The sequence below is a fragment of the Phoxinus phoxinus genome (assembly GCF_949152265.1).
Source record: "Phoxinus phoxinus genome assembly, chromosome: 19".
NCBI classification, from domain to species: Eukaryota; Metazoa; Chordata; class Actinopteri; order Cypriniformes; family Leuciscidae; genus Phoxinus; species Phoxinus phoxinus.
The window spans coordinates 28454090-28718785 of NC_136894.1; the positions used below are offsets into that span (position 1 = coordinate 28454090).

General features: G+C 39.7%; 9 protein-coding genes across 12 annotated transcripts; 8 read left to right on the forward strand and 1 right to left on the reverse strand.

Annotated features, from left to right (window-relative positions):
• Window positions 1–31477: 31477 nt before the first annotated feature.
• Window positions 31478–33912, reverse strand: LOC306987394 (endonuclease domain-containing 1 protein-like). Its single transcript, XM_079591598.1, has 2 exons — window positions 33493–33912; window positions 31478–32263 (listed from the first exon to the last, which is right to left on the reverse strand). The coding sequence occupies exons 1-2, from the start codon at window positions 33802–33804 to the stop codon at window positions 31604–31606; spliced, it is 972 nt and encodes a 323-aa protein (XP_079447724.1). The 5' UTR covers window positions 33805–33912; the 3' UTR covers window positions 31478–31603.
• Window positions 33913–54100: 20188 nt separating this feature from the next.
• Window positions 54101–61575, forward strand: LOC306986961 (CD209 antigen-like protein C). 2 transcript variants are annotated; one of them, XM_079590796.1, is made up of 7 exons: window positions 54104–54217; window positions 56405–56500; window positions 57850–57951; window positions 58149–58226; window positions 58651–58811; window positions 58902–59008; window positions 59552–61575. In XM_079590796.1, the coding sequence occupies exons 1-7, from the start codon at window positions 54160–54162 to the stop codon at window positions 59742–59744; spliced, it is 795 nt and encodes a 264-aa protein (XP_079446922.1). In that variant the 5' UTR covers window positions 54104–54159; the 3' UTR covers window positions 59745–61575. The 2 variants fall into 2 exon arrangements, with proteins under 2 accessions (XP_079446923.1, XP_079446922.1); XM_079590797.1 differs by lacking the exon at window positions 56405–56500 and having other exon boundaries at window positions 54101–54217.
• A 4160-nt stretch (window positions 61576–65735) lies between these two features.
• On the forward strand, window positions 65736–97632 carry LOC306986529 (uncharacterized protein). The gene is made up of 15 exons (XM_079589840.1): window positions 65736–65863; window positions 75377–75466; window positions 77058–77186; window positions 77947–78036; window positions 78211–78282; window positions 78395–78448; window positions 88092–88132; window positions 90248–90410; window positions 91030–91149; window positions 94397–94444; window positions 94573–94614; window positions 96242–96313; window positions 96439–96593; window positions 97028–97137; window positions 97248–97632. Exons 2-15 carry the CDS (start codon window positions 75421–75423, stop codon window positions 97420–97422), a joined length of 1317 nt encoding a protein of 438 aa, XP_079445966.1. The 5' UTR covers window positions 65736–65863; window positions 75377–75420; the 3' UTR covers window positions 97423–97632.
• LOC306986799 (C-type lectin domain family 4 member F-like) lies at window positions 78372–87318 on the forward strand. The gene is made up of 3 exons (XM_079590442.1): window positions 78372–78508; window positions 86729–86841; window positions 87023–87318. The coding sequence occupies exons 1-3, from the start codon at window positions 78455–78457 to the stop codon at window positions 87183–87185; spliced, it is 330 nt and encodes a 109-aa protein (XP_079446568.1). The 5' UTR covers window positions 78372–78454; the 3' UTR covers window positions 87186–87318.
• Window positions 97633–102529: 4897 nt separating the features above from the next.
• On the forward strand, window positions 102530–110457 carry LOC306986530 (lectin BRA-3-like; the record flags this gene model as incomplete). The annotated part of the gene is made up of 5 exons (XM_079589841.1): window positions 102530–102590; window positions 102704–102775; window positions 103235–103392; window positions 103620–103732; window positions 109617–110457. The coding sequence occupies 5 exons, from the start codon at window positions 102530–102532 to the stop codon at window positions 109804–109806; spliced, it is 594 nt and encodes a 197-aa protein (XP_079445967.1). The 3' UTR covers window positions 109807–110457.
• Window positions 110458–112976: 2519 nt separating this feature from the next.
• LOC306986795 (CD209 antigen-like protein D) lies at window positions 112977–117603 on the forward strand. 2 transcript variants are annotated; one of them, XM_079590436.1, is made up of 8 exons: window positions 112977–113099; window positions 113362–113476; window positions 114034–114162; window positions 114797–114847; window positions 114962–115030; window positions 115288–115439; window positions 116694–116806; window positions 117001–117603. In XM_079590436.1, exons 1-8 carry the CDS (start codon window positions 113028–113030, stop codon window positions 117161–117163), a joined length of 864 nt encoding a protein of 287 aa, XP_079446562.1. In that variant the 5' UTR covers window positions 112977–113027; the 3' UTR covers window positions 117164–117603. The 2 variants fall into 2 exon arrangements, with proteins under 2 accessions (XP_079446562.1, XP_079446563.1); XM_079590437.1 differs by having other exon boundaries at window positions 113392–113476; window positions 117001–117278.
• Window positions 117604–126176: 8573 nt separating this feature from the next.
• LOC306986797 (C-type lectin domain family 4 member F-like) lies at window positions 126177–170381 on the forward strand. Of its 2 annotated transcripts, XM_079590439.1 has the most exons (7): window positions 126177–126306; window positions 136147–136269; window positions 136569–136658; window positions 136776–136847; window positions 140855–141006; window positions 141185–141297; window positions 141494–142300. In XM_079590439.1, the coding sequence occupies exons 1-7, from the start codon at window positions 126231–126233 to the stop codon at window positions 141654–141656; spliced, it is 789 nt and encodes a 262-aa protein (XP_079446565.1). In that variant the 5' UTR covers window positions 126177–126230; the 3' UTR covers window positions 141657–142300. The 2 variants fall into 2 exon arrangements, with proteins under 2 accessions (XP_079446565.1, XP_079446566.1); XM_079590440.1 differs by lacking the exons at window positions 126177–126306; window positions 136147–136269; window positions 136569–136658; ... (2 more) ...; window positions 141185–141297; window positions 141494–142300 and adding exons at window positions 146810–146931; window positions 165046–165111; window positions 165236–165298; ... (1 more) ...; window positions 165730–165842; window positions 169317–170381.
• Window positions 170382–179479: 9098 nt separating this feature from the next.
• Window positions 179480–218922, forward strand: LOC306986796 (C-type lectin domain family 4 member C-like). Its single transcript, XM_079590438.1, has 7 exons — window positions 179480–179594; window positions 216330–216458; window positions 216795–216884; window positions 217019–217090; window positions 217203–217354; window positions 217556–217668; window positions 217877–218922. The coding sequence occupies exons 1-7, from the start codon at window positions 179519–179521 to the stop codon at window positions 218037–218039; spliced, it is 795 nt and encodes a 264-aa protein (XP_079446564.1). The 5' UTR covers window positions 179480–179518; the 3' UTR covers window positions 218040–218922.
• An 8047-nt stretch (window positions 218923–226969) lies between these two features.
• LOC306986800 (C-type lectin domain family 4 member F-like) lies at window positions 226970–241868 on the forward strand. The gene is made up of 6 exons (XM_079590443.1): window positions 226970–227068; window positions 236259–236306; window positions 236431–236493; window positions 236625–236782; window positions 236925–237037; window positions 240794–241868. The coding sequence occupies exons 1-6, from the start codon at window positions 227065–227067 to the stop codon at window positions 240960–240962; spliced, it is 555 nt and encodes a 184-aa protein (XP_079446569.1). The 5' UTR covers window positions 226970–227064; the 3' UTR covers window positions 240963–241868.
• Window positions 241869–264696: the final 22828 nt, after the last annotated feature.

Genomic DNA, 264696 nt, shown 5'->3' on the forward strand with positions numbered 1-264696 from the left:
CCCGACCCAGTAATGTGGGTGACATTAGCAAAGGCTGCAGGCTCCACCGAGGGACCCTTATTTAGTCTGTTCAGCCCTGTGACAGGAACAACACCACTGGGATAGTGTTCATCATGTCTCGACCGATGAAGGAATGCCAATACTGTGCTCTGTGAGCGCAGCCTGACCTGAGCGTAGTCACACCATAACACGGATTCACAGAAGAAAAATACTGAACACTTGTGACCCCTTAACTAAAACAAGGGGGCAACTTCCTGTTTTCTCCTCTGCCATCTTACCATTAACCCTTGCTTTGATCCACTGAATCATACAAAGGTCTTTAAAACAATGTAAATTATGTTTTAACTTCCTTTCATCCAGTATTTGGTCGTTTTTCCTTGTTAAGTCATTCACTATAGCACTAATGTAATTGATTTCACAAGGCTTAGTTACAAGATGCAGAACGAATAAATATTATCTGGAGAAAATGTAATTATAAATGGATGGATCACACCAAAATATCCCCAGGTCACGCACCAAAAAAAAAAAAAAAAAACATTTCAATCATGACAACTCTCGGAATAGTTTCAGCATGTTATTGAATATGACAATGTTAATTTATGCACTATTTTCTTTATACATTGATTATTTTATAGTAGTACCTCTCATGTCTAGTGCTTGAAGTTTTTCAGGTAGGTCTATGTATTTTTTTGTGTCTTTGCTCTATTGTAGTTTGCTTTCTTCCCTCTTTCTTTAACACTGTTTACATGTCTTCAGTAAGCTTGAGAGTTTTATATGCTATAGTATTATTATTATTTTTAATTCAATTGAAAATGGTGATAACAATGATGAAATTTGAATGATATCAAAAAAAGTTATCATGAAATAAAATGACTCATATCGTGACATAAGATTTTGGTCACTTCACCCCTACTGTAGCTGTGAGTAAGATAAGCTGCTGATGCATAAATAGACAGATAAATCCCTGTAGCAGATCTAGGCAGGTGGAGCTGGGGGAGGTGGAGGGATTCAGAGGAACTATGATAGCGTTCTGCATGACTAGATTACAGCAAACAATGAACCAGACTACTTTAATGTTGAGCAAGCAACATCATTGGTCATTGGATCAGCAGAGGCCAATCAGCTTGTGCCATGTGGTAATGATGCGATAGCTTGCAGATTGCATGTAAAGGACCTATCAACCCTGCGCTCTCTAGTTTCATGACTAAACTAGATATGTTTGCAAAATGAAAAAAACAGCCTAACTTTTTTTGCATTGTGAAATTGCAATTTTCATGACAATTAAGTACATTTTCCCTCCACATTCTCATTACCATAAATCTCATTGCTTCTTGGGATTGTAGTTCTTTCCCTCACCAAAGCCGTTAGGTACACAGTCTATATCTTTGCCTTTTTGTCCGATTTTCAAAAAAATTTTTAGCTTCAAATCAAAGGTTGTAATATTGTGATTCACATCGCTGGTTGGCTTGGTTCGTGGCTTATAACACTTTAACAAAGGCTTTGTTAAAATCCCTATGGGAAAAATGAAGAAAAAAACACACGACTGGAACTGCATAACTGTCATCTTAATGGTTCCAAATTGTATAACTTTTTCATAACAAAATTTAAATTATATTTCTTTTGTGATAAAATATAACAGGGACATGTTTCGGTAAATTCACTCAATTCTTTCCACAACATGTCATGTGCTTTGAAATTTTGATGATAAAAACAAAATCCCTCGAACACAACGGGCATGGCATCAGAAACAACCCATTTAAAAACAATTAACATGCTTTGTCCCATATTCTTCTAAAACATACAGATTAGTTTCTAATTGAACCCTCAACTATTAATATGAACAGCATATGGGCCTGCCTCTCTCAACACAATATGAACTCTCCAGCAACAGGAAAAACACACTGGACCCTGTTCAAGTTTTCCAGCAATCCGGGAAGACCAGCGCAGTGCGCGGAGAGGACAGGGTCTCCTTTTATTGCAAATGTGATTGTTCTTGGAAGTCAAAACAACGCGCGCTGGGCCTACCATGGGCTGGCATTGTAATAACAAACAATCTAAATTCTTCACCGCGGCACTTTGTACACAATCTGAATTGTTCGACGTTGAAAAAGCTGGTGGTGTCCAGATATAATAGCAGCAGATAACAAATACCTGTTGGGCGTACTTTTGGCAGCCAGTAAGAAGGCAATTACACGCAAATGGTTAAAACAAGAGAGACCAACATTAGATGACTGGATAGATGTGACCATAGAGATTTATATGATGGAAAAGATAACTTTTTTTGTTAATTTAAAGAAAGATGTTTTCCTTGAAAAATGGAAGAAATGGGTTGAATATGTATCAGAAAGAAGATCAGATTTTGCTGCTATACTTAAATAGTTGAAGATGAATATATAATGTATATGTTAATAATATATCTATGTTTGCAGGTGTATGTAATAATAATACTCTTAAGTCATTTGAGATTATAATAAGTTGTCATTTGAGGTTGTTGAGGATGGAATCTAACTAGGACACGTTTCTCTCCCTGGATGTATATAGTTACCCCTTCTTTTTTTTTCTTTTTTTTTTGTGTGTGCCCTTATTCATTTTGTTTTATTTTTCTATTTTATTTAATTTTTAAAAAAAAAATTTGTTTGTGAAAGGGGAAAAAAAAAAGTATACTTTGAAACAGTTGAACATATCTAGAGTACAATTTACATTTAAAACACATTAGGTAATTGTACATATATATATTTGTAAAGACACTTTGTGATTGCATTGAGCAATGTATGTAAACTGAAATATACTGTATGATTGTACTCAACTGAATGGTCAAAATAAACATAAAATAACAAAAAAAAGAAAAAGCTGGTGGATCGTTGCACAGCCGGGCTGGGTGCACGGATCGGCCTCTGTGACATGAAACCGCAATAACAGGAACCACTAACCGGCCTCTGCAGCGGTGCAGATAAGAGCCGCGCTGAATGAAGCCCAGAACACACCGTTACTGTAATAATAACAACAGAATGGTGACTGGAATGCCAAAGATGCAGGTAATAAAACAAACACGGTCCGACTTCAAATAAAAGGTGGAGAACCGATGGAAAAGTGATACAAACAAGCCGATAACAGCCCTCAGGCATCCCAGCACACGTTAAACTGACACTGGAATGCCATTAACCATAAGGATGTGTCACACGAAATGTGTTTCTTTTGACAAGCTGAGCAACCGCACAAAAGCCTGGGCGAGTGCTGGTAGTTTCCAGTGTAATGGAAAACTCATTTGAGAAACACTCCGTAGTTTACTCAGACTGTTATGTCTGTTCAACCATGTGAGAACTCATAATTCCTATAAAAACAACTCGAGATGTATCAGATAGCATGAACATTGTCAATACAGCCTGGAATGCTGATTTATAGTCCGGCTCGTTACACTAATTGTGTGATGGAATTTAAGTGGTTTGTAAAACAGTGTGAAGTCGCTACTTGATTGTTATCGTGCAACACAAACCACGTCAGTTATATAGAGTGCAAAAACAGTCATGTTCCGGAAGTAAACACTCATTCATTTTCTCCATAGGGAAATTGGTTTTTAACAATAATTTATAAATCAAAACATATACTTTTGTTGAAGCCACCTGCTTGCATTAATTCAACTTATTTTTTAAAATAATTGATTAACAGAATTTGTGCCCAAAAAACTACATTACCCATGAGTCATGACGCTGTAAATTCCACCAATCAGAGCGCCACAAATGACTCAATCAAGTGGATTTCCCTATGCTCTCAACATGCTTAAATATTTGTGTGTGTGTGTGTATATATATATATATATATATATATATATATATATATATATATATATATATATATATGCATATTTTGATTCACTGTATTTCTTCCTCGTTTTTAATTCGACTATGCTGCTCTCAATGCTTCATGGGATTGTAGTTCTTTCCCACACTAAAGCCGTTAAGTAGACAGTCTCGTACCTTTGCCTTCCTGTCTGATTTTCTAATAATTTTTAGCTTCAAATCAAAGTTTGTAATGTTGTGATTCACCTCGTGACTGGTTGGCTTGGTTCATGGTTTATAACACTTAACGAAGACTTTGTTAAAGGGGTGGTAAAGTATGATTTCACTTGTCTAACTTTAGTTAGTGTGTTATGTTGCTGTTTGATCATAAACAACATCTGCAAAGTTACAACGCTCAAAGTTCAAAGCAAAGGAAGATATTTGCTTTTAAAGAAAAGGACTACAACAAACGGCTGGTAGGGACTACACGACATTCCTCCTTAGTGACATCAGCAACCCTAAAATGTACATAAGCCACCGCCCCCGGGAACACACAGTCCATGTTGAGAAGAGGAAAAGTTGTTGTATAAGAGTATTTGTGAGTCAGCTCATAAGTCCTGTTGCTTCTACATGTTGTCACTTCTTTTTGAGTCTCTCCATCTTTGTCTGACTCCGTTTTAACATTAAAGGCAGAACAGTTTCTGTCATTTTAGTGGGTCTGCGTGAGGTAATCGCAGCTGCTAACACACACGAGCTCTTGAAACCCCGCCCTCTGCAGCAGCTCATTTGCATTTAAAGGGCCAGACACAAAACGGTGCGTTTTTACAAACACTTTGACAACTTTAACATGCTATATAAAAATATCTGTGGGGTATTTTGTGCTAAAACTTACACACATTCTGGGGACATCAGAGATTTATTTTACATCTTGTGAAAAGGGCATTTTATCACCCCTTTAAAACCCCTATGAGAAAAATGAATGGAAAACATACAACTGGAACCAATGCCATTGAAAAAGTGGATGGGCAATAATGCACTCTTTTACAACCCTAAGAAACAGAGAGAACCATTAAAAGGTAGTGTACACCCAAAAATGCATTGATTTGATATGCTAGTTGGTCGAAAAGTTATGGAAATTATAGCAAATATTTGGAAAGCCAAAATTGCAGTTATGATGATCTGAATGGGAAAATAGAGAAAAGGGTCATTCCTTACATAATCCTCTCATCGTGACTAGGCTAAACTATGGCCACACTCGGTCTCATAAAAATGTTGAGAGTGAAAACTGACTTCAGCAAAGCTAATGGAGCATCTGTAATGCGCCTGGCATAAACAAAACAGAAATATCGCCCAGACCTGCCTTTCAGAGTGCACGGCCTTGCCTTAGTCACAAATATAGATTAATCATTACAAATACAGACACACAAGAAATCATCCTGTCTTTAGGCGTTGGACGCGTGCCAGTAGAGAAGCCAGGTATTAAGGTCAATGCCTGTATAGGGGCGTGGTGGGGCTTGTTTGTGTGAGTTTGGACAGTTCTGGTCCACCTCTTTATCTGCCTTCCCAGTCCGCCCTCCTTTTTCACACGGTATGTTAGCAAACACATGCTAAAAAGAACAACATTAAGGAGTGGTTAAAATGACAGTTGTTCTGGAACAGGATTTTAGACAGGGTGGACCGCTCAATAAAATGCACAAAACCACTATTAATGATGATTGATCTAATTTATCTATCATATATTATAAACTATACATTTTTTACAATATGATATCTGTCTGTCTGTCTATCAATCATTCATATAAACTATTACATTTTTACAATATGTCTGTCCAAAAAATAGAAAAAACTATAAATGATCTATCTATCTATCTATCTATCTATCTATCTATCTATCTATCTATCTATCTATCTATCTATCTATCTATCTATCTATCTATCTATCTATCTATGGTTGCAGCAGAGATGAAGCAGGATCTACTGTAAGTGCAGCTCTCTTTACTTTAATTATAAGAACAAACTCAAATTTTTACAAAACAGAATCTCAGGAACAAGGATGTGATGCGATCTCAGCAAAAAACTATCAAAGCACAATAAATACAACATAACATCACAAACAAATATCACAATATATTAAACATTTCTTTCATATTATTACAAACGTTGTTTTCATATAAGTTTATATCTTTTTTATTTGACTGTGTGCATTTATGAGTAGCCTGATTTGTCAATGTCAAGATTATTTTTGAATATGCCAATAAAAATACTGAAAAAAAGGTCTTTTCACTTTATTAAAATTAGGCTAAGCAAAAGAGGCAGACAAATGTTTACTTTCACGAACGGTCACGTATTTTGAGCTTGTAGCGGGAATCTTTTAAGTGAGAACGAGATGTTTAAAGCATACAGCCTGAAGCGTCTTCTGGGATTTGTAACGGTTCGATTCTCTCAAGTCTGCTTTCGATGCATCCTCGATATCAGGAACACATCCATGCACTTTCATGCGTCCTCTACTTGAGTACTGTCATTGAACTTAGACGGTTGATGATGACGTAGTGCAAGATCATTGAAGAACAGTGAGAAACAGCCAAGGTTTAAATACGCAAACAGAGGAACTAATGAGACTAATAACTAGACACACCTGACCTCAAACTTTAATCAATATGTAACTATGGTGACAAACAGGCAGGGGAATTTGACACACTGACAGCAAGACACAAGATTAGACATACAGACGTGAATCAAAACACGTGACATCTATCATATAAACTATAAAAATGTTAAACATATATTTATTTAACTAATTTCCCATCTATCTATAAACAAATCTGTGTCAACACAATAAATCTCTGCTACCTTTCACGTAAGTGTCACAGGCATGAAGCCGCTTCCAAAACTGCTGGAGCACAGCATGAGAAATAACAGGAAATCTCCCTTCAAATCAGCGGCCTTTCAGAATTTATGCCTACTGTAAATGCGGGAAAACCAAAGGGTCTGACCAGACTGTGTTCTCCTCTGACAGACTAACAATACCCCTGCCTGACGCCCATGTTTGCCTTTCTGTTCTTAGCTGTTTGTGTGATCCATATTTGCCCAGGAAAGCAACTCACTCCATCTTTGATACCTGACAGCTCTGCCGGCTTCATCTGGTGTGTATTTTTGGGATGTTATGTTGTTGAAAAAAAATTTTCCGTGAAATAAGAGAAAGAACAGACTGTGATTGGGATGTCCTATAAATGTTAAGTATATTTCCAAACAAGCTGATACAAGTTTAAAAGGATTAGTTGTCTACTCGACTGATCCCAGACAAACCACAGCTCATTTATGACAGCTAGAGCTTGATCCGTGTCTAACATCTGCATATATATTGCGACCTAATGTACATTCTTGAGATTTTTATCATTTTTGTTTGAATTGTTTAAAAATATTGAGGACATCATTTGGCACATCATCATTATAGATATTTGGCCAATTAAAACAAGCATTTCAATACTTGAAATAAAATAAAATGACAAGTCTTCAAGATCTTCAAGAATGCCAAATTAAAGAAATGTATTTTGTTGTGAGCATGTTGTGCGTTAGTGTGCTATTGTTGCCAGATTGTTAAAGAAGTTGTACATCTTTTCACCACGTGCTACAGCGATCAAAACACCGCCTTAAATTAAAGTATTTATTAAGATGCCATGTCCAGTTCAACTTTAATAAACCTCATAGTCTGTATGTGATGCACATGCCCCTAAATGTGTCTATTTATAAAGAGCTTTAAGATGGACCATTAGTTTTTAGCAACTAGTAAATTATTAAAATGTGTAAATATTCAAGTATGTCAGAGAGACCTTGCATAATGTTTCTCCGAGACTGATTCTGTTGAGGGCATGTAGAGGCAATGGTGTCTATAAAAACAAGCCCGGTATGCTGAACACGTGCCAGTCAGAAGATCGACAGGTAGACAGAACAGAGCTAAAAACTCATCATGTAAATCTGAATTATCTAGAACAGCACATCCATGTGAATAACGTGCCCTCCGTTTTCATGTCACAGTGACGCAGACGGCTTTGACTGGAAGTGGCTGGCGATGTGGTTTTGAAAGCGAGCCCAGATTCCTAGAAACATCTTCAGACCTTACACCCTCCTGTGACACCGTAGACGAACACGTCACTTTGCGTTTTTGGCAGAAACTGAGGCAAAGGTTACATTTTGCATCTCAGACCCCAGGGTGTGTAAATATTTGCTGAGCCCATGTCTGGTTGCATAGGGGATTAGGGAAGCCAATCTCTTTGCACGCTTCGTTCCTGGACTCACGCCATTAAGATGGGATGGTGAGCAGTTCACAGTTATTGAACAGAGCACTGTCTGTATGCGGGACGACTCTTACAAAGTGTGAAGTCACGAACACCCACATGGGATTACCGTACGAGAGCTGCCAATCAATTCACACCGGACTGGGCAAATGGGTCAATCAGGGTGTGCATGTGCTCATCCAAAATACCAGCATGCAATGCAGCTCATATTCACTAATCTGCTTACAGGGTTCCCACAGGATGGAGAAAAGAAATGCAAAAGTGCAAAAGAAAGAAAGAAGTTTGAATGTTGTTATTTGGACAATTTAAACAAATGTAATATTGGTGAACATGATTTCACCGAGTAGAACATGTTCCTGGATCAACATCATTGTTGTTCCTGGAACAACATTCCAATCAACCAATCAGATTTGAGGGACAAGTTTACAGTGTATGTCAAGTTAATGCCTGCCATACAGACGGTTGCAATCCCACAAGATCATTACAGATCCCACTGTACGACATTGGGTACGGCATGTACAGTATGTAGACTGTACGATGATGGCACCCATTGAATCATAGGATACGGCACAAGTTAGTATAGAAGAATAAAATGTCATCAGCATGCGCTAGTGTTAAACAAATTCAGCAAGATTATTCGCACTTTGGCAATTGTGGTTTTTATGTGCGCTGAAAAAAAGAGGAAGCGAATTAGGAGAATATGGATGCAGTCATAGCTAGGGAAAAGAAGCCAACTCGTCTTGGGAGCTTAAGGGAAATACGCGTTGATCAATACGCCATTTCATGTTGCATTTTTATTGGCTATAGAATAGAATAGAATGAGGCATTTATATAGCGCTTTCATATGTACTACTGTGCACCCAAAGCGCTTTACAATCATATCAGGGGATCTCTCCTCAACCACCACCAGTGTGAGCATCCACTTGGATGATGCGACGGCAGCCACAGGGAGGACCACAGAGGGTGAGGACCTTGGTTTTACGTCTCATCCGAAGGACGGTGCTCTTTGACAGTTTAGTGTCCCCGTCACCTTACTGGGGTGTTAGGACCCACACAGACCACAGAGTGAGCGCCCCCTGCTGGCCTCACTAACACCTCTTCCAGCAGCAACCTGGTTTTCCCAGGAGGTCTCCCATCCAGGTACTAACCAGGCTCAGCCCCGCTTAGCTTCAGTGGGCAACCAGTCTTGGGATACAGGGTGATAGGGCTAGTCAGTAGCAACACACTGTGAGATGATCATGCTAAACTTCTACAGCCCAAAATCGTACAATGTCTACCGGGCATTAGGCTTACAACCAGCATTAGGTGCTTCTACATCGGTGTTATTCACCTATCATTTCCCTCTGGTTTTAGGGATAAGTTAGGTTTAGATGTAGGCTTAGGACTAAATTTTGTTCCAGGATCAACAAAATATGTTGACCGAACATGTCTTAATAATTATAAATATATTATAAATGGTTATTAATCTTATTATTACACTCTAAAAAAAAGTGGTTCTTCAGCGGTTCTTTGCAGTACTTATGGTGCTATATAGCACCACTGCCATTTTAAGAACCTGTTAAGCCCAGTTTGGTTCTTCAGCAGTTCTTCAGCGGTTCTTCAGCGGTTCTTCAGCAGTTCTTCAGCAGTTCTTCAGCGGTTCTTCAGCAGTTCTTCAGCGGTTCTTCAGCAGTTCTTCAGCAGTTCTTCAGCGGTTCTTCAGCAGTTCTTCAGCAGTTCTTCAGCAGTTCTTCAGCAGTTCTTCAGCAGTTCTTCAGCAGTTCTTCAGCGGTTCTTCAGCAGTTCTTCGGCGGTTCTTCAGCAGTTCTTCAGCGGTTCTTCAGCAGTTCTTCAGCGGTTCTTCAGCAGTTCTTCAGCAGTTCTTCAGCAGTTCTTCAGCGGTTCTTCAGCAGTTCTTCGGCGGTTCTTCAGCAGTTCTTCAGCGGTTCTTCAGCAGTTCTTTGGCGGTTCTTCAGCAGTTCTTCAGCCGTTCTTCAGCAGTTCTTCGGCAGTTATTCGGCAGTTCTTCAGCGGTTCTTCAGCGGTTCTTTGGGGTGGTTAATGTGCTCTTATGGTTCTACATAGCACCATTTGACAAAGGTGAGGTGCTATATGGCACTTAAAGGGGTTCCCCTATGATTACAAGCCAATGAACCACTTTTAGTGCTATTTAGCACCATTTGTTTTTAGAGTGTATAATAGCACGAAGAAACTTTAACATCCACGGAACCTTTATATTTCACAAAATTCTTTAGAATTTTAAACTCTAAGGTTTAAGTTCACAATAAATAAAAAGGTTTAACCCTAACCCTAACCCTAACTGAAAGAAAGAAAGAAAGAAAGAAAGAAAGAAAGAAAGAAAGAAAGAAAGAAAGAAAGAACGAACGAAAGAATGTACAAAAGAACGTACAAAAGAAAGAAAGAAAGAAAGAAAGAAAGAAAGAAAGAAAGAAAGAGAGAAAGAAAGAAAGAAAGATGATTTGATTGTGCAAAACAGAAGTTCTTGAGATGTCAAGGCATAAACCGTGAATAGATAAACAGGTGTAATCTTTATATGGCAGGTCAGATTTCTACCAGCTTGTTTATCTAACTGCATGGCTGTAGAAACATGTCCCTCATGGCTCACCATACACTGTGTTAGCTAATACAAGGAGAGGATGTTTTCCAATCCATTATCATCTGCTGAAACCGAGCTCCACCGCGGCTGTCAGGGGACTTTTTCATCTCTCATTTTCATGAGGGCTCGAAACATTTCACCTCTGCTGACTAAACTTCAGCGCAGCTCTCAGAACTTGCTGTACTGCATCCACATTGGCATCAGTTTACAGATGTATCACATACCATCACTGGTAATATGTTCGTCAGATCAGCTAAGACCAATAAATAATCTCAGGATGGTCTGTCTGTCTGTCTGTCTATCTATCTATCTATCTGAGAAATATTAAAATAAACATTTTCTAACTGTTTTCTATGTTCGTATATTATAAAATGTGCTTTATTCCTGTGATCAAAACTGAAATTTCATCATTACACCAGTCTTCTGTGTCACGTGATCGTTCAGAAATCATTCTAATATGATGATTTGCTCAGGTAAAATTTCGTATTATTATCAATATTGAAAACAGTTCTGTCATGACAAGTCGCGGAGTGTTTGGCATGGTAATGGTTATTACAATGTTAATGATATGTTTGGTTTTGGTGGAATAGATCTGCTATGGTGCTGCTTTTATTGTTGTTGCTGCTGCTGGTGTTATTACTGATGTTGCTGTGAATCAAGTACGAGACTTTCAAGGGCCAATACACACACGACACGCTGCTGTGAGCAAGTAGGACATGCTGCTGCTGTACAATATAGTTATTACCCGTAGCAGATCTAGACATGTGGAGCTGGGGAAGTATTTGAAGGTTGAGCTGCAAGCTTATTGGCTACTGATGCAGCAGCAACCAATCAGCTGTGCTCTATAGAGAATGCTAGAGTTTCATGACAGAACTTTGTATTTGTGCTGCTTAAGGTTTTTGTCTGATTCAAATGTGTTTTCAGGACATTGATGATTGTCTTTAATTGTATACTTTGCTTTCCCAGAAAAAAATAAATGATATGATACAGAAAGCACCTCAAATGAGAACCGGCAAGTGTTATCTTCTGGGCCATCAGCATGGTTTGGAGGGATGGCTTTAGTCCAGCGGAAGGAGGGTCTCCAAAATCCTGGCGCGAGTTCAGCTCCAACATTGCATAATATCTGCAGGAATGTGCAAGAAGATAAGCAGGATCTGTAGAAACAATTCATAGTTACATGAAATATTATCTTGTGTTTTGAGGCTTGAATGGATTCTATACTCTAATGCAGTATCGTGTTGAGGAACCAGAGAGATGAGCAGTTACAAAATGCAAATCACTGAACATGTTTTAGCACAGTTTGACGTTTGCTGTAAGAACTTTGGCACGCAAAATCAGCTAGTGTGCATGTTCATACTGTGTGCAATCCACACACACACACACACACACACACACGCACGCACACACGCACACACACACACACACACACACACACACACACACACATGCATTAAAGAAACCACACACGTATACAAAATGCATATACAGTACGTGTGGCTTTTGCAAGCTCTAGCAAACCACATATAAATGCACATCAAACGAACACATTTACATAATCATTCCTGTGAGTTTCTCTGGCGTACAGGATCTACAGAGAATGAAGCCCAAGGCAAACTTCACAGTGATTTGTCAACAGTCTGATGTGCTATCAATCACTGTGTGTGTGTGTGTGTGTGTGTGTGTGTGTGTGTGTGTGTGTGTGTGTGTGTGTGTGTGTGTGTGTGTGTGTGTGTGTGTGTGTGTGTGTGTGTGTGTGTGTGTGTGTGTGTGTGTGTGTGTGTGTGTGTGTGTGTGTGTTTCAACCTTAGCCTGCAGGGAGGTTTTAAAATGATCCTGAATCTTGAACTTTCTTTTTATCAAATAATCATGAAAACATGTATCACAGTTTCCACATATGAAGCAGCACAACACATTTCAACATTGATACTAATCAGAAATGTTTCTTGAGCAACAAATCATCATATCAGAATGATTTCTGAAGGATCATGTGACACTGCAGACTGGAGTAATGATGCTGGAAATTCAGTTTTGATTACAAGAATTTTAAAATATCTTTAAAATAGAAATTGTAATAATATTTCATTGTTTTACTGTATTTTTAATCTAATAAATGCAGCCTTTGTGAGCAGAACATTTTCCTGACCACAAACTTCTGAACAGTAGTGTAAATCTGGAGTATGTCACCCTTACTGAAATCAAAATACAATGTAAAAATGAGTTAGTATTATAGAAGATGACGTCTTAATTCTCTTTATTCTGGAATGTCCTCTTCTAGAAAACATCCACTGACCGTGGCATCCTGATATATCATCCTGTTTAATGTTATCTGGGGCAACATGTCAAGCACTGGATGTTTGCTTCAAGCCCCGAACCCTGAAGCCACTGGAGGTGTTTGCTCTTTACCATAGCAACAGAACCCGATCGAGCAGGAAGTGCTTCAGCAGGACAACAGGAAGTGCCCTGGCTCCGTCGGCCAGGCTTCGAAGAATTCCAGGAAGTTATTGTACTCTGTGGAATGAGCAGTGGAATGCAGCATGTCTGCGGAGCTGCGAAGTCCCCGGCCGTGTTGCGAGTCACCAGGCGACGGCTTTTGAAGATAACGGCTCTTTTTTCATGCATATGTGGCATAACGCTGGCAGAGACCCGGGCCTGTCTGGGTCCTCGCTCGCCCGACTGCATTTCTCCTTCACACAACACAGGACAGGCTGAGACAGGGTCATTAGCATTGACTAAAACTACTAGAACATATTTGTTTTAATATGTTTTGTGTGTGTGTCCTGGTAAACTCTACATTATGTGGACAAAATATCCCCACAAAGATGGTAATAGCAGTCATTTTTGGCCTTGTGAAGAATTTTTTTGGAAAACAGCTTATAAATCATCCTAAGGCCTTGTGTCCACCAAAGCGCCAGCGCTCTTCTGAAAACGCTTTGAGAGAGCTTCGGCAGCGCAGGGTCATTTTTTATTTATTTGCTGATACGGAAAATTCATGGAACTGTCACTAGTTTCTGATAACACAAATGAATATAAAAATGTCGACACAATGCACATACATTGTTTTGGATGAAGAGATGTGCTTGTTGTCTGAAATTGCTTGGCTTTATTCTAGAGGAATCATACGTTTCTTAGGAAACTCAAATTCTTCTTACTTTTTATATAAAAAAAGAAGTGAGAGTATAAATGCATCATCATATCCTGTATGTTGCATGGGTGTAAAGAAACACAGAATGGACTTGAATATATCTGCAATTTTTCCTCTAACATCAGCATTAAGAGGAACGGAAGGCATTGCAGTGTCTTTCCACTGATCCACTTATTTACTATATGCACACTTAGGCTATTTGATGAATAAAATCCTTTAAAAGTAATACGTTGAATTCACTTTAGAAATGGCATGGCAATCAGTTTCCACAGGTTTTCTAAGCAAATTAGCTCATCATTTTTGAGTTGATAAAACTTACTGCAACTTTGTAACTTGTGTATTTGTAAAGGTTAAAAACTTGAGTGTTGGTAACTCAGTTTGAAATGTTCATCTAACTTAAGAGATTTAAGTTTAGTTTAGTGCACAGAACTCAAACAAAACAGTTATCTTAACAAGTCTGCTTGTTCACATTAAAAATGTGTGGAAACAGATTGCATTAAATTTCTCAAGAAAGTTGTACTCAAAACTCGGATTGTTGGCACAACAATAAGACGTTTATTTGTTACATAAAACAATGTTCAAGTCATTACTTTTAAGACATGTTATCAAATCAACAATTTACAGTTTTTTACAATCGCTATGACAGTTTTTTCAATACATTTAACAAGTTTCCTAAACTCTTAACACAGTTAGCACAACATCCGTCTTTGTAGGCTACAATTAACACATTTCTTTTTGCTTTGACACAAAATGCATACAGTTAACACAAATTAAAAATGCTTGAACTTATTTTACACACAAGCTCAACCAATACCAAAACAATGTAATTTCACTGCCAAATTTACAAATGCTTTCACACTGTATGTCAGAACAGATAACATCATTGTCTAAACATAACTTATATAGGCTAAAATCAAAGTGAACAGCTGTTCATATTGTGAATTGAAACACAAATATTCCCTGTATTTTATTCCATTGCTACTGAGAAACAGCTTATTGAAGTTATGATTCCCATCTAGGAAGCACTCTCAGGTGTTGAGTTTCTTTCAATCGCATGATCATATGTTATAAAAGAGGACTCTTTGGGCTGATCTTGTGTGGAAAAGGAACAATATAGAGCAACACAAAGAGAGAAAGAGAGAAAGAGAGAAAGAAAGAAAGAGAGAAAGAAAGAAAGAAAGAAAGAAAGAAAGAAAGAAAGAAAGAAAGAAAGAAAGAAAGAAAGAAAGAAAGAAAGAGAGAAAGAAAGAAAGAAAGAAAGAAAGAAAGAAAGAAAGAAAGAGAGAAAGAAAGAAAGAAAGAAAGAAAGAGAGAAAGAAAGAAAGAAAGAAAGAAAGAAAGAAAGAAAGAAAGAAAGAAAGAAAGAAAGAACAATGGAGAGGTATATCTTGCAGTAATGTCCGTTTGCAAATAAAGGTTTTACTGCAGGAATTGTCTCTGTCTTTTTTTTTTCATAAACTGTACATAAAGCTACTCTGAGATGGTCATTAGTTTTTTGAAACAAAATGCATCCATTTACTGAACCCAACAAAACAAAAATGTAGAGAGGCTTCAAAAGAAACTACAGTGCAAAACACAATCTATGATCAATACAATATACTGTCTATTGTATAAGGGCAGACGTGACACATAAACTAATGCAGTTTCTGTAATTTCAGCTGATGTTAGTGTTTTTTTTGTCATTGTGTTATGATTGATTAAATGTTCTTGTTGGAAGAGAACATGTGTTAGTGTTTTGAATAATTATTTGATTTTGAAACATGTTTGCAGTGTTTTGTTAGACATAGTGTATTGTGTAAGTGTATTATTGTATTTTGAAAATTAGTTTTGGAGTTTAGTTTACAATGTGTGATTTTGGGCATGAAATTAACCGTTTTGCCAATTGTGTGTTTTAGGTGTTGGTGTGTTAAGAGTTTAGGAAAATTGTTAAATGTATTGAAAAAACTGTCATAGCGTTCGTAAAAAACTGTAACAGTAAGACAAATTGCACATGCACCGAATTGCAATTTTCAGTGTTGAAATACAGAAACCGAGAACGCACAAAACTCTATAAACAAGTTTCTTGGTAGAGAACAGGATTCCTAGTTCTCTTAAAAATGACAGTTCTCTTATAAAAAAAACTTGTCTTTGAGTCTAAACCACTTAAAGGGAAAGTTCACCCAAAAATATCAAATCTGTCATCATTTACTCCCTCACGTTGTTCCAAACACAGACTTTTTCTAGGAACACAAATGTAGATATTTTGAATCAAACGTGAGAGATCGGCTGTACCGTCCACTAACACGACTCGAAGCGTCCTTCAAATGCTACGGTGCTATTGACTTCGGCGCGATGGAACCGGACATGCTAAAATGCTAACTCGCTTCCGCATTTTGGCTTACAAAGTGATGTCATACCCGCACCACTGTAGTCAAGTCACCTTTATTTATGTAGCGCTTTTTACAACACAGATAGTTTCAAAAGCAGCTTTACAGTGATAACAGGAAAATAATGCAAGTGAGCATGTGAGCAGGTTTAGTCCAACACACTAGATGCTCTTACTAAAGTTGCTGTTCCTAAAGTTATTTAGATGAACTATTACTGTACATCCACCTGAAAGTTCATAAAACAGTCTAATTAAGTAAAATCAACACATTTGTCATAATCAGTTAATTTGACATGCTTTTCTTAAGTAGATTCAGTGAATCTTTTTTTACAGTGAACCTTTGATGTGCAACTCAACCTGAGTCATAGAGACTAGAATACCATACAGACTGCATAGCAATGTAATAAACCCTCAGAACACTTTAGCAACCACCCTCCACACCTTAACCTGCTGGTGAGTCCTGTTTGTGCTTCACTATAAATCTAGTTAGGGTCTTCTCTTTTCCTCCAATCTAATCCGATTTTCTTTCCATCCCTCAGTTTTCCCTTCATTTGATCCTCTTCTAGTCACCGGCTCAACTGGCAACACTTCTAGCCAATCCGAGAGAGGATCCGGAGTGTTCCGGAAGGTTCCGCCTGACAGTCGATCTTCCTAACGCGTGGACGGAGGTGCGCAGGCTGGAGGGCAGGGGTGAAAGGTCAAAGGTCAGCCCTGGTGGCTAAGCTTTAGCAAAAAACACGGCTTTGACAGTCTGAGCGACACACTTTCTTCTCGCTGACATGGAAAGCCTCAAAGCTCATCAAAACAAACCGTTCCTCTGCTGGCTTTTACTGGATTAAAATAAGAGTTCTGGAAGAGCATACATGAATTAAACACATCCTTTCCAGATAACTTTCTAAATTATATTGTCTTCTATACAAAATAAATGTTATTATGAAATGACTTAAATTTTTAACTAAAGCACCTCAACAGAAGACAATAGTGTCATTATTCTGTTCAATTCAGTTCAATTTTGATTCAATTCAGTGTCAATTTTGCATAGTTCATCAATTAAGACGCCAAGGAGAAACATCTAGATTACGTAAAGAGATGTTATCATTATTTCTTGTTTTGTTTTTTGTCGCTCGAGAAAAAAGCAAATGACGAGAAATCCAAATGTAAACTGTAAGGTTGGAAATAATTCAAGATTATTTGAAGGGAACAAAGACATTTTGCTTTTCACTCAGACATTTTCAGCACACCCGCGCTGATAGTGATTTAGGCCTGCAGGCCAGAGGTTTGGGACAATAGGGAAGTTGTGATTGTCTGATTGGTCAGTTTCGAATATCTCACACCTGGGTTTTAGTCACATGGTCGGGGAAAATTACAAAAGAGGGTTGTAATGGGGGTTCTGTCTTTTTCTTTGGGATGCGCTGGTGGTGCTGGGTCCCTTCTTAGGGATACACTCTGCCTTTAAGCTCTCTTTCTCTCTCTCTCTCTCTCTCTCTCTCTCTCTCTCTCTCTCTCTCTCTCTCTTTCTTTCTGTCTCTCTCTTTCTCTCTCTCAGGTAACATTTTACATTTATGCTGGGTACAAATGGTTTAAATTATCATTACATTACATCCATGTTGTAACTATTTTAAGTGTAAACATAACCTTATTGCACATTGAACCTTTTTTATTCATGGAGTCAGATTAAAACGAGATAATTGCATATGAGAACATGTGTCTTATTTACTGTAACCAAATTACTTTGAGATGCTGGAAAGACGGAACGTGCAAGAAACCTTCCCCGTGTTATTGGAAACCCTCATTGGACCATAGTGCGGCTTACAAAACCAACAGCACATCATATTTCACACCATTTTCTGACAAAATAGACAGAAGTGAAACACTTCATTGGGCAAAATCAGACTCAAACTATGAATGTGAATGTAATGCTGTGATGTAACCTTTTTAGTACACGACAAATGGTTTCAGAAGCAGAATGAAAGCAGATGAAATAAACAAGTATGTTTGTCTAAATAAATGTTACAGAGAAAACTTCTGAAAGATGATTAAATTCAGACTAACAAACAGTCCAGATATAGAGAATGAAGCAGCAGGTGTGTGTGTGTGCGTGTGTGTGCGTGCGTGTGTGTGTGTGTGTGTGTGTGTGTGTGTGTGTGTGTGTGTGTGTGTGTGTGTGCGTGTGTGCGTGTGTGTGTGTGTGTGTGCGTGCGTGCGTGCGTGTGTGTGTGTGTGTGTGTGTGTGTGTGTTGACAGAGTGTTTTGGTATGTGATCCTCTGGTGTCTTTGGTGTAGAGAATGCCGTGTTGGCTCACACTCCTGGTGTGTGTTTCAGCAGTCAGGTTAATGACTTTGACCTCTGTGATGAATCCCTCCTGTTTAGTGAAACTCAGGAGATAAAGATCAGGATCTGTGTGTACCTGTGTCCAAAATGACACACACTTTGATGCCAAACCTGAGGACAGCAAAAACAAGTGACAAATTGTGTTGAACATGGAGAAAGTGCATGTAATCTCACCGACAGTCAATGCCACCTTTATAGACTATTACAAAATTTGTAGAAAGACTTTACAATAAAGACATCATTTGTTAACATAAGCTAATGCTATAGCCATGTTTTATTGCTTTTATTATTCATTGTTGGTGAGTTAATAAAATGCAATTGTTCGTTGTTTGTTATGTTGGTTCACAGTGCATTTTATAATGTTAAAGTCACCATGAAACCAATATCGACAATTGTTGTTTTTCATGGAATATTGCAGTATTTATTATGATTTATCTGTGCACATCATAATTTTTTTTTAGTTCATGTACCCTCTTAATCTTTAATCAGAATCACTTCCCCTCCCTCTTGCAGTGACTCTTCTCTGATGACGGGGCGGGGCAACCTGTCACTCACATGAGATCCACCAATACAAACCACAACATCCAATCAATTCCCCACAAACAAAATCAAGCCCCGCCCCTACATTTGTTCTTGTCCGAGAAGCCGTTTCACTCAGATATACGTCACAATAGGGAAGAAAAGTCTATCACAACCTCCGTTTCATGCCGACATTTGATTTTTTAAATGTATTGGAAAATGTTAAAATTGACATTACCAATAAATGAGAGAAGTACTGTTCATTTTAAATTCACATTATTTAACAAATGTTAACAATTGAAACATTTTTTGTAACTGCTACCCAAAAACATTACAGTGGCATATGAAAAGAAAAAAAAACCTTTCTTAATATCTTAATATTTACGATGTTGAAAACACACTAAATCCTAATAAATCAAATCATCTCAAATAAATCAATAACAGTCTGAACAAAAATAAACAAATATTATTTTTATACGTACAGCTAAAAATGTATCTTTGCCTATTTATATTTATTCACTCATCAGGATGCTTTTATTCAGATTGTTTTACAAGTATGAACCATTTATTCTACTTTATTTTTAGCTCACCCTTTCAAAATGAGCACAATACACTATCTATTGTCTTTCGAAGTTTATTTATTACCTTGGCATGTGGACGTATTTCTCTGGGTTTACACACTCATCTTTTGCAAGTGTTTGGCGCCCTCGAGTGTTTATTCGTGGAATGACATTACCAGGTTAAGGTGTTTGCAGTGTAGCCTGCTTTTGAAAGGATGTCAATGAAGAAAGATGCATTTAACCTTTTACTAGCAGAAGCTAACTGACCACATGCTAACCGAACACTGTTGATGTTTTATTATATTATTCCTGTGATCAAAACTGAATTTTCAGCATCATTACTCCAGTCTTCAGTGTCACATGATCCTTCAGAAATCAGTATAATATGCTATTTAATAGTACTATTAATATTACTATTCTAATATTACCCTCTTTACTGCTTAATTATGATCAATTATTGGTGCTCAGTTATTTATAATGATTCTTATTATTGTCAATTGATTCTTTGACAAACAAAGTTTAATAAACAACAGTTAGTTGGAAATAGTTTGTAACATTATAAATGTCTTTACTGTTTTGATCAATTTAATACTTGCTGGATAAGATTACTCCTTTTTTATGCTTTTGAATAGTGTTTTTCACCAATAAAAAACAACACTGATAATAATCAGAAATGTTTCTCGAAAATGTTGACTGGTAGTGTATGTATTTTATAAGTTGTAGATAAATGAAATATTTATTAAAATTGCTAAATCTATTATTATATTTATTAATAATATATTTGTGGACATTAGACTATTTTAACCTGTTTTGAGTGACTGTAATATCTCGAGCAGCACCACGGACAGCTCCACACACACACACACACACACACACACACACACACACACACACACACACACACACACACACACACAGAGACTGTCCAAACTGACCCAGAGGAAACCAGGCAGAACTCAACTGGACTGAAATATTTCTGCAATATTTAAATGCATATACAGGGAATTTAAGTCCATATAGGCTTGGTCCAGACTCTAGACTAGTGTGTGGACTGTGTATTTAAAAAATTTTTTTTTCTAAATCTCGATGTGTGCATGGAAAATGGTGTAGTGCCAATTTTGCCCATTACGTCAGGCCCCAGGTCATAAGACGTGGAAACTCCCATTTTCTGACTTCAAAAGCAGTAAATATATATATATATATGATGCAGGGGTTTTTTTTAATGTAAGAGTAGATCATGTGAAAAAAGAAAACTCACACTTCAGCTCTATTTTTAAAGTCCGTGGATTCACAGGTTTAGATGTGTGAACATGAGTGTGAAAGATCATCATCTTTGCTGCTAAACTATTTAAGTGTGCACGAACAGAGGCTGTTTGACTTGCTGTGGAACTAAAGTCTATCCTTAATCAGTTCGCCTTTAATTTCGTGTTTGTGATTGTTCTGCATGAATATGCGTCTGTTTATCGTGAGCGTCCTCGCGGTGCTGCTGGCGTTGAGCATTACATTCGCCATTTCTGAAGTTTTAGAAACTTTTACTAAATGTAAAGAGTTGTTCTATAAAGGACAGCCTCCGGTGATTTCTGGCATCCTGGATTCACGCGCTGCAAATAATCATTACAAAATCATCTGTCAAAAATATCGTGATATCTACACATTTGCAACATTCTACAACGCAACAAATAGGATTCCTGTTTTCTCCGCTTACAAATACACTGGGAGAGGACATTTCAGCAGACCGAGGACTTCATGGATGGTCGAGCCTCAGGTGAGGAGTTCATAGCAGTTTGTTATGTGATTCAGAGAACATTATTATGTTTCAAATGTTTCCATAGATTTATATTATATATTTAATTTATAAATTATATATGTATAACATGCTGATACAAAAAGTAATTTATTGTTGACTTCGTGTACAACGTATTTTGACTATCCTGTACCTGCTTCCGTTTAATCGTTTGTTTCAACAAAGTAGATGTATTTAGTTTCATATCAGAATTTTATGAATCTGCTCTTCAGCACTGATTTCTATTGATTTAATGTCTTAAATGAACAGTTCACCAAATTCTTTTTGAATTCTGTCATTATTTACTCACACTTATGTTGTTTCAAACCTGCAATAAAAAAGAATTGTAGAAATTTCAGCTAATTCAATTTTAACTGTATCTTGTTTCTCTTTCTTTTAAACATGTGTTCTGCAGCTTGATCCTGCTGTTGATGACATGACTGTGCCATATGCAAATCAGGCTATCAGTGAAGACTACATGAATAACTCATATAAAATGAGTCGTGGTCACTTGTTTCCCAGCGGTCATGCCGCTGATAATGTCACTGCTGAATTTACATTCACACTGACCAACGTAGTGCCACAGAAGTTCACCTTTAATAGCGGCAGTTGGAATTGCATGGAAAAAGAAATTTCAGACATCATGAATAAACATTGCTATGACAATAATAATGTTTTAGCCCATGTGCTGACCGGAGCAATACCTGGCAACAATAAACTGAATGGGAAAGTGAACATTCCCTCTTACATGTGGATGGCATTCTGCTGTTACAACAGTACAGGACATTCATATGTCTCCCAAGCTTACTGGGCCCCGAATGTAGATGAAGACATCAAGAAAGGAAAAACTATCATTACAAAGAGCCTGCAGGAATTACAGGAATTTCTGAGTCAACAACTGGGGAAAAAAGTACAGCTGTTTAATAACAACTGTACAAAAAAAGCATAAAGCCAACTAGCAGAAGGATGCAGAATCACTGAACGATCATTAGTTTGAGAAGTGTCAAAATGCTTTTATTTACATGTAGCTCTTCCAAAGTCCTAATTTAGCATCCTATAATCCTTCTTTTAACTCTTTATCATGTCAGTTTTAGTATCTACATTTTTACAAAATACAATGCTTTGAAAAATATGTCTGTGTAAATTGTTCTAAAGCTTGTGCAAATGTTGGCATTTCAGAGTCATTTCACTGTCTAAAGGGAAGTGAGAAGTAGTGGGGTGAATTAAAAGTCCTTTAGGGTTAGTTCACCAAAAATTCACCAAAAAAGGGGGGGTGGGGGGGGACTAACCATAACGGACTTTTAATTCAAAACTTTGGTTTTCAATTACTAATGAACAGATTTTACCCAGGCTTTTATTCACATATAAACATTGATCAGCGAACAATGTGTACTGCACTCAAATATGGTAACAGAAGCTCAACCAACAAGGTTTATTCACACGTGTCAGTCTGCTCATCATATAAAGTGATCATGTCTCTTCATCATCTTGGATTAAACTGCTCCATTCAAATTGCTTTCATTTTCGATCTCTTTATGGACATTTTAATTGAAGATGCATGCAATGGAAGGACATAAATCAGATTTTATTAAAAACACCTTTATTTGTGTTCTGAAGATAAAGATAAATCTTATGGTTTGTCTAACATTTGCTCTCATTCCTCATAAACCGTACGATGATGTGTCACTTAAAACAAATGTGTTTCCAATGAATTAATCGCTTGTTGCTCTAATCCAACCTCAGTCTCATTACTATCTTGATCTGTGATGTCAAAGCCAGTAGGCTATGCAATGAAAAATATATAAGTACATATCATATCATGCTTTTTACAGTAAGACTTGATTTTGTCCGTGGGGGATTTATTGGATGCATGGTTGGGGTTTGTGAGTGACAGGTTACGTCATCGGAGATGTTGCAGCAAGGGGTGTGAAAGAAAACTTAACACTCAAAATTATGCGTGAGACTTACTTTCTTACTTCTTCAAAGTATGCGCTACTTCAGTTCACATAATTACATGTGAAGTGTTCTAGCAAATTAAGCGAAACTTGCAGTTGTAAATGTTGGAGTATCAGAAATATCGCATCGAATCGCAGGTAATGCTACTTATAGCGGTTTGTTTTCATGTGTTTTTATAGCTACAAAATAAGTTTTACTTTTTTGTTATTTTAGTTCTTGTTTATTGACCAATTCTTTAAAAAAATTATATTTCATTTATTTATATTCTATAGCTTGAACCTCCAAGTTATGAAACCAATGTGCCATTCGTCAAGCAGGCTTGCAATGGAGACTATTACAATGCAACCCAGTCTCACGGCCAGTGTTGGGGAAATGCATTACAAGTAACTTGAGTTACGTAATCAGATTACTTTTTCAAGTAACTAGTAAAGTATCGCATTACTTTTAAAATTTACAACAAAATATCTGAGTTACTTTTTCAAACAAGTAACGCAAGTTACTTTGTTTTCCCATTTATTGACTGACAGCTCTCCTGACCTCATGTTGAGACAAATTAAAGTGATGTGTGTGTGTGTGTGTGTGTGAACATGATGTTTATTGTAGTTCTAGACTAAATGTGAGCATTGACTCATCTCACTTGCACAAAAAAATATTCAATATTCCTCAAAATGAATAAAATCAGTGAAATGCAGAATCAGAATACTATGCAAACCTCCAATAACTAAATATGTTAAATAAAACATAAACGTTTAAGCATTTGATCTCACTTTATTGACCAATGTACTTGCTTCTGACCTTCGATGATTCAGTTAAATAAGCAAAAATGACTATAGATAGATATAAAGGTTTGCTTTCCTCTACTATACACATCTCCTTCAGCCTGAGGATTATTATTTCACTTTTGGTGTGAAAGGGTCTTTACATTTGCCCAAAAATATAACTTTTGTATTATAAAAAAACAAGCCCAGCCCAGGTGGGAAAAAAAGTAACGCAAAAGTAACGTAACGCATTACTTTTCTAAAAAAGTAACTAAGTAAAGCAAATAGTTACTTTTTAAGGGAGTAACGCAATATTGTAATGCATTACTTTTAAAAGACTGCTCACGGCAGATCGTGATGTGGTCACGTAATTTAATCTACTCATTCGTGACACGGGCACGTTTATTTCGTTATTTTCGTGATATCAGCACGTTTTTTAAACTAATGTATTTCAATGGGAAGCATCTTTCGTGATCACAGCACGATTCTATCTGCCTATCAGGCTGCAGCAGAGAAGCTGTTTAATCAACATTTATTCACGAGATCTTATCATGGTTTATGTATTTATTTTAATTATATTATTTCGGTCTTATTGCCAGGGAAGCTGGATTGCTTTGCTGTTTATTGATATTTAAAAAAATAATATTTTATCAGTAGGAAATCGCGAAGTCTCATTCCGAACACATCGCGATATTTGGCATCAGTTCACGTGTGCATCTGGTAAGTAGTCGTAAATACGCTGTCCTAATAATGTTTGATATAATGTATTTTCTGTGTGTCGATATTAATCAGATTAGCTCAAGTTCAGTCACTGCATTATATCTGTCGTCTCCACCAGTGGCGGACTGGGACAATAATTCAGGCCGGGAATTTGACTCCACTGCCAGGCCACCTCTGCTGCTGCAGTCACCACCACCCTATTCATGTAATCTACTGGACTGATAAACTTGTAGGCTAACCCTATTAATGTAACAGGTAGACTACCAGATGCAATAATATATATAAAAAATAACCCTTACAATCTCACTAGGAATACACCATTTATACTACCAAACCAATGACAAATAGAAAATTGCCTTAAATTGGCAAAATAAATAAATAAACAAACAAACATTGTAGGCTACATATTGTAGACTAGAAATGAAAAATCTAAATAACTAACACTGTATTCTTTTCCGTACCATCTACTTGATTTATTTATTATTTAAACAATTTGACCCACTAACACTATTCTGTCTACTTTTTATACATTTTTATTTATTATATAAAAAATATGCTACATGTCGACGAAACGAGACTTGACACAGCACCACTTACATTGTTGCTCGTTTGTTGGTTTAATTTTATCTATTGTGATTATCTAAGTGATTTGTATGTAGTGTTAATTTTGTCACCTATTTTTAATTTAGTCTTAGTCTTGTGCCAAATGTCTTAGTTAGTCTTAGTTTTAGTCAACTAAAAGTCTCGTAATTTTAGTCTAGTTTTAGTCAAAAGAAACTCAAGGTATCTTAGTCAAGTTTTAGTCGACTAAAAGTCTAGTTATTTTAGTCAAATTTTAATTAGTCGTCTAATTTTAGTCAAAAGAAACTCAATATTTCTAAGTTTTAGTTAAAACATTTTAGTCTTTTTTTAAAATAACAAATTATTTCTGAGATTATTTCTGATAACCATTTCAGTCAAATAGTGTTTCACACATCTCAAATATTGGTTAAATGTCATAATTACCTGAAAAAAATTTAATAGATTTTTTTAATGCAACTAGTTTTTAACATTAATCTGTTCATAACAGATGAATATTCTATCTCCTGATGATGGCAAGTAGAGACGTTTCGAGACGAAAATGAAGAGAGATTTTATCTTAGTTTTTATTTTATGCAAAACATTCTCGTCTTTTTTCGTCAACAATAATGCATGTTAATTTAGTCTTAGTCAGCGTTTTTGGACATTGGTGCAGTCTCGTCATCGTCTCGTCTTAGTCATGGAAAAAAGGTCGTTGACGAACATTTTTAGTCTTGTCTCGTCTGACGAAATTAACACTATTTGGATGAAAGCGTTTATCTGCCAAATTATTACAAATATAATGTAAATGTAATCTTGACCGACCTGTTCCCTTACTGGCGAACATGGCTGAGATTTTGCAGCCGTTTGCTGCGTCTGTGGCCAGGGCTTTTTTCCTTTTTAAACGCTCCCTCTGCTCCTCCTTTGCGTTTACGCTCCATTTTTTAGTCAGATATTAGGCAGTGCTTCGTGACGTTGGGTGGGATTGTCATTTTCACTCCGCCATTATGATTCGTCGATTGAGAGATCCGTCAATTAATTCGTAGTTGCACACCAGCCTATCCAACGCATTCTCATCCTAGGGCGTCATATACTGAAACGTTTGACAAATATCTGCGTCTCATATTGACGCTAAAGGGTGCCATGTGCGTTGGATGTAAACGATTTGTCAAAGCGTCAGTATATGACGCCTTGGGATGAGATCGGGCTGATCGTCTGCACAGCGGCAGCCGGCAGGCCTTTTTTTTTTTTTTTTGGCAGCCGGCAGGCCAGAACGACCGTCAGGCCACCGGAAAATGCCAGTCCGCCCCTGGTCTCCACGGAGGCTTTGCGTTTCATTGCTTTCTATGAAAATGGTTTCTATGGTGATTAAACAATATCTGTCACGTGATGTGCTAGGCCTAGAGTAGACCTTCAATCAGTTAATCATATTCATATCAGGTTTTTAAGTAGTACAATTAGTTCCAATTAGTAGTAGAAGCACAGTTAAAACAACACCATGCTTTTACCACAGTAACATTAGTTTTACTGTGATAAGTGTAGTAAAAAGACAGTAATCACACAACTTACCATGCTTTTACCACATGGCGTGTCGATGAGATACAGGTAAGTTAGATGTCGCCGAATGTCAAATCTGGCCATATGTCCCGGCTTTTGATCCAATTCTCACTCAGGTGATATTGATCAGGCAGAACACATGAACCCTGGTTATATAAAAGCTTAACCTTATATCTCCTTTTTGGTTCTTCGGACAAATAATTAGCATATGCTGACAAAACACAGGTAGACTGCTGCGAGTCTGCGACATGTTTTGGTTCTTTCTGCCAACCAGTTCGCGACCACGCCCATATCGTTAGGGTTAGGGTTAGGGTTTGAGGGTAGCATAATGAGGGTCCCTACCTTCAAACCGAAGCATTGAGAACTTTGACAGTGTCCAGACAGTTTAATTTAATTTGAAAAACAGTCTCTATCAGTCGATCTATGAACGCCGATCCAAGGGCGCTGAACTGTGTAGAATCTCATGGTCCAGCGCACTAGGATCGGCGTTCGTAGATCGGCTGATAGAGACTGTTTTTCAAAGATGGCTTCTGCCTGTATACGCAAAGAGTATAGAAGAACAAGAGGCGAAACTCTGATGCTTTCTGGGTAACAGCCACTAGGTGGCGCGGCCGCCATTTTGGGGTGAAGATTCCAACTGGAGTTACTGGACAACAGCACAGATAACAGTTACCGTAACAGTTACACATAAACAAACAGAATGACAACGAAGTCCAAGTGGAATAAAAGAAAGCAGTGCTCGGCAATAAACTGCAAAAACTATCAGTGCAGTACAAATCTTGCCTTTCATCGGTTTCCCAAAGACCCTGACAGGTAAATTTGGCCTTTATGGCATGCAACTTATATATTGGTATTAATTCAATGTTTGAAATGCTAATACTTGAACTTCAAAGAATGTCAAACCAAACTGAAGGTTTTGTGGGGAAAAGAAGACTTGTCTAAGTCTGTGAAATAAACTGTTAAACGGGATTTGATGATCACTAGTCTAGTGATTGTACGTTATTATATGTTGTCATCATTCAGTTAGGATTTGATCTTTAATGTACTTTTTATATATATAAAGCAGCTGATATTGCCATAGCGACAGCAAGAAGCTAGTGGATAGTGATGGGAAGTCCGGCTCTTTTCAAAGAATCGGCTCTTAGAGCCGGCTCCTTCGTGAACGACACATCACTAGTAGTGGACTGCCGAGTCGCTTTCACCCCAAAATGGCGGAAACGTAGGGCTGCTGCTGGGCGCTGGTGTTGCAATGGAACGTTCTATTGGCTTTCACTTCTTGTCAATATACGTTCTTTGGTATACGCGAAGTTGACTGTATGTATAAAATATCTTCTTATTAAACTGTCTGGACACTTACACAGTTCTCAATGCTTCGGTTTGAAGGTAGGGACCCTCATTACGCTGCCGTGTTAGTGTGGGGCTATTTTGAGCCTTGTTAGTGGTATTAAAGGGGTGGTTCAGGATTTTGGACATCGGACCTCATTTTCAAGTTAGCCTGGTTGTTATTCATCAGTGGAGACAGTTTTCAAAAAATTTCATCCAGTCCTTCCAGTTGCATAGTTCGCCGATGCTAGGCTAGCGCGAGTCAACGGTATAAGCTAGCCTGCCATTAAAAACAGTTTTACCCACTCCAAAGTACACCAAAAGCAAATAAATTATAACGGCAGACTGTCGATGTAAATGTCTGTTGAGAGAATAATGTTAGAAATCAAACTACCCTTTCATTGCATTGCAATAGTTACACTTTGTTCCCTGTATTTATTAGCACAGTCTACAGCAGCGGCGGAGTGATATTAAGTTACCTAGGCAACCGAGAGAGTCTCCACATGACGCAAGTGTATTTACCTGCCGCTGACACTCATCACTACAGAAGCAGAGTATATTTCACTAAGAAATCAACATAGGACTATGGCCACGTTTGAAAGCCATGCCAATGTTTCAGACTTTGGAGACGAGGAATGTGTTTTATTCAACGAACCGTACATGTATGAGCCGGAATACACAGACGAAGAACTAATCGAGATAGATACTAAAAGGGCAGAAATTGAACTGTAACGTTATCTCCACTAACGCTGTCATTGTCATTCTATAAGTTATGAGAAGGGACTAGCTTAATAGATAGCTATAGTAGCCTAACAAAAGTTATTACCTGTTCATCTGCTGTTGGTGCATATGGAAAGACGGCTGGAACTGCACTCCTTGTCAGTGACTTATGGACGTTTCGATTATGGGGTTTTTCAAAGTCGTCTGGTCTAAAATAATCACTACAAATTCGCAACTTTAATAGTCTCTGCCGGTGTCTCGTTGTCCAAGCCAGCAGAAAGAAGCCACAGTTGGTTCCTTTCTGGATCTCTCAATGGAAATTTGTGGAAACTTTTTGCATGACCATCTATTTGGTTTATTTTTACAATTTCGAAATGCACAACGAATCACCATGTTGCCAATTCCTTAGTTTATAATCGAATGTTTTTCAATATCGTTGTTCAAGGCTACTAACGTTACTAGCTAGCTAGACGTCCCGTCTGTAGTGCGCGCGCTTCTGTTCTGTGTTTACTTTTCGGCGCAGTACTACTAACCGGAGCAAAGTAAAATTCCGCCGCTGCTGAGAAACTAGTTCCTGTAAATGTAATGCGATCATTGAGATGTAAGAGTACCGGACCGGTACTTTGATTTCTAACATTATTCTCTCAATAGACATTTACATCGACAGTCTGGCGTTATAATTTATTTGCTTTTGGTGTACTTTGGAGTGGGTAAAACTGCCTTTAATGGCAAGCTAGCACAGATACCGTTGACTCGCGCTAGCCTAGCATCGGCAAACTATGCAACTGGAAGGACTGGATGATTTTTTTTTAAAACTGTCTCCACTGATGAATAACAACCAGGCTAACTTGAAAATGAGGTCCGATGTCCAAAATCCTGAACCACCCCTTTAACAAGCGATTTTTATTTGTCATTACTCTATGCCCAATATACTAGCGTTATACTAGCGTTATAGGCTAAACTGTTTTTAGAGATAAAACTATTTACATTCGATAATCATGAAAACAAATCTCAGATAACGGTTGACTAGGTAACAATGTGTAATTAGACCAAAGGTTCATTTTGCGCCGGAGTTCTCCTTTAACATCCTTGATGGGTCATTACAAGTGCCCAGCCATGTTGAGTGATTCCTTCAGAGTGAACACGGTGAATCTGACTGCATTAGATGTGAAAGATATTAATAAAAATTATGTTAATTCAACAAGCGCACATACCCGTATTTACTTCCTGTTTTCTGTCGAAGTCCAAAGTAGTCGATTGTCGAGTTCACGCGCGTGATCATAGGTAAGATGATTTTTTTTTACAAATATCCATCAGAGCTGATATTCTCAAAACACCACACAGCACCGTCTTCGGCTGACAGCTGACAGTCTGAGTCTCCACTGTTGCTTAGTTACCTATGATCATGCGCGTGAACTCGACAATCGAATACTGTGGACTTCGACCGAAAACAGGAAGTAAATACAGGTATGTGCGCTTGTTGAATTAACATCATTTTTATTAATATCTTTCACATCTAATGCAGTCAGATTCACCGTGTGACACAGAAGGAATCACTCAACATGGCTGTTCACTTGTAATGACACATCAAGGATGTTAAGAGAATAAAAGCAGGTTTAAAACCTGCCCCATTCAAGTCAATAGTGTGCAAATTTTAAAAAGAGGATAACACGGTGTAGGCAACACCGATTTTTGTCATTGTTTTCTGTATTGACAGCACTCCAAATTTACTAAAAATTTAGCTCAATGTTAAAATTGACCGGAGTTCTCCTTTAATGAAAACCCGCTGGGACTCATCGCTTCACCACACCAGACTCCATTCATACTACCCGTAATCATATAGACCTTATGCGGCAGAGAAACAAGGGCGCTGCCATCTTTAGAATATTGTCTTTGAACTTCCGTTTTGCGGTCACTCTGTATATTTCTATGGCATTGCTGTCCATGAGTAACTAGCTTTTGAAGTGGATTTACTTAATGTAAAGTTGACGAAAGTTATGATAAGAATTGTAATGTTTAAAGCAGATGTCTTAACAAATGTCAGTAGACCGGGAAGATTTTAAAACGAGCAGTTCATTCATAGATACGCAAGATCGCTGTGAAAATACAGACCGGAAGACAAAAGACAATGAGTGCAGCGCTGAAAAGGGGCGGGGCTACATAAGGTCTATAGAACGTACTTTTTTAACAGTCGCGAAGTACGTTCCAATTTAAATGTAGAACCTACTTACATAGTATGTGATTTCAGACGCAGCCCAGGTTAGCCGTGGAGTGTAAGTTACTATGGCGATGAACACTGCTAAAAACCAAACAACTTGGTCCACACCATGCCTTTGTTTTATGTTTGATCTTGTTTTGGTTATTTAATAAACTGCACTTGGGTTCTTCAACTTGTCACCAATGGACTTCTGTTACAGAGTGATAGTGTTCAGATGTTAATCCAAAATCAATGATCTAAACATGTTTAATATGTCATGTTCAGCATATAAATAACTCTACTGAGGCTGGTATCATTTTGCATGATAGAAAACATTTTATGTTACATGTTAATCAAATAAACAAGGTCAGCGTTAATAACATAAATCTGTTTCTGTTATTATTTCATGCTATCTTCACATTAACACAAGCTTAACAGTGCATGACTTAATTGCCGCATAACCGGTTCCACATTTTTCTTGGTATTTGGAGAATGTAGGATGACCAGGTTTCTAGCTCATGGTTTTGCCCATCACAACCTGCTCCTGGAGTTTGACTTACAGCCACACTTAAAAGATCCGAACACTCATCTTTAAACAGTGTGATTTCTTTATTGTACTGTTTCTTCAGAAACTCCTGCAACTTCTCTAGATTCTGTACACTGATGGTCTTCGTTTTATCGTTGCTCTCATCTATGTTTTCAGCCCAGTGAGCTTGGGACATCCATTTGTTGTTCTTACTGTTATAGCAGCAGAACGCTGTCCACATGTGTGAGGGAATGTTAACTTTTTCATTCAGCAGTTTTTGGCCAGGCACAGCTCCTGTCAACACATAGGCCAAGATATTCTTAGAGGTTTTTTCATCACGGCAGTGAGAATCCATGATATTTTTAACATTTGTCTCCATGCGACACCAGCTTCCTCCGTTAAAGCTGATCTTTTGCGGCACAATATTGGTCAGTGTGAATGTAGCTTTTGCAGTGATTTCATCAGCTGCATGGAGGTTGGGAAATAAGTGACCGCGATTCAGAAATTCTTTGTTCATGTAGTCTTCTGTATGAGCCTGATTGACACATGGTGCACGCATTTCAGCTGTTGCAGTTTCAAACTATAAAATATGAAACAGATAATTGAAAAAGAGGAAGAGATTGTCAGTGAAATGCTCGAAGAACTTGAGAACATAAAACCAGATAAATAAAGCCCATTTTGAGACATAAAGGCCCACTGAAGTGCCTTAAAATGTGCAGCGTTATTCAACAATAATAACTGGAACAGGATGTGAGTGCGGGACATATCAAACGTCTTATAGCAGCCATATCTTCTCTTTAGTGCTGTTTAAAATGTTGAGACCACATTTGTGATGTGTCATCTACTCCTAAAATGTGGCAAATATGTTTTAATGTGTCGGATATGTTTTATTACTGACCCACGCATATGATCCACTCTGTACTGTTTCTCTGGACTGGAGCACACTGTGCAAACTGCGGCAGTTTAGTTAAACTGATGCGAAAGCAAACTTTATTCTTCCGAATGAAAAGTAGCCTATTTACACTGTGTGAATAGTTCACTATCGTTTATATTGTTTATATAGTCCATTCAACACATAAAACATATAGTGAATGAGTGTCTGAACAAGATTCAGCGTCTTTTATAATTCAGGACTCTAGAGTGTGTTCTAGAGATTCCAGAGAGCATTTGGTTGAACAGAAAATCTGAAGAGAAGTTGACGTGCTTCTAATTGCTTTTAAATCGTTTATCAGTATTGGTGGAAGTGAGAGACTAAGTTTTAAATAAATCTTCTAAATGCAAATGTTGTAATTGTTTTGAAGCACATTGGCATATATAATATTAACATAACTAAGTAAAGAGAACAAAGTAACAATAACATTCATAATAAAATTAATTTTGGTTTCATGATTCATCTAACAAGGTTTATCTTGTAACACTGTAAAACAACAATGGGTAACACTTTATTTCGATAGTCCACTTTAGACATTCTACTAAGTAGCTTTGCATGCAATCACGTGTCAACTAACTCTCATTAAAGTATAAGTTGACTGTATGCTTAATATCGGCTAACACTTTATTGTGATGGTCCCCCGACAGATATTCTACTGACTATAAATAACTTGGCAACTACAAGTCAACTAATTCAACTTACCCGAACCCTCACACCTAACCGTAACCTACAGTCTACTGGTAGTCTACTACGCTCTACTAATACTCTAATAACTGTTAGTTGACATGTAGTTGCAAAGTTACTTATAGTTAGTAGAATGTCTAAAGTGGATTATCGATATAAAGTGTTACCGAACAAGGTACTGTAAGAAACATCACCTCTGGCTCGATCATCCATGGAATTGTTGGTCTGTCGAATTTTCCTCTCCCAGTGTATTTGTAAGCTGAAAAAACAGGAATCTTATTTCTTTTGTCATAGAGAGTTGCAAATCTGTAAACGTTCTCATATTTCTGACAGATTAGTTTGTAGTTGTTATTATCCTTTGAGACTGAATTCTCCAGAATGCTCTTAATCATTGGAGGCTCTCCTTTAACAAAAAACTCATTGCATTGTTTGAATGAATCTACAACTTTAGTCTTGATGAAGGGAAAGCCAAACACCAGGAGCACAGAAAAGAAAATAAGATGCATCTTCAACTGAACTGAACTCAATCACAAGCCAAAAATAAAGCTGACGTGGTTGTAGAAAGAAACCCTCTGTTTTTATAGACCGGTTATCTATCCTCTTTTTACTATCTGGGATCCTAGACGTCAATGTAAATTGATACACTTGCATTTAACATTCATTCATTTAAATTCAGTCACTGTTTGCACATGACAAGGCCAAAAAAAATTCACTCCCTCATTTTTTGTCATGCAAGGTGGTATCAAAGCTCATAGACGATGAATGCACAGAATAATATTTATTAAGAACAAGGAGATACTCAGGAGAAACAGCATTGACATTAACACATACATTGACGAGAACGGACAGAGAACGAGGGAGAATATAGGGTTTAAATAATCAGAAGAACTAACAAGATGATTGACAGAATACTGTAGGTGAACATAATGACTAATAAGACACCGTAGGAAAACTAGGTAACAGAGGAGAACCAAAAACAAAACAAAAACGCAGCATACATGTTACAATATTAGCTTATGGAATTATAACTTATATGACTTCAGTTATATTCTGTTAGCTAAATGGAAATGAAAAAGAGTTCGTTTTTAGTTGTATTGGTGTTGTAATAGAGATCAGAAGGAATAACAATAATGTGACAGTAAGCAGAAACAAAATATAATTCCGATTAGCTAGTTAATTATAGACAGTTTTATAGACAGGTTATCTGTCCTCTTATTTTTTATCTGTGGCCTCCCTAAGTTAGCAATTTCCATATTATACTGTATATTTATCGTATCTGCCATTATTCGTTTTGTGTAATTCTTTTTTTTATGTAAACATAGTCATGGCAATTAAGTACAAAATTGAAACTCAATAAATAACAGATAACAGGAAAGAGAGCACAATTGAAATTATTTCAATTAAAATTGCTACATCTGCTTATTTTTCTACTCTTAGAAGAAAACAAACACAAACTATTTATTTGTATTTATTTGATACAGTGGCTAAATTAACAAGAAATAGAGCTTCAACTTCTGACGTTTCAAAACAGCACAGCAGTAATGACTTTATGAACTTCTCTACTTACTTGCAAGATTGAATATATAACTATGCAACTGTCTACTGCAGTATTGCATCAGACAGTGCATTGTAGTCTCCCTGAGGGAAAATCCCATTCATTTGTTGCAATAGGAGAGGAATAATTGTCTAAACTCTTTAAATCATCTAAATCAACAACATATGTTAGACCCTATACCGACAAACCTACTGAAAGAAATGCTTCCAGAGGTCATAGATCCTCTTCTTAATATCATTAATTCATATTTGTCATTAGGATATGTACCGAAAACCTTTAAGCTGGCTATTATTAAACGTTGGGTTGGGCGATCAAAATTTATATCACAATATATTTCTTAGTTTCGGTCGATACAATACAATTCTGATATCGATTACAAAATATAATAGAATAACTGCCAAGAACGCCCATAACGGCTGTCTGTACCTAAACTTCTGAAAAATAGGATAAAAAATATGATAAGTGCTCAGAGTTGTTGCAGAAAACAGAAAAAAAGTGTTGATGGCACCCTAAAATTAATTTCGATTGATGAATCTGTATGTAGTGTTTACATGAACGCTAAATAAGTGGTAAATAAGTACCCATTTCTGGTCATAATTTGGGGACAATAAACATAAACGGTTGTGCGTTCTGCTTATATAATCCGAAAGGACCAGGACTGGTGGGACTTTGTCCTGCTCCACTTCACCGAATTTTAGAATGATGGGACACTCATTTACATGACACTTTATTCAACAGGAAGAACACCTCGTTCTGCGCGCCATATGTCATTACGCTATTTCAACGTCATTATGCCATTTCAGCGTCACTGCACATGCGCAGTCCTTTCAGTTTCGGTATTCAATCCGATCAAGTGTTTACATGTTCTCTCGATCGGATTAGAAAAGGAGCAAACCACCCCTTTCAATCTGATTGAAATTTCATTTAATTCTCAATCGGATTTATTTTAGGTTGTGGCGAAGAGGACGAGGTCGAGATACAAGAGCGCCGCTCTCTCACGTCCCTCGACCTCGTCCTGCTCGCCACATAGGTGTTTACTTGAATGCTTTTCAGTCCGATTGAGCCGTCAATCCGATTACTAATGGATTATTTATTCAGTTGCATATTTAGCGATTCTACTTAATTCCAGCTCAAAGATATTAGAACCTCTGAAATTCAAGACCTAGGCTCTAGGAGGCAGTATTTGTGAGTCACAACAGCAACACATAAATCAAATTTAATTTGTGGCGACGAAAACCACAGGGAACGGGAAAGAAAAAAACAATCTGCACTTATACTGTATATTGTAATCAGTTTCAAGCAATGAACTCTTACAACATTATGAGACTTCTTTTAACAGATTTGAATCTATTTAACTAAGTTGCACTCTGTTATACCATGAATAATGTTCATAGGAAATAATTTTCTCCCAGTATTAACATAATACAGGTCGGTGTCACGTACTGTAAAACTTGAGTTTTACATACACAATGTCTCATGAATTCAGTTTCTTGCAGAAATATTAATGAATAAAGCAGTTTAAACATGAATTTGCATTGGATATTTTGTTCGTTTGACTAAGCAGAAAGCACTTAAAGTAATTGAATGACGCAATTCCACATCACACATATATATATAGGCTACACAGTATATATCGGCATTTACAACACACATTAAATAAAATAACACATCACAACATCATTGAAAATCACTGATTGGTTTTAAGAGTAAATCTACTAATGATGATCACAACAAATAGAAATGTCTTCAACTGTAATTCCCCAGAGTTCGTGACTAGGAAGGAAAAAATTAAGAACATATCATGCATCTCGTTTTTTTAAGTTTTTAACTTAAATTAGATGAATTCAACAGAAAAACACAATATTTTGTGAAATACTCAACAGAAATAACCTTTTCCACAGGAGAAAAATTTACCAATTCACAAAATTAGCAGAATGTTTAGCTGATATAAAACATTAGATGACTATTCATTTCCTACTACTTCATTCGGAAAAAACAAGAGTTAATAATTACTGGACAGAAAAAACTCTGCAAGTAGTAACCCAGAATACTGTCTGTTTGCTTGTCTTTCACTTTGCAGTTAAGATAACTTATGTAAATATGTAAATGATAAAGCTAACAAAGCATAACTGAACTGCAGTTACATATAGTACGAAGATATATTTCCATAAGCTAATATGAGTATGTACATTTTCATTGGCCTGGCCTGACCTAAACTGATATCAGTGACTGAATTCAAATTAAGGATTGTTACCGTTTTTCTTACAATCGCTAGGACACATTTCTTAATAGCCAACTTAGGTCACACAATTTCATTACCATCCAAAATGGGAAACTTAGGTATAATTGTGTACTGTTATGTACATGGGCTCATAAACTGCAGTGAATTATAAGCAGTAGAGAGTGTCATTCTTGTTTTGTAAAGAAAACATGGCAACACTTTATAATAACTGCATGCTATGAATCATTAGTTAGACATTAGTACATAATTAATTCATAATTTATTAAGCATTGTCCCTACATTAATAGACGTAATAATACATTAGTAAATGTAGCGGGTGACATAAATTATATGATTCAAAATTAAGTGTCTGTATCAGTTCGCAGACTCTACTAACAAAACAGCATTTAAATTATTTACACTTTGGGCTAAATATATATAAACGGATCAATTGTGCAACAGAAAATTAGTGGATATTCACTGAAGAACACAGGAGCCAATGATACGGCAAGTACTTTACTTTTTATAATTTACCCAAATAAAAAGTAGGTCTTTTAAAAGAAAAACAATTAAATCACATTTTTCCAATGTAAAATAAAATTAAAAACCTCTTCAAATATGCTATCAACTGCAGCAGCCTACCACTGAGCCTGGCGTGACGTCACGCCCAATGAGGGCGCTTTGTGTATAAAAGCGTATAAAAGGAAGGGCTCAGGCTGCATAAAACTTGGTTTTCATCGCTCTTCTAGAGAGAACCGAGGTTACGTTAGGTAACCGAGTACGTTCTCTTACGAGAGGTTCTCTCGTACTGCGTAATGTAAAATTATGCACCGGGAACCCCTTGTCAACGCCGTGTGCGCTAAGCAGTCACTACATGAATCCCAGGGGGGACGCCCCGGGGGACACAGATAAGTGAGAAACAGGCGGCCAACGGAGTGGGCTCGCACATGTACATAAAGCACTTTATAAGGGGATACACATACAGAGTGGCACCGCCGGTCTTATACTGAACTCATCTACCCTTGTAGCGCAGTTCACCAAGTCAGTCGTTAGGGACTTTTAGACTGAAAAAAGTCTAGCCTGCAGGGCGGGAACTTCTAGGTTGTAAAACCTAACAAATGTAGAGGGGGAGGCCCAGCCTGCCGCCGTACAAATGTCATGAATAGAAATCCCGCTGGACCAAGCCCACAAAGAGGCCATGCCTCTGGTGGAGTGAGCCCTAACGCCCAAAGGGCATTGCAGGTCTTTTGACGCGTAAGCCGCAGCAATAGCGTCCACTATCCATCTGGATAGGCTGTGTTTTGAGGCGGCGAGACCCTTGGTGCGCCCACCAAAAGAAACAAAAAGCTGCTCCGAGCGCCTGAAGGCGGCGGAGCGCGTGACGTAAATTCTCAGCGCTCTGACAGGGCAAAGGAGTTTCGCGTCGACCTCGCTGCCCGATGGCGGCAAAGCTGTGAGTCAAATGATCTGCACTCTGAACGGGGTGCCAATCGCTTTGGGGACATAGCCATGTCTCGGTTTAAGGACGACTTTAGAGTCATTAGGTCTGGACTCGAGGCACGCAGCGCTAAAAGAGAGCGCGTGTAAGTCACCCACACGTTTAACTGATACCAGAGCGATCATAAACGCGGTTTTGAACGCGAGGTACTTCAGATCCACAGAGTGTAACGGTTCAAAGGGATGTGCTTTCAGGGCCTCTAAGACCAAGGAAAGATCCCAGATAGGAACCGAAGAGGGCCGTGGGGGATTCATCCTCCTGGCTCCTCTAAGGAAGCGGATGATGAGCTCATTCCTTCTTATCGCCTGGCCGAGCGTCGACTCGGCGAACGCTGCGATGGCCGCGACATACAGTATACTTTGAGCGTGGAGGGGGACCTGCCCATGTCCAACAGCTCTTGAAGGAAGCAAAGCACCCACGAAACTCTGCACATTTGTGGTTCTAGGTATTTGCCCGTGCACCATTTAGTAAACACAGACCATTTAGACGCATAAAGCCGCCTGGTAGAGGGGGCTCTAGACTGTGCGATCGTGTTCACGACCCCTTCTGGCAAAGCAACGGGTACCCGTTGATTATCCATGCATGCAGAGACCATCGCTCTGGATGAGGATGCCAAATCGACCCGCCGGCTTGGGAAAGGAGGTCTTTCCTCACTGGGATCGGCCATGGGGCTGAGTCTGACAGCCCCACCAACTCCGAGAACGTCGAGATAACTTTTTGGTACGAGACAGTTCCCATTGTCACTCCCCGCTGATACCAGTCGGTCACTAACCGGTCACTGAAACACAGCTCTGAGTCACTCTGATTCTCGAACCGCCGGAAGCCCAGGCTCGGTGATGTACGCGAGCGTTGAGCCAGCGTTGCAGAGGGCGCATACGCAATAGACCTAGCCGGAGCACTGCTGCGGCTGAAGCCATAAAGCCCAGCATTCTCTGAAACGTTTTTAGGGGAAACACACTGTCTTTCTGGAAAGACGCGGCCAGACGCTGAACACGGCGCGCGCGCTGTGTTGACAAGCGAGCCGTCATTGCCACTGAGTCGAGCTCTATTCCCAGAAAATAAGCTGACTGACGGGGCAGCAGTGAGCTCTTGGTCCAGTTGACCGTGAGACCCAAGCTTTCCAGATGACTGAGTAGCACAGTTCTGTGAGACATGAGTTCCGCCTCTTGATTGTGCTAAAATCAGCCAGTCGTCCAGATAGTTCAGTATCCGCATCCCCTGACGCCTCAGGGGAGCGAGAGCCGCGTCCATGCACTTCGTAAATGTACGGGGTGCTAAAGACAGGCCGAACGGCAGGACGGTGTACTGATATACCTGACCGTCGAAGGCGAATCTCAAGAATGGCCTGTGACGGGGTATGATCTGAATCTGAAAGTACGCGTCTTTCAGATCGAGAGAAATAAACCAGTCCCTCGGGCGAATCTGCGCAAGGATTTATCTGGTCGTGATACTTTTGAACGGTCTTTTCATGAGAGCTTTGTTCAAATGTCTCAGACCTAATATAGGTCTGAGCGCTCCGTCCTTCTTGGGCACGAGAAAATAACGGCTGTAAAAGTCTGACTCGCTCATAGAAGGATGTATCGGCTCTATCGCCCCTTTGCACAACAGTTTGCTATTTCTGCGCGAAGTAGGTGTGCTACTTCTGGGTTCACGCTCGTCACTGTACGGGCTCGGAAGCGCGGGGGACGGCGAGCGAACTGCATCGCATAGCCCTGGTTTACAACGTTCAGCACCCATTCTGACACGCCCGGGATCGCTTCCCATGCTTTCGCACGCATAGCTAGGGGCAGAATGGTCTCCGTGTTCTGAGCGCCGCACTGCACGGGTTCGAGAAACTGAAACGGAGGTATCAGCGCAGCGCGCACGCCCTCGTTGACTGAATAATGCTGCTCACTGACGACAGCAGCCGGCTGTTTCACATTCAATGACTCGGTCGCTAGGGACGGAGAATAATTTGTGGCGCGAACAGCGGTGCTTGTGAGCGATATAGGGGAAACAGTGTTTATCAGTAAGCGTGAGCGCTCGCGAGCACTTACAGCGTTTACGTCTAAAACACGGCCGGTGAGCCTTAATGGTTTCGCCCTCTGGGATAACTGTATAGCAGAGCGGGCAGTTTGTAGGTTTGGGCACTGGGACATGGGCACAATTCCTACATTTATCACTCGAGCGGTACGTGCCCGCTTTATGTGAGTGGGCTCTGTGACAGATATGGATACCGGGTGGGACGTGCTTGTGTGTAGTGGTGAACACATTGGAGTGGGCACATTTTCTACACTTATAACACAATCGGCGTGAGCCGCATGAACAGACATGGGGAATGCGAAGCTCGACGGGAAGGTTCCGGCGAGCGTTCGCGAGCGACGAGCTCCGGGAGTCTCTGGGCACGGCGCTTCTTCTTCCGCGTCCCACTGGAGAGAGGCGGAGCGACAGCTTCGGCGTCGAATAAGGCAAGTCGAGCCCGCAGGGTTGACATTGCCATTTCTTCGCAGGGAACGCAGCCACCCGTAGAAAGAGTGATGGCTGCGTGTTCACGGCCCAGGCAGAGAGCGCAGATCACGTGGCGGTCTCCGTCGCTGAGCGCGGCTCGGCATGAACCGCAGGAAAACCGCTTTTTTAAACAAATGCCTCGCTCTTTTAGGACGTGAGTCGTGGCGGCGAGCTCACGGAGAGTTTGCTTTAAAAGGATACTTTGTCGCCGGATAGCGTAGCTGGCACGGACGGCTGAAGGTGGCGAAGACGGACGGCTGAAGGTGGCGAAGACGGCCGGCTTCTTCAGGCGCTGTCCTAAGCTGGCTGGTCGCTGGATTCGACGCCGGCGGCTTCTCTCAGAGATCAGCGTTATGTAGAGCTTCGCTGAAGAGATGAAAAATCAAGTTTTATGCAGCCTGAGCCCTTCCTTTTATACACTAAGCCACTCCCATTTTGGCGGGCTTTGGCGCTTGAGGGCGCGAAGTCACGCCAGGCTCAGTGGTAGGCTGCTGCAGTTGCGGGGGGGGGCAGCCCGCTCTAGGTCTGCCTGCTGCTGCACTGCGTTGACAATGTATACAAATTTAAGGATAAATTTTGGCTTCAGTATCTCGAGCAAAGAGACTTTACCAGGTGCGTAATTTTACATTACTCAGTACGAGAGAACCTCTCGTAAGAGAACCCTCGTTCCCTGAAGGAGGAAACGGAGACATTACGTCAGTAAATGACGAAATGGGGGTTTCGCAAGAGAGCCCAAATCACCTTCGAATTATTAGAAAACGAGGCAATGGTATGAAAATACCATGGGTCTGCGGAATTTGCCAAAGTTTAGGTGCTAAATAGGTGAAGGATCTACCGCCTGCAGTTGATTTAGATATTCGAAATCAACTGTGTTTGTTACGAGTGTTTGTTAGCAAGTCTGCTAACAGCTCTGTTAATCAATAGCTCGCTAGACATATGTGAAAATTAGAGGACTGCTCTTATTATCAACAATGGATGAATGAACAACTTCATAAAAAATAACATACAACAAGCTAGCGCAACAACATACAACATAGTGCGCAAGCAAGTTTACAAATAAGAGATTTATTTACTAGTCCATCAACAAGAACGCCAGGTCAGCATCGCTGTCTCATCCTTTGCTGCTTTTTATCTCTCGCCAACGAGTGAAAACCTGGCCGAGTGACTATTGTCTTGTTCCTCACGTGGTCAGTTTCTCGTTTTCTTTTCCTTGACTCATCTGACCACGTTTTCTTTGTTTTCTTCGTCGACTCTGCCATGATTCACGTCTGAAATGTGTGCTAGTGTCTTCCATAGAGACTTCTTCATATGTTGTTGATGTATATGTGACGTCGTGACGTAAAGCAAATCGTGATTTGTTTAACTTTTGTTTTTGTTTGTTGAAACCTTTTCACAATATTCTAATTTTGAATTTGGGGATGAATTTTGAAGCTGTAAGCCATAAAAATTATAACAAATAAAAGCTTGAAGTATCTCACTTTTCATGTAATCAGTCTATATAATATATTAGTTTCACCTTTTAAGTTGAATTACTGAAAAAAATGAACTTTGGCACGATATTCTATTTTTTCGAGTTTCACCTGTATATCAATATATTAGGTCGCTGCTGTAACATTAACGGTATATTACAATTACAACATCGCTCAACACACAAAAACGATTAATGTTAGGAAGGTTAAGGTAAGTAACATTATAAAGTAAACAAATAAACGTTACTACGTTACTAAATTTGATGGGTAATGGTGTTTAACAACAAACAACTCCCATAAACCCACGACCCACACAACTTTACGACGCCATCAAAAGCCTGTGTTTACTTCCATTGTTGTGAGTGAGAGACCCCTAGCGTAGAAAAATTACAAATTGCATGTTTAATCATGCTGCATTTTCATGTTGCATTTTAAAAGCATCAGATTTAAAAGCATGATACTGCTCAACCTTGCACCGTGAGGCCTCATCAAAATAACTCTATGGCTAAATACCCTTTCAATGGGTGCACTGGTGGCAGGAATACAGAATACCTGTGTGGCAAGCTGATAGAGTGCAGGGAACTTGGCTTTGTGTTGCTGTCAAAACCCAAAGCATGGGACTGAGTCATGCTCGGCGATCAAGTCAAGATATGCAGTCAACTGAGCATGGACAGATGGCTTGTTGTTAGTGGAGGAGGGAGTCTTCCGATAGTGGGAGAACATTTTCAGCTTCTTCTGAGGGGCCTCGGGAGGAGATATTACGGTAACACTTTACAATAAGGGTGCACTAATAAGCAGAGGTGGAAAGTCCAGGTTCAGAAAGTAAAAGTCCTCCTCAGTATTTTGTTCCAATCACCTGGATTTGCTAATTAGCACAGTTTTTCAGCCAGGAGAGAGAACTAATTAGTGAAATCAGCTGACTGAGTTCATGGGTGGAATAAACATATGGCAGGACTTTTACTTTCTGACCCCTGGACTTTCCACCTCTGCTAATAAGCATTAATTCATGCTTAACTAATGCACAGATAATACTGAATTACTGTATTACTAATGATTATCTAAGCTATTCATTAATGATTGCCTCATTAGCAACTAATGAAGAGTCTGTCTGGTTAATATATTAGTTCATATATGAATTGTTATTAATTAGATATGTAATTGTGTATTAATTCCATAATCACTTATTTTATTAACTAATAGTGTTCATTAATTTGTTAATTACCACAATGAGCCTAATATGCATTAATACATTATTAATTACAGCATTAGTAGTGTGTCAATTACTACAATTACTAGATGATGAGTTAATAATGATGTGCCTCAACAAGTAAAGTCACAACATAATGATTGTTAGCTAATGATTAATTAATTATTAATGACCATCACTAGAGTTTATAAAAGCTGTGTATTAAACACTGGTTTCCAAAAACATTGTAGTAATTGACACACTACTAATGCTGTAATTAATAATGTATTAATGCATATTAGTTTACCTGTATTATCTGGAAGTTGAAATATAAGGCTTTGGCTCATTGTGGTAATTAACAAATTAATTAACACTATTAGTTAATAAAATAAGGTATTATGGAATTAATACACACTTACACATTTAATTAATAACAATTCATATATGAACTAATATATTAACCAGACAGACTCTTCATTAGTTGCTAATGAGGCAATCATTAATGAATAGCTTAGATAATCATTAGTAATACATTAATTCAGTATTATCTGTGCATTAGTTAAGCTTATTAGTGCACCCTTATTGTAAAGTGTTACCGATATTACTTTAAAGTACAATAACATAGTTGCAATATTGTGCTGTCCATATGTGACATATGATGCTTTTTGTTTATTTTTTAAGGTGGCAAATCTACTACAGCAAAATCTAAATGCCAACAATATGAGATGCTTAATGTTGTGGATATACTTGCAAAGCAATAGTAGACAGCCTCATTATTCTCTCTTGGAGACTACAAACATATAATTTTACATATTTTACATGTTTTTATTGAACTTTTCTTATAAACAGAGCACTGTTACCTAACATTTATATAGATTATTAATCATGTAAAGTAAATAAATGAGTATTTAAAAATAATAAAAAAATAAAGTTAAGATAAATACACAAATCCTTGACAGCACTTCAGAGAATACACCACATGCCAGTACATAATCTGCATTGTTCAAACATGAACATATTATATTAAATCTATTTATTTCAAGCTAATTTTCAATTTGTGCCCACTTCTGTCGAAAAATGTCAGATTTTAATTGCAAGTCTGCAGTCATCCTCTCAAATATGTATATATTTTTCAGTCTATGTGTCCATTCCGTCACAGTGGGTTCGTGCACCTTCATCCAGTTCACAGTGAGTATCTTCCTAGCTGCCTTTAACAATATATGCAGTACAAATAAGTGGGATTTACTGAACATATCTGAGTGGAAACCATCAAGCAGAAAAAATTCTGGGTGCATTGGAATATCTCTTTCTAAAACTTTATTAATTTCCCTTTTAACCCACTGCCAATACACTTGTATTTTGGGACATTCCCAGAATATATGCACATAGTCCCCCACCATCCCACAATCTCTCCAGCATTGTGATAGTGGCGAAGTACTGTCAAATTTGGCAACCACCAGTGGACGGATTTCTTTTTTGCATATGTTTGGCGCCCTCGAGTGTTAATTTATGGAACGACATTACCAGGTTAAGGTGTTTGCTCAGTGTAGCCTGCTTTTGAAAGGATGTCAATGAAGAAAGATACATTTAGCCTTTTACTAGCAGAAGCTAACTGACCACATGCTAACCAAACACTTTTGATTTTGTGTTCATTTATTCCTGAATTTTCAGCATCATTACTCCAGTCTTCAGTGTCCTTCAGAAATCATTCTAATATGATATCTAGAATAGAATTATATTATATTCATTATATGATATCTAATATTACCATTAAATTAATAATAATAATAATTCATCACATTTATATAGCGCTTTTCTCTGCACTCAAAGCGCTTTACAGAAGGGGGGAAATCTCCTCAACCACCACCAATGTGCAGCATCACCTGGATGATGCGACGGCAGCCATATTGCGCCAGAACGCCCACCACACACCAGCTTATGGGTAGAGAGGAGACAGTGATGAAGCCAATTAGTGTGTATATATATACAGAGATGATTAGGAGGCCATAATGGACAGTGGCCACTGGGCAAATTTGGCCAGGATGCCGGGGTTATACCCTTACTCTTTCGAAAGACATCCTGGGATTTTTAATGACCACAGAGAGTCAGGACCTCGGTTTAACGTCTCATCCGAAGGCCGGTGCTCTTTGACAGTATAGTGTCCCCGTCACTACACTGGGGCGTTAGGACCCGCACAGACCACAGGGTGAGCGCCCCCTGCTGGCCTCACTAACACCTCTTCCAGCAGCAACCTGGTTTTCTCAGGAGTCTCCCATCCAGGTACTAACCAGGGCTGCGTTTCCCAAAAGCATCGTAAGCCTAAGTTGATCGTAAAAACGATCGTACGACTGATCTTAATATTATGGACTGTTTCCCAAAAGCATCGTAGCTTAAGTAGCACTTGAAAATCTTCGTAGAACTACGAGTGCTCTGGAGTAATCGTACATCCCCAAGTGCATCGTAAGAAGACAGATTTCTGAGGTCACCTGCAGGACAACCGGCAGATTACACTTTTATCTAAATTTAACACATTGCTACGTAAGTAATATAATGTTTTGATTGTACTTTATTGTACACTTTATTTTACTCGTTTTTTGTTTACATTAATTTATAAATGAAATAATTAAAAAGGGAAGAAAAAGATAGAAATACACACCTAAATTAAATGAATTAACAAAAAAAAATATATAAGAAGTAATGTGGAAAATATGCTTCAAGGGCAATATAGGGATGAATTTAAAAAAAATCTCTCAATAACGTGCACGAAAACCAGCCATGTATTGGTGATTTCTTGGTTGGCCATCATGTGGTCCCATGCCATCTTAGTCGTCGTCCTCCTCTTCCACCTCTTCATCTTCCTCCCTGTTAAGTAAGGGCACTCTTTAATGTAATCTTTTTGAAAGGTATCTTTTTTTTCAGCCATTTTGTCAGTGCCTCCGCCTGTAGGTGCTTTATATAGACTTGTCTTGATTGCTAATCCACAACAGATGACGATTATTAGGTTAAACGTTCAGAATAGGAATCCATATAAGGTAATATTTCAGCACTTCGCAAATGGACCGCGACTCTTAAGTAGCACGTAGAACGCGTTCTCGCGCGTTCATGTTAAGTGCATTTTTGGGAAACGCGCGTGGAATTGCCGCGAGCGTTCGTAACCTTGCACGTAGAGAGCGCTCTTAAGAGCTAAAATACATCGTTATCGGGAAACCCGGCCCAGACTCAGCCCCGCTTAGCTTCAGTGGGCAACCAGTCTTGGGCTACAGGGTGATAGGGCTGCTGCTTAATATTACTATTCTAATAATACTATATTTGCTGATTAATTATTATCAATTATTGGTGCTCCGTTATTAATAATGATTCTTATTATTATCAATGTTGAAAACCATTTTTGTGGCTTAATATTTATGTGGAAACCGTGATACGTTTTTTTTTCAGGATTCTTTGACAAACAGAGTTTAATAAACCATATTTATTTGGAATATAAATATTTTGTAATATTATAAATGTCTGTCACGTATGATCAATTTAATACATTCTTGCAGAATAAGATTTTTTTTTTTTTTTAAATCCTTTTGAATGGTTGTGTTTCTACAAAAATAAAAATAAACAACACTGGTAATAATAAGAAATGTTTCTTGAGCAGCAAATCTTCATATCAGAATGATTTCTGGAGGATCATGTGACTGAAGACTGGAGTAATGATGCTAAAAATTCAGCTTTTATCACAAGAATAGATTACATTTTTAAATATGAATATATAAAACTAATTTTAAACTGTACTATTTCACAACATTACTGTTTATAATGAATGTTTGATCAAATAAATGGGTTTCACTTTATTTGGATGGTCCCTTTAACACATTTTGTTGTCTATATTGCCCCTTCATGTCTACTAACTATCATTAGAGTGTTAGTAGAGCATTAGTAGACTGGTAGGGTTAGGGTTAGAATAAGTTGGCATGTAGTTGCAAAGTTGCCTATAGTCAGTAGAGTGTCTGTTGGAGGAGCATCACAATAAAGAGTTTGCAGATATTAAGCAGACAGTTTACTAATACTCTGATGACAGTTAGTTGATATGTAGTTGCACAGTTACTTATAGTTAACAGAATGTTCAAAAGGGACCATTAAAATAAAGGGTTACCAATAAATGCAGCCTTGCTGAGCAGAAGAGACTTCTTTCAAAAACATAAAAAAAACATTATTATTTCAAACTTTTGACTGGTTGTGTATGTATTGTATAAGTTGTATAGGGTTAATAAAATATTTATAAAAATTATCAAATCTATTATATTTATTAATAATATATTTGTGGACATTACACTATTTTAACCTCTTTTCTGTGGCTTTAAGATGTCGAGCAGCACCACAAACAGCTCCACACACCGCAGGCGGTCCAAAAAGACCCGAAGGAAACCAGCCAGAACTCTGTGCACCATACAGGAGATCACATATAAGTAAACTACTTACATCAGCAACAAGTCTTTTGAGAACTAAACCTCAGACTTTTTATAATCTGATGAAACATTTTCTGAGTGATATTATCTTGTTAAAAATCTGACAAGGAAGTTATGTTATTTTTGCTCTATATTTGGAAGTTGCAATCGTGGTTATCTAGTTTGAGTGGAAATCCCATGACAGATGCATGTGTTTATCTGATACTAATAACAGAGGTTAGCAGTGCTTCTTTCTTTAGATTTCTACATGGTTAGTAAAAAGACATAGATTTCATCCCTTCTTCAAACGACAAATGCTGTCATTGCAAAGGTAAGAATGGATGTGGGATTTCTGCTTCTCTATTAATTCCAAAATATTTTATTTCAACGGTTTATAGGTTGATGCTGTATATCAGAAGGAATCTACCAATACAAAGTAACATTTTGGGAAGCATTTTAAGAAAAATTATGTAAATAAAACACATTTAAAATGTGCTGTGGCAAAAATTCATCAAACAAACATCACTGCGTAAGAGACATTCAGAGTCAAATTATAAAAAGAGTTGTATTTATTCTTGCAAGAATAGGAGCAGTCTAATACACAGTTGTTACCCTGTGCAGAAGAGTGACACCCCCTTGTGACAGGTCCTTGTTCGTCTGTTTTCTGGAGTGTCTCCCCCTTCTGCCTCCCCAGGTACATAAACATAAACCTGAGAGCAGTTCCCTGTTCTCACACCGTACTGCAAATGGCAAAAACACATGACATGTCTTTGCAATATACTGAAAGTCAATGAAAAATAAAACAAGTCAATGAAACATAAAATCCTGCCATAACAAATGCTTTATCAGTTAGGTTTCTACTTCTCCCTTAATTAAATGTGATATATTAATGTGTATATATATATATATATATATATATATATATATATATATATATATATGTGTGTGTGTGTGTGTGTGTGTGTGTGTGTGTGTGTGTGTGTGTGTGTGTGTGTGTGTGTGTGTGTGTGTGTGTGTGTGTGTGTGTGTGTGTGTGTGTGTGTGTGTGTGTGTGTGTGTGTGTATAGTACTGTGCAAAAGTTTTAGGCATATTAGTATTTTCACCCCTGAAAAAAAATGTTTTTATTAAAACCATTATATTTCATATAGCCTATATACCATTTGAGTATTTGTTACAAATTTAAATATCCATGATCCACTTTAGACATTCTACTGACTATAAGTAATTTGAAACATTTCAACTTATTATCCTAACCTTAACCTAACAGTCTACTAGACTTAGTTGACATGCAGTTGCAAAGTTAATTAACTTACTTATAGTCACTAAAGAGGACATTCGAAATAGTGCAATCAAAAATACGGGTTATCAATTAGAACACACATGTAAATAAATATTAATTTAAACAATCTTAAAGATGCAAGACTTTTTAGTAAAAAAAAAAGAAGAAAAGCAACCAGTAACTATAATTTTCAACCACGAATGCATTTTTTCAATTTAATTTTTAACCTGTCCTTTAAGACATTTGTTTTACAACTTATGACAGTATATGAAATGTTTTTAATAGGATTTTCTGATCTCTAAAATGTATGTCACACTGGATTGGTCTCAATGATCTGGACACTGAAGGACACTGGGTTTGGGTGAATAACCGAACTCTCACTGACACTGGAGTACAGTACAGTACTCTGCATGTGTGATCATGTCTAGTAATGTTAATCAATGTACAAATATAGTACAAAAAAAGCTGTTTTCTAAAAATATTATTGCAAGTGCATTATTGCTTGTTTGTCTCTTAAAGGTTCTGGGCGTCGAAACAACCTAATAACCAGATAGATGATCCGTCTGGAGAGAATTGCGCTGCTCTGGTAAAAGTGAAAGGCAACTTTGCTATTGGTATGATGCTTCTTGTAAAAGACAGAAAAAATGATATGTGAAAAGGAATATTAATTTACCTCCATCAGTGCTACTGGATGTTATTAAAAAGGTATATAATTTATATTCACAGAAAAAAATATTGTCAGCAAATTTCAGACATTTCAGTGATTCTGCAAGATTTCTGTCCAAAAATATTGTTCATGAAACTGCTGCGGTCGGCTGGTGGAAGCCTTGCATTTCTGAAAAGTTTTTCTTGGAATAACCAAGTGCTATCTGTAAATAGCTTACAAATAAGAGTGTATATGGAAAAAAATCTCTTTTGTGTATGTATCTAAAATAAAATAAAAAAAGAACAAAAACATTTGGTGAAGTTTAAAGGGTTAGTTCATGTGCAGCACGTTTGAGCTTCAGCAAGAACCAATGAGGTTAATTCTGTGTTAACCCAGGGAACAAGACTAAATACCTTATGTAATTTTTCTTATGTAGATGAGTAAATGCATCTTGATTTAAGAATATATTTAAGATAGGCTATTTTGACTGGAAACAACAAGACAAAAATGCTAAGTAAGCAAAGCATTTTTTTTTTTGCAGTGCAGGTTCATTCATTCATTGTGCATGGTCTATTTTCATCATGCAGACACAGTTAAAGTGACAAAATGGCATGCCCTTTTATACAGTAGGATACTGTAGATGAGGAAGCTGCATTCATTCGCCTCGCTCTCTCGCTCTTTCTGAGAAGTTTTGTGTTGTTTCCTGGGCCCAAACCTGTGAGCCATCAAAGCGGAGTTTCACACGATTGCAGTGGTTAGGAATGAAGCTAATCTGGTAAGGTTAATAACATCTTGCTGTGATCTCTGAAAGTAGGCTAATATTTACAATTTCCTTTAGAATTTCCAATTTGGTTGGATGCATTGATGACGTGCACATTCCCATCATCACGATTAACTGCCGAAAATTAAACAGATTATTGTAAGGATGCCAGATGGGTAGAGATATAGCCTATGCCGTAACCACCACCACGGCTGTCAAATAAACACAACTTATTCACAATTTATTTGGTCATCTTTATTTCCTACAGATACAAAACCAACAGTTCATCTTTTTCCTTCACACCACCAGCGACACGCAGCGTCAAAGCGACACGATCCCATTCATTTCAATGTAGCGCTGGCGACTTCCGGCGACACGAGCGACAGTGACCGTTGGCGACAGAATGTGGGCGTGTCAAGCGACGGGAGATACGCGACAAAAGTTCAGAAATGTCAACTTTTGCAAATGAGAAGCGATTTTCGCGAGCGACAACCTATAGGAAAGACTTTCAGTGGAGCTCATGTCACCGTCTCGAGTGCAGGCAAGACAGAAGAGTTTGAGGGGCGATTTCACTGTTTTATATTATTCGACTGTAGACCTAACCACATACATGGATATAATAAAATGATGCATGGAAAAGAAACTGTCGACAGTCTCAGTGAGTTTAATTCAAACATTCATATATTTATATGATGCAAGTTTAGCACTGCTGCAGGTCATTTTACAGTTTCCCCTGCATTATGTTGACTATTAGAGACAAGAAAATTGATTATTTGTCAAATTCGAATGACGTTTTAGTAATTTATGACAGTAGGCTATGAGTGAGTTTAATTTGTTGATTGGTCGATCGTTAATCTAGTCAATGATTTAATCCACTGAACACTGATGTGGTAATATAAAAAATACGTTCCCAACAAGCATACTGTTTCTTTTGAGCCACATTTTTTGTCGAATTAAAAGGATATAGTTGTGTATATGACTTGTGATGGTATTTTGTATAGATATGGCCAGACGTGCAGTCTACCAATAACATCAGAGCGACAGCACTACGAACGTCCACAAGCGACTTCACAGAGACTAGCGACATACAACGACAAAGTCGCTTGCTGTGTGAACGGGGCTTTAGATTTCAATATTCTTCCAATACTATTGTGGCGATCTCCTCTCCATCCCCCCATTTTGCGAGCCTCTGCCTTCTTGCTGTTGGCTGAGAAGTCGTCAAATGTTATTTGCATTACCCTAATTAAGAAATGTAACAGGTTACATTAGAGAACATTTAATTGTGTGATCACATTGAAATAGACGCTGAATGATATTTATTTAATATCTCAAATGTTTGTAAAGTCGTGTAGCTTACAGCCATGGACATTATGGGCCATATAACACACCCGGTGCAATGCAGCGCCAGGCACAACGCAAGTGTTTTTTGCTAGTTTCAGCCTGACGCAGTTATCATTTTCATGTCCTGAATGCATTTACGCCCATGTGTGCCCATGGGCTGCTGGTCTGAGAACGAGGTGTTCAGGGCCTCCTCCCCCTCTTCAAATAGCCATTAGCGTTTAGTTTACCTCACACACTGCAACAGCACCATGGAAGCGAATCCGAGCGCTGATGATATGTTAGATTCAATCGTAGATGTGTATATGAATTCTAGCCATTTCATTCTTAACCAACGTACAGTTGGAAAACGGAATAAAACTTGAGCGTTTGAGCAAGCGCACTCGCATGTCTAACCCATATTGCTGTGGATCACTCCAAAGATCTCAGAACATGGTGGTTTGAGTATGGTTTGCTTTCAGCTAACTTACCGGTGTTTTTTACAAACATGTTCATCGTGATCTCAAATCACTCTCTTGAATTTTTTTTTTCCATTTGTGATTCCCAGTTGGTTTAGTCATCAGATGCTTCTGTACAAATCTGTTAATTGTTATGACTGCCTTTCGACGGATCTCTACAAATTTTTGTTTACGACATACACTCGCCTATTTCCATTCCATTCAATTTTTTTATTTTTTATAAATTTGCAAAGATTTCAAACAAACCTCTTTCACGTTGTCATTATGGGATATTGTTTGTAGATTTTTGAGGAAAATAATTAATTTTATCCATTTTGGAATAAGGCTGTAACATAAAACGTGGTAAAAGTGAAGCGCTGTGAATATTTGCCGGATGCACTGTTAATTTACTCGTTTTTAAACTATTTTATTATATTATTATAAATACATGTCGGTAGGTTCTGTAGTGGCGATTTTATGATATTCATTGATCTTTAGTAAAATATAGATGATTCAAAGAATGTCACATGTGTGTCTCACTTGTAGTGAGAGAAGATTCTGTTTACCTGTGGAGGCAGAAGGGAGAGACACTCCAGAGAACAGACGAGCAAGGACCTCTGACCTAGAATGTCAGAAGGTCATTTGGTGCAGGGGGGCTTAGTGGGCAACTAGTGACGATTCTAAACTAGTGTTATGGCTTCCTTGTCTATGGAAAACCACTGGATGGAAAACTACTGTGGGAGGAGGGCTCTGAAGAAGAAGGCCTTGAATCTTAGATAAAAGCTTGTTGAGTCTGTCCGAGGGTGTGTCACTCTTCTGCACAGGGTAACAACTGTGTATTAGACTGCTCCTTCTTGCAAGAATAACTACTTCTATTTTATAATTTGACTCTGAGTCTCCCTTACGCAGTGATGTTTGTTTGATTAATTTTTGTCACAACAGTTCACTGTGTCCAATTCTTGTTGTTCTCGCTGTTCTAAATAAGAAGACACTAATCCTGCAAATCCATTATATTAAGCAACATCGGAAACACCATGTATTTGCATGATTCATGTCAAAGTAATTAATATCAAACAACACAATTACATTTACATTTAGTCATTTAGCAGACGCTTTTATCCAAAGCGACTTACAACTGAGGACTAAAGCAAGCGATTCATCGTGAAGAGGCAAAAACAACACAAGAAGTACTCAAAATACAAAGTTCAGGCATTGCTCAGAGTAGCATAAGCCAGACAAGGGAGGATTAAAGGAAAAGGAAATAATATTTTATATATATATATATATATTTTTTAATATATATATTAATTGCTCACGGAAGAGATGAGTTTTCAGTTGTCTTTTGAATGTTGTCAGGTATTCTGCATTCCGGATGAGGGCCTTTTGCAAATATGCCATATTTAGATTAAAAGCTTTTCACAGCACAGTCATTACGTCTTCCTGTACATTATGCAGTTTAGCATCTTAAGTTGATGCCTAGGCTACTTTCTGCTTCCTTCCTGAAAATAACACGCAGGGCTCAGAGTTTGCTTATCGTGTCGGGTTAGTAAAATGGAAGCGATTTATAATAATGTAGGTTCTGCAAACAACAAAGGTTCTCGTTACATGGGTAAGAATGCATTTATGATTTTTCTGAGTATCAGCTATTGTTTTAATTCTGTTCGTACCTAACTGGTAAATAATTTGAATAATACGATTCCTTCAGGCCTGTTAAATCGATGCGACAAATATTGTAAATGATGTTAACAAATAATATTTGAAATATATATATATATATATATATATATATAATTTATAAAATATATTTATATATAAACATTTGCTGACGTGTATCAATTTTAAAGTTCTGTGTTCTGTCTCCACTATAATATACCAAAAACGAGAACCATGTAATGCTGAGAACACATTAAAAGAGACATCAGACGGGTGTCTTTTTCTAAATGTTTGCATGTAGGGGGAGACCGGGGACAGTTGCAACACTTTTTGCATTTGGCTCTGTTACTCGGAGACGGTTTGGATTAGACAAACCAATTTTTTATACAATTAACTTACATCTGTCTGTTAATAGTCTAAACCATTTAAAGATTGTTCCAGAATCTACATTTTTCACAATTTGCATTTGAATGTAAGGAGTCAGATGTTGCAACTGACCCCGTGCCCGGGGACAATTGCAACACTGTTTGGGGATGGTTGCAACATGTTACAAATAGGAATATATGTCAGTTTTAGCTAAATGATTATTATCAAATATTTATTCATCAGCTTTGATTAATGACAATTATAGATTTTTCTAGATAAATAGGCCTTATGTGCAGATGTAAAATATTCAAATTGATATCAAATACAGTAGGCTTTTAGTAAAATAAGAAGAATGGAACATGAGGCATTCATGTTTTATTTTTAAATAAAAAGCCTATTGTCATGTAAAACATTTTCTTTAAACTATATTTTTTATTATCATTTTTCATTTTAGCAAAGCAAAGGTTAACAATGTAATGTCAACAATATAACTACATCTTGCATCTACTTTAACGATAACTTTACAGCAATAACTCTCATTTTAACAACTGTCAAAACTTGATGAACTATATTATATTTAAGTTAAAACTTGTGTGCAGATGAATGAAAAATTATGAAAGAACTTTTTTGATGTTAAAAATACTGCTATGTGGTCTGTTTTTATATTTATGCATTGTACGGGTGTTGCAACTGTCCCCTTACCTGTCAGCCATGATAAAACCTCATGTGCTAGCTAAACAAGGTGGCATTGAAACATGTTAACCATATTAGCTTAAAGTTAACATATCACTCATTTAAACCATATAAGTTTGAACTGAATCACAAAACACAATCACCTCATTTTAACAAAAACAAAGCTCAAGAAAATAAATACTTTCATACCTCAAAAACAGTTTTTTTTTAATAAATCCTGGAGCAGCTCAGGAATCTCCTTGATTTTTCTCTGCAAGAGAGGGGAATCCAACTGAGCATGTGCAGTGTGAGTGTCATCACTCTAGCTTCTTTCTGATTGGAGAAAAAATTACATGTTGCAACCATCCCTTGTTGCAACTGTCCCCGGTCTCCCCTACAATTTTGTATAATCAACAGCTATTGTTTTCATTCAGTTCACTTCTAAATAATTTAGAATTAGAATGATATAGTAAAATAATGTATTTTGATTTAATGTATCTAAATATAGATGTTAAGATGTGTCCCCAGCTAGTTGAACATTCAAACGGCATTACAGTTTTTTTTTTTTTTAATTGCTTACACACAATTTCGGAAACTATGGCTCCATTTCTTGAAACTCATACACACAAAACACACACACAACATACAAAACATCAGACATCTCTTGCAAAAGCAAACCCATAATTAAAAACACAGGAGTTCGTCACACGTACATGTATGTGCACAAATACACTGTACTAATTTTACGAAACTGAACTGAATCAATACTGAGCTGAATAATGAGACTTTTGGCTTGTGAGAACTGCTTTACAGCAGAATTTGTTTTGAATTTGTTTCTATTTTGAAGCTGCTGTGAAACAATCTTTCTTTCTTTCTCAAAACACTAAGTTTCTAAGTGATCAATTTATGTAAGTGTTTTCACACATGGTCATCGGGTGTAGGTCATTAGCAAATGAGTGTGGCATGTAGAGAAATGAAAGCTTTAGCATAAGTTCTGCCAGGAGGACTTAATTTTCTACGTCACTTATTACCTTCACATCTATCCAATCATGTCCTTATACTCGCTGTATAAAAGATCGGTACTTACACGTGTCTGAGTTTGCAGATGCTGATGCAACAATTAACTCCATCCTCCCCACCACCACCAGGATGGTCCTGTCCATACCTCCCAGGTCGGCTGCGCCCCTGCCTTCGTCTTCAGGCAAGAAATGCATATCCGCTACCCTCGGATTATGCACTACGGACTGTGAAATAATCAGAGGCGGACAGAGTACACAGCTTCATTACTCGAGTAAACGTACAGAGACCCCTAGCTAAATTTTACTGTACAAGTAAAAGTACTACAGTCAGATGTCTACTGAAGTAAAAGTACTGAAGTACTTGTTTAAGTACTTGAGTATCAAGAGTACAAGAGTACATTTTCTAAATATTGCATTACTACTGCCACAGTGCTTACATTTATGTACAGAAACGTCCTACATGGAGTTATGAAAAAGGATAATGTTAATATACCTTGGAGAATTTAAAAGGAATCGAAAGTAAAATCAAGTCATTTTCATCTTTTTACCATGTTGCTTTATTTAACATTAAATAAAGGCAATACAAGGCAATAGCACAATGGCAACGCTCTGACAAACCTCTGCTAGAGTTTTAATGGATTTTTTGCATCCGTATTTGAACCTGACTGTGTTAAACACACCGCATACTCAAGAAAATCAAAGCAAATGCTCAGCTTACATTAATGTGTAATATCAGACAAGAAAATTCAGCTAACAATTGTGTGTACATGTGAGTTTCTCTGTTTTTTCATCAATCAAATCAATAAACCTAAACCAGCAAAGAAGGCAATATAGCAATGTTCTGACACACCTCTGAACCTGAAAGCTGATTGCTGATAGGCTGTCCCAATCAGTGCCGCCTGAACAATCCAGTCACGTTTGAGAGGGAAACAACAAATTGAGGGTTTCCAAGATTTTTTTTTTTTTAGAAGAAGAAGAGGTAACGGGTACTCAGTACTCACGGTTATGGATAGAAATGTAGTGGAGTAAAGAGTACAATATTTGCCTCTCAAATGTACTTGAGTAAAGTCATGACTCATGAGTACTCCCCAAAAATTATACTCGAGTAAAGTACAGATCCCTCAAAATTGTACTTACTGTACTCAAGTAAATGTACTCCGTTACTGTCCGGCTCTGGAAATAATCCGGACTACGCCAAATAACTTTATAAATAATTGCTTGCTGGGCTTTCAATAAATTAATGCTTGTTACATCATTCTATCTCCCGAGTCTTTCTGGTAGAACTGTGCTTTACAATTGCAAACTGAGCTTAAAGCGTATAATGTGCTTGTAGTTTTGCAGACTTGGACTGAAGATTTTTTTTCAAGCTCCACATTTAGTGTGTAAGCAATTTGAACTGTAAATGTTATAAAGAATCTGTGAATGTTTTCAAGCCAAACTATTCTGCCAATTAAATATTTAATAAAAGAATCAACGTTGTACAATTGGATCATGCTGGATTTCAGTCATCACATTTGATTTCTAATCACAGGGAATAAAGTTACTTCCTCAAAGCGGACTAAAGTTATTCTGATCGTCCTCGGTGTCTCTCTTGCTTTGGCTCTTGGAGGATTGTGTGTTCTGGGGATCATGTGTGAGTATAAATCTTGCTCCACTTGAGCTTTGCTCTGATGATAACAGCCACATTTAAGGCAGTTTTACACGTATAAAAGAGTTATGGTACAGCTTACTGACTGGTTTCCCGTGGGTTGCAATTGTTAACAGATATAAAGCTGCTAAAAAAAACAGCAGGCTTTTATTACAATAAACAATCTCTCATTTGTTTATTAGTGTCTTCTGCTTCAGACTCTAAGAGAGAGCTCTTAGACAAGTACCAGAGAGTTAAAAACTGTTTCTCTTCTTGCACGGGTGAGTGGGTTAACCTACTTTCAAGCGGACGGTTTCTTTAAACTATATTTTTTATTATCATTTTTCATTTTAGCAAAGCAAAGGTTAACAATGTAATGTCAACAATATAACTACATCTTGCATCTACTTTAACGATAACTTTACAGCAATAACTCTCATTTTAACAACTGTCAAAACTTGATGAACTATATTATATTTAAGTAAAAACTTGTGTGCAGATGAATGAAAAATTATGAAAGAACTTTTTTGATGTTAAAAATACTGCTATGTGGTCTGTTTTTATATTTATGCATTGTACGGGGACAGTTAACCTCTTTCTTGCTGCTTTCTTTAGTCAGTGGTCTGTGTTCTGTATTAATTTCCTGTACTTCTAAAGGCAGAGATTGCTTCGTTTAAACATGATTTTCATAATTCACTGCTTCAGAATTCCTATCTCCATCTTGTAAGCCCTGCGAGGAGGGTTGGACACCACTTCATGGAAAGTGTTATTTCTTCTCCTCGGTAAAGCAGACGTGGTTTGAGAGTCGTGATTCTTGTGTAGCATCCGAAGCTCATCTGGTCACCATAAACAACACAGAAGTACAGGTGAGTTAGAAATAATACATATAAGATTAAACAACCTTGACAAAAGTAAATGTTCTAAGATGTCCTAAGAAAAAAATAAATGTTCTCTAGGATGTTCTGGCCTCTAAAATTAACGAGACGCACTGGATTGGTCTTAATGATCTGGAGAGTGAGGGACACTGGGTTTGGATGGACAAACAAACGCTCAGGGAAACACAGTAAGTACTTCTTTGTCTTCAATCGACTGGTCAGTGATGTACAGTGAGATCCAGAAGTCTAAGATCACACTGCAATTTTAGTTTTCATTTTCCAATTAAACCACAAAATAAAAAATAAAAATGGTTTCAGATTTCTAGTTCACTATTCAACTTCTTTGTTCAGAGTTCAGACAGTCAGATGAAGTTCGTTGGAACATCTGAAATCCTGCTAGAGAACTTGATCGTCTGGTTTAGATCATGTACAGTAGCTCCAGTTCTGCTGTCATTAAAGCAAAAGAGACACAAACCAAAAGACTTCAATTAAACTTTTCGCTCAAATTGCTAAGCTGATAATATCATTTGTAATTAATTTTGTATCAAATTAGAACAATAACAGCATTTTCACTGGTGTCAGAATTTTGGACCCCACTTCATGTTGCATTAGCTTGTGTTTCATTGTGATTCGTTTAACTTATACTTAATGTCTTTGAAAAAATAACTTTTAGAACTGAGAAAATCTGTTCATCTGATTGAATATACTACTGCTGTTTCCTGCTTCTGAAGGTTCTGGTTCAAAAAGGCATCTGGGGAAGCTGAACCTGATAACTGGAGTGGAGATGATGCTTCTGGAGAAGACTGTGCTTGTCTGGGATATAAGAATGAGCTTTTAAACTACTGGTTTGATGCTTCTTGTGAATACAAGAAAAAGTACATCTGTGAGAAGACATTTTCATCCAACTTCACTGAAAACAACTGAAAGAGGCCTATCATTACAGCTTTTCTCAATAGCTCAGACACATTTCCTGAAACTAACACATTTCTCAAAACTACTGACACAACCTCAGTGGTTTAAGCCACAAACTCTTATGACAAAGTCAAGCTCTCTAGTCAAAATTATTAAATCCTCAAAGCCACAAAGAACACAGATGTGCTGAAAACGGACCATTTTCATTGCCTTTCTCTCTCGCCTCCACCTTTTTGTACTTCTTCTCTTCCTCTAATTTGAGCACTTTCCGTTTGGATCCAAATCCAAAAAACTCATCTGTGTTTTTAATTTTTTTAAATGTCTGGGCTCGGGTTTTGTAGTGGTTTGCAGGAATAGTGTTTATAGTTTTGTGAAACTTTTTTTTTTGAAACATTTTATTATGTTTTTTTTAATTGCTAAAACACAATTTCTGAAACCTTGCTCCATTTTCTGAAACCATTAAACACAAAACCTCATCTTCAAGCACTATTTACAAAACCTCTGTCTCCTCACGCAAAATGAAACTTTCGCCTTAAAACAGTTTTACCTGTGTTCAAAATCAAACACTGCTCTCAAATCATAAACAAAGTGATCAAAATGATATACACTAGTTTGGAGGAGGAGGACAAGGGCAGGGGCAAGACGACAAGCAGTCTCGGGTGAAATTCAAGCCACTTTAGTTGACCATGTCCTTGTCCATGGTATGACTATGAGGGAGACTGGGCTGCGAGTACAGACGCATTTGAGTCGCTTCACCGTCGCCTCCATCATCAGAAGCTTCAGGGAGGTGTGGTGGCAAACATAATTATATCATTGAATAAGAGACAAACATTTCCAATTGTCTTTGATGAGTTTTTTTTTTTTACTTTTTACTTTTTAAAATCAGAATCCTGAAAAATGATCAAAGGTTATAAGTATTTTAAAATAGAAAATCATTATTTTAAATTGTAGTAATATTTCACAATATCACTGTTTTTTTCTATATTTTTTATCAAATAAATGCAACCTTGATAAGCATAATAAACCCCAAGCTCATATATATATATGCCCCTTTTTTGCATTTGAGCCCCAATGCTAAAAACTACATGAGCTTGGGGTTTGAGGAGTGATGGGGGTATTTAAAAAAATCAGTAAATTTGAAACAAAAGAAATGCATGAACAAAATTGAAACTACTGTCCATGTTTTTGCTGTAGTGTTCCAACCCATCCCACCTCAGGCATTTTGTACACTTAATGATAATAAATAGATTTCAATACAATTTTCATTTGTAGCGGTTAAATGTGGGGAAATTGCATACAAATTTTATACATACATACAATACCCCACCACCAGACTTGATATATAGAGTCTCTTAAATTTGACGCATGTGTTCAGTGTTTGATTCAATTAAATAGCTAATTAATTAATTAGGATAATTAAGCTTATATGCTTTAGATGCTGGATTAACTTTGCATTTAGTCTTACAGAACACCCCAAGAGTTGTAGGTATATTTAAGTGATATATTCAATACATAGTTCATTTTACAATAAGATATCATATACAGTACAGTCAATCCATCACATGAACAGTTAATGGCTCCACTAGGCAATGAACGTGCAATAAACAACAATTTATACATTTATTTAACACACTTCTTACATTTCCTTGCATTTGTACATACCTGTAGATAACGTCTATTGTCTATTTTTGTATATTGAGTTTTTTTTTTTTTTTATATTGTTATTTCCTATTTACTTATTTTTTTTGTTCTTGTATTATCTGTCTTGTCACTGTCTTTCTGTTTGTGCTGTAGAAGCTTCTGTCACCAAAACAAATTCCTCGTAATAAAGCTCTTTCTGATGAAGTATTATTTCCATAAAGCTTACAGAACACAAGTTTAAGATTAGTTTATGTATATAGCCCAATTAAAACATCAACAGCTGACAAGTGTGCTTTACAACATTAGAATAAAATATCAGAAAGGCAAAATAAGTAGAAAAAAAAAATTCACAAGTGAAAACAAAGACAATTATATCTAAGATAAAACATAAGAAAAGGCAAAGGGAAAAATAATAACTCCCACAAAAAGGGACAATGTATATTTACTGGTTTTATATATATATATATATATATATATATATATATATATATATATATATATATATATATATATATATATATATATATATATATAACCAATGAAAGCAAATACAATTTAATAATCAAGGGACATTAAAAGCAAGTGAGTTGTATGTACATTTTTTAAAATTTGTAATGTAGATGCAGTGACCTGCCTAATGTGAACTAGTAAACTGTTCCAGTTTTACCATCAACAGCAAGCACATCCTGAATTACCTTTGTGTTCTTCACATCCTGAATCCCTTCACAGCTGAAGATGCGTCTGTTTGTCGTCTCGATGCTGCTGGTGTTTGGCTTTCCGTTCATCATGACTGATGTTGTTACAGCCCTTGGCTCCTTAATAATGGAGTCTCTAACGGGTGCAAACTTTTTATTCTTCTAGATTCAGCATTAGCACCGTGAAAACTAGAAGTAAACACACAAATAACTGGTTAATGAACCTTTGGCATGACACAAATTTACACATAAATCCTCACCTCCTTTACAGTGCATGATCATGCTTTTGTGTATATGTGCAATGCACATTAAAATAACACATAAAACAATAATTTGCTCACTTAACACATGCAGCTTTCCTGGTACAAGATACACAACAAAACAATTTTCAGTAGCAGTCAATATAGACATTTTACATCTAAATCATTATGGAGCTAAATAATAGCCTACACACCTCTCTCTGCTCGCCAAGGGTGCAAACTTTAGATTTGCTGCTTTCATGAATTAGCCTCTAGCTTGAAGGTCTCTGAACTAAACAGCACACGAATGTGTAACATAAGACAAAGCAACTTTACAAAAACATGAAAACGGAATTACATTTAATTAATATTGCAGAGTGAACAGCACCAGGATTCCACAATCCCACAACCATATGTTCCTGAGTTTCTGAGATGACAGAACTCAGGAGAGAGAAACATGTCGATCAGCTATACAGGTTTCTGGGCACACAGCGTCAAACCCAGTCACATGAATGACCTGACTGTGAATGCATTACCTCTAGCGACCTCCAGTGGCCACTTACAGATGTTGTAGATTCAGTCAAAGCATACAGTCAGTTTTTTTTTTTTTAAAGAACAGTCTCCAATGATTTCTGGCATTCTGAAGGATTCAGTCTCAGAGAATCAGAATCAGTACAGAATAATCTGTCAAAAATATAAGAACATTTACAGATATGCAACTCTCTACGACCTAACAAATAAGATCCCGATATTCTCAGCTTGCAAATATACTGGGCATTAGAAAGGGAAATGTGTTCCATGGATGATCGAGCTATAGGTGAGGTTGCAATTTCCATTTTTTTTCTTCCAGTTATGTTTTAGAAAAACTCATTATTGTCTCTTTTTTTCTTTGTCAGTTATCAGTTCTGTAGCTTGAAGATTTAAATGCTGGAATGAAGCATGTTCCAATCAGGCTTGCAACAGAGACTATGTGAACAACGAAAGGAATGTGAATCGTGGACACTTATTCCCATGCAGCCATGCAGCTGATGAAGACACTGTTGCATCTACACGCACACTGACCAATGTTGTGCCGCAGAACATAAACTTTAACAGTGGCCGCTGGAATCGGATGGAGCAAACAGTTGGAGAGATCATGAATTCTCACTGCCGTGATGAAAAAAAAACCTGGGAATGTCTTGACCCGTGTGTTGCAGGAGCTGTGCCGAACACTGAAACAACAGCACATTGAAAAACACATTAAGTAAACATTCCCTCACACATGTGGACAGTGTTTGCTGCTATAACAATAAGAACAAAGAATGGTTGCCTGAAGCTCACTGGGCTGAAAACATGAGGACCCAAAGGAAGGCAAAAAGATCAGTGGAAAGACCCTGAAGGAATTGCAGGACTTTCTGAAGAGCAAATATAATAAAGAAAGCTCACTGTTTAACGGCGACTGTTTGAAATCTTTAGAAGCAGATGCAAGTCCAAACATTTAGTGATGCACAAGAAGGAAGCATCCGTTAAGAGTCAAGAGGTGTAAACTTTTGAACTGGATCATTGGTGTAAATTGGTCTTATTTGTTTAAAAATGCATTCATTAATTTAGTCCAACCCTTCAGAGGCTAAATAAGATATTAGCATGTACAACACAATAAGAAAAATTTAAACATCATCATCTTGCTCAAAAGTTTACCCCTGGCTCTTAATGCATCGTGTTGCATTAAGCATTACCTTGCAGATTCTAAAAGATGTACAATAGGTAAACGTATGACTGTAACTATACATTGCAATCATTTTGTAAGGTTTAAAATATTAATTTAAGAGCTCAGTGTTGAGACCTTTCGCCGGGATTTGATTGACAGGTGATCTGACCAATTATAATGCAGATACACGCCATTTTTGTTCGACACACAAACCAAATCAGTTAGTAGATTAAAGGCAGTGGACTTGAACTTGAAAAATAGTGTGTATTGATTTCTTTTTTAGAAATTTGTGCTATAACTAGAAGAGATTATCAGTTCACGTGCTGCTTGAACTGAGGCCTACACATTGAAGCACCACAAAACAGTATTTATCGTTTGAATTTCATAAAAATTAAAAAAATTGAAAGCTGAGACTTTATTTCAAACCAAAAGTACCCTGCTCTGTCTTGTCTGTTGGCACATTGTTAGTGTCCTCTTTGCTCCGACCGAGAACATGTGGAGTGAGAGAGGAATGGCTTGTCGGACGTAGCAACAGTAACCAAGAGGGGCGGGTCTTTGTGAAAGGTGAATTTCAAATCATTTAAATCTTTGTGGACTCGGCCGGACTCGACTCGGACTCGGATGTTAAGGACTAGGACTCAAGTCCGACTCGACCCTCTTTGGACTCGGACTTGGACTTGTACTCGGTTGTTAAGGACTTGGACTCGACTCGGACTCGACAAAGGTGGACTCGGACCCAACACTACAATTTAGGAAAAGTAAACATTATTTTCATTATACAGCTAAATTTAATTTTTCAGTTAAGATGTTCTAAGCATAAAATGCTAAAAAAAAAAAAAAAAAAAACAGCATACTGTTATTCAATAATAATCCAATTTTGTCAAAACAAAACTGTTTTTAAAAAAAATGGTTAAAAAAAAACATTTTTATAGATTGTTCATATTATTATTATTTTTTTTAATGTTTGACAAATGTTGATATTAAAAGTTTACAACCCACTCCATAAAGGCTGTACACAGAAATCAAACGTGGGTTAGAAAAATGTCACTTGGGAAAAAACTCCTGCTACCCTGATTTGCATTTGTATAGCTCACATTTACATGTTAAAGCCTACCCTAGAATTAGGGGAAGGGGGGTCATGGGGGGACAACTGCCAAGCAAGGCCCACGTCAATTTCTGACAATTCACGGCAGTTTTCGGTGTTGCCTGCAAATTGCCGTGTGCGGTCGTAAACCTGAACTTGCACGACAATCTACAGTGCCGCTTACTGACGAAAATCCTGCTTTTCATGCAGTGAATGTCTTCGTTCATAGTCTGACATAGAAGCTGTGTGTGTGTCCGTCACGGATTTACACTGAATTGATTCTCAAAAATACGGAACAAAGTGCGTTCCGTATCGGTTCAATACGGAACAAGACTTTTATGTGTCAAATACGGGACGATTCCGTATTATACGGAACGGTTGGCAACCCTCTTTCCACCTCTGATCACATCTACGTTGGTAGTCTGATAAACGTTTGCTCTGCACTGTGTACAGCCTCGCTGATTTGTATGCAAAGCAACATGCTGTAAGACAAAGAGAGTGAACTTTCTCTCTCCAAACTTCTCATTGGCTGGCTCACATCCTGAAGGAGTGGCATCCTCACGCTTTAAAAGATTCCTGCTTAAAATAGGGAGGAGAGTTTGGGAGGGTTAGATGACATGAATATGATGATCCTCAACTAGAAGAAGTCTTTGACAAATCCATTTTCTTTTATCAAAGACCCTCTGCATCAAACCTGTTCTCGTTCATCAATACAACTTCAGCAAAGATCCACTGCAGCCTCAACAAATTGCATCAGGACACTCTTTTTCAAACAGGCAGGACATGCAAGTATCAAGCTTAATCTTTCTTAATCGATGCACTAGTATCATTAGCCCTTGTCACTGAGGTGCATTAACCAAGATATTGATTGTTCTGTCAAGCTGTTGATCTGCTGGATTTCAAATCTACCATCATTTCAAGTCTAAGCTAAACTGTGTGCATGTATGACTATTTTAAGCTTTTAGTCTAATCCTTAATCATGCAGATTGTTGCTACATTAAACAGTTTTGGGTAACACTTTAGAAATCTTTATTAACACTTAAGTCACTACTGTTAACTACTAAGGAAGATGTGTTAACTAATCAGTAAGTATAATTTTATGATTGTGTTAAGTACAGTTAGTTAAAGGTGCTCTAAGTGATGTTGGGTGACGTCACTTCTTGTTGACGTTCGAAGTATTGTCAAACAAAACGGAGGCTGGCTAGACCCTCCCTCCTCCTCATCCATCCCCCAAACCCCAGCCCCAATAATAATCTAATAATTATTTATTAATTACTAATAAGTTCCCTATATTTTCACTTTAGAATACTGTTTCAGGTTATAAATGAATCCTGAAGAATTATCTAATAATTCTTTATTTATTACTAATAAGTTCCCTATATTTCCAGTTTCCCTCAGTCGTTGCCTCAAATACATGAATTTACTCAATGGCATTCTATGCTGAGGAAAACAGACACACACAGTACTGTATATACAATATCAAATCTAATCTGAGGTTAGTTATGGCGAGGCACTTGAGTGGGGTTCCTTTCTGAAGTTGATTTCTTATAGAACACACTCACAAAACCACACAGGCAAAAACCAATTTAACATTTAAATGTATCTGTTAATATTGTATTTTCATAATACTACTTCTATTAATAACATTAGTAAATAAAGAAGGTCACAACTCAATGTAGTTTTGTATGACTGTTCATTAGTTACTTCTTAGTTATTTTTCTTGAACCTTAATTAGTAGATAATTAATGGTAGTTCTTCAGGAGGTGAGACAGAATTCATGAGTTATTGATTAACTAACTGTTACTTAACACAATCATAAAATTATATAAAAAAAACTGATTAGTTAACGCATCTTCCTTCGTAGTTAACAGTAGTGAAGAAGTAGTTAATGAAGAATTACCTATTAGTTCAAAAATTCCTTGTTAGTTATGCAGTAAGTAAGATACAGTATTCTAAAGTGTTACCCAGTTTTGGATCAATATTTAGATATTGTTGTCAATGGGCAAGAGAGTAACATCCTGTGAGAATTGCTGGACGAGTGTTGGCCAGATGTCGGAGACTGATTCTGTTAGAAATTTTATACAGCTGTTACTCCACCCTCAAAAGAAATGTTTAGATTCCCAGAACAACTTCTCTGCTCTCTGTTAAAAAAAAACTAAACGCAGAATAAAATCTCTGTACAGTTTGAATGTAAAGAAGCATAAGGAAACGCAAGAAGTAGAGAAGGTTGGAGGTAGAAAAAAATAAAATGGGCACTTTTTATTGTTTTATTAACTATATTAACAACCTTTTGGTGTGTATGAATATTGATAGCAATCGTGTCCTTTCAGTGTGATTTTTGCCAGATAAAAAAAAGGTTTTGGAGACGCTCTGAAGGGAGGCTGGGATCGCTCTCAAAGCTAGCTTCCTATTAGTTGTGCAGGGATGATGCATATTTGTAGCCCAAAACCCAGAAACGAGTTTGCATTTTAGCACTTCCGGTTCCATATCGAAGTCAATGGCTGCGTCCAAAATCGCATACTCTCCTGAATCTCCAAGTAATTACTTCACGGCCACTAAAAAAGTATGTGTATGAGAGTTTGTTGTATGAATGTAATCCGGACGTAGGCCTACTTCATTCGCCATGTTGTCATTATCATGTGACCTATACCGTTGTCATTATCATGTGACCTATACCGTTGTCATTATCATGTGATATACCAGAGTCAGATGCGTCGCTTCACTGCCATTCCTCTCCGGGAACCTCATGGGATAGTAAAGTGTTCATCATATGCAGAATATTGTCAGAAGTAGTAAGTCATCCAGGTACTTTTTGCCTGTTCTTTTGTGAGTACTGTGAATTCGGACATACATCCCTGCACCACTCTATTGCAAACCTCAACAAAACTGCACACACCACAACTTTAAAAGCATGGGCGTCATGCAACTATTAGTGACAGTCATTGTTTATTTGGTGATTGCATAATTTAGTGGTACAGTTTTTATTTAGAGAGAAAGGGGACCCTGGTTTGTTTAAAAAACTAAGCATAATTGCAAATGAACTTGACAGCCAAGGGTCCCAATGCATTTCTTCAATATGGAAAATCAATGTCACACTGCGGGAAGATTTCAAATTAGTGAAGGCAAAAAAAATTGTTTTTATTAAATATGGCAGTAAAACTAACAAACAATTACAAAACCTAATATAGCATATATTCACTTTTCTAAGAAGATGTTTAAACTAAAGCTGTCACGGTGTGGGTTTTGTGTCTTGTTCTTGTCTGTTATGTGATTCACTGTTTGCCATGTGTCTTGTTATGTGTCTGATCAATGTTCACAGGTGTTTCTGATAACCACGCCCCCTTGTTATCTTGTCTAGCTCGTTTATCCCTTGTATTTAAGCCTTGTGTTTCAGCCCTGTCTTTGTGAGTTCTTGTTTGATTTTGATTTCGATGTTGTATGTTGGTTGTTCTGTTCTCCAGTCCTAGTCTGTCCTAGTTTTGAGTTTATTTAATAAAGTGTGCTGCGTATGGATCCTGCTTCATCCGTTGATTCAACCCTGCATCGTAACAGAAGAACTCACCGTACCTAGATACAGCAGCCATGCCTACCTGGAGTCCTGATGTCCAGATCATCCGCCTTCGCCAAGAGAATCGTGCCATCGAGGACTGTCACAGAATTCCTCGAGCTGGCACATCTTGCGCAAATGAGCACCGAGTGCTTGATAATCTTCTTCCGTGGGGGATTGTCAGAGCCTCTCCGGTCATTGTTGCCCGACGGTGAGCCACACGGGTCATTAGAAAGGTACATTGACCTGGCCCTGCTGTGGAGCGGTTCCCAGTTTACTGTGGGCGAGGAGGAGAAGCTCCCTGAACCTGCAGTGTCCCCTCAGACCGCGCTCCACGTCTTGCCAGCAATCAAGCCAGCTACCAGATCGGTCTATGGCCGTACAGGACCGATCTCCAGCGTGACCGATCCTCCATTAATGTCTGCGCGTGCTGCCAGGGAGAGTGGGAGGGAGAGCCTTGATGTTGAATTAAAATAGTTCCGCCATTTTAAATACGTTGCTCTGACACAAAGCTTGAATGGTGATAATTCCTCAGGGAGGGATTTTATTATTAAGTAAAAAAAGAAATATAAACTTTAAAGCATAATAAAATGTCTATAGTGATGGACTTTTACTCTTCAACAGACAGTGAATAGCAAAACTGTGACGTTATGCACAAGGTAGAGATCTCCTACATGAGAAGATGAATGACTAAATATTTAAAATGTGTTCTGTTATATGGCAAAGGTCATAAACAAAGGCAGTTTCATTTCCTACAATTCTTCTGAATGTTATGTTAGATTTTCTATCTTTACCCGTGTGGTCCATTCCTGCCTGTTCCTCTTTCACGGTTTAATAAAACCACATGAAAACAAGCATGGCCTGTGCTCTGCGTCCAGTCCACATAATGACACCATCAGGAAGGAAATAATAAGACAGTGTCATATAAATTTTAAACTGTATATTAAACTAACCATGTTTCTAACATCTAACCTTATTTAACCTCTAACATTTGAACAGGACGTACAAAACCAATGGAAAACTTGTGACTTTGTGTGTGTGCTGTGATCAAGATGGCGCCGTTGTGTGTGGCTTGCCGTCTGTCACTGTCATTACTGTGTGCGTTTATGCTGTTTGTTCTGATTTTTGCTCGGAATGTCGACTCTCTACTGGTGTATGATCGCCAAACACTACTGGATCTGCAATTCTCCGCCAAACATATAGTAGAATGGGATGATGGTGGACGTGAAACTTTGCCCCCGCTCCTGGCGAGGCTTCCGGCTCACCTTTGGCGTGCCCTGGCGCCTCGGCGTGAGCGCCGACGAAAGCGCTCCCGGGGAAAACGCAGCGGCCGGCTGGTGAGGATGAAGGCCCGTCTTGCTTGTTGTTCCACGCCTGTTTGGACTGAGCTTGGAGCCGGGCCAAGCCTCGTTATTCCTCGACGCTCGCTGGACCCTGTCAATGCCTGGCTGATACCTGTCGTCGGCCCGGAAGAGGTGTTCCAGCCCCGTGCCCCCTGCTCTCCTCGTCCCCGCTGGCGCGGAGTGAATCACAGCAACTTGCGGTCTCTGTGTCGGGTTTCACGGACATCCAATGCCGCTGACCCGCCGGTTCCTGCCAGGTTTGGCCTGGTAAATGCTAGATCTCTAGCAAAAAAGACTTTTGTCTTAAAGGATTTGTTCACGTCCCAAGGATTGGATTTCCTCTGCGTAACTGAGACATGGCTGACTGATGGTGAGTCCAGCGCTTTCACTGAATTGCTACACCGTGATTGTTGCTACTTTAACTCCCCGCGAAAATCTGGCAGAGGAGGAGGAATAGCGACTGTCTATAAGAATCATTATAAATGTAAGCAGATATTGTTGTCATCCTCATTTAGCAGCTTTGAGCTGAGTTTATTTGAGATCGGACACTCTCACATAGTGTTGTGTGCTGTGGTCTATCGGCCCCCTAAGTACAATAAGGATTTTTTAACTGATTTTTCTGATTTTCTGGTTGAAATCATGCCTAAATATGATCGCGTTCTTATTGTTGGGGATTTTAATGTTCATGTGTGTTGTCCTGATAAGCCAATGGCAAAGGGTTTTTTAAGCCTCATTGATTCTTTTAACCTTGTGCAATCTGTGTCTGGACCCACACAAGAGCATGGACACACACTTGACCTTGTTTTATCATACGGCTTGCCTGTTTTTAATTTAGAGATATGTGACGCAGTGTTTTCTGACCATATGCCTGTATTATTTGAGACTGCTCTTGCCTGTCGTACAGTTAAACCTCGCGCTGCTGCACGGCGCTGTCGCATGATTAACCCTTCCACTGCTGTTCAGTTCTCGGCTGCTTTCATTCTGAACTCCATTCCTGAGTCTGTATTGCATACAGAAGAGCTTAGCTCATGGTTTCACTCCACCTGCCGAACTGTTTTAGACACTGTGGCCCCATTAAAATCTATGCAGCCTAAAATTAAATCTGAGCCCTGGCTAAATGACATGACTCATACTGCCAGACGTGAGTGCCGTAGAGCTGAGCGTAAGTGGAAGAAGGACAAACTGCAGGTGTCTCTCCAAATGTTAAGGGATTGCTGGCGTCACTACCAGAAAACTGTAAAAGAGGCTAAAAGAAAACATTTCTCAGATATTATTCTGTCAAATTGTCACAAGCCTCGTGTTTTGTTTAACACCATTGACTCGCTTTTAAATGCCCCGCAGACTGCTTGCGTAGAGGCATCCCCTGCTATGTGTGAAAATTTCCTTTGCTTTTTTATTGATAAGGTCACTTCTATTAGGTCTCAAATTTCATCTTCAGCTTCTGACCCTTCTATCTCTGTCCCCTGCTCGGCTGTCTTTGATCACTTTGAGCCGGTGACTTTTTCCTTTTTAGAGGAGGTTGTTGGTCATTTGAAGCCTTCTGGTTCTCCAGATGATGCTGTTCCCCCTCGACTTTTTAAGGAGGTTTTTCCCACTGTAGGGCCATCTGTTGTTGCAGTCATAAATAGTAGTCTGACCTCGGGTGTGGTTCCTGAAATTTTAAAACATGCGGTAGTTCAACCCCTGATTAAAAAACCTGCTCTCGATCCGGCAGTTCTAGCTAATTTCAGGCCTATTTCCAAATTACCTTTTCTTTCAAAAATTTTGGAGAAGATTGTGCACAGTCAATTGTTGTCCTTTTTGGAAGAACATAATATATTAGAGGTTTTCCAGTCCGGTTTTAAATCCTTGCACAGCACCGAAACCGCACTTTTAAGAGTTTTTAATGATGTCTTTTTAGCTACTGACTCTGGCGACTGTGTTATCCTTGTGCTTTTAGATCTAACTGCGGCATTTGACACGGTGGATCATGAAATATTGATTTCACGTTTAAGGCAGTGGGTGGGCATCAGGGGCATAGCACTGGAGTGGTTTAGGTCGTACTTAGCAAATCGGACTTTCTGTGTTAGCCTAGGTGACTCTGTATCCTCCTCTGCTCCTCTATTGTGTGGGGTTCCGCAGGGTTCAGTCCTCGGCCCTCTACTTTTCTCTCTCTATCTGCTTCCACTTGGTTCCATACTTAGAAAGTACGGCATTTCATTCCACTGTTATGCAGATGACAGTCAGATTTATGTACCTCTTAAAAAGAAAAATGATAACTCTTTTCGAATACTTCTCAATTGTCTTGATGACATAAAGGCCTGGATGGCTCTGAACTTTTTAAATTTTAATGAAAAAAAAACTGAAGTGATGGTTTTTGGAGCCACCGCTGGGAAAGCGCCACTAGATCTGGGCTCCTTGGCACCCTATATTAAACCTAGCATCACAAACCTAGGGGTAAGAGTGGACCCTGAGCTAAAATTTGACAGTCAGATCAAGGCTGTTGTCAAATCAAGCTTTTTTCATTTGAGGCAGCTGGCCAAAATAAAGCCAATTCTGTCAAGACAGCTTTTTGAAACTGTAATCCACGCCTTTGTCACTACTCGGCTGGACTACTGTAATTCACTGTATGTGGGGATTAGTGGGTCCTCCATAACCCGTCTTCAGATGGTACAAAATGCAGCAGCACGTCTTTTATCGGGCACACGTAAACATGAGCACATTTCCCCTATTTTAGCATCGCTGCACTGGTTGCCTATTCAATTCAGGATCCGTTTTAAAATTCTGTTATTTGTTTTTAAATCACTAAATGGTCTTGCCCCACCATACCTCTCTGAGCTTTTACACTATTATAAACCCGTCCGCTCTCTCAGGTCAGATGACCAGCTGCTACTGAGTGTGCCTACAACTAAGCGTAAGCTCAGAGGGGATCGTGCATTTGCTGTGTCTGGCCCAAAACATTGGAATGATCTGCCTCTGCACGTTAAACAGTCCGCTTCTTTGTCTGTTTTTAAAACCCGTCTTAAAACACATCTTTTCTCTTTGGCTTTCAATACCTAGTAAGATGTCGATTTTAATTACTTGTTTTAATTTTTTTAAAATTTTATTGTTATTGTAATTGTCATTGTACAGCACTTTGGTCAACTTTGGTTGTTTTAAAGTGCTTAACAAATAAAGTTGGTATGGTATGGTATGGTGTGCGTGTGTGAGTATAAATAACGACTATGGGAAATGAAACTAGACAGATGTCTAAACTCGAAACCAAAAAGGTTACCTGGTAACAAGAGGGCTCGTCTATGAAGAACCAATCAATGTAAGAAAAGTAATGTTTCATGTCATTTTGCCATACCTCCTTATTCTATAAAACTGTTGTATTTGTGTTTTACTGGTGGGATTCTCAATGGAATTTGTCTGAGATCCTCCGGCCTTGATTCTTCTTGGGAGAGTTTCTCTGAGAACTGCTCGAAGACTCTCCCGGCCGTTAATAAAGGCATTTGAAGGGACATTTGCTGAAAGTCTGTCTAATATTTCTGCTGCGCAGCAGGTCAGTTTAGGGAAGCAAGTAAGTTAGAGTAAGAGACTCGGCCAGTTGTCGACGGGAGACGCGAAGAGCTAGAGTATAAAGGTTATTAAGTTTGGAAGACGCTATGAGTGTCGATTTGTAGACGCTAGATATTTATTAAGTGTCGATTTGTAGACGCTAGAATGTTAGGTTTAGGGAAAAAATCCTTTACAGTTTGGGAAAAAATCCTTCACAACAGTGACAATATTTATTCTCATAAATATGCAGTTAAATGTCTCAGTTTCCATATGACAAATTCTGAAAATTTTGAACCAACACTGTAAAAAAAAAAAGTGTCCTAAGTTGTAAATAAAAGCAAATAGCTGGAACAATCCATATATAACTGCGCATACAAAATGTCACTCATATTTCATCATGCTCTCATTATTCATGCTCTAATGAAGTGCTTTAGTTATCATGTGAAACTGCTATGGCAGCCGAACAGTTTTGAACATTTATGTGCAGAATAAGTATTAGCTTGAAGTAAAACATAAGATTTTGTGTACAGTGTATATGCCATGAAACGGCATCAATTACTATTTTCTGCAATAATATTTAGACTGCAGTGCTTGAACTATTTTTGTGCCTGTTCTCTGTCTATGTTTTTTCTTCTATTCTCCACTAGCCTAAATGTCACTATTGCAACAAACAGCATTTACCATCCACTGGCATCCAGCAGTAGTTTAATACTGTAAGTCAGTGAACGGTTAACCTTGTAAGGTTGGAAATAATCCAAGATTATTTCAATACAACAAAGACACTTTCTTTTCATTAAGACATTTCCAGCATAGCAGTGATTGGGACAATGGAGGAAATTGTGATGGTCTGATTGGTCAGTTTGAATGTCTCACACCTGGGTGCTGGGGACACGGTGGGGGGAGAAATGACAAAACTGGAGGGCAAAGGTTCTTCACGCTCTTGTCTTTGGATGCCAAGCTGGGGAGAGGGCTCTCTCCCTCTCCCTCTCACTCTCTCTCTTTCTCTCTCTCTCTCTCTCTCTTTCTCTCTCTCAGGTAACATTTATGCTGGGTACAAATGTTTTAAATTCTCATTACATCATGTTGTAACTACTTAAGTGTAAACATAACCTTATTGCACATTGAAGTTTTATTTAATTCATGGAGTCAGATTAAAACGAGATAATTGCATATGAGAACCTGTGTCTTATTTAACCAAAATTCCTTTAAAACGCTGGAGAGACTTGAACACGCGCTTCCTTACCGGCTATTTGGAAACCGGAAGTTGGGCCGAATAGCCGGCTTTTACAACCTCGTTGATTATTAATCAAACATATGTACAAAAGAGACAGTTCTCAGTTTGATGATCTGGACGGTTTCAATAACCGATTAGAGCGATACAGATTCATTAAAAAGAACTGATTCAAAACAATGGTTTGTTCATTACATGGGCCGATTACGGAGTGACTGCTTCCCCTCTAACCCGCATGGGAAAAATAGTCGATGTAAGACGAGACAATTAGAAACTTATTTTGTTATACTTATATTATTCCCAGGAGATGAATTTCTGTAGATATTTTGAATAAACAAACCATTTTTTTAACTCCCAGCATGTCTCTGCAGTATGTGACTTTATACAAGCACAGATGCAGTATCTTTAAATATTGACACAGTCTCAATATCGGTATGTACTGCATATTACACCGTGTGTAGTTAATGCTACATAGCCAATTTTACATTGAGAAAATATATTGTCTGTTTAAATGTAAAATTACATGATGTGGGTGTTTTTAAGCTGAATGTCATTATACGGTCAGTTAAATGTTTATTAAAACATTGACTTTGTTATTTTCTTTCTGTACAAATCACTCTTATTACTGTACTTATATATGTGGCTTTCTTGTTTATAGAAAACGTTCAACCAGAAGCACACGCCTTCGATTGGATTCATGAAATGGATTACACGCCAGCATCAGGTGCCAAATGCTCTCTGTACAAAGGTAAGATTTTATTTGCACGTTTTAGAACTTATATTCTGCTCATTTCTGTTAAGAGTTTCAGAGATGTAAAGTATTGAACAATTATCAAGATCATATTAGCAAGATTATCACAGCAAAGAAAGACCTTTGTGTTAAATGTTTCATTCATTCATCCAATAAAAGGGGTCACGACATGATTATTATTATTATAATACAGCTCTGAAAAAAAATTAAGAGACCACTGCAAAATTATCAGTTTCTCTGGTTTTACTATTTATAGATATGTGTTTGGGTAAAATTAACCTTTTTGTTTTATTCTATAAACTGCTGACAACATTTCTCCCGAATTCCAAATAAAAATATTGTAATTTAGAGCATTTGTTTGCAGAAAACGACATTGTCAGACCTCGAATAATGGAAAGAAAATGAGTTCATATTCATTTTTAAACAACACAATACTAATGTTTTAACTAATGATTTAACTTATCAATATTTGGTGGAATAAGCGTCTCGTGATGCTGCGTTAAACTGATAGACTGTAAACAAATATGGACGTAGTGTCCGTGACGTCACCCGTAGGTTTCTGAAGAGCATTTTTGAAGCCTAAAGTGGGCGGAGCCGGCCGTCGCCATCTTGGCCTCGCGTCACCGCTCGTCACTCCCGGATTACAGAATATGGGCACAGAGGCGGAGCTGAGGAGCCTGGCTATCTGAAACCACGCCCACCTAGCGCGACGTTATGGAGTTAGCTCAGGCTTGGGAGCTAATGCTATATGCTACTCACAGTACCAGGTGATTCTGTACAGTTATTTCATCTGACGGTACATAAGCATGTAATAATCTGTTCCAGAGCAACGGTACCGCAGAACGAGTGTAGTCTTTATATCTATAGACGATTTTAAATCTGAAAACTCCAAAAAGCAACGAAATTGTCACTCAAGTGGCCACGCCCTTAATTATGCAGAACTTCAAGGCTTAATATAATTTAAACGGATGAGTTATAAAAAAATTCACCCCCCTCACAGTTGTCATGAAGGGCGAAATTAGCTATATAGACCAAAACCACTTCGAGTACCTGGCTGTAAGCATGTTTTTTTCTGCTGTAAAGTTGGGCATTTCAACATGGGGGAGATACAGATTTGACTCACTTCTGCAGCCAGCCTCAAGTGGCCAGTCGATGAATTGCCGTTTATTTCACTTCCGTGTTGGTTTCAAGAGAGAGACAGGGAGGTTGCCGCTTGGATAAACTACCTCATGTCTCAAAGCACATTACATTACAATAATAATGAACAAAAACAGATTCATTTCGGCGTTGATACCGTTGACATTGAAACGCATAAATTCGTGGATAATGTTTCCATCTCTTCCAAATGACAGTAGTGGTTGTGTGAACAGCATACACTCGTTGTTTTGGTTCAGGAGGAACTGTAAAAGCTGCTGTTTCGGTTGCGGTGCTCGGCGACTGACGTCTGTCTAACTCTGCATAGCATGAAACACGCTGATGAACATTTAACTTAGTGATTGTTATCAGGATGTGAAGAGACTTTCAACCAGCATAACAGAACATGTTTCTGGAACGAATCACATACCCTGCCTTTAATTTCTGACCCCAGTCAACTCCATCCAAATGCAAGAACAAGAGACAGAAGTCATTTCGTCTAAGTGGACTAAAGTTCCTCTGATTGTTCTGGGTTTCTCTCTTGTTTTTGCTCTCGGAGGTCTCTGCGCTCTCTGGACACTTTGTGAGTATAACTTATCCTTTATTAAATGTTTTCATTACTTAAATATAATGAATTGTACTAAATTGCATATTGAATTGTGATTGGTCTGTTTGTAGATCTATTTGCATACTGAATTGCAACTGTTCTTGTCGGTCTCATTTTATCTTATCACTTTTTTTATTTTTTTATTTTTATTTATTTATTTATTTATTTCCCACAATTTCACACATTGCATATATTGCTACATGTTGGGGGTACCATATAACAAGGGTGACAAGTTACAAAAATAGATTACTTTTTCAGCAGCCAAGGACTACTACTATAGTATACACCATGGTTCATGTAACCTAACCAACAACTGATCAAGAAGAAACAAAAACAATAGTGTTCTATTGTGAAAAAAAAATAAAATAATTTATTCATATATAATTGTTGATTCATATGTAGACCCAACAAAATATACTTTAAGACTCTGGTGCAGCATTTCATTTACAGAACCAAAGGTTAAAATATAAGCTTATACGTATCGCTTGCTGCCTTTTGACCTCTGGTATTTTTTAAACTTAGGTTATCAATGAAACATTTACATTTGTAGCATCATTTATATTGAGATGAAATTTTCTCTAATATTATTTTAAATCCAGTTCCAGAAACTGCTCTGAATGATAGCTTTCAAATGGTTATTTTTTCTGTAGAGTAGTTTTAGCGTGGCACACTTCCTGACTTGTGTACTAACTGTTGGACTCGCTGCTGCTGCTGCTATTGTTTTGTCTTTAATCAGATAATCATAAGTTTGCCGATTTTGAATCACTGAATGAACAGCACATCACGGTTTCAAAGACACTGGCGGCTCAAGAGATCAACAGCACAGGTGAGAAAACTATATCATAAATGGGAAAGGATGTTTCTAACGTTTCACTAACAGAAGCGAACTTAAAATCGTTTGATATTTATAATTTGTCATTTAAAATGCCTCAGTCTTTTGAGTTCATATTTCTAAATGGCTTCTTGTTTCGCCTTTACTATTTAATTGTCTTTTCACCAGCCATGAAGAAAGAGTTTGATGATCTTACAGCCAGATACAACACACTTAGAGATTGGCTGTCCTTTTATGATGGTGAGTGTCAGTTTACAAGCTTAGTGTGACACAAAGTGTGAATATTTCTGCACATGGAACCAGTTTGATACTTTATGTACTTTTTGTAATCTCTCTGCGAATGGCTGGATAGCTTGTCGTGGAAGGCTGTATTTATTCAGCTCTGATAAACTGAACTGGACAAGCAGTCGAGATGTCTGTTTCTAAAGGAGCCGATCTGGTGACCATAACCAGCCAATCAGAACAGGCAAGTCAGATCAATTATTAAATAATTGACGGTAGATGTAGTAGCATAATGAAAAAGTTTGGCGGTTTTAATATTTGTTTTAGTTCTCAAGGTACACCAAATCATTTGTTTTTCTCAGTGAAATGTTTTACTAAATAATAGAATAGCATAATTGATAAATACATGTAAAAGTATGTACTCTTGAGTGAGATGAAAAATTCAGCCGTATCAGTGAGGTTCTGCTCACCTCATGGTGCCTTGTTAATAATGATATGTTTGGGATGATGTACATCCAGCCGGTTGTTATCATAAAACAAACAGGATGATGAAAAATTAGGGAGTTTATTTTGCGATAACAACTGGCTCAATGTATATTGTTCCTAGACAGCTATGTGAGAGTCGAGACTAAGAGAGCGGTCTGTAATACATTGTTGCAGTGATTATCACGAAATTTCAGACTGAGGAATATTTGCGAATGACCAATCAGAATAAAGTATTTTAGAGAGCCGTGCAGAGATTAGGTCATTGTAAAATAAACCCTGTCAGGGTGATCAGTCTTGTATTGTCCTAAAAGGGGCAATACAAAAACAATTTTTTTATAGCTCAACTGTAAAGTTTGCACAAAGAAAAACAGCATCTTTAAGCCATGACACACATTTCAAGTTCAAAGAACATTAACATGTATGGGATAATGTGCAGTCATAGCACTTATTACACGGCTTTTCGCTATAAATATATTACATGGACATGAAATACTGATTTGAGTTGTAACTGTAAATCTTACCTGTTTGTTATCTTATAAATCATCACAGTGAAACAATTGTTCTGAAAACAAGATGAACAATATAACAATATTGTAATATTAACACTGGTCAAAGTCCTCTGATTTCATTTTCAACGAGTTGTTGGTTATTGTAGATTTGAAAATCATGGTGAGGTGGTCTTCATTCCAGATTTCTCTATTCTCATCATGCCAGCTGTCAATGGTTTCTTGGTGTTTCTCTTCCCTCAACCCCTCATGTCTTTATGTTTCTCTGAGTCAGCACAGTAAGGATTGAGCTTACACACAACACTGAGCGACTTTCAACTTCCTTGTAAGGTAGAAAAACATGTTGCTTATGTTTAAAAATGGAACGCATACCTCATGCTTACGCATGGTACAATCCACTATCCCTCTGTGTGTACACATTATAAGTATCATCAGTTGAGTGTTGCATTGCACACATACTTGTATGCAAAATATATAAATCCCATATCTCTCATCAGCACACATATACAACATACTCTGACTTCACAAAATACATTATGAAATTATTATGCAGATGAATAAAGAAAATAACATTAAACAGTACATTTTTAGTCTTCAGTTATACAGCGCGTTATTTATCATATAGTTGCATTCATATTTTGAATTCGTTTTTATTTTAATATTAGTTAAAGTTGTAGTGATTTTGTTGTGTGTTTGTCCATTTTTTTTATCAACTTAAGTTAAATGAAAATGAGAAATGTTGCTTTGGCAACTATAGCTGAAACATAATATTTTATTGTATTTTAGTTCACATTTTTAAATTAAAGCAATAAAAAATTGTTTACTAAAATAACCCTGTAGGAAACTCAGAAGCGAAGACTAGGGTCCTCGTTTATAAAACTGGGCGTAGGATCCTTACTAAAAAGTGTACGTGCGCCCGAAAGCCAAAAATGGCATGCGCAAAAAAATATTCAGACTTATAAAGGCAGAACCTGCGCAGAATTCACTTAATAAATCCCAGTCAGCGGAAGATTGTGCCACATGCGTCTCCTCCCCGAAATAACCATGGAGCTTACAACGCCTAGTTTTACTATGCCCTCATCTGCATATCATTTGCATATGATTATTCATCCACGTGATAACATGTTTAACGGTACAAGACATTAGTGAAATATGAAATACGGATGTGCCGTCACATTACATTAATAAAAAGCATTTAGTAGCCTGTCCTTGCCTTGTTTTTGAATAAACAAAACAAATAGTGTAAAATACATTTCAGAGAAAGTTTTTCTCAATCTTTTCCGCTGACCAAATAGTTTATTTTTTTTATTGTATTTTTATTGAAACAGCTAGACCTTGTTGTGCATTCTTTGCACGAAAATATTTTCTCAGACAATCTGCTATTATGATAAGCAATTATCTCTAGTTAAAAAAAAATTAAAACACAGCACGGTTATAACTGAGGCCCCAGGAGACTTTGTTGTATCTTCAGCAGGATTCTTTATTGAGAACACGAGCTGTCGTTAGCTAGTCATCAAAGGCAGTGTACATTGTAGTTTATATAGATTTTAGTGGGCAGTGATATGGAGACAACGCATCTGGGTGACGACCAACAAAGCATCCAAATTAAGTATCCATGTTTAGGAACCCTCCATAGACTCTAGTCTAGAGTGTTACCAATCCTAATCCAATCAGCACACCTGTTCAAAGACTGGGACAGGGGCTCCAAGAGCCATTAAAGACAAAGGAGAGAGTCTCAGTAATCTGAGTCATTTAACTTACAATAGAGAGAACAGGACTGGCATGAATCTTTTTCTGGAAACATTGCTTAACAGCTGATATCGTCATCATAGCCTTAAATCGTCTCAGGTTACAACTGTAACCTATGTTCCCTGAGAACAGGGAACGAGACAATACGTCATCGACGCTATGGGGAACGCCTCAGGCGTGACAGGTGTCTGAAATCACAATCAAATCACGGCAATCACATTGACCGGCGACAGCCCGTGAATCATTACGTGAATGATTAACGTGCGACCTGGAAGTATATAAGGGCGCCTTGCAAACATGACAAATCATCCTTCGTCTGAAGGGACTGTTTGGTAGGCAGGCCCCGAGGCATGGCAGGGAGACGTATTGTCTCGTTCCCTGTTCTCAGGGAACATAGGTTACAGTTGTAACCTGAGACGTTCCCTTTCGAAGGGAACTCAACAATACGTCATCGACGCTATGGGGAACGATATACCCACTCCGCCATGCTGAGGGGAGTGCATGCCAGGAGGCAGTGACAACTGTCAGAACCAGCAAATTCAAAATGAAATGCAAGAACCACTCACCCTCAGGTCACACTGGGCTGTCAGTGACAGCATTCCCTACGGTCATAGCCCAAGCTATAAGCCTAGCAGGAGGAACTCCAAATATGTAATCCGAAGGCCTACCTGGGCCTGCTCAAAGGCCTAGGACCACAACTTCAATTTAGAAGGGGTCCCTTCTAGGGAATGTGGCTAGGGAACCCGAGGGAACCCCAGCCAGTCACTATACGGGGGAATATACCACCCGAAATGCCACCAGGACGGCCTGACCTGGTGTCACTACGTCGGACACTTCAGTCTGGCCAAATTCCTGTCTGTCTGGAGACAGAGCCTCTGGACATTTGCCTTAGGTAAGGCATCCAACCCGAGGGACTGCGAAGCTGGCAGTGAAACCTCAGCCCGGATCTCAGAGACGGGATATCCCGGAGAGTATGACTCAGCATAGTGCTTTAAACCCTTGCTAGAGAGGGGAGTTTCTCTACTCGATCCACGGATCTACCCAGTGTTTGTGTTTGAAACACTGAGGAGGCCTGTGAAGGCCTAGGGGCTGATCTAACTGGGAGGCCTCACGAGAGGCCTACGACCGTCTGACCAGACTCAGGAGTCCAAACACTCATAGAGACCCTCAGTGAGGGGAGCAATGGACTGACTGGTAGGAAACCAGGCTGTAGGCAGAGAAGTTCCGGGAGGGAACCAGTAGCAGAGGACGAACACTTTAGTTGAGCCAGGGCGCGAGCTCGCTTTTAGCAGCGGCCAAATGAGGCCAGCTGAACTGATAGCAGGCGGCCACTAGCTTCCAGAACCCAGCATCGTTGGGGAACCACTCACAGGGAGGCCTGGCAAAGCCTACTACCTGATAACCACAGTAAGTGGGAGCTCATATTCAGGAAGGCCTGGTGAGGCCTGCAACCTGATAACCACAGTATGTGGGAGCTCATAACCAGGAAGGCCTGGTGAGGCCTGTAACCTGATAACCACAGTATGTGGGAGCTCATAACCAGGAAGGCCTGGTGAGGCCTGTAACCTGATAACCCCAGCATGTGGGAGCTCATGACCAGGAAGGCCTGGAGAGGCCTGTAACCTGATAACCACAGTATGTGGGAGCTCATAACCAGGAAGGCCTGGTGAGGCCTGTAACCTAGCGACCACAGTGTGTGGGAGCTCAAAACCAGGAAGGCCGGATGAGGCCTGTAACCTGATAACCACAATATGTGGGAGCCCACATTCAGGAAGGCTGGGTGAGGCCTGTAACCTGACATGTGGAGACTCATAACCAGGAAGGCCTGGTGAGGCCTGTAACCTGATAACCACAGTATGTGGGAACTCACCTTCAGGGAGGCCTGGTGAGGCCTATTACCTGATAACCCCAGCATGTGGGAGCTCATGACCAGGAAGGCCTGGTGAGGCCTGTAACCTGATAACCACAGTATGTGGGAACTACCTTCAGGGAGGCCTGGTGAGGCCTACTACATGGCAGCCACGATACTTGGGAGCTCACATTTAGGGAGGCCCGGAGCGGCCTACCACCTGATAATCACATTATGTGAGAACATGCCTTCAGGGAGGCCCGGTGAGGCCTACTACCTGATAGTAGGTCAGGCTAGCTGTCCAGTTGCCTGTCCTTTGGGCTTGCCTACAGGGAGGCCTGGTAAGGCCTACTACCTGATAGCCACCGTAAGTTTGAAATCACCTTCAGGGAGGCCTCAACTGGTAGCTATGAGCCCTGAATCTGGGTGACGGTTCGAAGGTGGCCTGCTAAGGCCAGCCCACTGGGGACTCGCCTATCAGGGAGGCCTGGTTGGGCCTACTAGCTGACAGCAAGTCAATCTGCTCCAAAGGTACACTGTTGGGAATCATACCACACCAACAAGTATGTCCCACAATGTTGGGACTCACTTCCGAGGAGGCCTGTTTAGGGCCTACTACCCATCAGTGAGTCAACTGCCCGAACCACCAAGGCCAGCCACATGAGGTGAGCTGGCCTACAGCGCCCTCATGGGAGCTGCCCATTCAGGAGGCCTGCTGAGGCCTACTACCTAATGGCGCAGCCTTCGTTGGCAGATAAGCTGTTTAGACAGCGCCTACAGCATTCTGGTACCTAATCACATTGCCCATGGCAGTGTACTCAGCGAGAGCGCTAGCACCCTTTGAGCAAGGGGAGTACAACATACGCCACTCTGCCTCAATGGAGGCCCCAAAGTCAGGGGCCTACCAACTGTAAGCATGGGCGTCAGCTCATGGCACTGCTCTGGCTTCAGGGGAGCGTACTTCGACCAAAAAAGAAGTGAAGGCTAGAACTTTCCGCTCAACCCGAGCCACAGTGTGCGAGGTAGGATAATACAGAACTGAAAGTGAAGGACTCAGAACTGCCCTGTATCACAGGGGAGTACTCCGTATGCTAGTTCTGCACGGCAGGGTCGGGCAAACAGACCCAGCCTCCTCGTGAGGCGAAAGGCGGCCTCACCCTGCTCAATAAAGACACATTGTACCGGGGAGGCCTATTAGAGGCCTAACCCAGGATCTTTATAAACCATACCTCTGCACCACGCTGCATTACTCTTGTCGCCCCAGAATGCAGAGAAGGGGGCGGGCCTTGGCCTAACGACTCCATTGGAGGAGGCTGTCATACAGGGATGCTAGGAACCTAAATTCACACAGTGAAGGTTCAGAGGCAGAAATGCTAAAGCAGAGCGCCTCTACTATCCCTGGCACAGCCTAGGCCAGCTAAAGAGGCGGCCCTGGTGAGGGCCAACCTGCAAGCATAGATCTACCTGAGGGCTCGGAGGAGCCACAGCCTAACAGAAAAATAGTTATTATTATTTCATACAAATGGCTGCAGAATCGCTCAGCCCAATGAAAAAAAAATTTTCAGACAGAGCTCAAAGGGGGCGATGTACTCAGGAAGGAAGTCAAACGGTCCCGTGGGCCGGACATATAGATCTATCTGAAGCTCAAGCATCAGTCAAACTCAGAACAAAAAACTGTTCCTAATTGAGAGAGACCAACTACTCTACCCTGAGGTGGCTAAGAGCCAGCCACCTAAAGGGGAACTTCAGGGCCCCAATAATCCAGATTTTTCCTCCTTACCTTATTCTTTCTGCATTGACATGCCCATAACTCTATACAGGGAACGAGGTCTGTAGAGAGATACATATTAGTATACATTCTTCAGAAATTACTCTTAAGAAGACCAGACAGCTCACCTGCGGCGTGCGGAGTGAAGACTCGCCAGGTAGTTTCTTAGGAACCTGGGGTCCATCACTTTACATGCCTGAAAGAGGCGCTCTCCCAGGCCAAGCCTAGGCGGGCCATCAGAACATCGTTCTCATCATAGGCCCCGCCCCAGGCCTGATGTGATGAACGCCTGGGGAGTCGGAAGCAGGAGAGGGCAGATTTGATGACCCTCGGAAGGAGTTATCCTTCAGCGGCGCTGACGCTTCTGCTGGATAACATCCCTCAAATCTCTCCTGTTGCGGGAGTCACGCCTTTTCTGCGCCCTGCTCCTACCTGGAGGGGGCGCACGAGAGGTGACACTGGCTCGCTGGCCCCGCCTCTGGTCCTCAGACCGGGATGGGCCAGGTCCTCCCGCCTGCCTCGAGCGGTTTCTCCTCTAGCGCGCTGCCATGGCAGCTGCAGCTTGCCGGCGGCGCGCTCCATCACATCCACCAGCTCTGCATACACGGGGCAGGATGGCTGAGGGGGTTCAGAATCCACCTGACTCTCAACCTCCTCAGCCATCTCCTGCGCGTCCTGAAGAGCACTAGCTGCAGGAATAGTCGGTGAAAGGCTATCATCATCCACCTGCAGCTCACCCTCGTCAGTTGTCGAGTCATCTGAGAGGTTTACAGCCCTCTCAAGGTGATCGACAAGCTCCATCTGGGAGCCCCATGACGCAAGTCGCCGCTCTGCCTCGGCACGAGCGGGACCTGAACCACGGGGCTTCCCAGATGCTGACCCCCCTTCACTCGAGAAGAGGGACAGACGAGAGCGGAGCGTTTTCAAGGAAAAACGCTCACAGTTTGCACAGGAAGCTCCCTCGAGAACCTCCCGTGCGTGCTCTTCACCCAGGCAAAAAACGCACAGCTGGTGTGTGTCCTCCGGCGTCAGATATCGAGGACACGGGTCGGCACACTTCTGAAAGCAACTGGCTTTTGCTGCACGCTTCATTTCTCCGTTCGTGAATTTGCGTTCAAACATACAGTCCCTGAAGACGAAAAGGATGATTTGTCATGTTTGCAAGGCGCCCTTATATACTTCCAGGTCGCACGTTAATCATTCACGTAATGATTCACGGGCTGTCGCCGGTCAATGTGATTGCCGTGATTTGATTGTGATTTCAGACACCTGTCACGCCTGAGGCGTTCCCCATAGCGTCGATGACGTATTGTTGAGTTCCCTTCGAAAGGGAAGCTAAATTCAATGTACTCTACCTTAGTTTTTCATGTAATGTTATGTAAGGACTGGACATAAGATCAGCAAATCTTAAACAGATTCTTAAATTTGTAATCCCAAACCTGATACAGCAATGATATCGATAATGGTTATATCAGGAAACATCAGACCTCGGATTGACCAATCAGAATCAAGAGCCGCTTTTCCTCTGTTGGGCCAAATGTGTTATGAACGGTTCCAGTTATATTGGCACGGAATGGAATGGTTAAGCAATGAGAACGGTTTGGTCTTACGGTGGAAAAGTGGCTAAGGTATTCCAAGAGAACCGTGTGTTATTAATATTAGGCTATTAGTAGCAGCAGATAGTAAACCCTTTCAAAGTACACCTCTACATACCTAGCACAAATAAGGCTATTCACACCCAGGACAATAAATATAATGACATTATCATTATAAAAATCGTTCTATGTAAAATAATAAAAGAGTCCATATTGCAAATATAACGATAACATCACAGAGGAATGACATTTCAAATCACTTTCACAACCATTTTTATCCAGCTGATTAATGATAAAAACATTGACATGACAGCTCAATCAGAATCCATATTGCTTTAATGAGCTCGAGCATTTAAAGAGGCAGACGACAAACTTGCAGCGTGAGCTTATAATAAACAGAACGTTATCATGCATTGGTGTGGACGCTAATATTATTATCGTTTTGGTTATAATTCTTGGTGTGAATGGGTCTTAATTTTTATTTGTGTGATGCTGTCATTTTTTCCTGTAGGATTATCTGGTGTCTAAAATTAAAGAGACGCACTGGATTGGTCTCAATGATCTGGACACTGAAGGACACTGGGTTTGGCTGAACAACCAAACTCTCACTGACACTGGAGTACAGTAAGAAATCATGTGTGATCTCCGTTTTATCATAACATAAATCAGTGAAGTTTTAATGACAAATTACATAATTGTGAACTTATGGCAAGCTGAACCAAAAAAAAATCACAAACTACAGCTAAAATTATTGCAAGGAAAAAAGTGTGTTCTTTACCTGTATTTGCTTGTTTGTGTGTTAAAGGTTCTGGTTCACTTGGAGGCCGAGACAACCTGATAACTGGAGAGCAAATGATCCGTCTGGAGAGAACTGTGCTGGTCTGGGAGATGAGAGTGGCAATTTTCATTCTTGGTTTGATGCTTCTTGTGGAACAGAGAAAAGCTTTATCTGTGAAAAGAAATATTAATATACCTCCATCAGTGGAACTATATTAATGAACTATATATTAATGAGGTCTATTTGGATTTTGCATATGCACATAAAACTAGAGGGAATTTGCTTACATATGTCAAGTTAAAAATGCAATATCTTTCCTCCAGTTAATTGAATTGAAAGCTCCATTATGTATCTTGTATAATTATAATGTATACTCTCCGTAAATTTTAATCTACAGTATATTAAAAGCTTCCCAGAACAGACTTTCCGTAATACTAACAGAAATGAAAGACTTTGCCTTTAGATTAACTTCATATTTTCTTATGGATGATACTTCTAGCTCTGATACCATGAGCCTTGCCACCTTCTTCGCACGCCGTCTTCATCCAATATGTTGGAAATCGTCACATCCTTTTTTTTTTTTATCGCAAAACTAAACCCTTTACTTTAGTTTAACGATTGATAATTAAGTATAGTCGAAGAGTATGCAGGTTAAGATAATTAAACGCAATACAATAGTGTTTTGGTGGTAAAATAAATATCTGTGTGTTACTTTAACAAAAAATATTGGGGTAAAAAGAACAGTGCCACAAAACCATTTTTTGAGTGTATAAGATCTAAAGCAGGATATTCCTGTTACAAAAGCTTTTTGTTTTGATTCCTCACACATCACTCATCTTGCAGTCAGTTTGATGCTAGTATCATGAAGCTGTGTTGAGCGGCCTTGTGGTTGGACGAGATCTGTTTTGTGTCTAAAATAACAGCAACGAGTAACTTCAATATTTATAAGACCCGTGTGCTATTGCTAAATGAATACTGTAATGTGCGCTAGAGCTATTTTAAGAAGCCATGGTAAAGGGTTTGTGTAAAAAAACACAACAGAAATGTATCAGAAGTGTTCTGTCACTTTGTATTTCTCTGTTCTTCTCTCCACAAGAGGTCAGTAGCAGCATCTCTACTGCTTTATTGAAGGCTCTTGTATGATAAATTGCTTGTGAAGTTCATTATTTGTAAGTTTCTTTAATGATTAAAGAGCGTAATAAATCACTACATGTAATTTAGCAATGTTGTTTTATTACTGCATCTAGTCTGATATTGGTTTGATTGTGTAAGACATCTGAAGGGATGAAAACAGGGAAAAGTTTTGTAGAGAACAACGCAGCAGGAATATATCTGTCATAGTCTTTATATACCATTATGTTACAGATAACTACTTGTTTTCTCCAGAGCTGCTGTTTAGATAAATTAACTAAATTAATGACTTTTTTTACAACAGAAATGAACCATTACTGAACTTACTTAAGCTGGACCATGACACACATATTGCAGAAATGTTGTAAATGTAAATTCAGGAATAGTTACTGGAGGAAATTCTCTGTTGATTCAAGGGTTCAGATTTCAGAAATAAGATCTCATCAAACTTCTGACCGCAGGAAACTCCCCTGAAGAGCAAGAAAATGTAGGATTACATTACAACGAATACTGCTCTGTTGCCGTTGTTCTCTTTAGTTTTCCCTACACTACAGCAACGCACAAGCGAAGTCCTCAATAACTTCTGCTTGAAAGATATCCCAATGCCTCCTGGTCTCTGCTTTGACAAAGGAAAAAGTTTCCTACAAAAGAGAGAGGGAAGTTCATCCTCCTAAGTGGACTAAAGTTCTTAGTGGATATATAGTGGAATGAAAAACGTGCAGGGTATTGAGACGCTTATAAAAGTTGAACTTTTTTGATATGCCAAAAAAATTCGTCTGAAAAACATGGTGTAATGGTCAAAGACAAGAGTGATAATAATATTTTGTTAAATTTATATCACGCTTTTCTGGGTATACTCAAGCGCTTTACATATGGAAAGGGGAATCTCCTCAAATTGTATGTGCAAAAACCACAGATGGGTCAAGTTTGCCACTGGCCATGATTCTAACCTTTAAAAAAAATGCTGGTAGGGAACAAGTTGGTATAATAGTAAATGTTCTGTTAACTCAAGGTCAGAATACTATTTCACACTTTTAAAAGCCTCCAAAACAAATTGGCATTGGTTATTTACACATGGCCATTTGTCCTCTTAGCAGCAGGAAAAAACAATATGTATATTTTTTTAAATTGTGAATAGATTATACTGTATACAGTGAGCGAGCAATGAGCGCTCCCTTTATAATGACTGAAACTGTCAATCATAGGCTAAAATGCTCAACGCTGCAAATTGTGTTGTAAATAGAAACTGTTGCTGGTCTTCAGACTAAAGAAGATGAACACAAATAAACACAGGACTGTTCAAAAGCAGCTGCATATCAGTGTGTACCGAACTGAGTATAAATAGTCTTGGCTATTGGACCCGCAGTCCGCCTGTGCCTCTCGATTAGCCTATTAGCAGCCATTACATCAAATATTAGCTGTTCACCCGTCCACATGCAGGGTTCTGGGTCAAACATATTCTAACATGACATATTTTTGCTATTAATATGACATTTGCAAAATAAAATAAAAAGTCAGAATGCACAACTATAAATGCTGTCAAATTGGAATTTTGTTTCTGATAATAGTGCAGTTCCAGCATCTACCAGTAGGGGATCACTGGACATAAACCCTATACAGTTCTTGTTCATATAAATGCAGTATTGTCCTGTCTATATGTGACATATGGTGATTATTATTTTATTTTTTAAGGTGGCACATCTACTGCAGCAAAATCTAAATGCCAACAATATGAGATGTTATGTTTAATGCTGTGGATGTACTTGTAAAGCAATAGTAGACAGCGTCATTCTTCTCTCTTGGAGACTACAAGCATTTATTTTTACATATTTGTATAGAGGCTATGACATATTTAAACATTCAAACATGGGACAGTCGTGGGCTAATGGTTACAGTGTCAGACTGGTAACCTGAAGGTTGAGAGAAACGTTGAAGGTCGGCAAGAAACACCCAATTGCTCCCTGAGCGCCAAAGCAAAGTGTGTACTACTCACCTCTCCTAATGTGTGTGCACTATCAATGGTGTTAAATGCAGAGGACAATTCCTGAGTATGGGTTGGCCTTTAGGTGTCACTTTTTTGTTTTGTTTTTATAAATTCATTATTTCCTGTCTGTCTGTAAGAGTGACATTTTATGTGACGCCCTTATTCTCAACAAACTCAAGCAAGACAGAAGACACAGTGGACACGTCTTCTGTCAGGCTCATGAAATGGATTCAATCTATGGAAATTCTAGTTTCATAGTTTCAACAGTTGCTTCAGATGAAACCTGCTCTCAACACAAAGGTAAGGCAGAGGATGTGTTATCAGTATGTATTACATTTTATATTTCTACTACCAATGCAGTAACATGTTTTTCTTATGTATTCTTACTTTTTTGTATGTTCTTTCAACAATTGCACAGCCATTTGACAGCCGCTTTTGTCCAATATGACATAAGCTACATTGGATTCCGACACGTCATGCCCGTTGTCTGTTAGTTATCTTGGTTAAGGTTTAAATCAAATATCCAGTTGCTCTTGTTTTCTCTAGCAGTGGTTTTGTATGTTTTATTTTAAACATCCAGTTTGAAACTCTTAAGATGTGAATTCTATTCTTCAAGCTAAACTTTCAGTACATATATTTTATATATTTTGAGTAAAAATGATCACAGTTAAAATACACTGGCAAACATTCAGACAAGAGCCAACTGCAACTTTACAACCGAGTTCTCAGGGCAACAGGACAGAATTCATCAAATGTCTGGTTGGGGCAACTTGTCACACATGTTGAAAATGCATTTTGTATAATATATAGTGCAGAAATGTTGTAAATGTAAATTCAGGAATAGTTACTGGAGGAAATTCTCTGCTGATTCAAGGGTTCAGATTTCAGAAATAACATCTCATCAAACTTCTGCCCGCAGGAAACTCCCCTGAAGAGCCAGAAAGAGAGAGGGAAGTTCATCCTCCGAAGTGGACTAAAGTTCTTCTGATAGTCTTTAATGTTTTTGCTCTCGGAAGTCTCTGTATTCGAGGGATACTGTGTGAGTAGTGTTGTTTAATTAATAACACATTTTCCTGTACAACATTAACGTTTTTAATATATTTATATATTTATAGTTTAATATTTTGACATTGAATTTCCAAAATAATGTATAAAAAACAGAAACATTTTATATTTTATATAACATCACACCATTTATTTCCATCAAGAAATTCATGTGTGAAAATGATTCTTCATGCTCCTCAAAACTGTTCTTTCACAACTTGAGGCTGATGAATCTTGACAATTGTCATGCTGGGAAATGGCCATGATGTGTCTTCCTACATGGTTGTTTAAGAAATGAAAAGCTACACACACCATCAATTAGGGTTAGAAGAAGTATTGCCAAACATATAACATGCTAGAAACATTCCCGTATTGTTCCGAATATAATTTTTCTTTCTTTCTTGGAAATAGGCTACATCTGAAAAACATGGGGTCTTATATTCAGGGTCTAGATTTTTACATCAATAATACACCCTCAACAATAAGGAGCCCCAAAAACGTGTAAAACGAGTGTTGCCCTCAGCACTGAAGGGACCCGCCCTGGACTGCATGTTAAAATTCAGGAATAGTTACTGAGAAATTCTCTGCTGATTCAACGGTTCAGATTTCAGAAATAATGTCTCATCAAATTTCTGACCCCAGGAAACTCCACTGAAGAGCAAAAAAGAGAGAGGGAAGTTTACAGCGCCATGTGACCTCATGATGGCGAATGACCGTCCAGAACAGAGAGGTTAAAAGTCAGGCAAGTGAACTAGCAACTGAGGAGAGGTTATGATACAAACATTAAGCTCATGGTGATAAATGCAGCGGAGTCATCAAACAACTCTCATTAAACAGCCCAAAAATATGGTGTGTCAGAGTATAAGATTAGAAAATGGCGAGCCCAAAAAATGCCAACGGTCAAAGAAAAGCTTACCGCGGTCCTAAAAGCGGCCGCTTTGAAGAAATTGACAGGCAAGTGTGTCAGTACGTAGCCAGAGCAGTCATCCAGCTAAAGGCACTGGATATCGCCAAATAGCTGAACATACCAGCAGCGAGGCCAATCATTTCTTATTTCGGCTAGGTACTGACAAACTTGCCTGTCAATATCCATGCTTAAGTGTGATGCGGCATAATGGATTAGCATTATGCCGCAGAAAAGTCTTGCCCAGAACTTGCCCTCCGACTTCGGGGAGAAACTGCAGTTTTTTTAGGGGAAAAAAATAATTCCCCCTGGATTCGAGGTAATGCGGATCACCAATTGTTTCGTCATGCCAACATCTGTCACTGTACACACACACAAAAAAGGTGAGGAATCAGTCATTGTAAAATCTACTGGAAATGAGAACTACAGGTTATTTTTATGGTATGCCATAAATACCATCATCTTATATTTTGGAACAATAGGGTAATACAGTAATCACAGCAATAATGATCCAATCATAGACTTAAAGGTGGGGTATGTGATTTGCAAAACGGCTGGCAGATTTTGAAAATGCACAACTCAAATGGTCCTACCTTCTTTCCTTTGACTCCACCCATTCAAAGAACATGGACATGGATGGGGGGAGGGGGGATGGTACGACCGTTTGATTGACGCACTTACTGTCCAATGATTCTAGGTGGTCTTGGAAATGATTGGCTGGAGTTTTTCGAGTCCTGCCCGTTCCACAGATGATTAAAGGGCACCTATTATGGAATTTTGAAATTTACCTTTCATGTAGTGTGTAACATAGATCTAAGTGAACAAAAACATCCTGCAAAGTTTGAAATATGAAAGTGCACCGTATATAAAGTTATTGTCTTTCAAAAGTAAGAGTCGACTCTGAGTCATTTTTATGAATCGTTAGAAGACCGAAGCTTTTTCTCTGACTAGATGACGTCAACTTGTCAAGTTATTTGAATACGATACGCCCACTTATTGCGCTCCAAGGCCAGCAGGGAAACATCATGGCGACGAGACGCTGTGTTCTGAAGTGCAACTCAAAAGCCAACTTTTTTCATCTGCCCAAGGAGGAGCATTTGAAGACTAAGTGGCTACAATTCATATATACAACTATACCACAGAAGTATAGTCCGAGCCTTGTGCTTTGTTCGCGCCATTTTGAAGACGATTGCTTTACCAACTTAAATGCAATCAAACTTGGATTCGCGAGCCGGCTGATATTGAAGGAAGGTTCAGTTCCAAGTGTATTTGCATCAGCTTCCTCCTCCGTATCACAACCTGTAAGTGTTATTAATAATTGTTGCTTTTATGTTTTATGTAGCATGCTTAATAATTATTTTGTTTGTTGTGTAAGCACCGTTTAGCTTCTAGGTCTTCAATGGCAATTGTATTGAGATGTGAAGTGTTTGTCGTTGTTTTCGGAGTTGAGAATAGAGTAATACCTCGTAGTAACGTAACTGCATTTTTTTTTTTTTTGTAAAAACGTTGTTTATGCATCGGGCTAATGCAAACAAAGATTGATTGTGTTTTTACAATATGAACTCTGGGCTATAGTATGCTCGCTAACATAACATTAAATTCTTTATCTTATTTTTAGTTTTTTTACTAAACTACAAAGCAGTGGACTATAATCATTATTTTAACACGATTTAATTGATAAAAGCATCATTGTACTCCGTGTTAAACAATAAGTATTATCTCTGTAAACACTGCTGGGTCATCTGACCAATCAACGCAGATTAGTGTCGCGCAAAGGAGGGGTTTGGAAAAAAGAGTCGTTGAACGAATCATTTGGGAGTCGGTGAGCAAATCAGGTAAAAATAAATGCATATTATACGACAACAAAAGTGTTTTTTGTCATTGCATGCACGTAAAACTGTTGTTGGGGACTCCCTAAACAACATTAGGAACATTTTAAATGTCATAATAGGTGCCCTTTAAATTGCTTAATTTTTATTTCAGTGCTTCTAACTCAGTGGCTGTAAGTGGGTTAGGAATAGGATTTTAAGTGATTTTGAAAAAATGGCCAAAAAAGAGAATTACATACCCCACCTTTAAGCATTTGCCTGTTTAAATTCAAACTCTGTGTGTGTGTGTGTGTGTGTGTGTGTGTGTGTGTGTGTGTGTGTGTGTGTGTGTGTGTGTGTGTGTGTGTGTGTGTGTGTGTGTGTGTGTGTGTGTGTGTGTGTGTGTGTGTGTGTGTGTGTGTGTGTGTGTGTGTGTGTGTGTGTGTGTGTGTGTGTGTGTGTGGTACCACTGCTACTGCTTTTAATCTTCAAGTCAAGTCAAGTGTATTTTTGTGCATGTCTTTAATCAGATATCAGTGTTTCAGTGAAACTGTCTGCCCAGCAAAGTAGTGACACAGGTGAGTAAAATATTTGTAATGCACCAGTACAGCAACATTAACTGTGCACAAAGATACATGAATATATGTGAGTGGCTTTGTCTGTTATCTTATCTCCACCATTCTCTTCATAACTGTGTCTGTACCAGCCATGGCAAGAGAGCTTGAGGAACTTACAGCCAACTACACCAGTAAGTAAAGTTACGTTCAGATTCATACATATCAAAATGTATCACAGTTCTTTTTTTTCAGTGAATATAAGTCAGTCATTTGAACACATTTCTCCAACCATTTGTTTTCTTCCTGTTTCACAACTGTTTCTGTACCAGTCATGGCTCACGATTTGATTTCGGCCTTCAACTCAGGCTGGAAACCTGTACATTTATCAATCCTGCTTCCTTTACAAATTTGCAGGAACCAATTACAAACTGGCTTCCACCTGGCGCGCTATTGGCGGGTTTAATCCAAACCAATTCCAGAGCCGTTACGGCTCTGTCCAATTCCTTTAACCTCTGGAGTCTCGATGATGCTCAATGGCTTCTTTTTAGCAAACAAATCGCTCGATGGTGTAAATGCCTAGCCTGACGTCGTCATACTCAGATTCTAGTCAGAATGTGAGTCTGAAACTGCTCCATTGGGCTGTGATTATGGGGCGTTTCAACCGAAACAGGAAATAAAAGGCCTCTGCACTCAATTGGATAGACCTACAACCAATCAGAGAAACGGAGTAAGTGACGTATGTTGAGCGACTCATAGTTGTCAACAGAACTCAACTGTCTCCTCTGGTGTTTGTTACAGGTCTTGTATTACATGTTGATAATAAATAAATAAAAATGCATAACAAAAATAACAGAACTCAACTGCACGCACGCTGGAAGAAGTAGAAGAAGATGAGTGTAAATTATCTTTGCCGGCGTTGTAAAAATAATTTAAGGATACACGGAGGGTTTTCATTGCGCCCCATCTTCTTAGCGACCATCGGGGCCAGCTGATAGATTCAACTTTTGCCGAATCCCGTAGGAAGGACGGCAAAAAACATCTTTCCCATCGACAAATACCTTGATCGCGGTTCTCTGTTCCTCTTTTAAAATGAATGCGCTGTCGATATCTTCTATAACAGATGCGATAGCGGAATCTACACAACTCAATTCTCCAGCGGCAGCCATGAACTCAACCCATTTGATGACATGGATGATTACGTTACCGTTGCTCATCTGTCCATCATCGTATAAAGCCCGCCCTGACAATTTGATTGGTCCGAACAATTTATTATTCGGGCATAATAGCTCCTCAACGGATCGAGTCCAGACCGAACTTCCCGACCGAAACATTTTGTGGCTAGTAAATACCACTAACTTTCATGTTTTTTAGCAACCTGCAAAAATCTCTCAATTCCATTGCTGCTTCTGCAAACCGCTGATCAACACGTTTGGTTACACATTTCCTGCCTGGAGTTTTCGTATCACAAAGTACGTCACCCGGATCGTTGGTCTGTTTGGTTGAAGGACTATAAAATTGCGTACAGTCATTTAAACTATGCCCGTTGATCACACCTCTTGTGCAGTAGAATACAGAGCATACTCCCCAGACCAATGTTCAATCTTAAAAGATTGAGCTTGGTCTGGTGATAGTCAGATTAGGCTCACAGACAACTACACAAGACTGCATTTCTCTTACACACTCATGACACAGGCTCAAACAAAGTGTTTGACAACATTTCTGCACATTGAACCAAACTTTGATTAATTCAAAAGTATCGTGTTCTGAACAATGGATCATTTTCATCCTGTTGTGTTTGTCTTTGGCCTTGTCATGCAGATTACAGAGAACAGTTTGATGCGCTCCACAACCAGCATGAAGAGACACTTAGAAAGCTGAACAGATTAAATCGTACGTCTTCAGATTTGAGCCTTGTGCAAAGTTAAAAGACACTCACACACTTACTGTAAATAATCTCAATTATGAAAAATAAGTCTGAAATACTGAATAACTGAATTATCTCTCTTTCTCATAAGCCAGCACAGGTTGTGCACTTTGTGCCGTAAACTGGATTCATTCTGGCGGAAAGTGCTACTACTTCTCTACGGTCAAGATGAACTGGACACAGAGTCGAGATCAATGTGTGAGTCGAGGAGGACATCTAGTGATCATAAACAGCCAAGCAGAGCAGGTGTGTTCTGCACTTCAACACTTCATACACAGGATATTAATACCTTTTACTTCTGGAACATGATGTTTCTGAGTTAAACAAAAAATGTAGGCTTTGGTGATCATGGTTTAATGAAGTCTCTGATGGTCTCAGAAGATTGGGTGAAAGTGAGCATCTTGTTCAAAAACTGGTGAAGAAACATCCAGCCACGGCTTGTTCACTGACCAAACATGTCAAAAGTCTTACATTTGATGCATGATATCTAAAAATAAAGGTAGCTTATACATATATATTAATTTAGAATAACATGCCCCGATTAATCATTCTCAATAAATCCAATGAATAGTTAATTTTGATTTCCCACTGAAATTAAATATTAGGCTACACATTTCTCTGCTCCAAACCTTATGTGCATTATAATATAAAAATATAAAAACCATGTTTTTCTCCATCAGGATTTTCTCACCTCTAAAGTTAAAGTGACGCACTGGATTGGTCTTAATGATTTGGACACTGAGGGACACTGGGTTTGGGTGAACAACCAGCCACTAAATGATTTAGTAGAGTAAGACTTCTTTAATCGTGAATATACAACCTCTGCATTAAAACTAACAATACATCAATAATTATCAGGTTGCTGCCAAACAGAAGCAATGTGTTTTCTTCGTCCTGCAGATTCTGGATAAAGCGAGAGAATGGAGTCCGAGAGCCTGATAACTGGACTGAAGGCCATCCTGCCGGTGAAGACTGCGCTAGTCTGGGACATCCAGGGGGAGAGACGGATTTCTGGACGGACGCTTTCTGTTTCCAAGAGAAAAGATTTGTGTGTGAAGCTGCTGCAGCGGTTTAATTCATCCCTCCTGAATAGTTCACCCAAAAGTTATCATTCTATCATTTACTTAAACCAACTGTTGTTAAGAATAGACATGAATGTAATGGCAACCTTGCCTGGATGCAAAGTACACACACTGCGTACCCTGACATCACCAGCCTTTCATTATGTGTTCTGTTACATCATTTCTAAATCATGTATGCCAATTAAAAACAGGGGCTGACTTTTCCTTTGCCTGATGTTTCCTGCGATTCAATGACAATATAGTTTTGTGACAGTATGTCATTTACAGTAGTCATTTGATAGCAGTGCGCTGGAAGAGGTCGATTTAGCGTTTATAGGTCAGCCGTTCAAATAGAATTAAAACTGAATGAACACAGTTCACACGTCGCTTTTTTTCTTTGAAAAACTCTTGGTGTAACGGTCAAAGACAAGAGTCAAGCTCAGTTTAGTTTCAACACTTCTCCAAAACACATACCTGTAGTTTTCAAATAAGCCTGAAGGACTTGACTAATATAATAATAATAATAATTTGTTATATTTATATAGTGCTTTTCTGGGTACTGAAGTGCTTTACATATGGAAAGGGGAATCTCCTCAAATTTGATGTCCAGAATCCTCATTCTTCAATTTAAATATCACTGACATTTAAGTAAATTATTTTATTTTACCTCACAGTTTGGAAAACCACAGATGTAGCATGAAACATCTGGGTCAAGTTTGCCACTGGCCATAAATAATTCTAACCTTAAAGGGGTGGTAATGTATGATTTCACTTTTCGAACTTTAGTTAGTGTGTAATGTTGCTGTTTGATCATAAACAACATCTGCAAAGTTACAACGCTCAAAGTTCAAAGCAAGCAAAGGAAGATATTTGCTTTTAAAGAAAAGGACTACAACAAACGGCTGGTAGGGACTACACGACATTCCTCCCGGGTTAGTGACATCAGCAACCCTAAAACGTACATAAGCCCCGCCCCCTGAACACAGTCCATGTTGAGAAGAGGAAGAGTTGTTGTAGTCGAGCACATTTGTGAGTCAGCTCAAACTTTAGCATCCGTCTTTTCACATGCAATAGAAAGTCACTCTGTGTGCATCTCACAACAGTTCCTATACGAGCGATTTATAGATTATCATGACAGAATATGCTAATTGAAGATAGTTAACTCCACATCAGCAACATAAATTCATCAACTAACCATTCAGAGACGTCCTGTTGCTTCTACATGTTGTCTCTTCTTCTTGAGTCTCTCCATCTTTGTCTGACTCCGTTTTAACTTTAAAGGCAGAACAGTTTCTGTCATATTAGTGTGTGTGTGCAGCTGCTAACACACATGAGCTCTTGAAACCCCACCCTCTGCAGCAGCTCATTTGCATTTAAAGGGCCAGGCACAAAACGGTGCGTTTTTGCAAATCCACAAAAAGTGACAACTTTAACATGCTATATAAAAATATCTGTGGGGTATTTTGTGCTAAAACTTCACACACACACTCTGGGGACATCAGAGATTTATTTTACATCTTGTGAAAAGGGCATTTTACCACCCCTTTAAAAAAAATATCCTGGTTGGGAACAAGTTGGTATAATATATATAGAGTAAATGTTAGTTCACAAAACTGGCTGATGGCACTGCAAGAACACAGACCGTGTCAAACCCTTCAGTCATTATTCTGAGCTGTGACTCAAGGTCAGAATACTATTTCACACTTTTAAGAGCCTCCTAAACAAATTGGTATTAGTTTACACATGGCCATTCATCCTCTTAGCAGCAGAAAAATCTATATATTTTTTTATTTAAATTGTGAAGAGATTATACTGTACAGTGAGCGAGCAATGAGCGATTCCTTTATAATGACTGAAACTGTCAAACATGATTGGCTAAAATGCTCAACGATGCAAATTGTGTTGTAAATAGAAACCTTTGCTGGTCTTCAGACCCACACTGCAAATGACACATTTACTCCACCCGTTACATCAAATATTAGCAGTTCACCCGTCCACATGCAGGGTTCTGGGTCAAACATATACTATAATGATACATTTTTGCTATTATTATAACATTTGCAAAATAAAAAAGTCAGAATGCACAACTATAAATGCTGTCAAATGGGAATTTTGTTCTGATAATTGTTTAACACTTTGCAGTTCCAGCATCTACCAGTAGGGGATCACTGGACATATAAACCCTATACACTTCCTGTTCAAATAAGTGCAATATTGTCCTGTCTATATGTGACATAGTGTGTGTTTTTTTTTTTTTTTTTTTTTTTTTTTTAAAGCAATACCAAAGCACTATTTCTCATCGGTCCTCCTACAGGTGGGAAGCGGAATTGTCCATTACCGCTGTCGTTAATAATTTATCCTACCGCAGCCGAACGCACGTTTGTAGACTCTGTGGAGAATACAAACAGTAACCCTAAGGTTGCAGGGTTGAGTCTCAATACCAGCAGGAAATTACCTTGAACTGCCACTGGTGTGTGTGTGTGTGTGTGTGTGTGTGTGTGTGTGTGTGTGTGTGTGTGTGTGTGTGTGTGTGTGTGTGTGTGTGTGTGTGTGTGTGTGTGTGTGTGTGTGTGTGTGTGTGTGTGTGTGTGTGTGTGTGTGTGTGTGTGTGTGAACTACTCAGTTCTCCTTAAATGGTGTTAAATGTAGAGGACAATTTCTGAGTATTGCCATGCTTGGCCTTTAGGTGTCACTTTCATTTTTTTTTTTTTTTTTTTATTCAAACCTATACATTCATTATTTCCTGTCTGTCTGTCTGTATAAGATTGACATTTTATGTGACTTCCTTATTCTCAACCAACTCAAGCAGGACAAAAGACACAGTGGACACGTCTTCTGTCAGGCTCATGAAATGGATTCAATCTATGAAAATAGTTTCATACTTTCACCAGTTGCTGCAGATGAAACCTGCTCTCGATACAAAGGTAAGGCAGAGGATGTGTTATCAGTCCGTATTAAAATTAATATTTCTACCACTCTAGTAACTTTTTTTTTTTTTATGTTTTCTTACTTTTTTGTGTGTTCTTTCAACAATTACGACAGCCGCTTTTGTCCAATGCCCGTTCGAAGGGGGCACGTGCGCCCTCAGATTTTTGAGCCACATGCAGCTTCATAAAAGACAAAAGATTGTATATTTTACATTTGATAATTAAAGCGTACAATCACACAGGTGTGAATATAACTCTCAGTGCGTCACGTTATCAACTGCTAAATTCAAATCTACGTTGGCGCTTTGGCTGACGCTGAGCCACAGTATTCAACTGTTCAGTGCTTTCAACTGTAAATGTTTATTTTTTGTTTCGGACATTGAAATACTGATAAGAACTAGCAAAAAAAAAAAAAAATTGTTAAATATACAGTCCTACACTGATGTCCATGAAAGCGGCAATAATCAATTCAAATATATGACGACGACGTGTTTTATTGATATCCGATAGTCTAAATATTGTGTAACTCTAAAGTTTACTCTAATCTTAGAATATTAGGTAGCCTATAAATTAATAGTGCACCAAAGTTGTCGTCTTTTGGTGAATTTAGGAGTTTTAATGCTAAAATGTCACACATCTGTCTAGGCGGCTCGAGCAGAGCCATAGACTTTTATTGTGTGGACTGCGGGTGGTTGGGGAATCCAGTCACATTTAGTTATGAATTACATGAATCAAACGTATGATAGCATATTTTAAATTCAAAACGGTGAAATATCCTAAGTTGAGTAGCTTGCATCTCTGGATATTACTGTTGGTCGACAACATTCCTCTCATAAAACAGTAGTCAAATATTAAATGTTTAGCTACTTTTTTATTATTATTATTAGACAAGTCAACCTCCTGGTAGTGGGTTTATTAAAAACGATGAATATCCATTTTGTTTAGTTAGCCCAAAAGCGTAAACTAAAGCGGAAAGAAGAAGAGAGTCCACTCACGTATACATGATTGTCTTCTGTCGAGATTAGCTAGGCTATATAAAAATAATTTAGCCTTAACTTACTCACTAAAAATAGTATAAGACAAATAAAATGAGAAAATATGAATTCTGTTTTTGGTTTAGCAATAATTTCCTTTATCTCATCAAATTTCCAATCACAGGTAACTCCACTGAAGAGCAAGACAGTGAGAGGAAAGTTTGTCCTCCTAAGAAGACTAAAATTCTTCTGCTTGTTTTTGCTGTTTCTCTGGTTTTTGCCCTTGGAGGTCTTTGCATTCTGGGTATACTGTGTGAGTATAACTATATGATTTTGATTACTAATATGATTCTATGCATTGATTTAAAATGTGAAATTTTGAAGTAAAGACTGAAATAATATTTTCTTTTAAAATGTACTCCAATAATCTTTGCTTTATATACAACTTTGAACAATACTTTTTACAGTTTAGATACAGTACACAGATACAAATATATTGTCCAGTGAACTCAAAAGTAACAAGTTGATTAAAAAAATAATGTTTTGATGAACAAACTTATTAACTTAACTGAATAAATTTAAAGTTTCAGACCCCCCCCCCCCCCCCCGTTTATCACAAAAATATTTATGTTACAGTTATGTTTGCAGCTGACCTTATTCCATATATATTTGTAACAACTGAAACATCTTTTCTGAAAAACTCTTAATATAACACTAATTGTTACATTTACTCTCCTGATGTAGTTCCAATTATTCATGCCCTAAACAAATTATGTTAACTTAGCTATATTTTGCATATTTGCACATAATTGTGACAAAAAAAATATATATATATATTTTGTATTGAAATATATCACTGCTACTGCTTATGTTTTGTCTTTATTCAGATTTCCGTCTGTCAGTGAAACTCTCTTCCCAGGAGACCAAGAGCAGATGTGAGTGAAATGTGTTTGATTCTTCAATGACTAGTGATTTGTCAGCTTTTTTTTCTCTCTCTCTCTCTGTTTGTTTTTTTCATTTACTTAATTTATTAACTGTTTCTGCACCAGTCATGGCAAAATAATTTCAGGAACTTACAGTTACCTACACCAGAGTTAGAGAAGATCTCCGCAATAAAGATATAAGTTACATTTACCTTGAACCAGTTTAGATTAAACCCCTCAACTCATTTCAACACACTTTGAACTTATTTCTCCTTCATAACCATCTTTGTACCAGACATGATGAGAGAGCGCACAGACTGCTACACCAGAGTTAGAGAAGATCTCCGCACTAAAGACAGTAAGTTGTGTTAGTTTCAGTTCCATACCGTGCATCGACCAAGAGGTGTTATTTCTAATTCTGAACCCGTTTTAATTTAACTTGTTAAACCAATTGTTCTGTTTCCATGCCAGCCCTGGAAAGAGAGCTTGAGAAACTTAAGGCTAACTACACCAGAGTTAGAGAACAACTGTCCTTATACGAAGGTGAACGGATTCTCTTTTAGAAGGCTGAGGTGTTTTATCAACTTCTGCACAATGAACCAATAATTATCTTCAAAGAGTGTTAAAGGGATAGTTCACTTTAAAATAAAAATTCTGCCATCATATACTCACCCTCAAGTTGTTTCAAACCTGTGTTAATTTATTTCTTCTGCTGAACACAAAGAAAGATATTTTGAAGAATGTCAGTAACCAAACAGTAGTCTGTACCCATTGACTTCCATAGTAGGAAAAAAAAATACTATGGAAGTCAATGGGTACAGACTACTGTTTGGTTACTGACATTCTTCAAAATATCTTTCTTTGTGTTCAGCAGAAGAAATAAATTAACACAGGTTTGAAACAACTTGAGGGTGAGTATATGATGGCAGAATTTTTATTTTAAAGTGAACTATCCCTTTAAGATCTGAAGTATGGATCATTTCTACATGCTTTTTATTTCAGCATTCGCAGCTCAGTCCTTGAACTGTAATATGAGCTTGACAGCTTGGGGTGGAAAGTTGTACTTCTTCAGCTCTTATAAACTGAACTGGTCGAGCAGTCGAGATGTCTGCGTTTCAAACGGAGCCGACCTGGTGACCATAACCAGCCAATCAGAACAGGTGAGACTGAGAAATCTTGAACGAACTGATGTTGGATGCGAGTCAAAGAACTTTATGATGTTAAATAATATTATTGCAATTTTTAAAGAAGATTTGATTTTGAGATGTGATTTTGGCCAGAATAAAAATGTGTAATAGTAAATGCTTTAATACAAAAGCATATCTCTCTGCTGAATTTTAAGCAATATATTTTGCATTTTGTGTTTGCATAATATTTTCTCCATTAGGAATTTCTGGTCTCTAATGTTAAAGAGATGTACTGGATTGGTCTCAATGATCTGGACACTGAAGGACACTGGGTTTGGGTGAACAACCAAACTCTCAATGACACTGGAGTACAGTAAGATCTCTGATTCTCTCTCTCTCTCTCTCTCTCTCTCTCTCACTTCCGGTGTGATTGTTGGGGGTGAGCGTGTGGATTGCGTGAGTGCGGCTGGATTCTGTGAGTGGATCTTTTCTTTCTTTCTTTCTGGCTTTTTTCTTTGTTCGTTGTTTTTGTGTGTTTTTGGTTTATATTGTAGTTGTTTTGGGCCGCGTGCCACCTGTTTCACCGGGAGCATGACGGCCCCACGCTCACGATGTTTGGGTTTATTGACTCGGCGTCATGGGGTGAAAGTTGCGGCCGCATTTAGTGTGGAAAAATGTTGCCTGGCAATAGGAGAGGTGGTTGGGCATGACAGCATATTGTCTGCCTCACGGATGAATAATGCCACTGTTGTATTTCTCAGTACTATTGAGAAGGCTAATGAACTAGTTGAGAAAGGGATAGTTGTTGATGATGTGTTTAACCCTGTACTTCCGCTTTCTACCCCATCAAAGAAAGTCACGCTATCCAATGTACCACCGTTTCTCAGTGATGAGATTTTAGCTAAAGCTTTGTCTCGTTATGGCAAACTGGTCTCGCCCATTAAAAAGATCCCCATTGGTAGTGAATCGCCTTTACTAAAACACGTTGTTTCGTTTCGGCGTTTCGTCTATATGATTATGAATGACGATGCTGATTTGGATGTGTCTTTGCACTTTCGGGCTGATGAGTACGATTATATTATTTACGTGACAACTGACAAGATGAAGTGTTTTAGTTGTGGGCAATCTGGTCATTTAATCCGTGCTTGTCCCGCAAAAAATTTGAACAACCGTGACGTAGCTGCTGTCGTCAGAAATGATGTAGTCAATAACGTTGAAGCTGAAGCGGGGCCGTCCGGTGAGACTCCGGGTGTGTCAGGTGTACGAGCCTCAGAGGACAAAAATGATGGGGATTTACCTGTGATCGCGGCAACTGAAGCCGCAGAATTAGCGCTTGAAAACACAGTTTCTGGTGTGGAAGTGCTAAACGTTCAGGCGGGGCTTATTGAGACGGAAAGGCTTTTAAATGATTCTCTCAATGAAAATCTGCAATCTACTGTGTCTGTGGGGAATATAGGTGATGACAGTCCAATGGAAACAGGGCAGGTAGACTTTAAAGTCCCGTTAAAGAGGAAGAAGGCTGGTAAAACTCGGATTGATAGGCACGCAAAGAAATCAGAGATGACTGACGCAAGTGACAGCGAATCTTCTGATTCAAGTGTTTGTCTTTCTCAGTGTGATTTTTCTAGATGTCAGTACGAAGTGGATGATATTAAACTGTTCCTTAGAGCTACTAAAAATAAGAGGGGTGTGCGCGTTAATGAATATTTTCCTGACTTAAAACAGTTTATAGAGAATTCTAAGGGTTTTATGATGGAGGGCTCCTTTACAAATAAAGAGGTCTATAGGCTAAAAAAAATAGTGAGGAAACTCAACTCTGAGCTTAATAATGATGACAGTGAGAAAGCCTAATTCCATGACCTTTGGTAGTTTTTTTTTGTGGACAGTTTTGTTTTTCTTTTTTTTCTTTTCCTCAAGTATGTGTCACGCTAATGTTGCTACTCTGAATCTGAATGGTGCTAGAGATATGCACAAAAGAGCTGCATTATTTGAAGTAATTAATCAGAAAAAAATTGATATCATGTTTTTACAAGAGACACATACTGATGCTAATAATGCTGCAGACTGGGCAGTAGAATGGAATGGGATTGCTGTTTTAAGTCATAATACCTCAATTAGTGGCGGAGTTGCTGTTCTCTTTACTAAGAGTTTCAGCCCACACTCTTATCAGGTTGAAGAGGTTATCAAAGGTAGACTTTTGAAAGTAAGAGCCTCTTTTGAAAATGTTGTTTTTGTTTTTATTTGTGTGTATATACCAACTTCAGCTGTTGAAAGAATGCTGTTTTTAAATACTTTATCCTCTGTCTTACAAGATGTTGCTGATGATGAGTATTTAATTTTGGGTGGTGATTTTAATTGCACAGAGTCCAACTTAGATAGAAATCACATGGAGCCTCATTTACCTTCACGTCAACGTCTTGTGCAGCTAAAAAAAACACATGAATTAATTGATATTTGGAGGCAGCTTAATGGAGAACAAAAACAATACACTTGGTCTCATGTCCGTGATAACATGATTTCATTGGCAAGGCTGGATAAGTTTTATGTTTTCAAACATCATGGTAGTATTGTTGAGAAGTGTTCTATTACTCCATCATGTCTTTCAGATCATAGTATGGTGCAGTGCTGTATCTTTTTAAATTCTATCAAGCCAAAGAGTGCTTATTGGCATTTAAATACCACTCTATTGGATGATAAGTCTTTTAAAGAAAGTTTTAAATATTTTTGGGATATTTTTAAAACAACAAAGACTTCCTTTAGAACACTGCAGCAATGGTGGGATTTTGGGAAAGTTCAGATAAAACAGCTATGCCAACAACACTCTCAGAATGTCACTAGAGAAGTAACCCTGAGATTGAACACCTTAGAGACTGAGATTCTGAAACTGCAAGATTTGGCTAACTTGCCTGGGAATCAAAGTGATGTGGAGTCTCTCATAAAAAATAAGAAGACTCAGTTATCTGACCTTTTAGGGGTTAAAACGCAGGGTGCGCTGGTCAGGTCACGTTTTCTAAGTATAAATGAGATGGATGCACCGTCAAGGTATTTTTTTAGTTTAGAAAGGAAAAATGGACAGAACAGAGTCATTCATGCTTTACGTTCTGAATCTGGATCCGTATTGACTGACCCCAAAGACATTCGTAAGAGAGCAGCCACTTTTTATGAGTCTCTATATAAGAATGAACTTGGTCCAGATTATAGGGATGACAGTGCTTTTTTTGATAATCTTCCTCAAGTGGCAGAGGAAGTCAACGTAAAGATTTCAGGTGCCGTGACCATGGGGGAACTGTTTAAAGCCGTCCAAGGCATGGCGCTTGGAAAAGCACCAGGGATTGATGGTCTGCCTGTTGACTTTTATAAGTCGTTTTGGTCAGAGATTGGAGAGGATTTGCTAGAGGTACTGAATGACAGTTTAGCCGGAGGGCTACTGCCGTTGAGTTGCCGTAGAGCAGTCCTGACTCTCCTACCCAAGAAGGGTGATCTGACGGACATCAAGTGCTGGCGGCCGGTCTCCCTCCTGTGTAGTGACTACAAGTTGCTCTCTAAGGTTTTAGCTAATCGATTGGCAGAGGTTATGGACCAGGTAGTTCATCCTGACCAGACATACTGTGTCCCCGGGAGGTCAATCTTTGATAATGTTTCTCTGATTAGAGATCTTCTTGATGTCTCTAAGAGGTTAAATTTGGATTGTGGCTTCATATCATTAGATCAAGAGAAAGCGTTTGATCGCGTTGAGCACAGTTATTTATGGAGAGTTTTGGAAGCCTTTGGTTTTTGCCAAAAATTTATAGATCAGGTGAAAGTTCTCTATAGTGACGTTCAGAGCATTCTCAAGGTTAACGGTGGTTTGTGTGCGCCTTTTGAAGCTTGTAGAGGTATTAGACAGGGGTGTTCCCTTTCTGGTATGCTCTATTCTCTGGCCATAGAGCCTCTATTGCAGCAATTACGAATTAAACTTCAAGGTATATCTTTGCCAAATTGCAATGGTAATTTTTTATTATCAGCGTATGCTGATGACATTGTAGTCATGATTAGCAAGCAAAGTGATGTACAGGTTTTATCTGAATTGCTTGAAAATTTTAAAGTTTTGTCTTCTGCTAAGATAAATTGGAATAAAAGCGAAGCTTTGCTGATAGGAAGCTGGAAAAGCGGAAAACCAGGGCTCCCTGCTGGTTTACATTGGGGAAAAGAAGGTTTTAAATATTTGGGGGTGTTTTTGGGAGATGAGACAATAATACAGAAAAACTGGGAAGGTTTAATTGAAAAAGTCATAGGACGTTTAGAAAAATGGAAGTTTTTGTCTCCAAAATTGTCATATAGAGGACGCATTTTAATTGTTAATAATTTGGTGGCATCATCCTTATGGCATAAGTTTGCCTGTGTAGATCCTCCTTTGCAACTGCTTTTAAAAATTCAGGCTGCCATGGTTAATTTTTTTTGGGATAGATTGCATTGGGTTTCCCAAAATGTATTGTTTTTGCCTAAGGAGGAGGGTGGTCAAGGACTAATACATCTGCAAAGCAGAATTGCAACCTTTCGTCTGCAGTTTGTGAAAAGGCTGCTGGATGGACCATCAAACTGTAACTGGCGTGCTGTTTCATGCCTCATTTTACGTAGGTTTGTAGGATTGGGGCTGGACAAGACACTTTTCTTGTTGGATCCCCTGAAACTGGACACCTCCACACTGCCAATTTTTTATAAGAATACTTTTAAAGTTTGGAGTCTCTTTGTTGTTCAACAACCAGAAAACTCACCTTCTCTTTTCTGGTTACTGGAGGAGCCTTTAATCCATGGCTCTCGGTTGGATTCAATGGACAGTTCCTTTTTTCCTGGACTTAATAGGGTGCTGATTGGACACAATGTTATTACACTGAGGCAGCTACTGAACATTGTAGGGCCGGATTTTAAGGACGGAGCAGCCCTAGCTCAACACTTGGGAATCAGGTCCATTCGTCTGGTTACCCAGTTGCTCATGAGATGGAAAGATGCCCTTAAGACAGCTGAAATTGATTTGTTAACAGAATATTGTGAAGGTTCTTGTGTTTTGAATCCTGAAGACTCCTTTCCTTGTTTGTTTTTGTCTATAGATGTTGAAGGGATTACTTCCCCTTTTTTTAAAACTGCTGCATCTCTGTGTAAAGACTTTTTTTTAAGTACTGGCAAATCTTTGTACAGGTCTTGTGTTTTAGTGTTTAGTAAAAAAGTGTTAAATGTAAGAGTTGATACCCCCTGGCGTGATGTTTTTAAACTGAATGAAAGCAAAAAACCTGAGTGGCGATCTTTTTATAAACCACCGTTGACCAAGAGAACAGGTGATTTACAATGGAAAATCATTCATGGTGCTGTCGCGGTTAACGCTTTTGTTTCAGTTTTAAACCCCGAGGTTGATTCTGCATGCCCGTTTTGTTCTAACAGAGAAACCATTTTTCATGCCTTCATGAATTGTTGTAGGTTACAACCTTTATTTGAAGTTGTAGGTGATGTTTTTAGGAGTGGTAATGAGACCTTTTCTCTGGAGACGTTCATTTTGGGGTGCAAATATGTGAGAAAAAAAAGATTTGTTTGTCAACTTCTAAATTTTGTTCTAGGCCAAGCAAAACTGGTCATCTATTTAAGTAGGAAAAAGAAAATAGAACAAAATGTAAATCAGAATATAGTAGCCTTGTTTTCTAACCTGGTGAAATCAAGAGTTATGGTTGATTTTTATTATTATAAGTCTATTGATGATCTTCTGTCATTTGAATGTATATGGTGCTGTAATGAGGCTCTGTGCTCTGTTTTTGAGGGTGAATTGTTGTTTATGCATATTTTGTGAGTTTTTTATTTATTTATTTTTTATTATTATTTATTTAACGACTGTGGTGTAAAACTTGAAAAACTAATTTATACTGTGGTGTAAGTGTATGGTGAATAGTTGGTTTTTGTAATAAATGTCTTGTTAAAATTCAAATTCTCTCTCTCTCTCTCTCTCTCTCTCTCTCTCTCTCTCTCTCTCTCTCTCTCTCTCTCTCTCTCTCTCTCTCTCTCTCTCTCTCTCTCTCTCTCTCTCTCTCTCTCTCATATATATATAAATCTGGGCTTTACCTTTCTGTAAATCTACTGTGTATTGCAGTATGCTTCATTACAGATACATTGCATTTGTATTCTCTTGCCTGTTTATCTGTGAAATAAGTACTTATTCCGTCTGTTCTTGATCCATGAAATATGTTGAATATACTTCTGTTTTAATTAGACTGTCTAATTTTCTGCTTCTAAAGGTTCTGGCACAGGAGACAATATGAGCCGAGTGAACCTGATAATGGGAGACCATGGTATCCTTCTGAGAACTGCGCTAGTCTGGGAAATTGGTTTGGTTACTTGAACAATTGGTTTGATAATTCTTGCAAAGAGCAGAAAAACTTTATCTGTGAAAGGAATGAACCATTTTCCCTCACTGATGAAAACTGAAAGAGGAAATGCTGTAAATACGCAGTGATTGAATATTAATGCCATTTCAATAACTTTCATGGTGGACCTTTAACTCTAGATCAGTGCTTAAATATTAATTTGCATGTATCAAGTTTAAAAACACGTGTGGTTTTTTTCTAAACGGTTTGCTGGCTTCTCAGTTTTTTAAATGTTTTAATATTTTGACATCGATCTGTACTGTGTGTTTTGATAGCTATTTAGATAAAGGACTGATTTGACATGTTTATTCTCAATTTTAAAGTGCCCCTATTATACTTTTTTGAATATTACTCTTTATGTAGTGTGTCATTTAGATTTGTGTATGTAAAACATTTACAAAGTGTCAAAGATCAAAGTGCATGACAAATGAAGTTATTGTCTCCCAAAAGAGAGAGATCGAATTCTGAACGTCTAAACGAGTCGTCTGTAATTCCATTCTTTCTTCCTGCTCCTTTCTCGGAAAGACCAAGTTTAAAATATATATATATAAATTAAAATGTAACAGCATACAGTTTTTTTTTTTTTTTTCACCAAATAAGAATGAAGATTTTTCAATAAATATCAGCTTTAATGTACTTCTCAAATAATAAAAGCAGTCAACTGTCAAAAGAAGTATTCACTTCCACTGGCCGCCGCATGCACATGTCCGTTAAGTCCACAAGACCATAGGGTGTCCCATTTGTCATTTTAGGATTCAGAAGGGTGTCTGTGAGCGGACCAATCAAAAAAATTTAATAATTATATACAGTGGCTTCTCTTACTTTTCTTAGTGATATTTAATGCCAGTTAATAAGGAAGTGACGATGTTGTTCTCTTCGACTCACTGAATGGAAACACTGCTTGATTTTGCAAATGTTTTATGCGATATTCCAATTTTTTTTATAAGTTAAATTCACAATTTTGGATGGAAACATAGCAAGTGAGTTGTTGACTCGAGAACAGATGCAATCGGATTGGTCCAGGAATCCACAAATGAATTGTTTAGTGCGATTTGCAAATCGATTGAACGGGTTTGTCAGACTCATGCGGCTTAGACAGTGTGTTTGAATGTTTAAACACATCGAAACAACTTTATTAACCTTGGAAAGGAATTTCCGATCGATTCAAATCGATGAATCGCTATTATTTGTGTCTAAGATAAAAGTTTTTGTTTATATAATATATGTGTAAGGGAGGCAGGGATGAGAAACTGGATAAATAAATCACTTTGTGAGCTAACTTTGAACACTAAAATTGAGTATAAAAGGCATCAATTATTGAAGGCAGCAACCCTGAATGTCAAGCACAAAAACAAACCCAAAGTCCAATCAATATTGAATATTACTGTTATAAAGTACAAAGAAAGCAACAACAAAAAAAAGACTCAAGTAATCTACTCAAAGTCTGTGCATTGAGCACTTAAAGGGATACTTCACCTCTGTAAAGATGAATGTGTATTTAAAATGGGTCATTTATGTAGTAGAAATGTGAAATTATTTTTGAATTTGGAGCCTTCTAGACTGAGAAAAGCCAGAAAATGTATTTGTGGCTCATGTGGATGAAAGACAACAACTCCCAGAATGCACTTGCTTCACTGCCCTACGAGGCCACGCCTACCGGTAAGAGAGCGCAGTTAAACAACAAGGCTAGGCTACTAGTGAGTCTCCGTGACGAGTCTGCCCGGGATTTTGAGACCGCCCAAAATGTCCGGGATTCGGCATTTGCGTTCTACAGTCGCCATTCATCAAGTTTACTGCGGCGAGCGGGACGAGACTGACGGCCGCGGGAGAACGACGCGAGGCCGGTGGCGTGATTACTGATGAGCGACACCTGTGAGACGCACTGGTCTCGTATCTCTCACGGAGGAGCGGGAATTTACTTAGCAATGTTAAAACGCACATTAACCCATCACTTGTTTAGCGTTCATGTAAACACTACATTCAGATTCACCAATCGGGATGAATTCAGTAAGATTGAAACAAAAGGTGTGCATGTAATCAATGAATGGCGACTGCAGAAAGAAAAAGCCGAATCCCGGACATTTTGGACGATCTCGGCGGCCGGACATGTCCCGGAAAAAGAGGATGGTAACCCCTACTACTCAGATTTCTCTACAGAACAAGAGCCTGTTAGCTTAGCGTCCAAATAAAAGATGGCTGACACTATTTGTACATTCTGAGTGAGATCCCCTCTATGTGCGGGTTGAAAACATGCGGATCTATCGCCTCCTACTGGCTGTAGTTTTAAGCCTCTGGCCAAAAAAGCCTCCGCAAAATGACGTGCATTTTTTACAGACAAAAAATACATAAATCTCTTGTCTCAGGGGGATATGAGGGAGGGAAGCACAGTCATTTGAAAATACTACAGGTACTGATACAAAGCTTAATGCTAAATCCTGAAGTATCCCTTTAAGACTGAATAAATTGCAGAAGTTTAAAAACAATCCCTAACCAAGATCTATGTTGTGTATGTGACATGTAAACTGCAATAAATGCACTTGTCATGCTATGATGATGATGATATTTAGACTGCAGTGCATGGACTCATTTTTGCGCCTGTTCTCTGTCGATGTGTTTTCCTCCATTCTCCACTAGCCTAAATGTCACCATTGAAACAATCTTTACCTTTAACAGCATTTCCCATCCACTGACATCTAGCGGTGGTTTAGAGTCAGTGAACGATTAACCTCGATGATTATCAATCAAACGTGTACAAATGAGACGGTGAGGTTTTGAGGTTTCAAGAACCACTTGGAGCGAAACAATAAATTCAGATTCGATTTGTTGACCAGTTCAACAGATTCATTCAAAAGATCAGATTCAATATAATGATTTGTTCATTACTGATGCCCTGTCCCAAACACAGCGTGTGAGTGGAGCGACGGCATTTTCTCAAAGCATTCTGCATGTGCAAAAATCCTTGTTAATGTTAGAGCCTATAAAACACTTGTTTTTGTCATACTTATTTTTTCCCCACAGGATACCATTGAATTTCTGAAGAGATTTTAATGAACAAACTATTTTCAACTATTATTAAAATGTGTATACTTTTATATAGTTTGTTGCATTACATGGTTCACTCAATACTGGTAATTTTCCAGTAATATCACCAAATATGTTGAAAAAGCGAAGACATTCATGAGTTGTACAGACTTTTTCCACATTGAACTCAGTGAGACACCAGATAGATTGACCTGTAACTATCTTCCTTAGATGTGAGTTTGAGGTTTTGCTACTTCCTGCATGTCTCTATTATTAAGAGCACAGATGCACACAGTAAAGAGTGAAAGCAGCATCACTGCATCCTCAACACCGGTACGTACGCCATATTATTAATGACATGACAGTTATACTGTTTTTAAGCCTTTGTTAAATATTTGTTTAAATGTAAAAGGACATGTGAACGTTTTCAAATTTGAATGTCCTGCCAGTTAAAAATGTTATACAAAATCGAGGTTATACTTTTAAATCTCGCTGGAATCTAATCGTTTAATTTGTTCTTTTTCCTCTATTTTCTCATTCCTGTCTTGAATATTTAATGACAGTTGTAATACATCTGTGACTTCCTTGTTTCCAGCAAACACTCAACATACACACATTTTATCAGGTTAAAGAAATGGATTCAGTTTACGAAAATATTGATTACATGCCCTCAGCAACAGCTTCAGATGGCAACTGCTCTCTGTACAGAGGTAAGATATTATAGAATATATATATATATATATATATATATATATATATATATAATAACAATGAATTACAATGGAAATGGTAAATGGGAAAAAATCTTGTGAAATCAAGTTCAAATTTGGAACACAACTTGGTTAGACATAAAGCTGATTTTCTTGTAAAAAAGTGAGTCCAGATTGTTTTGTAAAATATACTGTATATTTTGTATAAAATAAAATGAAAAATGTTTAGTTCAGTACATTTGCTTTACAATAAACTTTTATTTTTGAAGTTGCTGAGTGTCTTTAAAAAGAGTCCAACCTTAGGTTTGTATATTTCAAATAATTTATGAATTACAGCCATTTAAGTTCAGATCAAAGCTCAAAAAGTGGGGTGCAGTTAACAGATCATGTCAAATTTATATAGCTTATTATATATGACTGTATTTATGTATATAATGCATGTTAACACATAACATCAAATGAAAAAAGTTAGCTATTAACAAAACTTAATTTTAATAAGAATTCCAAACATGTACATGTAAAAAAAAAAATCACTTTAATTACTTTTATCACCCCAGGTATCTCTCTTCAAGAGCGAGAGAGAGCGAGAGAGGTCACTTCTCCTAAGTGGACTAAAGTTCCTCTGATTGTTCTGTGTCTCTCTCTTCTTCTTGCTCTCGGAGGTCTCTGCGCTCTCTGGGGGATTTGTGAGTATAACCGATACTAGATCTCTGCTCTGTTCAGGGTGCATTCGGGTTGCACTCTGTTCAGGGTGCATTTACTTTATCTATATTGTGGAGCAGAAACAGAAAAAAACCATTTGTAATCATACTATTCTCTGACAAAGCTGTTTTAAGTTGTAGATTAAGAAAGCATTCTTGAACACTGCATTTATTTTCTTTGGTCATCAAGCTGTGTATCATTGTATTATGAGATATTTAAGCCTAAAAATGTTAGAAAATGTTGTGTTCTACTTTGTGTCTTTGTATCTTTACAACCATTTATAAAGTTTGTCTGTATATTACATTGAACATTTAATATATGTTCTGATGCCTAAAATAATTAAAAAATATAATACAAAATAATATATTTATAATAAATTAACACATTTACTAACACCTAAACCTGCACATTAAATATATTAAATGGCAGTTAATTCAGCCTGAAGCATTGATGTACAAACTCCATTCAAACTTTTGTAGATTATTTCAGTCTGAGCCTGAGGTGTGTAAACTTTATACTTTAAATATCTCTCCTTTGACTTATATTGTTCAAAATGTAATTGGACAGCAAAATCTTTTTGTTACAATTGCTCCTGCTATTGTTTTCTCTTTAATTCAGATGTCAATACGCTTGCCGATTTAAAATCAGCTCGAGAGATGAACAGCACAAGTGAGAAAGCATTAATATTTCATAAACATTACAGCACAAACATGTTTCATTAACAGTAGTGTTGTTCACTGAACTGTCCATGTGAGAAACTGTATTCTTCCCATTCTCTTCAAGTTATGAGAGAACTAGAGGATCTTAAAACCAATTACACCAGAGTTAAAGAACCGCTCTCCCTTTCTGTTGGTGAGCTGGCATTTTTTATAACATTGTTCTGTTGATTCAGCATCACATTTTGTCTAAACTTGTGCATGCAAACTGACATAAGTTACAATACCAGACTTTGTAAGTTCATCAAACTCTTTCTCCATTGCTGCAGTCTCTCTCCTTTACTTTATAAAGTGCAAGAAAGGCACAATGAACTAAAGTTTGGTTAGCTTCAAGACCCTTGTGATATAAATAATGAAATGTTTAATTGTCTTTTTTTAATTCATTCCTCACAGCTCAGTCTTGTAATGTCTCTGTGAATGGCTGGATAGCTTGTCGTGGAAAGCTGTATTTCTTCAGCTCTGATAAACTGAACTGGAAAAGCAGTCGAGATGTCTGTGTTTCAAAAGGAGCCGATCTGGTGACCATAACCAGCCAATCAGAACAGGCAAGTCAGATCTATTGATATTAGATGTGTAAGCCAAATGAACAAAAGATTACACAGCACTGCATCTTGAGCCCTGCAAAATGTTTAAAGGGAGAGTTCACCCAAAAATGAAAATTATGATTTACTCACCCATGAAGCCATCCTAGGTGTATATGACATTCTTCCTTCAGACGAATACAATCAGAGTTATACAAAAATAAAATGTCCTGGCACTACTAGCTTAATGGGAGTGATGGGTGTCTGTCTTTGGAAGTCCATCAAAGTGCATCTATTCATTATTAAAGTGCTCCACGCGGCGGGTCTGGCGGGTTAATAAATGCCTTCTGAAGTGAAGCGATGCATTCGTGTAACAAAATTTTCTATATTTAAAACTTTATCAAATATAATATCTTGCTTCCGACAGACGGTGTACGCATCGATTTATGCCAAAAGAGCAACATTTGAACTTGACACACAAAGTAATGTCTCTCACGGCCAGGCAACCGCGTTTATCATTACGTTGTCCGTCAAGTTCAGTTGTGCATCACTTCAGGAGACACGTGGAGCACTTTAATGATGAATAGATGCGCTTTTATGGATTTCCAAAGTCAAACAGCCATTCACTGCCATTATAAAGCTTGTAAGAGCCAGGACATTTTTTTTATATAACACTGATTGTATTCAACTGATAGAAGAATGATATACAGTAAATCCTGGGCTAATTTTCAATTTGGGTGAACTATCCCTTTAAAATGGCCTAATTTGAAACATTCCCATCATGTACAGTTTTTTAAACTGATAAATAACAATAAGATAAATAAAAAATAAGTAAGCTACTCAAAATGTATCATTTAACCTAAAATCTGCAAAGAAGATAAAATGCTCAAGAGAACAAATGAGAACTGAGAACTGAACAAATAACTGTAACCTTGCTCAGAGGAAGAGGAGTCATGTCTGTGGGGCAGTTTTTCTGGTGATTAAGGGATAATACAAGACTTCTTCACCTTATGGTTGTCGAAAGCAAAAATGATACAAAATGCACATCATATTTTGTAATAAAATGTGATGTGCTAAAGCAAAGCCACAAGTGACTGAACCTCAAGAGGAAGAAGCTGAACACTTCGTGGCCAAAACCACCCACTGTTTCCTGTACTGGGATTCATCTGAAGTGTGAGATTGTCAACGCAAGTTGTGTGAAGTGTTTCCGGCTTGAGTTTAGCATCTGAGTTTTATATAACGTGATAAAACATGACCAAACCAAATGTTCTCTTTTAGGATTTTCTGGTGTCTAAAATTAAAGAGACGCACTGGATTGGTCTCAATGATCTGGTCACTGAAGGACACTGGGTTTGGGTGAACAACCGAACTCTCACTGACACTGGACTACAGTAAGAACTCTGCGTGTTACATCATCAAATGATAATCAACGTAGTTTGAATTGACAAGTTGAGAACCAACAACAACAAAAATACATAAAAACAATCATCCAAGAACTGAGGCGATGACATTAACTACAGCTGGTTTATAAAATGATTGCAGGAAAGAAATATGTGTCTATACCCAGATTGTTTGTGTGTTAAAGGTTCTGGTTCACTGGGGGCCCGAGAGAACCTGATAACTGGAGAGTACTGGATCCGTCTGGAGAGAACTGTGCTGCTCTGGGAGATGGGAATGGGAATTTTAAATCTTGGTTTGATGCTTCTTGTAAAAAAAAGAAAAAGTTTATTTGTGAAAAGAAATATTAATTTACCTCCAACAGTGGAACTAATTATTGAGGTCTATTTAAATTTTGCATGCACATTAAACTAGGGATAGCTCTTTTAGATTTGCTTGCTCATATCAAGTTAAAATGCGACAAGATCTGTGTTTTGTGTCTAAAATAACAGCATCAATTGAATAACTATAAGACTTGTGCTATTGCTAAATGAATACTGTAAATTTAATGTGCGCTTTTGAGGACATATTATAGGTTTGTGTGAAAAACAGAATGGAATTTAATCACTGATAATCTGATAATGTTGCATTTTTACAGCATGCAACTTTTACAGTTCTGTCACTTTGTATTTCTCTGTTCTTTTCTCCACAAGAGGTCAGTAATGCAGCATCTCTACTGCTTTATTGAAGGCTATATTAAACATTGCTTGTCAAGGTCATCATTTGTAAGTTGCTTTAATAATAAAAGTGTAATAAATTAATAAATGTTATGCTAGTATTTTATTACTGTATCTAGACTGATATTGGTTTGATTGGGTGAGACATCTGAAGGGATGAAAACAGGGAAAGGGAAAAATCTGAAGTGACCGGGAAAAAAAAAACTTGTAGAAGCAAACAAGCAAAGAGCAATGCTGCAGGAATATATCTGTCTGTTTATATACCATTATATAATGTTTTATTAACAAAGTTGGGGAGGAGCACGTTCAAATAATTGATCCAATTATCACATCATTCCAACCAGCTGTCAACAATCAGTAATCAACATTTCTATCCAATCAGCATGAGTGCAGACCTATATACATACTCATTTGACTCACCAACGTTCCTCGACAGTTTTCAGCATCCCTCCACCACCCCGTCTCCTCACACTCGCCTGGTTACTTCCTAAACCAGCAATACGGGGGGAGTACTCTGGGTTCGGGCCGAATACTGAGCCCGGAGCCCTCTCCTCGGACAGCACGCCAAATATGCATACCATTTATTCTATCTAACTTATTTGTAAGTGTGAACTCGTGAATTTATGTTATGTTGTAACAATCGCCCTAATTGGTTGAGTTACATCATATGAGCTAAAAATGGGATCAGATTAAACTGTGTGAGCTCAGAAAGGACTTCTGAAGTGAATTGATGAAAAAATATTCATATTTTACACGTTACAAAGTAAAATTTTAGCTTCCCGCCAAATGGCCATTTGCAGTCTACTCCGACTTGTGGCGTCGGAAGTAGCGCAGTGAGTGATGGCGTAGCGTAAATATCAGCTGTATTACTCGCATAAGTTGCGCTTTAGACTTAAGTGGAGTCCATATATTTGTTTGGTCCTTTTCACAAGATGTAAAATAAATATCTGATGTCCCCAGAGTGTGTGTGTGAAGTTTTAGAACAAAATACCCCACAGATATTTTTATAAAGCATGTTAAAGTTGTCACTTTTTGAGGGCTTGCAAAAACGCACCGTTTTGTGCCTGGCCCTTTAAATGCAAATGAGCTGCTGCAGAGGGCGGGGTTTCAAGAGCTTGTGTGTGTTAGCAGCTGAGATTACCTCACGCAGACCAAGGGGGTAATCCATCCACCGGAAACTGAAGCTTCCCCGGGCGCCGCCATTGATTAGCGGACCCCCACCTGCTGTTAGCATTCCATTGACTCCCATTCATTTTGGCATCACTTTGACAGCGAATAACTTTACATCTGAGGCGTTTAAAGACTCCATTTGTCCATTGTTTATTTCTAAAGAAACATGAAAATGTATAAAAGGCTCCATTACCTTGTATCTTACGTTATGTAAAGTTTTTGTAAAAATAGGCTAACGATTGCGTCATAACCACGCGAGTCTGTCGCACAAGTCGAGAAATTATCATGTAGACATGCAGAGAAGCTCGCAAGCAATCGGGGGGGCATGGAGGCATAAAGTCAAGAGAGAAGCCCACAGAGAGTGATAAAGTTGCTCCTGCTGCTCGTGGACAGCTAATACTCACGCTCTCCGTCTCTGCGAGATTCGGAAGGGAATTATTCAGATTTCTCTCGGCACAGCTACTAGAAGACTGACAGCTGTTAGACACGTTGCTCACGTCACATCTACGTCAAAGCTCAGACAAAGATGGAGAGACTCAAGAAGAAGAGACAACATGTAGAAGCAACAGGACGTCTCTGAATGGTTAGTTGATGAATTTATGTCGCTGATGTGGAGTTAACGATCTTCAATTAGCATATTCTGTCATGATAATCTATAAATCGCTCGTATAGGAACTGTTGTGAGATGCACACAGAGTGACTTTCTATTACATGTGAAAAGACAGATGCTAAAGTTTGAGCTGACTCACAAATGTGCTCGACTACAACAACTCTTCCTCTTCTCAACATGGACTGTGTTCCCGGAGGCGGGGCTTATGTACATTTTAGGGTTGGTGATGTCACTAACCCCGAAGGAATGTCCTGTAGTCAAACCAGCCGTTTGTTGTAGTCCTTTTCTTTAAAAGCAAATATCTCCCTTTGCGCTAGCAACGCCAAAGGTTTGATTCGCAGCAAATGCATGAACTGATGATATGTATTACCTTGAATGCAGTGTATGTTGCTTTGGATAAAAGCGTCTGCCAAATGCATAAATGTAAATGCACAAGCAGCTTTTTAAATTGAGTGCACTTATATTGCATCTTGTAGTGATGTTTATGCGAGCTCGTAAGAGCAAAGCATATGATTTCTGTCACATTTTAGACAAACATCTTTTTTACCTAAAACAACTTTTCAAAAAAAATTAAAAGCTAGAAATAATATGTCCTCTTTTCTGAAAATGTGTTAAAATGGGCATGACGCTTCTGTAACAGCATTATAAGGATGAGATGTTCTTATAAAGTTCTTTAATATTCGGTGTGAAACTGTGCTGTGGTCAGCAGATGGTATTGCACTTCTGAGACGTATATGCTAGCTATAAGCAAATAAAAAATATATATGGACCCAAAAAGATCTGTTTTGAGTATGCATCTAAAATAACTGAAAGAAAGAAACCTTTAAAGTTAGAACAAAAACATCTTATGATGTTTAAAACTACAGCACTTAAATGTGCAGCATTCCCAAAACTCCCGACCCAATTAGGCTACTTGTCGTGTCTAGGAAATTATAAAAGAAATTCAGCGACAAGTGGGACGAAAGTTTTAAATCTCATTAGTTATATATAAATAGATTACACAGGTATTTTAACTCAACAGCACTTATTTATACACAATTCAACTGATCACTGATAACCCCTTCTCTTGCTCATGTCTGAATTTAAACAGTGCCGTTTTACTGTTGCCTTTTTAAAGCCACAATGCTACAGGTGAAGGAAAAGTGGCAAAACTACAAAATACTTTCACTTCTGATTTGTACAGTGACAGAAATGACAACAGAATTTACCAGCTTTTGAACATGGCTTTTCAGGAGATTGAAATGTGTCACTTCTTCTTCGTTATATTTTTGGGTAAACAAGTGGTATGATAGTGTCATTATCATGTTTTAATTCATAATCAGTCTCTAAATTAAAATATATGTAATTTTTCTCATGAGGGCATGAAACATTTCCCCTCTGCTTACTAAGCTTCAGGCAAGGCTCTGATCCAAAACCTGCTGTCTCAGATCCCTTCATTGTGTTCCAAAGTAGGTTTTGGATCAGAGCCTTGCCTGTGCAAAAGTAAATAGGCAGCAGCATGTGCAACACAATTAATGCTCACATGGGAGACGTGTAAGGACACATTCTGAACTGTGTTGTTGCGTCCTTGCAGGGCACTTAAGGAAGGGGATGTCATTTGTTGAATAGGTTCAAACTAAAGTGAACACCTGAATCCTTTCACAAAGTGCTCTTCTGGGGCTAGCCGATAGAAGAATAACAATATTATTTACCGCAATGTAATTTTCTTTGATAAAATGATAACAAAAGTTTGATAAGTGTTCAATATAATGTGCACTATGCATAATGCTGTGAATGTTATACTGTGAATGTAATGAAGCCGTTCTAATTCTGATGAGCCGTTGACCAGGATCATTTCAATCGAAAGAGACGTTTCTTGGTCCAGTGGTTTTGACTGAAAGAGCCTTTGAGGACCGAAATCGTTCAGATCTGAAATTGAAAGTGTTCAACAGTACTTTAAAGAAGTTTAAGAACTTTAAAAACCTGAAATACTGAAACGGATCTTATATTCTGCCACGTAACCGTATTCTGCAAAGACTACTCACAGAAGTCCATGGATGAGAAGAAATGCCCTCAGCGACGTTTCCATTACGCTTCAAATTGCAAATTGAAAATACAGCCAATGGAAACAGGTCATTTACAGGTCACCTAGCGAACGTAAAAGTCGATCATTCTTTAAAGATGTAAAGGGTGTTATAACTTTAATGTTGTAAAACATAGAATTTTTTTATGTGAACACCAATAGACGGGTTTCTTGTATACAAACAATACTGGATGCGCAATCTCTGTGATGCCGTTGCACAGAAACCCGTCTATAGAATTATATGTCAGTTCACCGTCACATCCGCATGGCGTCTGAGCGCTCCTGTGAAGCACGAGAGAGAGAGAGAGAAAAAAAAAAGTTCCCTTTCAGTCGGTCACGTTCGACGTCACGTAGACGTACCGATAAATTGAGATCCCAATTCGTTGCTACATCCGTGACGTTGAACATGTCTGACTGAAAGGGAACGAAGTTTATATACGTAACTGAGGCATTATGAAGCATGTATGAATTACACGTCTGTGCGTCTCTCAACAGTGTTCGGCAGCAGCGTCTCTAATAGCAAAACTGAAATAACCAATAACTCTTGTAAATAGTTGGAAAAAAATACTGTAAGTAAAAATGTATAGAACAATTAATTTTTTAATTTACAAATTATTTGACATGACAAAAATAAATATACAGAACAATTAATTTAATTTACAAATTATAACTTGCATAACAAAAATAATGTATAAAAAAATTGTTCTTTGTTTCATTTACAATTTTAACTTGCATTACAAAAATAAATAATGTAGTGTTTTATAATAACTTGTGTCCTACAAGTCATTGTGCCCAGGGGCCTCTGAACTCTTAATCCGGCCCTGATTACATGGACGCATTTGGATATAAATTCAATAAATATTATTCCTGTCTATAGAAATCTCATGTAAACCTATGAGAATCTATCAATATTTCTCCAAATCTGCACATTTTTGAGCCAAAAGCCCTGAGGGACGTTGTTTTGTCAAGCGTTCTCATGACGTCAGCACGGGAGTTTTTTTATGAATGGACGCGGCTGACGCTCATAATTCATATTAAAGGTATCGACTCATTTTTTCATTACATAAATCCTGACACAAATTAAGACATAACTGTCACTATAAGTTTCTCAGAATACAATAGTGGTCAAATACTGAAACGTGAGACTTATATCTTTTTAACGATGTATAGTTTGTCAAGGTAATAACATTAAATCTGATAGTAACTTTGAACTATTAAAAAAAAAAACGCTTCAGTGCGTCCTCGCTCTGGCAACGGTTAACAGTAACCTAATTTACAAATTTTAATTTACATAACCAAAATTATATTTCTCTCTCTCAAGAAGAGAAAACAGTCTGTCTATTATCTCCCTGCTCTCCTCTCAACAAATACTTTGTTATTATATACAAATAAATAATGCATTGTGCATTCCCTTCTGTTTTAACCTTTTGTACTTGCGTATGAGTCCCTGTGTTGTCCTCAGTGTGAAAAGATGGATCTCTAAACCACACAGTTAGTCACTGCTGGAAAGGGTTCAAATATGCAAAAGATGCTGGAAAACCAAAGAATTTGCAAGAGGATTTCTGAAGAACTGCCCAGGACAAACAAAGGTATCATGAACAACAATCACAAAACATCACAACATTCGTGCATCATCCAGGTAACCACACAGTATTACTGTACGAATCAATACATAAACTTCTGAACGGGGTCATTTTGATAAATACGGCTATTTTTGTATTTGCACTATATGTAAACATCTTTTATTTAAAATATCTTGTATTGTGTAAACTTTTGAGCACGGCTGTCTATATTGATATTTATAATAAACTTCACAGCTCAGAAGACCCTCAATAAAGAAGTTGCTCTGAATAAATGGGCTGAAGTTCTTCTGATAGTTGACAGTGTCTGTCTTGTCTTTTCTCTCAGAGGCTTCTGTACCGTGGTGTTGCTTCTAACACATGATGCACGTCACTATTTTACTTGTAAATTCTTCTTTCAAAATGTGAGCTTTTGATATCGGTTTATTTGTGTTGCATCTGTTGCTTATTTAAATTCAGATTTCAATGTGTGTCTGATCAGGACAACAATGCCAAAGGTTAGGCAAATACAGCAACCAGAAAATTTCACTTCTGATTTGTGTAGAGAATGAACATAGCATAAAAGTCTAGGCTGCACCAGTATCTGATCTTCACTGTGCTTCTTTGTTTTGGACGCAAATTACAAAGAACAGTTTGATGCTCTTCACAGCCAGCATGGTTCCCCACTTCTTTCCCAAAAAAACAACACAGGTTGTGCACTTTGTGCCGTCCACTGGACTCAAGGTCTCATTTTTTTAAAGGAGAACTCCGGTCAATTTTAACATTGAGCTCAATTTTTAGTAAATTTGGAGTGCTGTCAATACAGAGAACAACGACAAAAATCGGTGTTGCCTACACTGTGTTATCCTATTTTTAAAATTTGCACCCTATTGACTTGAATGGGGCAAGTTTTAAACCTGCTTTTATCCTCTTAACATATTTGATGTGTCATACAAGTGCCCAGCCATGTTGAGTGATTCCTTAAGAGTGAACACGAGTGAATCTGACTTCAGTAGATGTGAAAAATATGAATAAAAATGATGTTAATTCAGCCAGCAAATACCTGTATTTAGTTCCTGTTTTCGGTGGAAGTCCAAAGTAGTCGATTGTCGAGTTCACGCGCGTGATCATAGTAACTAAACCTATGCGCGTGAACTCGACAATCGACTACTTTGGACTTCCACCGAAAACAGGAACTAAATACAGGTATTTGCGCTGGCTGATATAACATCATTTTTATTCATATTTTTCACATCTACTGCAGTCAGATTCACTCGTGTTCACTCTGAAGGAATCACTCAACATGGCTGGGCACTTGTATGACACATCAAATATGTTAAGAGGATAAAAGCAGGTTTAAAACTTGCCCCATTCAAGTCAATAGGGTGCAAATTTTAAAAATAGGATAACACAGTGTAGGCAACACCGATTTTTGTCGTTGTTCTCTGTATTGACAGCACTCCAAATTTACTAAAAATTGAGCTCAATGTTAAAATTGACCGGAGTTCTCCTTTAAGTTTCTTTTCATACGTTGACAGTTTAAAAAAAAAGTGAATAATACGTCAAAACTACGTCACAAACATCCATGAAACCTTTACATTGCGCAAAAGGTCATTTATAGTTGAGGTTCCTTAGATTATTAACTCTTTCCCCGACATTGATGGAAATTTCCAGCTTTCTGACACCGTTTGATGTGTCTAACCACACGCGATGCAATAAGATTCAAGCGACAAATAATTCGTCTGTCCACACTAGTCGCGACGCGACTGCGAGATGCCAAAACCCACAGCCAATCAGAACAGCGTGTGGGCGGAGTCTCGCGGCGAGTGCACAGCACCAGAGAGTAATATTGACGACACTCGCAAAAAAATGGATATTAGTAGCTACATAATCAAATTCACAAATATCACACCATTTAAACATTATTAAAAATACATAGGCTGAGTTACTAAAACAATCTTTGTCAAAAAATACACTTGTTTGTTCATAGTTTGAAAGTTCTTGTTTCATCCATTTTTGCCAGCCACAATAGAATCGTCGCGGCGATTAGGACAAAAACTCTGATTAACATGGAAAAGACGCCTTTTATTGCGCGTCACGTGTAGTGAGGACACGGTGTTATACGGTAAGAGGCGCTATGACACATCTTCTGAAAAAGGAATCTCCTGATCAAAAGACATGAAGATGAAGCAGAAACAAATGATAGCATATGTTATCAGATGCATATGTAATATAATGCGATCAACAGCATATAAATCAAAACTGCCTAATGTTACTGAATAAAATGTTGAACCAGGACGAGCTGTAGGACTGTGAAGCTTTGGGGTTTTTTTTAATGAAACTTACCCACATTCAATTGTTGATACAAAATAAATTAAAAAATCCATGAAGCTAGTATAAAACGTTTTGGGGTTTTGTTTGATTATTTATTTATTCATTTATTTTTAAGCAGAGGGTCTGTTTCTTGTGATATATTGCATGTTCAGATATTTATACAACAAAATATTCTGGGGGCCATGAACATTTTGTGAAAATTACTACTGGCGGTGGCTGGCAACTTTCTTTCTTTTTAACGCTGGTGAGAAAAAGGTCAAATATTTTTCAAACTAAGAAAAAATTGGATCACTGAAAGGTTCTTTGGGCTTCTTCTATGACATCACTGTCAAAACCCTCTTTTGGAATATTTAATTTTAAGAACGTAAGTGTAATGCATCCTTATTACATTTTATTTCATATTCTACAGTTAAAGACTTTAAGACTTCTTTGCAACCATTGATGACATTTTAGCAATCAAAATGTTAAGCTGGAAAAAAATATGCTAAACATTACTGTAAATATTAGGTAAATATTAAATATTAGGACACTGATTTAAACAAACAACCAGCCAATTAATGATTCAGCAGAGTAAGAGCTTCATTCATGTTTAAAATACAACCTTTGCATGGAAAGACAACCAATACTAGTTGTATTTAGTTTTTTCGTTCTGCAGATTCTGGATAAAGCGAGAGAATGTCAGCCTGATAACTGGACTAAATTCTCTAATTCAAGAGAAAACATGCAAGCTTCTTCATAACTACAATTAGACCTAGAACTTTTTACCAATCTTATTTATTTATTCTCTTGAATCCCTTTCAATCCTTTAATTATTCAAATCAATGCACTCACTGCAGTGTTCCAGCTAATTATGTGCCTTATTATTTCCTGTCTGTATGAATGTGAATAATATTTTATGACTTCCTTATTCTGAACAAACTGGAGCAGCACTCGAGTCACAGCAGACGTGTCTGTCAGACTCATGAAATGGATTCAATCTATGAAAATTCTCGTTTCAAACTTCCACCAGTTCCTTCAGATGAAAAATGCTCTCAACCCAAAGGTAAGGCTGGGGATATCATCAGTATATTCATTAGAATTTATATTTCTAAAATTTAGCACTGCAATAACTGTGTAAGGTTGTTCATTCAAGCATTACGCATTTGGCAGATGCTTTTGTCCAAAGCGGCTTACATTACATTCAAGGTATACATTTTATCCATTCATGTGTTCCCTGGGAATCAAAAGTTGTCAACTCTGTAATTTAACCCTCAAATTGTGTGTGCATCCTGGGGTCAATATGATCCCAAACGACTATTCCTTAGTTAAAATAACATGGTTCCCTTCATCTCAGCGGCATAAGATTTTGTGACTTTCCACATTATCTATCTATACACACGCAAAAAAACTGGGCTTGATTTGGTTGTTCTGAAGGTATGTAAAAAAGTCACACTCTTGGTGTTTGGGTCAAATGACCCCACAGTGAAAATTAATGGGAAAAGTGAAAGTTTAGTGAGTTTGAAAAAAATAATTCACACAGAAATGAAGGCCTGGTACTAGAGCACAAATGCAATTTAGAACAGACATTAAATTAAGTTAAATGAAGCCCAGGCCTATGGGCCAATTATGTGAAGTGTATAGGCTGACAACAACACACGAAATGGTGACTTTATTATTTAAAAAAAATATATAATTTTGCAGCAATAGTATAATAGTAGAGTATGGGTCAAAAATTTGCATACACATTACTTTTTTCTTTTCTTTTTTAAGTCCCTTATGCACATCAAGCCTGCATTTATTTGATAAAAAAAACAGAAAAAGGAGAATAGAATAGAATAGAATAGAATAGAATAGAAGAGAAGAGAAGAGAATAGAATAGAATAGAATAGAATAGGAGTAGAATATACTTTATTGTCCCCTAGGGGAAATTTGTCATGGACTCAAGAGTGTGTAGTGCATAGTAGTAGCTGCCCTTACAATAAAAACGTACACATGGGCTACATTCACACAGAAATAAAAATGAAATACAAAACAACAAGTAGAACACCAAGTTATTGCACACTTCCCAGTCCTCAGCGTACAAATCTATTTCAAATTTTGATTTAAAATGTTGATGGAGGTTGTTGATACGAAAGAGTATTTAAAACGGTTTAATTTAGTTTTTGGGATTCTGTACCTTCTGCCAGAAGGCAAGAGCTCATATTCCGTTTGAAGGATGTGGGACGGGTCCAACAGTACTCTCCGCGCCTGCCTAAGTACAGACTGCTCAGATGGACTGAAGGGAGAGCTTTTCAGTCCTCCCCATCACCTTCATCAGTCTGTACCAGGCGCTGCAACTTTGATTTGGACTGTGTGGAGAGATTGCCGAACCACGCCGTCATCCCATACCTGATGATGACACTCTCTATCACTGCCTGATAAAATAAAAACATGATGTTCTGGCTGACACCAAACACCCTCAGTCTGCGTAAAAAATACAGTCTTTGCTGTAAACGGGAACATACATAGTCTACATGATCACTCCAGCTTAAGAGGTTATCCAGGTGGATACCCATATACCTATAAGAAGTGACCTGTTTGATCTCCTCCCTATGGATGGACAATGGGGTATGATCCCCCACCGACCGAGGGTCAAACACCATCTCTCAGTTTTTTTAATGTTAATGGTGAGATAGTTCTTGTCACACCACTGAAGAAATGTATTAACCTCCGTGAGGTACAATGATGGGTCTGAGTTCTGGTGAAGTAGACTGAGAATGGCAGCGTCGTCAGAAAAAAAAACGAAAAAAAAAAAACAGGTTGCCGGGGAGATCAAATGCTATGTTGGCTTTAATCAACTTTTTTAAGTCAACAGGTCCGGATTTATGTAACATTATTTATTTCAATTAACTTAAGTTAATTACATAAGGTTAATCCAATATCGTCTTAATTATGTCCAAAACAATGAAGTTAATTAAGTTAAATGATCCTAAAATTAATATTGTACTTAATTAACTTAATTGGGACAGGTCAAGTGGAAAGGACCAGGAGCCCTTACTATCCCTTCAAGAAGTGAAAGCTATGCATTGTGTAAAGTGGAGTGTGAGAAGCCACTATGAAAATAACATTTTCTTGTTGAAACACCAATGGATAGTCAACTTCCAGCTGGACTGTTTATCCCTCCAACTATTATGTCCTCTTCTGCCATTGATGTGAACCACTTCAGAGTGCTGGTCTTTAAAACATCCCAACTGACACAGTAACTGTTAAATTCTTTGCCACTGACACAGTCATAGTTATGCCAGATGCTCCGAAAGATCCGAAGAGGATAGATCCCAGCGTGTTCAAGTTTGGCGACTCTCCTATTCCTGCTGCTTGGGAGAAAAGACTTAGAGAGAAGTTCGTTGAGTACAGAAACGTGTTTTCCCTTGAGGAGTGGGATGTGGGCCGAGCCAAAGATGTGAAACGTAATATCAGACTGAGTGACAGCTGACCATTTAGAGAACGATCCAGTTTGAATTCCAGAACAATTCCTGACTAATACACCACTCCCAGGATGGATGATGCTTCAGACTGTCTGTCTGGAAGAAAATGGTACTCTTTCTTAGACTTACGTAGTGGCTATTACCAGATTGAGATTGCTGATGAGAACAAGGAAAAACAGCATTCTGTATTCTGGGTTTTTACCAGTTCGAGCGCATGCCACGGGGCATTACGGGGGCTCCCGCCACATTTCAGCGGCTAATGGAGAGATCTGTTGGAGATATGCATCTTCTCCAGGTCATTGTGTATCTGTATGACCCAGCCCGATCTCATCCCAAGGCGTCATATACTGACGCTTTTGACAAATCGTCTACATCCAACGCACATGGCACCCTTTAGCGTCAATATGAGACGCAGATAGATATGGGCCAGAAGGCGCCTCCTAGTGGTCTAACCCTAACCCTACCCCAGACCTAAACCCAACCATAACCGAACAAAGCTCTGTGCGTCTCATATTGGCGCTAAAGGGTGCCATGTGCGTTGGATGTAGACGATTTGTCAAAAGCGTCAGTATATGACACCCAAGGATGAGAATGCGTTGTATGACCTCACTGTTTTCGGGCGTACATTAGAAGAGCATGAGGAAAGGCTGCTGAAAGTGTTGGATTGGCTAGAAGAGTATGGGCTCAAAGTGTCTATAGACAAGTGCTAGTTTTGTCAGTCACAAGTTAAATATGTACAGAAAGGCAAGTACTACCATGAGTCAGAGCCGTTTGGTGAGCGCTGGGACCAAAGGTGCACAGAGGCCTTTCATAACATCATCTATTGTCTTACACATGCTCCGGTTCTGGCCTATGCAGATTCAGTTAAGCCCTTTATCCTACATGTCGACACAAGCCAGAGTGGTTTAGGCACCGGGTAAAATCAGGAAGATCCAGATGGACTGAGACCTGTCGCCTATGCCAGCTGTAAACTGAGTGCTGCTGAAAGCAACTTTCCCATTCATCAGTAGGAATTCCTGGCACTCAAGTGGGCCGTTGTGGATAAATTCCATGATTACCTGTACGGAGCAAACCAAACTGGGGTTACAGTAGTCAACTAGGGTAATAGGGGGGATGTTAATATAAAGTCGAGAGACATTTTCAGAACCCGATGCTCCGACTTATTAAAGGTTAAGGGTAGGGGGTGCTACACATATTAAATTAGCTGTACATTTACATTTACATTTATTCATTTAGCTGACGCTTTTATCCAAAGCGACTTACAAATGAGAAACAATAGAAGCAATTAAACTAGCAGTAGGACAACAATATGTAAGTGCTATGACCCTTCACAGTACAATCCAACGCAATTTTTTTTTTTTTTTTTTTTTTTTTTTTTTTTTTAGATAAGAAAGTGTTAGTAGTACTGGATTAAGTGCTCAAGTGCTGCCGAAAAAGATACGTCTTCAGCAGTTTCTTAAAGATGGCTACAGACTCAGCAGCTCTGGCTGAGTTAGGCAGATCATTCCACCAGCAGGGAACAGTCATGGTAAAGGTCCGAGAGAGAGATTTCGTGCCTCTTTGGGATGGCACCACCAGACGCCGCTCACTTGCAGAGCGCAAGTTTCTGGATGGCACATAAGTCTGTAGTAATGAGTTCAGGTACAAGGGAGCAGTGCCAGTGGTTGTTCTGTAGGCAAACGTCAGTGACTTGAATTTGATGCGAGCGGCAACCGGCAACCAGTGCAGTTTCGTGAGGAGAGGAGTGACGTGTGCTCTCTTCGGCTCGTTGAAGACCACTCTAGCTGCAGCATTCTGAATCAGTTGCAGAGGTTTGACAGTGCAAGCTGGGAGACCAGCCAGGAGAGCATTACAATAGTCCAGTCTGGATAGAACAAGCGCCTGAACAAGGAGTTGTGTAGCATGCTCTGATAGGAAGGGCCTGATCCTTCTGATGTTGTACAAGGAAAATCTGCATGACCGGGCAGTGCTAGCAATGTGGTCTGTGAAATTCAATTGGTCATCAATTACAACTCCAAGGTTCCTGGCTGATCTTGATGGAGTTATGGATGAAGAGCCTAGCTGGATGGTGAAGTTGTGATTAAGTGCTGGGTTAGCCGGGATTACAAGTAGCTCTGTCTTCGCAAGGTTTAGTTGAAGGTGGTGGTCCTTCATCCAGCCAGAGATGTCTGTCAGGCAGGCTGAGATGCGAGCGGCTACCGTCGGATCATCAGGCTGGAATGAGAGGTAGAGTTGTGTGTCATCAGCGTAGCAGTGGTAGGAAAAGCCATGTTTCTGAATCACAATGTAATGAATCATTTTTGATGTTCTGTGCTCTTTCTCCACTGAAATGTACCAAAAAAGAGAACCATGTAATGCGGAGAACACATTAAATACAACATCAGACAGGTGTCTTTCTCTAAATGTTTGTGTGATGAGGTTCAAGGGTTTTTGGCAGGAAGAAGACGGAGTCGGCGTGACTGGGACTCGTACTTTATTATGACAAAATAAAACAAATAAACAAAAGGCGTGCACACAGCGCTTTCACCGTAGCCTCGCTACAGCACTCTCACAAGATGCACAGGATCACTCTTTCCACTGGGTCAGCTCCCGAACTCTTTCCACTCAGATGCACACTCTTTCCACTTAGATGAACCTGTGCTGTGTACGAGTCCTCAGTCCTTCTCTCTTGCCGTACTCTCCGTTGACAGCGGCTTATAACCGGTCTCTCCACGCCAATTACTGCAACAAGACACAGGTGTTCGTCATTTGCACTTGACCTACTTACGTACCGCTCGCCTCCTTTCTCTCTCTCCCGTTACAGACCGCGCTGAACCACGCCCCCCTCGCCACAGTTTGCATGTACAATTTTGTTTTCAACAGGTATTGTATTCATTCTGTTCCATTGTTTTCATTTCATAAAATAGTTCCTGAGCACCATGCTCAATATAGGGCTGTTCAACGGATGCCACATTGTAAAATAATGAATTTTGATATAATGTAACTAAATATCGATGTTAAGATGTGTCCCCAGCAAGTTGAACATTCAAAAGACATTAATACATTGCAGTGATGCGCGGGTTGATCCAAAATGAGCGGGTGCCTGCGGTTACGAGTCATCCAAAAATATTTTTAATGATATTCGGGTCGCGGTCGGTCGGGTCGTTTGAAATAAAGATGCCAATTAAACTTTTGTAATTTATATAGTACTAGACACAATTTTCTATAAAATACATAGGCCTACGCTTATTGTCTGAATAACTGGTGCGAAGATGACGCACGAGCTCAGTCTGCAGAGATGACAGTGGGAAATCCTTATTTACCTTTTGAATGTTGAGCGTTGTTAACTTTTGAATAAAAGCTGACGCGGGACAAAATGCCCGATTTCCCAACACTTTGAACTGAGCAATGCCATTGTGCCATTTTAATAGGCTACTTTTAAATGCATATAGCTCAGTAATGCCAATTTGCATTTTCTGAGAGGGGGCGGGATTTTAGTTGGGAAAGTCGGGGGAGAGACGCACACTTCGATTAGTCTGGATAAACGCATGCAGCATCTTAATTGTTAAGAAAATGAAACGAAATAAATTAATAAATCAAGCCTTTATTACATAACACTGACTAGGCTATATCATACAGCATTCAGAAAAATGCTGCACCCGCACCTAGTTCCTACGTCTATGGCCCAATGACGCTACTATCAGCAATTACTATACTTTTAAAAAATGCAAGTCAGGTACAATATTTTCTTTCTCTTTTTTTGCGGTCCGAGTTGCAGGCGGGTTAGTTGAAAACGTTGGTCGGGTGCGGGTTGTTTATACATTGACCCGCGCATCACTGATACATTGAGATCACGGAGTCTGAGGTTTTTGTAACTTCCTGCATATTTCTATTTGTGTTTGGTTCCTATCACACACTGCTTTCTCATTATAAAGCAACTATATGTGTAGCCGTATTAAAGGTGCACTTGGTAACTTTTTCAGCTTAATAAATCCGTTTAGAAATCATTTGGATGGTTAAATAATCTGTTCTGGTGAGAATGGTTACTTTCCCCGCTCCCCCCAGCGTTCCCAGGCGGAAAACCAGCCTTGCAACATTGGGACTAACGTCCCGGTAAGTTGAAAATAGGAAGTCTCGTGAGAAGCGAGAACGAACGAGAAACACGAACTGCTTTATGATACTGTGTATGATGTATTACCCACCTCGGTAGACATAGCTCCACACGATAAAGTTGGTGCGTCTGGGACTCATTTGTTCACCACACCGGCTCCGACCATAACAAAAGCACATGAGCAGCGGTAGAAGGGAGGAGGGCGCCGGCTTGCCGCTAGTGACTTTACGACAGTGATGTGAAAAATATACGCACCGCAGCTGTAGGGGGAGCTCGTTGAGAAAATCAACAAAGCGGTGGCTAGAGTTACCGAGTGCCGCTTTAACTTAGAAACATGCAGGACTTTTATCCTTGTGATACACAAGTAACAGACGTACACAATCTTAGAAAAAAAAATTACAAAATGTATTTATACAATAATTTAAAACTATGCAGTCATATGCAAACAAAAAAATACAAAAAAAAAAAGAAAAAAACAATAGATGTAATTTGCGGCGTCCGTTCAATGGCTGGGAGGAATGTTACAATCCAGCGCCCCCTAGTGGCCAGCGGATATATAGAAAGAGGCTACCACACTTATTACCTCAATAAGTTGTAGGCTATCTAACTCTGCACACAATCACACGTGAAATTCACACAGCAAAAGCAAAGGTATAAAAATATACAGGTGCAATCACTTCACATAAAACCCCACACTTGAGATAAATCTACAACGACAGTGATAAGGAAAAGTAACCTTCACAAATTAGTTAACTCCATCGAGGATAACAATAGACTCATAATACTAAAACCCAGGCGAACAGCTCAGTAAACTATTCCCCTAAGCCAAAGGAAGTTCAAGCAGGCAAAAACATCACGATTACATACATTTAGCAGGGTTTCATAAAAGCAAAGTCAACCACAGTTAAGTCACTCACGACCCAGCCCAACCGGCACCCTTAGCGTGCAAAGGAAAGCTCTGAAGGCAAGATGGCAGTGGTCTGCAGTAACGCACACAGTCCCGGCTTTGAACAAGTTCCACTCCAGCTGACCAGGGAAGGAAATGAGTTATGAACAACACACGTCAGTGCTCACTCATTCGTAAGTTGAGTGGTAAGAGTTCCCACTTCCCTTAATCAGGATGGATAGAGTGCGGTGATTATCATAGACCTCTCGTTGTCCGAGACCAATCGCGATCGTTGTCACTCCGTGGAATCGTGCATGAACTCTCATTAGGCGTGGATACACTCGGGCTTGTAGCGTTACAGCGTCGGTTTCGATGACGGGCTCTCTTTAGGCGGGGATACACTCAAGCTGGTCGTGTTACGGTGGAAGGCTCTCTGCCGTAGGACTGCACGCTGATCTTCTTATTCCGTGGGTCTGCCAATCCCGTTGGACTGCTGGCTCATTAACAATATTGGGTGCACCTGCAAAGACATGCACCTAATCAACCTCCTCCCGTTACATACATTTTACCAGTTATACAAACATTGTGGTCATCAGTGGTTGATGTCTCAAACATAAATATATATTTATATTTAATATAAACATAAATAGCTTGCTGAATAATAGGCTACGATCGCATTATGATTCATTAAATAAATAGAACCGAATGTCAGGGCTTTACTGAGTCATACTGTATGTAAATGTAGAAATATAATATTTAAACAACAACCGGACCATCTTCCTATTTCCGGCGTGGCGATCGAGTCTGTCCCAAAAATACCTCTCATGCGCCCTCGTGGACTCGCGCCAAGGGCCCTATAGGTCTGCACTACATGACGTCACCCAAGTCTGGACTCTGAGGAAGTCCACAAGTCCGGAGTGTGCCATTTGGGACAGGGCCTGAGAATTCTTGCCAACGGTTTCCCTCTGGCAACTGGGAGGAGGATTGCAGGCAAAAGACCTCCTGTGCCCCCTAGTGATGGGGAGCCATACCGCTGGTCATGGCAGGAGTGTGACCCCTAGTGGTTGGAGAACGTATTGCCTGATAAAGTCTTACATCAATATCATCCTGAGTGCAGGTATATCCCCGAACATCTGGAACAAAGGTCTTATTACCCTTAATTGGCTTCCAACCACAATATCGCACATCAGACCATATATATACACTCTCCATACCTTAATCGATAAGTCAACCAAAACTAAATTAACATTTTCTCATTTGACTTTAAAAAAGCTTTTGACACCATTTGGCATGAAGGTCTTTTCCTTCAATTAATCCAGTGTGGCATTGGAGGAAAAACATATGACATCATTAAATCAATGAACACAAACAACAAATGTGCAAATGTGTTAAAAAACACAAATAATTCCTCCCTCAGACTTGTGGAGTGAGACAGGGGTGCAGCTTAAGTCCCACACTGTTCAATATACATAAATGAGCTAGCGAGGGCTCTGGATCAGACTGCAGCACTTGGTCTTACTCTACTGGACACTGAAGTCAAATTCCTTCTGTTTGCTGATGATCTGGTGCTGCTGTCTCCCACTAAAGAGCATCTACAGCAGCCTCTAGACTTCTGTCAGTCATAGGCCCTGTCAGTTAACCCCAAAAATACAAAAATAATGCTTTTTCAAAAAAGACCCAGCCACCAAGACCAACTCCATAGTTTTAAATTAGACCACCTCGAACACACACAGAACTGAAAAAAGATTCTCCACCCGGCCTTCCTCCAGTTCCTGCTTCAGCCCCGGCTCAGAACTACCCTCGTGCATTTGAGTCCTTTGGCTTAGTAGACTTGCAAGGAGCCATCCCCACCAGGTGGCAGCACATTGTGGGCCACCAACTTTTCCAACTGGGAAATCCCCAAGAACCCACTGACTACCCCACCATCGAGGGTAGCGTGAGAGGAAAAACGATTTAAGCAGATTATGGTATCTTTGACGTTCAATTTTTTTTACATTTTTTTTTGCACCATTATGCTTCCATATTGCCAAAGTTCTTCACACACATCCAGGAAGAATAAGGCACAGGGGTGGGGAAAGACATTGTATGTGTCGCGCTGCGCCGCGACCCCAGACACCAGCTACGAAGCTCAGAATGAGACGGAAAGAAAAAGAAAATCTATAGATTTTTTTAGTATTTTATAATTGTTTGGGTATGATCGCAATAAAACCACACCAGTAAACATTCAGACAATAGTCAACCATATATTGAAGGTAGATCTTAACTGAATGGTAGAACTGAATTCTCAGGACTAGAGTAGCCCTATACCTTAATTCATAAAATGCAGGTTGGGTCAATGTGTTGAAATGTATTCTGTTAAAACTGTATCGTACAGAAATGAACCCAGAGTAAATTGTTCCAGACAGAAAGGCTGCAAAGATTCAAGGTTTAGAAATCATTTATTTTTTTCTCATCAAATTTCAGGCAACTCCACTGAAGAGAGAAAGAGAGAGGTCACTTCTCCTAAGTGGACTAAAGTTCTGCTGATTGTTCTGGGTTTCTTTCTTGGTTTTGCTCTCGGAGGTCTCTGCGCTCTCTGGATGATTTGTAAGTATAACTGATACTAGATCTCTGCTCTGTTCAGGGTTGTTTTGACACAATGTTGGACAGTAGCATCATTGCAACTCGCAACGCAATTTTTAGTAGATATTTATTTGTAAAATCATACTTTTCAGCAAGCTATTTTATTAGGCAGTATTGTATAGGCAAACAAATCTCCATATCAAATGTGTAAACTGCTATCAATTAAGCTTGAAGACTTCATTTGCAAACTGATAATTTCAGTCTTAAGTGTGCAGGACTTTCCTCAAAAACATATTTTCCTCTGCTGCTTTTGTCTTAATCAGATGATCATAAGCTCGCTGATTTTGAATCACTGAATGAACAGCACATCACGGTTTCAAAGAAACTGGCGGCTCAAGAGATCAACAGCACAGGTGAGAAAACTATATCATAAACGGTAGAGCACAGACATGTTTCATTAACAGTGTTGAGTGTTTATTGAACTCACCATGTGAGAAACTTTATCTGCTTGGTGTCTCATATTCTCCAAGTTTTGATAAGAGCACTAGAGGAACTTGAAATCAGCTACACCAGAGTTAGAGAACAGCTTCTGCTTCATGTTGGTGAGTTGGTTTTTATGTGACATTTTCATTTAAGTGTTTGAGCATAATTTTGTGTTCTGGTCATTTTGACCTGGAGAGGATTATCCCATACCCAAAAATGACTGGCCTACAATAAATTGCTATAAATCTCTCATTATGTTACAGTACATCACCACCAAATATTGGATTCAATCTTTTTCTCAACTTGTTTTCTTTCAATTAGGACCATTATTTATTTATTTTTGATTGATTGATCGATATTTTTTGATATTTTTGATCGATCGCCTTATTTATCTGAGCTTACATACCTCAGTTTTTGAGTGAAAAATTTGTTATTTGTGGATGATTTTGTCAATTTTACCTAAAATAAATTTAGCACGGGCTGATTACATACCTCAGTTACATACCTCAGATTACATACCTCAATTTTTGAGTGAAAAATTTGTTATTTGTGGATGATTTTGTCAATTTTACCTAAAATAAATTTAGCACTGTTAATCACACTAATGAGCTTTAATGTTTAACCAGAACATTTGTTTTGAAATGCTTTTATTTAGTACAAAATGGCACAAAACACTGGCAAAAAAAAAAGCTAATTGCTTATAAATCACGTTATCACTTTGGACACTTTGGATCACTGTTTTAGTGCCTACACAACTGAATACAGTTAATTTATACTTAATTGTTGAGATAGTAGTGAATTAGGAATCATGGAATACTGAGTGAATTTGATCTTTTTTTATTATTATTATTTACCACCTCCAGGCATATTAATAAAGGGGCACACACTATAGCTAAAGTTCAACTTGCTCAGTTAGCTTGCTTCTGGTTCTCAAAACCCCCAATAGCTTGTTCTACACTGTTGCACCGTCATGAATGAGACATGCAGATAACTACAGTAGCTCAAAGATTAATCAACCTTCAGTGAATTTTATATAATCATTGAATTCTTCAACCAATTCTGAGTTTGTCAAAAAAAAAGTTGCAACTGAAAAAGTAAACACTGCATGTTTAACTTTCTATATTAGTTGTCAAAATAAATAATTGCAATAATAATCACCGCGAGCACAGTACAACGGCTGACAGGACAGGAAAGTTAGTTTTGACAACTGACAACATCTCATCTTACCGAAGATAGCCAACTGATGTAGGACAACGCGGTTTTCTCAGCATCTGACAGAAGTGTCACCAGCTTTCACACACATCTTTCAAAATAAAAGTGGCATCAGAAAAACAAAGATTTGCGCTTGTTTCTTTGACTGTAGGCCTACACTATGCGACTCACTCACAACGGTCTTGCAACCCACCAGTTGAGAAACATTGACTCTATATTTACTATGCGTGTATATCACTGTCTGTTGTTCTGCTGAAGCTCGTTCGGCACCTGCACATTTCCGCACTCGTTTGACTTGCGCTGGCGCTGAGGTGAAGTTGGAGTGCGCGTCTCACGTTTTTTTGTGGTCTTAAAGAGACGGTTCTGTGTTTTAAAAAAAACAATTTGTGTCAATAAAAAAAAGACACAGAAACAGCAGTTGTGAGAGGGGTGGCCAAGCTTAGGCCAAGGGTGATCTAGGCAGGACACAAGGCCTTTCTCAATCTGTGTTCTTGTCTGTACTTGTGTTCTTGTGAAACGTCATCTTTTGTGGCCCAAGTACTGTCCCAATACACAAGTTTGCATTTTGGCAAGAATGGTTAAAAATTGTTCTTGACATGTCCATTTTACCGAGGATGCATCGGTTGGTAACTTGTGTGAAGTTGACGGCAGATCCCAGCATTCATTTCGGATGTCGAGGAAGGAGAGGCAGGTCTCCTACATACTACTTAATCCAGTATGCCCAAATCTCATTCTAGAATTAATGTCCTCTTCCTTTTTATTCCTATTATTTTCTCTCATGCCTTCTACCCTCTTTTGGATACTGTAGTACATTCTCGCTTTTGTTTCCATATTCCACTCCTCTTGCCACTTCCTTCTCATTTCTGCTTTGATTATGCTTTTAACTTCCGCCTTACTATATCTTACTACCATATCTATCTCTGTTTTTTGGTTGCATTTTGTTGCATATTTGTCTGCCAATTCATTTCCGTACTCCTACATGGGCTGGAATCCATATGAATTTTACTACTACTCCTACTCTATTAATTCTGAAAACAGTTTGGGCTATTTCCAACATAATATCCTGTCTTGCTTCTGATTTCATGTTCTTAATATTGGTTAACGCACTGCTTGAATCTGACCCTATTAACGCTTTCATTGGCGTACTATTTTCTACCTAGAATGCCCAACATTTCTCCTGTAAACACTGACAATTTATAATTTACTCTCTTATTTAACATAACATTAATTTCTGGTATAATGAACGCAGCTCCTACTCTATTATCATCTGTTTTTGATGCATCTGTATATATCTTAGTAAACAGAATAATTCTCCTCTAGATATCTGCTAATCTGACTCCTGATAATACTATTCTCTTTTTTCCACTCTAAAAGGTGCAAATCTACCTCTAATTCCCCAAATAGCCAAGGTGGAACATTGGATAATGGCACAGTGGGGCTTACCATCATATGTCCTATCCCTATCTCATCAACTGCATCTCTTATTATCCAACCAAAACTTTTAATCTGTCGCCTTTCTTTTTCTTGACAAGGTCGTAACACCTTCTGAGTCGGGTGTCTTTCCTTATGCCCTTTTAAATTTGCCCAGTACGTTAATGCTATCTTATTTCTTCTAATATCCAATGGCATCTCATTCATTTCTTCTTGTAATGCTGCTACTGGGGTTGTTTTAAAAGCACCACAACGGAGTCTCAACACCTGACTTTGAATAACATCCAACTTTTTTAATAATGTTCTCAAAGCAGATTGGTAAACTGTACATCCATAATCAATAACTGCCCTAATTAATCCAATATATACTGTTTTCAGTGAGGTCCTACTTGCTCCCCACTCTCTACCTCTCAGACATCTTACTACATTTAGTATTCTTTTATATTTTTCTAAAGTTAAAGTCTTGTGTGTAGGTGATTCGGGCTTCCGGGCCACTATACATGTAGTGATTGTAGCTGGCGGCATAAGTGATCAAAATCACCAGCAAAATAACAGGGTTCGGCTTCATTCTGAGCCCTAAATGTTCATCTATCTAAAAAAAAAACTTACTTTAAACGTCAATTTTGATGGATTGTAAAACAATTACTAAAACAAACAAACACAGCTGACAGACGCGCAAAGAGACCGTGTCGCCACTCGCGCATGCGCCACAACCTGCTGACGCTGCTCATTCCACGCTGTTTCCGGTCTCAACGCGTCCACAGGAGGACTGCAAACACAGGGAGAATAAATAGGGAGAACAAACAAATGAGGTAATGAGGGAGGACAGGTTGGGCAAATAAATCAATAATCAGGTAACAAGATGGGAATGACAGGAGAACACATGGCAGAAGGAAACATAAATGACAAGCCATGTGCTCACACCAAACATGACAAAAACACAAGCACATGGCCAGTAAAACAAATCACCAGCCATGTGCTCACACTTAACAAGACATGAGACATGAACACTCATAAGCCACGTGTTCACACAAAACATGACAACATGAAAGCACACAGCTAGTGTAAACACAGGCTGCGTGCTACACAGCACAAGACAAAACATGAAAGCACATGAAACAAGGCACACAGACAAGACAAAACATGAAAGCACATGAAACAAGGCACACAGACAAGACAAAACATGAAAGCACATGAAACAAGGCACACAGACAAGACAAAACATGAAAGCACATGAAACAAGGCACACAGACAAGACAAAACATGAAAGCACATGAAACAAGGCACACAGACAAGACAAAACAGAAGTGACAGAACCCTGACACACACTTAGAGAATGGCTGTCCTTTTACGATGGTGAGTGTCAGTTTACAAGCTTCAAGTGTGACACAAAGTGTGAATATTTCTGCACATGGAACCAGTTTGATTAACTTTATGATCTAAATAATGGAAGGTTTAATCACACTTTATTCATCTTTCACAGCTCAGTCTTGTAATCTCTCTGTGAATGGCTGGATAGCTTGTCGTGGAAAGCTGTATTTTTTCAGCTCTGATAAACTGAACTGGACAAGCAGTCGAGATGTCTGTGTTTCAAAAGCAGCCGATCTGGTGACCATAACCAGCCAATCAGAACAGGCAAGTCAGATCAATTATGAATTAATTGACACTTCATGCAAGCGTTATGAAAATTTGACTTACGGCTGACTTGATTTAAGGTTTGATCACACAGTTGAAAGTTTTATTTTAAAGGATTATTTTTTGTACCTCTAATTGTACCAAACAATTATTTGCACTATCATCTTTTCTCTTTTAGGATTTTCTGGTGTCTAAAATGAACGTGACGCACTGGATTGGTCTCAATGATCTGGTCACTGAAGGACACTGGGTTTGGGTGAACAACCGAACTCTCACTGACACTGGAGTACAGTAAGATCTCTGCATGTGTTACATCATCAAATGATAATCAATGTAGTTTGAATTGACAAGTTGAGAACCAACAACAACAAAAATACATAAAAACAATCATCCAAGAACTGAGGCGATGACATTAACTACAGCTGGTTTATAAAATGATTGCAGGAAAGAAATATGTGTCTATACCCAGATTGTTTGTGTGTTAAAGGTTCTGGTTTACTGGGGGGCCGAGAGAACCTGATAACTGGAGAGTACTGGATCCGTCTGGAGAGAACTGTGCTGCTCTGGGAGATATTTATGGCAATTTTCAATCTTGGTTTGATGCTTCTTGTAAAACAGTGAAAAAGTTTATCTGTGAAAAGAAATATTAATTTTCCTCCATCAGTGATACTGTTACATGTCAGTTTGTTTTTGGACTTCTTTCTGTTTGCATTTGTTCAGTTTCTAAGAATACGTTCCTCTCCGTTGTTTCCATGGTCACGTCATCATTAGTTCAATTGTTTCAGTGTGTAATTAATCATCTCATTAGTTCTCCTTGTTTGTATAATGTATTCACTGTGTTCTCCCTCTGTCTTGGTCGGTTCTCGTTGATGTTTGGTTGTGTAACTTGTGTTATTCTCCTGCATTTTTCCTTGTTCCAATGTATTTGATGATTAAAGTTTTCCTTCCAACGTTCTTCCTCGTCGTGAGCATCTCAGCACCACCATCCGTAACAGAAGAACCGACCTAACTGTAGTGGTGGGCAGATCGAGGCTTCGTGAAGCAATGAAACAGTTGAACCAAATGGTTCATATTGTTTCGAGGCTTCGAATCAATCCGACACCCGTCTCCACGGTGACACCTAGTGGTCATTTGCAAGTGTTGATCTGAAACAACCTTGACGAGCCATTAAAAATTTTGTTTTTTTATTATTGTATTTTTCTAATATGTGAAGCTTGTAATCTATAGGCTCCTCACTGTGCATAATGTTATTTTGGTCCTGCAAAATGCATATTAATAAAAGAAATCAAGCCACAATGTTTCACTTTTTTAGAGATTTTTATTCAAAAATATTAATTTCTCTGCTGTGAAAGGACTAGCCTAATTCTTTTTTTACAGATAATTTCTCCAGCCTTTGAAAAAATCCTCTCACAAGGGACACTTGTTGCTGGTATGCAAAACTCTCTAAAACTCTCATAACCTCCACATCTGGAGTGCAAATATGTATCTAGATATAATCTATCTATCTATCTATCTATTTATCTACTAATCTAGCTGTCTACATATATTTATATCTATGTATCTATTAATGTGTCACTATATGTAGGCTATACTCTGTCTAGCCTATCAGTCAATGTGTTGTGTAAATTTAAATGTAAGCCTAATAGCCTATAACTAATCAAATCGCACTATGTCACTATATCACCAAAAATCCGCTATCTCAAAATCAAACTCCTTTCACAAAAACCCACGAGGTCAAGATGTGTTGATTTCACTTTTATACAGATGTGCGATTGTGTGCAGGGGCGTGTCTAGAATATGATTCCCCTAGAATATGATTTTAAACTGAAACAGGAAGTGTTTCTGGACCCGTGTTGTTTACATCTTGCAAAATGGTCAGTGTTTACGGTATGTAAGTTACACACTAAATATATTTTGAAATATCGAAGCTACAAGCGCAGTGTGAAGAGTCCGTTCTCGAGTCCGTTCCAGAGCCTCGTCTTAATAACCTTGGAATAAACAAGTGCTTGCTATTAGTTCCCTGCAACTAAAATATATGGACAAGATTTCTGTTGTCCATGTGTCTAAAATAACATGTTAATAACAACTAGACTAAATAATGTTTAATATAATGTGTGCTACAGCTATTGTATAAGCAATGCAATACTTTTTTGTGAGTAAAGCAACAGAATTTTATTACTGGTAATTTTGTCCTTTTACAACAAGCAATGTTGCTGTGTGGGTGTGTGTGGCGCACCAGTTTAAATTGCATCAAGTTTATATACATATATATATATATATGTTACGGGCGGACGGACACCACCCTTAACATAAGGAGAGACGCACACAGATCGGCTCGTATAAAAATGTAGGGGTATTTATTAACAGAAAAGATATCAAATATTCGGCTACTATAACCAAAATCTTGCTGAAGCGGAACGTTTCTACTGCCGGGTGGACGTCAGGACAGCAAATTGTCAGCTTGATTCCCAGGCTCTGTGTGCGCACTCCGGTGTGCTCTCAGTAGCCTGTTATAGCGCAAGCAGGCTGCGCTCAGGTGTGGCTCATCTGTAATTAAGACACACACACACACACTGCATGCACTCAAACACCTGTAGCAACAGACACCAAAGCTGGGGGACGTAACAATATATATATATATATATATATATATATATATATATATATATATATATATATATATATATATATATATATATATATATATATTGGACTTTATGTGGAATGCACCTTGTGAAATGCAGATTCTAAAATAAATCACAACTGACATTGGGAAAACTATTCCATTGTACTGAGCCTTCCTAACTTCTCCCAGGCCTCTCGACAACACACTACATGACACTGGCCAAGTTGAAATTACTTTTTTGTTGTTAATTTTAATTAACTTAAGTACAGTTTACTTAATTCCATTTGTGAAATTTACTTAATATGCGTGCAAAAACTTGCACAATTAAGTATTTTACCTGTAGTTTTTTCAGGGAAGGCCTAAATTAAAACTTCTTTGCGGCCATTGAGGACATTTTAGAAATCAAAATGTTAAGCTGGAAAAAACATGAAACCAATTTTACTTCCATAACGCAGTTTCTTGAAACTGAATGAAAGGCAAGAATTTTTGCATCTGCAAATTATGTATTCGTTTAGAAAACACGTTTATCCAAAGTTACATACAAATTAGTGACCTAACAAACATTTTATAATAAGAATAAACAATATTTACAGTACATAATGTCTAGTCTTAAGTATAAGCTTATAAGATAAAGCAAAAGTTAAATGCAGAGAAGTTGAGAATAACAGGATGTTCAGTTATTTGTGGTTGTGGTTTAGTTTTCTCTAGAAGTATGACCAGCTATTTATTGAGAGCTGTTTTTATCTTGACCTTATATAGTATAATTCTCTGCTCTGATCCATGTGCGTCAGGTGTTAGGTATCGTATAATTAGGCACCGGACGAAACAGCCTCAGACTAAAAGGCATTGGACGGAAACTGACTCAAGGCCCTGATATATTCACAGCGAAGTTCTTTTTCTTTTTATAGCGGTAAAACAAAGTTGGGAATGTGTTAGTGAACATCCCGACACCGTCCACGCTGCTGAAAGCTGCATTTCTATAAATATGTTCACAAAACAAAAAGTACAGCAGGTTAGAAAGCATGTGATCACAGTGATGTGGAAATGTTTGCAGCAGCTCTGCAATTCAGCACTCCAATCTGTTCACGTCACGTTTATTATAGCCTAGGATAGTACTTTATACAATAGATTACTTTAAAGCAGCAGCTTATTGTGTGTGTGGGGGGGGTGGGGGGGGGGGGCATGTGTGTGTTAATGTAGAATAGCTATATATCCCTTGGGAATGTTCTTTATGTAGGCTTATTGTTATTCAAGAATAAAAAAAAGCAGAGAAAGAGAGAGACTGACGTTACACTGTACATTACATTTTATTCTTAATTAAATAGCCTACACTGGTCAGCAGAAATAAAGCAGTGGCTGTGGTAATCTCATACACAAAGCAACAACAGTCTTGAAATAGCCTATAACCCCGGTAACCTCTGTACACAAAGCAACAACAGTCTCGAAAGATTTCCCTCACTTCATGATAGTTTGCCAACATAGCTAGCTAGTAGCAATAGTAGTCCTAAAATGTACACCCTGGTATGGTTACATTTTTAATGACATTTTTTAACACAACGGTTGGGTTTGTCCATATTTGACCCAAATTTGCGATAAAACAACCCAGCTTTTTTTTTGTGTAACTACCGGTATAAGATTTGTGTGCTATAGCTAAAGTAACACTGTAAATGTAATGTGCGCTATCTTTTGAGGCCATATTATAGGTTTGTGTGAGAAACAGAATGGATTTAAAGGTGCATAGCGCACGATTCTGAGTTTTTGCAGAACTATGCCACCTCTGGGGGCAAGCGAAACTGCAGCCAGAGATGTGCACGCACTAGACAAAAGTTTTCTTTTTTTTATCTTACGTGGAGTTTGCGTTGGTGTTTGAAATGAACTACAAGCAGGTCTCTTACAATCCATCTTCTACGGAGAATGCCGGCGAATACACAAACCTGCCAGACATAGCTATGTGAGCGTGCCGTGAACGCGCATGACGTCACGCCCAGTCTAAGATACCGGCCCGAATCCCTCTTATTTATTTTACTTTACAGGATTATAGAGAAAATCTCAGTGATCAGAGAAGGGCTCATTCAGCCCATCAGGCAATTGTTTAAGCATGTATTAGATAACGGGTATTTTTAACATGAAAAGTTGCTTAATGCACCTTTAAATCACTAATAATCTGATAATTTTGCATTTTTAGACCATGCAACTTTTGCCTGTTCTGTCACTTTATATTTCTCTGTTCTTTTCTCCAAAAAACTTCCCTAATGAAATGTCTTCTGTTTTATTAAAGGCTTTAGTATGATACATTGCTTGTGAAGTTCATAATTTGTAAGTTACTTTAATGATAAAAGAGTGTAATAAATTAATAAATGTTATGATATTTTATTACTGCATCTAGTCTGATATTGGTTTGATTGTGTGAGACATCTGACGAGATGAAAACAGGGAAAAGACTGTAGAAACAAGAACAACGCAGCAGGAATAAATCTGTCCGTAGTCTTTATATACCATTATGTTACAGAGAACTACTTATTTTGTTTTGTTTTCTTAAAAGGCAGCTGGATGGGTTTCATAAAAATCTGCTGAATTGTTTTAAATTATTTCAGTCTTTTTGCCCTAACATTTTAAGTAATGAGTTCTAGGTTTAACAAAACAAAGTTGGTTTGTTTCACTCTAAAAAGGCTCATCATTTACTCACCCTGGTGTTGTTCTAATGCAGTATATTGTTCTTTCTTTTTCAGACCACAAAATAAGATTTGTTTTTAAATGTTCAGCTCATGCTCGTCTATCTATATGGCAGTGAATAATGACCAGCATCAAGCTTTCAAAAAGATGCAAAAGTATCAAAGAATGATCCTATGCAACATGTGTCATACATATACTGAAGTGCAATATTGTCCAATCCATATGTGACACAATGTGGCTTGAAATTATGTTGAAATTTATTTTAGAAGGTTTCCGAATCTGTTGCAGCAGATCTAAATGCCAACAATAATTGTATGCTTAATGTTGGGGATGTAAATCAATAGTAATCAGCCTCAGTCTTCACTTTTGGAGAACACAAACATAATTATACCTTATTTTTTAAAGGTAGTCAAACACGTAGTTGCCCAATTTGTAAGTCAGACTCATAACTTCATAACTTCTAGTCTGTATTAATAAGAACTTCCTTATTCTGAACAAACTCAAGCAGCACTCGAGTCTCAGCGGACGCGTCTTCTGTGAGGCTCATCAAATGGATTCAATCTATGGAAATTCTGATTTCATACTTTCAACAGTTGCTTCAGATGAAAACTGCTCTCAACACACAGGTAAGGCCGGGATGTTTTCAGATGCATTCGTTTATATTGTAATGATTTAGCACTATAGTAATGGTGTATAAGGTTTTCTTTAGTATGTTCATTCAACAATTACACATTTGGCAGATGCTTTTGTCCAAAGCAACATCAAGGTATACATTTGATTCATTCACACGTTCCCTGGAAATCAAACACTGTCAACACTGTCATTTAAATAAAAAAGCTAAGTCTTCCATGTAGCTCAGACAGTAGATCATGATGATACCAACAACAACCCTGCTGAAAAATCCAGCATAGACCAGCATGGGTTCCTGGTATAGTGTTGGTTTAGTGCTGGTTTATGCTGGTATAGTGCTGGTTTATGCTGGTATAGTGCTGGTTTATGCTGGTCTGGCTGGTGGACCAGCATATTCATCCTGTTTTGAAGTAAACTGGAGCTGGTGAAGCTGGTTTACCAGCATGGTCTTGTGGGGTTGAGTGAGTCGGCCAGCTGTCTTTATGAAAGCAGTGTTTTGGACACACGCATTGTGTCAGGGTCCTGCCGACAGACTTGTCTGTTTTGTCTGTGTTTGTCTTGAGCTTGAGGACATGGCTCGGTCTTTGATTGCGTTGTCCATGTGCTTCTCTCGTCCCGTCTCCTTGTTTCCTGATACCACACCCCCTTGTTTAGTCCCGAATCCGAAATCACCCATCTCAATTCCCTACGTTAGTCCACTATACAGTTCACTTGAAGGAGTGAAAACGAGTGAGTGAATTCAGACGGCCGTTGAGCTTGTTGTTGCGGTGAAATGTTGGATTGAATGCACTCAATAACGTCCACTATGGTTTCGGACACCACTACAAATTGCTGTCCCCTTAAATAGTGTCCCTATTTGAGGGTATAGGGGGCGATTTCGGATTCAGCTCATGTCTAGTCCTTGTTTGCTTGGTTGTGTGCGCCTGACTCTAATGTGCTGCTCCTTTATATTGTCTTTGCTGGTTCGTTGTGTGCCTTTTGTGTGCACCTTGCTTGCTTGTGTCTATGGGTCTTGTTAGCTATTGCTATGTTTAGTCTTTTCCTGACAATCTAGCGTAGTCTTGTATTTATTTATTTTTGATAAATAGTTTTTCTTTGTTCCTCTGTGTGTGTGTGTGTGTGTGTGTGTGTGTGTGTGTGTGTGTGTGTGTGTGTGTGTGTGTGTGTGTGTGTGTGTGTGTGTGTGTGTGTGTGTGTGTGTGTGTGTGGTGTGGTGTGGTGTGTGTGTGTGTGTGTGTGTGTGTGTGTTTTTGTCATGTCTTGTGGTCTTGTCTTGTGTCTTGTGTGGGCTTCTGCCCCGTCCCTGGTCTCTGACTCTCTGGGCCTCCAGCTAGTATATATGCGGACTCGCGTTTGGCGCTAATATCTATCTCTCATTAGCAATCGCGACCTCATCACAGTCATGTTAAAAACATCAATGTATTCACTAATCCATAAAGTAATCTATAAACATTATTTCCCATAAACATTATTAGATCCATCAGCATTTGTTATTATAAGAGGTTAGCATCCCCTATAGCGGTGAAAAAAATTACATATTGTAGCTTTAATGATGTAAGGAACAACAATAGAAGATTAAAACATGATTTATTGAATTATATGACAATAACTTTGTATTTTCATTTGCTCCCTCTGCTGAAAGTTCTGAAAATTGTAGTTGTTTTATTTATATTTACATTATTAATAAATGTCACTAAAACATTTTAAAGGATCAAAGGAATGTCTCGCCTAATAAAAGCATAATCATAAGCAAGTTTGTTCAATAACAGTGATTATATGAAGAGCTCTTTCAATGGGACAGTTAATAACAATTTGATAATTCGTTCTGTTTTTAAAGACTTTCATACTCAATTGGGAACTCACATGTGTCAAAATCCTGCTGTCAGTCACTGATCCCAAAAACTGTACATAATAAAAGGTACAGTTTGTTATTGCAGTCAGGAGCATGAAATATTGCTGACAATAATGATAGCATGAAATTTCAACAATCGCTGAGAGAGAATTAAACCAAAGTCAACAGTCCAACCAAACGGCTTCAACAATCTTTGTACCATATGAAATAAATAAAGCCAAACTGGTTTGTAATAAGTGAATATGGTAATGCTGTTTTTGGAGTTGTTTAATCATCCTCTGGTGAGATATAGATTTTATTTACAGTTGATTTCATCTAAGGCCGTGTGGTTGTAAGACAGTTGTAGTTGTTGTGTTTCTACTCATCTCTTCCCTTTTCTGTTCTTGTTGTTCTTCTTATCTTCAGTGATTCTGCTTGTTAACCACAGGTGTCATATCTAATGCTCAATCATCACTTTTGTGAATCTTCTTTTTTTCACTGCAACACTTCAGTGTTACTTTTACTCTCTATACTCTCTATCTCTAAAAGTGTTACTTTTAACTGTGTGTCTGTTTAACACTGAGGATTTTACTGTGCCAGTAAACATGTAACCAGCATCATGCATTTTCTTTAAATAATTTAACATTAAATGATTTATTCAGTTAGGAAATTTTTCGTTATCTTTATTTAACTATGAACGCAAATTAAGAAACGTGATATGTAACACATGCCAATTTTGTTGTGTTCTTCCTGGGATCATACTAAAAACAACATGCTGGTCAGCCGGCACACCAGCATCCCAAGCTGGTCCCAGTGTGTAAAACATGCCTTCATGTTCAGAAAGTTTAATGCAATACAAGTTGCTTTGGATAAAAGCATCTGCCAAAAGAATAAAATAACATTTATTTTGATATATTGCATAAAGCAGGGGTGTTCATGGAGGGCCACACACTCCACAGCCTCAACCTTTATTAAACACACCTGATCCCGCTAATCAAGTCCTTCGGGCTTATTTGAAAACTACAAGAATGTATTGAGCAGGGATGTAAACTCTGCCGGACTGTAGCCCTCCAGCACCGCTGAGTTTTACACCCCTGGCCTAAAGAAACTGTGACGTGTGAACTGGTGTGAAGTTTACCAGTTGACTTCCTGTGAACAGTGGTGGGCAGATCGAGGCTTCGTGAAACATTAGGCTTGTTTGAGATGCGCCTTGCTTTGCCTGAAATGTATGCGAGAGTAGGCGGCTACTGTGAGGGGAGGAGTGAAAAAAGTGCAGGCAAGCCGGACAGATCTCTCTTCTCGCAGTGGTAATTGAATAATTGAACTTAATTAACTTAATTGGGACAGGTCAAGTGGAATGGACCAGGAGCCCTTATCCCTTCAAGAAGTGAAAGCTATGTATTGTGTAAAGTGGAGTGTGAGAAGCCACTATGAAAATAACATTTTCTTGTTGAAACACCAATGGATAGTCAACTATCTAGCTGGACTGTTTATCCCTCCAACTATTATGTCCTCTTCTGCCATTGATGTGAACCACTTCAGAGTGCTGGTCTGCAATGAGACTTTTAAAGACAGCATCCCAACTGACACAGTAACTGCTAAATTCTTTGCCACTGACACGGTCACAGTTATGCCAGATGCTCCGAAAGATCCGAAGAGGATAGATCCCAGCGTGTTCAAGTTTGGTGACTCTCCTATTCCTGCTGCTTGGGAGAAAAGGCTTAGAGAGAAGTTCGTTGAGTACAGAAATGTGTTTTCCCTTGAGGAGTGGGATGTGGGCCAAGCCAAAGATGTGAAACGTAATATCAGACTGAGTGACAGCTGACCATTTAGAGAACGATCCAGTTTGAATTCCAGAACAATTCCTGACTAATACACCACTCCCAGGATGGATGATGCTTCAGACTGTCTGTCTGGAAGAAAATGGTACTCTTTCTTAGACTTACGTAGTGGCTATTACCAGATTGAGATTGCTGATGAGAACAAGGGAAAAAAGCATTCATATGTATTCTGGGTTTTTACCAGTTCGAGCGCATGCCACGGGGCATTATGGGGGCTCCCGCCACATTTCAGCGGCTAATGGAGAGAGCTGTTGGAGAAATGCATCTTCTCCAGGTCATTGTGTATCTGGACGACCTCATTGTTTTCGGCCGTACATTAGAAGAGCATGAGGAAAGGCTGCTGAAAGTGTTGGATTGGCTAGAAGAGTATGGGCTCAAAGTGTCTATAGACAAGTGCTAGTTTTGTCAGCCACAAGTTAAATATGTACAGAAAGGCAAGTACTAACATGAGTCAGAGCCGTTTGGTGAGCGCTGGGACCAAAGGTGCACAGAGGTTAATAAAAACTGTTGAAATCAATCAGTTTGGGGTTGCCAGTGGGGGACTAGTTCACCACAGATGTCCGGTTAGAGACATGAAGAAGCAGCATGAAAGTTCTTTGTAGCTTTATTTTCTCCACAATAATCCCATACAGCTTCAATCAAGGTTTAGCACGTAAGTGCAAATGATTACATGTGTAGTTCCAGGAGTATGTGTGGTCTAAACAAAACATACAAGATAATAATCAATATAACAAAAACACAATTCAATAGCAAGATAAATATATACAATATGATGTAGCAGAAATGCTTCCATGAACCATTAGCAACATCATGTGAATACGTGAACACAAATCAAATCACTACTTCTGTGTGAAGTATCCTTAAACAAGGAATATATAAACAAACACAATCAAACAGTTAACATAAGTTAAATACATAAACCAACTTACTTTCTTAGCATATACGCACACATCAAATGGCTAGAAAGCATACATTCACTCCATGCAAAGCCATTTAATATCAAGGCTAATCAATGCCACCTGCTGGAGATGGGCGGAGCCTAGTGTCTTTCCATTGCTGCTTTGACAGCGTGCTCTGACATTGGCTGATTGCTAGAACAAGTCTCACAGACACAAATCCAAATACATTTACAATGGGCCTTTTTAACAGCCGCCCCCAGATTTCTAAAGAATAAAGAAATCTGCCCATTATAAAAAGGTCAAAGTCCAATTTTAGTCTGGAATCCCAGGCAGCTGTATAACCTTAGCCACAGGTCGCACATAAAACTTGTCCTTAATTCTCACTTCAACAGTCCTGACTTTACCATCCACCCCAGGGAATACTTGCGAGATCTGACCAGTGGGCCACAAGGCCCTGGGAAATTGAGGGTCCACAATCATAACTGTAGTTCCAACCTTGATTTCAGGTGACTCTCGTTGCCACTTGCTACGAGTCTGAAGACCAGGCAAATAGAACTTGATAAACCGCTTCCAAAAGTGATCTGCTAGGACTTGGCTGTGACGCCAACTCAATAGTTCACTTTGAGGGTATATCACTTGAGGAAGGGACGAATCAGGCCGACCCATAAGCAATGAATTAGGAGTAATAGGAATTGGATCAGAGGCATTAGAGGAGGTATACCCAAGGGGTTTAGAATTTAAGATCCCTTCGATCTCAACGAGTGTAGTGAGAAGAGTTTCCTCGGGTATAGGCTGAGTTCCCAGAGTGACTTGTAGAGCTTGTTTCAGGGAACGAATCTCCCGTTCCCAACACCCACCAAAATGTGGGGCATGAGGTGGGTTGAAACGGAAGATAATCTGCTGACCGGCAAGCTGTTCCTTAAGCTCGGGAACTAGTTCGTCAAATGCCTGTTGTAACTCCCTTTCCCCTCCTTTAAAATTCGTACCTTGATCACATAAAACTTCCAGAGGCTTCCCACGTCGGGATACAAATCGCCTGAGGGCCATAAGGAAGGAGTCAGTATCAAGTCTTGGAAGGAGGTCGATGTACACCTCACGAGTCGTCATGCACTTGAACAGAACACCCCAGCGCTTCTCATTTCTGCGTCCAATTTTAACTATATATGGCCCGAAACAGTCAATACCAGTAGAATGAAAGGCGGGTTTGAAGAGACGTAGTCTGGCTGGAGGCAGATCTGCCATTCTGGGTATCTGTGGGTTTTTACGAAACTTCTGACACACTAGACAATCCTTGCGCTGGTAACGTCGGATTGCTTCCCTACCCCGAAGGATCCAGTATTTTCTGCGCATTTCTGCCAGTACTCTCTCAGGTCCTGGGTGAAGCAGCTTGGTATCATAGTCCTTAATGAGAAGGGTAGTGACAGGATGATGGGAATCAAGCACAATAGGATGCATCAACCCAGGCTCAATCTCTTCACAGCGGCGAAGACGACCTCCTACCCTAAGGAGGTGACTTACACAGTCAAGATCAGGGGCCAGGCTAAGAAGCCGGCTGTTGCTATTCAGTTGTTTCCCTGCTGTAAGTTGTGCCATATCAGAAGGAAAACTTTCCCATTGGGCTTGCTGAAGGATAGCTATCTCCGCTTGTTGAAAGTCTTTAGCAGATAGATTCGTCCCATTTTTCTTGAGAGATTCTGTAGTGGCTGTCAGTAATTCTTGAAAAGTCAGAAATTTCCTTGGATCGGGCATGGACAAACAATGTGCAGTATGTGCAGTCAGACCACAGAATGTGGAGTTTCTTAGTTCTTCACTGTCAACAAGAGAGGATGGGGGTGTAACCGGCCACTGATCAGATGAGAGACTAAGGAATGGGGGCCCTGTATTCCAACGACTTTGTGGCCCTAGTTCTGCCAGCCTTTTCCCTCGGGTGATATCATCTGCCGGGTTCCTATCCGAAGGCACATAGCGCCATTCACAGTGGCTGGTAAGGTCCTGAATCTCTGTCACCCTTGTACCAACGAAAACCTTGAATCGACAGGATTCGGATCTAATCCAGGTCAAAACCGTGGTGGCATCAGTCCAAATGAAAATTTGTCGAATAGGCAAAGTCAATTCCTTCTGAAGAGTCTTGGCCACTTGCGCACCTGTCAGGGCCGCACATAGTTCTAGACGAGGGATTGACAGCCGTTTCTTTGGAGCCACTCTGGATCTGGCCACTATGAATGTGATCTCCACTTCTCCCTGCCGGTCTTCTGTTCGAAGATATGCGACCGACCCATAAGCTGACTCAGACGCGTCACAGAAGATATGGATATCTCGCTGGCTGGAAAGAGCATCCTTTGGTGCAGTACAGTAGCATCTGGGTAGGACTATCTTTTGCAAGTCACTGAGTTCCTCTGTCCATCTGTTCCATGCATTCACCAAATCTTCAGGTAACTTGGGATCATCCCAATCTCTTCTTTTATCCCATAATCGCTGCACAATCATCTTGGCACGTGTGGTGTACGGGATGATGTAGCCAAGAGGATCATATTGACTGGCGAGCACTTTATATATATTGTGCATAGTAACTTCCTGGCATTTTACAGCACAGAGCTTATAAGACAAAGTATCATTCTGACAGTTCCACTGCAATCCAAGCACTGATTCACAGTTTGAGGCATTACCCTTGGCAATCAATTGCTCAGCACTGCCCGATCTGGATGCCGCTGGTAAGTGACTGATGGTGGAAGGCGCATTACTGGCCCATTGCCTGAGTTCGAATCCTCCATCTGCTAAGTTACTCTGCAACTGGTCTACCTTGAGCCTTGCTTCATCTACAGAAGGCAGACTTTGCAGGTAATTGTCAACATAAAATGCCTTCAGTACAGCATCCTGTAACTTTCCACCTGACTGACAACTTTCCAAGATATGCTTCTGTAAGGCAAAGACGGCGCAACATGGGCTACTAGTGGTTCCAAAGGGGAGAACTTGCCATTCATAGACTCTGGGCTGCACTTCTCTTTCTTGCTCTCTCCATAAGAAACGGAGAAGGGGTCGATCTTCAGCAAGGAGTCTTATCTGGTGGAACATTCCTTTAATGTCGCTACTGATGGCGATAGAATGTTCTCTAAATCTTAGTAGCACCGCCAGTAAGGAGGAAGTCAGTGTAGGTCCTGGATGCAACAGTTCATTGAGGTTGTTTCCTTGAAACCTGAATGAACAGTTGAAGACCACTCGATGTTTCCCGTTATGTTCAACCATATGGTGTGGGATATACCAACTTACTGGAGTGTCTTCTGCTCCTGACTGTAGTTCAACAATGTAACCTGCCTCCTCCAGTCGTTTAATCTCAGCCCGGTAGATAGCTGCTTGCTCCGGAGACTTACCGAGACGACGCTCTAGGCTTCTTAGATGAGGCATTACTGCTGTCTTAGGTGCATGAAGTGAGGGCATATTTTGAACTCTGAGCAGTGGGGTAGCATATCGCTGAATCCCATCGACTTTAACTCTGACAGTTTTTTGCTCCAGTAGTTTTAATGACTGCTGGTCTTGTACTGATCTAGTACTCATCTTCTCATCCCTCCAAGGAAGGACATCCATCTGCCAGAGTCGTTCAACTTGTTCATGCAGAGTAACAGAAGGTGACAAACTTGTGAACAGACATTGTTGCTCTGTGAGGCGATGATGTAGAGCCTGAACTGGTCCTTGCAAAGTCCACCCCAGGAGAGTTCTAATCACTGCTGGTCCTCCTGGTGGGCCCAAACGAACTGGTTCTACTGGAGTAATTAAATGAGGGTAGTCCGATCCAATGAGCAAAACTGGATGACCAGCTTTAACCCCCTGGGGTCGGCAAACGCGCGGGCGCGTTTTGCTCGTTTTTTTTTACATAGCAGCAAAATAGACCTAAAATACTCAGTCAGTTTTGGTCATACAGCCTTAAGAAATATGAGAAAATAAGCTGTTAAATGTCTACTTTTTTATGTGTCCACTTACAATCGAAATAAAACATTGTGCTTTTGTAAAATAAAGAAAGTAAACAGGGAGTGCTTTATGCCTCTCCGTCTCCGTGAACTTTTTTTCTGAAGCACGTTTCTAAATTTAAACAAATCTCAGCGAATACTATTCACTCAGACATGAGCTATATATCTCTATAATCATTTAAGTGTGTAGTTTTAAATTATCTAATTCAAAACTAAAACAAATATTCTCTGTTTATGTAATCCATATAAAAAGAGCGAGAGATCAGCTGTGCTCATTATCCTTCTGGCACCTCATTACTCCGCTAATGTGACACGCCCATCGAGAGCGCGCGCTATTCAAACGCAGATTATCTGAAGCAACACATGCAAACCAGTCAACGCCCACAACAGCTGGACAACACGCTCGCTGTGAGGAATAATAATATCGTGATAATTCTGGAAATTTTACCTCAAACGTGCTGGAGTAGCCGAACAACGAACGGATCCAGCTGCAGATCAGTCAGTAAGTGCTTTGTTCTAATCGCGATATGAAATGGTGTCTGTAAACCGCAAAAGACTGTTTAAATTTGAATCGCGTTTCTGTGTTTGAATGAATGCACGGCACATATGCATGTTGTTTACTACAGCTCGCGCGAGTTTCGCTTTTAGCAAACTATCTATATTGCCTACTGAGATGAGTAAAAATCGACTGAATACGTTGAAATAAAATGTATTTGTATAAGCAACATATTAAACTGCAAATTAACATTTATGCCCTAATATATATTATAAAAGACCATATGTTACAGACGAAATATGAAAGACAAAATTTCGTTTTGGATAGATTATTTATAAAGCTTTTACTGCCACATCAAAACCTAATTTACAAGGTGCAAACAAAATCTTAAAAGGTCAATATAAGCCTTCTCTATAAATTATTTTTGTGTTTTATTAGTGACAAATTTGGGGAGAGGATAGCCTACATAATCCAAAACTTTCTGAAAATACGAATGAGAATTAACTGCACAATTACTAGAAATGTTTACCTTGGATATTATACAATTTGCAAGCATACAGTTTGTGGAAAAATACACTTTTTTTCAAGATGTTTCCAACTCTGAACCAATTCTGTAGTAATATATATGTATATATATATATATATATATATATATATATATATATATATATATATATATATATATATATATATATATATACCGGTATATATATGTATGTATGTATATATGTATGTATATATATGTGTGTGTGTTGTCTTTGCATTTTTTCTTGTAGCCACAGTGACACCTAAGGCTCATTAGTATGCACTGCAGCATTAGCAGGTCTCCTTTGTCTCCAGGTGTGAATGAGGACATTATTCATGACCTTGTTGGATCATTCACGCCCACCTGCATATTGCCTTTCCAAACAAAAAGTGTCTTACAAAATTTAAATCAATCTATTGTTTAATGTGAACGATTAGCCCGGATGATTTTCAGATCATTTTGAAGTAAATACTCTAGCCGACAAGATCCATTAGTCAAAAGTATTGTGGGAATATGTGAAGTTGGTCGTTTGTGGTCTTATATCAGACAAATTAAGTTTGAGTTTTTTGAATAACCACGCATAAATAATATTCTCTCAAAAATGCAAACATGTACATATATGTTGCTCACATATTATGATAGCCATGTTCGTGCTAAATAGAGTGTAATTACACCTTTGCCATTAATATGTTTATAAGCAACTGAAAAAAATACAAATATCAGGGCATTTCAAAACATCCCAAGGGCCCCAAAAACACCTTAGACTCCAGAGGGTTAATCTCTTGGAGGGGCAGTCCTTTAAGGTGACGGTACCTTTTCCGTAAAGCCTTAACAGGATGACAGTGCACTCCCAGCCCCAGCTCTGGCGCAGTGAAAGCTCCGCTAATTGGATATACCTTGTCTGGCTGACAGGCTGGTGAAAGGTTGAAGGATACAGCCGCCCCATGCAGGACCTTTAACTCTTGTCTGACTGTGCGCAGGGGTAAGTCCTCCGGCTTACCTCTCAATTTCAGCTGGCTAGCCGCAGTGTGCAGTAAAATGCTCCTTTCGGAGCCATCATCAAGAATGGCGTAAGCTTTCATGGATCGATCTCCATTTCTCAGAATGACTTTACATATTTTCAACAGTACCTTCCGACTTCCTGGGGGCTTGTCAATGAATAACACATCCTTGGCGGCCTCACCCCTGATAGGGTTAGCAGATGGGTCCTCTCCATCTATGGTTTTCTCCCTACTCCGTGCATTAACTTCATGAAGAACAAGTAAGTGACGCCCATTACATGCTTTACAGCGCATCTTAAGATTACACTCTGCTGATCTATGGCCCCGTCCACAGCGCCAACATCTCTTGTTGCCCTTAATCCAATTTTGCCTCTGAAATTTGGAGAGTTGAGAGAAATTGTCGCAGTTATTCAAAGAGTGTTTGTTATTATCACAGTAAGGGCAATAAAGGTTTGCCAGGGTGGTCTTAACTGTGACAAATGATGGAGGTGCTGAAGGGTATTTCTCAGTGCCGAGCAGAACTTCTGTCCCTTTGTGGAATGATTTTACCTTCCTTGGTGGTTCCCAAGATGACTTGAATGAGTACCCTCTACCAGAGTGGCTTGCATATCTTGTGGAATCTTCTTGCACTTGGATTTCATATTCTAACCAGTCTGAGAAGTCAAGGAGGGTAGGAATCTTTATACCTAATGGATAGATGAATCTTCTGAAACTGCTCTGCAGATCATGTGGCAATTTAGTCAGAAGTCTGGACACATGAGATCCACATTTCAATTCTACTTTTCCAGGCTTACCTAATTGTCGCAACATTCCCACCAAGGATCTCACCCTCAGAGCATACATTCGGAAGGTTTTGCTATCTCCAGTGTTGATGCTTGGTCCCTCCATCAATTCCACTATGCGCTGCAACGCCATCTGATGTGGCTGGCCATACTGCTTATTGAGGGCACCCATGGTTTTGGAGTAAGGATGTCTTGAACTGCTGTAAGATTCAGCAATTAGCTGAGCTTCTTCAAGCTTGAGATGTTCTAGCAGAATATGGAATTTGAAGCGCTCCGTGGAATCGATTGGCAGAATGTTTTCCAAAGCAATCTTAAGGCGTGCAAACTCTCTAGGGTTTGGATGAATCAGGTCAGGAATGGTAGGAGTAGGTCCACGATATACTCTTTCAACCGATGAACTTGGAGAGTGGTGATGACTTCTACCCCTTGATGATAGCTCGTACTGTGGCCTGAACGAAGCTTGTGGAGAGGGAGATCGGACATGACTTGTTCGAACCATGTTGACTTCAGGTCTTCCATCTTGACCTCTATTAATCTGTCTGTCAACTGGTGGGCTGGTGTTAGCCTTTTGGTGCCTGGATGAGCGCAGGTGTAGGTTTCTCATGCCATCATCAACAGAAGAGGAATAGCTTTCTTGACTGCTTGAATCCTCTGAGCTTTCCGAACTTTCCGTTGTTCTACTATATTGCAATGCTTCATGAGATGCCTGGGCATGCTTTACATTTGATACCTGCTCAATTCCTCTTGGCCTTCGTGGGGCTGGTACTGGGTTAGGGCGGTCTCGGGTCTTTGACCGACCAGATACAGGAAGTGGAGATAATATCTCAGGAAGTTGCGACTGCTGATTTTTCCAACTTAGCAATTGTTTCACCTCATCTCCTAATTGAGACATCTGTGACGTAAACTTACTGTTGGCCTGCTTAAGATCATCTCTCTCATTATTCAGCTGCTGAACCGTGGCAATCAGGTCTCGGTGGAGTTTCCTTAAATCAGCATTTTCCTCCCGCAGGGCATCCATTTGCTGGTCCCACTGATCCGTTACATACCACTGTTGCGGAAGATGATAATCACTTTGATGTGCTGTTGCCTGTGGGGTGTCCATCCTGACATCCTCGTCGACAGAGGCAGCACAAGAAGATTTATGAGAATAGTTAGGTGGTGGTGATAAGGATCTATGTAGGTTATACCCAGTCAAATCATAATCCTGCAAACGTGCTGGGAAAGATGACTGTCTTCTGGGCCGCACAACAGGGACTTCAGCTAAAACCTGCTTCTCCATAACTGTGGGAAACTCTGGCTCCGGCTCGAAGGACCATAATAAAAACTGTTGAAATCAATCAGTTTGGGGTTGCCAGTGGGGGACTAGTTCACCACAGATGTCCGGTTAGAGACATGAAGAAGCAGCATGAAAGTTCTTTGTAGCTTTATTTTCTCCACAATAATCCCATACAGCTTCAATCAAGGTTTAGCACGTAAGTGCAAATGATTACATGTGTAGTTCCAGGAGTATGTGTGGTCTAAACAAAACATACAAGATAATAATCAATATAACAAAAACACAATTCAATAGCAAGATAAATATATACAATATGATGTAGCAGAAATGCTTCCATGAACCATTAGCAACATCATGTGAATACGTGAACACAAATCAAATCACTACTTCTGTGTGAAGTATCCTTAAACAAGGAATATATAAACAAACACAATCAAACAGTTAACATAAGTTAAATACATAAACCAACTTACTTTCTTAGCATATACGCACACATCAAATGGCTAGAAAGCATCGAGTCCGTTTGCTACATTCACTCCATGCAAAGCCATTTAATATCAAGGCTAATCAATGCCACCTGCTGGAGATGGGCGGAGCCTAGTGTCTTTCCATTGCTGCTTTGACAGCGTGCTCTGACATTGGCTGATTGCTAGAACAAGTCTCACAGACACAAATCCAAATACATTTACAATGGGCCTTTTTAACAGAGGTCTTTCATAACATAATCTATTGTCTTACACATGCTCCGGTTCTGGCCTATGCAGATTCAGTTAAGCCCTTTATCCTACAGTACATGTCGACACAAGCCTGAGTGGTTAAGGCACCGTGTAAAATCAGGAACATCCAGATGAATTGAGACCTGTTGCCTATGCCAGCGGTAAACTGAGATCTGCTGAAAGCAACTTTCCCATTCATCAGTTGGAATTCCTGGCACTCAAGTGGGCCGTTCTGGATAAATTCCATGATTACCTGTACGGAGCAAAGCAAACTGGGGTTACAGTAGGGTAATAGGGGGGATATTAATATAAAGTCAAGAGATATTTTCAGAACCCGGTGCTCCGCCTTATTAAAGGTTAAGGGTAGTAGGTGCTACACATATATTAAATTAGCTGTAATGAATCAATTTTGAAGTTCTGTGCTCTTTCTCCACTGAAATGTACCGAAAAAGAGAAGCATGTAATGCTGAGAACACATTAAAAGCAACATCAGACAGGTGTCTTTTTCTAAACGTTTGCATGTACAATTTTGTATTCAACAGGTATTGTTTCCATTCTGTTCCATTTTTTTATTATTTCATAAAATAGTTCCTGAGCGCCATGCTCAATATGGTGCTGTTCAATGGATGCCACATTGTAAAATAATTAATTTTTATATAATGTAACTAAATATAGATGTTAAGATGTATCTGAGGTTTTTGTAACTTCCTGCATATTTCTAGTTGTGTTTGGTTCCTATCACACACTGCTTTCTCATTCTCATTATAAAGCAACTATATGTTTTTTGTTTTGTTTTTTGCAGATTTTTTTTTACTATAGATATATTTATGCTCTATTGGTATAAAGCATAAATCTTTCTAATTACTTCAACAATTTGTACAGAGCCCAGCAAATGACAAGTAGAAGGGAACATTTCAGCCTTTTTTAAATAAAGAAAAATAATAATGTTTGTTTTAATGTTAAAAGGATCTGTGAATGTTTTCAAGCCAAACTATTCAGCCAATTAAATATTTAATAAAATAATCAACATTGTACTATTTAATCATGCTGGAATTCAGTCATCACATTTGATTTCTAATCACAGGGAATCAAGTTACTTCCTCAAAGCGGACTAAAGTTCTTCTGAGCGTCCTCGGTGTCTCTCTTGCTTTGGCTCTTGGAGGACTGTGTGTTCTGGGGATCATGTGTGAGTATAAATCTTGCTCTACTTGAGCTTTGCTCTGATGATAACAGCCACATTTAAAGGGATACTTCACCTCTGGAAAGATGAATGTGTATTTAAAATTGGTCATTTATGTAGTAGAAATATGAAATTATTTTTGAATTTGGAGCCTTCTAGACTGAGAAAAGCAAGAAAACGTATTTGTGGCTCATGTGGATGAAAGACAACAACTCCCAGAATGCACTTGCTTTGCTGCCCTACGAAGCCACGCCTACCGGTAAGAGCGCAGTGCCAGTTAAACAACGAGGCTAGGCTAAGGCTACTAGTGAGTCTCTGTGACGAGTCTGCCCGGGATTTCGAGATTGCCAAAAATGTCTGGGATTCGGCTTTTGCGTTCTACAGTCGCCATTCGTCAAGTTTACTGCGGCGAGCAGGACGAGACTGACGGCCGCGGGAGAACGGCGCGAGGCCGGTGGCGTGATTACTGATGAGCGACACCTGAGAGACGCACCGGTCTCGTATCTCTCACGGAGGAGCGGGAATTTTCTTAGCAATGTTAAAACACACATTAACCCATCACTTGATTAGCGTTCATGTAAACACTACATTCAGATTCACCAATCGGGATGAATTCAGTTAGATTGAAATAAAAGGTGTGCATGTAAACAATGAATGGCGACTGCAGAAAGCAAAAGCCGAATCCCGGACATTTTGGACGATCTCGACGGCCGGACATGTCCCGGAAAAAGAGGATGGTAGAGACTGAGAGAACAGATCAAGAGCCTGTTAGCTTAGCTTACAAATAAAAGATGGCTGACACTATTTGTACATTCTGTGAGTGAGATCCCTCGCTCTATGGGCGGGTTAAAAAAACATGCGGATCTATCGCCTCCTACTGGCTGTAGTTTTAAGCCTCTGGCCAAAAAAGCCTCCGATGATGTAAAATGACGATTTTTGCGTCATCGGAGGCTTTTTTACAGACAAAAAATGAATAAATCTCTTGTCTCAGGGGGATATGAGGGAGGGAAGCACGGTAATTTGAAAATACTACAAGTTTTCTACTGATACAAAGCTTAATGCTAAATCCTGAAGTATCCCTTTAAGGCAGTTATACACAGTGTTGGGAAGGATACTTTCAAAATGTATTTCGTTACAGAATACATGGTGAAAATTTTAATTTGTAACATATTCCGTTACATTAGTCAATGTGAGTAACGTATTCTGAATACTTGGATTACTTCCACATTTAATTGCATTTTATAAGTGTAGGAATGCGGCCATCAAATCCTGCTTATAAACAGGAGGCCCGGTGATGCGGTGGTGACGCGTGTTCATGTAACATGTAAGGGTTCATGTAACACCTAAAAGCTGTCACAAAGAACCGGCAAAAGTAATGATTATGAACATGTCAAATATAGCAAGGACAAGGAGATATTTTAATTGTTTATTAATAAACAAGTGTTTTCTGTGTCAGTGTCTGCAAAGATGAAGCTGATGATGCTGACTCGCGATCTTCGCCGCCTAGTGAACGCGCCAGAGAGAAATGCACATTTCATAAGGATTACATATGCAGAGAGTAGTCTTTTTTCTTTCGTTTTGAATTGTTCTGTTTAAAAGTAGACATGTCTGTGAGGCAAGTAGGCTACCTTATATGCTAAGTTTCGGTTAATTTATGAGACGAGCTCCAGTTCACGTGCCGGCGCCTCCGTGTCGTGATTATCTATTGTCTGCTATTACTTCTTATTTATTAAATCCAGGCAATTGGTTGATGAAACATTGATTAAAATTAAAATGCAATTAATACAAAACAAAATTCCCTTTAAAGAAAGTAATTGTGCCTTCTGTTTGAGGTCTCTGTGAACGTTTTAAAGCAGTCTTTTAGTGCCGCTTTCAGAGCGGTCACGTCCGTAACATTGTTTTTTCCTCATAAATGCGAACACAAAAAATAAAATAAAATGAATATTTTATGTTCTGTGGAGAGCCAACCCTTCTTCATCCGGTGGGTAGTATTACTTTTGGTTTGCGCAGTGTAATACACAGAAGTACTAAAAAATATTTTGCCACCTAAAAGGTAAAGATTTTTTGTGTCACTCATATTTATTTCTTTAAAACGCATGCGTAGACAGATATTTTTCTAATGTCTGGACTCCTTTATTAGGAGTATGAGTATTAGGAGTTTTAAGGGAGTATGGATATATAAACAGACGTTTCAATATGGTATTAAATGCATTTTCTGAGAATTTATATTTAAAGTTGTGACTGCAAATGTCACGTCCATAACGCTGGAGTGCCCAATTTTAAAGAATTTATCCTCAACTAGTTTTGTGGTGTAGGTCTATGTATTTTATAATGTTAACTTCAAATAATACTAATAGTAATTTAAAGATGTTGTAGCATTGGATATGGACGGGAAGGATAACTCTGGGAGGTTGCACTGCAACAGTTATATTTAGTTCTCCTTTCTCTTTCTTCAGTGTGAAATGCTGTTTGAATTTCCAAGATAAAAACGCATTCTTGCCCTGGCTCTGTTGTTCCGGCTCGGTCTCTACCTCTAGCTCCCGCTGCTCCTCTTCTGACTCCATTGTGACCAATCATGCACACCGCGCATTTTTTGTTTTCATATTGGGGCTTCTGGGAAATGCACTCTCTGATTTATTTAGAGAGTGAATAAACTTGTGAAACAGAAAAGTATCGTCATGTAATCCATTAATTTCAACAATGTAACTATTCTAAATATCAACTATTTAAATTGTAACTGTAACGGAATACAGTTACTCATCATTTGTATTCTGAATACGTAACGCCCGTTACTCCCCAACACTGGTTACGTGTATCCTGTTGTGTTCTCCTGTTCGTCCGCCACCATCACAAGTCTTCACCTGCATCACTGTATAACCAGCCGGCTAAGTTTACACCAGATCAATTTGCCTGTTCAATCCTGCAATAAAGCTTTAGACAGTATTTACTAATTGCCTCCTCTGTTTATGACAGTATAAAAGTCGTTTGTTTGTATTAAATTACGTTGTTCAATAAAACCAATCAATTTTGATACTTTATGTAAACCAATTATTATTGCTTCATTGTTGTTATATTTTAAGTAATTAAAAAAAGGTATTCACTTTTATTATCACAAAAAAATATTATCTGATAATCGTCAGTGACAGCCCTAGATAAGGAAAATGCACCTGCATTGTTTTGCATTTTGACTAAGTAAAATACAATTTTTTCCAGTCATATTTTGTCACTGATGATTTCTTAAATATAGTGTTACTTGTCGTCTCGCTCTCGTGAACCCAATACCGTGTATCATCTCAGCTTGTGAGTAAAGTGTGTCATCACACCCCTAGCACTCAGTAATCATTGTTTCTCACTGGCTCTTGTTTATAGTCTTAAAGGGGCTATTATGTAAGAATTTTCATGAATTAATAACTTTTTTTATTGCAAATATATCCACATTACTATAATCAGATGCTTTCTTAACTGCTGCTTCACCTCTGATTATTGAGAGGAAATCGTGCAGTTGCTGGCTGCAGTTCACTTAACAGTCTGTATACAGTCTTGCTAAAAACAGGGGTTTCTGAATTCTAAATACATCTGAAATTATTTTTCTCTAATCAGATTTCAGTGTTTCAAAACAACTTTCAATACAACAGTGTTTCAATACCCAGGAGCCCAACAGCACAAGTGAGTAAAATATATTTAATTCACTAAGCAGACCTACAACATTACAACAGTTTGTAAAGAGAAATTACTTACTGATTTTGTCTTCTTCTTTTTTTTTTATGTTATTCATAACTTTCTGCATCAGTCATGTTGAGAGAGCTCAGAGACAACTACACCAGAGTTAGAGGGCAACTGTTCTTTTACAATGGTGAGCTATTTCTCTTTAAGACACATGACACAGTCTTTGACAAAGTGTTTGAAAACTTTGATTAACTTCAAGATTGTTATGATCTGAAGAATGTTTCACTTTCATTTGTTTTTTTATTATTATTATTTCAGCATTCACAGCTCAGTATTTGAACAGTAACATGAAGTTGAGAGATTGGGGTGGAAAGTTGTACTTCTTCAGTTCTGATAAACGCACCTGGTCAAGCAGTCGAGCTTTCTGTGTTTCAAAAGGAACTGATCTGGTGACCATAACCAGCCAATCAGAACAGGTAAGACAACTATACTGCACAATGTGATTTTGCACCAAATAAACAGGTATAATATACAAAAATGTTTTATTTAAAAAATCACATCTCACCACTGAATTTTTAGTTTTATATAATTGTGAATTATATGCCTTTTCTCTATTAGAGGTTTCTGAACTCTGAAATTAAAGACCATTACTGGCTTGGTCTCAATGATCTGGAAACTGAAGGACAATGGGTTTGGGTGAATAATCGAACTCTCAATGACACTGGAGTACAGTAAGAACTCTGCATGCAATTGTTTGTTAATCAATGTAACACTGTTCTACTACAGGAAAGAACAAATATTTGCAATAACAGTATATTTTAATCCAGCGGTTCTCAAAGTAAGGTCCTTGACCAGTAGCCAGGGGGTCCGCGAAATAATTTGGTATACCGTAGTTTCCGTATTATTATAATATATATATTTATTTATTTATTTTATCAATGTCGCAAGCCGCGGCCTCGAGTGGTCCTGCGCTTAACCGGCTGGATGGCTGTTTTCTGCCAGGGGACCGCGCTTCGCCGTCCTCACGACTCGTGCCGGATTTACAGAGCGCCGCGGACCTCGCCCTCCGCGCCACTAAATCCGCTGCACATGCCATCGGGCGGAATATGGCCTCCATCACCGTGGCAGAGAGACATCTTTGGCTGACGCTCTCTGAGATGCGTTTCTCGACGCTCCCATCTCTCCCACTGGCCTCTTCGGATCGTCCGTCAAGGATTTTGTGGATCGATTCGCCGAGGTACAGAAAACTTTGCAAGCCATGAGACACTTTCTGTCCAAGCGCTCCTGCTCTACGACAGGTCGCCTTAAACAGCCGCCTGCCCGCACTCAGCAACGGTCTGCGCCCGCCACCGCGCCAAAGCAGCGACAGACCTGAGACCGCACTCTCGCTCAGCTGGACGCCGCCCTCCGCCGCGTGGGCCTCGGCCAAAGATTGTAATCAAGCCCGAGGCTTCCAGGCCTTCCTAGCCCCCCTAGGTAAGCGACGGCGTTCAAGTCCCGCTGCGGCCGGTTTTCCACCAAAGATTTTCGTTTTCAAACGGATTTCCGTTTTTACGGCGACCCAGATAAATCTAAAAAAGAGTGTATTTTCTGGTGTCCCGGCCATGGCCGATGGTGTTATGTGTGTAACTGTAATGCCCACAACTCAGTGCCCATTCATACACACAAGCACAGCCCTATACAATACAGGGCTTGCACACATAAAATCGAAACCAATGCACGGTCAGTCAGTTCTGATAGACAGTACTCTCAGTGCTATAAATGTGCCCGCTGTCACGCACCCACATTTATTCCCGGACATGCCGAGCCCCACGGACTGAGAGAGCTGAGCGCGCGCGGGCTGCCCGCTCGATTAAGCGCACCCCCAGATTTCATTCTACCCCTAGTTACTCATGCGAATGCATGGGAAAAACTTCCCGGGGTTTCAGAGTGGGTGCTGAACATTATAAAAAGAGGTTATTCGCTACAGTTCTCGCGACGCCCCCACCGTTACACGGCGCGGGTCGAAACTACGGTGAAAACCGAAGTAGCACATCTACTTCGAGACGAAATAGCGAAGCTATTGAGCAAAGGGGCCATAGAGCCTTTATCTCAGGCTCAGAGCGAAGGGGTTTTTTACAGCAGATATTTCCTGGTGCCAAAGACAGAGGGGGTCTCAGACCCATTTTAGATCTGAGGCAGCTGAACAAAGTGCTTGAGAAGCGCAAGTTCAGAATACTTGCTACCAGAAAAATCCTCGTGCAGATTCGCCGAGGGGACTGGTTTATGTCAATAGATCTGAAAGATGCGTATTTCCAAATACAAATAGCGTCGCGTCACAGGCCTTCGAGAGCCAGGCTTATCAGTATACAGTCCTCCCATTCGGCCTGTCTCTAGCACCTCGTACATTGACAGTGTGCATGGACGCGGCGTTGGCACCCCTGAGACTCCAAGGCGTACGAATTCTGAATTACTTGGACGATTGGCTGATTGGTGTATCGAGCAGGCTGGAGCCCCGTCGACTAGACGGCTCTATTCCTCTAAATGGTCTGTGTTCTCTAGCTGGTGCTCAGTCCAGGGCGTATCACCCCTGCAGTGCAGGGAAACGGAGATTCTCTCTTACCTACAAGAGCTGCTGGATAAGGGTAGGACCCCATCCACGCTCAAAGTTTACGTGGCGGCTATAGCAGCGTTTGTCAATCCAACGCTTGGCCGGTCACTTGGAAGGAACGATCTGGTTGTTCGTTTCCTTAAAGGAGCTAGGAGGTTGAATCCTCCCAGACTTCCTTCGGTCCCCGTCTGGGACCTTTCTACGGTATTGGATGCCATAAAGGGTGCCCCGTTTGAGCCTGTGCACTCAGTTGACGTGAAGCACTTGTCTTTTAAGACAGTGTTTCTTCTAGCTCTCGCTTCAGTGAAGCGTGTGGGGGATTTACAAGCGCTCTCGGTGAGAGCGTCGTGTATGGAGTTCGGGCCTAATGACTCTAAAGTCGTACTAAAGCCGTAACATGGGTATGTTCCTAAGTCCCTCAACACACCGTTCAGGGCTCAGGTTATCTCCCTGTCGGCTCTGCCGGCCTCCGAGGAAAAGGACGATGCTAGCTTCCTTTGCCCGGTTAGGGCGTTAAGAGCTTACGTGTCCCGCTCTGCTGCTTTTAGACAGACGGAGCAGCTCTTTGTTTCGTTCAGTGGACGTTCCAAGGGACTAGCTGCGTCAAAACAGAGCCTGTCCAGATGGGTAGTGGATGCCATAGCGCTAGCCTACGCATCAAAAGGACTCCTTGTGGGCTTGGTCTAGTGGAATCTCGTTGCAAGATATCTGTATGGCGGCAGGCTGGGCCTCCCCGTCTACATTTATAAGGTTTTATAACCTAGAGGTTCCCGCCTTGCAGGCCAGACAGCTCTCGTTCACATATGGTGTTTTCTGCCCCGTTTTGTAACGGCCCAGATTGCCAAACTGTTTTAAGCATCACTCACTGACAGTTATGTCTTTGTGAGCAATGTATAGACCCATTATATATATTTATATACATATATATGTTATAAATGCCCTTTGGGGCACTGCTTATAAAGGAATGATGCTATTCTAGCCCCTCTTTCCTAGAACTATGTGCGAGTTTTTTCTGGTGATCATACACTATGTGTGCTCCAGGCGCGCGCCCTTGGGTCTCTGGTGTCGCATCTCAGCATGCACGGCGTTTTGCACTGGGTTCCCGTAGCGTCTTCGACGCAGTACGAGAGAACTCTCGTAAGAGAACGTACTCGGTTACTAACGTTACCTCGGTTCTCTCTAGAAGAGGAACAAGTACTATGTCTCTGTGCAGTGCCTGCATCACGCTCTGGTTCGCTTCGGCGATGAAAATCAGAAAGTGGCAGCCGTTGCTCGGGTATTTATAGGCCTAGGCCACGCCCATTCTGGCGGGACGTGACGCAGAGGGCGCGAAGCGCCCTCATTGCGTCAAGCGTCATGAGAGGCCTTGCATAGGCTGCTGCTTTTGCTGCAGAGCAGCCAATAGGCATGCAAGCTAGTTCCGCCTGTGTCTGTATGCTGCAGCAAAGCGTTTTACATTATTACAAAATTAAGGATACATTTTTGGCTTCAATATCTCGAGAAAGAATCTTTCCCGTAGCGTCTTCGACGCAGTACTCGTTCCTCTACTAGAGAGAACCGAGGTTACGTTAGTAACCGAGTACGTTTTAACCCTGACCTGTTTCTGCTCTTGAAGGTTTTGGTACCAGAGGGTCTCTCAGAAAAGTGAACCAGATAACTGGAGAGTAGACGATCCCAATGGAGAGGACTGCGCTATTGTGAAGAATTCTTCCAGCTATATAAACGACTGGTTTGATGTTTCTTGCAATCATATGTATAATTTTATCTGTGAAAAGAATTTTTGATTTACCTCCATCAGTGATATGTAATGAAAGAGGTCTATTTTAGAGAAAAGAAAAACATCATGTCTTCTTTTGGATTTTCTTGCTTATTCAGTTAAAATGCTGTGAAATGTATACATTTGTTTTGTTTTTCTGGCTTTTTCAAATTCTAGAATCTCTAAACTGTCAAGAAAACTGCATTTCTGTAGCGCAAACAGTAAAGCATGCCGTTAGCAAGGCAAAGGTCATGGGTTTGATTCCCAGCAAATTAACTGATAAAATGTATTACCTTGAATGCAATGTATGTTGCTTCGGATAAAAGCGTTTGCCAAATGCATAAATGTAAATGCACAAGCAGCTTTTTATATTGAGTGCACTTATATCCCATCTTGTAGCCATTTTTATGCTCGTAAGAGCAGGAGCGAAGCATATGATTTCTGTCTAAGACAAATAATTTTACCTAAAACAATTTTTCAAAACATTTTCAAAGCTAGAAATAATGTCCTCTTTTCAGAAAATGTGTTCAAATGGGGATGATGCTTCTGCATAACAGCATTATAACACTTGATCCAATAATACTAATACTTTATCTTCTATTCTGTATCTATTATCTTAATAAAAAAAAGTACACATACTGCGTTAGATTAAACTGGGAAGGGTCATAGCACTTGCATATTGCTGTTCTATTGTTAGTTTAACTGCTTCTATTGTTCTCATTTGTAAGTCGCTTTGGATGAAAGCGTCTGCTAAATTAATTAATGTAAATGTAATAAGGATGAGATGTTCTTATAAAGTTATTTTAATATTGTGTGTGAAACTGTGCTGTGGTACAGCAGATGGCATTGCAATTCTGAGACGTTCCTACTGTATGTGCTAGCTATAAGAAGCCTATAAATTAATAAAAAAATATATATATGGACAAGATCTGTTTTGAGTATGCATCTAAAATGACTGTAAGAAATAATCCTTTAAAATTAGAACAAAAACATTTTATGATGTTTAAAACTACAGCACTTAAATGTCCAGCATTCCCAAAACTCCCGACCCAATTACTTGTTGTGTCTAGGAAATTATAAAAGAAATTCAGCGACAAGTGGGACGATCATTTAAATCTCATTAGTTATATATAAATATATTACACGGGTATTTTAACTCAACAGCACTTATTTATACACAATTCACCTGATCACTGATAACCCCTTCTCTTGCTCATGTCTGAATTTAAACAGTGCAGTTTTACTGTTGCCTTTTTAAAGCCACAATGCTACAGGGGAAGGAAAAGTGGCAAAACTACAAAATTTTACTTCTGATTTGTACAGTGACAGAAATGACAACAGAACTTAGAACTTGGGGATTGAAATGTGTCACTTCTTCATTATATCATTTACATTTTGGGGTAAACAAGTGGTGTGACAGTGTCATTATCATGTTTTAATTCATAATCAGTCTCTAAATTAAAATATAGCTTATATATTTTTTCTCATGAGGGCATGAAACATTTCACCTGTGGTTATTGAGCTTCATGATAGCTGTCAGAACTTCTGCTATAATACATTGAGTTTCCTTCTGTTTTAACCTTTTGTAATACTTGCGTATGAGTCCCTCTGTTGTCCTCAGTGTGAAAAGATGGATCTCTAAACCACACAGTTAGTCACTGCTGGAGGGTTCAAATATGCAAAAGATCCTGGAAAACCAAAGGACTCATGAACAACAATCACAAAACATCACAACCATTGTGGATCATCCAGGTAACGACACAGTATTAAGATATCAATACATAAACTTCTGAACGGGGTCATTTTTATAAATTCAGCTATTTTTTGTCTTTTGGACTATATGAAAACATATTTTATGGAAATTGTATATTGTATTGTGTAAACTTTTGAGCACGGCTGTCTATATTGATAATTATAATAATCTTCACCTAACTTCAAAGATCAGAAGCCTTCTCAATAAACCATTTTGCTTCTAAACTCTTCTTTCATACTGTCACAGTCATCAGATAAGTCACCACATCCTTCACTACATTTCCCAACATCCTCCTTGGCCCCCAGCCGCACCTCCTTCCCAATCACAGAGATCGCTAATCACTGAGATCGTCAAGCACGTCATCCGATCATCATCACAGGCAGCATAAAAGCACTCACCAGGGGTTTTGAAAAAATGGCGGTGGTGTGAGTCATGCGGACAGAAGGAACCCAAGAATTAACTCCAAAATTTTACAGAAAATCCTCATTCTTTTCGTTTATGTTTCAGTACTCATCAGAAAATCCTATGTGGTTTTAGTCTTGACCGTCTTGGACTGTTTTTGTCGTTATTTATTTACGGTCTCATGCTTTTAACTTTGCATTCTATGCTAACACTCCTGGACTTGCTAAGCTCTGAACAAGTTTATGAAGTTTGAACTGCTGTAGATACGCTATCTAAGTGAAGTGATGCCAAAAACCAAGCGACAGACAACAGCCGTGACAACAGCCATGGAACTAACTCCCGACATAGGAGCGAATGTTATTGTGGATATGGATGAGCTGGGAGCGGTTGAGTATCTGCTCCCAGATACGCCATCAAAAGAACCAGCTCCCAAAAAAGGCAGGAGCAGCGACATTTCTGATGAGGTAAATTCAGCCATGGCGCTTGCTATCATCTCTTCTCTCAAAACTGTAATTAATGACAGAGCCGACATTCTCGATAAAGGTATTGAAGGTCTGAAAACTTCTGTTGAATTTCTGACGGAAGAAATGAAAGACATTAAATGTAAAGCTGAACGCACAGAGAAACGAGTCGATGATGCCGAAAATAGGATTAACGATCTAGAAAACAAAGTCACGGAGCTGGCACGTTACAAAAGGCGCTGGAACCTGCGATTATATGGCCTTCCAGAATCACAGGGAAAAAATGTCCGACAGCGTGTTTTGGATGTGTGCACATCCGTGTTACCTGCTTATGCAAACAAAGTCAGCGATCTCACCGACTCGGTTCACAGGCTTGGGAAAATGATGAACAGCAATACAGCCGGTGCTACTCCGAAACCACGAGGTGTCATCATCCAATTTACAATGCGCCACTTTCGCGATGCTCTCTGGAAAGCTGCAAAGAACTCCGCCTTCTTGGCAGACAACCATCTACGCTTCGCCGAGGACCTCTCGCCTGATGACCGTGAACGTCGCCAACAGCTATGGCCGCTCGTTGAGAAAGCTCGTCGAGAGGGTCACCGTGCCTACTTTGTTGGTCCGAAAGCTTTTGTGAATGGTAAAGAGCTGTCACCTCCTAGTAAGATATCGGGCAATGACAATTAGCTCCCATGCATAACCTTAAAGTTTTTGCTTAATGTTCCTGATGCCTTACTATCTTTGCTGAACACTTTCCTTGCATCTTTTTAACGATAACCGCAAGGTGTTATAGGCTATGTAGGCTAACTGTTAGGTGCCTAGGCTATGTAAGGAATTGTTCACAGTTAATGTTAATCATTTGCTATGTTATGGGGTTTGGCTACCTCATCTTTTATAATTATTTTACCGTTAACATTGTTTTCTTTCCATGACTGTCCTTGTTGGTTACATTTGCCCTTTTTTGAGGATAGACATATTTTACAATGGGTTTTCTCCTTCTCTCTAATTGAATTATTGCTTGCTATTCAATGTTCCCTAGCATTTCGTTATGTTCTTTTAATACAAGAGGGTTACGTAATGATCTAAAACGGAAGGCTATTTTTCTGTATGCCAAAGGGCTAAATTCAGATTTTTGTTTTTTCCAAGAATCCCATGCTAGTCCAGATGATACAAAATTTTGGAAATCTCAGTGGGGCGATGATGTTTATTTTTCCTTTGGGTCGACCCACTCTGCAGGGGTTATCATTCTGAAACACAAATTCCGAGGTAAAATTATTGAAGTGATACCTGACCATGATGGTCATTTTCTGTCTCTTGTGGTGTGTTTAGATGACACTCTCTTCCTACTGATAAATATATATGGCTTTAACTCCCATAAAAAGAATATTTTTCTATTTAATATAATAGAGGCTCAAATAAAATCCATTTGTTGTAAATATCCCAATATACATGTAATTTTAGGTGGTGACCTGAACGAAACTTTATGTGACACTTTTGATCGTCATCCCCCTAAATCTTCTCACAAAGCTTCTCATCTGTCTGCATTTGTGTCACGCCTTGGGCTTTTGGATATTTGGAGAGTAAAGAATCCTAATTCCTTTCAATTCACTTGGTCCAATAATTCAGGGTCTCTCAAATCTAGAATAGACTATTGGTTAATCTCATACTCTGTTTCACAATATGTATCTAGAACTGATATTTTACCATCTCCCTTATCTGATCATAACTGCATCCTGCTTAGTTTAAACGAAACTAGTCATATCCCGCATTACTCAAATTCATACTGGAAGCTTAACTCCTCTCTGCTTGAAGATACGGTATTAGTTGAAGATATTAACAACAAAATTAATCTTTACTTTAAGAAAGCTCAGATGGAAAGAAAATTCAGCACAAACTGGGAACTTCTCAAATTTGAAATTCAAACAACCTTTAGAAAAGCTGGTGCTAAAAAGGCTAATTTGAGGAAATCATTTGAAGCTGACATAATTAAGGAAATTATTAATTTATCTAATATTCCTTATGAGAACTTAACTGATAATCAAAAAGCTAATATGACGGATCTTCAACATAAGCTAGATAATTTGTATATGCAAAAAGCAAAAGGTGCCTTTATTCGCTCTAGAAGAAGATGGCTTGAGGAAGGGGAAAAGAATACTGCCTATTTTTTTAAGCTAGAAAAGCAACGTTCTCAATACAATTCTATTAACAAACTAGCTTCAAATGGTGCTATTTTAACAAGCCACAAAGACATCTCCCATGTCTTCAGGGAATTTTATGAAAACTTATATCGGTCAAAATTTTCTCAGCTGAATATGGATAACTTCTTTGACTCACTGAACTTAAGCAGTTTATCTACTATTTCGGAAGTTGATAAATCATTGTGTGAATCTCCTATCCAGCCTAAAGATATTGCAGAGGCAATTGACCGGTTAAAGCTAAATAAATCCCCTGGCAATGATGGCTTAACTGCAGAGTTTTTTAAGAAATTTGCAAAAGTCATCATCCCTTTTCTACATAATGTCTACACAGAATGTCTCCACAATGGTGCTCTCCCCCCATCCATGACACAAAGTGTTATATCACTACTTCCAAAACCCCAAAAAGATCATTTATATATAGAGAACTGGCGACCTATAAGTCTCCTAAATATTGATTACAAAATCCTGGCCTCTGTACTGGCTAAAAGACTAAAGGGCGTCCTGGATTGTATTATAGATGAATGTCAGTCGGGCTTCATTCCAGGAAGACTCATTTCCAACAACATTAGACTAGTTCTCGATCTAATAGACTATCCACATTTATTGGCAGATGACAGTTTCTTACTATTTCTTGATTTTTACAAAGCCTTTGACACCATTGAACATCCATTTCTTTTCAGAGCCTTAAGGGTCTTTGGATTTGGGCAGAATTTTATTAATTCCATTCAGACTATATATAAACACAATAATGCCTCAATCAAATTACAACATGGTACAACAAAAAGATTCAACATAGAGAGAGGTATCCGCCAAGGCTGTCCCATCTCACCCTTTCTTTTCCTTCTTCCGATGCAGCTTCTAGCCACTCACCTTAATTCCTGCAATATTGAAGGAATTTCTATTGCTGAACACTCATTGTTAATTAGTCAACTAGCAGATGACTCTACCTTATTTCTAAAAAACATGGATCAAGTTCCCATAGCTCTAAACAGCATTAGTTCCTTCTCAGATGCCTCAGGCCTTAAGCTTAATATAAATAAATGTGAACTTTTTTCCTTAGGTTCCTCAACTTATGATACATTATACAATATTCCTGTAAAAGCAGAGCTAAAGTATTTGGGCATAACGGTATGCAGAGATCAAAAAAGAAGAACGTCAGTAAATTTTGACCCCTTGATAACTAATATTCAAAGAAAATTAAATTCTTGGTTACAGAGGGATCTTTCAATCTCTGGTAGGATTTTGCTGTCTAAAACTGAAGCATTATCCCGCGTTATATATCCTGCTATGGTCTTAGATGTTCCTCTGGAGGTGTGCAAGAGATTAGACAAATTAATTGTCAACTTTGTGTGGAAATCTAGGTCTCACTTAATTAAAAAAAGTGTAATGTTAAATGATCACACATCTGGGGGTTTTAATCTTATTGATTTCTCTCTACTTAGCAACTCTTTTAAAATCAAGTGGATTAAATCATTCCTTAAAAACCCCACTTCTATCTGGAACTGTATTCCTAACTTCCTGTTAAAGCCTGTAGGTGGGCTTGAATTCCTTATACATTGCAATTATAATATCTCCAAGCTCCCTTTGAAGTTGGCAAACTTTCACAAACAGATGTTATCCTGTTGGTCTCTTATGTACAATCACAATTTTTCACCACACACTTATTTTATTTGGAATAATAAGGATATTACATATAAGAACAAAACATTATTCTACCATTCTTGGATTGATAAAAATATCCTTTTAGTATCACAGCTTTTTGATGAAAGATGTAATTTATTGTCTTATAGAGACTTTATGGATGCATTTTCTTTTCCGATCCCTCCAAAAGAATATGCAATCATTTTTGATGCTATTCCCTCTGGTATTAGAATGCTACTTCAATCCAGTCCTAAAGGCCCTTCTTGTTCTCCTCCATCATTAGACTCCTCCAACCTCTTTATAGATAACTGTCTCCTTATAAGTAATGAATTCACCAACAAGAAAATCAGATCAATCCTTCTGAAACCTTGTGCTTCTGTTCCCCCTTGTATCAGTTTTTGGAATAATAAATTCGAAAATATCGATTGGAAAAGATTTTGGTCTCTAAAAAAAGAGTTCTTGATTACCAACAAAGTTGTTGAGGTTTCCCTCAAGATTGTTCATAAATGTTACCCTTGTAACTATCGTCTGTCTAAATTTCATATGGGTATCAAAGAGGAATGCTCTTTCTGTCTGTGTTACCCTGAAACTATTGATCATATTTTTTGGGAGTGCTTGTATACAAGGATCTTCTGGCTTGATTTTTCCATCTATGTGAATAAAAACATCTCCGAAGATTTTTCTTTAACTTTAAAAAAAGTTTATTTTGGGGTCCCCAAAGTCCAAAGTGATATTTCTAATAGAGAATTTGTTATTAATCTGCTTCTTTTCCTAGCAAAGTTTTTTATCCACAAATGTAAGTTTATCGATAGAAAACCTCTTTTTTGTATCTTTCTTAAGGACTTTAACCAATATATGATATCTCTTGAACACTCAACAAGTCCTTTGGCTATAAATACAAGGCTACAATGTGTCAAGTTTAAGCTATTGAATTCCTCGTAACCTCTTGTTTGTATTGTCATTTTGTTATGTATTTTTTGCAAGTACTTGTACTTAATATGTTATCTCTTTCTACAATGTTTGCCTGTATGTGTACTAGTACTGAAATCTATAATAAAAAAAAAATAAAAAAAAATAAATAAATAAATAAATAAATAAATAAAAAAAAAATAAAAAAAAAATAAAAGCACTCACCTTTCACAGTCATTTTGTCTACAACCAAAGCAGTGATAGAGTTTCTTAAAAAAACACAAATAGCAAGAAGACTTTAGCCCCCTTTTTTCTTTTTTTTTTTTTTTTGTGGAAGAGCTGAGGTTGAAGCTGGAGGAGCTGAACACGCAGCGCCAGCTGACGCTTGGGCTCTGATCCTCTGGGATGTACATTTTATTTATTTAAAATTTTATTTGTAGTTTTGCACTTCCCAATGTGATCACACCTCAGTCCAGTAGATGGCGGTAATGCACAAAGATTGCAAGTTGCCAATAAAATTCACAGAAGAAGAAGAAGTCATTTTGTCAACATTTTACAAAAGCAATAATAAAAGGGAGTTGGGAGACAATAAACTTAACAGGAACAGGTTTTGCATGGAAAGCAAAGGAATGGGCTACAGGAATGTCGCTAAATAATATTTCATTTTCATTAACGGTAACCATTTCCCCAATACCCCCTTGGTTTTTTAGCCAACCTGAAGTTGATTTACAAATTCATGAGAGTGTTAAAAAAGGACAAATTGACATTAACAGCTATACAATTGAATATTTCAGAACAGTTTATTATGCATTTCTTCCAATATACACAGATGGATCAAGAAATCCAGAGATAGGTCGTACTGGTTCAGCATTTTATGTTCCAGAATTTAAAGTAGAAAAATATGGGAGATTAACAGGTGGGACTTCAGTGTACTTTGGTGGGACTTTGGTGGCAATTCAGATGGCACTTAGTTGGGCGGAAGAAGTGATGCCAAATAAAGTTGTGATTTGTTCAGATTCAATGGCATCACTTATAAGCAAACATATAAAACAGTTAGATATATCTTTATAGAAATATTGAATATTTTGTATAGATTAAGGCAAGCTGGAACAATAATTAAGTTTGTTTGGAAAGCAGCGCATGTAGATATACCAGGAAATGAAAGATCTGATAAATTGGCTAAAGAGTCACTTAAACTGAACATCCCTACTATTACAGTTGCAGGATGGAAGGAAAAAGTATCATTAAAGAAGCTTGCAACCAGAAACGGCAAAGAAATTGGAATGAATGTAAAACAGGAAGACATTTTTATAATATACATAATACTGTAAGACAAAGTATATTGACACAAAATTTAAGTATATGATCAGGTTATTTTAACAAGACCAAGGATGGGACATACAAAACTTAATTCTACACTTCATATTATAGGGAAACATGGTACCGGATTATGCGGAATGAGGAATGAGTTAATAAAAGAGCTACAGAAAATGGGATGCAAAGAATTTACAATCAACAAAATATTAAACATAAAACAAAGATCTGGGGAAATTGGGCCCTCATTAAATTAATTAAAAATTATTATTATTCCTTTTTTTTTTAAATTATAGGCTTATTTGTGGAAAAAATATGTAATATTTGAGTTACATAAAAGCTTTTTATTTGTTTTCTTCCTAATTGTCCTTGAAATAGTGGTCAAGAACCCCCCTCCCCAACACAAAATTTGGCCACTGATCAAAATTTGATGTTGTCATTTGATTTGAAGTTCAGCGCTCAAAATGTCCGTTGCTCAGAGAGGAGAAGAGAAGAGAAGAGAAGAGAAGAGAAGAGAAGAGAAGAGAAGAGAAGAGAAGAGAAGAGAAGAGAAGAGAAGAGAAGATCTGTTCACTGACAATTCCTGCTCAGAACAAGTAGTCTAGGCCTAGTCATATTTTCGTTATCACACGATGACTGACATCACAGGAGTCACTCATGCCTGTCTTCAAAACTTGAGAGCCCTGATTCAATAAACCTGTTTCTCACTCATATCCTTTGTCTTGAGTCTGTTCTGTAACGCATACATGTGAGCTTTTGATATCTGTTTATTTGTGTGGCATCTGTTGCTTTTTTTTTAATTGTCTGATCAGGACCACAATGCCACAGGTGAGGCAAATACAGCAACCAGAAAATGTCACTTCTGATTCGTGTAGAGAATGAAAATAGCATAAAAGTCTAGGCTGCACCAGTATCTGATCTTCACTATGCTTCTTTGTTTTGGATGCAAATTACAAAGAACAGTTTGATGCACTTCACAGCCAGCATGAGGAAACACTTAGAAAGCCAAACAGATTAAATTGTACATTTTAAGATTTAAGCTTTGTTTAAAGTTAAAAGACATTCACTACACACAAACTGTAAATAAGCACAATTACTAAAATAAAGAGAAGATGAGTCTAAAATTATTGATTTGTCTCTACTTCTTTACCAAATGACAACACAGGTTGTGCACTTTGAAAAAAATTTATTAAGTTAAAGCAGGAGATAATAATGATACAAACGTTTTGGCTGTCCAAATATAGATTTGTTCTTCAGACTCATTACTTCATTATTTCCTGTCTGTATGAATGTGAATCATATTTTAAGTGACTTCCTTATTCTGAACAAACTCAAGCAGCACTCGAGTCTCAGCGGTGTCAAAGTGTCTTCTGTCAGGCTCACGAAATGGATTCAATCTATGAAAATTCTGATTTCATACTTTCAACAGTTGCTTCAGATGAAAAATGCTCTCAACACAAAGGTAAGGCAGGGGATATTATCAATATATGCATTAGAATTTCTATTTCTAAGATTTAGCACTGTAGTTACCGACTATTCCTTAGTTAAAATGGTTCCCGTCATCTTATGGCATACGATTTTGTGACTTTTTCTACATTATCACACACGCAAAAAAAAACTGGGCTTACACTCTTGTTTTGTCAAAATGACCCCACCGTGAAAATTAATGGGAAAAGTGGGGGGGGGGGAGTTTGGTAATGCTAGATTACAGCCCAGAGAGTAGGCTACTGCGTAACTAAAGCGATTTTACAGTGTAACTTTCGGGATTTATAGTGTACCTATAAAGTAGGGGAGCGCGGGGCACAACCTAACGCGGGGCTAAATGTAACACGGACCTTTTACGTAGTTACTCAGGGTCACGCGGGTTGTGTTTACAATCTTTTTCTCTCGCTGCCAGAAGACGGTCTCCCGTGGATTTGTGAACATTTTTGGTAATATTTTGTGAAGATACAGGACAAAGAGTGTTTTGACACCATGTTAGTATTTTTTTTCATCATACGTATTTTTCTGTTTCTGAGTTGTGTGTGTACGTCACCAAATCTACCTTTATATTGCCTTAATCACTGTCTTGTTGGCTAAAACATAGCACCATTTTGAAACATGTCAGCAACTCCTAGCAACTGTTAGCTAGGTTTAAAATATTTTTTACACAGCGGGGTTAGTTGTAGCACAGTCAACTAAGCCGCCAAGTGTTCACAATATTGTAGGCTATGGGATTTGTTTACTATATTGATCACTTGTTTATTTATTAAAAATATTGCCTGTTTTCATGTAATAAACACTTTAAAATGTGATTTTAAGCTTGTTTTTATTATTATTACTGTTACTATTAAAGGATAATTCCGGTATTTAACACCTTGAGTCTATATTGTAGTTTGTTTTGGATGAACAAGAGTGGTGGACAACATTTTTTTGACAATGGTTCCTCTCTCGAGTTTTTGACTATAAAAGAATTGGCCATGGACCCATTTAACATTGGAGTCAATGTGCATGTCCGAAAATGTCATTAAAACAGCCAATAATGTTCGTTTACAAAACTGTTAAACTCACCGAGTGGTTAGTGGTGTTCGTTGATGATTATAAACAATATATCGTCGCAATATATGATTCCAATCCGTTTATTTTGCTATAGTGGAACTATTTTTTCAACAATGGGATTTTACAAAATGATGAATAAAACACGACAGAAACTGTATTTCGCAACACTTTTTGGTTCTGGAACATCAACTAACATCACTAATCACTCGGTGAGTTGCAGAGTTTTGAAAACTAATGTTAAAGGTTGTTTTAATGACATTTTCGGACATGCACATTGACTCCAATGTTAAATGGGTCCATGGCCAATTCTATTATAGAAGCCGCTGTATCGCGAGTCGATCAAAGCGCGCTTCTCAATCAGCCCCTAGCAACCCGTGCAGATGCGTGGGCGAAGCTTCCCGGGGTTTCAAAATGGGTGCTAAACATCATAAAAGAAGGCTATTCGCTGCAGTTTCGCCGACGCCCTCGCCGCCACACGGCGCGCGTCAAGACTTCGGTAGATTCGAAAGTAGCACACCTACTTCGAGCCGAAATTCAGAAACTTCTGAGAAATGGTAAATGGTAAATGGACTGCATTTATATAGCGCTTTCACAGACCCAATGGCCTCCAAAGCGCTTTACAATATTGCTTCACATTCACCCATTCACTCACTCATTCATACACCGACGGCGGTGTCAGCCATGCAAGGCGATCCAGCTCGTCGGGAGCAGCTGGGGTTAGGTGTCTTGCTCAAGGACACCTCGACACTTGGTGGAACCGGGGATTGAACCACCAACCTTCCGGTTTGTAGACAATCTACATGAACCACTGAGCCACTGCCGCCCATAAGCCACTGCCGCCCAGAAAGGGGGCTATAGAACCTTTATCTCAGGCTCAGAGCGAAGGGGGGCTTTACAGCAGATACTTCCTGATACCCAAGAAAGAAGGGGGTCTGAGACCCATACTAGATCTGAGGCAACTGAACAGAGCGCTTATGAAACGCCAGTTCAAGATGCTCACGACCAGAAAAAATCCTCGCGCATTTTCGCCAGGGAGACTGGTTTGTGTCAATAGATCTAAAGGACGCGTATTTTCAAATACCGATTGCGTCACGTCACAGGTGATTTTTGAGATTCGCCTTCGAGGGTCAGGCATACCAGTACACAGCCCTGCCGTTCGGCTTGTCCCTGGCACCTCGTACATTTACGAAGTGCATGGACGCAGCGCTCGAAGTAACTTCGGGGCGTTCGAGTGCTGAACTATTTGGACGACTGGCAGGATTCTAGCCCAATCTCACTCAGAGATCATGGCGCACAGAGCCATATTACTGGATCACCTCGAGAATCTCGGTCTCACAGTGAACTGGGAAAAGAGTTCGCTATTCCCCAGACAGATTATTTCTTTTCTGGGAATAGAACTGAACTCGCTGTCAATGACAGCACAGCTGTCGCCACAGTGCGCACTGCATATTCAGCGCACAGTCAGCTCTTTCCGCTGCGGCGCTGTACTCCCTCTAAAGAGTTTTCAAAAGATGCTAGGTCTGATGGCCTCAGCATCATCAGTCCTCCAGCTGGGCTGCTACGCATGCACCCACTGCAGCTCTGGCTCAAAGGGAGGGTGCCTCACAATACGTGGGCCACCAGTCGGCTTCGCCTGAAGGTCAATCAAGCATGAGTTACAGCTTTGAACCCTTGGAGGTCGAAAGACTGGTACCGTTCAGGTGTAAACCTGGGGACTTCCTCGAGTCTGAGGGTGGTGTCTACGGACGCATCCAACGCAGGATGGGGAGCGCTGCTCGAGGGCAGACCGCTATTTGGCCTATGGTCAGATCGGGAGAAGCTCCTTCATATAAACTGCCTCGAGATGTTAGCAGTGAGCAAAGCGCTCGCGCGCTTTCGTCCCCTGATAACGGGTTGCCGCGTCCTGGTACGTTCAGACAACATATCAGTGGTATCCTACATAAATCGCCAGGGCAGCCTCAGGTCCCTGCTGCTGTACAGGCTGACCAGACGCCTCCTGATATGGGCACGCAGCAACCTGCTCTCACTGAAAGCAGCGCACGTGCCAGGGCGCCTGAATGTTGGACCAGACAGACTGTCCAGGAACAACGTTCCGACAGGAGAATGGTCTTTGCACCCACAGACAGTACAGCTGCTGTGGAAGAAGTTCGATATAGACCTGTTTGCGTCTCCTGTCTCCCTCCTAACCCAGGTGGTGGAGCGGATCAGGGAGGAAGGATGCTCAGTGCTACTGGTAGCGCCACTCTGGTTGAACCAGCCCTGGTTCCCAGTTGTGATGCAGTTAGCCAGCACCGCCCCGTGGCCAGTGCCTCTGAGGAGGGATCTCCTTTCTCAAGCCAATGGTTCGATTTGGCATCATCACCCGGAACTATGGTCCCTTCACGTGTGGGCCATCAACGGGTATCCGCTGACCTCCCACAGGGAGTGTTAAACACGATCACGCAGGCCAGAGCTCCGTCTACGCGACGTCTCTATGCCTCTAAGTGGTCAGTATTTTCTGGTTGGTGCACGTCTTGTGGTGTGTCACCCCCAGATTCCGGAGTGACGGAGGTTCTATCCTTCCTACAAGAGCTGTTGGATAAGGGAAGGTCCCCTTCCATGCTTAAAGTATATGTGGCGGCCATAGCGGCGTTCTCTGAAACAGAGCTTGGCCAGTCTATTGGAAGGAACGATTTAGTTATTCGGTTCCTTAAAGGAGCTACGTCTCTATGCCTCTAAGTGGTCAGTATTTTCTGGTTGGTGCACGTCTTGTGGTGTGTCACCCCCAGATTGCGGAGTGGCAGAGGTTCTATCTTTCCTACAAGAGCTGTTGGATAAGGGAAGGTCCCCTTCCATGCTTAAAGTATATGTGGCGGCCATAGCGGCGTTCTCTGAAACAGAGCTTGGCCAGTCTATTGGAAGGAACGATTTAGTTATTCGGTTCCTTAAAGGAGCTAAGAGACTGAATCCCCCCAGACCTCCCACAGTTCCCATATGGGACCTTTCTGCGGTGCTGGACGCCATGAAGGGTCATCCTTTTGAGCCTCTACAGGAGATTGATATTAAACACATGTCGTTCAAGACGGTGTTTCTTCTGGCTCTCGCTTCAGTGAAGCGCATTGGGGACTTACACGCGCTCTCAGTGAGTGCTACGTGCATGGAGTTTGAGCCTAATGACTCTAGGGTTATACTCAAACCCAAGCATGGGTATGTCCCGAAATCCCTAAATACACCATTTAGGGCACAGGTCATTTCCCTGTCTGCCCTTCCGGTCACTGGGGAAAATGAGGACGAGAGTTTTCTCTGCCCGGTCAGGGCATTAAGAGCTTACGTCCTTCAGGCAGACGGAGCAGCTCTTTGTTTCGTTCAGCGGGCGTTCTAAGGGACTGGCCGCTTCAAAACAGAGCCTATCCAGATGGATTGTGGACGCTATAGCTCTAGCTTACACAACCAAAGGCATGCAATGCCCTTTGGGTGTCAGAGCGCACTCCACAAGGAGCATGGCTTCCTCGTGGGCCTGGTCAAGTGGGATTGCCTTGCAAGATATTTGTATGGCGGCAGGCTTGTCCTCCCCGTCTACATTTATAAGGTTTTATAACCTAGAGGTTCCCGCTCTACAAGCCAGGTTACTATCGGTCTAGAATGGCCAAAAGTTGTTAGACTGAAGTCTCAGTCTTTGATATATGGCTATGATAAATAGCAGGGCTGCTCTTAAGTAGAAGGAAAAATTAGATTTATTGGGGGAAAATATTATGTCTTTAAAGGAACTGTCCATTTGTATAATTGTGTTAAATGTGTTTGAATTGAAAGACAATTAAAGTACATATACATATATGCTAAAATATTTGTTGTTGGACATTAGATGTGCCTTATTAAGAATTGTAAACCTACAAGTGTATTTTTATGATAGAAATAACGTTAAAGGGACTATTGTAATGGGGTAAATCAAGTGTAGGCTAATATAGTGCTGAGCTCAGATTCATCTTACCAGTTAAAATGTTGTCTGTGCTTTTGAAATAATTTATTTTAAATTTTGTGATTTTAACTTCTGCTTTAATAAGCTTTTTTATTTTATTTTAGATAATGTTCTTCTAATAACCATAAAAATGTACTACAGCTGCCAAATAAAATCAGAGAGAAATGTATTCATAAATCTTTAAAACTATATCTAAATAAATATTGGGCACAAAACATTCAGCCAGTTGTGTGTGTGTGTGTGTGTGTGTGTGCGTGTGTGTGTGTGTGTGTGTGTGTGTGTGTGTGTGTGTGTGTGTGTGTGTGTGTGTGTGTGTGTGTGTGTGTGTGTGTGTGTGTGTGTGTGTGTGTGTGTGTGTGTGTGTGTGTGTGTGTGTGTGTGTGTGTGTGTGACTGACAACGTTAACATAAACATTTCATATACAATTTAACACGTTTGTTGGTCTATATTGTCTCATTTATCATTGTAGCCTTATTTAAGTTGATTTTCTTTACTGTATATCTATTTTTGGACTGATAGTGGTTAATGAAGTCAAATAATGGTATGAGAGAGTGTCAGTCATTGTGTTCCTATTGGTAGTGTTAGAGGATCTGTAACAACTGAGGCTTAGCCTGACAGTTAGGCCCTGTCCCAAATGGCACACTCCGGACTTGTGGACTTCCAGAGTCCACACTTTGGTGACGTCATGTAGTGCAGACCTATAGGGCCCTTGGCGCGAGTCCACGAGGGCGCATTGAGAGGTATTTTTGGGACAGACTCGATCGTCACGCCGGAAATAGGAAGACATAGGTTGTTGTTTAAATATTATATTTCTACATTTACATATGACTCAGTAAAGCCCTGACATTCGGCTCTATTTATTTAATGAATCATAATGTGATCGTAGCCTATTATTCAGCAAGCTATTTGTTTATATTAAATATAAATATATATTTATGTTTGAGACATCAACCACTGGTTAATACAATGTTTGTATTAACTGTAGGTAACAACTGGTAAAATGTACACCTAGTCATACAAAACATAATGATATTTACACTTAAATATTTTCTTCTCAGACTTTTAAGATGTTAACAATTGTCCGTGAGCGAAAGCTCCTCCCATCCGTTGTCTGATTGGCCTTTCGCAAGGATTCCTGGGTAGTTAAAGTGCGTGAAGCCTGCATCCATGCGGGCTTTGCGGAAGACCGCTTCAAGGGTACAAAGGGGGCGCTGCTGAGCACAGAGCGTTAAAATGATGAATGGGAGGCCCACGGACTCGTAGACTCAACGAGCACGCGCAATTTAAGTCCACGAGACCGAAAGTCCACATGAAGTGCGCCATTTGGGACCTGCCACCAGGCTAGTTTCCCAGCATAAGTTGCCAGGGTAACTGAGTTTGAACTATTTTAAGTTAGTTTTATGAAACAGAATCAACCGATAATAAGTCTGACTAACCAAAATAAGCCTGGCTTGTATTCTAATCTTGTTTTATGGAACAACCCTCAGATCCCGCTAATCAAGTCCTTCGGGCTTATTTGAAAACTACAAGAATGTATTGAGCAGGGATGTAAACTCTGCCAGACTGTAGCCCTCCAGCACCGCTGAGTTTTGCACCCCTGGCCTAAAGAAACTGTGACGTGTGAACTGGTGTGAAGTTTACCAGTTGACTTCCTGTGAACAGTGGTGGGCAGATCTGTGTGTGCCATATTGTGTCGAGGCTTCGTATAACAATCCGACACTTGTCTCTACGGTGACACCTAGTGGTCACTTGCAGGTGTTGATCTGAAACAACCTTGACAACTAACCCATTAAAAAATTAGTTGTTTTTTTATTATTGTATTTTTCTAATATGTGAAGCTTGTAACCTGTAGGCTCCTCACTGTGCATAATGTTATTTTGGTCATGAAAAATGAATATTAATAAAAGAAATCAAGCCACAATGTCTATCTTTTTTATAGATTTTATTCAAAAATATTAATTTCTCTGCTGTGGAAGGACTTACTTATTTTTTTTACAGATAATTTCTCCAGCCTTTGAAAAAATCCTCTCACAGGGGACACTTGTTGCTGGCATACAAATATTCTATCTATCTATCTATCTATCTATCTATCTATCTATCTATCTTAATCTATCTGTCTATATATATTTCTATCTATGCATATATTAATGTGTCACTAGCCTCCTTGTTAGAGTGCCTGACTCTCATGCCGGAGACCCGGGTTCGAGACCCACACGGAGCGGGGTGAGAAGGACCCGGTTGGAGGGGTTACATATGTATACTCTGTCTGTCTGTAGCCTATCAGTCAATGTGTAAATTTAAATGTAAGCCTAAATATAACTAAACAAATCGCACTATAAATGTCACTATATCACCAAAAATCCGCTATCTCAAAATCAAACTCCTCTCACAAAAACCCACGAGGTCAAGATGCGTTGACTTCACTTTTATACAGATGTGCGATTGTGTGGTCTGTTCCCGACCCACCCTGACCCCGGACCATGCCACCTCTCGAAACACTTGTGAAACACTTCGAAGCTTCAGGCTTGTTCGACTTGAACCAGCGCTGCACAGATCGATAGGTGTATGACATCAAAGTACCGCGATTCAAAAGCATAAGGAGCCGTCTGCTCTCTAATAGCTCTCGCGGTACTTTGATGTCATACACCGATCGGTCTCTGCAGCGCTGGTTCAAGTCGACAGAAGCCTTTCATTTAGCCGTAGTCACGTGACGTGGGTGTTTTGAATCGCTTCGGATCAGTAGGCTTGTTTGAGATGCGCCTTGCCTCGCCTGAAATGTAGTCGAGAGTAGGCGGCTAAAGTGTTGTTGCACTTTTTATCCCAATCCAAGATGGCGGAGGTGGCAGCGTCTCATGTGAAGGCAGTTGGTAGTAGTGGAATAAAAACTAGGTATCTGCATGGTTTGTTGGGCTCCTTGCTGGATATACTGCTCTACTACTGTAACATTTTTAATGCTGCAAAAACGTACGACATATGGAATATCAAGCAGCCACCTAAGCGTAAAGAAAGATTCTGGAGTCGCCGTTGTCAAGACAAACAAAGGCGGCACACATCAAAGGATCGCGCTGAGCCTTTAGAATCACTGGCTCTTTATGCGTTTTGTTTTGGACTCCTGATTCTCCCACTGTTTTACACTGACATTATACGAAGATATGTGCTTGCGCGTCCACTGGGTATGATCTCATGCAAGTTTTTAAAGACTGAATATGGACATTGTGTAATATCTGCAATCCTACACAATGGTTTGGTCAAAACACAAGGAACAACAAAAGTTACAATTAAGGCCCACACAGAAGGATTCAAACACATATGGTCAAAAATCAGACTTTACCTGATGCTTTTGCTTCTGGCGGGGGATGTACACCTAAATCCCGGGCCTGTTACGCGCAGTCACGGCCCACTGGCGGCAGGACTGGAGCCTACCATTACAACGGAGGCGCGGGGTGCGACACTGCGGGGGAATGGAACAACTCCGCAAACTACCATCACAAGCCTGGCTGTGGCACCAGAACCGCTATCTGCGCTGCTGTCAGTGGACCCGACGAGGATTGGAGCGGGCATGGCAGATAGGGACACGACGACAGCTGTGATGGGGGGCTCGCCAATGATGTCTACGGATCCAGCGCGGAGGACCGGTGAATGTATGGCAGGCGGGGATACGCCAGGTGAGACGGGGGGCTCACTGCTGGAGAACATCGGGCGTGGCGTTAAATCGAGCAACCCGAATGCGGAGCTGATTGTGTCGGACGAAGTGGAGCATGTGCTGACTACACAGAATCGGACCACGGAGTGGACTATCTCGGACGAACCCTCGCTGGACATGCATTTAATTCGACATAAAGCCACACTGAACAAACAATCTGTGAGTAATCACTCATATCCATTGCAACACATTGTCTCTACAGTTAGTGGTGCGAAAATTATATGGGATAGGGATCAAAAGCCAAAGGGAATCCTTGGTGCACACTTAAACATACGCAGTTTATTACCAAAACTGGATGAGATAAAGACATTGCTAACAGACTCAAACTTACATCTCTTAGGCCTAACTGAAACCTGGCTTAAAGGTAAAATCAGGGACGTGCACAGGGGGGTTGCTCAGGTTGCCCGGGCAACTGCCCAAATGCCCTTTTCGACTCACGTTGCCCTTCCGAGAAAGAGAGAAAAAAAAAATCACGTGGACATAGATTTTTTAAAAAAATAATACAAATAAAAAAATCGCAAAGCCTCATTCACTTCCATTCGGCCACCGAAAGTGAAAGTCAGTAGGGGACAAACTCTGTTTACGTGGCTGCAGCGCTGCATGTCATGAATGAGCGTGGGCGCTCCCTAGAAGGAGATTGTCGCGGTTGTCGGTGAGGCGTTTCAGCGTTGTCGGAAAAGGTAAGTTTTAGTGTTGGTCAAGTTACTTGGAAATAGTAATTAGTTACTGATTACTGATTACTTCTCCAAGAAAGTAATCCAGTTACTTTACTGATTACTTATTTTCAAAAGTAATTAGTTACTTTACTAGTTACTTTACTATTTACTTTACTTCAAAAACATGATGCACGACCTGAAAATGCTATAAAAGCAGACCTTTCAGCCTAATTATATTCTTTCTGCATATTCCATCATCTAAAATTGAATCAAATTAAACATTCTCTTTTTTAAAACTTGTTTAATTATATTTTAACTTTATGCACATTGCATCAACCAAAAATTTAATTAAATGCAACAGTCTCATGGTGCGTTCACACCGGACGCGAATAGCGCGTCAGGCGCGAGTGATTTCAATGTTAAGTCAATGCAAAGACGCGTTACGCGCGTAAAACGCGTGTAACGCGTCTTTGCATTGACTTACAATTGAAATCTTTGCATTGACTTAACATTGAAATCACTCGCGCCTGACGCGCTATTCGCGTCCGGTGTGTGGGTGCAGTTACGGGAAAGTAACAGTAATCTAATTACTGTTTTTGCAATTGTAATCCCTTACTTTACTCGTTACTTGAAAAAAGTAATGGGATTACAGTAACTGCCCATCACTAAGATCATCATCATCAAGTTTTATGAAATTAATTAAAATCTTCATAAATCCAGCGTTTGCCACGTTTAGCCTAAATAATCAGAGCCAGAGCTTATGTTGCACAGGTATATTTGTGTGGCAATAGCCAACAAAACATTGTATGGGTCAAAATGATAGATTTTTCTTTTATGACAAAAAACATTAGGATATTATGTAAATATCATGTTCCATGAATATATTTTGTAAATGTCCCACCTTAAATATATAAAACATTTATTTTTGTGAATGGATGCAGCACTATCGCCAATAGAAATGGACAACTTTAAAGGCGATTTTCTCAATATTTCGATTTGTCTGTACCCTCAGATTCCAGATTTTCAAATAGTTGTATCTCGGCCAAATATTGTTCTATCCTAACAAACCATACATCAATGGAAATATTATGTATTCAGCTTTCACATGATGTATAAATCTCAGTTAAAAAAATAAATACACATAAGACTGGTTTTGTGGTCCAGGGTCACAATTGATTAATTAAGCAGACTCATATTTTAGCCGACTAATGGCAATGTTTCATAATTACATTACATTTAAGATGAGGAGGAGCAGTCACAAGCCTCTAGACTATGTGAGGAAAATGTGGACCAGGAGGCACATAGGGCAGGTAGGCTTAAGTGATGATCACCAAATATGATATGAGATGAGAGGACCATGCTAGAAAGTATAGGGCTAAAGAGTTAAATAATTGTAATCTAAAAAAACATAGGCTATTTTATAGGTAATTTCAAAGATCTTGCCTGAGCAGAACATAAATACCACTAGTGGGCATTAAAATACTAATGATAATGGCAATAACAATAATATGTAATTGGATAGATGATGAGCCCAGTGCATCAGCTGCATTCAGAGAGCCAGAGCCAATCCCAGATGAGATCATGACAGACTGGCCCTGTTATTCTCAGTCCCTCATATAGCCTGTGAGTTATTTTTTCTTTGGGTGGGGGTGGGGGGGTGGATGTGCCCTTTTTTCATGTCAGAGCAACTGCCCCTCAAAATTCCTGTGCACGTCCCTGGGTAAAATCAATACTAATCTTTTGGAAGTTCCTGGTTATAACTGTTTTCGAAAAGATAGAAAGACGAAGAAAGGTGGAGGGGTGCTAATCTATGTTCGCAACTCTTTGAAATGTATAGAAGTAACAATTGACTGTGAGGTCCAAATAGAATACCTATGTGTTGACATTTCTCTCTCTCCTAGAATGCATTTTCTTATTCTGCTGTTGTATAATCCACCATCTACTAATGATGAGCAATTTTGTAATGAATTAGAGAAACTGCTGAAGGTAATATCATATAAATCCGAAATTATTGTCATGGGCGATTTTAACATTGACTGGTTTAACAAAAGTAAAAAGAGAAAATTAAAAATGTTAATGACCAAATTTGACTTTACGCAGCATGTGAAAGGGGCTACAAGAATTACAAAATCGAGTAAGACGCAAATTGATTTAATTTTTACAAACAAAGAAGAACGCATTCTGAAATCTTATAACCTTTTGACTGGAATGTCAGATCATAATATGATAATCTTGATGGTGAGAAAATTATCTAATAAACACTTTGTAAAACTCAAAAAGCCTAACTATAACTCACTAAAAATTCCTAAAAATGATGTTCCCAAATTGGACAATGAGTTAAAAGAAATAAATTGGAATAACATGGAGTGGGATGAGGTGGACAATAGCTGTAAGCAAGTCATGAATAAAATAGATGGAATTCTGTCTAAATACCTAAAAAAGGGGAAAAGTGGTAAATTGAGATCCCTACCCTGGATAAATGAATCTATTAAAAAACTTATGAAGCAGCGAGACCAAATCCTAAAACAAGCAATTAAAAGCAAGCTTAACATTGACATGGTTCTATATAAAAGCCTAAGAAATCGCGTGATAAAGGATATGAGACTAGCTAAAAGCAACTTTTATATCACAGCAATTACTGAGGCAAGAGGAAATCCGTCAGTGATGTGGAAAACAATTAACAACATTATGAAACCTAAAGGAAAGCAACCCCACCTGTGTGAACTTAAAATTGGGGACGAGGTTGTAAATGATAGTAAGCGTATTGCCCAGGAACTCAATGATTACTTTATTTCGTCGGTTCAGGAAGTGTCGGATTGCTATGATTTGAACAACAGGGTAGAACATCACCAACCAAATAATTTAATTGATGCATTTTTCCTTGAACAAACAACTGAGCAAGAGGTGCTAGCTGTCATTGAAAAAATAAAAAATAGTCATGCCAAAGATCTTTTTAACATTGACACTTCCTTTCTAAAAAGAAATAAAGAAATACTGGTAAAACCTTTAACTAAACTGGTAAATCTCTCTTTTAAAAATGGAGAGTTTCCAAATGATTGGAAACAATCTGGGGTTTTACCTATATATAAATCCGGGAAGGTAGATCTAGCATGCAATTATAGACCAATTAGCATTTTACCAATTTTTTCTAAGGTTCTGGAAAAGATTGTAGCCAATCAACTAATGTCTTTTTTACAGTTCAATGACATACTGCACCCTCTACAATTTGGATTCCGACCACAATATTCGACGGAAACGGCCAATTGCTATTTTATTGAACAACTTAAACTAGCAATTGACAAAGGTCAAATAGTTGGAGCAGTTTTCATGGATATAAAAAAAGCCTTCGACGCACTTAATCATAATGTTCTCTTACAGAAATTATCCCAGTTGAACTTTGACAAAACAACTTTACAGTGGTTCAAGTCATATTTGGAACATAGACAACAATGTGTAATAATTAATAATGAAAAGTCATCCTTTACAACACTGAAAACAGGTGTCCCCCAGGGATCAATTCTTGGGCCTCTGCTTTTCACATTGTACATAAATGATTTACCAAACAGCTGTCCGGGCGCAGGTTTCCAAATGTATGCGGACGATACAGTTGTTTTTGTGAGTGGCAAAAGTGTTGAGGCCATCACTGCACAGTTGCAACAACACATTAACTCTGTGTCAGTATGGTTTCAAAACTCAGGCCTAACTCTAAATCTGAGTAAGACAGTGTCAGTTTGTTTTGACTCCAGATCACACCCCTTGGAAGAACTGCATCTGACAATTAATGGTCAAAATATTACACAGGTTAAAGAAGTAAAATATTTGGGACTAATCCTGGACTCCCATTTATCATTTGAAAGTCATGTTAAAAAGATCACTAGAACAGCCAGGGCAAACTTGTATAGTTTCAGAAGCATACGGCACTGTTTACCATTTCATGCGGCAAATACATTTATGCACGCAATGATTTTCTCTCACCTCAGTTATTGTATAACCTCCTGGTCACAGGCAACTGCCACAACAATCAGGCCTTTAAGACTGATTTACAACAGAGCAATAAAAATATTAGATAAAACATCTGTCAGAACACACCATTGTGGAGTACTGCAGAGGTTGAACTTTTTTAACTTTGAAAAGACGTCACATAGTCCCACTTCGATCAGTGGGCTCCATCACACGAGGAGCTACTAATGGAAATGTGAAAGTGCCCGTTAGAAAAAAGACCTTCGGACAGTCAGCCTTTACTGTCCAGGGTGCTAAACTCTGGAACTCCTTGTCTACCGAGCTGAAACAGGTCTCAGATCTGGGGGCTTTTAAAAATGAACTTAAGCGTATTTTAAAAAGAGATCAAGTGTGTAATCACTGTTAGTTTGCGCTCAAATGCACATTCTTTATGTAATGTCAGAATTAGGTAATGTTACTGTAAATGTATTTTTGTATGTATGTATGTGAAAAGCCCTTCTAGGGACGGACATTGCAAATTAGCCTTGGCTATAAATGTTGTAGTGTGGTACATGTTTATTGTTCACACGTGTCCCTATTAAATAAAATTAAATAAAAAATAAAATAAAGTGAGGGGAGGAGTGAAAAAAGTGCAGGCAAGCCGGACAGATCTCTCTTCTCGCAGTGGATCTGTTCTGTTGCTTTTATATGAAAATAGAATGACCAAGACACCCAAAGCACTGTTATTTAATCCCATTCCAAATACGTGTTTATAAATAGTTTTTTTCTTTAATACATATATGTAGGCTATTTTGTATTTATTTATTTTTTTCTATTACAGAATCACATAATCCATATAGAGATCGCACTGTCAGAGAGTTTGGGAATATTCACACATAATTTCACACATAAAACATGATATCAGAGCTTTAAAATCAAACATTTTAAAAGAGAACAATACGTCATGGTTGTTTAAACCAATGAGCATTAAGCTGTGTCAAGTCGTTTCCCATCGTGCTTTTGATCAGCGCAGTCGGTGGAGAGCAACTGCAGAATCCGACACGTGCGCCTTGCGCTCACGAGAGTGTTTTTACATAGGTCAGCATGACATCAGAGCAAGGCGGACCGCACTCGGACAAATTTCTAACCGGCATGCATCTCGCGCTGATCACCGGTGATCGGTTCTGCGCAGATGTTGCTCATCTCAAACAAGCCTAGTGTCGAAACATCTGCGCTTCGGGATCTCGAAAAGCTTCGGAACGTCAGTTTCGCGTCAGCCATCCCTCATATTATACTATTTTAAAGGTTTCTTGTTTTTTTTGGGGGTCTCTGTAACAAGAATTGAGACTGAAATTGCTGACGACTCCTTTCTGCAGTTCAGAATAAAATAATTATTTAGGAGACAATCATTTTTTTTTTGTCATGAACTTTGGTCTTTAAAACTTTGCAAATGCAAACCTTTTACATTCACAAGCTACACACATGCACTGCATTAAAGGTAATATTCACATTTTCTCTTACGTTTATATCCATATGTTCTTTTCCATTTTCTCTTTTCTTTTCAGTAACAATGGTCACAATAAAATCACACTGGCAAACATTCAGACCAGAGTCAACTATGATGAAAAAAGATTTTAACTGAAACTTTAAACTCTTCTCAGGAGTCTTCTGTATAATGCCAGGAATAGTTCCAGACAACAATACTGGACCGATTCAAGGAATCAGAAATAAATATAAAATATTTTCTTTATCTCATCAAATTTCTAACCCCAGGCAACTCCACTGAAGAGAGAAAGAGAGAGGTCACTTCTCCTAAGTGGACTAAAGTTATTCTGGGCGTTCTGTGTCTCTCTCTTGTTTTTGCTCTCGGAGGTCTCTGCGCTCTCTGGACACTTTGTGAGTATAACTGATACTAGATCTCTGCTCTTTTCAGGGTTGTATTGTTACTGTACATAATTATATACTTGACGTAACACATGTAGCATCATTAGAACACACTTTTTAGCAGCTTTTTATTTGTGAAATCATACTTCTCAGCAAAGATGTTTTAATAGGCAAGTATTTTCAAACAAATCCCAATATTTAATGTGTAAACTGTTATTAATTAAGCCTGAAGACTTCATTTACAAACTCCATTCAAACTTTGTTTTGTAGATCATTTCAGTCTTTAGTGTGCATGATGTGGACTTTCCTCAAAAACACATTTTCCTCTGCTGCTTTTGTCTTAATCAGATAATCATAAGCTCACTGATTTTGAATCACTGAATGAACAGCACATCACGGTTTCAAAGACACTGGCGGCTCAAGAGATCAACAGCACAGGTGAGAAAACTGTTTTTCAGAAACGGTAGAGCACAGACATGTTTCATTAACAGTGATGAGTGTTTATTGAACTCACCATGTGAGAAACTTTATCTGCTGGTTCTCCTTTACTATTTAATTGTCTTTTCACCAGCCATGAAGAAAGAGTTTAATGATCTTACAGCCAGATACAACACACTTAGAGATCGGCTGTCCTTTTACGAAGGTGAGTTCAGTTTACATGCAACACAAAGTATGAATATTTCTGCACATGTAAAGAGTTTGATTAACTTTATGATCTAAATAATGCAGGTGAAATTGACTTTTTAATTCATCTTTCACAGCTCAGTCTTGTAATCTCTCTGTGAATGGCTGGATAGCTTGTCGTGGAAAGCTGTATTTCTTCAGCTCTGATAAACTGAACTGGACAAGCAGTCGAGATGTCTGTGTTTCTAAAGGAGCCGATCTGGTGACCATAACCAGCCAATCAGAACAGGCAAGTCAGATCTATTATTCATTAATTGACACTGTATGCAAGCGTTATGAAAATTTTACATACAGCTGATTAGATTTAAGGGTTGATCACACAGGTGAAAGGTTATTTTAAAGGATTTTTTGTACCTCTATTTTTACCTACGAAACAATTATTTGCACTATCACCATGTGTATATTTTCTCCTTTAGGATTTTCTGGTGTCTAAAATTAAAGAGACGCACTGGATTGGTCTCAATGATCTGGACACTGAAGGACACTGGGTTTGGGGGAATAACCGAACTCTCACTGACACTGGAGTACAGTAAGAACTCTGCATGTGTGATCTTTTTTATTTATAGTCTTGGCAATGGTAAAGGGTAATTACATCTCAATAGTTAAAAAATGGTAAAATTGGTTAAATATTGGTTCAACCACAGACCAAATGCATTATTGCTTGTTTGTGTGTTAAAGGTTCTGGTTCACTAGGACTGGGGGGGCGCCGGGAGAACCTGATAACTGGAGAGTACATGATCCGTCTGGAGAGAACTGTGCTAGTCTGGGAGATATTTATGGCAATTTTCAATCTTGGTTCGATGCTTCTTGTAAAACAGTGATCAAGTTTATCTGTGAAAATAAATATTAATTTACCTCCATCAGTGATACTGTTACATTTTGTTTTTGGACTTCTGTTTGCATTTGTTCAGTTTCTAAGAATACGTTCCTCTCCGTTGTTTCCATGGTCACGTCATCATTAGTTCAATTGTTTCAATGTGTAATTAATCATCTCATTAGTTATCCTTGTTTGTCTAATGTGTTCACTGTGTTCTCCCTCTGTCTTGGTCGGTTCTCGTTGATGTTTGGTTGTGTAACTTGTGTTATTCTCCTGCGTTTTTCCCTGTTCCGATGTATTTGATGATTAAAGATTTCCTTCCAACGTTCTTCCTCGTCGTGAGCATCTCAGCACCACCATCCGTAACAGAAGAACCGACCTAAACTGAAGACTGTGCCTAGATCAGGACCAGCTTTCTCTCGAGGCTCACACCACAGCGTTCCTCGACGAGGCGTTCCTGGAATGGGTGTTGGCTGTCAGTGAGTCCCGTTCACCATCGGCCTTCCAACGGTGAACTCAAGTTCGTTCCAGAGCCTCGTCTTAATAGCCTTGGAATAAACAAGTGCTTGCTATAAGTTCCCTGCAACTAAAATATACAAGATTTCTGTTGTCCATGTGTCTAAAATAACATGTTACTGTGCTACAGCTATTTCAAGTCTTGTGAAGCAATGCAATACTTTTTTGTGAGTAAAGCAACAGAATTTTATCACTGATCATTTTGCCCTTTTACAACAAGCAATTTTGCTGTGTGGGTGTGTGGCAAGGCAAGAAGGCAAGGCAAGTTTATTTATATAGCACATTTTGGTAATTCAAAGTGCTTTACATAGAAGAAATTAAAATAATTACATAAATAATAAAAGAAATATGAATAATTAAAACAGTTTAGAAAATAAAATACAGTGCAAACAGTCGGACGAGTGGCACAGTGCTCATTCAGTGCAAAGCTAAACAGTGGTAATTCAAAGTGCTTTACATAGACGAAATTAAAATAATCAAAAGAAATAAGAATAATTAAAACCCTATCTGAGATGGAAGTGATTGAGAAGGTTTGCGGTGCCATTGGACCTACAATCCAGGGACGTCCTCTGCTGGGGTGGTGTCCCCCACAGAGCACGTTTCACTTTTGCAGTTTTAAACAAACAGCGAACCTCTATACTCTCCGTAGTATAGATAATCTTCACTCGCCTCGTCGGAGTGAAGCTCTCCCGTTCCCCTTCAAAATCTCTTCCAATCAGACAGCCCTAAAAATTAATCAAATCTTCCCAATTAAACTGGTGTGGCGCACCAGTTTAAATTGCATCAAGTTTATATATTTTTTTATTTATTTTTTGTACTTTATGTGGAATGCACCTTGTGAAATGCAGATTGTAAAATAAATCACAACTGACATTGGGAAAACTATTCCATTGTACTGAGCCTTCCTAACTTCTCCCAGGCCTCTCGACAACACACTACATGACACTGGCCAAGTTGAAATTACTTTTTTGTTGTTAATTTTACTTAACTTAAGTAGAGTTTACTTAATTCCATTTGTGAAATTTACTTAATATGCGTACAAAAACTTGCACAATTTAGTATTTTACCTGTTGTTTTTTCAGGGAAGGCCTGAATTAAAACTTCTTTGCGACTATTGAGGACATTTTAGAAATCAAAATGTTAAGCTGGAAAAAACATGAAACCAATTTTACTTCCATAACGCAGTTTCTTGAAACTGAATGAAAGGCAGGAATGTTTGCATCTGCAAATTATTTATACGTTTAGAAAACACTTTTATCCAAAGTTACATACAAATGAGTGACCTAACAAACATTTTATTATAAGAATTAACAATATTTACAGTACATAATGTCTAGTCTTAAGTATAAGCTAGATTATAAGATAAAGCAGAAGTTAAATGCAGAGAAGTTGAGAATTATAGGAAGTTCAGTTTATGGTTGTAGTTTAGTTTTCTCTAGAAGTGTGTCTTCAGCTATTTCTTGAGAGCTGTTTTTATGTTGACCTTATATAGTATAATTCTCAGCTCTGAACCATGTGCGTTAGGTTTTAGGTCTCGTACAATTTGGCATCGGACGAAACAGCCTCAGACTAAAAGGTATTGGACGGAAACTGACTCAAGGCCCCGATATATTCACAGCGAAGTTCTTTTTCTTTTTATAGCGGTAAAACAAAGTTGGAAGTACCTGTTACCTGTACAATGTTAGTGAACATCCCGACACCCTCCACGCTGCTGAAAGCTGCATTTCTATAAATATGTTCACAAAACAAAAAGTACAGCAGTTCAGAAAGCATGTGATCACAGTGATGTGGATATATACTCACCATCTACAGCACTCCAGTCTATTCACGTCACGCTTATTATAAGATAGTACTTCATACAATTGCGTGTGCGCGTGCGCGTGTGCGTGTTAATGTAGAATAGCTATATATCCCTTGGCAATGTTCTTTATGCTAATTGTTATTCAAGAATTTAAAAAAAGCAGAGAAAGAGAGAGACTGAAGTTAAACTGTACATGACATTTTATTCTTAATTAAATAGCCTACACTGGTCAGCAATAAAGCAGTGGCTGTGGTAACCTCTGTACACAAAGCAACAACAGGTCTCGAAATAGCCTATAACCCCGGTAACCTCTGTACACAAAACAAACAACACTGCAGTCTCGAAAGATTTCCCTCACTTCATGATAGTTTGCCAACATACAAGCTAGCTACTAGCAATAGTAGTCCTAAAATGTACACCCTGGTAGGGTTACATTTTTTGATGACATTTTTTAACACAACGGTTGGGTTTGTCTAGCCTGGTAATACCAAACTCTGCTACTTCGCTTTGCTATATAGACAGAGTCTGGCATGGCATCATTGAAAAGTGTTTTCTTTATCGCGGGGGGGTGCTCGTCTGAAGTATAAAATCATTGGTTCCCTTTCGTCCAGGGAACTCCGACGTACGTCGGGTTCCCCTGACGAATTGGGATCACGCTAGGGAGCCTATTACCTTCGAGAACCTAACAAAAAGCCAATGAACATTGGCATGCAACATTTGCATTCCGCGGACCCGCCCGTCAGCGCGGGTATAAAAGCCGGAAGTAAACATTGCATCATCGCCTTTCGCTTCGGAGCCTCAGTATTCCTGACTTCAAGCAAGCCTTCTGGAGAACAACAAGCAAACGATTACCTGGAGAGCAGAATCGCTGGTGTGACGGCGCGGTGCAGCGATCTTCGCCTTCAGCAGCAAAGGGTTGCAGTTTCCTCCGGTTGTCTGCTGCGGTGGTCCCTCGGCGCTTCGGCGTTTTCTCTCTCTCTCTCTCTTGTTTTTTCTCTCTCTTTTCTATCTAAAAGAGCTGGCGGGTGTTTCGCGTCCTTTTCAGGATGTCGACTCACCCGTGCGTTTCTGGATGTGGTAGACTTCTCCCTCCGGATGATGGCCATCAACACTGTCTCGCATGTTTGGGCTTAAGGCATGCTGAGGCAGCGTTGTTGGATGAGTCATGCTCTCTCTGTGGGAGCATGGCCATCGCGACGCTCCGCTCGAGACTGAGATCCCTGAAATATGGGGGAGTCCCTTCGGAGAATGCTCGATCTAGTTCGTCTGTCGGTTCAGTTCGACAGGCGGCTACTTCGGTCATTCCCGTTGGTGAGCGTATGAGGGTTACAGTGCGGAATGTCTCGTGTGGTGAAACAACCTTCGCGAGCTTCCCACTCCTCTAGCAGCTCGCTGCCAGCGGCGCTTCCGGGGGAACTTCCGGGGCCGCCCCGCACGGTTCCGGTTGTTTCCTTTGGAGCGCCCCCGGAGGACCAGATGTCTCTCGCGGCATCGGAAGAGGTGCAATCATCTTCGGGTGAGGAGTCAGCGGCTCCACCCCCTTCGGGTGCGGTGGCTGCAGCTGACGCTGATCCCGAGGTGGTTGCTATGCTCGAAAGGGCGGCCGCGAATGTGGGACTCGAGTGGAACCCTCCGCCCGGGCCCTCGCATTCGCGGCTTGATGATTGGCCTGCTGCGGTACGTGCGGATGCCCCGCGTACCGCTCCAGTGCCCTTCTTCCCTGAAGTGCATGAGGAGTTGAGGAAGTCCTGGTCGGCGCCTCTGGCGTACCGGTGGGGGCCTCCTCGCCCCTCCCTCTTCACCACCCTTGACGGCAGGGCGGCGCACGGGTACGAGGGAATCCCCACAGTGGAGCGGTCTATCGCGATGCAGCTGTGTCCGAAGACCGCTTCCACCTGACGGGGTGCCCCTTCACTCCCCTCCCGCGCCTGTAGGTTCTCCTCGGGTCTAACCGGGGAGGCCTATAAGGCGTGTGGAGACGCCGCCTCCGCCCTGCATGCCATGGCTCTGCTTCAGGTCCACCAGGCCAAAGCACTCCATGACCTGCAGGGGGGTGGTCCCGACCCAGCCTTGCTGCAGGAGCTGCGTGCGGCGACCAACTTCGCTCTACGGGCGACGAAGGTTACCGCACGTTCGCTGGGTCGGGCGATGTCCACACTTGTGGTCCAGGAGCGCCACCTATGGCTCACCCTTGCGGATATGCGGGAAGCCGAGAGGAACAAACTTCTCGACTTCCCTGTGTCCCAAGGGGGCCTCTTCGGCGAGGCGGTGGATAACTTGGCCCAAGAGTTTTCCGCCGCCCAGAAGCAGTCGGAAGCTATGCGGCATGTCCCGCACAGGAGGAAGGCCGCTGCTGGCCCAACTCCTGTTGCTGCACAGCCTCCGGCCGCTCGTCGCCGAGGTCGTCCTCCTGCGGCCGCTCCCCCTCCAGGCCAGCAGCCTCAGCCTGGGGGACGGAGGTCGGGCCGTAAGAGGGCGGCCCAGCCCGCTCCGACGCCACCTGCACCTTCCAGGAAGAAGAGAGGTGGACGTCGTTCCTGATGCGGGCGACCTGGATCAGGATGTTGCTGCTCTGCGGGAGGCGGTCCCTATTCGCCTCCTTCCCCCGGGGGAGGGCCGGGTGGAGAATCCTTGGTTTGTTTTTGTTCCGCCACTGACACAGTCAGTGGTACCCACTTTTTCAATAAAAGAGCAGTTTCCGAAACATCCTTTTCCAGGTCATCCACGGCCGAGACTGTCGGGCACGCAGTCTCCCCCGTGCGAGAGGGTCGCAGCGGCGGCGCGTGTCGTTTCAGTGCGACACGGCCCCCGCTCCCCTCTCCCCAGCCTGCGGGTAGCGGCCTCGCGGAACCCTCCGCGTCGCCCCGGCCTGCGGCTGGCCACGGAGGTGCAGAGACGGGGTTGCGAGGAGTCAGGGCCTCGTTCCTCGTCTCTCCCCCTCCCCTCGCCATGGGGCGGCCCGCAGCAGAGGGTACACGAAGAACCCTCTCTGCCGTCTGCCCCCTGGAGTGGACAGGTGGGTGTCAGTACCTGCGCTCAGACCCCGCTCGCGGTCGCCACGTCGTCGCTGGAGCCGGGTCCCTGTCCCCCGCCCTGCTGCCCCTCCGCGGGTACGCCGGTGGTCCGGGTGGGTCTACTCGCTCGGTTCCTGGAGGCCTGGCTAGCGCTTCCAGCTCCGTCCCGGTGGATCCTCCGCACCATCCGGCTCGGCTACGCAATTCAGTTTGCCCGCTGGCCTCCCAGGTACAGGGGCATTCTCTTCACCCGTGTGCGGTCAGAAGATGCCCCTGTCCTGCGGAAGGAGATCGATGTCCTGCTGGCGAAGGACGCGATCGAGCCGGTCCCTCCTGCCGAGATGAGGTCCGGGTTTTACAGCCCCTACTTCATTGTACCCAAGAAAAGCGGTGGGTTACGACCAATCCTGGACCTGCGTTCCTTGAATCGGGCCCTGCACAAACTCCCCTTCAAGATGCTCACGCAGAAGCGCATTTTCGAATGCATCCGTCCCCGGGATTGGTTTGCAGCAATCGACCTGAAGGACGCTTACTTTCACGTCTCGATACTTCCTCGACACAGACCGTTCCTGCGGTTTGCGTTCGAGGGTCGAGCGTATCAGTACAGAGTCCTACCCTTCGGGCTGGCCCTGTCCCCCCGTGTCTTCACGAAAGTCGCGGAGGCGGCCATTGCTCCCATGAGAGAGCAAGGCGTTCGCATCCTCAATTACCTCGACGACTGGCTCATTATAGCTCACTCTCGGGATGTTCTGTGCGAACACAGTGACATGGTGCTCCGGCATCTCAGTCAGTTGGGTCTTCAGGTCAACTGGGACAAGAGCAAACTCTGCCCCACGCAGAGGATCTCTTATCTCGGTATGGAGCTGGACTCGGTCGCCCAGACTGCGCGCCTCACAGAGGAGCGCGTCCAGTCAGTGCTCACCTGCCTCAGGTCTTTTCGAGGCAGGACAGCGGTTCCACTGAAACAACTTCAGAGGCTCCTGGGGCATATGGCGGCCGCAGCGGCGATTACACCGCTCGGCCTGTTACATATGAGACCGCTACAGCGCTGGCTTCACGATCGAGTCCCCAGGTGGGCGTGGCAGAGTGGCACGTTCCGGGTCCAAGTGACCCCGCACTGCCGCCAAACCTTCTCCCCGTGGTTGGACCCTGCGTTCCTTCGGGCTGGAGTGCCCCTGATCCAGGTTTCCAGGCATGCTGTGGTTTTCACAGATGCCTCGGCCACGGGGTGGGGGGCCACGTACAAAGGGCATGCAGTCTCGGGTCTGTGGACGGGGCCCCAGCTGCATTGGCACATCAACTGCCTGGAGTTGCAAGCAGTACGTCTAGCTTTGTGTCGCCTCGTAGGGGTTCTCAGACACAAGCACGTACTGGTCCGTACGGACAACACTGCGACCGTTGCGTACATCAACCGTCAAGGTGGTCTACGCTCCCGTCGTATGTCGCGACTCGCCTCCCACCTCCTCCTATGGAGTCAGAAGCATCTGAGGTCGCTTCATGCCGCTTACGTGCCGGGGGCTCTCAACCGTGTGGCCGACGAGCTTTCACGGTTCACCCCCCTGCCCGGAGAATGGCGACTCCATCCCCAGGTGGTCCAGCTGATTTGGAGTGTCTTCGGAGCGGCACAGGTCGACCTGTTCGCCTCTCCGGACACGACCCATTGCCAGTGGTTTTACTCCCTGTCCGAGGGGACCCTCGGCACGGACGCCCTGGCACAGAGCTGGCCCCGGGGCCTACGCAAATATGCGTTTCCCCCAGTGAGCCTTCTTGCGCAGACTCTGTGCAAGGTCAGGGAGGAAGAGCAGCAGGTCTTGCTAGTGGCGCCGTACTGGCCCACCAGGACTTGGTTCCCAGAACTCATGCTCCTCTCGACAGCCCCTCCTTGGCCGATTCCTCTGAGGAAGGATCTACTTTCTCAGAGACGGGGCACTCTACGGCACCCGCGTCCAGACCTCTGGAAACTCCATGTCTGGTCCCTGGACGGGACGCGGAGGTTCTGAGTGGACTGCCACAGGCAGTGGTAGACACTATCGCTTCCGCTAGAGCCCCCTCTACGAGGCGCCTCTATGCGTTGAAGTGGAACCTGTTCGTCGCTTGGTGCTCCTCCCGTCAGGAGGACCCCCGAACTTGCCCGATCGGCGTTGTGCTTTCTTTCCTGCAAGATGGGTTGGAGCGTAGGCTGTCCCCTTCAACCCTCAAAGTGTATGTCGCTGCCATTGCGGCGCATCACGATGCAGTTGACGATAAGTCGGTGGGAAAGCACGACCTGGTCATCAGATTCCTGAAGGGTGCTAGGAGGTTAAACCCTCCTCGCCCTGTACATTCTGTACCCCCTTGGGACTTGACTCTGGTACTGAGAGCTCTCCAGAGTCCTCCCTTTGAGCCTTTGCTGACAGTAGAGCTTGATATCCTGTCTATTAAGACAGCGCTCCTGTTAGCATTGGCTTCTTTTAAGAGGGTCGGGGATCTGCAAGCATTTTCGGTCGACGAATCGTGCCTAGAGTTCGGGCCGGGCCTGTCCCATGTAACACTGAGACCCCGCCCCGGATATGTGCCCAAGGTTCCTACCACTCCGTTTAGAGATCAGGTAGTGAACCTGCAAGCGCTGCCCCAGGAGGAGGCAGACCCAGCCCTAGCTTTTCTCTGTCCCGTCCGCTCCTTGAGGTGTTACGTTGACAGAACGCAAAGCTTCAGGACCTCAGACCAGCTCCTTGTCTGTTACGGAGGCCGGCAGAAGGGGAAGGCCGTCTCCAAGCAGAGGTTAGCCCACTGGATAGTGGATGCCATCACCCGAGCCTATGAGGCTCAGGGTGAGCCTTGTCCCCCCAGGTTGCGCGCTCACTCAACTAGAGGTGTTGCCGCTTCCTGGGCGTTGGCTCAAGGCGCCTCGCTGACAGACATTTGTAGAGCTGGGGGCTGGGCGACACCCAACACGTTTGCTAGGTTTTATAACCTCCGTGTGGAACCGGTTTCCTCCCGGGTTCTGGCTTCGTCCAGTGGGTCGAGGGAATAGGTTGTGTCGGCTTGCTGCGCCACTCTGTATTCAGATAAGTGCGTCTCTTCCGCTCCGCTGGCCCCTAAGTGGTAACCTCGTTGAGCTCCTCCATCACCCCCCCGGCGCCCGGCGTAGCGGACCGCCCGGCGCCAGGTTTGCTCCTCTAGCTAGAGTCGTAGCAGACTGGGTGTTCAGTGGTCTTGAGTACCGGTTTTTGCCACGTGCAGTCCAGCCGTGTCTTCCCCGACGGACTCGCGCCGTCGTCCTTGTTGTATGCGCTCCCAATTCCATTGGTTGGGACCATCTCAGGGACTCCATATGTTCACTATGTGAATTCATATGAGTATTCCAGGCCAGTTCAGGCATCCTGGTTTCCGTAGTATGCCTCCCCCCCCGGGGGTTGAGGCACGCTTCCCAGTGTTATCCAATGTCCTCGGTGTGGGTCTTGCGGAACAGCTGTGGATTCCTAGCAGCCCCCGAAATTTATTGAAACTGCTGTAGGGCGGCTTAGCTGGGCACTGGAAGGGGCCAGCACCATGGCGTTTTATTAGGGATCCCAATTCGTCAGGGGAACCCGACGTACGTCGGAGTTCCCTGGACGAAAGGGAACGTCTCGGTTACGTATGTAACCCTCGTTCCCTGAGTACAGGGAACGGAGACCTACGTCCCTTTGCCATGTGGCTGCACCTTCGCAGGGGTCCGTTACTTCGGCTCCTCAGCGAAAAGCGATGATGCAATGTTTACTTCCGGCTTTTATACCCGCGCTGACGGGCGGGTCCGCGGAATGCAAATGTTGCATGCCAATGTTCATTGGCTTTTTGTTAGGTTCTCGAAGGTAATAGGCTCCCTAGCGTGATCCCAATTCGTCAGGGGAACCCGACGTACGTCTCCGTTCCCTGTACTCAGGGAACGAGGGTTACATACGTAACCGAGACGTTACCCGTAAGCCAATCACATAACGTTTGGTTATGCGCCAGCTCAGCAGCATCGAACTGCCACTGTAAACACATTATAAATAATGCGAAAACGAAACCATCGAGAGAAATACCAAAGTGAACATGGATGTCAACAACTTTTGTAGATTATGTGATGTAAATCTACGCATCCACGGCACAAACTATTATTTGACAGTAAAGAGAAACAGGAAAATATTTGCAGCCAACTGTCAAAGTTAGGATTAATTCTGTCAAACACAGCTCTTTGTTCATTACGAGTCTGTCCGAAATGCTGCAACTTAATTGCAAGATTACAACATGACATGGCTATATTTACGAACTGGAAAAAAAAGGAGACACTGACCTGTCAAAAGGGTGCCAGTTCGAGCTCAACAGATAAAAGAGACCTAGACATCACATATCGACATCACCTCCATTCAAAATGTTTACCAAACACTTCAGTTGTTCGTCCTTCAGTTTGGAAATGCCGGGAATATTCTCCACAACAGAGCGAATTTCATCCCTTGTCTCCATATCCGCGGTCGTTTTCGATTTCCCCAATCTCAAACTCGGCGCTTAGCGTCTACGTCACGGCTCTCAGCCCGCTCTCTGTTCATTGATTGGGCAGCTGTTTTCAGGCCGGAGGAAAACTGAGAGACATGTCGATGTCTCAGACTAAGTACCAGGGGGGCAGTGTTTCGGAAGACACTGAAGCATCCCCGGGCGCCGCCATTGGCTAGCGGACCCCCACCTGCTGTTAGCATTCCATTGACTCCCATTCATTTTTTGCGTCACTTTGACGGCGAATAACTTTACATCTGAGGCGTTTAAAGACTCCGTTTGTCCATTGTTTATTTCTAAAGAAACACGAAAATGTAAAAGGCTCCATTACCGTGTATCTTACGTTATGGCCTCGTAGAAGCTGTTTTTGTAAAAAAAATAGGCTAACGATTGCATCATAACCACACAACTCTGTCGCACAGTCGAGAAATTACCGTATGGACAGGCAGAGAAGCTCGCAAGCAATCGAGGGGACGTGGAGGCATAACGTCTGATAAAGTCAAGTGAGAAGCCCACAGAGAGTCATAAAGTTGCTCCCGCTGCTAGCTCATGGACAGCTAATACTCACGCTCTCCGTCTCTGCGAGATTCGGAAGGGAATGATTCAGATTTCTCTCGGCACAGCTACTAGAAGATAGCCTGGGAAAACCCAGACCACTTCCGGCAAATTTAGATTTGCTCTGCAAGTGGGTCTGGCAAAGAGCCCATTGAAACCCATTTCCAATCCGTCGAAATCGCGGCACCAATCAGAAACGTTGGGGCGGGCTTTACACGATGACGACAGAGCAGAGACGGTGACGCAGATTTTGTACATTACAGAGATGGATGTCGCCGTGGATCATCACTCGTTCGAATCAGCTATCGCGTCTGTTTCAAGCGATTTAAAATTGTCATTTTCTTTAACACAAACAGAGAATTGCTGAGAGTCTCGAGATGTTTCTCCGTCGCTCTGCATACGTCATGTCATTCATCGCTCTGATTGGTTTTAGATCTATCCGACGTCCGTTGGTGACGCCCCTGTGGAAATGAATTGTCTATGGAGCTTTGCCAGACCCTAACTCAGTTACAACTGAGAGCGGTCTGGGTTTTCCCAGGCTAACTAGAAGACCTACACTCTAAAAACTCCTGGGTTATTTCTTCAACCCATTTTCTGGGTTATTTGTGTTGGGTTAAAATTATGGGTTATTTTTTCAGAGAGTACCCATTTTCTGGGTTATAGGGCTAATATTTTGACCCAATTCCTGGGTTGTTTGAGTTTCTGGGTTATTTTTCAAAGAGTAACCCATGTTCTGGGTCCCCCCTCGGCCCCTCCCCCTGCAGTTGTTCTGGAATTTTCTCACAGCAGACATTTGAAATAACCGACACTTCGCGCTCGATCCGTTTTGGCCTGTGCTTCTTCGGTGCAACTTCGTCGTGTATTCAAGGTAAGCGAGTATTTTCAGTGTTGATATAATGTAATATTTTCTGTGTCCTTGTCCCCGTTGCTAGTTTAGTACCATTTGCTGAAAAAATGACCATGGCTTTGCTACGTTGAGACTAGTGTTAGCTGTGGTAACTTAATTGTGGTTGTCATGTAACGTTAGCTACGCTATCGCGAAAACATCTAACTTAACTAGTTTAAAGTCTGTGTAAAGTCTAAATAAATATGTGTTTTGAGTTTGTCAGACTAAAGAAGAAAGTGTAAACCACCCAGACAATTTGAATGATTAAAAATAACGATAGGTTCATGAAATTAGGTGACAAAATGGTTGAAATGCTTTTTACACATTGTTGAGAAATACATTTATGACCACGTTAGGCTATTTAATGTGTTTAGAAGAAAATGACTGAATTCACTTTACACGGTCTTTAAATTCTATTTTTCATGTGCTGTAGCCTACTTATCTCATTGTTATAATAACGGCAATAATACGTAACGTTAGCTAACGTTACAGTCCAGCTAACTTAGTGGCGACGTCGTGCCCATAGACAGTAAGTTATATAAACGGGTCGTGCCGCGGCTAGAGCGACGACACAATCGTTGAGTTATGTTTACCAGCTGCGCCGTGTTTATCATATTATACAGTGCTCTACTCTACTGGCTGAAGTAAAACCTGTTAACCTTTGCAAGTGCGCCGGCGCACTGAAGCGTTATTTGGTTAAATAGTTCAAAGTTACTATCAGATTTAATGTTATTACCGTGACAAACTATACATCATTAAAAATATATGACTCAAGTTTCAGTATTTGACCACTATTGTATTCTGAGAAACTTATATTGACAGTTATGTCTTAATTTGTGTCAGAAGTTATGAAAAAATTAGTCCTTTAATATGAATTATGATCGTCAGCCGCTCTCATTCAAAAAAAAAAAATATCCTGTGCTGTCGTCATGACAGCGCTTGACAAAACAACGTGCCTCAGGGCTTTTAGCTCAAAAATGTGCAGATTTAGAGAAATATTCATTGATAGGTTTACATCAGAGTTCTATAGACAGGAATAATATTTATTGAATTTATACCCAAATGTGTCGATGTAATAATTATGAGCACTGGATACTCTGATGTACTGTGTTTTCAATCCATAAGAGCAGCCTGAGGGAGCCATATGCACATGTAGTCCATATATGGTACACACGAAGTCATAATCATGTGACATTCTAGGACGTCCCTGACATAAACAAAGCTAACAGAGATCGCTGTAACATGCAGATAAAGACGTTGTGAAGACAATAAACATGATTGCAATGATATTTGATTGACCTGTGTTCTTCGAGCCATGCCAGGTATTTTAATAATAATAGATTATATTTATAATGTAATGCTAATGGATATAGACTTTATCATCGTGCAGAATACTATAAAAATAATATATTGTTAGTCAAATTTTTTAATCTGAAGCCCAATCAGATCACAGAAGGTTATTTAAAACAGCCAGTCGTTAGTAATTATAATGCAGACAAAAGAAAAGCATATTTTATGCTTTTAGTACAAAGGGTTCATGAACTGTTTCAGTTTGGGTATGCCATTTCTGAGGATTTTTCAAAAGTGGGGTTGCAGCCTAACAGGTTAAAGAAGCGGGTCAAGTCTTCGAATTGTTGCTAACCTCTATATTGCTATGTTTTCTCCAGGTCATTTTAAATGGACAGCTTTGTCGCTGATATGCCAACTGAGTGCTTTCTGAGCTGATAAAGAATTTTAAAGGTGAGCATTTTACTCTTACTACCCTTATATTATCTCTCTACACCTAAAAAAATTTCTTTAATTGGGCTTAAATGTGTCGGTGCAAGATTCTGTGAAAGTCACAACTTCTTCGACAGTGGAGTATGCATATCTATATAACCCCAGTGTTTCCGCTACATTCATTCAGCCGTGGTGGGCCGCCACACCAAAAATCCTCCCGCCACGGCTGCAGCTTCTCAGTGAGCTCCGTCCGATATTGTGCATACTATTGTGTTATTGTTAAGCCCCACTAAAGGCATAAAAAACATTGTAAAGCACCATAAAGTTTTCGTGCACTATATTCCAAGACTTCTAAAGTCATTCGATAGCATAATGTGAGGTAAAAAATAATATTGAAGTCGTTAAGTTAAAGTTAATGAAAACTCATCTCTCCTCAGTCATTCTCCATTCAGAACTCAAACATCGCGTCACCTTCGGTTACGAGTAACACGATGACACTCTCCAAGATCAATGTTCTCATTATTATACTTTATTTGTAGATAAAGGTCTATGGTTTGCATAAAATTACTTTATCTTACTGTTACTGGAGTTTATTGCGTTAGTTCTGTTAGATTACAGCACTGAGCACTCTGAATTCGAATTGTTCTTCATGCGCACTGTAACTGAAATGTAAAACTGTTAAAAGAAAAGGCTAAATAAACTGTTGCATAGATATAATACAGTAAGCATCAAATATCTCTTCGCTTTGTGCTTTTAAATAAAGTGTGCCAGTCAGAGAGACTGGTAGTTGTGAAACAGTATTTCGTGTGTTGTCTGTGTACTCTGCTAACACTTTTCAATGTGAAGCGCTGTACGCTGTGACTTCGAGTTGCTTCAAGTGCATCATTCGGCGCACGGGATGCGCATAATCGCATTGCCGCTGTAAATTGGAACCTTTCATATTATAACTAGAAAAACTATTTTTCGATTAATCGTTTTTTAAATTGTGGTTAATTCAATATCGATTCTCAAAGGCTATGAATCGATTTTCTTCCCCCATATTTATTTATATATCACCCAAAAGCCAGTATTAGTTTTCCTACACTTCATAGGCTTGCAGCCTCCATGTTAATCTAATGCAGTGAGATTTTATGTTTGTTTTCTCTTAAACATAAAATAACCTGATCCTGTTTGATCAAGGCATGAGACTGTTCTGACTTTTTCAATAATCAATTTTTCATCTTGCATCAAAATCCTGTCTATTCATTGTATGCATTTGATATATGCTGTTTTAATGTACCCAAGTGTACCTAAAATAATAAGAGTTTAATATACTGGCTCTTAATTTCTTTTTATTAATTAACCACTCGTAAACTTATGTTCACTGTTCTTTTTTATAAATATAGGTTTTGTGTTAAATCTACAGTATATTCATTGAGTGGAATCGAGAATCGAAATTGAATCGAATTGAGAGCTTGCGAATTGAAATCGAATCGGAACATCTGAATCGATACCCATCCCTAATTATAATACTTAGGGGAGGTTTAAACACCTGGGGCAAGGGGGCGTGGCCCATGGGAATATCACGCATGGGCGACGCCCCCTCCCCCTGGGGAAATGGGCCTGCCACCACAGCTGGAAAAAATCCTAGAGGAAACACTGAACCCTTATAATTAAAAGATACTTGTGCCTTGTCTTTAAGCTGTTATGCATAAGAATAGGCCAGATATTCACCTTTGCATTAATGTCATTACACTTGTTAATGAAAGAAAAGATGGACAGTAGTATAGACTGTCATTCACACTGAATGGGCAATGCTGCAAAATAACCACATTAGTTAACTAGGAAATTGGGCCACGTTAAAAAACAACAACACAACATTACCTTAAAAGTGATTATTTTTTAGCTTTATAATCAAAGAGTGTCTGGTGAGTGGTTCACAATTGTCTCGACTTATTAGTAATACTCATGTTGTCTTGTTTTCTGTCTTTCAGGTGAAGACATGGATGAGGAGGCATTTCTTCTCTTAGATGAGGACACTATCAAAAATCTTGTCCCCAAAGTTTGTCCCAGGCTTAAATTCCTAAAGCTCTCCAGAGACTTTAAAGGAGAATTACGGCGAAAAATGAACCTAGAGGTAATTAACACATGGTTACCGAGTCGACCGTTCTTTGGGATGTGTTTTCATGATAATCGAATGTAAAGAGTTTTATCTCTAAAAACTGATTAGCTTATAACGCTATATCGAATATAAGTAAAAAGAAATCGTTATTTAAATACCACTAACAAGGCTCAAAATAGCCTAACACTAACACGGTAGCATAATGAGGGACCCTACATGCAAACCGAAGCATTGAGAACTTTGTAAGTGTACAGACAGTTTAAGAAGAAGATATTTTATAAAGACAGTACATTACGCGTATACAGGCAGGAGCCATCTTGGAAAACAGACTCGACCAGTCGAGCCATGAACGCCGTGCTAAGACAGCTGAACTGTGACTTTAACCTATAGACCAGCTCACGTAGCACGGCGTTCGTGGCTCGACTGGTATGTACTGTCTTTATAAAGTATCTTCTTTTTAAACTGTCTTTACACTTACACAGTTCTCAATGCTTCGGTTTGCATGTAGGGACCCTCATTATGCTACCGTGTTAGGCTATTTTGAGCCTTGTTAGTGGTATTAACTAACAATTTCTTTTATATATACTAGCGTTATAAGCTAATCAGTTTTTAGAGATAAAACTCTTTACATTCGATTATCATGAAAACACATCCCAGAGAACGGTCGACTCGGTAATCATGTGTTATTAACCCCTAGGTTCATTTTTCGCCGGAATTGTCCTTTAAAGGACAAGTTCTGTATTTTACACTTAAAGCCCTGTTTTCAGATCTTTTCTGATGAAATAGAACGGTTAAGATTGAAATTTGGACACAAGCTGCTGTCCCGAGAATTTTTGGTTTCTGTGGTAGCACCCCCACCTCCACAATGGCTGCATAGGTGCACTGGAACAATCCTACGATTAACTACGATAAAACCTGTTGAAAAGCATCTTTTGCAGCGATTTTTGTATGAGCATATCAGTGAACACCCCTGACCACTCGGTAAGTTTCACGTCTTTGTAATCTTAACCGTTTTATTTCATCAGAAACAGAAAATCTGAAAACAGGGCTTTAAGTGTAAAATACCGAACTTGTCCTTTAAGCCTTAAATTCAATCCAGTTATTGAATGTTGTCGAATGTTTGAGTTGTTTGTTTTTCTATTTTTTCTTTCCAATATTGTTATTACAGTCTGACCTAAAATAAATATGAAAATAAATATGTCCAAGTGTGTGTGTGTTTTTTTTAAATATATATATATAGTTTAATTTAATGCAATAAAAATTTAAAAGTGCTTGAAGTGTGTAATATAATTTAAAACAAAGTTTTATTTTCTGAAATAAGGCATACTGGCATAGTAACCCAAGTTAGGTTATTTTTGACCCAACTCCTGGGTTAAAAAGGGACCAACTAATTTCTGGGTTATTTAAACCCAGATATTTGGGTTGTTCTTTTGACCCAGAAATTGGGTTATATTAACTACAATGTTGGGTTGGTTTAACCCAAAATTTGGGTCAGGTATTTAACCCAGAAGTAGGGTCAAAAAGAATAACCCAATTTTCTGGGTTGAAATAACCCAGAAATTAGTTGGTCCCTTTTTAACCCAGGAGTTGGGTCAAAAATAACCCATTATGGGTTATTTTTGACCCAGGAGTTTTTAGAGTTTCGGATTCACCGCTTGTCTAGTCCTTGTTTGCTTGGTTGTGTAAGGTGGGTGCCAGTAAGTCTGGGCTACCCTGCGAGAAAGCAAAAGGCTCTCCTGCGAATTAACAATTGACCTCTCTCTTGCATATGTAACAGCAACATCTGAGACGCACCACACGGTGCAACTCACACCTCACTCTTACAGTCTCATCAGCTACCCCTGCTCTTCTCCTTACCTAAAACTCACTGAAAACCTATGTTAAATGTGTACAATAAGCAATTATGTTTGGTATCATTTGAAATGTCTCAGTGTGACTGGTACTAAGGTCTCATTCCCACAGAAGTAAACCAAAAATGTAGTAGGGTGTGGAGAGTTTCGAGATATCTTGTTCACTGCTGTGGGTGTCCCCCCATGTAAATTTACACGCGTCCCTACATTTCGGCAGCACTTTCTCCAGTAATACTAACTCTTTCTCTTCTATTCAATCAAAAATAGAATAGAATAGAGAGTGATAGCACTTGCATATTGTTGTCCTACTGTTAGTTTAACTGCTTCTATTGTTCTCATTTGTAAGTCGCTTTGGATAAAAGCGTCTGCTAAATGAATAAATGTAAATGTAAATCAACGTCTGTCCCCAGTAAGTCTGGGACAGTGATTAATGCAAATTCCCACTGTGAACTCATGTTTACGTTTGAAAAGAGGTTTCTGCCTTGGTCTGAGTATTTAGGGAGATGCTGAAGAAGGCTTGTGGCGATTTGTAACTCAAATTAGCCCGTGATGCAGAGTGTATGCAAGATCATGTATTTTATAATGTCAGGTTTGCATCTTCTCTCTTTATTTTTAGAGCATTTGAGGTTTTGTATTTATTGTCTTTGAACTGATTATGATATTGTCATGATACATTTACCTGACATGATAAATTGTTAAAAAAATATATTTTATTCCGACTGACTCTGAAATTGTTTTCCCAAGTAGATTAAACGGATTTGTATGTTACGGCAAGTTTTGCGTCAGATTAGTGACGACTAATGTTTGGCACTAATTCAAGTGTAGCTACATGTTTTGCAAAGACAAGAAGTGAATTTCCGTTTAGGGCAGCAAAAGTGCTGCTTGCCCAACCTAAATCTGTGTGTCTGTTTTAATTTAATGTTACTTTAGATAAGTGTATGTGGGAAACACATACATGTGCCTGTTTTTATTTTTGCTCGTTTATCGTTTTTGTCATCTCTTGTGGTCTTGTCTTGTGTGAGCTTCTGCCCTGTCTCTGGTCTCTGACTTTGTTCCCGCCTCACTAATATTGTGCTGTGTCTTTTATTGTTAATAGATATCAGCCCCCGCTTATTCTGCATCTGGATTCTCCCTCTCGGAATCATGAAACATTGTTTTTTCATTGTTTCATACTCATTTGGGAACTCACATGTGTTTAAATCCAGCTGCATGAGCATGAAATATTGTTGACAATAGTGATATAGCATGCACTTTCAACAATTGCTGAGAGAGAATTACTCAACCACAGTCATCTCCCCAACCAAACGGCTTCAACAACCTTTGTTGTACCATATGAAATAAATAAAGCCAAACTGGTTTGTAATAAGTGAATATGGTAATGCTGTTTTTTGAGTTGTTTAATCATCCTCTGGTGAGATATAGATTTTATTTACAGTTGATTTCATCTAAGGCCGTGTGGTTGTGTAAGACAGTTGTAGTTATTGTGTTTCTACTCATCTCTTCCCTTTTTTCTGTTCTTGTTGTTCCTCTTATCTTCGGTTATTCTGGTTGTTAACCACAGGTGTCATAACTAATGCTCAATCATATTTTGTGTGAATCTACTTTATTTCACTAGCTGCAACATTGCTTCAGTGTTACTTTTACTCTCTATAGATTGGGACCATATGAAAACTGAGCAGTTTCTGTTTAACACTGAGGATTTTACTGTGCCAGTAAACATGTAACCAACATGCGTTTTTTCTTTATTAAATAATTTATCCAAATTAGTTTGGAAAATTGACTTGATCTTAACTATGAACACAAATTAAGAAAAGTGATATGTAACACATGCCAGTTTTGTTGTGGTCTTGCTGGGATCATACTAGTACCCAAAAACAACATGCTGGTCAGCCGGCACATCAGCATCCCAAGCTGGTCCCAGTGTGTAAAACATGCCTTATGCTGGTGACCATGCTGGATTTTTTTTAACAGGGAAGATCATGGGTTTGGAAAGTTAACATGAATGCAATACAAGTTGCTTTGGATAAAATCATCTGCCAAAAGTAAATAAACATGTTTTTAGATATATTTCATAAAGCAGGGGTGTTAAACCAGCCCGGTCTCACCCCAAAACGTCATATACTGACGGGTCTTGACCATACGTCAACATACGACGAAAAGGGTTCCCCTATAACGTCAATATGAGACGCAGACATAAGCGCACCAGCAGCGACTCCTAGCGGTACCCTAACGCATACCTAAACCCAACCATACCCGAATCGTCACACATGGACGTTAAAGGGTACCCTTTTTGACGTATGTTGCCGTATGGTCAAGACCCGTCAGTATGTGACGTTTTGGGGTGAGACTGTGTTAGTTAAACTCAGTTCCTGGAGGGCCACACTCCACAGCTTCAACCTTTACTAAACACACCTGATCCCACTAATCAAGTGTTTTGAGCTTATTTGAAGACTACAGGAATGTGTTGAGAAGGGTTGTAACTAAACTCTGCAGGACTGTAGCCCTCCAGCGTCCAGGAGCTGAGTTTGACACCACTGGCCTAAAGCAACTATGTGTGAACTGAAGTTTACCATTTAACTTCCCGTGAGCAGACTAAGTGTTTGAAGTGCTCATATTATAGTATTTTAAAGGTTTCTTGTATTGTTTTGGGGTCTCTGTAACAGGAATTGAGACTGGAATTGCTGATGACTCCTTTCTGCAGTTCAGAATAAAATAATTATTTTATTAAAATTATTTTTTTTTGTCATGAAATTTGGTCTTTAAAACTTTGCAAACCTTTTACATTCACAAGCTACACACATGCACTGCATTAAAGGTAATATTCACATTTTCTCTTACGTTTATATCCATATGTTCTTTTCCATTTTCTCTTATCTTTAGAGTAATGGAAACAATAAAATCACACTGGCAAACATTCAGACCAGAGTCAACTATGATGAAAAAAGATTTTAACTGAAAGTTTAAACTCTTCTCAGGAGTCTTCTGTAATTTCTGGAATAGTTCCAGACAGCAATACTGGACCGATTCAAGGAATCAGAAATAAATATAAAAAAAAATTTGTTTTATCTCATCAAATTTCTAACCCCAGGCAACTCCACTGAAGAGAGAGAGAGAAAGAGAGACGTCACTTCTTTTAAGTGGACTAAAGTTCTTCTGGTTGTTCTGTGTCTCTCTCTTCTTCTTGCTCTCGGAGGTCTCTGCGCTCTCTGGACACTTTGTGAGTATAACTGATACTAGATCTCTGCTCTGTTCAGGGTTGTATTGACTGAGTTACTGTACGTAATTATATACTTGACCAAACATATCATTACAACTCGCAATTTTTAGTAGCTTTTTATTTGTAAAATCATACTTCTCAGCGAAGATGTTTTAGTAGGCAATATTGTCAAACAAACCTCAATATTGAATGTGTAAACTGTTATTAATTATACCTGAAGACTTCATTTACAAACTCCATTCAAACTTTGTTTTGTAGATAATTTCAGTCTTAAGTGTGCATGATGTGGACTTTCCTCAAAAACACATTTCCTCTGCTGCTTTTGTCTTTAATCAGATGATCATAAGCTCGCTGATTTTGAATCACTGAATGAACAGCACATCACGGTTTCAAAGACACTGGCGGCTCAAGAGATCAACAGCACAGGTGAGAAAACTGTATTTCAGAAACGGTAGAGCACAGACATGTTTCATTAACAGTGATGAGTGTTTATTGAACTCACCATGTGAGAAACTTTATCTGCTTGTTTCTCCTTTACTATTTAATTGTCTTTTCACCAGCCATGAAGAAAGAGTTTAATGATCTTACAGCCAGATACAACACACTTAGAGATTGGCTGTCCTTTTACGAAGGTGAGTTCAGTTTACATGCAACACAAAGTATGAATATTTTTGCACATGTAAAGAGTTAGATTATGATCTAAATAATGCAGGTGAAATTGACTTTTTAATTCATCTTTCACAGCTCAGTCTTGTAATCTCTCTGTGAATGGCTGGATAGCTTGTCGTGGAAAGCTGTATTTCTTCAGCTCTGATAAACTGAACTGGACAAGCAGTCGAGATGTCTGTGTTTCAAAAGGAGCCGATCTGGTGACCATAACCAGCCAATCAGAACAGGCAAGTCAGATCAATTATTAATTAATTGACACTTTATGCAAGCGTTATGAAAATTTTACATACAGCTGATTAGATTTAAGGTTTGATCACACAGGTGAAAGTGTATTTTAAAGGATTTTTTGTACCTCTATTTTTACCTACGAAACAATTATTTGCACTTAATTATTCGGTTATTCACCATGTGTATATTTTCTCCTTTAGGATTTTCTGGTGTCTAAAATTAAAGAGACGCACTGGATTGGTCTCAATGATCTGGACACTGAAGGACACTGGGTTTGGGTGGATAACCGAACTCTCACTGACACCAGACTACAGTAAGAACTCATGTGTGATCGGCTTTATTTATAGCCTTCTCAATGCTAATGGGTTATTCCATCTCAATGGTTCAAAAATGGTAAAATTGGTTGCTTGAACATTTTAAATTGTCTTCTTTTTGTGTGATACCCTAATTGTATTGGTGTTAAAAAAAATTCTTGGTTCAACCACAGACCAAATGTAATATTGCCTGTTTGTGTGTTAAAGGTTCTGGTTCACTGGGGGCCCGAGAGAACCTGATAACTGGAGAAAACTGGATCCGTCTGGAGAGAACTGTGCTGGTCTGGGAGATGGGAATGGGAATTTTCAATCTTGGTTCGATGCTTCTTGTAAAACAGTGAAAAAGTTTATCTGTGAAAAGAAATATTAATTCTCCTCCATCAGTGATATTGTTACATGTCAGTTTGTTTTTGGACTTCTTTCTGTTTGCATTTGTTCAGTTTCTATGAATACGTTCCTCTCCGTTGTTTCCATGGTCACGTCATCATTAGTTCAATTGTTTCAGCTGTGTGTAATTAATCATCTCATTAGTTCTCCTTGTTTGTCTAATGTGTTCACTGTGTTCTCCCTCTGTCTTGGTCGGTTCTCGTTGATGTTTGGTTGTGTAACTTGTGTTATTCTCCTGCATTTTTCCTTGTTCCAATGTATTTAATGATTAAAGTTTTCCTTCCAACGTTCTTCCTCGTCGTGAGCATTTCTCAGCACCACCATCCGTAACAGAAGAACCGACCTAACTGAAGACTGTGCCTAGATCAGGACCAGCTTTCTCTCGAGGCTCACACCACAGCGTTCCTCGACGAGGCGTTCCTGGAATGGGTGTCAGTGAGTGCCATCGGCCTTCCAACGGTGAACTCGAGTCCGTTCCAGACCCTCGTCTTAATAGCCTTGGAATAAACAAGTGCTTGCTATAAGTTCCCTGCAACTAAAATATACAAGATTTCTGTTGTCCATGTGTCTAAAATAACATGTTAATAACAACTAGACTAAATAATGTTTAATATGATGTGTGCTACAGCTATTTCAAGTCTTGTGAAGCAATGCAATACTTTTTTGTGAGTAAAGCAACAGAATTTTATTACTGATAATTTTGTCCTTTTACAACAAGCAATGTTGCTGTGTGGGTGTGTGTGGAGCACCAGTTTAAATTGCATCAAGTTTATATACATTATATATATATATATTGGACTTTATGTGGAATGCACCTTGTGAAATGCAGATTGTAAAATAAATCACAACTGACATTGGGAAAACTTTTCCATTGTACTGAGCCTTCCTAACTTCTCCCAGGCCTCTCGACAACACACTACATGACACTGGCCAAGTTGAAATTACTTTTTTGTTGGCAGGAATTTTTGCATCTGCAAATTATTTATTCGTTTAGAAAACACTTTTATCCAAAGTTACATACAAATGAGTGACCTAACAAACATTTTATTATAAGAATTAACAATATTTACAGTACATAATGTCTAGTCTTAAGTATAAGCTAGATTATAAGATAAAGCAGAAGTTAAATGCAGAGAAGTTGAGAATTATAGGAAGTTCAGTTTATGGTTGTAGTTTAGTTGTCTCTAGATTTGTGACTTCAGCTATTTCTTAAGAGCTGTTTTTATGTTGACCTTATATAGTATAATTCTCAGCTCTGATCCATGTGCGTCGTGTTAGGTCACGTACAATTAGGCATCGGACGAAACAGCCTCAGACTAAAAGGCATTGGACGGAAACTGACTCAAGGCCCTGATATATTCACAGCGAAGTTCTTTTTCTTTTTAAAGGGGTAAAACAAAGTTGGAAGTACTTTTGCAGGGCAATACAATGTTAGTGAACATCCCAAAACATTTACATATATATAAATATGTTCACAAAACAAAAAGTACAGCAGTTCAGAAAGCATCTGATCACAGTGATGTGGATTTATACGCACCATCTACAGCACTCCAGTCATTCACATCACGCTTATTATAGGATAGTACTTCATACAATTGCGTGTGCGTGTGCGTGTTAATGTAGAATAGATATATCCCTTGGCAATGTTCTTTATGTAGGCTAATTGTTATTCAAGAATAAAAAAAAAAGCAGAGAAGGAGAGAGACTAAAGTTAAACTGTACATGACATTTTATTCTTAATTAAATAGCCTACACTGGTCAGCAGAAATAAAGCAGTGGCTGTGGTAATCTCATACACAAAGCAACAACAGTCTTGAAATAGCCTATAACCCCGGTAACCTCTGTACACAAAACTCGAAAGATTTCCCTCACTTCATGATAGTTTGCCAACATACAAGCTAGCTATAGCAATAGTAGTCCTAAAATGTACACCCTGGTAGGGTTACATTTTTTAACGACATTTTTTAACACAACGGTTGGGTTTGTCCATATTTGACCCAAATTTGGGTTAAAACAACCCAGCTTTTTTTAGAATGTAACTATAAGATTTGTGTGCTATAGCTGAAGTAACACTGTAAATGTAATGTGCGCTATAGCCTACCCCACAATATTAGATCTGCCCAAACTCTGACACTTTTTAAAATTTCTCTGAAAACGCACCTCTTTTCATTAGCTTTCAATATACCCTGACTTGAGCGACTATACTTCTCTTTGATGTGTATCTTTACTGGTCTGTCTTCCCTTATTGGCTACACCTTTTATAATCGAAATAACCTTTTAGCGCTACAAATAACCTTTTGTGCAATGGAAAGGGTCCTTGGATGTTAAAGGTTCTTCATGGAACCATATACCCCAACAAAGAACCATTTAAGAACCTTTATTTTTAAGAGTGTATCTTTTGAGGCCATATTATAGGTTTGTGTGAGAAACAGAATGGATTTAAACTAATTCACTAATAATTTGATAATTTTGCATTTTTAGACCTTGCAACTTTTGCCTGTTCTGTCGCTTTATATTTCTCTGTTCTTTTCTCCAAAAAACTTCCCTAATGAAATGTCTTCTGTTTTATTGAAGGCTTTAGTATGATACATTGCTTGTGAAGTTCATAATTTGTAAGTTACTTTAATGATAAAAGAGTGTAATAAATGAATAAATGTCATGATATTTTATTACTGCATCTATTCTGATATTGGTTTGATCGGGTGAGACATCTGACGAGATGAAAACAGGGAAAAGTCTTGTAGAAACAAGAACAACGCAGCAGGAATAAATCTGTCCGTAGTCTTTATATACCATTATGTTACAGAGAACTACTTATTTTGTTTTGTTTTCTCAAAAGGCAGCTGGATGGGTTTCATAAAAATCTGCTGAATTGTTTAAAATTATTTCAGTCTTTTTGCCCTAACATTTTTAATAATGAGCTCTAGGTTTAACAAAACAAAACAAAGTTGGTTTGTTCACCCTAAAAAAGGCTCATCATTTACTCACCCTGGTGTTGTTCTAATGCAGTATATTGTTCTTTCTTTTTCAGACCACAAAATAAGATTTGTTTTTAAATGTTCAGCTCATGCTCGTCTATATGGCAGTGAATAATGACCAGCATCAAGCTTTAAAAAAGATGCAAAAGTATCACAGAAGGATCCTATGCAACATGTGTCATACATATACTGAAGTGCAATATTGTCCAATCCATATGACACAATGTGGCTGGAAATTATGTTGAAATTTATTTGAGAAGGTTTCAAAATCTGTTGCAGCAGATCTAAATGCCAACAATAATTGTATGCTTAATGTTGGGGATGTAAATCAATAGTAATCAGCCTCAGTCTTCACTTTTGGAGAACACAAACATAATTATATCTTATTTTTTAGAGATAGTCAAACACGTAGTTGCCCAATTTGTAAGTCAGACTCATAACTTCATAACTTTATAGTCTAATAAGAACTTCCTTATTCTGAACAAACTCAAGCAGCACTCGAGTCTCAGCGGACGCATCTTCTGTCAGGCTCATGAAATGGATTCAATCTATGGAAATTCAGATTTCATACTTTCAACAGTTGCTTCAGATGAAAACTGCTCTCAACACACAGGTAAGGCCGGGATGTTTTCAGATGCATTCGTTTATATTGTAATGATTTAGCACTATAGTAATGGTGTATAAGGTTTTCTTTAGTATGTTCATTCAACAATTACACATTTGGCAGATGCTTTTGTCCAAAGCAACATCAAGGTATACATTTGATTCATTCACACGTTCCCTGGAAATCAAACACTGTCAACACTGTCATTTAAATAAAAAAGCTAAGTCTTCCATGTAGCTCAGACAGTAGATCATGATGATACCAACAACAACCCTGCTGAAAAATCCAGCATTGACCAGCATGGGTTCCTGGTATAGTGTTGGTTTAGTGCTGGTTTATGCTGGTATAGTGCTGGTTTATGCTGGTCTGGCTGGTGGACCAGCATATTCATCCTGTTTTGAAGTAAACTGGAGCTGGTGAAGCTGGTTTACCAGCATGGTCTTGTGGGGTTGAGTGAGTAGGCCAGCTGTCTTTATGAAAGCAGTGTTTTGTGGACAAGCATTGTGTCAGGGTCCTGCCGACAGACTTGTCTGTTTTGTCTGTGTTTGTCTTGAGCTTGAGGACATGGCTCGGTCTTTGATTGCGTTGTCCATGTGCTTCTCTCGTCCCGTCTCCTTGTTTCCTGATACCACACCCCCTTGTTTAGTCCCGAATCCGAAATCACCCATCTCTATTCCCTACGTTAGTCCACTATACAGTTCACTTGAAGGAGTGAATGAAAACGAGTGAGTGAATTCAGACGGCCGTTGAGCTCGTTGTTGCGGTGAAATGTTGGATTGAATGCACTCAATAACGTCCACTATGGTTTCGGACACCACTACAAATTGCTGTCCCCTTAAATAGTGCCCTTTGTGAGGGTATAGGGGGCGATTTCGGATTCAGCTCTTGTCTAGTCCTTGTTTGCTTGGTTGTGTGCGCCTGACTCTAATGTGCTGCTCCTTTATATTGTCTTTGCTGGTTCGTTGTGTGCCTTTTGTGTGCACCTTGCTTGCTTGTGTCTATGGGTCTTGTTAGCTATTGCTATGTTTAGTCTTTTCCTGACAATCTAGCGTAGTCTTGTATTTATTTATTTTTGATAAATAGTTTTTCTTTGTTCCTCTGTGTGTGTGTGTGTGTGTGTGTGTGTGTGTGTGTGTGTGTGTGTGTGTGTGTGTGTGTGTGTGTGTGTGTGTGTGTGTGTGTGTGTGTGTGTGTGTGTGTGTGTGTGTGTGTGTGTGTGTGGTGTGGTGTGGTGTGTGTGTGGGTGGTGTGTGTGTGTGTGTGTGTGTGTGTGTGTGTGTGTGTGTGTGTGTGTGTGTGTGTGTGTGTGTGTGTGTTTTTGTCATGTCTTGTGGTCTTGTCTTGTGTGGGCTTCTGCCCCGTCCCTGGTCTCTGACTCTCTGGGCCTCCAGCTAGTATATATGCGGACTCGCGTTTGGCGCTAATATCTATCTCTCATTAGCAATCGCGACCTCATCACAGTCATGTTAAAAACATCAATGTATTCACTCATCCATAAAGTAATCTATAAACATTATTTCCCATAAACATTATTAGATCCATCAGCATTTGTTATTATAAGAGGTTAGCATTCCCTTATAGCGGTGAAAAAAATGACATATTGTAGCTTTAATGATGTAAGGAACAACAATAGAAGAATAAAACATGATTTATTGAATTATATGACAATAACTTTGTATTTTCATTTGCTCCCTCTGCTGAAAGTTCTGAAAATTGTAGTTGTTTTATTTATATTTACATTATTAATAAATGTCACTAAAACATTTTAAAGGATCAAAGGAATGTCTCGCCTAATAAAAGCATAATCATAAGCAAGTTTGTTCAATAACAGTGATTATATGAAGAGCTCTTTCAATGGGACAGTTAATAACAATTTGATAATTCGTTCTGTTTTTAAAGACTTTCATACTCAATTGGGAACTCACATGTGTCAAAATCCTGCTGTCAGTCACTGATCCCAAAAACTGTACATAATAAAAGGTACAGTTTGTTATTGCAGTCAGGAGCATGAAATATTGCTGACAATAATGATAGCATGAAATTTCAACAATCGCTGAGAGAGAATTAAACCAAAGTCAACAGTCCAACCAAACGGCTTCAACAATCTTTGTACCATATGAAATAAATAAAGCCAAACTGGTTTGTAATAAGTGAATATGGTAATGCTGTTTTTGGAGTTGTTTAATCATCCTCTGGTGAGATATAGATTTTATTTACAGTTGATTTCATCTAAGGCCGTGTGGTTGTAAGACAGTTGTAGTTGTTGTGTTTCTACTCATCTCTTCCCTTTTCTGTTCTTGTTGTTCTTCTTATCTTCAGTGATTCTGCTTGTTAACCACAGGTGTCATATCTAATGCTCAATCATCACTTTTGTGAATCTTCTTTTTTTCACTGCAACACTTCAGTGTTACTTTTACTCTCTATACTCTCTATCTCTAAAAGTGTTACTTTTAACTGTGTGTCTGTTTAACACTGAGGATTTTACTGTGCCAGTAAACATGTAACCAGCATCATGCATTTTCTTTAAATAATTTAACATTAAATGATTTATTCAGTTAGGAAATTTTTCGTTATCTTTATTTAACTATGAACGCAAATTAAGAAACGTGATATGTAACACATGCCAATTTTGTTGTGTTCTTCCTGGGATCATACTAAAAACAACATGCTGGTCAGCCGGCACACCAGCATCCCAAGCTGGTCCCAGTGTGTAAAACATGCCTTCATGTTCAGAAAGTTTAATGCAATACAAGTTGCTTTGGATAAAAGCATCTGCCAAAAGAATAAAATAACATTTATTTTGATATATTGCATAAAGCAGGGGTGTTAAACTCAGTTCCTGGAGGGCCACACACTCCACAGCCTCAACCTTTATTAAACACACCTGATCCCGCTAATCAAGTCCTTCGGGCTTATTTGAAAACTACAAGAATGTATTGAGCAGGGATGTAAACTCTGCCGGACTGTAGCCCTCCAGCACCGCTGAGTTTTACACCCCTGGCCTAAAGAAACTGTGACGTGTGAACTGGTGTGAAGTTTACCAGTTGACTTCCTGTGAACAGTGGTGGGCAGATCGAGGCTTCGTGAAACATTAGGCTTGTTTGAGATGCGCCTTGCTTTGCCTGAAATGTATGCGAGAGTAGGAGGCTACTGTGAGGGGAGGAGTGAAAAAAGTGCAGGCAAGCCGGACAGATCTCTCTTCTCGCAGTGGTAATTGAATAATTGAACTTAATTAACTTAATTGGGACAGGTCAAGTGGAATGGACCAGGAGCCCTTATCCCTTCAAGAAGTGAAAGCTATGTATTGTGTAAAGTGGAGTGTGAGAAGCCACTATGAAAATAACATTTTCTTGTTGAAACACCAATGGATAGTCAACTATCTAGCTGGACTGTTTATCCCTCCAACTATTATGTCCTCTTCTGCCATTGATGTGAACCACTTCAGAGTGCTGGTCTGCAATGAGACTTTTAAAGACAGCATCCTAACTGACACAGTAACTGCTAAATTCTTTGCCACTGACACGGTCACAGTTATGCCAGATGCTCCGAAAGATCCGAAGAGGATAGATCCCAGCGTGTTCAAGTTTGGCGACTCTCCTATTCCTGCTGCTTGGGAGAAAAGGCTTAGAGAGAAGTTCGTTGAGTACAGAAATGTGTTTTCCCTTGAGGAGTGGGATGTGGGCCAAGCCAAAGATGTGAAACGTAATATCAGACTGAGTGACAGCTGACCATTTAGAGAACGATCCAGTTTGAATTCCAGAACAATTCCTGACTAATACACCACTCCCAGGATGGATGATGCTTCAGACTGTCTGTCTGGAAGAAAATGGTACTCTTTCTTAGACTTACGTAGTGGCTATTACCAGATTGAGATTGCTGATGAGAACAAGGAAAAACAGCATTCATATGTATTCTGGGTTTTTACCAGTTCGAGCGCATGCCACGGGGCATTATGGGGGCTCCCGCCACATTTCAGCGGCTAATGGAGAGAGCTGTTGGAGATATGCATCTTCTCCAGGTCATTGTGTATCTGGACGACCTCATTGTTTTCGGCCGTACATTAGAAGAGCATGAGGAAAGGCTGCTGAAAGTGTTGGATTGGCTAGAAGAGTATGGGCTCAAAGTGTCTATAGACAAGTGCTAGTTTTGTCAGCCACAAGTTAAATATGTACAGAAAGGCAAGTACTAACATGAGTCAGAGCCGTTTGGTGAGCGCTGGGACCAAAGGTGCACAGAGGCCTTTCATAACATCATCTATTGTCTTACACATGCTCCGGTTCTGGCCTATGCAGATTCAGTTAAGCCCTTTATCCTACATGTCGACACAAGCCTGAGTGGTTAAGGCACCGTGTAAAATCAGGAAGATCCAGATGAATTGAGACCTGTTGCCTATGCCAGCGGTAAACTGAGATCTGCTGAAAGCAACTTTCCCATTCATCAGTTGGAATTCCTGGCACTCAAGTGGGCCGTTGTGGATAAATTCCATGATTACCTGTACGGAGCAAAGCAAACTGGGGTTACAGTAGTCAACTATAATAGGGGGGATATTAATATAAAGTCAAGAGATATTTTCAGAACCCGGTGCTCCGCCTTATTAAAGGTTAAGGGTAGTAGGTGCTACACATATATTAAATTAGCTGTAATGAATCAATTTTGAAGTTCTGTGCTCTTTCTCCACTGAAATGTACCGAAAAAGAGAAGCATGTAATGCTGAGAACACATTAAAAGCAACATCAGACAGGTGTCTTTTTCTAAACGTTTGCATGTACAATTTTGTATTCAACAGGTATTGTTTCCATTCTGTTCCATTTTTTTATTATTTCATAAAATAGTTCCTGAGCGCCATGCTCAATATGGTGCTGTTCAATGGATGCCACATTGTAAAATAATTAATTTTTATATAATGTAACTAAATATAGATGTTAAGATGTATCTGAGGTTTTTGTAACTTCCTGCATATTTCTAGTTGTGTTTGGTTCCTATCACACACTGCTTTCTCATTCTCATTATAAAGCAACTATATGTTTTTTGTTTTGTTTTTTGCAGATTTTTTTTTACTATAGATATATTTATGCTCTATTGGTATAAAGCATAAATCTTTCTAATTACTTCAACAATTTGTACAGAGCCCAGCAAATGACAAGTAGAAGGGAACATTTCAGCCTTTTTTAAATAAAGAAAAATAATAATGTTTGTTTTAATGTTAAAAGGATCTGTGAATGTTTTCAAGCCAAACTATTCAGCCAATTAAATATTTAATAAAATAATCAACATTGTACTATTTAATCATGCTGGAATTCAGTCATCACATTTGATTTCTAATCACAGGGAATCAAGTTACTTCCTCAAAGCGGACTAAAGTTCTTCTGAGCGTCCTCGGTGTCTCTCTTGCTTTGGCTCTTGGAGGACTGTGTGTTCTGGGGATCATGTGTGAGTATAAATCTTGCTCTACTTGAGCTTTGCTCTGATGATAACAGCCACATTTAAAGGGATACTTCACCTCTGGAAAGATGAATGTGTATTTAAAATTGGTCATTTATGTAGTAGAAATATGAAATTATTTTTGAATTTGGAGCCTTTTAGACTGAGAAAAGCCAGAAAACGTATTTGTGGCTCATGTGGATGAAAGACAACAACTCCCAGAATGCACTTGCTTTGCTGCCCTACGAAGCCACGCCTACCGGTAAGAGCGCAGTGCCAGTTAAACAACGAGGCTAGGCTAAGGCTAGTGAGTCTCCGTGACGAGTCTGCCCGGGATTTCGAGATTGCCAAAAATGTCTGGGATTCGGCATTTGCGTTCTACAGTCGCCGTTCATCATGTTTACTGCGGCGAGCAGGACGAGACTGACGCCCGCGGGAGAACGACGTAAGGCCGGTGGCGTGATTACTGATGAGCGACACCTGAGAGACGCACCGGTCTCGTATCTCTCACGGAGGAGCGGGAGTTTACTTAGCAATGTTAAAACACACATTAACCCATCACTTGTTTAGCGTTCATGTAAACACTACATTCAGATTCACCAATCGGGATGAATTCAGTTAGATTGAAATAAAAGGTGTGCATGTAAACAATGAATGGCGACTGCAGAAAGCAAAAGCCGAATCCCGGACATTTTGGACGATCTCGATGCCTGGACATGTCCGGGAAAAAGAGTATGGTAACCGCTACTACTCCGATTTTTCAACAGATCAAGAGCCTGTTAGCTTAGCTTCCAAATAAAGAATGGCTGACACTATTTGTACATTCTGTGAGTGAGATCCCTCGCTCTATGGGCGGGTTAAAAAAACATGCGGATCTAGCGCCTCCTACTGGCTGTAGTTTTAAGCCTGTGGCCAAAAAAGCCTCCGATGATGTAAAATGACGATTTTTGCGTCATCGGAGGCTTTTTTACAGACAAAAAATTTATAAATCTCTTGTCTCAGGGGGATATGAGGGAGGGAAGCACGGTAATTTGAAAATACTACAAGTTTTCTACAGATACAAAGCTTAATGCTAAATCCTGAAGTATCCCTTTAAGGCAGTTATACACAGTGTTGGGAAGGATACTTTCAAAATGTATTTCGTTACAGAATACATGGTGAAAATTTTAATTTGTAACATATTCCGTTACATTACTCAATGTGAGTAACGTATTCTGAATACTTGGATTACTTCCACATTTAATTGCATTTTATAAGTGTAGGAATGCGGCCATCAAATCCTGCTTATAAACAGGAGGCCCGGTGATGCGGTGGTGACGCGTGTTCATGTAACATGTAAGGGTTCATGTAACACCTAAAAGCTGTCACAAAGAACCGGCAAAAGTAATGATTATGAACATGTCAAATATAGCAAGGACAAGGAGATATTTTAATTGTTTATTAATAAACAAGTGTTTTCTGTGTCAGTGTCTGCAAAGATGAAGCTGATGATGCTGACTCGCGATCTTCGCCGCCTAGTGAACGCGCCAGAGAGAAATGCACATTTCATAAGGATTACATAAGCAGAGAGCAGTCTGTTTTCTTTCGTTTTGAATTGTTCTGTTTAAAAGTAGACATGTCTGTGAGGCAAGTAGGCTACCTTATATGCTAAGTTTCGGTTAATTTATGTGACGAGCTCCAGTTCACGTGCCGGCGCCTTCGTGTCGTGATTATCTATTGTCTGCTATTACTTCTTATTTATTAAATCCAGGCAATTGGTTGATGAAACATTGATTAAAATTAAAATGCAATTAATACAAAACAAAATTCCCTTTAAAGAAAGTAATTGTGCCTTCTGTGTGAGGTCTCTGTGAACGTTTTAAAGCAGTCTTTTAGTGCCGCTTTCAGAGCGGTCACGTCCGTAACATTGTTTTTTCCTCATAAATGCGAACACAAAAAATTAAATAAAATGAATATTTTATGTTCTGTGGAGAGCCAACCCTTCTTCATCCGGTGGGTAGTATTACTTTTGGTTTGCGCAGTGTAATACACAGAAGTACTAAAAAATATTTTGTAAAGATTTTTTGTGTCACTCATATTTATTTCTTTAAAACGCATGTGTAGACAGATATTTTTCTAATGTCTGGACTCCTTTATTAGGAGTATGAGTATTAGGAGTTTTAAGGGAGTATGGATATATAAACAGACGTTTCAATATGGTATTAAATGCATTTTCTGAGAATTTATATTTAAAGTTTTGACTGCAAATGTCACGTCCATAACGCTGGAGTGCCCAATTTTAAAGAATTTATCCTCAACTAGTTTTGTGGTGTAGGTCTACGTATTTTATAATGTTAACTTCAAATAATACTAATAGTAATTTAAAGATGTTGTAGCAGGATCTGGACGGGAAGGATAACTCTGGGAGGTTGCACTGCACAGTTATATTTAGTTCTCCTTTCTCTTTCTTTAATGTGAAATGCTGTTTGAATTTCCAAGATAAAAACGCATTCTTGCCCTGGCTCTGTTGTTCCGGCTCGGTCTCTACCTCTAGCTCCCGCTGCTCCTCTTCTGACTCCATTGTGACCAATCATGCACACCGCGCATTTTTTCGTTTTCATATTGGGGCTTCTGGGAAATGCACTCTCTGATTTATTTAGAGAGTGAATAAACTCGTGAAACAGAAAAGTATCGTCATGTAATCCATTAATTTCAACAATGTAACTATTCTAAATATCAACTATTTAAATTGTAACTGTAACGGAATACAGTTACTCATAATTTGTATTCTGAATACGTATAACGCCCGTTACTCCCCAACACTGGTTACGTGTATCCTGTTGTGTTCTCCTGTTCGTCCGCCACCATCACAAGTCTTCACCTGCAACACTGTATAACCAGCCAGCTAAGTTTACACCAGGGGTCCGTTCTTCGTACGTCGCTAACTCACTTAGCTGGATTTGATTGTTGGCGATTTGGCATGATCTTGGATTGTTTGGTTCTTCGACGCTTATCCTGGACTTGCTGTCATAGCAACAGGTGCGCAATCTTAAACCTGCTCGAGCGCAGGCTTATTTCATGTTAACAGGATTAGATCCCGGCTTTATAGAGCTGGTAAGTCCCGCCCCTCCGTAAAACCCCGCTGGACCTCAAAGTTGAAAAAGCGTCAATGCAAGTGAATGGGAGAAAATAATTATTTTCTGGTCCCGTTCGAATTGTGCCATGAATGTGAACATATGTTGTCTGTGAATTTTTTATATAATCTTTCGTGTGAAGAATGCTACAATTTAGCGGGTAGAAGTTTGATACGGGTAGACTTTGTGTGAGAGCACTTTGTGGACTACAACTCTTCGCTGCTTTCGGCGCGTTTGAAACGTCAACACCACTAGCTCACGGCTCTAGCTCACGGATCCCGCTAGACATGGCTGTGTCTTTGGTGCACTTCACCGCCTTCTTTCAGGGAGAGGACAAAATCGTTGAGGTTGGCGAAAACCACGGGTAAGTCAACTTTATGCGGTGACGTCACATAGGCGACATGTAGTCTTTCTCGTTATGTCTTTTCCACAACTGCTAGCCGACGAATCATACCATATACTGTCAAACTTGTAACATGAAAGATTATATAAAAAATTCACAGACAACATATGTTCACATTCATGGCACAATTCGAACGGGACCAGAAAATAATTATTTTCTCCCATTCACTTGCATTGACGGTTTTTCAACTTTGAGGTCCAGCGGGGTTTTACGGAGGGGGCGGGACTTACCAGCTCTATAAGCGGAGGTGATCCGGGAAGTCCTTTAGCGCAGCGCGATAGCGTACTTTTAGAGAGATATAGTTTTTCTCGTGACTCGTGAGTGTCATTTGTATCATTAATTTGTTGGAACAACACATTTAATGTCGGAGTCGGGCTTTAACAACAGCACAAACTGTGTGCATTTCCCTGAGATTCTTTGCGAGTGATACGGTGAACTTGGTGAAAAGTGCTGCCCGTCGTGCCATTCACAAAGTTTACCTCGCGCTCAAGCTTTTTTTTTAGGTTTTTTTATGGTTTTTCCAGACCCAAGGTGGTAAAGCAGATATTTTTTTTTTTTTTTTTTTTTTTTTTTTGCCAATGCAGGTACATTATATTTTTTAATGAAGATCATGCAATCATGACTTAGCCAATAAGTATGATTTACAGTAGCCTTTGTGTCAGGCTTCACTAACGTGAATGGTGCCAGAGACTGTACACACGTTCCCATCAAGGCCTCAATGAAGAGGATTTTGTGAACAGTGTAAATGTGAAGGTAAGTTACTATTACAATTCTAAATATATCATATTAGTAATATTATTATATTAAATAAAAAAAGGAATGGAATCAAAAAGTATGCAGTTGACTGATTAAAATGTCTTGGCGGTGTGTGACACTATACCATATCAGTCACATGTAGCACATTATTTGAACATGGAAACGGAAAATATAAATATCAAGCACACTGTATTACATAGGCTACACGTATTCTGAGCCTAACATAACTATTTTTTTATCATTATGTAGCTGATTACAACATGCTTGGAGACACAGGGGCTATACCTGCAGGCAGTGTTTTATGACCCCATTCCCTGACCCACAACCAGGACAATGGAGCTCTAGCCAGGACAAGGGCACAGTTTTAAATTGATCATGGGCAACTAAAGGGAAAATGTCAGTGTCTGAAAAGTCTGAGGGTTGCACCTGACAGGGACTGTGACATTATTGTTACATGTGCCGTATTACACATCATTACACATCAGAAAGGAGAGGATCGCTGTGGTGGAGGTGCAGCCTGATGATCACCTCCAGCCTAATGATCTCCAGCCTGATGATGACCTCCACCAGTGCACTTGGACGGACCTAGTAGCAGACGGCACAGGACAGAATTGTGGGACACCATTTTTAAAATTCACTAAATGTTTAATAAAAGACAAGACAAATATGCTTAGTTCCTTTTTTATTTCAATTATTCTTTGTAAAGAAAAGCCAGTGATCAAGCCATCTTTTGCCTGCAATAAGAGATATTATGCAAGGTCAGCAATAGTACTCCGTGTGTTCTTTTAGAGAGATATTTTTACATTAGCCTACATGCAGTGTTCACTTTCATAAAGTAAAGCAATTCAGGCTTTAGACCAGCCATTTGGATAATAGGCCTACTTCATTTAATGCAGCAACAAATGATTTTACACTGTACTAAGATAATTAAAAGCTAATTTACCAGTAATGAAGCTGTTGCTGCTACTGGTCCCTGCCATGGGTCTAAGGAAGAGCTGCTCCCAGAGATGCACCCCCCCCCCCCCCCCCCCCCCCCCAATAGGGTCAATTCACATTCAACCAAATGGCCAGCCCTTCTGTTGGGGAGTAAGTGGGGGTGCAGGACCACCACCTGTTTTTTATTTAAAAAATGTATAGCCTTTTTCTTGGTTGCTGCACATGAACAACACATGCACATAATTTAACGGTGTATTTTTAAAAGAGACCAAGAACAGTATAAGTAGCTTAGTAAAGATTACCATTTTCACTTTTACTTGTTCCAATGTTCTAGTGGGTGGTGGCTCTGACATTACAATGAACAAAGTAATTATGAAATTAAATTAAAATACAAAAATGTATATAGGCTACTGTAACAAGTGATAGAAACATTTAACATGGTCCCCACTATTGAATTTAATTTGTTTGCTACTATTTGCCAGCCCCATCTCCTGCTACAGACTTTGGCTACAGACTTTGATGTCTTCCCTGGCGTTTTCGTTAAACATTAAAATTCCGCATAAACTTCGACTACTAGCTTTTGCTCTGCTGCGGAGAAAAACTGTGCGTGCTCTTTGGCCACGGTGAGCAGCCAATAGCAGCGTTGCTGATCAATGTTTCTACTATCGATACATATCCCCTTTTAAACCAGCGCATGCACGCGCATTTATCTCAGATAACTCAATCCAGCTATACTAATCATAACCGGCTGGTGTGTTCGAAGAACCCAATTAGGCCGATTATATCATCTTGGGCCCTGTCCCAATTGGCACACTCAGGACTTGTGGACTTCCTCAGAGTCCACACTTTGGTGACGTCATGTAGTGCAGACCTATAGGGCCCTTGGCGCGAGTCCACGAGGGCGCATTGAGATGTATTTTTGGGACAGACTCGATCGCCACGCCGGAAATAGGAAGACGGTCCGGTTGTTGTTTAAATATTATATTTCTACATTTAACGTTACATATGATTCAGTAAAGCCCTGACATTCGGTTATATTTATTTAATGAATCATAATGCGATCGTAGCCTATTATTCAGTGCACTATTTATGTTTATATTAAATATAAATATATATTTATGTTTGAGACATCAACCACTGTTGATGACCATATGTTTGTATAAACTGTAGGTAATAACTGGTAAAATGTACACATATGTCATAAAAACCATAATGATATTTACACTTAGATATTTTCTTCTCATGTTAACGTGAGCGAAAACTCCTCCCATTCGTTGTCTGATTGGCCTTTCGCAAATTCGCAAGGATTTCTGGGTAGTTAAAGTGCGTGAAGCCCAAGAGGTCCTCGCTGCAGCCTGTAGCACGATGACGTAGCTGGATGGTCCAATACGTAGTGGACTCTGTTACGCGCATGCGCGGTGGTGTGTTTTGGTGACGGAAACAATCACGCGTGCTTTGATTCTTCCAAGAAGAATAAAGTGAATATATAAATGGTCACTTGAGTATGCAAGCTCTTTCCCGCCACAGAATAAAACATTTAAAAAAATAATTGAGACTTTTTTATCTCACAATTGCGAGTTTACATTTAGCATACTGACTTTATTTCTCAGAATTGTGAGATATAAAGTCAGAATTGCGTGAAATAAAGTCTCAATTGCGTGTTATAAAGTCAGAATTGCGAGATATAAAGTCAGAATTGGGTGTTATAAAGTCAGAATTCTGACTTTTTTTCTCGCAATTCTGAATTTATAACACATAATTGCGAGTTTAGGTATATCTCCCAATTCTGACATATTTTCTCAGAATTGTGTATATAAACTCGCAATTGCGAGTTATAAAGTCAAATAAATAGCCTATTATTCAAAAATATTATTATTTTTTACCTCATAGGCTATTTTAATATCTCACATCTCACAATTCTGACTTACACGCAATTGCGACTTTATATCATGCCATTCTGACTATCTCCCAATTGCGTATTATAAAGTCAGAATAGCGAGATATAAACATGCAATTCTGAGAAAAAAAGTCTGAATTTCAAGCTATATTTCTCGCAATTGCGAGTTTATATCTCATAATTATGACTTAATAACACGCAATTGCGACTTTATATTACGCAATTCTGACATAATAACACACAATTGCGACTTTATATCACGCAATTCTTAGATAAAAAGTCAGAATAGTGAGATAAAAATCGCAATTACCTTTTTTATTTCTCACTCCGTGGCGAAAACAAGCTTCCGTACATGTCTTGCAGACACTGAACAGCAAGAACCTTATGTACAGATCACTGGAAAAACGAATAGCCATTAAAAACTCTTACCAGGCAAAATATCATTAAGCACTTTTTTTTTTGACATCTGACAAGATTTATTTTCTTGATGCTGTTATTATTTTTGCATTTTCCCTTGGATGTGTACTATTGTAAGATGTTTACAGACCTTATTGTATTGTACCTTTAAAATTACACAGACAATTAGATTATTGACTCATTTTTGCTTCCACTCAACAGCAAATATGACCTGAATAAAATAAAATGGCTAATAATAACAACCCCGCAATATCCCCGCAACATTTAATTATGACAGGTTTATACTGGGTTGATAATGAAAATTAAAAAGGCTTTATTTTAAAATGTTCTATATACACGCATAAAAAAAAAAAACTTGCAGTGAGGACATGCTATTAATCTATCAAATGTATGTTTAAAATCATGTGATTGAAATGTTGTAAAATTAACTATTTTGTAGAGAGAAACTCGGATAACTTAGCATCCCATTTATGTAATTACTTATTCATCTTTACATAATTACTTACTATTAAACTGTACTACTACTACTACTACAAAGGTTAGATTAGAACATCATCTCAATACAATATTGAGCAAACATGTCACCTTTACCAGCGCAGGCGAATTATAACCATAGATAGTACGATTATAACCCAGAGATCGTTACTGCGCATGCGTCACCAAAACACACCTCCATCCACTACGTATTGGACCATCCAACTACGTCATCGTGCTACAGGTTGCAGCGAGGGGTGTCTCGTGAAGCCTGCATCTATGCGGGCTTCGCGGAAGACCGCTTCAAGGGTACAAAGGGGGCGCTGCTGAGCACACTTCAGAGCGTTAAAATGATGAATGGGACGGTCTACGGACTCGCAGACTCAGCGAGCACGCGCAATTTAAGTCCACGAGACCGAAAGTCCACATGAAGTGTGTCATTTGGGACAGGGCCTTGGATGTCTCGTTTGATCTCGGATGTTTTAAGCAACGTACGAAGAACGGACCCTAGATCAATTTGCCTGTTCAATCCTGCAATAAAGCTTTAGACAGTATTTACTAATTGCCTCCTCTGTTTATGACAGTATAAAAGTCGTTTGTTTGTATTAAATTAGGCTACGTTATTCAATAAAACCAATCAATTTTGATACTTTATGTAAACCAATTATTATTGCTTCATTGTTGTTATATTTTAAGCAATTTAAAAAAGGTATTCACTTTTATTATCACAAAAAAATATTATCTGATAATCGTCAGTGACAGCCCTAGATAAGGAAAATGCACCTGCATTGTTTTGCATTTTGACTAAGTAAAATACAATTTTTTCCAGTCATATTTTGTCACTGATGATTTCTTAAATATAGTGTTACTTGTCGTCTCGCTCTCGTGAACCCAATACCGTGTATCATCTCAGCTTGTGAGTAAAGTGTGTCATCACACCCCTAGCACTCAGTAATCATTGTTTCTCACTGGCTCTTGTTTATAGTCTTAAAGGGGCTATATGTACGAATTTTCATGAATTAATCACTTTTTTATTGGAAATATATCCACATTGCTATAATCAGATGCTTTCTTAACTGCTGCTTCACCTCTGATTATTGAGAGGAAATCATGCAGTTGCTGGCTGCAGTTCACTTAACAGTCTTGCTAAAAACAGGGGTTTCTGAATTCTAAATACATCTGAAATTATTTTTCTCTAATCAGATTTCAGTGTTTCAATACAACTGTCTGCCCAGGAGACCAACAGCACAAGTGAGTAAAATATATTTAATTCACTAAGCAGACCTACAACATTACAACAGTTTGTAAAGAGAAATTACTTACTGATTTTGTCTTCTTTATTTTATTTTATGTTATTCATAACTTTCTGCATCAGTCATGGTGAGAGAGCTCAGAGACAACTACACCAGAGTTATAGGGCAACTGTTCTTTTACAATGGTGAGCTATTTCTTTTTAAGACACATGACACAGTCTTTGACAAAGTGTTTGAAAACTTTGATTAACTTCAAGATTGTTATGATCTGAAGAATGTTTCACTTTCATTTGTTTTTTTATTATTATTATTTCAGCATTCACAGCTCAGTATTTGAACAGTAACATGAAGTTGAGAGATTGGGGTGGAAAGTTGTACTTCTTCAGCTCTGATAAACTGAACTGGTCGAGCAGTCGAGCTTTCTGTGTTTCAAAAGGAACTGATCTGGTGACCATAACCAGCCAATCAGAACAGGTAAGACAACTATACTGCACAATATGATTTTGCACCAAATAAACAGGTATAATATACAAAAATGTTTTATTTAAAAAATCACATCTCACCACTGAATTTTTTGTTTTATATAATTGTGAATTATATGCCTTTTCTCTATTAGAGTTTTCTGAACTCTGAACTTAATAACCATTACTGGATTGGTCTCAATGATCTGGACAGTGAAGGACAATGGGTTTGGGTGAATAACCGAACTCTCAATGACACTGGACTACAGTAAGAACTCTGCATGCAATTGTTTTTTAATCAATGTAACACTGTTCTACTACAGGAAAGAACAAATATTTGCAATAACAGTATATTTTAATCCAGCGGTTCTCAAAGTAAGGTCCTTGACCAGTAGCCAGGGGGTCCGCGAAATAATTTGGTATACCGTAGTTTCCGTATTATTATAATATATATATTTATTTATTTATTTTATCAATGTCGCAAGCCGCGGCCTCGAGTGGTCAGCGCCCGAGGAGCCTGCGCTTAACCGGCTGGATGGCTGTTTTCTGCCAGGGGACCGCGCTTCGCCGTCCTCACGACTCGTGCCGGATTTACAGAGCGCCGCGGACCTCGCCCTCCGCGCCACTAAATCCGCAACACATGCCATCGGGCGGAATATGGCCTCCATCACCGTGGCAGAGAGACATCTTTGGCTGACGCTCTCTGAGATGGCGGAGTCAGAGCGCGCTGCGTTTCTCGACGCTCCCATCTCTCCCACTGGCCTCTTCAGATCGTCCGTCAAGGATTTTGTGGATCGATTCGCCGAGGTACAGAAAACTTTGCAAGCCATGAGACACTTTCTGTCCAAGCGCTCCTGCTCTGCGACAGGTCGCCTTAAACAGCCGCCTGCCCGCACTCAGCAACGGTCTGCACCCGCCACCCCGCCTCAGCAGCGACAGACCTGAGACCGCACTCTCGCTCAGCTGGACGCCGCCCTCCGCCGCGTGGGCCTCGGCCAAAGATTGTAATCAAGCCCGAGGCTTCCAGGCCTTCCTAGCCCCCCTAGGTAAGCGACGGTGTTCAAGTCCCGCTGTGGCCGGATTTCCACCAAAGATTTTTGCTCGTACAGTTCCAACACATGCGACTGTGCTAGTGTATTCTGCAGTCAACAAACCGGCATCACGGCCCGTTTGCCTGTATACAAACGCCGTTTTTACGGCGACCCAAATAAATCTAAAAAAGAGTGTATTTTCTGGTGTCCCGGCCACGGCCGATGGTGTTATGTGTGTAACTGTAATGCCCACAACTCAGTGCCCATTCGTACACACAAGCACAGCCCTATACAATACAGGGCTTGCACACATAAAATCGACTCTGTCGATTGTGCATCACATGTAGTGAATGTGCCCGCTATTCAGTGCCCACAATCACTACACACTGCATGTCCCACGGTTTCTGTAAAAACTAAACCAATGCACGGTCAATCAGTTCTGATAGACAGTACTCTCAGTGCTATTAATGTGCCCGCTGTCACGCACCCACATTTATTCCCGGACATGCCGAGCCCCACGGACTGAGAGAGCTGAGCGCGCACGGGCTGCCCGGTCGATTAAGCGCGCCCCCGCCTCAAATGCTGCAAACACAGTGTCCATGTTACAGCACACGGTTGCTCTCGCGTCGCCGCCATTTCGCGACCAGGGCCCAGATAATTTATTCTACCCCTAGTTACTCGTGCGAATGCATGGGAAAAACTTCCCGGGGTTTCAGAGTGGGTGCTGAACATTATAAAAAGAGGTTATTCGCTACAGTTCTCGCGACGCCCCCACCGTTACACGGCGCGGGTCGAAACTACGGTGAAAACAGAAGTAGCACATCTACTTCGAGACGAAATAGCGAAACTATTGAGCAAAGGGGCCATAGAGCCTTTATCTCAAGCTCAGAGCGAAGGGGGTTTATACAGCAGATATTTCCTGGTGCCAAAGACAGACGGGGGTCTCAGACCCATTTTAGATCTGAGGCAGCTGAACAAAGTGCTTGAGAAGCGCAAGTTCAGAATACTTGCTACCAGAAAAATCCTCGCGCAGATTCGCCGAGGGGACTGGTTTATGTCAATAGATCTGAAAGACGCGTATTTCCAAATACAAATAGCGTCGCGTCACAGGCCTTCGAGGGCCAGGCTTATCAGTATACAGTCATCCCGTTCGGCCTGTCTCTAGCACCTTGTACATTTACAGTGTGCATGGACGCGGCGTTGGCACCCCTGAGACTCCAAGGCGTACGAATTCTGAATTACTTGGACGATTGGCTGATTGGCGTATCGAGCAGGCTAGAGCCCCGTCTACTAGACGGCTCTATTCCTCTAAATGGTCTGTGTTCTCTAGTTGGTGCTCAGTCCAGTGTATATCACCCCTGCAGTGCAGGGAAACGGAGGTTCTCTCCTTCCTACAGGAGCTGCTGGATAAGGGTAGGACCCCATCCACGCTCAAAGTTTACGTGGCGGCTATAGCAGCGTTTGTCAATCCAACGCTTGGCCGGTCACTTGGAAGGAACGATCTGGTTGTTCGTTTCCTTAAAGGAGCTAGGAGGTTGAATCCTCCCAGGCCTCCTTCAGTCCCCGTCTGGGACTTTTCTACGGTATTGGATGCCATGAAGGGTGCCCCGTTTGAGCCTGTGCACTCAGTTGAGATGAAGCACTTGTCTTTCAAGACAGTGTTTCTTCTGGCTATCGCTTCAGTGAAGCGTGTGGGGGATTTACAAGCGCTCTCTGTGAGAGCGTCGTGTATGGAGTTCGGGCCTAATGACTCTAAAGTCGTACTAAAGCCGAAACACGGGTATGTGCCTAAGTCCCTCAACACACCGTTCAGGGCTCAGGTTATCTCCCTGTCGGCTCTGCCGGCCTCCGAGGAAAAAGACGACACTAGCTTCCTTTGCCCGGTTAGTGCGTTAAGAGCTTACATGTCCCGCTCCGCTGCTTTTAGACAGACGGAGCAGCTCTTTGTTTCGTTCAGCGGATGTCCCAAGGGACTAGCTGCGTCAAAACAGAGCCTGTCCAGATGGGTAGTGGATGCCATAGCGCTAGCCTACGCATCAAAAGGACTGCCGTGCCCGTTGGGCATCAGAGCACATTCTACGAGGGGCATGGCCTCCTCGTGGGCTTGGTCTAGTGGAATCTCGTTGCAAGATATCTGTATGGCGGCAGGCTGGGCCTCCCCGTCTACATTTATAATGTTTTATAACCTAGAGGTTCTCGCCTTGCAGGCCAGACAGCTCTCGTTCACATATGGTGTTTTCTGCCCCGTTTTGTTACGGCCCAGATTGCCAAACTGTTTTAAGCATCACTCACTGACAGTTATGTCTTTGTGAGCAATGTATAGACCCATTATATATATTTATATACATATATATGTTATAAATGCCCTTTGGGGCACTGCTTATAAAGGAATGATGCTATTCTAGCCCCTCTTTCCTGGAACTCTATGTGAGTTTTTTCTGGTAATCATACACTATGTGTGCTCCAGGCGCGCGCCCTTGGGTCTCTGGTGTCGCATCTCAGCATGCACGGCGTTTTGCACTGGGTTCCCGTAGCGTCTTCGACGCAGTACGAGAGAACTCTCGTAAGAGAACGTACTCGGTTACTAACGTTACCTCGGTTCTCTCTAGAAGAGGAACAAGTACTGTGTCTCTGTGCCGTGCCTGCATTACGCTCTGGTTCGCTTCGGCGATGAAAATCAGAAAGTGGCAGCCGTTGCTCGGGTATTTATAGGCCTAGGCCACGCCCATTCTGGCGGGACGTGACTTATTGCGTCAAGCGTCATGATAGGCCTTGCATAGGCTGCTGCTTTTGCTGCAGAGCAGCCAATAGGCATGCAAGCTAGTTCCGCCTGTGTCTGTATGCTGCTGCAAAGCGTTTTACATTATTACAAAATTAAGGATTAATTTTTGGCTTCAATATCTCGAGAAAGAATCTCCTCTTCTAGAGAGAACCGAGGTTACGTTAGTAACCGAGTACGTTTTAACCCTGACCACCTGTTTCTGCTCTTGAAGGTTTTGGTACCAGAGGGTCTCTCAGAAAAGTGAACCTGATAACTGGAGAGGAGGCAATCCCAATGGAGAGAACTGCGCTATTGTGAACAATTCTTCCAGCTATATAAACGACTGGTCTGATGTTTCTTGCAATTATATGTATAAGTTTATCTGTGAAAAGAATTTTTGATTTACCTCCATCAGTGATATGTAATGAAAGAGGTCTATTTTAGAGAAAAGAAAAACATCATGTCTTCTTTTGGATTTTCTTGCTTATTCAGTTAAAATGCTGTGAAATGTATACATTTGTTTTGTTTTTTCTGGCTTTTTCAAATTCTAGAATCTCTAAACTGTCAAGAAAACTGCATTTCTGTAGCGCAAACAGTAAAGCATGCCGTTAGCAAGGCAAAGGTCATGGGTTTGATTCCCAGCAAATTAACTGATAAAATGTATTACCTTGAATGCAATGTATGTTGCTTCGGATAAAAGCGTTTGCCAAATGCATAAATGTAAATGCACAAGCAGCTTTTTATATTGAGTGCACTTATATCCCATCTTGTAGCCATTTTTATGCTCATAAGAGCAGGAGCGAAGCATATGATTTCTGTCACATTAAAGACAAATACTTTTACCTAAAACAACTTTTCAAAAAATGTTCAAAGCTAGAAATAATAATGTCCTCTTTTCAGAAAATGTGGAAGGGAAAATGGGGATGATGCTTCTGCATAACAGCATTATAACACTTGCAACACTTGATCCATTACTAATACTTTATCTTCTATTCTATATCTATTATCTTAAAAAAAAAAAGTACTCATACTGTGTCAAATTAAACTGGGAAGGGTCATAGCACTTGCATATTGCTGTTCTATTGTTAGTTTAACTGCTTCTATTGTTGTCATGTGTAAGTCGCTTTGGCGTCTGCTAAATTAATTAATGTAAATGTAATAAGGATGAGATGTTCTTATAAAGTTCTTTTAATATTGTGTGTGAAACTGTGCAGTGGTCAGCAGATGGCATTGCAATTCTGAGACGTTCCTACTGTATGTGCTAGCTATAAGAAGCCTATAAATTAATAAATAAAATATATATGGACAAGATCTGTTTTGAGTGCATCTAAAATTACTGTAAGAAATAAACCTTTAAAATTAGATCAAAAACATTTTATGATGTTTAAAACTACAGCACTTAAATGTCCAGCATTCCCAAAACTCCCGACCCAATTACTTGTTGTGTCTAGGAAATTATAAAAGAAATTCAGCGACAAGTGGGACGAACATTTAAATCTAATTAGTTATATATAAATTACGCAGGTATTTTAACTCTACAGCACTTTCGATTAATTACCTTACTGAAAACCTTTTTAAAGCCACAATGCTACAGGGGAAGGAAAAGTGGCAAAACAACAAAATAATTTCACTTCTGATTTGTACAGTGACAGAAATGAGAAGAGACCTTAGAACTTGGGGATTAAAATGTGTCACTTCTTCATTATATCATTTACATTTTGGGGTAAACAAGTGGTGTGACAGTGTCATTATCATGTTTTAATTCATAATCAGTCTCTAATTCAAAATATATATAATTTTTCTCATGAGAGCATGAAACATTTTACCTGTGCTTATTGAGCTTCAGGACAGCTGTCAGAACTTCTGCACAGGCAAGGCTCTGATCCAATATTATGAAGCTCACAGTCCCACATTCTCAGACCCCTCGTTTTTCGAGACAGCTCTCAGATATTACGGTCTCATTTTATTTAAAGTTATCCAAATAAATATTTGCGTTCCCTGCTTAATGCATGTGCCAAAAAAAATTGTCTGCCGGCCACCGGCTATCTAGGCGGACGCAGAACAGGATAATGAAACCCAAGGACCAGGCTGTAACCAGGCAGGATGAAAGACACAGGTAGTTGCAGTCAGGAAGTGCACGCTGGTAACAACGAGCACACACTCAACTAGGCAGAAACTGCAGCACAGACAATCAGGCTCGACACAGACAGGAAAGCAGGTGAAATCTCTCAGGACAAGAATAAGCAGCAGTAATTCACTAAAGACACAAAAGCAAACGTGTAGGAGAGGGAGAAGAGAAACAAGCAGAGGAATCAAAATAGACTCCTGGCAAAATGTTGCCTCGACATTATAAATATACGATAAGACGAGATGGCTGTTATAAGGCGCTTGATATGTCCCGCCCTCATTTCCTGTACTATAGTTACTATTATCGAAATAACGCTGCACGTTTTAAGGCACTTCTGTGGGCCTTTATGTCTCAAAATAGGCTTTGTTTATCTGGTTTTATGTTCTCAGGTTCTTTGAGCAATTCACTTTGACAATCTCTTTTTCAATTATCTGTTTTATAGTTTGAAACTGCAACAGCTGAAATGCGTGAACCATGTGTCAATCAAGCTCATACAGAAGACTACATGAACAACAAATCATGTAGAATCATAAATCGCGGTCACTTATTTCCCAACCTCCATGTATCCAGTGTCTGTTGACCCCTGACTCGAGGTTGCCAGATAGGCTGCTCTTTATTTATTCGACTAGAGTTAAGGTAGGTTAGAGCAGACTAGAGCAGAGCTGGCAACCCGGATGCCGAAACACTACTGACTTCATGATTGGTAGATAGGTGGAGGGTGGCGCATCAGGCCATAACACAACATGACAACATCAACATCAGTTAAGGGGTTGGAACTTCACTTTTAAATGACAATATCCTGGCCGAACTACTGTTGTCAGTGATATATAAGTATTTGAAATGAACATGATTTCTTAATGTCTACTGACATATCAGGGCCATTTTATGATTAATTGAAATACATTTCTTACATACGGTTCCTTTAAGTTTAAACTGCAACAGTTCGTGCATAGTTTGTGTAATATGATAAGTTATCTTGGCTGTTTTGCCTGATTGATGATAGGCATTCAGATAAATAAGTAGTGTAAGGAATAGCTATAGACAGGGGTGCACATAACTTTTTCAGTGAGTTACTCAGGGCAGGGTTTCCCAAAAGCATCGTAAGCTTAAGTTGATCGTAGAACAATTGCCACCAATGGTCTCTACGATCAACTTAGGCTTACGATGCTTTTGGGAAACCCAGCCCAGGTGAGTACCAGGAGATGGTGTTTGGTACTCACCCCATATGTAGCGTGGCCACAGCTGTCAATCATGATGTCACATTCCCATTTTTATAGCATAAAATAACTAAAAAAAAAAAACTTATTAAAAAAAAACGAACACTTAAGTTTACATCAGCGGGGGGGAAAACGACCTAAAATGATAGAAAACACCTTTGGAAAAAATAGATTTGAAGTGTTATTTGATTGTTCAGATATATTTATTTGTCTTAATTAAATATAACTAATCCTTATTAAAGATATTAAAGAGCAGTGAATTTTCTCTTTTTATTTTGTTGTTTGGTCAATATTAAGTGTACAGAAGGCATTAGGTTTATTACGCACTGTCACTTTAAGACCGAGTGTGCAGATCCAATTGCACTGATGCACTGTACGTTCTGTAAAGATATAACCGACTGTGTTTAGGTGAATACTCTCCAAATATTCCCTTTCACTTGGAAATACGTCACAACACTGGAGAAAAGTCATTTGCAACTTCCGGTTCATGCGGACTTTAACACATCAGCGCTATACCTGTGAATTGATGTCAGTCATTGGAAATTATCTTTGAAAGCCACGCCGCGTTGTCTTCATTCGCCCGCATGGAGAAGCGCTTCAGTTTCACTATATGTTCAATTTGACATTTGGATGATCAAACAGAAACAGTTTTGCTCTTAAATTTGTTGTATCCAACTGCAGAGCCACAGCGCTGATGAATGGAAAAGAAGGCTTGGTCTCGAGCGCGACACTTTGAAAAAGCTGCAACAATCAAAGATGATCATCTGGTGCATTTAGAAAAAATATTAAAAACCTTACTGTAAACATCGTGGAGTAATCACGTCATCTTCATGAGAACTTCATGGCTGAATCCGAAATCGCCCATTATACACTCAAATAGGGCATTATTCTGACAATTCATAACATCACATTTCCCTATGTTATGTTTCCCTATTTTGAACATATTTTTATGTTCGAGATATTTTTTATATATATACACGAGATATTTTTATCTCGTCCCCCCTATTGCTTCCTGTATACCTAATTTCTCCCACTTTCCTTTGAATCCTGTGAAACCATTGCCCTTTTCTTGTTTCTTTCCATTGCCTTTTCCATATTTCCTTCAATCTCTTTTTAATCATGCTCTTGATTTCTGCCCTGCTGATAATAACTGTAAAAATCAATGTGATTACTTTTAGTAACTTCCTTTGCTATTTTATCTGCCATCTCATTTCCTGCAACCCTTGTGTGCTGGTATCACTGGTCTATATAGAGATCATACAGATTCAGTGTTGGGATCTTATGCTTTCAAAGCTAGCTCGCTATTGCTAGCCTCTCCGAAAATGACCTACCCTACTTTAACTGACTAAATAAGATGGAAGCAGAGTGCAATAATAAGCTTTGTGAAGATGAGATCACTGTAAAAACAAAGGCAGTAGATTGATGGCTTCTGACCACCCCTACCTTTACTCCATATTTCTAATATATATTATGTAATATTTAGCTGGCTAAACAAGATTTCCTAAATATCCTGCATCACATTAAAGTACAAATAGCTAATACATTCATTAAACTTGTCATGTTTGTACTTTACAGCTTTGGAGTGAGGTGTTACACATAATAGACTAATTAAAAAGTTCTTAGATAATAATAGTTCACCTAAAAAAATGTATTGTGTCAATTTACTCAGTATTATGCCACTCCAAACTCATATGACTTTCTTTATTCTGTGGAAAACAAAAGCAGATGCTATCAGATTGATATTTACTATGATTTTAATTAGAGCTACTGTTATTTGGTGCATAAACGGATATAACTTTTTGAGCTTAAGTGACTTCTCGTAACTTCATACAATAGCTTACTGCTCTGTGTGTTTAGCAGTAAAATGTGTTTCTTGAGAACTGGGAGTGAGCTCTTCAACCCGACCTGAGCCAAACGGTCCCAAAAAAACTTGCAATACAGCAGAACATAACTTTTCTATTGTGTTACATTGTGAAATGTAATTTATTCCTGTGATCAAAGCTGAATTTTCAGCATCATTACTTCAGTCTTCAGTGTCACATGATCCTTCAGAAATCATTCTGATATGATGATTTTCTGCTCAAGAAACATTTATTATTATCAATGTTGAAAACAGTTCTGCTGCTGCTTCATATTTTATACATTCTTTGGTATATAAAGTTCAAAAGAACAGCATTTATTTGTCAAATACGTTTTATTTAAATGGCTCTCTCCTCTCCACTAAAGCTGGTGTGGTGAGCGCACTGGCGGCGTTGTACTGTGGCTGCCCTCGCATCTTCCAAGTTCCAAGTAGATGCTCACAGCCTCACACTGGAGGTGGTTGAGGAAAGATCCCCTGATAAGATTGTAAAACACTGTGTACAGTAGTACGTATGAAAGTACTGTATAAATGCCTCATTCATTTTAAACATCTTTACTGTCACTTTTGACTAACTTGTTGGGTTCTTGCTGAATAAAAGTATTAATTTATTATATTTCATGAAATTCTTACTTGCCTCAAACTTTTGAATGGTATCAGTTTCCACAAAAATATTAAGCAGAAACTGTTTTCAGTATTGATAATTATTGTTTCTTGATCATGTAAGACTGGAGTAATGATGCTGAAAATCCAGCTTTGATCACAGGAATAAATTACATTTTACAATATATTCAGATAGAAAATGGGTATTTTAAATTATACTGATATTATTCACAATATTCCCATTTTTACTGTATTTTTAATCAAATAAATGCAGCCTTTGTGAGCAAAAGCAAAACACTTACATTTAATTAGATTTACTATAAAAACAGTAGAAACATATCAAACCTGTTTATGCATCAATTATACGGTTCCTGTACCCAAGCAATATAATGTAAACTTAGAAATAAAAAGCATTCCAAATAACTTTGAATAAAAGCATCTGCCCAATGAATGTAAAAAAAAAAAAAATCTGCACCTTGATATTTGTCTGAATTATATGTTTTATATCCCCCAAAACCTGTAGATGAACAACAATCTCATCAGCAAATATCCATATTGTTCAAATAACAAACAGAAGCCAAAATAGGGACATATAAAATAAATTTTATTATCCATTTTCTGAATTTCTACACTGTAGTGGCTTCTATATAGACACCATCATCAGGAAAGACTGCCGGACACCGATGCAACATAACAACTGCTGTGTGTCCCAGCTTCAATATATAATTATTGTATGGGAAAAAAAAAACAAGAAAAAAGGAAGAAAAAAAAAAGTAACCTAGTTTAGTCTCTCTTTAGTTCGTTTACACTCAACATAAAACTGTGGCCCAGGGCAGAGAGAGCGAGTGTGTGTGTGTGTGTTCAGGGCTGCGCACCGGCGGCCCGGCCGCAGGAACCTGTGTGGCGAGAGCACTGGGAGACGAGATGACCGGAGAGCCGGCGATGTTGGCCATCGGCTGGGACGAGGACATGGATGTGACGCCTCCTACAGGCAAACAAACACAGTCAGCGTTTAGAAGCAAACACACTTGCAATGCGTCAAGGATCAGCTGACACACTGACTCCTTGAAGACCTGCAGATCAATGACTTTTAGTAACATCATGTTCCTCATGAACACAGAAAAATACTTTTGTAATCTTAATTATAGTTTGTAATTCTCAATTCAATAAGCATGATCCCCGGAGGGAGTCACATGACTGACCTGTGATCATACTGGACGTGCTGACAGGAGTGGATCCAGCGGACAGTCCTGAAGTGGAGCCCATCCTCGCCTGGTCCTTCACAATGGGATCTGACACGAGACATCATAATAATAATATATCGTTACATTTATATAGAGCTTTTCTGGGTACTCAAAGCGCTTCACATATGGAACAGTGATGAAATGCATGATGCAATCAATAGAGAACATAAACCTTTTATTTCAAATGAGCGAGCAAATCCTGTCCACATGACAACCGCTTTAGTTCCTACAGAGACATTGTTCACACTTCTCAATCATTTTATCACATAACTGACGTAAATGTCAACTTTGCAATGAGGGTGTTTTTAAATCAGATATTGGTTCCGCTTGCTTGGCTATTTACTAGGTTTAAGAGATCCTAGACTCTGGCATGAGGAGCACAGCAGTTGATCTTCATAGTTTCTGTAGATGAACACTCACAGAAATAAGGGTGCTCCATGGCCTCGCGGGCGGTGAGGCGAGATTGGTGGTCGTAGCGCAGCAGTTTGTCCAGGAAGTCCAACGCTTCGGTACTGACCAGGTGCTGGTTCTCACTGTGGACAAACCGTTCCCACCTTTTCCGGGAATGTCTGGAGAGAGATGGTAAATTTCTTAAAGTTAGGTCAAAGTATTACATGTAAACACAATCACATCTCAATGTACCTTCCCAAAATGTCGTTGAACCGTGGGTCGAGCTCAATGTTGTATTTGTCGATGTAGTCGTAGAGGTCCTCTGTGCCCAGGACTTTGGCAATCCGTACAAGCTGGACAAAGACACAGTACTGGTTAACAACAGCAGAGGGCAGCAGACACACATCCAACAGATCAAACCAGCTCACAACCTGAAGTCAGCATCACACTGGTTCTCTCCACACAAAACCCATTTTTCCATTGGCTGTTGGACTATTGCAGAAAATAAATTCTGTGACCAACGAAAGTTTATGATTCTTGCCTGTTTTATTCATCATGCAAACCTTCACAAATTGAGATAACTTTTTATAAAATTGTGAAGCCTAAATTCAGAATAGTTTGCAAGACGTGATTGTAAACAATAAACATAAAGCGTACAACTGAGTAGACGAATTTTCCTGTTCGGTGATGAATGTCCCGTAAACCTCTGTAATCCAATTTAGCCACTTGCTGATGTTTTGTTTTTTAAATCACAAGGGGTTATTAGTGATGTATTGTATTTACTATTTATAGAATAAAATGTAAAAATATCTTGAACTTGTGCTCACCAGGAATCTTTGCAAATCAGCAAATTATTCTAGTCCAAGGTCACTTTGATTCAGTGATGTTTTGAAACAAATCCTCTATTTTTAAAGGTTTTGTGTTAAGTGCTTCTGAATGGCTCTGAATGTTGGAGAATAGTGAAGGCAGACATGAACAAGGTAGAAGCCTTTCATAACAGTTGCCTTGGGAAGATCTGCAACATCTACTTGCCCAATACAATCTCTAATGTCAACCTGTACAAAAAGACAAGATCAAAGAACATTTATCAGGAGATCAAGATACACAGATTAAAGGCCATTGCACACTGAGTCCGAAATTCGCATCCGAAATTTTCGCACGTTAAAAAATAAATACGACCTCACGTTATGTCAATCACGCTTGCACACTGCCTCCGAAACTTTCGTCCATCATAAAAAAAATCGAAACGGGTTCGATTTTCTGCGTTTTTCGCATCCGTAACAAGCAGTTTGAATGGTGTTTGAACGGTGCTTTGACAATTCAGAGCCACCGAATCACGAACACGAAAAAACGCATACGAAAATTTCGGACTCAGTGTGCAATGGCCTTTAGATGGCTCGGACATACTCATGTCTCAAGAAAGGATACTTAAAGTGGCTTTGCGTTGGACACCACCTGGCAAGAGAAAAGGAAGCAGTCCAAGAACAACATGGTGACCGAGCTGGAAGAAATGGGGCTCTCATCGGGAGAAGCACAGTTCACAGCTCAGACAGACATAGATGGAAAGAGTTATAGCGGCTTCTTCTCTCACACGGGACGAAGAGGATTAAGTTAAGTTTAAGTTAACTCATTTCAGGATTTGGCCTACAAAAAAAAACATCTTCCCTGCATCACTCTATTGAGTTAAAGGCACACTATGCAGTTTCCGTTTTTCTCAAATAGCGACCCCTAGAGTCGCTGTGGAGTACTTGTATTTAATGTTACTGTCGTAAATACCACTCACGCAGAGCTGTCGTTTTCTTTTCCTTGAATCTTCCGACCGCGCTTTCTTCATTTTCTTCATCGACTCTGCCATGATTCACGTCTGAAATGCGTGCTAGTGTCTTCCATAGAGGCTGCTTCATATGTTGTTGATGTATGTGACTTCGTGCCATAAAGCAAATCGTGATTCTCACGAGATTTGGAGGGACATCACCTCTCAAACCTCCATTGCTGGTTTCGCCAGCGGCAAAATCATGTTGGAATAGGAACATCCCCAAACTGTTCCCACAAAGTTCCTTTCACTGGAACTAAAAGCAACCCATGAAAAACAACATAATCCCCCCTCCAACAAACTTTACACTTGGCTTAATGCAGTCAGGCAAGTATCGTTCTCCTGGCAAACGCCAAACTCAAACTCGTCCATTGGATTGCCAGACAGAGAAGCGTGATTCGTCACACCACCAGAGAACACGTCTCCGCTGCTCTAGAGTCCAGTGGTGGCGTGCTTTACACCACTGCATTCTCAACGTGTTCTTTAATCTGTTTCCCCTCATAGAAAATCCTATTGTTCAGAGCGTGAGAGAAGTTACTCGCTTTAGTCTTTTTTAGTCTTTCAGAACACAGAAAGAGTTTTTTTTAATTATATATTGATCTCATTCATTGTGCATTTTACAATAACGTATTGCAAAAAGTTTATTTCCATAAAGCTAACAGAACATAACTTGTGGTCACACACTAAATTATATTTCAATAAGCAAACGAGTAAATTTTTACTGTCCTTGTCTTATGCAAACACTCGTATCAGTGACTGAATGTAAATGTAAATGCAAATGAATCACTTTATGTGCTAACTTTAAACACTGAAACTTTATGTTGTGCAGACATATTGTGTGCCAGGATAGAGACAGGTATTACAGTTTTTTCAAATTGCTTACACACAATTTCTGAAACAATGGCTCAGTTTCTTGAAACTCTACACACAAAACAACAAAACACGAACACACAACAAGCAAAACATCAGACATATCTTGCAAAAGCAAATGCATCATTCAAAACTATTTTAACATTTCCAAAAATTGTGTTTTTGCGTAGTAACTATACATACAAGCATAAAATGATTAGCCACATGCACGCCAAACTGCACACGTATGTGAAAAATGTAAAACACTACTAGGAGGAGGAGGAGGAGGAAGGTGAAGGGTAAGGGAACCTTCCGGGAGAAAACCAGGTAGATGTACTTCAGACTGCTCTCTACTTTTTTGAGTTTGTACTGTGTACACATACATGTACTGTAGCTGTTGCACTCTACTACTGTTAAAGAAAGAAATCCATCAAATTGCCTCACATACAGATAGAGTTTTCTGAATGCTTCCATTTTGTAAAAAGGATGTGTTACAGTTACAGTAATCAGTACTTCAATTTTTCTAGGACACAGAGACGATGAAATGGAAGAAGCCTGCCAAAGATTTCAGTTGATGCGTGCCATCGTTGTATTGCGTGTATTGTGCCTGGCTAGGGCCAATATAGCCTGTGATGTGGACGAGATTCTCTGGCCTGACCCAGACCAAAGACGGATGCTGAGGCTGAATACGTGTGTGTGGGGGCGGGGGGATGGGGGGGGGGGCCTTGTGTTATGACCACAAGCAACATAACTACCCTTAAGAAAAAGAAGTATACTTCAAGTTCATTTTATGAAGTATACTTAAGTAATGTTCAAGTATATTTTAAGTATACATTATGTATTAATATACTAATGTCAATATGTACTAGTAGTAAACTTGTAAGTGTACTATTTTAATACCGCTAGGGACTAAATTGGTACTCCAAGTGAACTTATGGGTATACTAGTTTAATATTTTAATACTTGTAGCAAATTTTTAGTTTATGAAAGTACACTTTGAAGTACACTCAGTAAACTACTAGTTTTCTTTAAGTGAACATAACGGTAACGCTTTAGATTACAGCCCGGAAAGTACTGCGTAATTACAATGAAATTACAGTGAAACTTTCGGTAATTACAGTGTACCTATAAAGTACTTATGTGTAAGTATAGGGGAACAATATGTAAAGTCTTGGGAATAAAGGGGTAACAACCAGGAAAATACTGCGTAATTAAAACTAAATTACAGTGTAACTTTCGGTAATTACAGTGTACCTATAAAGTACGTACGTGTAAGTATATAGGGGAACAATGTAAAGTTTTGGAATAAAGGGGTAACAACCAGGAAAAAAAAAAATTATTTAGGCAAATTATTTATACTGTAAGTATTTTAGAACTACGGGGTACTTATACTATAATACAATCTTACTTTTGGGAGCAATTTAGCGAGTAGGCTACATACACCTTTTTGTAATAATAGTGTATACAAATACATAAAGGCTTTTTTCAAATTACGGGGTAGCCTATATATCAGTGCATTTATAAAGTAGGCTAATTTGTTTTTATTGCAAAGGTGCACTGATTAAGTTGTTTCAAGGCAAGTAAAACTACAACTTTTTTTTTTTTTTTAAATGCTGGGGAAATATACTCTTGTTTCTTGTAGTTACAGGGTAAGTATGACATTGCGGGCCGTAAATTAAAGTGGTGCTTCTTACCCTCTTGTTTCATGTAGTTACAGGGTAAGTATGACATTGCGGGCCGTAAATTAAAGTGGTGCTTCTTACCCTCTTGTTTCTTGTAGTTACAGTGTAAGTATGACATTGCGGGCCGTAAATTAAAGTGGTGCTTTTTACCCTCTTGTTTCATGTAGTTACAGGGTAAGTACAATAAAAACACATGTAAACACACAATCTGATATCACTTGGAAAACTTTATTTGAAAAACAACTTATTTCAAAAAAGGACTTTATTCCTTTTTTTAAATCAACTTTTCATTTCAAATACTAAAGTCCTGACAGAAAGTATACATTTTTGCATGGCTTCCTACTTCCTCCTCCTCCTCTTGTTCCTCTTCTTCTTTTTCTATCATTCCACTGATTAGCCTAATCTTAAGAATGAGTCTTTTGCTATTCTGTATTATGTATTAAAAGAAAATACAGTACACCCAGAAATGTTCTCGTAATTTACTCATCTTTTCGCTACCGACCAACTGTCACCAGCGTCCAGCGAGTGCATGAGAGTCGGCTTTGGCTTCGTGGCCGTTTCTCAATATGCGTTCTTGTCTGTACTTGTGTTCTTGTGGACTTGTGAAACGTCATCAGTCGCTGCCCAAGTACTGTCCCAATTCAAAAGTTCACATCTAGCCAAGTCCAGTTCAAAACCCCGGATGTGTTCTTGATCCGCCCCTTTTACCGAGGATGCATGTAGAGGTGACTTGTGCAAACTTGAGACAGACAGGTATCCCAGAATGCATCTCGTCCCACCAGCAAGCGTCAATGGCAGAGGAGAAAACCCGCGTAATATCAAAATACTACTGTTATCGTGTCACGAAATGTAATTCTAAGAGTGTTTCAGTCGAGAATGTAGTTGTTTAAAGCTCAAATCTGAGGTTTATTTATAAAGATAGCGCCTATTTGAAAAATGTATCTGACGTTTTCGGAGTTGTGAGATCCAGGCGATCACCGGGCGCTCAGCGCTCAATAACCCCGACTGGACCAGCTTTTCCTCGGCTAGTGCTTCTGATGTTTGCCGCTGGCTCTGGTGTCTCTAGTCTAGTGGTTAAACATGAGATATAACTCGTCTTGAGTATATCTAACGGGCGATCTTTGGTCTCATTAATCTATAATTTGTTCCATGGCAAATCGTTTTGGCTGAGGGCAAAGTGAAGTTTCATAATTTTATATATTTAGGCTATTTTAAGCTGACTTATGTTTGACTGAATTGTTTGCTTTATTTATTTTTATTTACTTATACTTTTATACTGGATATCAGATCATTAAAACGGACATTTAACAAAAAGAGTCAGGGTTGTGTAATTTTATTTTAGGCTATATATTTTAAAATATATATAATATTTTTATATTTATTTTATTATACATTCTCTTCACTGTACATGTATAATAAAATAAAATGACACAACCCCGTCTGTTTTTTAAATGTCAGTTTTAATGTTCAATAATGTTTAATATTTTTAAAATGAAAGCAAAAAGAAGCAGGGTTGCGTTTTGTTTCGTGTTGTTATGCAGTGAAGATAATCAATGTACACGTTGCCTGAACCACATTTGTGTGGCCATTTAATGTGTTTAAGATTTTTTTTTTTAAATGAAAAGAGGCAGAGTGTTGTTTTATACCATATTTCGTTTTATTGTTGCCTAAAATATACATAAAGAGATAACCGGAGTAGCCAGAGCGTGCTGAGTGCCGCGATCAAGAACGCCGCTGTCCCATTTGCAGAATAACGGACTTGCGTCCTCTCGTCCTCGGGAGTTCGTTCTCCTAAGTCGAACTTGGCAAGTCTGAACTACCAAGGACGCAAGTCCGAAGTTTGCGTACTTGGTATTGAGAAACGGCCCGTGTTTGGTGAAGCTTCACGCGTTCATTACGTTCTCGCGGGAGTTAGATGTGAAACTCGCGCGAGAACTGCCATCTCTGTTCTTCTGTATTGTTTGTTTTTCATTATTATTATGTGTTATTGTTTGTATTTTGTTGTGAGCATTAATAAAAAAAAAAAAAATCGACATTCGGTTTCTCGGCGCGCTTACGTCACGCGTGTCAAGCGTGAACTCAACCCTCTCATGCACGCGCAAGTGACAGTTGGTCGGAACGGAAGCGATAGTCTTTAAAATGTTTAAATATTTGGTATTTTTCTTACAAACACTTATCGTCTCACTTCAGAAGACATTGATTCATCCATTGGGGTCGTATGGATTACTTTAGTTATTGCTGTATGTGCTGTTTGATGTCAACTTTTAGGAACACATGGGCTTGCATTATGCATTCACAGAGATTATATATAAAAAAAAAATTTGTGTTAATCTGAAGAAGGAAATTCATATACATCTCGGATGACATGAGGGTAAAAGATGAGTAAATGGTGAGGACATTTCTGTACTGTATTTTCTTTTAACACATCATACTGTCATACTTACCCTGTAACTACAAGAAACAAGAGTATATTTCCCCAGCATTTAAAAAAAAAAAAAATTGCAATAGTTTTACTTGCCTTGAAACAACTTAATCAGTGCACCTTTGCAATAAAAACAAATTAGCCTACTTTATAAATGCACTGATATATAGGCTACCCCGTAATTTGAAAAAAGCCTTGTATTTGTATACACTATTATTACAAAAAGGTGCAGTGTATGTAGCCTACTCGCTAAATTGCTCCCAAAAGTAAGATTGTATTATAGTATAAGTACCCCGTAGTTCTAAAATACTTAATAATTTGCCTAAATAATTTTTTTTCCTGGTTGTTACACCTTTATTCCAAAACTTTAAATTGTTTCCCTATATACTTACACGTACGTACTTTATAGGTACACTGTAATTACCGAAAGTTACACTGTAATTTAGTTTTAATTAGGCAGTATTTTCCTGGTTGTTACCCCTTTATTCCAAAACTTTACATTATGTCCCCCTATACTTACACGTACATACTTTATAGGTACACTGTAATTACCGAAAGTTACACTGTAATTTAGTTTTAATTACGCAGTATTTTCCTGGTTGTTACCCCTTTATTCCCAAGACTTTACATATTGTTCCCCTATACTTACACATAAGTACTTTATAGGTACACTGTAATTACCGAAAGTTACACTGTAATTTCATTGTAATTACGCAGTACTTTCCGGGCTGTAATCTAAAGCGTTACCAACATAACATTATACGGTAACACTTTATATTACGACCCGCAAACTACTGCGCAAGTAAACCGAAATTACGGTGTACGTTTATGTAATTATAGTGTACTTCCGTGTAGGTATAAGGGAACAAAAATTAAGTTTTGGGTAATAAAGGGGTAACAAGCAGATATACAACCTGCAAAGAACTTCGTAAGTAAATCGAAATTACGGTGTACGTTTCTGTAATTATAGTGTACCTCTGTGTAGGTATAAGGGAACAATATGTTACGTTTTGGGTAATAAAGGGGTAACAAGCAGATATCCAAGCAAATTATTTATAATGTAATTATTTTAAAACAGGTACCTATTCTGTTAATTTATTCCAGGCAACAATTGTACGTCTGTTGTATATAAAAGTTTTTATCACATTTCTGGCAAAATATGTTCTTGTGCAATAGTAGTTAAGGGGGATTTTGACATCTGTGGGTTGTAAATTAAACTTATATATATATAAGCCAAAAAAATATATAGTTTCTGCTATGATTTAAATTTAGAACGTTTTGCCTGTAATATATTAACAGAATATGTACCTGTTAGTTTTAAAATAATTACATTATAAATAATTTGCTTGTATATCTGCTTGTTACCCCTTTATTACCCAAAACTTAACATATTGTTCCCTTATACCTACACGGAAGTACACTATAATTAAAGAAACGTACACCGTAATTTCGGTTTACTTACACAGTTGTTTGCGGGTCGTAATATAAAGTGTTACCCATTATACTTATAGTTTACTATTTATATATTATTTTTGCACTTGCAGTAGGCCTAAACTACTAGTTCAAATGTAATTTTTTATACTTGAAAAATACCTTTAACTGTTCTTTACTTTTAAAAACATTTTATTAGCTTCATGCATCCTTTTTTTTTATCAACACTTGAATGTTGGTAAGTTTCATAAAGAAAGGCAACATTTTAAACAAAAATGTTGAGAAAATCTCTTTTTTGTCAAAGACTACGCCTTGATCAGATTCAGAACGATGATCAAAACACAGATGGAGTAGTTCGAGTCCAACACCACCAAAGCTTCACAGTCGTTTTCTCTGACTTCATGTGTTACGCTTCATTTCATTTGGAAACATTAAGCAGTTTTGATTTACACGCTGTTTAATGTTTGATGATCACGCTATTTTACATTTGCATGAGCAATCTTCTATCACTTGTTTCAGCTTCTTCTTCTCCTGTTTTGATCCGGAGATTCTGTACTAAGATGTGTCATAGCGCCCCCTACCGTATAACAGTGAAAAAATGGATAGCTGAAAATTTCAGTCAATAGTGGGAAAAGAGTAAAGTAGAATTAAAGTAAATTCCTATGTACACTACCAGTGGACTAGCCTACACAAAAATTCAGATATGCAGAATTAGAAACATATCTGTTTTATGTCAAAATTTTAATCAATATTTTCAAACAAGGTAAGTTTCAGAAGACTGTATATGAAAAACTATGTAAAAAAAAAAGTATATTTATGCTACTCGATCAAAAGAGTTAAAACAACTACAAGCCAAGTATACTTTGAATACTTAATTATCCTTTTAAGTGTATCTCGGTCAAAAGATTGAGTACAAGTACAGGCCAATTATACTTGGACTTTTCTCTCAGTATAAGTCAAGTAAACTTGATTTGTTTTTGTTAAATGATTTGTTAAATGTTTTTTTTTTTTTTTTTTTTTTTTTATGTTCCCTTAGGTGCAATTATAGTATTACTATAGTTTTTTTTACAAAAAACTTTTAAAATGTAGTGATTTATGACCTTTTCCCACCCTGTTTCTCATCCTCTGATTCAAACAGTCTGTTTTGGGGGTGTTTCCCCTTTAAGAGTTCAGTGTTAACGCCCACTGTTATGATTGGCTAACGTCAGTGCCTATGCATCAATTATTAACGCCCCCAGCCAGAACATTTGCGGATTTAAAAATTTAATTTTTTAAAAAGTAGTTAAAAAGTTTTAAATACATTACTTACAGTTTGCGTCGTCGTTGTTGAGCCCAGAATAGTCGGCACGGACTTATCTTTGAGCAACAGTTTTCTGGCAAAGCCAGCATCATTTTGGGATTTGTTGTTAAAACAGTCATCCTTCAAATGGACTAGGTCCGCAAAAAAATAAAGTGCATCCATTTTTCCCTGACGACTGGATCTTTCGCAGCGTATTCAAAGATGTTGTTTGTCCACAGCCAGGAACAGCACATCTGCGTGGCATCGTAATTTCCCTGTACACAGACCCACTCGCTGTCCGTCGACTGAACACTTGTGAGGCGCGCGGAGCGCAGCGCGCGGGCGCGACAATGATACGAAATGAGCGTAGTTGTCTTGCGCTTTAAGCGTAGTTGTCTTGCGCTGGAGGCGGTCATATGCAAACGCTGGTACGTGTCATGAAACTGCACGAGGACGCAGACAGTGGTGATCCAAACGCAGGCTTTATTAAGAGGAGAATCCAGAGACAGGTACAAGGAAACCGGCAGGGGTCAAAACCAGGTAAGCAGTCCAAACAAACAACAAATCCATGCAGGGATAAGGCAAACGGGAAACTGGGAACAGGCAGATAAACAGGGAACCGAAACACTAGAAAGCTAGGAAACTGGAACGACGCTAGGTAATGCAGTCAGACACATACAATACTGAGCAATGACACAAAGGGCCACTCAGGCTTAAGACAGGTGCGCTAAACAAGATAATAAAACACAGGTGCATAAAATCAACCATAATCAGTCCAGGGTAAAACATAAAGAGGAATGAAAACTAGAGAAGGAGTGCCCCCCAGTGGCTCACGCGGCACTCCAGACGCTGATTGTCACAGTACGTCACTTCGTACCGTGACGTCACTTCTTACCATGGATCCAGAACGAGCTGTATTTAGAGCTTGATTAAATAAATGATTCGTTTATAATGGGGAGGACGTCTTAAGCTATGAAACTTGCAGGACGTTTTAATGGTACAAAGACCTCTTATTGTCACAGTGTCTGGTTTGTGTATTCCTGGTGTCCACTAGATGTCCTCTTCCCCACGGTGTCATCCACATCCTCACTACATTTCCCATGATCCTGTCTGTCACTTAGTGTTCATTGTGTTCAGCTGTTTCTTGTCACCTCATTTAGCACTTGTGTATATATACCCTGTCAGTTTCAGTGTTTGTCACGGAGTCCTTGTATATTGTCCCCACACTTCCGTTCCTGTTGTTCGTGTTTGTCTTTTGTATTTGGATTGCCTTATTGGACTTTTGACCCTTTGCCTGGACTGTTGTGAGTACGGATTACCCTATTAATAAACTGCTATTGGATCTTACCTTTTCCCTTGTGTGTGTCGTGACAGAAGGACTCCGTCACAATTAAAGATCCAGCAGTATGGGGTTTCGTATCCTTCCCCCTAAGACGAAGGAGGAGAGGAGGGGACGGGTCCAAAACCTAATGGACCTACGCCAGCAGGGTCAGACGGTGGGTTGTCTGGCTCAAAGTTTTTGGACCCTGTCTAGAGGTTTGGGCTACAATGACTCAGCATTGAAGGAACTCTTCAATGTCTGTCTGGATGACCCATTGCCTGGCTGGGAGATAAAGGGGCTGGAAATCCTGGATTTTTGGGGGTTTACCAGCTACCTTCATCATCGGAACCAGAGGGATGTACCAGAGCTTCGCTATGCCGACGCCGCCCCGAGCCCGGTGGTCCCTGTTCCGGTGGTCCCGAGTCCGGTGGTTCCTGTTCCGGTGGTCCCGAGTCTGGTGGTCCCGAGTCCGGTGGTCCCGAGTCCGGTGGTCCCGAGTCCGGTGGTCCCGAGTCCGGTGGTCCCGAGTCCGGTGGTCCCGAGTCCGGTAGTTCCGAATCCGGTGGTCCAGTCAGAGACCGTTCACGTCCCGTCTGCCCAGTCAGAGGCCATGCACGTTCCGCCTGCCCAGTCAGAGACCGTTCGCGTCCCGTCTGCCCAGTCAGAGACCGTTCGCGTCCCGTCTGGCCAGTCAGAGACCGTTCACGTCCCGTCGGCCCAGTGTGAGACAGATTTAGGGATGACCATTTGTGGGACCGCCCAGGTAATGATGGACTATTTGGAGCGTCTGGCTCGGATCCTAGACATGCCAGTGTCTGCTGTTCCTGAGTCGGAGCCGGTGTCTGCTGTTCCTGAGTCGGAGCCAGTGTCTGCTGTTCCTGAGTCGGAGCCGGTGTCTGCTGTTCCTGAGTCGGAGCCGGTGTCTGCTGTTCCTGAGTCGGAGCCGGTGTCTGCTGTTCCTGAGTCGGAGCCGGTGTCTGCTGTTCCTGAGTCGGAGCCGGTGTCTGCTGTTCCTGAGTCGGAGCCAGTGTCTGCTGTTCCTGAGTCGGAGCCGGTGGTTCCGATTTCGGTGGTCCGGAGACGGAGAAGAGCCTCTTCATCGGGTCGTCTGGTGGTTGCTAACCCAGAGACCAGCCCGGAGGTAACTGCCATCCCTGCCGCGTCGCCCGAGCTGCTCGCCCTGCCGGCCCCGCCCGAGCTGCTCGCCCTGCCGGCCCCGCCCGAGCTGCTCGCCCTGCCGGCCCCGCCCGAGCTGCTCGCCCTGCCGGCCCCGCCCGAGCTGCTCGCCCTGCCTGTCCCGCCCCAGCATCACGTCACGCCCGCCGAGCCTGAGCTTCACGTCACGCCCGCCGAGCCTGAGCTTCACGTCACGCCCGCCGAGCCTGAGCTTCACGTCACGCCCGCCGAGCCCGAGCTTCACGTCACGCCCGCCGAGCCCGAGCTTCACGTCACGCCCGCCGAGCCCGAGCTTCACGTCACGCCCGCCGAGCCCGAGCTTCACATCACGCCCGCCGAGCCTTTTCCTGAGCCGGTGCCCGTGTCTGTTCCTGAGCCGGTGCCCGTGTCTGTTCCTGAGCCGGTGGCGCCTGTTGCAGTTCCTGAGCCGGTGGCGCCTGTTGCAGTTCCTGAGCCGGTGGCGCCTGTTGCAGTTCCTGAGCCGATGGCGCCTGTTGCAGTTCCTGAGCCGGTGGCGTCTGTTGCAGTTCCTGAGCCGGTGGCGTCTGTTGCAGTTCCTGAGCCGGTGGCGTCTGTTCTAGTTCCTGAGCCAGGGTCTGTCTCTGTTCCGCCTTGGTCTTCACCGCCATGGCCGCCCGAGTGGTCGGCTTCACCCTGGTCGTCTCCGCCATGGCCGCCCGAGTGGTCGTCTTCACCCTGGTGTTCTCCGCCCTGGCCGCCAGATGGACTGTCGTCTCCGCCCTGGCCGCCCGATGGACTGTCTGCTTCGCCCTGGCCGCCCGATGGACTGTCTGCTTCGCCAAGGCCGCCGGTTAAGTTGTCATCCCCTGTTCCTGTTCCCCTTCATGGTCCTGGCCCTCCGTCCCTCCCCCTGATCCTCCACCATTCCACCTCCCGCCTGGACTCTTGTTTTGTTTGTTTTTTATGGGTCTTGGAGCGTCTGGTAACCGCTCCGTAGAGGGGGGGTTATGTGTCGTGACACTTATATACCAAAAGATCAAGGCAAATATGGTTTCTCATGTCATGACCCCTTTAAGTATATTTCTGAGAAGTACATAAAAAGTAGACTGAAAGTATACTTTCTTATTTTTAGTTTAAAAGAAGTATACTAATTGCACACTTGAATAAACTTCTTTTTCGTAAGGATATAGTCTTGGAAATGTTGTTTTGAATTTATTGCACCAGTGTGTAAGACTGTGTTGTAGTGTTTGTGAGGGCTTGTGTGTGATGTCTGAGGGCAAAGTTTTTGAGTGTAGAGCTTCATTTTGACCTGAAAATACTGCGTCAGACGTTATGGATTTGTGTTTACTGTTTTGAGAATACGAGGCATAGTTTCAAGAAATGTGTTTAAACAATTGAGAAAAGCTGTAATGAGAGTATGACAACCAGAAAATTAATGTTTACATCTTCATTGGGATTAGGGTTAAATTATTAGAGAACCAGGTTAATGCACCCAGTGTTTGGGTTTAGGAAATGGAATAAAATAAATAAATAAAATAAATTCCATTGCACATTCTCTCAGGATACCTGGATTCAGTGTTACAAGTACCCCAGCACATCGTTTTACCATTTTTGTAGCATAAACACCATCAAACCGATGAGAGTGTCGAATCTTCCAATGTTTCTCTATTGGCGCTTTTCCACTGCACAGTACCAGCTCGCCTTGGCTCGACTCAACTCGCCTCTGTTTGGTTTTCCACTGTGTAAAAGTTGTACCGGTACCTGCTTCCAGGTACTTTTTTTCGTATCACCTTCGGCGAGGTTCTGAGCGAGCCGAGGCGAGCTGAGGCGATACTAAAACGTGACGTGACACACGGCAGACTGCTGATTGGTCAGCGAGAATCGTCACTATTCACTGCGCCATCATTGCACGCGCCAGACGGAGTATCCTGAATAACCCAGGCATTTTTAAATAGTTTTGCCAGAGATTGCGTGATATACCCATTACTAATATTATGTAAAACAGCATACACTCGATTTCCTCCATTGTCCTGTGTGTGTGGGTAGCGGGTGCGTGTCGCATCGCTATGATGACCAGGTACTATTGTGGAAGTACTATATGCAATGGAAAACGGAGCGAAACGCGAGCCGAGCCGACACGAGCTGAGACGAGCTGAGTCGAGTCGAGCTGGTACTGGTAATGGAAAAGCGCCATAAGACGCTGAAACCTAAAGATGTCCGAGTTCCGGTCTCTGTGCAACTGATACTGAACTGCCATTGGCTCATCTGCGTTCGGGGGACTTTGAGAAGAGCGGTTTCTGTGCTGTGGAGGGGGCGAAAACCAGATTGGAGGGGTTCAAATTGGTTATTGGCATGAAGATGGGTTTGTAATTGTGAGGCAACTATACGTTCCAGGGTTTTAGACAGAAAGGGGAGGTTGGATATTGGGCGGTAGTTGTTGAGGGAGGAGGGATCCAGACCAGGTTTTTTAAGGATTGGTGTGACAGCGGCAGTTTTGAAAGCAGAGGGGACAATTCCAAGGGACAGTGAGGAGTTGAAGAGGTTAGTGAGGTAGGGGCAGAGGACGGGGAGGCAGGACTTCAGGAGTGGAGTAGGGAGGGAGTCAAGTGAGCAGGTAGTGGGTTTGGAAGAGTTGATGAGTTTAGAGATTTCAGAAGTGGTGACCGAGTCAAACTGGGAGAGGAGGCAGTGCGGAGGAGGGGGAGGGAGGTCAAGAGGGATGGGGGGAGGAGGGCCAATGAAAGGTGCTGGAGTAGATACTGGGAGGTTGGATGCAGAGGATAGAGATTGATAAATGATGTTGATTTTATCAGCGAAAAAGTGAAGGAATGAGTTGCAGAGATCCGGAGTAGAGGTAGGGAGGGTGTTGGTCCGAGGATTGATGAGGTTGTTCATTGTGGAGAAGAGGGTTCTGGGATTTTTACAGGGGTTGGTGAGGATGTTGGAGAGGTAGGCGGATTTGGCAGCAATGAGGGCATCTTTGTAGGCAATGAGGTGGAGTTTATAGGCTTCATGGTGGACTATAAGAGATTATTTTTTTGTCAGACGTTCAAGTTGGCGACCAGTTTGTTTTAATTTCCGGAGTGCAGGTGTGTACCAGGGTGACGAGGTGTTAAAAGTGACGGTTTTTGTTTTGAGGGGGGCCAGAGTGTTAAGGGAGGTACACAAAGCAGAGTTCAGGTGGTTTGTGAGATCATCAGGTGAGTTGAGGTTTGAGTCCAGGTGGAGAGTGGTAGAGAGCAGGTCAGAGAGATGGTGGGGATCAATAGATTTAAGGTTGCGGAAGGTGATTTCTCTGAGGAGGCGGGGGCATGGGGTTGGAGAAGGAATGGTGAACCGTATCAGTTTGTGATCAGAGAGGGGAAAGAGGCGTGGATGAAGGTCGAGCACTGGTTGGTTGGTGGAGCAAACCAGGTCGAGGATGTGTCCTTTTTCATGGGTGGGGAATGTGACATGTTGGGTGAGAGTAAAGTTGTCCAGTAAAATTGTGAATTCTGATGACAGCTTGCATGTGGGCGAGTCAATGTGGATGTTTAAGTCACCGAGTAGCAGCAGACGTGGAGAGAGAGATGAGGCTAGTGTGAGGAGTTCAGTAAAATCAGAGAGGAAGGAGGGATTTGGTTTAGGTGGCCGGTAAATGAGGATAACTGTCATGGAGGAAAGAGCTTTGAAGGCGAGATATTCAAATGATGATACTGAGGGGAGGGTGAGTTCAGTGATCCGGAAGTTCTGATTGAAAATAACGGCGAGGCCACCTCCACGGCGGGAGGGGCGGGGTTTGCAGATGTAATTGTAGCCAGTGGGGGATGCTTGGTTGAGGGAGAGGAAGTCATTGGGTTGTTGCCAGGTTTCGGTGAGCAGAAGGAAATCCAGCGTGTTGTCGAGGATTAGTTCATGGAGGGCAGGAGCTTTATTGTTAAGCGATCGGGTGTTGAGTAGAGCAAAGTTTGCAAGGTAAGAGGGTGGTGAGATGGGGGCAGGCTGGAAAGATCTGAGATTGTCCCAGATAACGGTACGTGTGAGGGGGTAATGCAGTTGAGGAGGGACAGTGAGTTGATTTGAAAAAGATTGGAGAGTGGGTATATGTGAAGTGCAAATAGCACTGTAGTCCAGTCCGGGTTTTCTGTGCAGCCTGACGGCACGCTCAGCTCTATGTGATCCAGCGGGGGAAGTGTTCCGATGACGTGGGAGAGTTGCGACAGAGCGTGCTGGTGACCAGATGGATGGAATGGATGGAATATTGAGTTGAATCTTTACCTACTGTTTTAGTTAAATCTTGTATTCACTCAATCTCTCCTCTTATTACAGCCATGGTATGTTCTTCATTATCTACTGCTACTGTTCTTTCATCATTAAAAAAGGCCCTTCTTGTTGGGTCTAGGTCTGTTTTATCTGAAACTCAATCCTTCAACTTGCTTATTGATAATTGCCCGGTTAACTTTTTCACCCAGGTGAAAAGTCTTGGGGTTATATTTGATTGTTGCTTTCTTTTAGTTAATACTTTTTTTATAATTTTAATTAATAATATTTCACTGCATTTTATTTTCATTTACGTAATATTGCTAGACTTCGTTCTTCACTTTCTCAACATTGTACTGAAGTACTCATTCATGCTTTGGTTACATCTCAGATTGAATATTGTAATTCTCTTTTATTTGGTATTCCTGAAAAACAACTTCACAGATTACAATTAATTCAGGACTCAGCAGCCAGGATTGTTACTCACGCACGTACCTTTAATCATATAACTTATATAGGTAT

Bases quoted from the DNA above. Each gene is read 5' to 3' on its own strand.
- LOC306987394 (XM_079591598.1), bottom strand. From the start codon at position 33,804: ATGCATCTTATTTTCTTTTCTGTGCTCCTGGTGTTTGGCTTTCCCTTC. The intron at 32,264-33,492 runs GTGATGTTTCTT...CATATTTTATAG, and splicing joins CATGGATGATCGAGCCAGAG to TTTGAAACTGCAACAGCTGA.
- LOC306986961 (XM_079590796.1), top strand. From the start codon at position 54,160: ATGGAAGCGATTTATAATAATGTAGGTTCTGCAAACAACAAAGGTTCT. The intron at 57,952-58,148 runs GTGAGTATAAAT...TTTGTTTATTAG, and splicing joins GTGTGTTCTGGGGATCATGT to TGTCTTCTGCTTCAGACTCT. The intron at 58,227-58,650 runs GTGAGTGGGTTA...TCACTGCTTCAG, and splicing joins CTGTTTCTCTTCTTGCACGG to AATTCCTATCTCCATCTTGT.
- LOC306986529 (XM_079589840.1), top strand. From the start codon at position 75,421: ATGGATTACACGCCAGCATCAGGTGCCAAATGCTCTCTGTACAAAG. The intron at 77,187-77,946 runs GTGAGTATAACT...GTCTTTAATCAG, and splicing joins CTGCGCTCTCTGGACACTTT to ATAATCATAAGTTTGCCGAT. The intron at 96,314-96,438 runs GTACGTCTTCAG...CTTTCTCATAAG, and splicing joins AAAGCTGAACAGATTAAATC to CCAGCACAGGTTGTGCACTT.
- LOC306986799 (XM_079590442.1), top strand. From the start codon at position 78,455: ATGTCTGTTTCTAAAGGAGCCGATCTGGTGACCATAACCAGCCAATCA. The intron at 78,509-86,728 runs GCAAGTCAGATC...TTTTTCCTGTAG, and splicing joins TAACCAGCCAATCAGAACAG to GATTATCTGGTGTCTAAAAT. The intron at 86,842-87,022 runs GTAAGAAATCAT...TGTGTGTTAAAG, and splicing joins CTCACTGACACTGGAGTACA to GTTCTGGTTCACTTGGAGGC.
- LOC306986795 (XM_079590436.1), top strand. From the start codon at position 113,028: ATGTCTCTATTATTAAGAGCACAGATGCACACAGTAAAGAGTGAAAGC. The intron at 113,477-114,033 runs GTAAGATATTAT...TTATCACCCCAG, and splicing joins CAACTGCTCTCTGTACAGAG to GTATCTCTCTTCAAGAGCGA. The intron at 115,031-115,287 runs GTGAGCTGGCAT...CATTCCTCACAG, and splicing joins ACCGCTCTCCCTTTCTGTTG to CTCAGTCTTGTAATGTCTCT.
- LOC306986797 (XM_079590439.1), top strand. From the start codon at position 126,231: ATGGATTCAATCTATGAAAATTCTCGTTTCAAACTTCCACCAGTTCCT. The intron at 136,659-136,775 runs GTGAGAAAACTA...ATATTCTCCAAG, and splicing joins TCAAGAGATCAACAGCACAG to TTTTGATAAGAGCACTAGAG. The intron at 136,848-140,854 runs GTGAGTTGGTTT...CATCTTTCACAG, and splicing joins ACAGCTTCTGCTTCATGTTG to CTCAGTCTTGTAATCTCTCT.
- LOC306986796 (XM_079590438.1), top strand. From the start codon at position 179,519: ATGGATTCAATCTATGAAAATTCTGATTTCATACTTTCAACAGTTGCT. The intron at 179,595-216,329 runs GTAAGGCAGGGG...TTCTAACCCCAG, and splicing joins AAAATGCTCTCAACACAAAG to GCAACTCCACTGAAGAGAGA. The intron at 217,355-217,555 runs GCAAGTCAGATC...TTTCTCCTTTAG, and splicing joins TAACCAGCCAATCAGAACAG to GATTTTCTGGTGTCTAAAAT.
- LOC306986800 (XM_079590443.1), top strand. The intron at 236,307-236,430 runs GTGAGTAAAATA...TTTCTGCATCAG, and splicing joins CCAGGAGACCAACAGCACAA to TCATGGTGAGAGAGCTCAGA. The intron at 236,494-236,624 runs GTGAGCTATTTC...TTATTATTTCAG, and splicing joins GCAACTGTTCTTTTACAATG to CATTCACAGCTCAGTATTTG.